General features: G+C 33.4%; 1 long non-coding RNA gene across 1 annotated transcript; it reads left to right on the forward strand.

Moving 5' to 3' along the window:
• The first annotated feature begins 19,601 nt into the window (after positions 1 to 19,601).
• Positions 19,602 to 188,137, forward strand: LOC135271614 (uncharacterized). The gene is made up of 4 exons (XR_010339731.1): positions 19,602 to 19,680; positions 46,470 to 46,558; positions 150,860 to 150,960; positions 184,164 to 188,137. It is a non-coding gene; the product is annotated as an uncharacterized LOC135271614 (long non-coding RNA).
• The last annotated feature ends 100,221 nt before the right edge of the window (positions 188,138 to 288,358 follow it).

The following is a 288,358-nucleotide window of genomic DNA, read 5'->3' on the forward strand; positions in this document are numbered from 1 at the left end:
GCCTCAGCCAGTGGCTAGGCAGATAAACTCAGAGTGGGAGTGGGGCACCAGTGAAGGCAGAAAGCCTCAAATACATGTTGTCTATGTTGGGAGATACATGGTGTTGCTAAGGGCTTCAGCATCAAGAAAAATGGGAAATAAAGCTCTGGGGCCTTGGAGCAGGTAAGCATAGGAACTCAAATCTGCGGAAGTAATGCAGCATATAGGGTCTGTGGTGAGAGAGCTGTAGCGTGATGATCACCAGCATGAGCCAGGGCTGCAAGGATGCAAAGAAATCATACTTCTAGATGTGTACTTGGGGCAGTTCTGATACCCATATATCAGACCAAAATGTGCAACTCTGGAAGTGCTGGAGAGCTCCTTTCTCCTACAACGTCCTTCTAGTGACCTTGGCTAAGAAAGCTTAAATTGTAGTCTATATAAAGAAGAAATATTTAAAGGAAATATATCTATTATCACAGAATGTTTTTTGAAGAGTGAATTTGGAGCTGAGACGTAATAAATTGATAACTATCACAGAAATCAAGGATATATATATTTAAATATTTATAATTAATACCACAAATATCCCTTGATATCACTTGATTCCCTTTTAAGACAGTCTTTGAATCCTGGATCTTATTTAATTCATATTAAGTCAATAATCACAGCTTACTCTATGTTTCTTTATCACATTTTTCTTTATATTGCCATCTCATACATTCACACACTTTAAAAAACCTTACTGGTCATGGAATAGAAACATATAATGCAATATGCTTACAACGAAGACACATCACTCAAACACAACATACAAATTGTTAATTATAAGTATACTAAAATCATCATTATATATGATTAATTGTATAACAGACACAAGCATCTATTTTCATTAAACATTCTAAAAGTTTGCAGTTCTAGATGTTTTCACAATTTGATATTAATTCATTTTGTACAGCTGCTCAGTCAGCATGTGGCCACTAACACATCAGATGCTTTGTCACATAATATGGTGTGATTTAGTGAGAAGAGGAGATCATTCCTCTTGGGGAATGAGGTGACTCTGGACACCAGTTGTCAGTTATTAAAAATTTTGATTTTAAAACTTTTTTAAGAAATGGATGTACTGACTTGCTCCAAACTGGTTATTTTGAAGGAACTATTTTGTCAACTTATTCCACACATTTTAAAAATGTGCTCTAATTCATACTGAGTATAGCAAAACTTTAAAAAAACACATATTACTTAATTATTGAATATACATTATTCCACTTACAGTACTATTGATTTCTGATTACTTGACTTTTTATTCTGTTTATTTTGCTTAAAGGTCAAAGTATTTTAGCTGCTTTATATACAATTTCAAATTATTGACAAAATCTTTAAAACTTGAATTAAAACCCCATGCATTCAGTCAGCCAGAGTTTTGGTATGAAATAAATTGATTTAAAAAAATTTTTCAGATTTATATTTTCATTATAAAAACTTAAAAATTTGCCAGACAAAATTTGCAATTTCCACGTAGATCTAGAACCACATACATATGTATAAAACTTAAAAATCACATGTGTGCATTTATAATCTACATATTTTGCAACTCAATCACTTTGATATATTGTAAATTGTATACATACTACATTATATAGTATTCTATCAAAATTTTAGTAATAGAACTAATATTGGGCATGAACTGTTTCAGACTGCCCATTTTTTAGATGTAAAACTTGAAATCCAAATAAGTATTAACATATACCCAAGTTATTTTTGGTATTCGTCTAAGAATTTCATAAAACACTTACTGACAAGCAGCTACATATGAGATTAGACTCGAAAAACCTGATGACTCAGGAAGGAAATATAGGTCTGTCTTCTTTAAAAAAAAAAAACCAGGAAAGTCTGTAATGCATTATTACTTCATTTTTCCTTATTAACTTCCTAACTGTTGCTACTCTCTCCATAGCCCCACATAAAAATCTTATCCTGATCTCAGTTATTAGAAGCTTCTTTAAAATTACAAAAACGTTGAGAATTGTTGAGAAAAAAATAAATTACTTTCTACTAATCCAAACTGGAATTAGTAATCTCTGATATTCAATGTGCAACAAGTCAAGAAGGATGGTTTTACTTTTGATTATTGTTTCTGGAATCAGTCTCATTTAAACTTGTGATCAAAATAGGATTAACTATAGTCCCAGCAGTTCCTGTTGAATTCTTTTTGATCATATACTCTTGCACTCTCCAGTTACAGAAAAATGGTTGGATTTATATTACAACAGATATACCAGGTGAATCTGCTCTTCATTTTTACAGAAGATAGAGTCTTGTGTAACAACAATACCACGAATGGTTCTCCAAAGGAAGAAATAATAGTCATTTCCAGAAAAGTCACTGGAGATTTGGTCACAGAGAAGCAGGTAACCCATAACTCACAACCTTGCCTTATATATTCTAATTTATAACGAAGTAGAATGATTACTGTTCCTCCCATATTTATTCCTCAATGCCTGGAGGAGAGAAGTGTTTTGAGTGTAAACGTTTCTTGGCAAGGATTCATACAATTCAGTCTTTCCTTAGAAAGAGTGTCTACTTTATCATAGTTTACTGTTGTTTCTTTTGGCTTCTGAACTCATTGGCAATGTCAGATACATTTTAGAATTTAGTAAATCTCTGCTCATGATTATTTAACATGTCAGGTACAAAAATTCAAGTGGTTTCAGATTTCATGTGTAATTTTAAACGATCCTTAAGTACTTGATAACTAGGCCCTAGAAAGTGGCCTCATTAAATATAGGATGTGCAGACTTAAGATTTATTTGTTTCATAGTAAAGCCAACTCTGAAAGAAAGCAAGTGATTTAAATAAGCAGTTATAATGAAGTGAGAAATATTTTGAGATAAATACAGGATACTCTGGGTGCATTTAACAAGAAGCTTCTAAGTTAATGTGGAGGCATTCTGAGGGGAAAGTAAAAAGTCAAAGAATGGCTTTACCTAAATGGGGAGGTCATGAACAAAGTGTCAGGGAGAAAAATCGAGTAAAGTTCTTGTAGGAATAAAAGTTGTAATTGAACCTTATCCTGAGGGCATTTGGGTACCACTGTAATAATTTTAGAAGGTGTCAAAATCAGATCTACAATTTTAATGCAAAGGTAGTTATATTTAAATAGAAAGATTGTTACTTTATTTCACTGAATATACAAACACCTGCAAACACAATGTGTGTCAGCTAATAAGTTAGACTACAGATATAAAATTAAAAGCTTTCTGCATTTAAGAACATACAGAATGCCTTTTTCTTTTAGAACATCTTGAAGTTCTTTGTTAAGATAGTAAAAGCAATGGATCTTATTCTCCAGATAAATGTCTCCTCTTCAAACACATAGTATTAAAAAATAAATATATGAAAATATTAAAATATTAACATTAACATTATATGGAAAATACTAACACCCGCTGTATGTATATAAGCAGTAGAGATCAAAAGACTGTTGTCAATGTGCATCATTTTCTTTCCTTCCTATGGCTCTTAAGCACAGCAAAGGGAACATTAAGAGGTAAAATTCCCAGTATCCTCTTCCTCTATTGCTTTCAGGTTAGAATTTGCTATAAAAAGCACTTGCTTGAGATTTTTTTCAGTGGGGTAAAAGAAGTTATCATTTTCTGAGAGTAATATATGTGTCAGATGTCTTTTTCTCAGTTTTTTTTTTTTTTTTTTTTTTTGTACCTTAGGTTCTGGGGTACATGTGCAGATCATGCAGGGTTGTTGCATAGGTACATACATGGCAGGGTGGTTGGCTGCCTCTATCCCCCTGTCACCTGTATCTGGCATTTCTCCCCACGTTATCCCTCCCCAACCCCTGCTGTCCCTCCCCTAGTCCCCCCAACAGACTCCATGTGTGATGCTTCCCTCCCTGTGTCCATGTGTTCTCACTGTTCGACACCCACCTATGAGTGAGAACATGTGGTGTTTGATTTTCTGTTCTTGTGTCAGTTTGCTGAGAATGGTGGTTTCCAGATTCTACTATGTCCCAACAAAGGACATGAACTCACTGCATACTATGGCTGCATAGTATTCCATGGTGTATATGTGCCACATTTTCCTTGTCCAGTCTATCATTGATGGGCATTTGGGTTGGTTCCAGGTCTTTCCTATTGTAAACAGTGCCGCATGAACATACGTGTGCATGTGTCTTTATAATAGAGTGATGTATAATCCTTTGGGTATATACCCTGTAATGGGATTGCTGGGTCAAATGGAATTTCTATTTCTACATCCTTGAGGAATCGCCACACTGTCTTCCACAATGATTGAACTAATTTCCACTCCCACCAACAGTGTAAAAGTGTTCCTATTTCTCCACATCCTCTCCAGCATGTGTTGTCTCCAGATTTTTTGATGATCCCCATTCTGACTGGTGTGACATTGTATCTCAATGTGGTTTTGAATTGCATTTCTCTAATGACCAGTGATAATGAGCATTTTTTCGTATGTTTGTTGGCCTCATATATGTCTTCTTTGGTAAAGTGTCTGTTCATATCCTTTGCCTACTTTTGAATGGGTTTGTTTGTTTTTTCTTGTAAATCTGTTTTAGTTCTTTGTAGATTCTGGATATTAGCTCTTTGTCAGATGGATAGATTGCAAAAATTTTTTCCCATTCTGTTGGTTGCTGGTTCACTCTAATGATTGTTTATTTTGCTGTACAGAAGCTATGGAGTTTAATGAGATCCAATTTGTCTATTTTGGCTTTTGCTGCCAATGGTTTTGGTGTTTTAGTCCTGAAGTCCTTGCCTATGCCTATGTCCTGATTGGCTTTGCCTAGGTTTTCTTCTAGGGTTTTTATGCTGTTAGGTCTTATGTTTAAGTCTTTAATCCATCTGGAGTCAATTTTAGTGTAAGGTGTCAGAAAGGGATCCAATTTCGGCTTTCTCAACATGGCTAGCCAGTTTTCCCAACACCATTTATTAAATGGGAATCCTTTCCCCATTGCTTGTTTTTGTCAGGTTTGTCAAAGATCACATAGTTGTAGATATGTGGCATTGCCTCCGAGGCTTCTGTTGTGTTCCACTGGTCTATATCTGTGTTTTGGTACCAGTACCATGCTGTTTTGATTATTGCAGCCTTGTGATATAGTTTGAAGTCAGGTAGTGTGATGCCTCCAGCTTTGTTCTTTTTACTTAGGATTTTCTTGGCTATGTGGGCTCTCTTTTGGTTCCATATAAAGTTTAAGGTGCTTTTTTCCAGTTCTGTGAAGAAGGTCATTGGTAGCTTGATGGGGATAGAATTGAATCTATAGATTACTTTTGACAGTGTGGTCATTTTCATTATATTGATTCTTCCTAACCATGAGCATGCAATGTTTTTCCATCTGTTTGGGTCCTCTCTTATTTCCTTGAGCAGTGGTTTGTAGGTCTCCTTGAAGAGGTCCTTCATGTCCTTTTTTAGTTGTATTCCTAGGTATTTTATTCTCTTTGTAGCAATTGTGAGTGGGAGTTTGCTCTTGATTTGGCTCTCTGTTAGTATTGTTGGTGTATAGGAATGCTTGTGATTTCTGTACATTGAATTTTGTATCCTGAGACTTTGCTGAAGTTCTTTATCAGTTTAAAGAGATTTTGGGCTGAGATGATGGGATCTTCTAAATATACAATCATTTCTTTATTGATGTTTTTAACTATTTGACTATGATGCCCCATGAAAAAATTGTCTGTGTTCATTCTGTTTAAAATTGATCAAGATTCTTAGATTTGGCTGAACCTGGTGGCTTCCACCTGTAATCTTAGTATTCTGGGAGGCTGAGGCAAGAGTATTGCTTGAATCCAGGAGTTTGAGACTATCCACAGCAACATAGCAAAACTCTGTCTCTACTAAAAATTTAAAAAATTACCTGGGCATGGTTGCACAGGCCCTTAGTCCTGGCTACTTGGGAGGCTGAGGTGGGAAAATCACCTAAGCCCAGTATGTGGAGGATGCAGCAAGCTGAGATTACACCACTGCACTCCAACCTGGGCAACCAGAGTGTAACCATCTCAAAAAAAAAAAAAAAAAAAAAAAAGAAAATATTCTTAAATTTGTGGATGGATATTTAATCATATCAGAAAGCTTAGAAGTCATTATTATCATACTTCAAGTATTTTATGTTCTTCAAACTCTTTGGGGGAGTTCAATATTTCTATGCTTCATTTTAGGCAGAGTCCCTATGTTCATTAATCTTTTCTTCAGTGTCTAAACTGCCGTTAGTTAAATTCAGTAGATATCTTTAAATTTCGTTGAGTATATTGTTTATTCTACGAGTTCCATTTAGTTCTCTTATATTTTCAGTTTCTTCTTCATTGTGTCCATTTTTGTGACTATGCTTATGTATTTTTTTTTTTTTTGAGACAGAGTTTCACTCTTGTTGCCTAGGCTGGAGTGCAGTGGCATGATTTCAGCTCACAGCAACCTCTACCCACCCCCCACCCCTGTTTAAGCGATTCTCCTGCCTCAGTCGCTGGGATTACAGGCATGTGCCACCATGCCATGCAGTTTTTTGTATTTTTAGTAGAGATGGGGCTTCACCTCGCAGACCAGGCTGGTCTCCAACTCCAGACCTCAGGCGATCCACCCGCTTCGGCACTTAAGTATTTTAGTATATCCATAATAACCGTTTTAAAGTCTTCTCTGCTAAGTCCATCATCTTATTCACTTCTAACTATCTTTCTGATCATGATTAATCTACTGTTACAGATTACGTTTTCCTGCTCTTTATGTCTGCCCACTTTTGATTGGGTGGTGAACATTGTTATTATCGAATTTTGAAACTCCAACTTTGTTGGAATTCGTTTAAACAAGCCATTAAATTACTTACAGATATTATTGATCTTTGAAGCTTGTTTTTATTGTTTGCTAGCAAAGTATATAGTATAACATATAATCTATAATCTATAACTAGTTTAGCCCTTTACCTTACACCCTAAAGTATTGTCATTCTGGGATCTCAATGTATACTGTTGGATATTCAGTGAGTTCCATCCACTTTTGCTTATTGGTACTCAAATATTAATCAGTCTTATGTGAGTTGCAACAGTGTTTCAGTTTATGGTTTTCCAGTAGGGTTTTTTTCTTGAGTGAATTTTCTTTCTTTTTTTTTTTTTTAGTCAGTCTTACTCTGTCACCCAGGCTGTAGTACAATGGCGTGATCTCAGCTGACTGCAACATACGCCTCCCAGGTTCAAACTATTCTTGGTCCTCACCCTCCTAAATATCTGGGATTACAAGCATGTACTACCACGCCTGGCTAATTTTTGTATTTTTAGTAGAGACAGGTTTGCCATGTTGTCCAGGCTGGTCTCAAACACATGGCCTCAGGCCATCTGTCTGCCTCTGCCTCCCAAAGTGTTGGAATTACAGGCCTGAGCCACTATTTCTGGCCTCCTGAGTGAATTTTCTTTGTCCATCCTCCTGGAAGTTAACCCTACCTGATGTTAAGTGACATTCATTAAGATAGGAAAATAAAGCAAAACACAAAAGAAAAAAATTATTAAAACAAGGAGAATAGTTAGGATGAAAATAGGAAAGATAACTTGTTCCCTTTTGATATGTTTATGTTGAAGTAATTAAAAGAGAATTAAGTGGATATGAAATTTAGGAAGTTAAAGCTTTGATAAGAGATGTGGGTTGGAGATATTGATATAAGTGAATAATCAAATATTATATTTATCAACAGAGAACAAAAGAACCTGAATGTCAATAATCTTATCTCAGCTATTTCTTCTGCCTTCTTTATGCTAGTACCTTACAATGTTATTTCAGAAATAAAATACCATAGATCATGGGATTATTTTCTCATTGAAGCTATATGTTATCTATTGTTCTTAATCAAATGTCACAGCAAATTGAATTGCCCAATGGAGGAGCCAAGTCATATTTCTTTTCAGTATTAAAAAAAATGTGATTCTTCAAAAGTGACACAATTTCAAGAAAATTGGTGTGTTTCTGTTAGTCTTTCATGTGTAGTATTTAAAAGAAAAAGGCCTTTAAACATACATATAATTTACTCATTCAGTGTATTTACTGAGGTTCTATTAGGTGGCAGGTACTGTTCCTAAGAGCCAAAAATACAATGATAATCCAGAGAACCAAAGCTTATGCTCTCGTTTTATTTGAATCAATAAATAAACTTCATGTTTAACATATGAAGTAGTTACAAATGCATGAAACATAAAAAAGAAAGGTTAGGAAATATGAAGTATTGTGAAGTGGTATTTTAATACCGATATCAAGGAAGAATTTAATACAGAAGTGGTGCTATACCTGAATATAATGAAGAAATAAGTCATGCAAAGTAGAACGACTATAAGGATCCAGCTTTTAATGTTCAAAGCATGCAAGAATGTCAGAACGGCTGGAAAGGAGTGAGCAAGAATATAGAATAGTGTGTGATGAGTAGTTCATAGATATGGGGTTGGTTCTTATCACGTATGACCTCTTTTTCCACCCAAGATATTGTGGTTTTTATTCTTAGCATAATCAGGGGCAGCCATTACAGAGTGTGTGACTACAAAGTGATGTGATCTTATTGTTTTTGTATTATTTTCTCGGGTTGAAATTCTGCTACAAAACAACAATAGAGTATCATGTATTAAAAGGTGGCTTGTTAAGAAGAAAAAACCATTTTAAAAAGAGAGGTTCTAGAAGAATCTAAAATGGAGATACTTGACCAGAGTCCTAAGCAAGGTAAGGGAGTGAATCACGTGGAGATCTCTAATGGAAACTCCAGGCTTTGGAGGGATAGCAGTAAGTACGGTTTGGTTTGAGTTGGCCTGGTAGAGAGAATGAGAGGCAATAATTTTGGAGAAGCAGATATGTGGCAGATCATGTAGTACCTTTTAGAGTATGGCGTGTGCTTGAGATTTTAGGGAACATATTTGAAGTTTCCAAGCAGGAGAGTGACATACTTTCTCTTTTACTAAAAGTACATCATTGTTTCACCAACGTGACTTTTACTGCATCAGATAGTTTTTAGAAGAACAAAAGAGAAGAGGCAGGAACGGTACCTCTGAAATTTTTGCAGGAGTCCATTTGAGGGAGGGTAGTGGCAGGGTGCAGGGCGCAGTATGGTGCATGGTGGGCAATTTGGGATATATTTTAGGTAGATTCAGAGAATATGAGCACAGATCGCATGTTGAGTATTAAAGGACTCAAGGAAACTCTTTTTGGTAAGATCTTACTATTCTCTTTCAACCTTTAATTTTTAAACTTTTGGCGATAATGTTATTTTGTTTCCATTTAATTCTTCTCTTTTTTCAAACCTCAGAATGAAAGAGAAAACAACAATCCCTCTCTAGCTCTTACCCTTGTTTCCCACTGTGTTATTTCTTTCTATTCAGATGTACATGTATGCTGCTGCATGTAATCATCCATTTTTGTATGGAAAAAATAGAACATTCAATGCCTGATGAGCATCACAATAAACTTTTCTCATAAGTAAACTTCCTTACAGTGCCAGCCACAAAATGTCAAGGAGTTGTTTAGCACTTTTTCACAGAAATCATTGTTTCTATTCCCTGTTCAGCAGAGTTCTGTATTTCGTGACATTACAAAGTCATTTGAAGGGAAGTTGCCTGGTGAGAGGGAAGATGATAGTCTTCTTTGTCTTTTAAGCATCTAAAAAATGTTTCAGCAATACAAATTTCACAGTGTTCTAACTCAGTTTTTCTTCTCCTTTCTAAGTGAACATGTGAAGACTAGAAACTGAAGAAATGCCCTGCTAACTGATAGGCAAAAAAGGACAGCTTTCTCCACTCTCTCAATCGATCATTAAAATATTAAATATTATAAAAGAGAATGGCTAATTCACGTAGGGTAAGATTACTTATCTTATTTTACATTTTTAGTCACTAAGCATTTGAAAGCACAACATAATGAGTCTCCCCCTCCAACTCCCAAGGAAATCTCAATTTAGATGGTTATACTCACATGCATTTGATATGGGTCTTAAAGAATAATTCAAATCTCAAAAAAGAGTCTGAGGAAGGACATTTGAAGAGGAATGAGAAATGGAAAATACAGTGCTATCAAAGAAAATAATGCACTTGGAGTTACAGGCAAGGAAGACTTTATTAAAGATTATTATTAAAGACTTTATTAAAGATTATTATGACAGAGATCAAGACTATTGCAATGTAGGAGAAAAATGAAATTTCACTCCTCTAAAAATAAGGCAGGAGATTTTTAAATATTTTTTTAAGAACTGGGTTGTTCGAGGGCATAAGAGAACATCAGAAGGGATATTGGTCCATGTGATTAGGCTCTCTGTGCTTGCTACTTGGTGCTTAGTGAAGTTAGGCTCTTACCCTCCCATAGAGACCGGAGACAGAGACTATCTTTGATAATTGCATTTCAAAGGGATGGCTCCTATGTCTTTGAGATAGGGTTATAAAACAAGGTTTTAAAACAGGAGTTATAAAACAAGCATTAGGCTGAAAGAATATTTACATCTCAATGGAGAGAGAAATAATTAAAATGTCAAGTTTTCTAAAGTAAATTCTCTAAGAAAAGGGAGGACAGGGGCCTAGAGTCAGACAGAAGAAGCCTGTCTAAAGTCTAGTCAATCAGAGGGAAACATGAAGCCATTGTGGTTAGTACAAAATGTGGAACATGGGTAGAGAGGTTGACCTGCACCAAATCATGAGGTCTGAAGACCTTCATTTTTCTTAGAGCTATTATTGGAGTATTTTTGTGGTTTTGATATGAAGGGTACAGGACAAAGAGACATACTCATAAGCACCAGTTAATAAAGTCCTATTGTGGTATTAAAGGCCATGTAAATGAAAGGATAGATGATCAAAGAATTACTGAATAAAATAAAGTATCTATTATATCTATCTGTCCATATATATGGACAGATACATATATATTTACATATATATTTACATATTTTGTCTTTATTTCTGATAAGCCAAACTTTCTGCAACTAGATTTTTCTTATTTTGATTCTCCTGTGACTGTTGACATTTTGAATAGTCACACAGGGCCCACAGATGTAACAGACAGATGTCCATCAGTTAAAACAATAGATGAGCAAAATTCTTGAGCCACTGAGTTACTAAAGATTATAATTACTGTGGCATTAGAATCCCTAGATATCTGTATAATTCCTGTCCATTCTCTGGATGATGGTTTAATGGTTTTGCTTCTGACATTAAGAATGCTATTTTCAATATTCATGGCAAATTAATTCACTAGAGAAAGGTGAGTGACAGTGTACTGCCAGCGGTCATGACTTCCTCTTCAGCTGTCATTTGGTCTGTTGTTTTGTGTTTTCAGCATAAAGAAAACTTTTACTTTTTGTGCCAACAGTGCTCTCCCAGGGAGCTTAATTCTGTCTGTCAGCATAACAAACTGTACAACTGAGCCAGTGCAAACATTATATACGTAGTGTGTCACATGATTGCTTAACTCAAGTATATTTGGGAAAGATCATTTAGGGTTCCTAAAATGAAAAGTGTTGTCAATTTTAATTTACTGTAAAAGAATTAAAGGAATTGTTTTCATGGCACTGAAAAAAATTAAAAATTAAGTGGCTGCAACATGAAGTTGATTTTTAACAACAGGTACTCTGATTTCTAAAAATGCACTCAATTCAGATTATCATCTTTACTTAAAATTTATTTCACCCTTTTATCAAAGTTATCTCATTTTTTTGGAATTCTTCTTTGTCTTTGAATTTATTTTGAATAATCGCAGTAATTTGTTATAGACTAAATTACACTTTCAGGTTAACTTTAGGAAAAAAATTAGATAAATAAAAGTCCAGGTATGAGTGGAATATATTTACCTCTAGGTTTTATAAAATTTAGTATCAATCTTATGCTATTCCTATTTTGTTTTTTGTTTTGAAATGCATCTCTTCATCCTGACCATGTTCAGACACTATGATGTGATAGATAAGTGTATGTGCCTGGGTGTGTATTTCAATGTGATACCTTGGAAATTCTTTTCTACTTTCTCTGTGAAAGTTAAAAACTAAGATCCAACTACAATTGGACCAAGTTAAAACTGAGAATAAATGTGAAACATCAAGATGTAGAATTCTTGAACTTTAGTTTCTATGACCTGTTATTGATTGCTGAGCTGCTTGTCATGGAGAAACTGCACAGGTCTCAGGTCAGTCAGGGTAGGTCATTCTTTGATCACACAAACAGAAGTTTTTGTTTACAGAATATTGTTCAGAAAAAAACTTTTGTTTTAAAACTTCTTAAACTATGTATAAAACTATTTTGACTGGTAACAACTAAATCACAGATTTGAGTTTATTTGATTTATATGTGGTGATATGGTAAAGACATTATGAGAAACAAAACATTATTATGCCAACATTTGCTATTTTAGGGAATAATAAAGGTGAAATAAATTGACTATGGTATAATGATTTATGTAGTACTGTATGTAGGAATGTAAATTCCATCCAAGTAATCCACATTGTTCTTGTGGTTCGGTAAGAACACTTCTGTGAGAGAGAACACACAGTAGTTATTTCACTTCTCCTGAATGATTGGAAAATATTCATGAATTTCAGAAATATGCACAGGGCCTCTACTGTGCACCACATGTGAAGGAACAGTCAGTGTTATATAATCTTTGCTTTCATGTAGCTTCTACTTTAGTACTCTTCCTTGCTGTTAGTAAAAACAAGAAAGTTGAGTCCTATTTTATGGTAATATATATTAATGCTATTGTTGTATATAATAAGCACTTAACCTATTCCAGTAAACTGAAGGAATACATTCTTTCAAATGCTAACTCTTTATTCATTTTTCTGCCTCTGATCAAGGTAATCAAAATTATGATAGTAATCAAAAACTGTAAATCGAATGGTTAGTGACAAAAAAGGGATTAAGAAACAATTGCATATATTTCATGCTTGATTTGTATTTCTAACAATGTTTTCATTAATAAATGCTAACATGTAAGGCTTAAATAAATGACTGCTGCAGAAACATAAGGTGTCTATTTTTAGAATAATTTTTTAAAATATAAAGTATATTAATGTCTGTATTAAAAAAGGAAAGTGTCCAAGTTCAAGAAATTTGTGTGTAAGTTCAAGAAATTTGTATGTTTAATAATGTCAAATTACTGTGTGTAGGAGAGAAATGCCTATAAAGTAAATGATCTAGCTCCTGGGCGTAGTTGAGGTGATGCATTTGTGTTATATAGTTTCTTTTTTAATCAATCAAATTGCTCCTATTAGAATGTATATTAATAGTAAAAAAAAATCATACCTCAGATGTATATTTGTTTCAAAATGGTAAAAGTTTCATATTTATTTTTACTTTAAATGACTCATAAAGTTTCTATTTTATCTTTTCACATAAAGCCTTAAATTATTATGAAATTACTTCAGGAAAACTAGGAGTACACAAAAAATCAATTTTCAACATTTTCATTGATTTCTTTCAGTTTTGAGTTGAAATATAATTGCTTGAAAATTTTACATTTTGATATTCTGAATACCATTTTTAATTTTGTTTTAAATTTAAATATCAATTTTCAAATTAAAATACACTTTTATACCTATAATAACTAAGCATATGTATGGACAATGTTTTTAAGTAATACATTTTTCTTTTTAGAAACAGAAAAAAGAAAGAAAGAGAAAGAAAGAAAAGAAGAAAGAAAGAGAGAAAGAAAGAAAAAAGAATGAAAGAGAGAAAGAAAGAGGAAGAGAAAGAGGGAGAGAGAACAGGAATCTTGCTTATTGCCCAGGCTAGAATGCAATCTAAAAATAGGTATTAAAAACCTCTTTTATGCCAATAGTTGTGCTTAAGAATGGAGACAGGAAGGAATAAGGGAGGAAAATAACAAACAGCCAACCAATATTTCATTTAAACCTGTGAAATGCCATGCAATTGCTGAGGAGTGATTTACTTCCAATTATGTGGTCGCTTTTAGGATAGGTGTGATGTGATACTGAGAAGAATGTATGTTTTGTGGATTTGGGGTGGAGAGTTCTGTAAATGTTTATTAAGTTTACTTGTCCCAGGTCTGAGTTCAAGTCCTGGATATCCTTGTTAATTTTCTATCTCGTTGATCTGTCTAATATTGACAATGTGGTGTTAAAGTCTCCCACTATTATTGTGTGGGAGGCTAAGTCTCTTTGTAAGTCATTAGGAACTTGCCTTATGTATCTAGGTGCTCCTGTATTAGGTGCATATATATTTAGGATCGTTAGCTCTTCTTGTTGCATTGATCCTTTTACCATTATGTAATGTCCTTCTTTGTCTCTTTTGGTCTTTGTTGCTTTAAAGTCTATTTTATTAGAGACGAAAATTGCAACTCCTGCCTTTTTTTTTTTTTCCTCTCCATTTGGTTGGTAAATCTTCCTCCATCCCTTTGTTTTGAGTCTTTGTGTATCCTTGCATGTGAGATGGGTCTGGATGCAGCATACCGATGGGTTTTGGCTTTTTATCCAATTTGCCAGTCTGTGTCTTTTGATTGGGGCATTTAGTCCATTTAAATTTAGGATTAATATTGATATATGTGAGTTTAATACTGCCATTTAATGCTAGCTGGCTGTTTTGTCCATTAATTGGACAAAACAGATTCTTCTTTATGGTGATGCTCTTTACCTTTTGGTATGTTTTTGGAATGGCTGATACTGGTTGTTCCTTTCTATGTGTAGTGCTTCTTTCAGAAGCTCTTGTAAAGCAGGCCTGGTGGTGATGAAATCTCTGAGTACTTGCTTGTTCACAAAAATTTTTATTTTTCCTTCACTTATGAAGCTTAGTTTGGCTGGATATGAAATTCTGGGTTGAAAATTCTTTTCTTTAAGGATGTTGAATATTGGCCCCCACTCTCTTCTGGCTTGTACGGTTTCTGCTGAGAGATCTGTTGTGAGTCTGATAGGCTTCCCTTTATGGGTAACCTGACCTTTCTCTCTGGCTGCCCTTAGTATTTTCTCCTTCATTTCAACCCTGGTGAATCTAATGATTATGTGCCTTGGGGTTGCTCTTCTTGAAGAATATCTTTGTGGTGTTCTCTGTATTACCTGGAGTTGAGTATTGTCCTGTCTTGCTAGGTTGGTAAAGTTTTCCTGGATAATTTCCTGAAGAATATTTTCCAGCTTGGATTCATTCTCTTTGTCACATTCAGGTACACCTATCAAACGTAGATTAGGTCTTTTCACGTAGTCCCATATTTCTTGGAGACCTTGTTCATTCCTTTTTACCCTTTTTTCTCTAATCTTGTCTTCTCATTTTATTTCACTGAGTTATCTTCGACCTCTGATATTCTTTCTTCTGCTTGATCAATTCGACTGTTAAGACTTGTGCATACTTCACAAAGTTCTCGTATTGTTTTTCAGCTCCATTAATTCACTTGTATTTCTCTCTAAATTGTCTATTCTCGTTAGCATTTCATCAAACCTTTTTTCAAAGTTCTTAGTTTCTTTCTTTGCATTGGGTTAGAACATGTTCTTTTAGCTCACAGAAGTTTCTTATTATCCACCTTCTGAAGCCTGATTCTGTAAATTCATCACACTCATTCTCCATCAGGCCTTGTTCCCTTGCTGATGAGGAGCTGTGATCCCCTGTAGGAGGAGAGGCATTCTGATTTCGGGTGTTTTCAGCCTTTTTGCGCTGGTTTCTTCCCATCTTTGTGGATTTATCCACCTGTTGTCTTTGTAATTGCTGACTTTCAGAATGGGTCTCTGAGTGGACGTCCAGCTTGTTGGTGATGAAGTTTTTTCTGTTTCTTAGTTTACCTTCGGTGGACGCCCCTCGCCCACAGAGCTGGACCTTCCTGGGTTCAGCTGTGCTTGCTGTGAAACTCTCAATCCTCAGCATTTCCAATTGCTGTTTTTTTGCGGGGGTGGGACTAGCTGAACCTGATCACCTGGCTCCCTGTCTCAGAGCCTTTTTTTTTTTTTTTTTTAGTTGAACGGTCGATTCTCTCCCAGTGTTCCAGTAATACATTTTTTAAAGGTAACTGTAGAAGAAAGAAAATCAAAGTGAAATAAAAAGATGATGGAAAGAAAAGAGTTCCCCTAAATGCCATATATTTTAAATTATTAATTTTTATAACTTAGGGAGCATATTTTTCTTTGTTGTGTTCTTTCTTTTTTTTAAATTTTTTCTACCATATAAACGAATAGACACCTGAAATAGTTCCAAAAAATTGTGTTTTGTTCTTAATTTCCCAAAATTTATATTCTCAGTAACTGTGCTATAAATACAAATGACTTTTCACTGTTATGTAAGCATTTACAGATTTAATTATCCCTTTCCATCTGTGAGATAGTTATCATTTACCATTTTCACATTATGTTATCATTACCAATAATAAATTGACTATAAAGATTCAAATATACTAGCTGACTTAACTTTCTTTACTGAATTACCATTCATATTTTGATAAGTCTTTATAAATGAATGTACCACATACAGATAACATCTGATGATTGGTAGTACTAAATTGTTTCAGTCTGTGCTTTAGGGTGAAATTTGTTTGTGGTAATATAATTTTCATGCTTCAGAGTTCAATACAGAATAATATTTGAATGGTTTGGAAAATTATACAATTATATTTGCTTAATTAGGTCTTGTTTGATGTCCCTTATCTGAGTCCCGTTTTCTAAGAATATTTCATGGCATCTGTCTTTGATAGTTTAAGTATACTTTGTCCTAAGATACAGTTAGTTCTGCCTATACCTTAATGTGGCATCAACTTGTTTCTTTTAAAGGAAGAGAGCAGAGATTTTCACCCTAATAAAGTAGTCAAGACATCTTTGTTCACGTATTAATCAACCATTAGGTAGATTTCTATAAGATCAAATATCTTATTCTTTAAAATTAATCAGAAAATCATAACAAATAAACAATAAATATTGCAGCATTTATTAAAGAGTATCCATTGCATAGTATTGCAATCCTATGTTTTCATGAAATCTTCCATAGTGTTAATATTTGGGGGAAAATGCATGGCACTACTCCTAATTATAGAAGTTTGAGATGGTTCAGTAATTCCTATACCCATTCTCTGGTAGCTAAAGTGCAGATTATAATCAAGGCTCCGCCTGTTAGATGCCCACTCAGTGCTTTCAGATGGGATGAAGCCTTGTGAATCCAGAACTGAGATTAAAACCCATTCTTTTTTTTTTATTATTGCATTTTAGGATTTGGGGTACATGTGAAGAACATGTAAGACTGTTGCATAGGTATATACATGGCAGTGTGGTTTGCTGCCTTCCTCCCCATCACCTATATCTGGCATTTCTCCCCATGTTATCCCTCCCCAACTCCCCAGCCCCCACTGTCCCTCCCCTATTTTCCCCCCACAGACCTCAGCGTGTGATGATCCCCTCCCTGTGTCCATGTGTTCTTATTGTTCAACACCCACCTATGAGTGAGAACATGCGGTGTTTGATTTTCTGTTCTTGTGTCAGTTTGCTGAGAATGATGTTTTCCCGGTTCATCCATGTCCCTACAAAGGACAGGAACTCGTTTTTATGGCTGCATAGTATTCTATGATGTATATATGCCACATTATCCCTGTCCAGTCTATCATCAAAGGGCATTTGGGTTGGTTCCAGGTCTTTGCTATTGTAAACAGTGCTACAATGAACATTCTTGTGTATGTGTCCTTATAATAGAACGATTTATAATCCTTTGGATATATACCCAGTAATGGGATTGCTGGGTCAAATGGAATTTCTATTTCTAGGTCCTTGAGGAATCGCCACACTGTCTCCCACAATGATTGAACTAATTTACACTCCCACCAACAGTGTAAAAGTGTTCCTATTTCTCCACATCCTCTCCAGCATCTGTTGTCTCCAGATTTTTTAATGTTCACCATTCTAACTGGTGTGAGATGGTATCTCAATGTAGTTTTGATTTGCATTTCTCCAATGACCAGTGATGATGAGCATTTTTTCATATGTTTGTTGGCCTCATATATGTCTTATTTGTAAAGTATCTGTTCATATCCTTCACCCACTTTTGAATGGGCTTCTTTGTTTTTTTCTTGTAAATCTGTTTTAGTTCTTTGTAAATTCTAGATATTAGCCCTTTGTCAGATGGGTAGATTGCAAAAATTTTTTCCCATTCTGTTGGTTGCCAGTTCACTCTAATGACTGTTTCCTTTGCTGTGCAGAAGCTGTGGAGTTTGATTAGGTCCCATTTGTCTATTTTGGCTTTTGTTGCCAATGCTTTTGACATTTTAGTCATGAGTCGTAGCCTATGCCTATGTCCTGAATGGTTTTACCTAGATTTTCTTCTAGGATTTTTATGGTGTTAGGTCTTATGTTTAAGTTTTTAATCCATCTGTAGTTAATTTTAGTGTAAGGTGTCAGGAAGGGGTCCAGTTTCTGCTTTCTGCACATGGTTAGCCAGTTTTCCCAACACCATTTATTAAACAGGGAATCCTTTCCCCATTGCTTATTTTTGTCAGATTTGTCAAAGATCAGATGGTTGTAGATGTGTGGCATTGCCTCCGAGGTCTCTGTTCTGTTCCATTGGTCTATATCTCTGTTTTGGTACCAGTACCATGCTGTTTTGATTACTGTATGTAACCTTGTAATATAGTTTGAAGTGAGGTAGTGTGATGCCTCCAGCTTGGTCCTTTTTGCTTAGAATTGACTTGGCTATGTTGGCTCTCTTTTGGTTCCATTTGAAGTTTAAGGTGTTTTTTTCCAGTTCTGTGAAGAAGGTCACTGGTAGCTTGATGGGGATAGCATTGAATCTGTAAATTACTTTGGGCAGTATGGCCATTTTCACAATATTGATTCTTCCTAACCATGAGCATGGAATGTTTCTTCATCTGTTTGTGTCCTCTCTTATTTCGTTGAGCAGTGGTTTGTAGTTCTCCTCGAAGAGGTCCTTTACATTCTTTGTTAGTTGTATTCCTAGGTTTTTTATTCTCTTTGTAGCAATTGTGAATGGCAGTTTGTTCTTGATTTGGCTCTCTTTAAGTCTGTTGTTGAAAACCTTGGATAATCAGAGGCATCACTTCATCCCTTTCACTGTCGGTCATTTTATTACTGACTCCGAGGAACATCAACATATTGTCACATTCCGTGACCCCCATTGCGTAGAGGTCACTGAGGAGATTGGCACATGCTATCCTGCCCATCAGGATAGCATGTAAGGGTCGTCTACGATTGTGTAATTGTAATATGTGGTTTGAACCAAGGAAAGCCCACCCTGCCTCAAAGGAATGACAGAAGTATCCATTCCAAAGTCAAGAAACTGCTCATCTTCCTGGAAGTGGTGCTCCTGTAAAGATTCCAGCAATTTCGGCAGGACATCTTGGGGCACTTTGCAGCCTGTGCCCTTCAGTTCAGTTAATCTGGTTAGCCAGAAGCTCTTGTCCAGTTTGTAACTTTCCAGGTTAAAGGACTCCTGCGTTGACATGGTTCTGAGGCCCGCTCTCCTCACAGCTCAGCTCCTGCCCTCCCTCTGCCGGTTGGCTGGGTTCTTTAAGGAATTCACCGGCTTGCTTTGTGCCCTCCGCCTCCTCCGGAAAAGGGCCGTGGACTGCTCCCAGAATGCACCGGGCGCGGCCGGGCTCCCTTAAGCGTCGCCTGAATAAAAAGGCCTGGGCTTGGACGCCACAGGGGCTCGCCTGGCTCCGCTGGGCCCTGCGGGAGCCAGGCCTCCACGCTCCCAGATTAGAACCCATTCTTAACACGATGTGTCAGCAGAACAGAGGAACAGCGTCTGGTGGCAGGTTCGTTTTTCATGGCAATGCACTTTAGTGGAAGGAGTAGCAGCATGCTCTACATAGATTATTCATTAGATGTCAATTTGGGAGTGGCTTCTTCTGCTTTCTTTTCTTTCCTTTTCTGAAACCTGTTCTAACTTCCTTTATGTCAATAATGTGAATTTTCTGACATTCCCCCATGAAGTCGTGTTTGTTTACTTAGTTTTGGTTGCTTTTAACAAAGAACCCTGAAAAGTATAATTTCTCTACGATATCTTATACAAGCACCTCTGATACAAAACAGACTTAAAGCTTTTATTCTTACATAAATAAGTCTAATTATACAGTTATTAACTAATATAAAGTCGAGCCTGGCATCCTTCTATATGTAGATGGTGTGTAGTTTAAAAGTCAGAGATCATTTATTTTTTGAATGCTTTAAAAATTTGTACGTATTTCAATTAAAGTTAGTCAAGAATTTTAAATATATTTCTCTGTGATTGCGTAAGTTACATTGCATGTATCATAGCTAATTATGTGACATAAATTATATACAGCTATCCTCAATATTCATGAGATACCTGTTCCAGGATCTCCTCAAGGTCCAGATATAAAACAGTACAGTATTTGCATATAGCCTATGCACATCTTCTCATACACTTTAAATTATCTCTATAATACTTATAATACTAATATAATGTAAATGCTGTATAATTGTTGTTATACTGTATTGTTTAGGGAATGATGACAAAGAAAAAATGTCTGTGCATATTCAGTACAGAGACAACCACGCTCTTTTTTGCCAAATATTTTCAATCTATGATTGATTAAACTTATAGATGCAGAACCCATGAATACTAAGGGTTGACTGTATTTATAAATGTAAGCTTGGCTGCCTTTCTTCTTTTCACTTTGTTTTAAAAATATAGGACCAGAGCTTTCTCAACTGTTGTGAGGAATATAAATTACCCCTACTCTTTGGAAATTTGAAGTCTATAATGTTAAGTAATATGCGTTCAGTTGTTACAAATCTAACAAGAGATAGAAAAAACTGAGGCTATCACATGCTTCTTTGCATGGAGTCTAAAACCCTAATGGATTAGAAGATTTGCTTAGAATCTCACTATGGAGGGATATGTTCATGAAAGGGGTTGAGTGGTTTAAAATATAGGAGGTAGACTTCTCCCTAAGCCTACAGAAGTATTTTATAGGTTGTCCTAACATTTATGGAAGGTTATGTTGTCTATTTTCCAGAGATGGCTAAATTCATTATTGAATAGTTCATTATGAGAGGAAGATTCATAAACGAACAAGCGTGCAAACTTTTACCTTTCTAACTGGGATTTTAATTCAACTTACTTTAAAGAATAAACATTTCATTGACACACACACAGAGAGAGAGAGAGAGAGAGAGAAAGAGACAGACAGAAACTATTTCTAAACATGGAATTTCAACTAGAAGAATCATACCTACTTGCCTCTCAAAGTTTAGATTACTGATGATGGAGTCTTAGAAAGTGTCTGTGCTCTTTGAAAGGATATTATGGGAACATAATAAAATGTATTTATTTCTTATTTCTCTTTTTTGTCTTCCCTAAAATTTTTTATGTATGAGTGAAAAATCTACTCAGACCTGAACTAGTTATAGCAGCAAATTCAACTTCCACTAATTTCTCAAGAATGTTAGATGCTTTTGAATTTTCTCATAAATTATAGAAATACTAATTGGATTTTTTGTTTTTGCCAACTCAATAATGCACATTTATTACCTACTGGCTTTTAAGAAAGAATGTTCAAACATATCAAAATGTTTTATTGTTTATAGTTGATATCTATATCAAATATATTTAAATTTTATATTTCTAATATCATTGTAATAGAAAAGAAGCTTAATTTTAGTGCCTGAGATTATAAAAATAAAAATGTATTTACTATAAAACAAATACATCTCTGCTCCTCTGATTCTAGCAAAAAGAATATACCATATCATTTTTGATTTAACAGATGAACTATTGAAAAAACCAATTGTTAATAAACTGTCTGTCATATTATCTTCTATAAATATTTAAGTGTGAGGGAATCTGAAATATATTTCCAAGTTTCTTAATCAAATTCTTAAAATTTTTGTCACTGAGATCATACTTTGATAATATCTTTAGTGTCAAGAGATATAAAAGTGAGTATTAGAAATAATAAATAGGGATAAGCTCATCCAATTTGACATATTAGTAATTGACAATAACTCTTGAAGTGTTTTGGACAGTTTTCCAAGCCTGGAATAAAAATTCATTAGAATGTCTGACTACATTATAATGTTCTTGCATAATTTGTTAAATGGCTTATGTTGATAAGATAAAAAAAAAATGAATATAACTAGAAATGTTTGACCTCCTTTAGTGTTTGAGTATTATATGTTGGTACTATAACTCAAAGGAAAATACCTACAGAATCCTCTCATTTGAGCCTCTCAAATGCATGTGGCATTGATCCTTAGTAATCGTTCAATATAAGCATTCCTGAAACACTAGGAAAATTCCAAAGTCTTAACAAACCAAAATACATTGTAACAGAATTGTTTTAATTAAATTCATCAAATAAGTAGTCACTTTCATTTCTTCCAGATATTTCAGTATAACACTGATGTGTAATTGAAAGGTACAATTTTCATTGTGCTTACTGTCTGCTGGTCGTCCACTATGAATAATAGTTCCACATCATGTGGTAATATAGTTCATAAAAAACAGCACATAATTTTATTTTTAATGTTATTTTGTCTAGTTTTCAGGTAAGGTAGAATCACTGAAAAAGAATTAAATGCAAAATTTAAAACTAAATATCACCTAGGTAGAATTATTACCAACAATTTATGTTTTTATTTTTTGTGTTTGTTTTGCCATTTTCAAAATTTTCAAAAAATTTTGCTATTTTTGAAATCAGATTATATATTTTGGATTAGTTATTTTAAAATCTTCCTTCTAGATTACTTATTAAATAAACAAAATGTTAAAAATACAAAACAAATATTTTAAAAATATTTTTAAATAAGAAAAGAGGCATATGGTCCAATATAAAATTGAAAGATAAAAAATATAATTACTAGGACTCTTTTATAAGAAAGAAGACTTGAAGAATAAAATAAAACCCAGTCTCTGAATTAACAAAGAATTGTGTGTAGTATTTTTTAGCCAATGGATAAATAACTCTATAAATAATCTAAATTATTTATTACAGATATAATAGAAAAGTATTTTATAAGTTTTAACAAATTAAATTATACTATTCAAATTTGGAGTATAGACAAGGATTGAGACATATACTATTAATGGAGGTGGAAGGCAGAGCTAATGGTGAAGCTAAACAAGGCCAAGTTTGTCTTCCATTTCAAGAATTCACTTTTGTAACATATGTTTACATTCTTTATTCTAATCTGAAATTGAATGAAGACAAGCTCACAAATTAATTTCACAAATATTCTTTCCAAAAATATGTTTATTAATTCCTTTATCTGTTAAGGTTCTATTGTATGTAATTTCTTGAGAATTATATATTTGTGGTTGGTATATGTGTGATTCCCTGAATAGATAGGCACACCGTTTATGTCTATCACATATAAATGAGATGGTTACCTGAATACAGAAGTCTCAGATCAAAAAATTTTGCCCTAAATTCTGTAGTGATTGATAGATTGCTAAATTTTTCTCCCATTCTGTAGGTTGTCTGTTCACTCTGATAAAAGTTTTATTTGGTGTGCAGAAGCTCTTTAGTTTAATTAGGTCCCATTTGTCAATTTTTTGTTTTTCTTGAACTTACTTTTGGCTATTTCATCATAAAGTCTTTGCCCATGGCTGTGTCCTGAATGGTACTGCCTCAATTTTCTTGGGTTTTACATTTAAGACTTTATCCATCTTGAGTTAACTTTTGTATGAGGTTGTAAGGAAGGGATCCAGTTTCAATTTTCTGCATATGGCTAGCCAGTTCTCCCAACATCATTTATTAAGTAGGGAATACTTTCCCCATTGCTTGTTTTTGTTGGGTTGTTGAAGATTAGATGGTTGTAGATGTGTGGTTTTAGCTCTGCGTTCTTTATTCCCTTCCATTTGTCTATGTGCCTATTTTTGTACCAGAACCATGCTGTTTTGGTTACTGTAGCTTGTAGTATAGTTTGAAGTCTGGTAGCATGATGCTTCCAGCTTTGATCTTTTTGCTTAGGATTCTCTTGGCTGTGCAAGCTCTTTTTTGGTTCCATATGAATTTTAAAATAGTTCCTTCTAATTATGGGAAGAATGTCAATAATGATATAATGGGAATAGTATTGACTCTACAAATTGCTTTGGGCAGTATGGCCATTTTCACAATATTGGTTCTTCCTAACCATGAGTATGGAATGTTTTTCCATCAGCTTGTGTCCTCCCTGATATACTTAAGAAGTGGTTTGTAGTTCTCCTTAAAGATGTTCTTCACTTCCCTTGTTAGCTGTATTCCAAGATATTTTATTCTCTTTATGGCAATTGCAAACGGGAGTTCATTCATTATTTGGCTTTCTGCTTGCCTGTTGTAGGTGTATAGGAATGCTTGTGATTTCTGCACATTGATTTTGTATCCTAAGACTTTGCTGAAGTAGCTTATCAGCTTAAGAAGCTTTTGGACTGAGTTAATGGGGTTGTCTAGACATAGAATCATGTCATTTGCAAACAAAGACAATTTGACTTTCTCTCTTCCTATTTACATATGATTTATTTCTTCATCTTGCCTGATTGCCATTGCATGCCAGTCTGAATGGTGATTATTAAAACGTCAAGAAATAACAGATGCTAGCGAGGTTGCAGAGAAATAGGAACATTTTCACTCTGTGGACAGGAATGTAAATTAGTTCAACCATTGTGGAAGACAGTATGGTGGTTCCTCAAATATTTAGAACTGGAAATACTATTTGACCTAGCAATCCCATTACTAGGTATATACTCTAAGGAATATAAATCATTCTGTTATAAAGATACACACACACAAATTTCACTGCAGTACTATTCACAGTGTCAAAGACATAGAATTAACCCAAATGCATCAATGATAGACTAGATTAAGAAAATGTGGTACATATACACAATGGAATACTGTGCAGCCATAAAAAGGAATGAGGTCGTGTCTTTTGCAGGGGTATGGATAAAACTGGAAGCCATTATCCTCAGCAAACTAATGCCAAAACAGAAAATCAAACACCACATGTTCTCGCTTATAAGTGGAAGCTGAACAATGAGAACACATGGACACAGGGAGGGGAACAACACTAACTGGAGCCAATTGAGGGAGGTTGGCAGGGGAGAGCATTAGGAAAAGAGCTAATGCATGCTGGGCTTAATACCTACGTGATGATTGATCTGTGCAGCAAACCACCATGGCACATGTTTACCTATGTAACAAACCTGCACATCCTGCATGTTCACTGGAACTCAAAAAAAAAAAAAAACAATAAAATCATTATTTAAAAAAATTCTATAGTGATTGCTTCATTTTCTTCTGAAGATTTGTGAAACAGAAAAGCAATGACCAGTTTAAAGAAAATAAGATTTTTTGTGTCCAAATTTTTGTTATTCTTGAAATTCAAAAGGTGGCAGGATTTTTTCTAAAGAAATACTTGTTGGCTGTTATTTTTTTCCAGAAATCAGAATCAGAATTTTAATGTACATATTCAGTATGTTTTTAACTCAGTAAGTTTTTAGCCATTATGGATTTTATGACAGTGAAGATTTTATGTTTTTCTTTGACTGCTCTATCTCCTTTTCTTTTATTGTCATTTTACAAATTTTCTTTCTTCTTATGGCTTTTTTTTTCCAGATTCAAGGAGATTGTGTATTCTTTCAACATAGTAACTACATAAACTTATAAAGTTGTTTTTTTCATTTTTTATTAACAAAGTATTTTTTAATATTTGTTTGCCCTTTTATTTTATTTTATTTTTTAAATTCTCTAGCTCTAGTTTCCAAAGGCAATAAAAGTTTTGAAAACAGTAATCAAGGACTATCAACAGAGTAGAGGGTGCAAGCTGCAGTATCCCAAACCCAGTGCCAATATCAGCAAGCAAGCTACTGAATCTGGTGCCCAGAAGTGGCAGTAGAGTCTTCTGTCATGCAAATTTCTTGTCATTCAGATGATACAGCTCCAAATCTAATTATCTACCAATTACCCTATAAGTTATGTATAGTTTTACTAACAAACATATTTTATCCTAAAATTGTTCAGTTTTTGTTTTTGTTATTTGCATCTGAGACCTAACTCATTTAGGAAAGCAGAAATATTTGCTCCTTGCCCTCTTTCTTTTATTTTCTCATGTATTCTGTGTTATATATCTTTGACTTATATTCTAATAAACGAGTTTATGGATGATGTATTATTGCTACCATTTTAAAGATTTGTTAGTTATAGCTACTTTTCTTTCATTTTTAAAAAATAATCATTGTTATTCTTTAATCTTTTTAGATAAAATTATAATTGTTAATGTTTATATATAATTATCATCAACATACAAATTCTGAAGGTTTTTCTGGTAAGGAGGTAAATATTTTATATAAAGAAAGCCCCCTAGAATCATATCACAAGGACCTTCTGGAAAGAATAGGACCAGGTGCTTTCTCCATGGTAACTGCCCCAAATAGAAGTTCTATTTATAGAGACCCTGTCTGTTCAAGATAATCTATATTAGTTGAGCTCTAGTCTAATTTCTATGAACCACTGAATTGGTTTAACCATTTATTGTCCTTTTAACTGCCTTTGATTTCTGAGCCCTATATGTTTACTTTTATCAGTTCATGTATTTTTTTATTACAGGTCCCTGGCATCTCTCCTTACGTTCCTCATATTTTATATTGTGGCCTTACTTACAACTTATTTCATTGGCTGTTCTTCCCAAATACTTTTTAGGCTTGCAATTCAGCCATTCCAAATGTGCTCTAATAATCACCTGCATTTGACTGTTCTAAATTAGCCAAATTACTCTCTACTTTTCAATTATTTCTAATAGTTATACTTATTATACTATTCAACACATCTATAATACATTTCCATTCTTCTAATTAAAGGTGATAATTACTTTTGTTCAAAATTAATCCAACATATATAACAAGAAAAATGTCCATACTATTAATAGGCATTAAGTATACATTGTGGTTTCTTTAATAGTCATATGGGAAATTTACACTGGCTTTTTGTTTATAGCTATAAATAAATGATGTGAAATAACACTGGCTCTAAAGAGACAGAATTTATTCAAACTCCATTATCCTATTAGTATTGGTAATGTTTAAGGAAGCTGTTTGAGTCTTATTAAATTCTCAAAGCTCTGTGGTTCCATATCTCTGAAATGGTAATTAAATTGATTGAAATCATTCAATCTTGATTGTAGATTCCTTTATATTATTTAAAGTTTCAACCAATAAGCCCACATAATAATTAATTATACAATAGTTATATTTTTTTAATGTACAGAATTATATAATTGATTATTCTTTTTGTCCTTGCATCTGTGAACTCTATTTTCAACAAATAACATATCAACCAGATTGATCCTTCTAAATGGCAATAGATCTCATTATTCACCTACTCAAGATTCTCCAGCACACTTCCATCATTATCAGATTACCAATCAAATTCTCAATGGTCTATGAAGCCCTTTACGATCTTTTCACCACTCTCTCTCTATTTTAGGCACAGTAGTATCTTTACTATTATTCCTTTAATATGACAGGGCCCTACCTCAAGGTCTTTTCCTTTCCTGTTCACTCTTGGCTTTTTCTGAAAGTTCTTCCTTCAGATAGATTCATGAGCATGACTTATGTCTTAATCTCATCAGGTCTTTGTTCAAGTATTTCATACTTTGTGGATTTCTATGTATTTTGGAAAATACCAAGTCATTGGGATTTTCTCTGGAAGAGAGTTTTATTTATTCTGTTTCTTTCATGGAGAGAAACATCACAGAACCCTTCCATCCTAGTTTATGTAATTTGACTCCAGGTTTTGCCTAAAAGCTGAATCTGGTTATTTAAAAGGTTGAACATTTTTTGAATAAAGGATTGCCTGTATACATTAACTAAACACAAAATAAAGAGCTGTTAAACACATATAATTTTAACAAAATAAAAGAAAAAATGACTAGAGAGATAATGCTAATTAGAAAAGAGAGCTGCTAAAATATGGTGCATCATTAGCCAGGAATGGTGGTGCGTGCCTACAGTCTCAGTTACTAAAGAGGCTGAGGCTGTAAGATTACTGGAACCCAGAAGTTCAAGACCAGCCTGGGCAACATAGTAAGACCTTGTGTCTAAAAAGGAAAAAAAGATTGTGTGTCAAAAGGGGTGTGAACAATAAACTAGCTTTCTCAGAGCCCTTGAGAGATCCAGGTGCCAAATGTTGTTTCCAAAGGATGAGAGTACAATAGTAACTGAAAAAGTAATTTGAAATTTTTAATATTGAAAACGTGTTCCATCTCTATATCCAGTGTCCAAGCAATTGGACTTCTATACCCCTAGGTGGTAGAAAACAAGTGTTATTGGGGAATTTAAGTGACCCAAAAGGACAAGATTTCAAGCTTTGGTATTTTAGAGTTAATTAACCTAAAGCAAAACTTGATGATTGATAAGGAACGTTAAGTTACTAAGTTCTTAATTGCTTTTCTGTGCTATTTTATTCTTATATACCAGCAGTTAATTCATGATAACCAGACAGGTTAGGAAAGTTTGCAACACAAAATAATGAAGGATGGATATCAAAAAGCAATTACCCTAGAAGAAACAGATATAATACATGAAATAAAAGAAAATTTAAATAAATACCACTCTAATTAGGATGTTCAATAAATTTCCAGGAAAGATTGCATCTATAATAAAGAAAATATTTGAAGAAAATCTGAGAAAATTAATTCTGGAAAAATATAACTATAGATATTTATGTGAAATAACTGGGAACTGTAGAAAATTAAGTTGTAGAAAATTACTGTAGAAAATTACCTTTCCCCCCCCTACTTTCTCCCAGAAAGTAGGGAGGAAAAAGAGAGAAGGAAAAAACATAAAAGAAAATGTAAAGAAAATTTTCAGGAAATCCAACATCTGATTTATACAATTCTCTATAACTTATAAAAATAGAGAAAATTGAAGGAAGAAGAAAATCTGCAAAACGTTAGTTGAAATCTTCAAGAGAAAAAGTATAGTACTCTCCAGATCAGATTTTATACATTAAATAAACAAATGAACACATACCTCAAGGTACATTTTCATAGATTGTAGTAAAATTGGGGAAATAGTAACACCTACAAGCTGCTAGACAGAAAAACAAAACCAAACAGTTTATCTACAAACAAAATGGCCTCAGACTTTTTGAGGAGCTACATCAGCCACTGGAGGGCAAGGGAGCAAGGCTTTCATGTTTCTCAGGGATCCTGTCTCTTCAACTCTGAAATGTATAACTTCCTAAGCTACCAATTGATTAAGACACTATAAAACATTTTTCAGAAATGCCAGGACTTCCCACGTATCCGCTCCTCTGAAATTATTGGCATGTGTTTTGAGGAAGACCTGTAACTGGGACTGGAGTCAAAGGCAGCCTGAAGAAACGTGGTTCACAGCAGAAACAGAGGGCAAACAGTTTAGATGAAGCAGGAAAGTGAAAAGGTGTGTTTTAGGAAGACGGTGTCAAGGGTCAGACTTAATAAAATACTGGAGATGTAACTTAAACATTTCTAAAAGTTCAAATGAGATATAATAAACAAATAATACAAAGACAACAAAAGACCACAAAAACATTAAAAATGCAATTAATTTAATAAAATAGAAAAGCCCAAATGCAATTATAATACATTAATATTTCTAAAGGCATGCATAATCAAATAAAGTTAATTTTAACTAAAATATGGCTAGAAAAATACTGAGAAAATTCACGACAGGCCTTATGGGTGAAGGAGGGGAAAGGGAAAAACCACATTTCATCTCTTATAGCAAGGGGGCAATAAGGTCTAACATGGAGTATTAAACAACACAGTGCACATATTAAAAACATGAAGGTAACTGCTGAACAATGTTTAAAAGTGAGTGTATTTGAGAAGCAGGGATGGGGTGAAGGTGGCATTGGGAGCATGGGGAAATAAGCAAGTAACATTTTTAACTATATTCTTTTGGTACTTCTTAAACATATTTTGCTAAGTTATAAACTATTTTCATTAAACTTTTTTTTTCTGGTTTAAAGAAGCATTAAATCTGATACTCCTGTGATTTTTTTATGGACTTGTAGAACTCAGGATTTACTTATAAGATTTATTTTCATTTTAGACAACGAAATACTACCAGAAATATATTGGAAGGAGCCATTTATGTAGCCTAGTGAAATAAAACAATCAATCAATCTCTCTCTCTCTCTCTTTCTCTCTCTCTCTCCCCCTCTCCCTCCGTCATACTTGGCTCTGAAAATCACTTTACTTGTTTGATGATTTCTACTCCTACTTACCATTTGTTTTATTTTTTGCAGTATTTGCAGTATTTCATTCCCATTCTTTTTTTTTTTTTTTTTTTTTTTTCCCTGAGACAGTCTCACTGTTGCCCGGGCTGTAGTACAATAGTGTGATCTCAGCCAATTCTCCTGCCTCAGCCTCCCAAGTAGCTGGGATTACAGGCATGTGTGACCATGCCTAATTTTATATTTTTAGTAGAGACAGAGGTTTCAACATGTTGTTCAGGCTGGTCTCGAACTTCTGATCTCATGTCATCCACCTGCCTCAGCCTCCCAAAGTGCTGGGATTACAAGCGTGAACCTCACATGGAATGAATGGCCTCATTCCCATTCTTTTAACTTTTATGTTTCTTGTCATTTTGTATTTGATGTGTCATTAACAAACTGCCTTTGTTTTGTAACCACTTTAAGATGCTTCAGTTTTGTATTTTACAAGGGAAATTTAAATCATTTGCATTGATGGCGATAAATAATCTATTTGGTTTTATTCCTTCTCTTCATTTTAGATTTACTATTGTTAATTATTTATTGTTATATTTTCATTTACTATTTCATCATGCTTGTTTTGTTGGTTATGTTTCTTTTCCCTCCTTCTCCCCTGCCAAATTCAGCTTACTAGTTGTCTGAAACCTTTTTGGGCCACCTTGGGATCTTTGCTCTTTATCTGGCCAAAGCTGGAACCTTGGCTTTCCCTAGCCAGCCTTCAGAAGGTCTGTGGTATCAGCTTGTGAGAACCATAGAGATTCCCTCTGTCTTTATGTGCATACTTGAGTATTTCTCAGTCTAAAAACATAGGAGCAGAAAACATTACAGGATTTTTTTCCCGTAAGATGTTTCCTTTGGGAAATTCTTTTTCTTTGTATAGACAAATTTTTATGAACATTTTTTAGTTTTAGGATGGAGTAGCATGTGTAGATGTGAGAATGTGAGTATTCTTTCCTAAAACTGCCTTCATAAAGGAGATGGAGATCAGAGGATGGTGATTTCAGAAACGACCTAGAGGCATATCTTCCTCTGATGCTTGCATCGGACTGTAAAATGAACCAGACTGAAAGTTCCAAAGTTCCAATTATATTGCTTGCCTGATTTCCATATGCAGTATTACTGAGGACTTTATTATCTGATTCTGTGATAAAGATTATCCAGTGAATTGTACAGTTGTGGAGGTTTTGAATGGAGGCCAAATAGGACAAGACCAAGATCAGTGGGTGGGAATTAGTCTGATTTTAGTTTTTCTTCATGGGAGTAAATGCATAAAAAATAAATCACTCTGCCTCTCAGAGGGTTAGTATTACAGTGTTAAAATACTGGAATCTAGAAGAAAACCATCTGTGGTGAAAAACATTGATTAGCTGTGTGACCTTGAATAAATTTAAACTTTCTTTGTCTCAGTTTATCTGTAGAATATTGATAATATTTTTGCCTATTTGTGGAATTTTTATGCAGCTTAACAAATGGTACCATGTAACATGATTACAACAGGGCTTGACACATTAATAATATATTTTAGCTGTCATTTATTCTATGAACAAACTCCACTATGTTCTATACTATGATGTTTATCCTGCAGAACTTCTAATTATATATATTATTAGTATTTTAGTTTTTAATCTTTGATTTTTCCATCCTCAAGTTTTTAACTGTTACCTTCTCAATGAAGCCTCTCCTGACCACTCTTTAAAATTGCATCTCTCTCTCCATGTTGTTTAATCCCTTCTCCTGCTTTAATTTTCTCCTTAGTATTTAATGCCTTGTAGTATACCTACCTTATAATGTTCTTATTTAACTTTACTATGATCTGCTCCCATTAGAACAATTTCTGTATGATTTGCTACTGTATCTACAGTTCCTATAATATTGATTGGTACACAAATTGAGCAAAATAAGTATTTTTAATTTAATTAAATTATTAAGTTTAAATTCTGCATTTATTCCTAAAGAGTCTTATCTAAAAATAGAAATGAAAGGATCAATAAAAGACAGCTGATTTCAGGACAAATACAAGAAAGAGAAGAAAGCTGTCGATGTTCATATTTTGAACGATTAGAAATTAGACTCGACATTAATGAATCATGTTAGGAACTTGCGAAACTCATGTGAGTCCTAGATTATGGATTCAGGAAATGGTCAGATTTTATATATGATATTAACTTTTAAAATTATTTTTAATTTAATTCATATATATTTATCTCATAATGGTTGCTACATACAGAGTTACTTTATACTGTTATCTCCTGGCCTCTACTCTCTGTGTTAAGAGATGTGTCTTCCTGTAGTAAATCAGTGCAGAGTGAGCCACAGCTGCTGACATGAAGCAGGACTCAAGAGAGAAAATGATGAACTTCAGAAATGTAGAGAAGTTATCTTAGAACAAGGTGAGATGAGCTGACAACCGAGATGGGTTTTTGGAAAGTGTTAGCCTTCTCTTATTCATAAAGTTAACTTTGGCAATTGTTGCCCATCTGTTGTATGGAGTCCAGGAGCCACATTTTGCTTCTTGTTGGCCAACAGCATTTCACATTGATGCACTGGGAGCCGGGATCACATTTATGGCCTCTGAAAGGGTTCTTCTTAAGTTTTGTACTTTCCTGTGGTGAAATTCCTGCCTTGTGTCTACAGGGTTCCAAATGTTGTCTTGTATCTTATACTATTTCTGCCTTGTATTCTTGTGTATCTATCTTGTATTCCTTAGTTTGTATTCATGAAGCCAGTTCAAATTAACATGAGAAGGGTTTTCTTTTCATAGGATATTAGGAATAAAGCATATGTGTAAACATATAGAAATTCATGTATTTACTTAAGGAAAATGAACTAATGAAAAAATGCTAGAAACATTTTGTTCTAGAAAAAGCAAGTGGTTATAACAATAATGTAAAGTTTAGGAAAAAAATTTAAATTTGAAAATGAATAAAAACTAGAATGTATGTTTTGAAATCTCTGTGGACCCAGAGGAAATATACTGTCACAAATCTTTCATTTGAATTATTGAAAATATAATTGCCAAAGTTAGTCACAGAGCTAGATTAGTCCTAAAAATGGAAGAGTGGTGTCTGTCTATACCATATAAAAATAAAGTCACATAGTAAAAGAGCAGAAAAAAAGGGACCATTGGCCAGTCTAAGAGAAAAAGCAAGCAAACAAATACAAAGTAAAGGATTTGTGTCTTTTTTTTTTTTTTTGTACTTTAGGGTCTGGGGTACATGTGTAGATCATGCAGGATTGTTGCGTAGGTACACACATGGCAATGTGGTTTGCTGCCTCTTTTTTGAACTTTGAAATCCTTAGGAGAAAAAAGAGACAACACATTTCCTATTTATTTTATATTAAGAAATATTAGAATACCACATTTTATATACCACATCAATGTAATATGAAGAAAACATAAAAGCATCAAATCAGTGTATGAATTGGGCAGCTTTTCCCTTAATAGCAAGTTGTTCATAAATTCAGTTTTATATTGTTTTGTCTTTGATTTCTTGTGTTGCTTATCTTTTAATTTCATAAAAAGTTATTTTCATTAAACCTACCAGTGTTTTATGCATCCTTTATTGGATATTAAATTATTTTTAATTTTTTTAATATAAATACACATGTATTTGTATATATACATATATGAAAATAAATCATTATGATCACTAGCTGCAGCCATGACTAAGTGTAGTAGAAATCATCAGCCTCAGGTTTAAGTAACTGTCAATGAGAAACATTGAGATAATGATGTATTGCTGATACAGTTGTTTTCAGAATTCATATACAGTTAGTCATTATATTTTGTGTGGTAAGAAACTAATACATTAGAAAATATGTTTTTGACCAGAATCCATAAAATGTAAACTAAAAATATTTTTTGATCTAGTCAACAGGGTTGAATTTTTAACTTTGCGTACTAGAAATAAACAAATAACTCTTGTAAACTTGAGAGATTTGTTTGAATATTTAATCCCCAAGTAAAAAAAATATCTGAAATCATTCCTTCTTTCATGAAACAAATTCCTTCTTTCATGAAACTAAAAATTTAAAGTTACTGGCCGGGCACAGTGGCTCATGCCTGTAATCCAGAACTTTGGGAGTCTGAGATGGGCAGATCACGAGGTCAAGAGATGAAGACCATCCTGGCCAAAATGGTGAAACTCTGTCTCTACTAAAAATTCAAAAAATTAGCTGGGTGTGGTCGCAGATGCCTGTAATCCCAGCTATTCGGGAGGCTGAGGCAGGAGAATTACTTGAACACAGGAGGCAGAGGTTGCAGTGAGGCAAGATCATGCCATTGCACTTCAGCCTGGTGACAGAGCAAGACTCCATCTCAAAAAAAAAAAAACATTAAGAACGTATTATTACACAGAAAATGTATGTAACTGTATAATTAACCATACGATACTATATAATTCCTCATGCAATTGATTTTCAGAATTCTAACATTTACTAGAAGTGGCATATTTATCACAGCAAACTTAGGTGGTAGAAAATGCTAAAACTGAGGAAGAGGTATTTTACATAAATTTGCCAAAGTCAAACAACTAATAAAAGATAGTCAGGACTCAAAACCAGGTGGCAGGACTCCAGGAATGAAAATCTTAGTCACAATGCTAAAGCTATAAACTTGTAAAGTTGTACCTCTTCAATGTTGTCCTCCAAGTCAACTTTCCAAATTACAAACTAGTTTTACTGTAGTTTTTAAAAAGAACTTTTTCTCCTATGAGGTGGGGAAGGAATGATTTTCCCAATGGTTGTATAACTAGAGGCTATAAATGGAACGCCCAATTTTTGCCTCAGTTTTGTCTTTAGCCATACTCATTTTTTCCAATACTGCTGCCAAATTTTTTTTTTCTGCATCTTTTTCTTATAACCTCTTTCTGATGTGTTTCTTGCCTACCATCAATTATTGGAGTTTAGAGTTAGAGAAGTATTCTTGCTTCATGAAAAAAATGCATTATTGTCTTTTTTTGGGTTCCCATTGTATTTGAAATAATTTATAGAGAAAATGGCGAAAGTTTTTATTTTAATGTAAATTCAGAGTCAAAAAATTGTTTCTTTACCTTAATGTCATATTTTAACTAGATTCCTCTTATTAATTTTAAATGTTTGCTAAATTTTATCAAAGCTTTTTAAGTACTTGTTGCTAAAATTATAGTCTTTATTAATATGTCAAAAATTAATACTGACATAATACTGAATTATGTTCATGGATTCGTTGATATTGGATTGTGCTTGCCTTTTTAAAGATAAAAATATTAACTGATAAACATTTATTTGTAGTATAATGTTGGGTTGCATTTAAAACTATTTACAACATTGGCATATAAGTTAATATATTGAATTGGACTATATAGTTTTCTTTTTAAGGAAACAATAAAGTACAATAACTATAGAGCTTTGTCCTATTTTCATAAAATGATTTCAGGAAATATTCAACTTCTATAGGTGGCTTAGAACACTTTAAAGAATAGTAAAATGTCTGTTGTTAAAGTTCAGATAATCATTTGGAAACTCATCTGGTTCTGGTGCTGTTTTGAATGGCATTGCTGTAACCACACTCCCTATTTATTTTATAATTGGTCTAGTCCAGATTTTGGGGTCTCATATAGAATTGTTTTCTCATTTTTATTAGACTAAGATATATAAATTCTGTTACATATTTTCTAAAACTTCTTATCAAGTTGCATGTAGTATTATGCTTTAGTCTGTTTTGTGCAGCTATAACTGAACAGTTGAGACTTGGTTATTTAAAATGAACAGAAATGTATTGGCTCATGGTTATGAAGGCTAGAAACTCCAAGATCAAGTGGCCAGCATCTGGTGAGGGTCTTTTTGCTGAGTCATCCCATGATAGAAGGGCAAAGAGGGAGAGGCTGTAGGCATTATCTTTTTTTATAAGTTACCCATTCCCTCAATAAGGAACACACTCCTGTGTTAATGACATTAATCAATTTGCTCTGTTCTTAGGGCCTAATCACCTCTTACTAGACCCCATCTCCTAACACTGAAACATTGGGGATTAAGTTTCCAAAACACATTTTTGGGGGTGTATATTCAAATCATAGCATATTTCTATGTATTTAAGCTTTCAAGAATGTGGCTATGTGTCTTTTATTGTCTCTAATACTGTACATTTATGATTTCTGTACTGTTCCTTACCACCACACTGATTTAATTAGGATTTATTAATGTCATTGTTTCTTTTAAAAGTCAAGCTTCTTTATGTATTTGCTTGTCATTATTGTTTTCCTTTATTAATTTTAGTTTTCATCATTATTCTCTATTCTGACATCTTGGTACATTAATTTCTTTTTAATAACTTCCTAAGATGAATATTAAATTCTAATGATTTATTTATTTAGTTTTATTTTTAACCAGTTAATGTATTCATGCCTTTAGACATATACTAGAAATTTTTGTATAATTTCTCTTTTTTGTTGCTTTAAAAACAACAAATTTTCAGTTTTTCTTTCTTCTTTGATCCAAGGATTACCAAGATAATGAGTAGGTAATTCCAAATTTATCAAAATTTGAAAGTTTTTTATTTCAAATTTTTTTAAGTTGTAAAATTTACATGTTTTAATTCTGATGAGCTATTTTTTAATATGGAAAATAATTTAATTGGTAGTTCACACACATAAGGGAAAATACATATTATATTCATTCAAAAATGTTTTCTATATATTGTAACAACATGGGTTTGTTGGTTTTATTCCTCAAATTTATCATTTCTTACTTATTTTCCAAATCTGCAAACCATTTCAATAAGTATCACTATAAATTCTCCTGTATAATAGTATTTACATAAAAATCTCTTTGAGTATCTACTATTTTGTATATTGGCTGTTATATTGTTTGGTGAATACATTTTTATGATTAATATTTTATTTGTCAATTGTACTTTTGTTATCACTTAATATACCACTTTGTTCTAAATGGTAATTTAACCTTTAAAACCATCTTTCACTAACTCAATATACTGTCTTGAATTTTAAGAAATATATCTGATAATGCTTTGAGGAGCCACATTAACTGGCATACTTTTAAAAGAAGACCAATTCTATCTTCATAATATATTCTTATTACTCTTCAACATTTTTCCCTTTATTTCTTTGTGTTATATTTTTGGAGTCAAATTCTTTTTCCTATTTATTAACAAACAAGAAGAGTTTATCTTTAAAAACATAAAAAAAGCAAAAATTTATCCTCACAGAGAATGCTACCTGTTATTGATCCTACACTTTTCTATTTGAATTATTTTCTAATCTTCTTCTCCTTATTACCTGTTGAGGATGAATATTTTATGCATAACTGCTAAAACAATCTCCAGTATCTAGCAAATTTGCATTCAATCTGTCAGTGCTAAACGAAAATAAATATTTATCTAGCTGCCTGCCAAATGGTGTCTGAGGGACTTTTCCTGGTTCTGTTAGGGGCATGGTTTCAAAGGCAGGAGTTTACTGGTTCCATGTCTCCATCCGGGAACCAGAGGGGTTTCAAATGTAAAGTTCTTTGTCTGGGTTTCCCGCCAGCCAGCGCTAGGTAGAGAAAGCCAGGTAAGGCTCCTTTGTCCCAAAAAACCTGCCTAATATTCTGGGAGGAGGGGGCTCTGTAACTCAGAGTTGTGGACCAAGCAGCCAATATGTTATCAGAGTCAAAGATCAATCACTCCAGAGGAAGTTTGAAAGAACTCCTCTCATTGGACTAGAATATGAATGGGGAGGGAATAACTCAAGTGTTAAAACTCCAGCTGCTCCTATCTATACGGGTTCCTTCTCTGGGTCCCCTCCCACAACAGCTTGGGAGCTGTCTTTCTCTCTCTCTCTCTCTCTCTGTCTAATTAATTGTTTTTCTGCAAAACTCTTTGGGTCCCTGATATTTATTCGAACAGTAAGCTCACCTTGCCTCCAGGGCCCCTTTCCCCATTCTTCCGGGTAAGAGAGGCCAAGAACCTCTTTGGAGCTGGGAGCTGGGGATGCTCCCCCAGTTACAGTGTCCACGTGTGCAAATAACTGTGAGGCCATACTGCCTACTTTTCTGATGGTAGGAGCCATGGGACTTTGAAATGTAGCAAGGAGATGCTGAAGTGATAGAGACTTCTTGTACCAGTGTTCACATAGCCCAGGTGACACACTGGTTCCCAGTCAGACAAAAACTCCTCACAAATTTTGGAATTAAGCTAGTCATCAAACCAAGTTTCTTGGAGAGAAACTCTTCCTATGTTATTAAACTTATTTTCATGAAAAATTAAACAATGAGATTGCTTTTTAAGATTAATGTCACCTTCAAACATTTTAATGTTTATATTTTCTTCAACTGATTTCTCTCTGTTCTTCTCTTCCCTGCCATTCGAGCTGAAACTATTTTAAAATTCCGATTTTATATAAAAAACACATTCATTGTTAACTTCCTTGTGCCTTGTAGAACATATAACATAGAACATTATACCTTATAGAACATGTTCTTCTTTATATATTTTTCTGATAAGAGACCATGTTAAGTAAGAGAACAAGCACAGGTTTGGGATTTGAAAACATAAGCTTCTAGTCCTGTCTCCCACTTGTGAGTTCTGTGACATTTTACCTCAGTTTCTGTATGTCTAAAATAAAGAATTCCTCCAGCATAAGAAGAGTTCTGAGGCTTAGAGGATATATATACTTATTGCAGGCCACATGATTTGCACCTTTACTACCTAGAGCATTATTTGTGAAGGTATTTACATCTGAGAAATTTCTAACTCATATTTGATCAATTTAAAAATATGTTTAATCACTATATAAGATTTTGAAAAAGAAGAAATATTCACCCTCTTTCAAAAGTTAGGGCAAAGTAAAATATATTAAAAGTTGAGATATTTTAAATTATACTATGTGATAATGAAACAGTATTATGTTTTACACAATAAATAAATTATTAATATTAATTTTGCATCATACATAAATGCAGTATTTCTTAGGTTAATCATTTATCTTAAACCTATCTAATAAATTTTTCTTGAGATAAATGTCAAATGATGCCAAATATTTTAAATAAAATTTAAATTAATTTATACTTAGGTAATTACAAAAGTTCTATATTAATTCAACTGTCAGTTCAAAAATTTTAAATGTAAAAAATCACAATGCAGTCTAAATTACAAAATTGTAATGATGTTGCCAGTGTATTTCAACATTAATAGTGCCCTTAGTGTTGGGACTGAATAGATCCTTTATCCCAAATTTTATTCTAATTACTTCAATGGATCTTGTAAGACAACTTACAAGTCCTAAATAATTAGGACTTCTATGAAAATTTGGAAATAAATATGGATACTTAGGCACAAATGGTTGATTTTGAAGATTATATGAAGACTAAATGCAGATTAATGTTAAATTTGTTTGTTTCAAAGAGTCAAACACAGACACAGTTTATAAACCCAGCAATTGTTTATGAAATAATTATTTAAAAATATTTATCAAAATTACTTTAAATACTAACATTTTTTATCCATGTAATAATAGTCTATTTTCTTGAGTATGCTTTCTTAAAATTAATTTTAGGCCTTCCTATGCAATCATCAGCTCCATCTTGAAAGGTAGAAAGAGAATATTGAAGTTCTTTTTCACAGATAACCTTGCTGTTTCTATAATCTTATTAGTTATAGAAAAAGAAAAACAAAGCAATAGCAATTAAAATAAGCAAGATTAAAACAATGACCTAATTTAATAACTCAAGTAATAAATAAAAAACAAAACAAACATGACTTAAAAGGATGTTTCATAGATTCCAAGAACAAGAATATACTTAGGCTTCAGGAAATAGAGACTACCAGTAATCCTTTTTTTTAGTTTTCTTGTTCTCATTTTTCTCTTTGTCTTTCTCTGAGTTCTCTCTTTAGTCATTTATCTTTTACTCTTTCTCCAAGGTAGACCACTTCACAACTCCTAAAGTTATACAGGTGACAGTATAAGATGATAACCTGTGAGTTTTCTATAATTGTATCTTGTCCAAGGCCCAAAGGCTGAGAACAGTAAAGTGGATTCCACTCATCTGAACATTTAAATGGCAGAAAGAAATCCTTCATTGCAGATGTGTTAAAACTAGGAACCCTTTTTGCCTACGTGATCCATCACCTGCCTCTAGGCTATTTAGAATTCATCAGTAGAAACTATTCACTAGGAAAGAGGATTCATTAGGGTAGAAGAGATGGGAGAAGAAAAACTTTTGAATTAAAGATTTTGGGAAACTCTCCATAAAAGAGCCCAATAGCGAAGGCTCACTGTGATGGTTAATACTGTCAACTTGAATATTTGAAGGATGCAAAGTATTCTTCCAGGGTTTATCTGTGACAGTGTTGCCAAATGAGATTAACATTTGAGTGAGTGAACTGGGAGGGGTAAACCCACTCTCAATGTGAGTGGGCACCACCTAATCAGCTGCCATCCTGACGAAAATAAAGCAGGCAGGAGGAATAAACCTGGAATGAGGAGACTTGCTGAGTCTTAAGTACTTCATCTTTCTCCCATGCTGGATGCTTCCCACCCTTGAACATTAGACTCTAAGTTCTTCAGATTTTGGACTCTTGGATTTACACCAATCATTTGCCAGGGGCTCTTGGGCCTTCGGCCACAGACTGAAGACTGCCCTGTCGGCCTCCCTACTTTTGAGGTTTTGGGACTCAGACTGGCTTCCTTGCTCATTAGATTGCCTCTGGCCTATTGTGGAACTTCACCTTGTGATCATGTGAGTCAATTCTCCTAATAAACTCCCATTCATATACATCTATCCTATTAGTTCTATCCCTTTGGAGAACCCTGACTAATACACTCGCCAAATAATGAGGATCATCTAAATCCCGTAAGTATCCCACAAGAGAGAGACAGTTAGGGGATATGGATTATAGGTAACCACCACATTAGTCATTCAGACCTTTCCTGATGCTCATCTCCTTTCCCCTTTTCTAGCTGAAAAGACCTCCTCATTTCCTTGTGTACATATAATCTTATTAGGGATATAGTGATATATATATACAATATCTTATAAAATTGCATAAGATATTACATATATCTTATACAATTATATATCTTATGTATATATAAAATGAGATTATATAATATATAATATGTAAATTATATATTATATGTAAATATTATGTAATTATGTTGCAGGGCTTTTCCTATTTCAGCTTAAGACAGGGTTCTTGGCTGTCCCCCAGCCTCAAAAATTTAGGCTTGCAAATGGTTTAAAGGTGGACTAAAGCAAGGTTTTACTGGGTGAAAAGGGAAAAAAAGGAAAAAGGGGATCCTCTGTAAGGCCAGAGTTCCTGCTAGAGTGCTTCCTGCCTGCAGTTTGAATCTCAGGTTTCCTCCCCACTGCAAAGGTCACAAACATCCCAAGCCTCCACGTCAGTGGGCAGGCTGGTTAGAGCTTCTCCAGGGACCCCGTCCCACCTGGCTGTCTCATTCCCCCCTCTAAAGAAGTACATCTAACTGCTGTTGATTAAAGATAAGGACAAAGACCGATATTAATCCTGCTGACTTGGGGTGCTGTTTTGGGGAAACCGTAGTCAGAGCTCCCTCAGAGGCCTAAGGGTTCCCAGCAGAAGGGGCCATCATCAGAAGCTCCAGTTGCATTACCATTGGACAAAGCCGGTTATTAGAAAACATATATTAAAATGAAACCAGGGGAGGGATAAGGACAGCTCAAAAATTCTGAAGCTTTTTACCAGTTTGCACAGGGAGAGAGAGGCCAAAAGCCCCACTGGTTAAAACAAACAAACAAACCCTTTTTGCCAGCACATTGGGCCCATAGGTTCCCTTCCTCTAAGCCCAATCCGGAGCATACCATTTTAGGTTTGGGAAATTAACTATTTCCAGTTTGCAAGATGCATCTGAGGGGAGTGCCTCATAGTACAGAGACACAATTACCTATTAGTAAAGAGAGAACTATGGAGAAGAAAAGAAAAAAACAAAAAGAAGGCATTTTTTCAAAGGAGTCCCAGGGGTTCAGGATGCATTCAAAAGAGGTTACAGACTTAAAATGAATGGCTATCCATCTAGAAAGAGAGAAGCAGGTGTCCCTGGTTACCTTCTCTTCCTAGCAGATATCCAGACTATGTGAAGGAGAGAGGGAAGAGCATCCTCTTTCCCTCTTCTGTCCTTGCATCCCCAAGTTCTGGCAACTTTGGCAGGCACCTCCATGAGTGCAAAAGCAGCTTGCACCCAAGAAGCAGGGAGGCCTAGAGAATAGGAATCATCTGCTCTCACCTATATCTCTTTCCACCTACTGCCAGTAGCCATGGAGGTCCCTAGACCTCATTTATGCCATGGATATTATTGTGGCCTTTATCCGTTAAACAGGAAGCTTGGGGTTGGCTTAATCATCAGGAATCAGTCACGCTCACCTGTGCTGTGCCTTTTAACCTCTGTTGTCATTTACCTCTGGATCCCTCATCCAGTTTTCTTTCCTAGGTCTTTGATCTGAAGCTTGAAATTGAGTTTGGGACAAAAATGTGTCTCAGGGGGTTTCATGGACTCCTTTTCATAAGCTGAATGATTAGGTGAAACTGTGGAACTGAGTCCTACTCCAATAAGGGTGAGGAAAAGATGTCTTGTGTCACACCCAGATAACTAGTGACTATAGTTATGCTTGCTAAGATTTGGGTGCGATGTGCTTGGCTTTGGGTCACTCTCTTGGTCTTACTTTCCTAAAAGGAAACCTCTGAGTGATGGGCATCCTATTCATTCACATCACCTGGTAGGATTTGCAGGCCAATTGCTCAGAACTAGAATGTTGATTGGAATTTCTACATTACCCTTCTCTTGTGTTCTTTCTGAGCTGCAGCCAGAGGTTGCTTTTGGTTCACAGGAACAAGCAGGGTTAGTCTAAAATGTAGGTGAAAACTTAAAAACAACTAGTGAGTTTAGAATTTAATGACAAATGTATGATAAAATTTGAAACATGATTTCTTTCTCTTCAGTCCCTTGTTAAAAAACAAATTGTAACCAGGGGAGGGTATTCAGCTCCCAGTTCCAAAGAGATTCTTGGCCTCGCTAACCCTGAAGAATGGGAAAAGGGGTCCCAGAGGCACGGTGAGTTTACCGTTTGGATAAATATCATGGGCCCAAAGAGTTTTGCAGAAAAGTGATTTATTAGACAGAGAGAGAGAAAGACAGCTGTCATGCTGTTGTGGGAGGGGACCCAGAGAAGGAATCCATATAGGTAAGGAGCAGCTGGAGTTTTAACCCTTGAGTTATTCCCTCCTCATTCATGTTCTCATCCAATGAGAGGAGTTTTTTTTAAACTTCCCCTGGAGTGATTGCTCTTTGACTCTGATACTGGATTGTCTACTTGGTCCACAACTCTTGAGTTACAGAGCCCCCTCCTCCAGAGCTTTTGGCAGGTTTTTTAGGACAAAGGAGCCTCACTTGGTTTTCCCTTCCTAGCCCGTGCACAGGAAATCCAGACAAAGAACTTTATATTTGAAACCCCTCTGGTTCCCAGATGGAGGCATGGAGCCAGGAAACTCTTGTCTTTGAAACCACACCCCTCATGGATCCAGGAAGAAAAGCTTCTAGAACTATCCCTCAAAATCATCATAGGACTTTAAAAACCAAAATCTATTTTACATCATGGTTTGCAAAATAGACTTTAGTTTTATACTTGGCTTGGTTATTTGCATAAAGTGCAGCAAGAATAATTATTTCTACATAGGCCTTTTGGATTGACTTTGCTAGATTTTGTTCCAAAAGGAATCTCAGATAACACCTTTAAAGCCAAACCCAACTGTGAGTATATATCTTCAAATACCTGTGAGTTGGGTTATCCTCTCTTCTTAAGGTTCCAAGATGAACTTTGAGCCCCTTGACCTGTTAGAAAGTAACATCATTTACTGACCACAGGTCAGGAACCCTGTACAAAGACTGCATAGACAAAAGTATGAGGTCAGTTTCCCCATTGGGCTTTTATTGGCTCTGCAAATTGAGATTGACTCCTTAGAGGGAAGCATACCCTTCCAGTCAAAGCCTTGACTGGAAAAATAACCATTTCCTCAAACTGTGTTCTGTTGCAAAAGAAAAATAGACTCATATTGCACTGATGCAAGCAACTATGTTGTCATAAGTTAAGAATAGTCACAGAGAGTTTACAAATTCTAGAAGAACCAGCCAGGGAGAAACAAACATTCTTCAAATTTTGATCATAAAGGTATAACTTAATAAATTATTAAAGGCCATAAATAGTTCAAAATAAATTTCTTTGAATCTGAAAAACTAAACAAGGATCAGCAATATTCTAAGCAAAAGTCAAAATGTTGCGTTAGCTTTCTGAGTTCAGTCCATTTAATTAACTCTAGTTTTTGATATTCATGAGCATTTCAGCTCTTCATGAGTCCTGTACATTTTCCTTTATTTCAATATTACAATCTCTAAAGTTATCAGAAGGCTGTACTTGAGAGCACCTGTTAAAGTCCTATAGCTCAATATAAATCATCTTTGAAAAGGATTAAAACAGGACAATAATTGTCTGTGAATAGCAAAATGTTCAGGATTGTTACAGTTAGAAACACAATTGACCAAAAACTTTGGTTATCTCTGTGGTTTATAATAACTTAACCTTAATTATGATTGAAAGCATATACTCAGACATTAGAATTTTTAAAATACCATACAATTTTGGAACATATATTAACATTATTCACAAAAATATTACCTGATGATTGAACATCATTTTGACAATCCCATATACTTAAACATGTCAAATAATTCTGTTTACCTCTCTTTTCTGGACAATTCAGTGGCCCTCTTAACTGTCTGAAAAGCTGGGTGTCAGGAAAGACAATTTTGAAACTGAAGTTTGATTTTGGGAAGGCTGTTAAGTGTTTGAAATTCAAAACACTTGATATTATTGAGGGACTGTGTTAGAGGGACTTCCTGGGATCAGGTGGGGGCTTTTTCTCCAGCACAGGACTTATCTAGCTTTCCTGTCTCTGGCCAGCTAGGTACCTTTGAAAAGGCCATGAAAAGGCCCCCAATCCCTGGGAGTGACAGGGGGTTGGGTTGCAGTTTCTCAAGCTCAGAAGTCTGAGGATGAAAAGGCTTAGAAACCACAGTCAGAGGTTTTGAGTCCCCATTTCACTCACTGCTTCCCGAGCCCCCATGTTGCAAGCCAAAAATGTTGCAGGACTTTTTCTAGTTCAACTAAAGACAAGGTTCTTGTGAATCACACACCATGAAAATTTAGGCTTATAGACAGTTTAAAGAGTGAGTAAAGCAGAGTTTTATTGGGTGAAAAAAGGAAATATAGATCCTTCATAAAGTCAGAGTCCCTGCTAGAGTGCTTCCCACCCTGCCCTTTGAATCTCAGGTTCCACAAAGGAAGAGGAGGTGCCAGGCTCCTCCTGACTGCAAAGGGCACAAACATCCCCAGGCTCCACCTCAGTGGGCAGGCTGGCTGGAGTTTCTCCAGGGACCCCCTCTCACCTGGCTATCTCAATTATATAAATGTATTTTATATAATCATATATATATACACACATATATCTATATAATTTAATATATAATTATCCCTATAATAAATGTTATAAATAAGATATAGTTATATACTACATATATCTAAAATCTGTTAGTTGGAGAAGGTGGACGTGGAGAAAGAGAAGAAACTCACTGCTGGTTTTTGGCCTATGGTGGAATCAATCTGGATGAGGGAAAGATACTTAAGTTAGATACTATTTAGACTTTGACATTATGTTAGATTGAAAAACATTTGCACTTAAAATAAAAGTCACTCACTTCTTTTCTAAATCTAATTGAGAGTGATTAGAAAAGCTATAAAGTTTCACAGAATCATATCCTAGGGCATATTTAAGCACAGTCAGCCCTCTGTATCAATGAACTCTGCATGGGTGAACAACCAATTACAGATCAAAAATATTCAGAAAAAAACTTATGAAGTTCCAAAAAATAAAACTTGAGTTTTCTGCACACAGAGTACCACTTTGCATCAATGAAATCAAATGTACAGGTGAAGGGTATAGGCATTGTACTTGATATCATAAATTATCTAGAGGTGACTTAAAGTATACAGGTGGATTTTCATATGTAATTTGCAAATGCTACATTATTTTATATCAGGGACTTTGGTATCCACAAAGATTGATATCAATTCTCAATGGAAACAGAAAAATGACTATATAACAGTATCAGGTGAGAAGGTGAGAAGTTTGAGAGTCTGTCTGCAGTCAGATCCAGTTTGTTCAAAAAGCTAGTTAAGCAGCTAAGAACTCTAACCACATTCAACTTTTTGTTCGCTGCGTTATAATTTGAAATTCTTGGGATTTTGTTGTTTTATCTTGCCTTATGTATTTTCATCCATAGTATTGTGTGCAAGAAAGAAAATATGGCTCCTCTGCTGGGACTCCCAGACTTTATTCAGGTACCGAAAAAGAGATAATGTCTTAAATATGGTAAGTACCTTCCTTTAAGTAATAATTTTATCTTATTTTGCCAAATTTACAGTTAAAAGGCTCATAAACCACATAGTCCTGCTGGTACTTAAAATTAGAAAATGAATAAGACTGTTCCATTTCCTGTTATCTTTTCTTACAGTTTTGTTTTGCTGTTTCCTGATTCTAAATAAAAATAGGTTATCATATTGGCAGGCAATGCTTAGGATATTATTTTCTAAAATTAAGGTTAAAAAGCTATGTTTAATTGATAAAAAAAGGAAAACAATCTAAATGTCTTGTACTTTGTACTGTCTTGTACTTTGCTAAATGCTCTACTTGCATTATGTCTTCTAACCCTGACAACTATCTATGTTAGATTATGTGTGTTTTGTGTTTTCATACTTATAAACATGAAAAAATATGACTCAGGGTGATTAAATAACTTGTTCAGAGTTACATAGTTCATTCTTTTTCACCACTTGATAACTGCCTTCTAAGGGCTTTGCAACACAGGGTTTTCTTTATAATTTACCAAACATAACTTGGTCTGTGCAGACATGCCAAGCAATTTTAGCACACAGGGAACCCTCATTTATCTAGTGTACTACAAGCAGGGTTGTTCTCCTCTCATCTTACTGCTCCAATAAATCACTGCCCAAGGATCTTTGGCAGTTTTTTCTGAAAAGAAAAGGTTTCACATTCTGGCTTAAGTGTTTAATAGAAATGAAGCACCACATATAACTATGAAGAGCCACATCAACACTTCTAAACCCAAACCTTCCTTTCCCCAATGCATACATAGGTTCTCATCTGCTAAATAGAAAGCTACACTTGGACTTTAGCAACCCTTACAGGCACCTGTCAGTAAAGTAGAAATCTGACTGTAAACTGCCTGATTGTTCCTTTTCCTTACCACTCTTACCTAATCAAAGAAATTCTTTGACTTTACATCTAAACTACTATTCAATACCAGCAAGGCAAATTAGAAAGAAAAAAAAAGAGTAAATTTATGTTTCAAGTGAAAATTTACATGCGTTTTTGTTTCAGTCACCTGAAATTTCTTAAGCAAAAGTGAGCTCAATTGTCTAAATGCTCTCAGCGCTGTAATGCTCAGGCTATCTTTTATGATACTTCTGACTGTAGAAGCTACTTTTCCTGATTCACATAACATCCTTCAATATATTACTCCGGTGACTTTAAAGGCTCTCAAGAGGAGCATGACACATACATTTGATATTTCATACTGTTTAGGAAATTAGTTTTGCCTATGAATGCTTAAACTTTATTCTGTGAAAGGGAAATTTGTTTCTAGAAAGCCTCTTCAAAATTTAGCATGTTTCATTTGTGACTCAATAAATGTAAATTTATTGCCAGTAAAAAAAAAAAAGTAAGAATTTTCTTTAAGAATTGTATTGCTATCATTTACCTAAAAGAAGATGAAATTATCAGTTTCATCAATTGTTTCCTCTCTGTTTATTATTGAATTGTTCAGAAATTATTTCTTAACTCCCAAATGTGTGGTACACAGGACAATATTATAGACTTTGTCTTTGTGAAATGGAAAAAGTATAGTTCTGGGCCCCACATTTTCTCTCAATTTTAGTGAAATATTCCACTTAATTTTTATCATTTACAGAAAGTCCTTTGATCATTCCTTATTTTCACTACTTCCTGCGTCTTCCCTTTGTTTCATCAGCACATCAAATTGATTTATAAATTGTGCTTATTATATATCTCTGGAATTTTCTTGTGTCTAGTCTATTTCATCTGCTCTTATTTGGAGCCTTATAGTTCCTTGAAAGAAATATCACAAAGGTCTCCTTGTTGATCTCCCTTCTATACTGCTTTCTGTCTACTTCAGTAGAAACTCCACATCTATTACAAATTTATATTTCAGCAAAGGGTATAATTGCCTCCTTTAGAAAAGAGTAATCTGACTTTCTATTGCATACAAATATTGAACATCTAGAACCCATGTATAGCTTCACAAACAAAAATCTTAAATTTAAATGGAAATTTCTACTTCACTCCCCTTTATTTTCATTTTCTTATATATTGTCAATATAAGATTTTTTATACTTTTCAGAATAATTTCAAATTTTATATTTTTTCAACTACACACACACACACACACACACGCACGCACACAGAGTTGTTTCTTAGTATAGGTGGGGGATTTGTTCCAGGAACCGCTGCATATACCCAAATCAGCATACTCAAGTCCTGCAGTCAGCCTGTGGAACCCACTAATGTGAAAAACTGGTCCTGCATATACATTGGTTTTATATTCTTTGAATACTGAATTTTCTCTCTGCATTTGGTTGAAAAAAATCAACATATATGTAGACTCAGGCAGTTCAAACCCATGTTGTTCAAGGTTCAACAGTATTTCTTTCTTACAATAAAATCTTTTTAAAATTGTCTCCATCTCAACTCTTCTTCTTTATTTTTTTTTTTGAGGTGGAGCCTCACTCTATTGCCCAGGCTGGAGTACAGTCATATGATCTTGGCTCATTGCAAGCTCTGCCCCCTGGGTTTAAGCAATTCTTCCACCTCAGCCCCCCAAGTAGCTCAGATTACAGGCATGTGCCACCATGCCTGGCTAATTTTTGTATTGTTAGTAGAGACAGGGTTTCACCATGTTGGCCAGGCTGGTCTTGAACTCCTGAACTCAAGTGATCCACCTGCCTTGGCCTCTCATAGTGTTGGGATTACAGCGTGAGCCATGGCACCTGACCCATCTCAGCTCTTAAATTTGATATGCATTCCACCAACCACTAATCTTGCTGAAAATATTAATCACACAATTCTACTTGGTGAGAGGCAAGGGACAGGTGGATGTGGCGGGGAGGGGACAGTAGGGGGAAAGCAGATGACTTGAGAAGTGAGTGTGGGGCTTCCTATTTAAAATGATTTAAAAAAAATGTCCATCTCTCTCTGTTGATGGTTATACAAATACATTCACTCTTTTCTGTTTTTCACACTTAAGACAGAATGGAGGTATCTTCTGAAACTATAATATCAGGATATCTTCTCACTGTCTCCTATATACTGTCTCTTCTAACCTCTTCTTTTTTTCAGTAAATGTAATTCTTTCTCTTCTGTTCAACATTTTTTATTACTCCAAGCCCCTTTCCTTTCTTTGTGAGAAATTCTTAAGGGTGGATTCTAGTCTCCTGTCTACTCACCTCTGAATTGACAACATTTGGTCTATTTTGGAAGTGAGATTATTTATAGTACCTTTTGGCCTTCAGATCTCACCTTGTTATGGGATAGTCCAGAAGAACTAGAAATTGAATGAAATGAAGCAGGCACAAGACATCTCCTTTACTTTTGGAAGGTCTAAAACACATTCCTCTCTGTACTTTTTTTTAAATTCTTTTTTAAAAATGTAGTTGAGGCTGAGCATGGTGGCTCACACCTGTAATCCTGACTCTCTAGGAGGCTGGGGCAGGCAGATCACCTGAGATCAATAGTTTGAGACCAGCTTGGCCAACATGGCAAAACCCTGGATCTTCTAAAAATGTAAAAATTAGCTGGGTGTGTTGGCGGGCGCCTGTAATCCCAGCTATTCAGGAGGCTGAGACAGGAGAATCACTTGAATCCAGTAGGCAGAAGTTGCAGTGAGCCAATAATAACAATGTTTACATGGGATACTATGCAGCCACACGCACACACACAAAAAAAACAAGATCACGTCCTTTGCAGTGACATGGATGGAGCTAGAAGCCATTATCCTCAGCATACTAATGCAGGAACAGAACCAACATCACATTTTCTCATGTATAGATAGGAGCAGATCAATGATGAGAACACATTGGCCACTGCACTCCAGCCTAGGCGACAGGGTGAGACTCTGTCTAGAAAAAAAAAAAGTAGTTGAAATTATATACAAATTACTGCAAGATAAATGGTGGTAGCACACAATTTGTGCTAAAATATAAATGCTTGATTGCTCACTAGTTGACTCTTGTTTTCAAATTTTGAAGACAGAAGCACTGCCTTTTCTATTAAGGTACACAGAAACTAACAAGATGCTTTAATTGAATCATAATTTTTTTAAGGCTTCAAATTTAGCCAGCAGCTCACTATTTTCTTCATGGAATATTTATATGCTTTTTTTTTTTCATTATCAGTGTTGTAGCATTTCAAGGCTTAAACTCTATAGTACCATTTTATATACCTTTAAAAAATACTCATTGTGAAACATTTATTTTTACTTTTTTTTACAATGCTTAATAAAAACGATCAGTCATTAATGAAAAAATTAGAACTATTAACCTGTAATAGTCATTCCATCACTGGCACTATAATTGAATTAAAATATGCATCAGTGCATCACAGACTCTTCCATTTACTCAACTTTTTTTTTTCTATGTAATGGAAAGATTAGGCATTCTCATGCACTTAATGTTGAAATCATTCCTTCACATAATGAATCTTACAACTAAAACCAGTGAATGCAATACTAAAGCTATGAAATAGAAAGTAGTATATATTTTTTGAACAAAATTTGTTAATTTATAAAATGGAAAATATGATCCCAAGAATTTAGAGCTTTCATTTTAGGAGAACTTTATAGAGAAAATAGTGTTAGGAGCCCAGCTGTGTTTTTTAAAAAGACATTAATTTTAATTTAAATTCAATCTATTTTTACTTTAATGACAGTGCTGGTGGCTATTTTATGAACAGTTGCTTAGATTCAAATGACAATGTGACTTTCTAATTAAAAAGTTTGATTTCTTTTTAGCTATAATAAAAAATAATTACATTCTGTGAGTGGTTCAAAAAATTCTTAGTTGTTCCCCATACATCCACTGTTTATTAAATTCTCATTTTCAGAAAAGCTTTGATTAAAATAATTCCAAGGGTATACATGTAGATTTCTTTATGGAGTAAAAATTCTTGTTTTTTTGTATGCTCAAAGTATATTATTCTTGAAATTTTACATTATTTTACAAAATAAAACAGTTTGAGGATTGATATATGTTCTTTTGGTGATAACATGAGCTGTTTTTCCAGAACACTTTTCAGTATTTTTGAAACTTTCCTTAAAGTTGTGTTATTGATGGAGTTCAATAAATTTCTAGTAGAAAACTGGCTCTTCTGGAAGGATAACATTTAGTCCTACTAATCAAATATTATCTATCATACTTACAATGTCAAAAAATAACATCAATCTGGACTAATATACACAAGCCTCCTACTTCCTAAAATATATCTTTGCATTTGATATCCCAACCTAAGAGCATATTTTGTACTTTCAATAAGAATACCTTTAGCATTGCCCTTTATTGTGTACTCTCATAATTAGCCATTAAACTATATTTAATTATATATATATATGATTTTTCCATTTTACATGGCAATCATAGTCAATTATGACCCTGATTATTAAATGCATTGGGGCAGACCAAATGATCAGAATAAAGAACTGAGGCTGATCAAATTGTGTGAAGTATTCCCTTTATGAGAAATAGAACTGGCGTATAGATAATGGGGAAGTGTTTAAATCCAGAGATTTCACATTATATTTATGATGTAAAAACAGGTAACTGCTAGTGTTGATGAGAAATAAGAATATGCAAGATCCAAACTCAAGTAAAAAGGACATCTGTAACAGTGAGCTGGGGATTGATGGTATTAGATTTAATCAGACAGGCAGTCTTTTCCACCATGAATTCATTAGTGATTAGTAGCACACATAAACAGTCTAAACCTGAAACTGACTGCACAACAAAACTCAATGTCCTTCAAGTGAGAAGGGAATGGAGCATACCTTTGAAGCAAGGTTTCGAGTATTAAAAACAGAGAAAAGGACACAGTCATAATAAGTAAGTAACATTTCTGGTATTAAGATAAACTCCATCGTGGTGATACCTTACTCTATTATTTATATACATATAGTGGGTCGTAATTCAGCTGTAGTTCTTTCCCAAAGGCAGTAGTGAGAACTATTCAGCTGTGAGGTTCAGGTGGATTCTGATACAATTCTACATGCTGTTTTCTAAATGTAATACTGAACCTTTACATCCAATTTTTATTGGGATTTTTCATTCTCACTGGCCCTGTGTTTTTTCCTAAGTACTATTTAGTTACTCAGTTTCTAAATAAACCTTTTTTTAATTTTTAATTTTAAGTTCCAGGGTACATATGCAGAATGTGCAAGTTTGTTACATAGGTAAACATGTGCCATGGTGGTTTGCTGCGCCTATCAACCCATTGCCTAGGTATTCAGCCGCACATGCATTAGCTATTTTTCCTGATGTTCTCCCTCCTCACGCTGGACATCCCCACAGGCCCCAGTTTGTGTTGTTCCCCTCCCTGTGTCCATGTGTTCTCATCATTGATCAGCTCCCACTTACAAATGAGAACATGTGATGTTGGTTCTCTGTTCCTGTGTTAGTGTGCTGAGGATAATGGCTTCTAGCTCCATCCATGTCACTGCAAAGGACATAATTTTGTTCTCTTTTATGGCTACATAGCATTCCATGTAAATGTTGTTACATTTCCTTTTGATTTTGAATAAAAATATTTATATAATAATGTGTCTTCATATTAAATTAATCTAGTTGTACATGTATAAAACATACAAACTAATCAAATGTAAGTATAAAAATAGATGTAAATATTTACAATTAAACATAAATATAAATTTTTTTGTACTTAGACCATGTTGCCGTACTATTCGTCATTTTGCTTCTTCTAAAAATCTCAAAATTAAATGTATCTATTTAACTGGAATGAATTTAACATATTCATTTAGAGTTTACAGATTATTTCACATAATTGATGTACACAATCTGTTCAGAATTTCCCCTTGATTGGTGCTTACTCTTTAAGTTTTTTCATAATACAAATAGCATTTCACCAAACATCCTTTATCATGTATTTACCTTTATATGGTGATGCATTTATTTCTATGGGTGAGAATCCCAAGAAGACTGGCAAGTTAAAAGTGTGTTGTCTTTTTAAGAAATACTTTGGTGAAACCCCGTCTCTACTAAAAATACAAAAAGTTAGCTGGGCATTGTGGCGTATGCCTGTAATCCCAGCTACTCAGGAGGCTGAGGCAGGAGAACTGCCTGAACCCAGGAGGTGGAGGTTGTGGTGAGCCAAGATTGCGCCATTGCACTCCAGCCTGGGTAACAAGAGCAAAACTCCGTCTCAAAAAAAAAAAAAAAAGAAATACTTTTGTTCAATATTATCAAAAAAGTCTAACGTGCAAGTGAAATGGCATTCCTAGATTAATGTGATTCGCACTTTGCAAAACAATAGGAAAGTTGTTTTTATTTGTTTATATCCATTAGAATTCGTACTCTTTAGAAGTAGCTATTTAATTTTTTTGTCCATTTTTTATTCCAAGTTGTAAATTTTAAAAATATATTACAGCTTTGTATTCGTCAGGATTGTTAGAATTAAACAATGAAAAAAATTGCTGAAATTAAACTGAAAGGAAATACATAGAAAGTATATTGAGTAGCTCAGAATATTTAATACAAGTCTGAAGAAAGAGGATAAGAAAGAAGGGAAAGACATGGGGAACTAGACATCTCAGTAGCTATTTCACCATGATCTGTCAGGCAAAGACCACATGGCCGCAGCCTTTGAACAGTGTGCTCAGAATTTGCCCTAGTGCCATATGTGAAACTGGGCCATATGTGAAACTGGTCATGCTGCCAGCACAATTTCCGGTGCTTCTGCCATAGCTACTAATAAAAATTAGATTTTGATGTCATCGCTATCCTCCGAGATAATCCATGTATTCATTCTTTTGTTAGCTTCTTGTTTGGCTCAAACTTGATTGAGTAATCAGATTGATCTACTGTAATTCATACTCTTGTATTCACACTTCCTGGTAGGTATTTGAGCTTCCAAGTAGATAGTGAATAAGTTTTTAAATATAATACTCTTTTTACGGAAATACTGGCTTTATGACCCACCAAACTAATTGCATAGGGGATTCTTCAATTATAGAATGTGTACTCAGATACAGTGCATTTGATATTAAAAATGTATGTTAACCACAAATATTAACCTTACCCTTGCTTCTGAATTATAAAGTAAAGTATTTCTCTGTATTCTATGCTAGCCTTTGTTCATGGCATATATCAATAGATTCACTGTGAAAGCCCAATTCAAAAAACTGAAAAATAATCAGTACAAATAATCTGTGTGCAAAGAGGTAGAATCATGGCCTCCAAGGTACTTCTGGGTTGTATATGAGCTGCTAGATTATATGTATCTCATGGATATTACTGACCTTGCACCAATTTATAACCTGGTAGTATAAAAACACATAACTTCACAATGAGGAAAAAAAAGATACTTGAGCACTGTGAAAATTTATTTCTTTTCAGTGTATTTTATTACTATTATTATTATTCTAGAAATGACAATGTAAAAGAGAATTTTTGTTTGGTCATAAATAAATTTATGCAGGTTATTTATGATTTCATCCAAAATAAAGTGAGAAAACTGTGAGAGACATTTTGTTGGATTATTTAGTATGTTTAGGAGAATGCTTACTTACTACACAGAATAGAAGAGAACCAAACTAATTTTTCTCTGGCCATTGTCACTTTGAATCAATTTTTCTGTTATTTATATAAGGCAGCGCAATGCTTTAAATGTGCCACTAAAAGGTAAAATCCATATCTTTTCCTTAACTATTATGGATCACCCTACATACCTGCTTTTAGCAGATATCTACTTTTCAAAAAGTATTTGCACATTTGAAGCAATGTGTCACATTTCTGCTCCACTGACTAGCATTGCTTTATGTCTCTTGGATTCCATCATCTTGTGTTATGTCAAATCACATTGGCTTTTCTATGCGACAAAATATACAGTGATGGAAGGTGACAGAAGAAATGTAATGCAATATGACACATCAGAAATTTAAAGGGTAAAGAGATTAGCTATTTGGTGTCAAATTAGATAGGGAATGTCAAATCCAAAATGAATCTGGCAGTTGCTAATGGAGTGAAAGGTACAGTATTCACCCTATCTATGAAACCATGAATTCTGAACTTCATCAGAACATATTTAGCTAACTCAGAGATATGGACTGGAACATCAGACAATATCTTAGAAGATGATAGGCCTGCATTGCACTTCAAGGTCATGATAACATTGTTTCTATAGATTTGATCCATATGACTCTTGTTTATAGAAAATGTGTGATATTGATTGTTGATGATAATGTACATGTTTTTGTTGTATTTAAGAAATTATGATTTTTTAATTATGATTTTCAAAAGAGAAAGTAATACAATGGCATCCGGCCATGTTATATATGATGCCATTATTTCATACAAACCAACAAAAACATTTTAAACTGTATGGAATGGAGAAAGAAGACCGCTTATGATCATGATGAGATAATACAATTTTCTGAAGATTTAGTTTATACCTTTTACCATGTAGATTTAAAGTTTTAAAATAGACATGGCATTAGAGGATTTTAACTCAGAAAAGAACTGGAAAAAAAAAGTTTTATAGATTTATTTTTCCCCCCTCAATGAGATAATGGTAAATGAGGATAAATCAAAGGCTAAAATAAATTGCCCATTTCTTTTCTCTCCTGGTTGGTAATATCTAGTGATTAAAGATTACCATTTATCTGGTTTTGTCTGCACTTGGAGCAATCATCTTCCTTACCTCAATATATTTTTTTTAACAAAATTATATTGTTTTCTACTTATCGTATTACAATTTACTATTTACAACTGTCAGCTCTCTTCATTCTGTAAAATAAAGATTATTGAGCAGAAAACTTCCCACTGTTTAATTGACATTCACTTTGAAAGAATAATTTTAAGAAAAAAAAACAAACAGCTATTAAATTTAGGAGAAAGTCATTTATACTGTTCACCTTTATTTTCTCTTTCCCCTTATCTCTTTCTCCTTTATCATCTCAGGATTATTCAGCTAAAACACATTCCTAATGTTGACATTTAACCCTTTCTAAAAGACATAAAAACATTAAAGCTCTAATACTAGGCTGGGGCAAACTCTGAATTATTTTAATTTTATCTTACTCCATAGATTAAAGCTGTATAGTTATCTAATGAGAAAAGTTAAAAAACAATCTAAATGTAAACAGCACACATGGATTACTTACAAATAAGCTACTTCTCCTTTGTATCTTTTATTCATCTAAAATGTATATAGTTTTTTGTATTTTTTTTAGCAACCAGGGAATTTTTGAGGGAAGGCAGGAATATAAAGAGATCTAAAGAATAAGTAACTGATTGCTCTGTAATTCAGAGTGAATAATTGTTTGTAAGACTATTGGGATAAATGTATCAAAGATTAATGAAGGGTATTTTGAGAATTGGAGTTGAGATCAGTAAACCATTCTAATTTGTCCTCCCTTTTTATCTCAGGATAAAAATATCATAATGAAAATAGAATGTCACTGTATTATTAAAACTTTTCCCATATCTTTTTCTGTTTGTATGTTTTTCAAGGCAACTTACCAAACAAAATTCACTAAAAGGAGTTTAAAAATTATCACTTAAAAGGTCAAACCTTCTGACAGAACAGGAAGCAATAAATAAATAAATAAATAAATAAAATTAACAGTCAAAATTAAACATTTTCAAAAGGAATGTAAAAAACTCTAAGCCAAACTTTTAGTTATAGCACTTCCAAATACATTTCTGCAATTGTAGAAACTGCAATCTAAGCAACTTATTTAAAAATTGGGAAATTGTTAATATATTTTTAATGGAAATAAAAAACTCTAAAAACCACTCAGTGCTCTAGCATGACTACCTCTTTCTCAGCCTCAAGTTATACAGAGTTAGTATTTTTGTTCACGCCCACATTTATAAAATTTTACTTTGAACTTACCTAAATTAATTCTTCAATTGTTTTATTATTTTGATATCTACAATTAACCTATTCTATTAACATGTACACAAAAGCTATACATCAATTTTTTTTAGTAATTTTTCACCAGGAAAAATATTTAAATAAAATCCAGTCTTTGGACTATATTTTGTATGTTTAAACACTTATGAGTATGCAATAAAAAACAACAATAAACTTCTCTTGATGAAGTCACTTTCTCTGCAATTAGGACTAGAAGTCCCTGGAAAGTCACGTTCCTCCACAACAGAAACTAGTCTGATGTCTTGATTCCGATTATAGATGTTTATGGACAGAGTTATTCAGAAGGCATTTGTGATGGTGGAAAACAGAGATGTCATGGGATATTCATGCTCACATGATATCCTGAAGGTATTTGGCAGCTGGGTTTGCTTAATTAATATGCCTCATTCAAGAAAGGATGATGGGCCTACACAAGAGAGTTAGGAAGTGCCTCCATGCTTGTTACATCTGTGGCTTTTTTAAGCTGTAAGGATCATCTCATCATCTACTCCTGCACATCAGAAGAGAAAAGAGAAAAGAAGAAGAATATAGACCTACTTTGTAAACCCATAAATTAGAAGAGGGAAAAGAAAAGTTGTAGAATGTGAAAGCACTTCTTAAAATGTACCTCTGGCACACACAAACAAAAAGGTACATGTTTGTTCTCTTAACCTTCCCCTACTAAAAATAAGTCAGAAGACCACAGCAAAGAGAAAAGGAATTTAGAAGTAGAGTACCTGGCTGGGCCCCTGGACCTCCACACAAACTGTCTACTGCAGACATAACAGCATTGCTTTGGTAGAAATTTGAACATCTCTACTAGACCAAACACATTTGTTAAAGAATTATTATTTCTAGGCTCAACAATGTTATGTAATGCTAAAGGCAAGTTTTGGATAATTATTTTTACAGTGCTTAAATAATCACCTTTGGTCTGATTATCCCTGATTTATTTCAAAAGCTAACAATTAGTGGACCATATATTTATACTTAAAATAATTCACATCAAATAACTGAGCCTGGAATATGGATTAAAATAATATCCATATTTCCCACTATGTATACTGTAATACTTTTAATGTAAATTACATCAGACATGGTGACAAATAGAATATTTACATACAATGTGCTTTTCATCTAAACCATTTAAAATATGCTGGAGATAGTAAACAAATAAATACTATTCACTTCTCTTTTTTTAAACATCATAATGAAAGTGAGAAAGACAACTATTAACATGAAAGAAAAGAAGGAAAGTTTTCTTGTAGAAAAAGGAAGCTTTGGATAGTAAATACTACATAGTAGCTTCTTATTTTCAGGGATAATACAAAAGAAAGGATTCTCTTAGGTAGAGCCTTCTTTATAATGTAACTGACAAAAACTCATGAGACTTTATAAATATCTACATATTCCCACTCCGTACACAGTGAACTGAAATTTGAAACTTATGGCAATGCTTGGAATATAGTTTTAAATACAGCATACAAGTCTCAACTAAAACAGTGAATTCTTCCAAGTATATCATTACAGCTTGATCCAAATTATACACTAGTTGAGAAAAACTGCCTTTCAAATGTTTTAAAAAACACATTATTTCTTTGCTTGTTCAACAGATAGCATATGATTATAAAACTCTCTTAAAATCATTTCAGCCAAACTCATGGCAAAGTATTTATAATGTTTCTTCACTGGCATGTTATATACTGAACATTATTTTCCCTACCCAGGGGTTCTCAATATTTACCACCAAATTTTGAACCATGTTAACAACTTTAGAGGTTCAAGGTAAATTAAAAATGAAGAAAGCCAAAGGATAAATTTTATTTTACAGAATTAAAATAAATGAAAGTCAAAGGACAGTTTCGATGACTCACACCTGTAATCCCAGCACTTTGGGAGGCCAAGGTGGGTGGATTGCTTGAACTCTGAAGTTCAAGACCAGCCTAGGCTGTAACATGGCGAAACCATGTCTCTGCAAAAAATACAAATAATTAGCCTGGCATGGTGGCATGCACATGTGGTACTAGCTACTTGGGGGACTGAGGTGGGAGGATCACTTGAGCCCAGGAGAAAGAGGTTGTAGCAAGCTCAGATTCCACCACTGCACCCCAGCCTGGGTGACAGACTCAGACCCTCTCTCAAAATAAATAAATAAAATAAAATAAAATAGAAAGTCATAGAGCAAGTGGTCAAACTAAAAATGACAACAACAAAACTGAACCAAAGAACAAAATTCACATTATCACAATGGGAATATTTAGTCCATCTCTGAATAAAAGTATAAAGATAAATTCTTTCTAGGATTCTTGCAAGAATGTTCTCTATCTAATAATTTAAAAATTGAAAATAAACTAATAAACCCTTTACTTAAGGCTTTAAATTTTTATTTTCAGAGAAAAAGGGGGAATTAAATTGAAAGTTAGAATTGCAGCTATATTTTAGTGCACAACATATTTTTATTAAAGATATATATTGAAAAATACTGTATGCTTTTGTATGATCATAATCAAAATAGATAAATATAGGTAGGAAGTCATTTAAGGATACCATCTGAGATAATTATAGCAGTATTTGATAGTTCTTATCCATCTGAAGTAGTGAGAAGATTAAACTAAAAATAAATATGCTAGTACAAATTTGGCTAAAGTTTGCTTTCAATAGAATCTATCTTAGAATGTATTTTGTGTGTATTCTAAAAATTATAATGACAGCATCTGCTATTTATTCATTATCGGACTATTTTAACTTGCTTTGAAAAGGTTCTTGAACAGCCTTTATACCATCTGCCAGCAGGATGGGAATGTTTGCCTACAAAATCATTTTATGCACTCATTACAAAGTGGATAGTATGTCACTCATCACTTGCATGAGGACATAAGAGCCTGTTAAACTAGACTCTGTTGCAAATATATGTAATTTACATAATGTGATAAAGTATAATATTTAAGACACACAGGGCTAAAATGGATTTTAAATCATTTTAATTTACTATTATTTTGGCCAGTGTGGTTGTCCTAAAGGGCTTAGAACCCTTGAAATTGATTTTGATTATAATCATTATGGTTTTACAATGAAAAGTGACTTTGTATGAGAGCACACCATCCATCATAACTTTAAATGTAATTCCAATGTACTGGGACAAAACAATCCTAATTCAATCAAATAGATATTTTAAAATATATTACACAGCATTCAGAACTGCCAGCTAAATATATACTGATGGATTTTCTGTTTCCATTGTCTAATGACGTTTATAAGGCTATGGTGAAGATGCAAAAATGACAATTTCTGAGCAATTATTTATTTTAAGAAACCAGTAAATCAATTAAGCTACCTGACACTCTATCATCTGTTGAAAAACTTATAAGCTTGTTTGATTGTCATGAAAATAGAAAGATGTTGTCTTTGAAGATTCTAAAAGTCTTCTCAGAACTAATATTACTGACAGTACACTGTTCAGATAATGGAAAGGACATTTGAAGTTCACACCAACAAGAATCAAGGAAAAGTTCAGTGTATACTTCTTATAGTTACTGGATATACTGTTTTTTTTTTTTTTTTACCTTTTTTAATGGAAAGAAATACACATGTTAATGCTATGACTCTGTAAAAGAGAGTTATATTTTGTCATTTGCTTTAAAATTTCTGTTCTAATATTTAGTTATTATTTAGTTGATAATTTATTTAGTTAACCAGAAAGAACGTTTACAAACATACTGTTTTTTTACTAAGCCACTTTTAAAAGATCCATTAACAGAATTGCTTCTGGCAGTTTCATCTGCAGATCAGCAATATTAAAGCCTTAGTTGTCACCAAACAGAAGAGTCTAGGGAAGCTGAATAAAATAAGGAGAGAGAGATATGAGAAAATAGTTAGAGTTCAACACTGGGATTCAATTTATAAAGACCAAGAAAAGCCACATTTTTGTTTATGGTGCACCAAGTTCCTTCTAGACTTAATCTCTTTTTAATAACTTTTTTAAAAAGCTTATGTTGAATTCCTGCCTTCTGTTAGAATTCAGATAGTATTGGAAGTAGCTAGTTATGTTGTGATATGCAGTGGTATATTTTAATTCATGTTTTTTTAGAGCACTTTTTTGAGAAATTAAGACCTTAGAAAATAAATTTGTATCCTAAGATTTTGTTTCCAAAGTAAATTTAAATATTCTTTTATAGATGACACATTGCCTATGTTATTTTTACAATTTTTATACAGCTGGTGATACTAATAATTATAATTTATTCAATACCAGAATACAGACCAGAGGACATTTTTAAATATTTTAAAAACCTGTTTATTACTAGTAGATGTGAGATGAACACATATTGCTGCAATACAGAACCTGTTCCAAGTAAGATAACATTTTAGAACAAATCACAATATAAAAATGATTTACATTATATTTGTATTGACTTATTTAACTTATATTTTAAGCATAGTTATCTTTATTCATACAATACTCACTATAATCATCTTTTTCAGAGGAGTCAGCTTCCTTGATATGCAGAACAGTAGCAAAAATGACTGCCAATATTATCGAAATCCTCTCATGACACTAATAAAATGTACAGCTAGGTTTTTCACCAATACTGTATCTAGTTTATCATACTGTGTTCTGAGTTGAAATATCCTTATTACTTTTTTGAGTTAAAATATTTTAATATATACATTCACCATAAAGTAAAAAATTTCAAGAAGGTATATGTACTATGAATTATTTTTATTATGGAAATGTTTACTTTCAGGAACAAATACGCTTAAGTTTTTACATACATAAAACTTAAATTTTAAATTATTTTGTTTTATGTATTCCAGTTTGTTTGACTTGGTTGCCTCTTCAGGTATTTGAATCAGTTTTCATGATTCATTCATTTTTTTCCATTTATTTTATAATACATTCTTTTCAGCTCAAAAATATGTAATAGCATGAATGAAGGTACAGTGTATACATCCATAAGAAAGCTTAGCTTCACATTTTTTAACATCAGTGTCCTGAGTTGCATTTTCATAATATTGACAGATCTTGTTGTCATTGTACTGCACCACACCGAGTGTGCTGACCCTGCTGTGAAAGACCTTCTGTTATCAAAAATTGATGCTAAATCCAAGCTGTTAGCAGCAGCTTTTTATGTAAGTGCAGTAGATTGAACAAACAGTTTCAGTGCCCTAGAGTCATGGAAAGGTTAGAAATAGCTCTGACCATTAAATGATATCTATTAATTTTGCTCTGGAGAACAAGCTGCCCAGTTAGGCAGTGATAGAGATAATTGCTTTGACTGTGAAGCCATTATGCAAGTTTTAAAGAATTTCAGCTGTGAAACATATGATAATGCCTACTTAATGCTTAAAGGTAAACATTAAGAGTTTAAATGAGAATGAGAAAGACATGTGTGTGTATGCATGTATAATTTTTCTGAGAGATAAATTGGTAGAATATTAAAGTCCAGTCATTGAAAATATTTGGATTTATTTGCCTAAGAAGCTATTTTGTTTGGGTTTTAAAAGTGTGACATAATGAACTAAAAACACTGCCAACTGATTCAAGACACATATTTTCTAATTTAAGTGATCTTTCCATGATAGAACAGAAATAACCTGATAAAAGTATGAATAATTAAAATTTCTGGGGTAAAACTTTTAAATTTTTGAATACACACACATCTAAATTATAGTCTTTGTCTTTCTCTGAATATCACGACAGAACTGTTAAGTTAAAGGACAAGGACTCTGAAAGATGAAGCCTAGTCTACAAATGATGAGAAAATGTAAGGATATATCATCTTGGATATATCTCTCTCAATATCTTTAAGAGGGCATTAGAAGCTAATTTGCATTGCCGAGGAAGAGATTCCGGGCACCATAATCCAAGTCTCTAGGATGACAGAAGCTACTGGCTAACATACAGGCTATCTATAAGTATATGTGATTTGTGTGTGTGTGTGTGTGTGTGTGTGTGTGTGTGTTGGGGGAATGTACTATGACTTCTAAAACTGAACATTTCTAAAACTGAAATTTAGTCTCTATGTCCCACTGTTTAAGATGTGCTCTCAGTATATTAAATGTTAAAATAAGATAGTCAAACATATGGGCAACCACATTAAATAATATTCTGTAAAAAAGATACTGTTTAACAAAGAAACAAAACACAACCATAACATGATCATGGAACATCTACCCTGATCTAATCAGTGACTCTTAGATGAAGAAGTATCAGATAAGTGAAGGTAGGCGGTTAGAATGAAAGAAGAGTGCATTAGAAGCTTTGAATATCCCCTGACAAATGATTCATCTTTTCAACTTTGCCTCTAATCATGTGTTGTGCAGGTGCCTAGAATAGTCATTAGATATTCTGAAACAGAGTAAATTGAAGTGAATCGGTGTCTGCAAATCATCAACAATCAATCAACAAAAACCTTCTTATGTATGTGTGGCTCAAAGCTAGTTGAAGGACTTCCTTCCTCAGCAGCCCATGGACTGTGCACATTTGTGTGTCTATATTTAATCATGTTCATCATAAAATAGTAGGGTTCTTCATTTTTTAAATAAGAGAAATGAAGCAAGAGAAAGTTAAATAAATATCTCACTGTCTTTTAGTCATGAAGCAGTGAAAATTTGATACGAACAGCTAATCTGGTTTTAAAATCTATAAACAGTATTATACTGTATAGCGTGAGTAGGTGTCCTTTCTTCCCTAACTCTTCTCTTACCTTTCATTCATCTGGTTCCTGTCTCTTTTCATCTCTGCTTATCCCACACTTTCTCCTTCCACCTCTACTTTCTTTTTCTCCTCTGTTTCTTTTTTCTTTCCCCTTCTTCCCTCTTCTATTAATATTTCTTTTTCATTTTTGTATTACAAATTCCTAAGAAGTTATTTTAAATTTGTGGAATGTTAAGACAAAGTTACATCACTGGTCATTAGAGAAATGCAAATCAAAACTACATTGAGATACCATCTCACACCAGTTAGAATGGCGATCATTAAAAAATCTGGAGACAACAGATGCTGGAGAGGATGTGGAGAAATAGGAACACTTTTACACTGTTGGTGGGAGTGTAAATTAGTTCAACCACTGTGGAAAACAGTGTGGCGATTCCTCAAGGACCTAGAAATAGAAATTCCATTTGACCCAGCAATCCCATTACTGGGCATATATCCAAAGGATTATAAATCGTTCTACTATAAGGACACATGCACACGAATGTTCATAGCAGCACAGTTTACAATAGCAAAGACCTGGAATCAACCCAAATGCCCATCGATGATAGACTGGACAGGAAAAATGTGGCACATATACACCATGGAATATTATGCAGCCATTAAAAACGAGGAGTTCGCGTCCTTTGTAGGGACATGGATGAACCTAGAAACCATCATTCTCAGCAAACTGACACAAGAACACAAAATCAAACACCACATGTTCTCACTCATAGGTGGATGTTGAACAAGGAGAACACATGGACACAGGGAGGGGAGCACTATACACGGGGGTCTGTTGTGGGGGAGTGGGGGGACAGTGGGGGGGTGGGGAGTTGGGGAGGGATAGCATGGGGAGTAATGCCAGATATGGGTGAAGGGGAGGAAGGCAGCAAATCACACTGCCACGTATGCACCTATGCGACAACCTTGCATGTTTTTCACATGTACCCCAAAACCTAAAATGCAATTAAAAAAAAAAAGAAAAGAAAAAGTTACAAAGTAACATACGTACCTCAGAAACTCCAAAATGTAAGAGAGGAAACTTTTTTAATATACAAGTTTCCTCGGGTTCTTTGAGAAAACAAAAAAGAGAGCTCTGAATGTGCTTCAGGGCACAGGAATAAAGACTATTAACCCAGGAAAGCAGAAAGCTGCCAAGCCCTACAAGAGTACTACCCTAAGTAAGATGGCAAAATACCTCACAGATGTGAAGGAGACAATAAAGACAATTGAGTGTTCTCCTGATAATATTGCACGGATTATTGTGTATGAGAGTGGAAGGAATGTAAAGTAGTTAGAAGTGGGAAGCTAGCTTTTCGTTCATTTTATTTTTGTTTGCTTAAGAATATATAAACACTAATGGGGGAATTATTCTCAGTGACATGTCAAACTATGTCACAAAATATGTCAGCCACAAAATTGCTAGGTGGGAAGTAACCCAGTTGGAAGTTACATCCATTAAAATGAAATGTTTCCTAATAACACTTAGTGAGACCTCAGGGACCTGATGGGGAAAGGGAAATGACTTTTATGACTTGGATCATTAATTTTAATTAATAAGGATCTTTTCCTTAAAGGTGTTTTAAGAACATTATTTGAATGCCTTCAACAAGAAAAAATGTGTAATGGAAAGCAGGACTTATAATGCATAAACAACTCTTCTAATGGAACACATGGAATGAATATATATTTCAGAAAAATACAAAATGTGGCATTCCATATTTGATAAACTTTAATCTCTAAATAAATCAAAATGTATAAAATACCACCTGGTAATGTCAAATTAATAATTTGCAAAAATACAATCAACTTGATTCCCCACAGTTTAAATACAGTTATCAAATAAATCTCTGTATGTCTACCTGGTAGAATGTATTTATATTAAGATTTATGTTATAGATTCTATATGCTTAGTAGCTATGTATTAATGCATAGTAAATATGTGTTGTGATTTTTAAAATTATGGCAAGAACAATTTAACATGGGGTTGACCTGCTTAACAAAATTTTAAATGCACAATACAATATTGCTAACTATGGGCACAATGTTGTACAGCAGATCTCTATAACATATTTATCTCACATAACTGAAACTTTCATACCCATTGAATGGTAACTTCCCATTCTCCTCTCCTTCTAGTTCCTAGTAACCACCATTCTGCTTTCTGTTTTTATGAGTCTTACTATTTTAGATACATTAAATAAGTGGAATTATACTGTATTTACCTTTCTGTGACTGGAACATTTTTCTTAGCATAATTTTCTCCAGGTTCATCAATTTTGTTGCATATGGCAGGATTTTCTTCTTTATTAAGGCTGAACAATATTTCAATATAAGTAAATATCACAGTTTCTTTAACCATTCATCTGTCTATAGATGGATGTTTCCATATCTTGGCTGTTGTGAGTAACAATACAATGAGCATGGAAGTGCAGCTACATCTTAGAGATTCTGATTTTAATTCTTTTGAATATATACCCAGTTAAAGAGCTGCTGAATCATATGATAGTTTGATTACTACAGTTACTTTTTAAGTAGTTTTTAAATTTTTCAGTGGCTATACTATTTTCACTTTCCTACTCACAGTATACAAAAGTTCTTATTTCTCTACATCCTTACTAACATTTGTTATATTTTGCTTTGTTGTTGTTGTGGGTTTTGTAATAGTCATTTTAACCTATTATAGGTGACATGATGGTTTTGATTTGTATTTCCCATGATTAGAGATGCCTTGCTGAACATTTCTCCTTATATCTGTTGACTATTCGTATTTATTCTTTGGAGAAGTGTCTATTTAAGTCTTTTAGCTATTTTCAAATCATTTTTGTTTTTTGTTTTACTTTTGTGTTATAGAAGTTCCTTATATAGTGTAGATATTAACCACTTATCAAATACATAATTTGAAAATATTTTCTCCCATTCCTAAGGTAACCTTTTCACTGTGGATTCTGTGTGTGTGCATGTATATGCATGCTGAAGCTGTTTAGTGTGCTGTAGACCTACCTGTCTACTTTTGCTTAGGTAGCTTGTGCTTTTGGTGTAATATCCAGTAAATCATTAGCAAAACCGGTCATAATTTCTCCCACTTTTTTTTCTAGGAGATTTATGTTTTCAGGTCCAACATTTAAATATTTAATCAATTTTGAGTTGAATTTGTGTATGGTAAAAGTTGTGAATTCAATTTCATTCTTTTACATGTGTATATCCAGCTTTCCCAGCTCTATTTATTGAAGAGACTAGTTTCCTCATTGTGTATCCTTGGCATCTTTGTCAAAACTCAGTATACCATATATATGTGGATTTATTTCTGGGCTCTATATGTCTATATTCTTTTGCCACTACAACACTGTTTTAATTACTGTAGCTTTGTAATATATTTCTAAATCAGGAAGTATGATGCCTCCAGCTTTGTTCTTATTTCTTAAGATTGTTTTGGTTCTTCAGGGTCTTTTATGGTTTTATATAAATGTTAGAAGTTTTTCTTTCTTTTCTGTAAAAAATGGCATTGAAATTTTGACATGGATTGCCTGAATCTGTGCATCACTTTGGGGTAGTATGGATCTATCAAAATTTGTAAGTCTTACAATCCATAAATACAGATGTCTTTCCATTTATTTGTATCTTCTTTAATTTCTTTAAATATATGCTTTGTAGTTTTTTAGCATACAATTCTTTCACCTCTTTGGTTAAGTTTATCACTAAGTATTTCATTCACTTTGAGGCTACAATAAAGGAGATTTTTCTTAATTTCCTTTTTGGATAGTTTGTTGTTTTATTTTGAACAGTTTTTTGGTGAAGTTTTTAGAATTTTATCTGTGGAAGATCGTATCATTTGCTCACAGAGGTAATTTTACTTTTCCTTGACGATTTTGATGTATTTTATTTTTTTCTTGCCTAAATGCCCTGGTTAGAACCTCCAGTACTATGTTGAATAGAAATGGTAAGAGGTCTTGATGTTAGAGGAAAAGCTTTCAGATTTTCATCCTTAAGTATAATTTCAGCTGTGGGTTTTTCTTATATGGATTTTATTGTGTTGTGGTAAATTCCTTCTACACCTAGTTTGTTGAGTGATTTTATTATGAAAGGACATTGAATTTTGTTAAAAACATATTCTGCATCTACTGAGATGATAAAGTGATTCTATCTTCCATTCTGTTAATTTGGTGTATCACAATAATTGATTCACCTAATTTGAACCATCACTGAATCTGAAGGATAAATTCCATTGAGTCATGATCCTTTTACTGTACCATTGAATTTGGTTTGCTAGTATTTTGTTGAGGACTTTTGTGTTTATGTTCACCAGGGGTATTGGCCCATAAGATTCTTTTGTTGTTGCCATTTTTCTTGTAGCATCTTTTTCTGGGCTTGGTATTAAAGTATGTGATTGTTAATTATATTTCCTGCTGACATATTTCATTATGGTTTCCAGGTATTTTTCTAGGAGTTAATTATTTTGTAAAAAGATAGAAACTTCTTGGTTAATACTGAGGAAACAATCAAATGCTAATACAGACAAAAAAATCATTTTTGTTCCCCCAATTGCATTCTAGTTGTTTCTCAAGGTTATAGATTGCAATGTCCTATATCAGACTACGGTACAATTATCTGTATGGTGTCACACAGAATTCCTACAAAAACAAATGAGGTTGTTAAGTTTAGTAGGAAAGAAGAATAAACAAGTCAATCAATGCTCAAGCACTAATCTCTGTTCTTTCTCACTATTGCAGACTGCAGTACAATAAATGAGTTATTAGAGTTTCCCTATTTTCAGCTTCTTAGGGAAAAAAACACGAAAGTTTGAAAGAAAAAAATTAATTTATTAAAATCTTAACACCATCTCATAACTTTATATCTTTGTTTTATTTAATAGTTTAGATACAAATAATTTTTTCTTTGCCAAAATGATTTAAAATTCTAATCTAATAAACTCAATTTCATGAAGATTGAGCATGACTAAATGCATTTTGTCAGCACCAGGCTACTTTCAAAAATGTGCTCAGACTTCTCACCCTGACAGCTGTTCTCTTTGCACTCTGCTTTTTATGTAATACACTTGAGGCAGGGTGACATCAGTCAAGCCATATTTTAACAGAAGATAGAGTTTCCTGTGTTAGAATTTCTAGAATGCATCATTTAACTTCAAATGATGCATAAAGCATAGTTATAAAAAAAACTTACATTGTAAAATATGTGAAATAATTTCCTTATTATATCAAGGTAATAACAGCCATACCAGGTAAAACTTGGTCTTCTAAATGTTAGCCCCAGTACACAATAATTTTAAAAAAAGAAAATGAAAGCTGTGATTTTTTTTACAAACTATCTATTCTGATCAGCTTATAAAAATATAGGGTAGAGTCTCTCTCTCTCTCTCTTTCTCTGTTTTACTTTTTCTCTCTTCCTATATATTCTACTCTCTGTGAACCAAGTCAAGGCTTATTGATCTGAGACAAAATAATATATATTGGTCAAATTGTATGCAGAAGCAGTAAAACTTCATTTCAAAACTTATCTAGTGTATAAAAAATTAATGTTATTACATAGGAGTGAGACAACTTATTAATATTTAATAATAATGAATAAGCTTGTTTATTTTGTCTCTATATTTCATTTTTAATGTATAAGTTTTATAGTGATAGAAATATTCTGGTCAAAAATAGAGATAAGGTCAGAAATAACCCAATATCCATAAATAGTGGAATATTAAGAGGATAATGAATATGCATATTATTAAACAATGAAGCATAATGGGGTAGATATTTACTAATGTAGAATTAAAATATTAAAAGAAAATTAAAAACAAGTATGAGAATACTTTGTAAATAAAATGAAACAAAAAGTACATATTTAGGCTTGTGAAGGTTTATGCTAGATCGTTGAACATACAAACATATAACTGAAGAGAAAGCTAAGTTTTGACAAATGTCTTTGCTGTTTTATTTTTACCTTATTCATGGATGTAAATAAAAATATCAGAAACATTAATGTCAGAACTACATCTGCTTATCACTTGCAACAACATAGTTGCTGCAGATATAAAAGTTTACAAAAATCAACTCACATTTTTCAGGAAAATTGAATAGATAGATATGTGGAATTCACAGAAATGTTTTACATACACGTTATATCATTAAAATGTATAATTTGTAGATGTATATTCCTTGTTCCTCATGAACCTCCTTATAAAATGAAAATTCACAAGAGTCACAAGACCAAAGATGGAGTCTAAGGCTCAAATAATTTTATTTTCTTCAATAACTTTAACTGCAATCTTTTCTTTTTAGTGCCTGCAGTTTACTTTTTGTATTCAACCCCTCATCACGAAACCAGACACATCCCAAAAGTTGCTTGTTTCTCTAATTTCAAATTTATCTTCTACTACCTAAAACATGATAATGCTATAGTTGAAAGTGACTTCACATAGGTTCTCTTCTGTTTTTCACTGTTTGCCGAGGACTGTATTCTCATCAACCTCACACATTGAAAGAATCCAGGGCCAGTAGCTTGCAGCAAAAATTTTCTATAAAGGTCACAATTACTTTTTCAAACTTGTTCAATTACTAAATCAAACTTAGGTTTCCCTTTTTATCTAGTCAGTAGAAATCTACTTAATTGCTTCCTGCAGTTTTCTATATATATCTTATCATGTAAAGAGATAGTTCTTCTTGTTAGTATATAGTAAATAACAACAACAACAAAATCCTGAGAACTGGTTCCTAGTTAATTTCCAGTCTGCTAAATCATTTCATTTTCTATTAGATTATTGACTCCAGAAACTTTGGACATGTTTGAGTCAATTGTAATTCTTGGGGCTATACTCTAAACATCCTATTAACATAATTTATATGTTTGCTATATATAATTTATTATGGCCAATTAATAAATACATCCATATTTTATTTTTATTTAACACTTTGCAAGACTACAATCACAGCACTTTGCATTTAATTGGAGCCCACATGACTCTTTCTCAATAACTGAATTAATCGGGTTGTTTCATTCAGTGCATGGAATACAAAGAGGTAAAGACCTAAAACTAAACCATGTGGAACTCTGAATAAGGAATAGCTAATCCTACAAAAGAGTACTAAAATTTAATGGCCAGTTGGGGGATAATCCAGGTTAGAAGTACATCACAACTCCAAGCAAGGTGTGTTTAAACAAGAAAGTTGTCAACAGCACTAAATACAATTGAACCTTGAGAAACATGGCTTTAAATTGTGCAGGTCCACTTATATGTGAAATTTTTCAATAAATATATGGGAAAAATTTTTGGAGATTTTTGACAATTTGAAAACCTCACAGATGAGAGTTTGCCTAAAAATATTTTAAAAATAAGAATAAGGCATGTTTCAAAAGAGACATATATGAGACCAACAAACATATGAAAAATACTCATCATCACTGGTCATTAGGGATATGCAAATCAAAACCACATTGAGATACCATCTCACGCCAGTTAGAATGGCGATCATTAAAAAATCTGGAGACAACAGATGCTGGAGAGGATGTGGAGAAATAGGAACACTTTTACACTGTTAGTGGGAGTGGAAATTAGTTCAACCATTGTGGAAGACAGTGTGGCAATTCCTCAAGGACCTAGAAATAGAAATTCCATTTGACTCAGCAATCCCATTACTGGATGTATACCCAAAGGATTATAAATCATTCTGTTATAAAGACACATGCACACATATGTTCATTGTGGCACTGTTTACAATAGCAAAGACCTCGAATCAACCCAAATGCTTATCGATGATAGACTGGACAAGGAAAATGGTGGTACACATACACCGTGGAATATTATGCAGTCATAAAAAACAATGAATTCGTATCCTTTGTAAGGACATGGATGAATCTAAAAACCATCATTCTATGCAAACTGACACAAGAACAGAAAATCAAACACTGCATGTTCTCACTCATAGGCGAGTATTGAACAATGAGAACACATGGACACAGGGAGGGGAACATCACACACTGGAATCTGTTGTAGGGGCTAAGGGAGGGACAGTGGAGGGTGGGGAGGTTGGGGAGGAGGGATAACATGGAGAGGAATGCCAGATATCAGTGACGGGGGGATGGAGGCAGCAAACCACATTGCCATGTATGTACTTATGCAACAATCCTGCATGATCTGCACATGTACCCCAGAACCTAAAGTACAATTAAAAAAAAAAAAGAATGAGGCATGTTGTAAATGCATAAAATATATGTATATACTAGTTTATTTTGTGACTTACTGGCATAAAATATACAGAAATCTATTGTAAAATGTTAAAATTTATCAAAACTTACCCACTCACATACACAGCATTTGTGGCTCCATTTGTAGTTGAGAAAAATGTAAAGAAACATAATAATGAAGTATGAAATTGTAGTGGCATAAAATTAGTGGTATTACATAATGTACTACTGTGACAATTTCATAGATACCTCCTGTTGCTACTGCAGGGTGCTCATGTCTTCCTAGTATTTACTGAAAATGCCATGTGATGCTAGTTGTCTACACGTGAGCAGTTTAATATTACATAATATACTACTGTGGTACATTGTGTACCACATATGGTATTACATAATGTACTACTGTGATACTTTCATAGCCACGTCCTGTTGCTATTGTAGTGTGCTCGTGTGTTGCTAGTATCTACTGAAATGCCGTCACAACATGCTAGTTGTCTTCCTGTGAGAAGTTTGTCTTTCTAGTAATCATATACTGCGGTAAAAAAGGGATCTCTCACAGCTCTCATATATTTTTCATTGTGTTATAGTGCACTGCCATAAATTTTGAATAACACCATGGGAATCATATGAAAAGCCACTAGTGATGCTGGAAGTGCTCCCAAGGAGCAGAGAAAAGTCATAACATTGCAAGAAAAAAACTTGAATTGCTGGATAGGTATCATACATTGAGGTCTGCAGCTGTGGTTGCCTGCCATTTTAAGATAAATAAATCCAGCATAGGGACAATTGTATAAAAAGAAAAGAAAATTTGTGAAGCTGTCACTGAAGCAACATCACCAAACATGAAAACCTTGCACTTTTTGAAAATATCTTTTCATTTCATATTGAAAATGCAGCTTTTATGTGAGTATAGGATTGCTATAAGAAAGGCATTCCTATAGACTCTAATACAATTTGAAAGAAAGTGAAGTCATTTTATGACAACTTAATGTAAAAGGAAGGTGAAATATCTAAAGTTGGGGCATTTAATGCCTACAAAGAATGGTTTGATAATTGAAGAAAGACATTTAGTTTAAAAAATGTCAGATAACAAGAGAAGAAACTTTTGTTGACCAGGAATCAGCAAAGCACCCAGACACCATTAAGAAAATTATTGAGAAGAAAGGATATCTGCCTGAACAGATCTTTAGTGCAGATGAATGTGCCCTATTCAGGAATAAAATGGCACAAAGGACATTTATTAATAAAGAAGAGAAGCAAGGCAGGGTTTAAGACAGAAAAGGATAGGCTAACTCTACTGTTTAGTGCAAATACAATAGGCTTTATGATCAGGATTGACCTCACTTTATAGCTGCTGACCTCTGAGCCTTGAAGGAAAAAGATAAACATCAGCGGCAAGTCTGTTGGTTGAACAACAAAAAGGCCTGGACAATGAGAATCTTTTTATCTGGTTAGTTTCATCAACACTTTATCCCTGAAGTCAGGAAGTGCCTTGCCAGTTAGGGACTGCCATTTAATGTTTTCCAATATTGGACAATGCTCCTGGACACTCAGAACACCATAGGTTTAATACTGAAGGTACTGAAGTAGTCTACTTGCCCCAAAATATATTATCTCAAATTCAGCCTCTAGATGAGGGGCTCATAAGGACCTTTAAGGCTTATTATGCATGGTACTCTATGAAAATAATAATAAATACCAAAAAGAAGAACCCTGATAGAACAGCATAAGAGTCTGTTAGAATTAATTGAAGATGCCATCCATGTTGTAGAAAAAGATTTGAAAGCCATCAAGCCTGAAACAATAGCTTCCTGCTGGAGAAAGCTATGTCCAGATGTTGTGCATGACTTCTCAGGATTTACAATGAGATAATTGAGGAAATCATGAAAGAGATTGTGGCTATGACAAAAACATAAAAACAAACCAAAAAAACAACTAACAACAAAAAAAAAAACCAGGTAGGGAGTGAAGGGTTTTAAGAATGCTATTAGACGCCACAGCAGAGGAAATAACAGAAAATGACTTGATGGAGATGAGTGCTTCCAAACCAGTAAAAGACAATGAAAAAGAAGGTTGTAGAAGAAGCAGAAGAAGCAGTGTCAGAAAACAAATGAATGTTGGACAATCTGGCAGAAGAATTAAGATTATTTAAGATTCCTTTTGACCTATTTTGTAACATGAACTGTTCTACAATATGGACACTAAAACTAAAACAAACAGGAAGAAGGATTGGTGTCATATATAAACATTTTTGGAAAAATAAAAAAATCAGAAGAGTCAGAAAGAAATCATAATGTATTTCCATAAAGTTTCTCCAAGTGTACCCTCCTACCTATCCTATCACCTCCTCCACCTCTTCATTTCTACCACTCCTGACATAGCAAGACTAGGTCCGCATTTTCCTCTCCTTTATCATCCTACTCAATGTGAAGACAGTGAAGACAAAGACTTTCAAAATGATCCACTTCCATTTCATAAATAGGAAACATATTTTCTATGCTTTGTGATTTTCTTAGTAACATTTCCTTTTCTCTGGCTTACATTATTTTATACAGTATGAATATATATCACATATAAAATATATGTAAATTGACTCCTCATGCTATTGATAAGGCTTCTGGTCAACAGTTGTCTATTAGTAGTTCAGTTTTGAGGGAGTCAAAAGTTATATACAAGTCATTCACCCTACAGGACATCCATACCCCTCACCCCCTTGTTGTCCAAGGGTCAATTATAGTGCTTAGAAATCAAACAAAATGAAGTCTAAAAAAACTCCCATTAAGAATGATCAAGGAGTCACTTGGATAGGAACTGGTAGGTTTCTAGGATTCTACCATGTTGCAAATCTTTATTTCCTCTGTACTTTGCCTCTTTATCTTGTGTTCTTTTCGTTTCTCAGGTGTAGAAACACTTTACTCTCATTAAGGGAAGCCATATTTTTCTTTTGCCCTATCTTTTGACACTTGATATCCTACATAATTAGATTTTCAATTTTTGTTTCAAATTATATTAAGATGCTTTTAAAGACAAAGTTAATATCTTCAGCTGTTAAATGATACAATTTTTTCAACTACAATTGTATCTACCATACCCAATAAAAAATTTGAACTAAAAAGGCACAGCAATTTTTCCTACATAACTTAGAAATGTAGTCATAACAAATCAACAATGTATTTTTAACTATGTTCTTCCTAGAATTGTTAGTTCTTCTTGAACAGAGTCAGAATTTTCAGATATTAGAAAGTAGTGTAACCAGTGGAAACTATTCTTTTCATATAAATGTCAAAAGAACTGACTCACACCAAAGCTCCCCTCGATCTATGGCAATTCTCCATTCCATTTCAAAATGCATTTGTAAAGTCTAGCTCCATAGTGACTAAAGTAAATGTCATAATATTTCAAGACAGAAATTAATTCAGTATGATTGTTTGTAAAGCAGTAATATTAGCAGAACATATTTAGATCTGATTCTTTTGAGAAGACCATAAGAATGACCACTAGGTGCTCTCATATCATAAATAGAAATGTGTTCTTTTGTATTTTCATGATGCAAAGCCTATAATAATGCTCTAGAAATAGAAACTTTCACTAATCACTGTGAGAGAGAAGTTACAGACATATCAAAAGTGTGTTCCTGCTGCTCATATAATAATTTTTTTTATGTTTAGCAATATTCACAACATTTTATCAACTTTAAGCCCTACCTTCTTCTGAAAATCCTTTTCTTTCTGTTTACTCCTTACTCCCAATGCAGAGCTTATAAATTGTAAAAATTTAAAGTTAAACAATTTTTGATTGCCATTTATTTTCAGGTCTCTTCTCTTCTACTACATGTGGAGAATTCAATAGGTTCATTTCAAAAGTCTGAGTTTAAAATGTAACCTCTTCCCTCATTTCTTATTTCTGCTTATCTGATAAATTACCCTTTTCTATACATTTGATTTAAAATATTCAAAAGTCCAGATTTCAAATGAGGAAATAATTATCACTAATTTAAGCAGTAGAGAAATAATAAAAATAATTTTTAAATGGTAGTTACTATTTAAATGTTTCAATTAAAATGAAAACTAAGGAATTTGGATTTGAAAATCACAATTAATCTAACTTTTGCCAATTATTTTGTGATTTGGAAGCAAGCTTTTTTTTGAGATAGAATTTTGCTCTTGTTTTTAAAATTACAACAAAAATGTCTATACTTATGAAACATTCTAAACAAGAGACAATAATAATAATAACACTTGCAATACTTAAACAGTTTACACCATGAAATACATCATTCTATATGCCTTACATATAATTTTCCACCTAAAATTTGCAACAGTTTTCTAAGGTATGTATTTTTGTTTTAATTGGCAAATAAAAATTTTATATATATGGTGTACATAATGTTTTGACATATGTATACATTGTGGAATGGCTAAATCAAACTAATGAACACAGCTTGGTTTAAAAATGGGCCAAGAACCTGAATAGACATGTGTCAAAAATAAAAAAGACATACACACTTGGCCAACAGGTATATGAAAATGTCCAACATCCCTAATCATCAAGAAATTACAGATTAAACTACAAAGAGATAACACCTTACATCTATTAGAATGGCTCTTATTAAATGAAAAAATTAAAAAGTGTTTAACAAGATGTGGATAAAAGGAAACCTTAGCATATTGTTGGTGAGAATGTAAATTAATAGAGCCATTGTATATGGCTATTTAATAGCCAATAGTATGGCTATTTCTCAAAAATTATAACTATCATAAGACCCAACAATTCCTACTGGGTATATATGCAAAGGATGTGAAATCAGTATGTTGAAGAAATAGATGCATTCCCATGTTCACTGCATTATTTACAATGCCAAAATGTGGAATCAACCTAAGTGTTCATCAACGGAGGAATCTATAAAGAAAATGTGTCTTATGTATACAATGGAATATAATTCAGCCTTTAAATAAGAAAATTTTGTCATTTGAGACATCATGGATGAACTTGGAGAGCACATGCTAAGTGAAATAAGATAGGCACAGGAAAAAGTAATACCACGTGATGTCACTTTTGTAATCTAAAAACCACTAACTCATAGAAACAGTACAATAATGGTTCCCTGGGGTTGTGGGCTGGGAGGAGTGGGGAAATGATGGGTAAGGGGTACAAAATTTGAGTTAGACAAGAAGGATAAGATTGAGAGATTTGTTGTACAACACGGTGACCTCACCACGAATATATGAGGTATATGTTTTGTTGTCTTTATGTGAAGAAGCCAATGCAAAGAATGTTTAAGTAATGAGCTTAAGATTACTAATTATTATACACAGGTTTGGCGTCTGTAGGCTGAAATAAAATTCTCAGCTTTAAATGACAACATTCCATTATCTTAATTTATTATAATTATTGTTATATTTCTATAGTTCATTTCAGAAAAATTAAAGTACAGATTTTTAAAAACTTTTTGCTGCACAATTGAGAGGAAAAAACAAAACAAAAACAAGCTTGTTTTCAGAGCAATTTGTCTGCCTGAATAACTATTTTATTTCACATAACTAGTTTTATTTTTAATAGTTTCATAAAATATGTGTTAAAAAATAAAATGTTGTAGCAACAGCAGAAATCTTTTAACTGTACATCATATTATCCTTTCAAGAAATAGATATGCTATTTGAAATAGAACTTGCTAGAGTAATTAAAAATTAATTCTAAATTTTAAAACAAATCATATAATAAAATCTGCTTACAGAAAGGATCTTTAGCCTATTCTGCAAAATTATTCTGCTTTTACTAGAACAACAAATTTGTGAGAAAATATAATATATTATAAAACAAATGTGCTTCATTTCTCTGCCATGCTTACATTTACAACTATTTTATGATATAAAGAGAAGAGATTCATAAGAGGAGAGAACTGGCAATAAATTCTCATCCATAGAAGGGATGCACTAATGTGCCATTTAAATGCTGCATTAACATTCTATGAATTGGGACTAAGACAATTACTGTCTGCCAGGCACAACAAAGAAGAAAGGCCAATACTGTTTTTCCCCTTTGAGTTTCATTTTTATTGTTTTATTGTATGCTGTAGTTGAGAAAAAAAGCTTTTACGGAATTTATTAGCTCATTAAGCATAGACTATTCTTGTAAATCAGAGTAAAAAATTCCTTAAATATAAAATTATTTGAGCCACAAATACATTATGCCCTTAGGAAATTTGATTTGTACTATGTATACATTCTGTTTTCAGTGAAAATATAACATGGAGCTACGGTAATTTCAACACCTTAGAAAGGTTTGATCAAAAGATCTTAAGAAATAGCAAATAAATCTGAGTGCAGAAATGTTCCTAACATGTCAACTAACATTTTATGCTCCTATGCATAAATTTAGAACTCGATATCTTTCAGTTTTGATACATTTATCATCCATTCTGAATATGCTGGTGTTTTCCCTTCAATTGCCATTTTTAACATTTTATATTTCCTTTGAGTATTAGTATATCTATTAATCCACAACTGAAATCTCATTATGAACCAAACATATTGTCAGGCAGTGGCAAGATAGCAATTCATTAAAGACAAATGTCAAGAACCTAAGAAACTAAGAAAAATTGGAAAACAACCATGATTATCCAATTTTCAGTGTCATGACAGAGACATGTACTGAGTGCTTGGCGATTATATATGTTGACTACTCCCTGCCATCTTGTTCAGTGATATAATGTGTGCAACTGCATCAATTTTTTTTGACAATTTTAATGAATTATGCAAGCTTATATCAATATTATTTATTATTCCCTATGGTAAACAGAATTCTAAGATGAGCCTTACTGACCCATATCTTTGTGCAACTCACTTCCCTTTAGTGTGGCAAGGACTTGTAAACTTTTCCTAAGCAATAGGACATAGCAAAGCTGATGGACTATCACTCCTGTAATAAAGTTCCATTACCTGGCAAAGTGAAAAGATTTAACTGATTCAGTTAGGACCTCTAATCAGTTGCCTCGAAGTTATTTAAAAAGGCAAGTTTCCTGGCTAAATCTTATCTAATCAAATCAGCACTACATAATAGGGTCTAGATACCAGAGATAGAAGAAATTAGAGGTTTCTTCTTTCCTGCTGTCCTTAAAGAGCCAAGCCATATGTTTTAAAGCTGCAAGAAAATGAATTTTGCCCACATCCATATAAATGTGGAATAGCACTAATCCTATTACTTAGGATCACAGTTTTAATAGACACTGAGGGACTATGTTAGAGGAACTTCCAGAGTAGCTAGGGGTTTTGCTCCCAGTGTGGGGATTTTCCCACCTCTGACCAGTTAGAGGCTTTGTACCCAGGGCAGGGATTTTCTCGCCTCTGGTTCCAAAAGGTGGGGGCTCAGTGACTCAGGGTTTTTTTTTTATTTTTATATATATATTTTATTGCATTTTAGTTTCTGGAGTACATGTGAAGAACATGCAGGATTGTTGCATAGGTACACATATGGCAATGTGGTTTGCTGCCTTCATCCCCATCACCTATATCTGACATTTCTCCCCATGTTATCCCTCCCCAACTCCCTAACCCCTGCTGTCCCTCTCCAAGTCCCCCTGCTATAGACCTCAGTGTGTGATGCTCCCTTCCCTGTGTCCATTTGTACTCATTATTCAACACCCACCTATGAGTGAGAACATGTGGTGTTTGATTTTCTGTTCTTGTGTCAGTTTGCTGAGAATGATGGTTTCCTGGTTCATCCATGTCTCTACAAAGGACACGAACTCATCATTTTTTATGGCTACATAGTATTCCATGATGTATATGTGCCACATTTTCCCTGTCCAGTCTATCATCAATGGGCATTTGGGTTGGTTCCAAGTCTTTGCTATTGTGAACAGTGCAGCAATGAACATTTGTGTGCATGTGTCCTTATAATAGAATGATTTATAATCCTTTGGATATACCTAGTAATGGGATTGCTGGGTCAAATGGCATTTCTGTTTCTAGGTCCTTAAGGAATTGCCACACTGTCGTAACAAATCCGGTAAAGGATTCAAAGATCAACTGATCCAGAGAAAGTTTGAAAAAACACCTCTCATTGGATAAGAAAAAGAAGGGGAGGGGAATAACTCAGGGGTATATGCTCCAGCCACCCAAGTCTGCAGCACACCCCCTCCAGGTCCCCTTCCACGGTGTGGAAGCATTCTTTTTGTTCTGGCTAGTAAACCGCACTACTGCACACTCTTTGGGTCCATGAGTTCTATGTGAGCTGTAACTGTCACCATAGCACCGAGGCCCCCCTCCCCATTCATCGTGTGGGAGAGGCCACGAACATAAGTTCCAGAAAATCCAGTTGCATCTAATCCTGTTACAACTCCTTGTTTGCAACATATTTAGACCCTGAGCATAGGAGCACTTAAGCAGTTTCTAGACCCCTAACTGTGAAATAATAAATGTATGTTATTTTAATCTTCCAAATTTGTGCTAATTTATCAGTAGTAAATCTAACATGTTTACCAACTGTTTTTTTTAATCCATGTTGTAGAGAAGTTGTACACTAAGAATTATGAAGGAAGAAAGGTAAATAAGGCACAGTTTCTGACCAGGATGATTTTATATTCTAGTTGGGCAAATAAGGCAATATTTGTATATACTGGGATTGAATACATGGATAAAAATATTTTAAATGGATTAATTTAAACAATGTGATGAATACTTTAAAAGCAATACAAATAAAGTGGTTTGATAAAGCACTGGTAAAAGAGATAACTTTGATTCTATGGGAAATCAAGTGAGGTACCATTTTAACCAAGCACTGACAGGTTGTACATGCAAAGTCTGTGCTGAGGAGAAGAAAGCATTCCAGGAGGTCACAGTAAGTTGAGGACAATCTTAGAAATGAGAAACCTTTTCACAAGTTCAATTGAAGCTGCAGTGAATTAGACTAGGTGACCCACATATGTAAATAAGAAAAGTTAATGTTAGAACAGAGAAGGGCCCCAGATCCCTTATGTTCCTAAGTGGAAACCTAACAGGGATAGTTTTTATTACATAGGTAATGGAGAATATTAGAGTTAGCACTCTCCAACATAAATTGTAGAGTAGAGTGTTCCAGTCTTTTTTTCTGAAGCCTCAGTTGTACTTAAGACTTCATTCACCATCCTTTCCTTCTGGTTATGATATTCTCCTTATTTGTCAAAGTCATGCTGCAAATATATAATGATCAAGCCACTCTGTGGTGAGTCTTCCTCCTCTCAATTCCCTTTTAAATTAATTCGACCCTTAAATATATGATTGGCACATAATTTCTTGTATTTCAACATGAAACAGCATTACAGTGAATAGGTGTACACCCACAATCTAAAATCTAGCATTCCATGATACTTGTTTTATTATACAGCTATCTATTTCAGTGTTTATTCACCAATCCATCAGAGTTCTTTGGTACACTTTAATGTAAATTGTAGCCATTATGACTATCCTACCACAACCAATATTTTAGCCTGCATGTCTTTAGCTAGGGTTTAAAAATTCTTTGCTTTTTCTTTTGATATAAAATGTAAAACCAAAAATACTCTTTAGTGGATTTAATCAGTTTTATGTGTTGACCTGCCTAGGCCTCATTGCCCAGATATTTGGTCAAATACTGCACTGGATGATTCTAGAAAGGTATATTTTTGATGAGATTGACATGTAAAGCAGTAGACTTTCTGTAAAGCAGTTTACTCTCCTTAATGTAATCCAATCAGTTCGAGGCCTTAACATCACCTGAAGAAGAGGACATTTTGATAGTAAACTGTCTTCTTTTAATTCTAGCTGCAGTGTCAACTCTTCCCTGGGTCTCCCACCTACCAGCCTACCCTACAATTATTTGAGAGTATTTCTAAAATTTCTCTTTCTCTCTCCGATATATTTGTGCATATATTATTCAGGGTTCTCCAGAGAAATAGAACTGATATTATGGAGAGAAATTGGTTCTGTTTCTCTGGTGAATCTTTACCAATCTATGCACAAATCATAAGTATACATTCCTTTCACAACCAGTGGTGTTGAAGATCTTTTCATGCACCTATTGCTCATTTATTTTTGTTAGTAGTGCCTATTAAAATCTTTGACCACATTATTTTGTTTTCCCCCACTTTTTATTGCGTTGTAGGAGTCCTTTGTATTTATCGGATACCAGTTATTTGTGAGATACATGTTTTGAAAATAAATTCTTCCGTTCTATGGCTTGATTATTTATTATTTTTGTTGTGATGTGTGATGAGGAGAAGTTTTTTTGAGTAATTTTAATCATTGTTTTCTTCCATTATCTTTTCGTTATGACACTATGTGACCTCACCGGAATCTTTTCACTAGCCCCAGGCTACAATAGTATTCTTTCGTGTTTCTTTTTCAAAAGTTGTATGGTTTTAGCTATTGTAATTAGATCAATGATCGATACCAAATTGTATTTTTTGTATAATACAAAATAGGGGGTTAAAATTCCCATTTTTGCCCACATAGATATCCAGTGACTATAGAAGCATTTGTTAAAAAAAGCTTTCCTCTCCCACTGGACTATTTTGGCAAGTTCTTAGAAAAAAAATTTTGTATGAGACAATTGGTATATAATTTCTGGGTTCTCTTCTGTTCATTTCTATATCTGTCATTTTTAAAGCTAATTCCACATTGCAGTAGCTATTGTATTTATAGTTGGTCTGATGTTAGATAGCCTTCTAACTTTTTAGTGATTTTTAAGGTTGCAGAGGATATTCTATGATACTTTAAATTTTATATAAATCTAAGAATATGCTTGTATCAATTTTAATAGGTTTTATTTTGCCAGAAATTTGTCCATTGTGGCTAAGTGCTATTGGCACAAAGGTGTTCATAATATTATTTCAGTATCTTTTTAATGTCTGCAGTATTTGTCTGATAACACCTCTTTTGTTCTTCATATTGGTGGCTTCTGTTGTCTCTCTTATTTTCTTGATCTATCTTGTTTTAAAGTTGTCAGTTTTCTTGGTCTTTTTGCATAAAACCAGGTTTTGACTTTAATTTTGTTCCATTATCTACATTTTTGACATATTAAGATCTTATTTTATTTTCTCCTTTCCTGTACTTATTTTAGTTTTATTTTGTTCTCCTTTAACCTTTAAATGTAGATTAGTGAATTTATTTTTTTAATTATAAAGACAAGCTTATCTTTTATAAGATAAACAAAAGATTAGTGAATTTATCTTTTTAAAGGTAATTATAAAAATAAAACCAAAAATGTCCTTTGAAGCACTAAATTAGCTGCATATCATAAACTTTGATATTTATTTTCATTATCATTCAGGTCAAACTATTCTTAATTTCCCTTCTACTTTCTCCTTAGATCCAGGGATTGTTTAGAGATTTATTATGTAAATTCTCAAGTGTTTGATATTTACTAGCTGTCTTCTCAGTATTGTTTAATTCTATAGTGGTTAGAATGTATATTTGATTCCAGTCATTTTAATTACTATTTAGACCATAATATGCTTAATCCATAATAAATATACCAGATATATTTAAAAATGTGAATTCTAAAGTTGTTGGGTGTGGTACTCCATAAATATTAGTAATATAATTATTGTTATAATGTTGCTCAGGCAATATACATATTTGCTATTCTTTTGTATGTAGTTTGTTGATTTTGATAATAATTCAGGTAGTCTTGGGGTCACCAAAAACCCTCCAAAGATCCATTCAGTAAGCTTGCAAGATAGAACAATGAGTTTTAATATAGAAGCATAGGAAAGTGTACTAATAAGGATTCTTTTTCATGGTTAAGATTAGCTTTAATTTATCAAACTTAATCAAGTTCTAATGTAGTATCAAAAAGATACTACTTTACCTGAAATAGTTACTGTAATACTCCTCCATTTATAAGCATTGTATGTATCTAAGCCAAGTTTTTCTTTATATACAAAGAACAAAACATATTGCAACAGACTGAATGCAGAAGCTGATATGAGAATTCATTCATCCTTTATTAAATTACATAATATATTTGAAAAAAATGCAAAATAATACCAAATATCTAATTTTCTTTTCTGAACAAATAGTTATGTTTTTGTAATGATATGGTATTTATTTAGCATGTAAGAATTTGTGTTTTAATTAAATAATATATTAATTAAATAATCAATTAATATTAAACTTTTACTCTTATTTCATAAAATGTTAACATTAGTACATATAACCTAATGAAGAAAAGATTTAAGTATGTAAATCGTTTCTGAGACCAAAATCTGTGAAGATAAATGGTCAAATTTTTCTAGCAATTTATGAGAAGAATGTTAAATTCTTCTACAATGATTTTGATAGGCATATACATATTTATGACTATTATGATTTTCTGATGAATTAACTGTTACAGCTGTAAAATGGTTCTCTTTGCTTTTGTTGTAGTCTGCCTGGATGTATATTTTATCTGATATCAATTTAACCACCCTATAGCCTTCTTATTGCTTGCTATTTGAATGATTTTTAAAATTAATTTGTTTTGTTTTTATATTTAATCGTTGTCTTTATATTTAAATTGTATCTCATATCGGAAGCTTATGTTTTGTTTTTATATTTAATCTTTGTCTTTATATTTAAATTGTATCTCATATCGGAAGCTTATAAAACATACACAAACAATATATGTTTTGAACATATGCTATAATTATTAAGAAGGACAAGTTAGAGTTGACCGTTATTTGTATTCTGCCTGATCTTTATGATTATTCCTCACTGTTTCTCTTGTTCTTATTTCTTTGATTATTTGAATATTGCTTAGAATAAATGTTTAAGTCATTTATTGGCTTCCTAGCTAGGCAAATAGTTCTGTAGGAGCCACTAATCATATGTGATCACTGAGAACTTAAAATGTGGCTATCGTGACTGAGGTATTAAATTTTTAGCTTTATTTTATTTTAATTTTAAACATTTATATATATTAAACTTGTTTGTTATAAGGGTAAAATACAAACTGAATTTCAAAAATTAATTACACAATAATTTTACTCAGCACAATATTTATTTATATTTACCCCCAAATTACCTCAGTATTTACACTTATGCCCAAATTTTTCTTGCCTGGAGATCAGTTTCTTCTTATCATTTTCCTTTAGCCTGAAGAACTTTATCATTCTTGTTCAATAATTTTTTGGGGGGCTGACAAATTATTTTGATTTTCTTTTCATTGACATTATCATGTCACCTTCATTCTTGAAGTGTAATTTTGCTAAATATGTAATTCTGGGTTAACTTTTTTTTGAAAATCATTTTAAAAACGCCATGTAATGGAGGGCTCACCAGTCTTCTGTGTGTATTGCTGCAACTTCTCTTAGCTCACTAACCGTCAAATATGGCCATTAGAATTCCTCTCCATGGGTCTCTGACATCCTTAGAACTTCCATGGTTGTTGGGGGTGGCAGGTTATCTTGCCATCTTGCCATGATATTCCTTGATGTGGTGATCTTCTGGACCCATCAAAAGAACAAAGTCTGCCGTTGCTCAATTCCATGCATTAACCAGTGCACATCCAGAAGAGCTGTAAACTGAAAACATTGTGTGATATACATGTGCATCGACACAGGGAAACTGTCTTTAAATATGCAGTATCAGCTGGTGAGAAAGGAATATGAATTACCTGGCAATCCTGGGTTGCTTCCCAATGTCATCAGCTTTGTTAATTATCCACATAGGAAGAGGTAGTTTTTCTGGCAAAGAGACAAGCAAATTGTAAATTACATGGCACTTATGCTTGCTTTCCTTTGTTGACTCCTCAGCTTAAAGCCTTGTTTGTTTGACATTTTCTAAACCATTAGAATATCTACTTTCCATACTGCTGTCTTCATATGGAGGTAGAGTATTTTATTCTAGTTCTCAATTATTTCTGGATCAATTCTCCTTAACAAATCTGCATTTAAAGTGTATTAGTTTGTTTTCACACTGCTGATAAAGACATATACGAGACTGGCTAATTTATAAAGAAAAAGAAGATTAATGGACTCACAGTTCCACATGGCTGGGGAAGCCTTGCAATCGTGGCTGTAAGTGAAAGACATGTTTTTCATGGCTGCAGGCTAGAGAGAATGAGAACCAAGTGAAAGGGGTTTTCTGTTATAAAACCATCAGATCTTGTGAGACTTATACACTAGGATGAGAACAGTATAGGGGAAACTGCCCCAATGATTCAATTATATCGCCCAGGTCCTTTCCAGAACAAGTGGGAATTATGGGAGCTACAATTCAAGATGAGCTTCCTGTGGGGACACAGCCAAACCATATCACCGAGCTATAGCTTGTGTAGGTGTTAGGGAACTCTTGGAAGTGGAATCTGGGATAGCTCTAAAGGCACATATAATTATGTTCTCAAACAGAGTATGTAATTTTTTAATCACTAAAGAAGTTGTGACTCCTCATCCATTTTTTCAGGGAAGTTCACAAACAAAGGCAACAACCTATACAAACATTATCACCTCCCTCTTTTCAGGACTCAGTCTGAGAGAGAAAAGGAAACTGGTAATGGAAGCAGAGGAATCTATTGAAGACAGATGAGAAAGGAAGATAAGAATTCTGTGAAAAGGAAAGTGTCTTTAATGCTGGCATTTTCTTTTTCAGTTATCTCAGTCTTTTCTTTCTGGTTATTCAAATTATTTTTATGATGATATTCATCTCATAAGTGTCAGTATTTCATTTGCTTGGGAAAAGCTTCTGCAAACACATTCATTCATCCAAATCAAAAGAAGTATTCTTAACCACTACAAGAGTGGATTCTCATATACACATTTCGAATACGACATAAAATATTAGCTCTTTAAGAGAAAGACTTGAAGGCAGCATTCATGGCATCCCATATTTTCCAATCACATAGTGATCCCAATGGGATTTTAGAGCCCATATTTTCCATGCTTATTCAATAGTAATATTTGAATTTAGAGAAGTTTTTCAGATTCATATTCCCAAAGAGCAGAGCACTTGGAGAGTCTTTTACCTACTTATTGTATAAACATAAATTTTCAGCTGTTCCATTTAATTTTGGAACTGCTAGACATCCTGTCCTTGTCACCTGGCATGTGGAAATATAAATGAAAACAAAATCTCCCGTGAACTCAGAAAATCTCCTACAAAGTTAGAAAAGAAAGGAAACAGTTTCACCAGTGAATAATTCAACCAGGATGTGATGAACATCACAGACAATCTGCTAGGAAACTGCAAAGACAGAAAGAAATCTACCCTTTTATATAGCCACTGAGATACAACCCATTAGATGTTCTCAAGATAAATAATAATTAGCCCTCAAGAAAGAAGACTTGACAGCATAATTTGTCATCTATAGTTCATCTTAGATTCACTTTTTCTTAGAATTTCTTTGGTTATCCAGGCTCTTTTTTGGTTCCATATAAATTTTAAGATTGCTTTTACTAATTCTGTGAAAAATGATGTTGGTAATTTGATAGGAATTACACTGAATATGTAGATTGATTTGGGCAGTATGGTTATTTAAATGATACTGATTCTTCTAATCCATGAGCATGGGATGTTTTTTCATTTGTTTGTGTCTTCTGTGATTTCTTCCATCGGTGTTTTGTATTTTTCTTTTAGAGATCTTTTACTTGGCTAAATGTATTCCTAGATAATATGTGTGTCTGTTGGCTGTTGTAAATGAGATTGAATTATTGACTTGATTATCAGCTTGTTGTTATTGTATAGAAATACTATTGATTTTTGTATGTTGATTTTGTATCCTGAAAGTTTACTAAAGTCATATATCAAGAGAAAAAGTATTTTGGAGGACTCTCTATGGTTTTCTAGTAACAAGGTCGCATTGTCAGTGAACAGAAATAATTTTACTTTCTCTTTTCCAAATTGAATGCCTTTTATTTCTTGATCTTGCTTGAGTGCTTTGGCTGGGACTTCCAGTACTATGTTGAATAGGAGTGGTGAAAGTGGGCATTCTTGTCTTGTTCCAGTTCTTAAGAGGAATGTTTTCAACTTTTCCGAATTCAGTATGATGTTGGCTAGGGGTTTGTCATGTATGGTTTTTATTATTTTGAGGTATGTTCCTTCAATGACTAGATTTTTTTGAGCATTATTTGTCATAAATGAATCTTGGATTTTATGAAATGCTATTCTGTGTCTATTGAGATTATCATATGGTTTTTGTTTAAAATTTTGTTGATGTGGTTAGCCACATTTATTTATTTTTGTATATTGAATCATCCTTTCATAAATCTGCTTTAACATCCGTGTTTGCAAGTTTCAGTCTCTGAGTCATCTTAGGTTTTGTATCCATTGACTTTTAACTTTACCTTTTATTTTTTATTGTTATGTAGGAATTTTGCTTAATAAATCCCTTTCTTATTTTTGTAAGTGTTTAAAAGTTTTGATTTTCAGATTTAAGTTTTTTATTAGATAAAATAGCCAGGTAAGGGTAAATAACTCAGATAAAGGTTTTACTTCTAAATATGATGTAAGAAGGATTATAATTTATAACTTTGTTAACTAATTTCCCCATTACCAATTTTTAAATAATTCATTTATTTTATATTTATTTATGAAACAGCTACTGTCCCATATCAAGTTTATACCTTATATATTCAGAATGCAGTATTGGGATGCGAGATTAAAATAATTCACCAAGACAAAAGTATGCCAAATTGCAGGGTCTTTATTGCCGGCGACCACGGAGGATTCACGTCTCTCAAACCCGTGGCCCCAAGGTTAGAGTGTCAAGGCTTTTTATACCCGAAAGACCACCTTGGGTGTGGGGTTGAGGAGCGGGGAGGAGGATGAAAGGGCTTCAGACCTTCCGAGGGCTGGTGGATTCTGTAAATCATCTCCTGGGCAGGGATGGGGGTGGGGGCCTCCGTACATTCCGAGGGCTTGGGGGCTTATTGTCACTCTAATTGCTACATAAATGATTCACAAAAGTCAAGACATACATTAGTTTACACGTTGTTTGGGTACCAACAAAAGTCAAGATAAATGTTAGTTTACACATGGTTTGGGTACCGGTGGAAATTACAGATCTTAGTTCACAGGGGCCAAGATGAGATTAACTTGGGCTGCGCATTCTGATAAGCAAAGGCCAGCAATTCTATCAGTTACTGATGAGAAAGGTAAACAACAGCAAAGGCCAGCAATTCTGTCAGTTACTGATGAGAAAGGTAAAGAACTTCACCTGGTGGACATTATCCAGAGCAGACTAGCAGTCTTATTTACAGAAACCAAGTCAGCAGTTATTGCAAAGAGAATGGAACAGTTATTACAACTCATTTTTGGAGATTCAGCTTTGTCATATAAAATGGCATTGCTCAGGTTCTGGCTCCAGGCCAGCTATAGCACAAGTAGATGTGGTCTCTTGTCTATTCTTTCGCAAGACCACAGTGGGTTAATTACCACAGTTTAAATGTAGTTTTGGTACATGCTCATCTTGTTCGCCTTTCAAAAATGCGTAGCCCTTCTCAAATAAATATGCTGAGAAGTTTTACTGGAATTGTGTAAATTTTTTGACTTCTTTTGAAAATTGTGTAGTGTTATGAAATAAGTATGCTAATCTGTGAACATGCCATATTTAGCCATTAAATAGGTCCTTTTTGCATCTTTAATAAAGTGTGTATATTTTCTTTGCTTTTTTTTCAATTGTGCTTTAGTTTCTGGGGTACATGTGCAGATCATGCAGGATTGTTGCATAGGTACATACATGGCAAGGTTATTTGCTGCCTTCATTCCCCCATCACCATCTATATCTGGTATTTCTCCCCTCATTATCCCTCCCCACCCTCCCCACCCCCACACATTAACAACTTCCAAGTACTCTTAGATTTATTCATAGATAACACATTTATTAACCCTTCAAAATGGAGTTTTTTAATTCCAATTCATTTTCTAATTATTTTTACTCATATAGAGGGATTTTTTTATTTGTTACTTATGCTATTTTCTGGCACTCTCTTTAGTTCACATAGCATGTAGGGTCTCTTCGCTTGTAAATGGAGATAATTATGTTATCTGTAAAGTATGAAGTGTACTAGTTTGCTAGGACTGCTGTAATAAAGTATCTAAGACTGGATGGCTTCAGTAACAACAATACATTTTCTCACAGTTTTGGAGGCTAGAAGTAAAAAGAAAGGTCTCAAAAAATTCATTTCTTTTGCAACCTCTCCCTCTTCGGCTTGTAGGTGGCTATCTTCTTCATCCTGTGTTTCCATCCCATGATCTTTGTGCTGTTCATGTCTATATCTTAATTTCCTCTTCATAAAAGAACACAATTTATATTGGATTAGGGTCCTACCTACTAACTGCATTTTAATTTGGTTACTTCTTTAAAGACCATATCTTCAAATACAGTCATAATTTGAAGAGTTAGGAATCAAATTTTAGTGGAACACAATTCAGCCCATAATAGATGGTATCTACTCAGTGTTTATTTCCTAGTTTTCTTTTGTTATGGTATGCTAGTCCATTAGTTGAACAAAACTGAAAGTACCCTGCTACCCAACTTCAAACTATACTACAGGAATACAGTAACTAAAACAGCATGGCATTAGTACAAAAACAGACATATAGACCAATGAATGGAGCAGCAAAGGGAGACCAGAAATAAGGTGACGTATGTACAACTATCTGATCATTGACAACCCTGACAGAAACAAGTAATGGGTAAAAGATTCCCTATTCAATAAATGGTGCTGGGATAACTGGCTAGACATATGCAGAAGATTGAAACTGGACTTTTTTCTTAAACCATATACAAAAATTAACTCAAGATGATTTAAGTCTTTAAACATCTTGAGTTAATTTTTGTATATGGTTTAAGAAAAACCATATACAAAATTGTCTTTAATCATTAAAGATATTAAAACCCCAAATTGTCTTTAAATCATTAAAGATGTAAAGCTCAAAACTATTGTCTTTAAATCATTAAAGATGTAAAGCCCAAAACTATAAAAACCCTGAAAGACAATCTTGGCAATACCATTCTGGACACAGTACCAGGCAAAGAAGACATCATGAAGATGAAGACACCAAAAGCAATTGCAACAAAAATCAAACTTGACAAATGGGACCTAATTCAAGTAAAGAGCTTCTGCACAGCAAAATAAACTATCAACAGAGTGAACAAACAACCTACATAATGGGAGAACACTTTTGTAAACTATACATCCAACAGAGGTCTAATATCCAGCATCTATAAGAAATTTAAACAAATTTAGATGAAAAAAAGAAACAACTCCATTAAAAAGTTGGTAAAGGACATGAACAGACATTATTCAAAAGAAGACATGCGGCCAATGAGAATATGTAAAAAATCTCAGCATCACTAATTTTTAGAGAAATGCAAATCAAAACCACAATGAGATACCGTCTCCTACCAGTCAGAATGGCTATTATTAAAAAGTAAAAACAACAACAAAAAAAACAAACAAACAAAAATATGCTGACAAGGTTTTGTAGAAAAAAGAATGCTTATACACTGTTGGTGGGAGTGTAAATTAGTTCAATCATTGTGGAAGACAGTGTGGCAATTCCTCAAAGAGCCGAAACCAGAAGTACTATTCAACCTAGGAATGGCATTAGTGAGTATGTACCCAAAAGAATATAAATCACTCTGTTATAAAGACACATGCCCATATATGTTTATTGCAGTACTACTCACAGTAGCAAACACATAGAATCAATCTAAATGCCCCTCAAGGGTAAACTGGATAAAGAAAATGTGGTACAGATACACCATACAATCAGTGCTCTGTAGACATAAAATAAAGAACAAGTTTATGTCTTTTATGGGAACGTGGATGTAGCTGGAGGCAATTATCCTTACCACACTAATGCAGGAACAGAAAACCAGATACCCCATGTTCTCACTTATAAGTGGGAGCTAAATTATGAGAACACATGGACACATAGAAAGGAACAACACACACTGGGGCTTACCAGAGGATGATGAGTGTGAGGGTGGAGAGGATCAGAAAAAAAAACTAATGGGTTTTAGGATTAATGCTTGGACAACAAAATAATCTATACAACAATCCCCCATGATACAGGTTTATCTATATAAGAAACCTGCACATTTACCCCTGAATTTAAATGTTGAAAAACAAACAAATAAAAAAGGCAGTAGATCAATACACTATGCAATTTGGTAAGTTTGAAGAATTACTGGAATGAGATTATTAGGAGTGAGTGGGAAAGGTAATGATGTGGAAAGAATAATGGGGATGGTCTGAAATATGAATTGTAGAAGGCAAATTATTCATTAGATAAGGCCAATAAGACCTAGGGAATGATCTTTGGGATGTATGACCAAAGCAGAATAATAATAATATTATTAGAATATAGAAATTTCTTAGGAATATATGTTTATATTATTTTGTCAGCTTTTCTTGACAATTTTTTAGTAGTGATTTGTCAGCCCAGATGGTATGTACATTTTTAAAACTCTTGATACATGCTTTTAAATGTTGTGAAAATTTACATTCTCTATGCAGCTATGAACATATTATTCATATATATTATATAGTTGACTTTAGGTATTATTATATTTTAATTCTTTTCTATTTAAGAGATTACAATACCTCAATATTTTAATAAACATTTCTTGTGTACACATGGACATCCAGAATGGAATAATAAACATTGGAGACTTGGAAAGCTGGGTAGATGGAAGGGGTGTTGGATAAGAAACTACCTCTTGGGTACAACGTTCACCATTTTGTAATGGTTATACTAAAAGTTGAGACTACATAACTATGCAATATATCTATATAACAAAATGTTTTTGTATCCCCTATATATACAAAACAAAATTTAAAGTAACAAAACATACACAAAGAAAACTATAACAATAGACACTTTTATTTAGTGATGAGTAAAATCTTATTGTATGTCTATTGTTTATATATTTCATTTGCTAATTTCTAATGAAATACAAAGATTTCATGACACACATTCTTAAACATTTGAAACTTTTATGAAGTAATGATCTATAATAAAAGTCCACTGTACCAAAAATATTTTATTCACTATAATGTCATTTTGGATCCTACTTTCCCAGAAAAAAATAAATTCTTCATTTTACAATAAATGGGTTATTTTCCCTCAGTGTGAGACTTATAATAATAGTAGTAGTAATAATAATAAATATCATAGAATAAGGGTGAAAGTTAAAAAAACAAATGAGATTCAAACTTCCTTAAGTTTGTTTATGTAAGTTTATGGTTACAAAGACATGACAAATTATCCACTATCAAGTGTAAGGGTAATTTGGATCAAAATTTCATTCTTATACACTTGTGCTTTCAATCTTAAGGAATTTTAAAATAAGGCTTTAAATTTAGAAATTATGATTATTACATAGACACCATATTTGAGTGACTTAATTATACATGAATAAACTTTGTCAGCATCATACAGGATGATTTATAAAAACGCAGATCCTGAAACTTCCCAAGCCTTCTTGATAGTTCCATGTAATCTGCATTTTTACAAACTCCCCAGGTGACGCTTCTATTCACAAAAAGTTTGAGTATCACTGATAACAACATTCTCTGACATATTTGCAAACTTAATTACGTTAGAAATTTTGAGAATATGACAAGCAATCTTTTATATCTCTGAGAAATGCTGTCTACATGAGCACTGTTATTTATTCAAAGGGAAAATTAAAAATAACACTATCAGTAAAGCACATATATATGATATGTTAGTAACTCTCCATTAACATGAAACAAATATGCCAGATGGTAAATGCCCTACTTACAAAACTTGGGGAATTGACTGATCCCCAAGCAGAGATCCCTGGAAAATAATTTGTGTCACTCAAGGCAACAAACATATTGATAAATTGTCTCAGTGTTCATGAAAATGATTGGATTTAAACTGAGACACTTGGACATGTGGCACTATGGACCAGAGAGTTTTTAGTTGATTAAATAAAGTTCTCCTACAAATATTCTGTATCAGAGAGACAAAATAAAAACTGTGGTAAGTGACTTTATTTATGTTACTATAAATTAAGTTTTTAAACTTACATTTTGGATTATGAATTTTACATATATATATATTACTTTTTCAATTATTACAAATGACTAGAGTGAGGAAAGTTTATGTGTTCTAAACTCCTTGTACCTTTAGATATAGCATTGCAATAATATAATTTAGAAGGTGCATTGTGGTTCAGGCACCCATTTTCATTATTTTAATTTTAAATGGTGATTGTACATGGCTTTTTTAAAGATTAATTCAAAATTGTAATAACGCAATTTTTAAAGATATGTAGTAACCATACCAGTAAAATACGATATTAGACAGGAAATGATATTGTCCTAGACACTTAATATAGATTTTCTCATTTACACTTTGAACCTATTTAGAATTTATTCTTCAAGTAAGCCTATTAAAAACTGAGGTTGAAAAAGTTCAAATAATTAAAACCCAAGTTTGTCTAAGTGATTCCAAACCAAAAACTTCTCTTTTATACTAAAATGTCAGAATATATTGCTGATCAAAATTGTTTTGTATTTCTTTGTATTTAATTTAAATAATATTTACTCTTCTGATTTTAAACTTAATTTTTTTGTAGAAATCTGATGGATAAAAAACCACTCACAAGCTACTATCCAGAGATAATCAATTATAAATTTGTGTGTGTGTGTATTGTATAGAAAATATTATTTTTTCTAAGAATCTAGTATGTATCTATGTACCTATCTACATGCATGTATGTATCTATCATGTCTTTCTGTTTAGCTATAGTTGTTTGTTCTGTTTTTTTTTTTTTTGGTGGTGTTATTAAGCATTTGTCTTTTTTTGGGGAAACAACCCTAGTTCTTTGAAGAACTGCATATTCTTTTATCTAGAGAGTGGATTTCAAAGAAAGTGTTGTTGTGGGATCCTTGGGGTGTTGCTTTTCTGGTCAAAAGCCTCGGTGGCTGGTGGTACCTTTGCCTGAGTTTGGCTTGGGTCCACTGAGCGTGTTCCGCCCACTCGGCCTGTCAGGCTGTGCTCTGCTTATGTTACCAGTCTGGATCTCATGTCTGCCAAGGACAAGCCAGGCATGGAGTAGCAAGGGGTATGTGAGGAAAGTAGTGTGGGGCCTGGCCACTGTGCGCAGTCAGGCGTGCCGGCTGCTGCAGCAGGGCAGGCAGCTCCAGGTGCTGGCACTGGTGCTAGCTCTCTGTGAGGCTGTGGCTGGACCAGGTAAAACGCAAACAGCTTCCATGACTGCCAGTGGGGAGCACAGTGGCACCTGGAAGCTTGGAGATTCCAGGAACTGCAGAGAGCCAAAGAATGAATCATAGCCCTGCTTGGGGAGCTCCCAGGTCTGGGTTTCCTGAGGGGCTGCAGTTCTTCTCTCCTCTTCACCCACAATGGGGTGAGCAAGAGGAGTGTTTCAGCCCTGTTTGTGTTACAGCTCTTTCAGCCATTCTTCAGGTCCAAGTTCTTGTCCTGTGTTCAGGAAGAATGAGGTATGCAGACAAGTGGAGGGCGATTAAGGTGAAGAGGGGCTTTACTGAGTGACAGAATAGCTGAGAAGAGGACTTGGAGTGGATAGCTCCTCTCTGCAACTGAATGTCACCACCAGTGTTCACATCTCAGCAGAGAGGACACCTTAGAGTGAACAGGTGCTCTCTACAGCCTGTTGTCCTGACATCTGCTCAGCTCTGGTCTGAGCCCGGCTTTTATGGGCCTCAGAATGGAGAAAGCACATGCTGACTGGATCACGGGTAGCCCTGGGTAAGGCCGGAAAAGGCACAAGTTCCCACTCTGGTCAGTGGGACTGGCAGCCTGGGCCCCAGACTTCAGGTCCTCCCTGGCCTGAAGATGAGGCCTCACTGGGGATTCACCCCCTTCCATCCAGGAACTGGTCTGCCTCCTGCTGCCATTCATAGTCCCCAGGCTGTAGATGCCAAGGGGTACCTGCTGGCTAGTGCTGAATTGCCCTCATGCCCCCATCGGCTTCCCTCCTATGCTCATCTGCACCCAAAGTCTGGAGGGGGCCAAGGTGGCAGTGGGCTGGTGTGGCAGCACTGCCCCAAGTGTGCTCACACCAATTTGGCTGTGACAGTGCCTGTGCTCAGCCCTGACTTTGCTCCAAGATTGGAGTGGGCACTGACAGCAGGGAAAATCCAAGCAGTGGGAGCAGGCATTTTCCAGCCAGGGAAGCAGGGTTGGGGCTTCCCGGGCCCCCAAGAGTGCAGGGATCCCTGCGTCCCCAGAGGTGGTTTGGGCAGCTGCAGCTGCATCTGGGTGGGGGTGGGGAGCCTGCCTGCTCTATGGAGCAGTAGGCCTAGGTCTGCAGCCAACAATCTGAGCTGCTGAAGTTGTGCCTTGGAGGGTGGGGCGCCTGCCTTCTTCATAGAGTGGGAGGCCCAGGTGTCACCTGTGGTTTGGGCAGCTGCAGGTGCACTTGGGGAGCTCCTGCTCCACCAACTCGGAAGGGGTGAGGCTCCTACTAGTCCCCTACTCCTGCCACCTCCACGGAGGGTGCAGCCTTAGCCACACCTCTCTACTGCAGCTGGTATGATGGCAGTGCCTGCTCCAGACAGGCTGCTGCTGCCATCAGTGTCAAGTTCTTACCTGACTACTAATCTAACAATGGTTGATTGGTTCAGGGTTAGGCAACAGATTTCTTGTAATGCTTTCCAAGAATGTTCTCAGAAGGAATTTAGAAGAGTTAAACACAGTATTGTGTTAGAACATATAAAATATAAGAAGTAGGAGCTATCAATATGTAGTTGTCCTAGCATGAGGAGAAGGACTGTGTAATGGAAGAATGAAGAAACTAGATGCATAAAACGGAGGTTTTGTAAATACTAAAATATGCTATGTTAAAATTTTGTATTGTTCTCTAAATTTAATGTTTATAATCAACATTTCGATGTCATAAATAACTCATTTTAAAATTTTATGAGAAAAACTGTGAAAGAACAAAAAATAGTAAATATGATTTTAAACATGTCAATTTGAGTATGTAACCTGAAAATCGGCAATTGACAAAGTCCACCTAAAAATATCAGACCTCTCACACATCTTTTGATAGAGAAGGAAAAGGACAGAAAGAAGGCAGTCTTTCTTTCCACATCATTCTTGTTGGTGACAGAGGTTTCTTATATCGTATATCAAAAGTGACAGAAAAGTAGAGCAAAGCTATTCCCAGAAAGGATCATTACTCTTCACCTTAAAAACCTTTAGAATGGTTTTATTGATCAGTCTCAATTCAGTGGAGTACAACATTGAAAGATTTTAGTATTCTATCATCTCTGCTTTTATTATTGCCTTGTATAAGTTCTCTTTCCTTTTCTTAATGATAGCTTAATTAAATTTCACTTTCTGGTCATTTTTACTTCATAAAATCTTCCTTCAATTATTTTTAATTTTACATTTTTTACTAGTTTTATTAATACAGTTTAATTTCCCAAGAGTAAATGCAAATATTATTTTATCGGGCATCCTAGATATATTATTATATGTATGTATGTATGTATAAATGCATATTTATATTTTATTTCTTTATATTTTTGCACAAATGTACTCTACCCTATAATCCCCATGTGCTTGTTTTTTTTTTTTTTCCTGAGACCAAGTCTTCTCACTCTGTCATCAAGACTGGAGTGCGATGGTGCAATCTCGGCTCACTGCAACCTCTGCCTCACGGGCTCAAGCAATTCTACTCTGCCTTAGCCTCCTGAGTAGCTGGGAATGCAGGTGTGTGCCACCACCCAGCTAATTTTTTTATTTTTACTAGAGACTGGTTTTGCTCTGTTGCCCAGGCTGGTCTCAGGCAGGCTGGTCTCGACTCATGGGCTCAAGTGATCCACCTGCCTCGGCCTCCCAGAGTTCTGGGATTTCAGGTGTGCTTTTATATTTTGGAAATATTTTTTTCAAAAGTAAACTAAATAGTTGTTGATTTTACAAGGAGCCAAATTATTCCATTAGGGAATACACCCACAATTATTTAACTAGTCTTCTATATTGAATACTTATGTTATTTCTAATATTTTACTATTAAAAATAATGTTGCAACACTGCAACAATCTTGTGCTTATATCATTTCATACTTATTAGAATAAATGAGTAGAAAAATATTTTAGAAGCCATATTTGTAGAATGCTCATTTTTATTTTGATAAACACTACAAAATTGCCCATTATAGATGGTACAGAAATTTATATTCCAATTAGAAATAACCAAACTTCGTCTACAACCATACCATGCTGAACATGCCTGATCTTGTCTGATTTTGGAAGCTAAGCCCATCAGTTCTCAGGTGAGAGAGGCGAGTGAGCTTTGTAGTTTCTTTACACCCTTTTCACTCAATGATTTTATGCAACCTCTAGATCTTTGCCAGTGTAAGAAAAGAATGTGTGTATATTTTAGATTTTTATCCCTTATCAGAAATTATTATTTTTCATAATTAAGGACCATTAGCATTTCATTTTAGGATTATTTATATCTTCTGTTTTATTTTTCTGTTTAGCATTGTTTTTTTTTTTCTCAGTGGCCTGTAGGAATTATGTTAAGAATTAGCATTTTTTTGTAGATATTAACTTCACATATTACTATTCTTTTGACTTTGCTTATGACCATTTTTTTCTATGTAGAAAACTTTTAATATACATTTTTATTTATCAAAAATTAATTTTATGCTTTTAGAAGTTTTGCATTTTGTTTAGGAAGGTGTTTTCCATACTGAGTTGTAAAATAATTAGCCCATGGTTTCTTTTAGCAGGGTTATGATGTGGAATTCTTTAATTAAATATGTGGTTTAGGCCAGGCGCGGTGGCTCACGCCTGTAATCCCAGCACTTTGGGAGGCTGAGGTGGGCGGATCATGAGGTCAAGAGATGGAGACCATCCTGGCCAACATGGTGAAACCTCGTCTTTACTAAAAAAAATACAAAAAGTAGCCGGGCGTGGTGGCACACACCTGTGGTCCCAGCTGCTCGGGAGGCTGAGGTGGAAGAATCCCTTGAACCCAGGAGGTGGAGGTTGCAGTGTGCCGAGATTGTGCCCCTGCACTCCAGCCTGGCAACAGAGCAAGACTACGTCTCAAAAAAAAAATGTGGATTAATTGGTATTTATATTTTTATGTGTTAAAAGGTTTTTTTTTTTGATCTTCTAGATATGTTTCTTTAAAAATTTTAAAATTTTCCAAATATTTGCAATACTAAGATTTTTATATACTAGTATGTTTATTTTCTTTTAGGTTTTGAAGTATTGTACATTATCTTTACCTCTATTCATGTGCCAGTAAATACTGTTTATACAATGATGCTTTGCAGTATATTTCAATATATTTTTCTATAAATTAGGCTGAATATTAGATTTTTTTAAAAAAACTCTTTAAACATTTTTATATTTCTATGTGAACTATATAGTGTTTTTGTTTCAAAATATTATACTTTGTATTTATTTAGATCCCATAAAAATTATAGTTTAGCTTAGGGGAACAGACATGTGTAAAGTAGTATCAAGGCCCTTACTATGCTTTTCATCTGTGCAAGTTTACCTTAAAATTTTCTAAGACTATTTCATGATTTTCTTAATATAGATTATTTTATATCTTACAACTATTTCCCCAAGAAATATTTTTATTCATATTATAAAATACTTCAGCATCTCCAAACATTTATTTAAATATATGAATTAAATTTCTGCATGTTAATTGAATATCTTGCCATCTTACTGAAGTTCTTGATATTTTGCTGTTTTTCAGGAATAAAATTATATCATACATTAACTGTACCTTCTTTTTTAAAAAAAATTTATAGTTACATATACATTTTCTGATGTTTCCCATATTTATCCTTTTGTTTCTCATCCCTCTTAATATGTTTACTACTTTATTTATTTATCTACTTATTTAGAAACAGGGTCTTACTCTGTCACCCAGGCTGTAGTGCAGTGGCATGATCATAGCTCTCTGCCACCTTGAACTCCTGCGCTCACACGGTCCTGCCCCCTCACCCTCCTGAGTAGCTGGGATTACAGGCATGTTCCACTGTACCCAGCTCTTCTTCATGTATTTAATGTGCATTTCATTTTGTTCACATTTTTTATTTCTATTCACAAGACCTTCAGTTCTCTTGGGCTGCTTGATTTTTCCCATTATCAGTAAAACTATGTTGATTAAAAATTTATATAATATTTTCCAATACACAGAAATACATAATTCTTGAAATTCATTTGTTCTTTAGACATCTATAAAGCTACCCCAAAATGTTAAGAATTGCTGTTTTGGCCTTCTGAAATCAAAATATTAGAAAATATAGTTTAGTCTATGAATTAATTTTGTATCATTGAAATAACAAATTACAATAAACTTAACTACCTATAATTACACAAATTTACTATCTTTCAGTGATGTATGTAGAAGTACAACATAAGTCTCACTGAACTAAAATTAATGCCGTATAAGGCTACATTCTTTTCTAGGTGTTCAAGGGGAAAATCCATTTTCTTGCCCTTTCCAACTCCTTAGAAAGGTCTCTCTCTCTCAATCTCTCTCTCTCTCTCTCTCTCTCTCTCTCTCTCTCTCTCTCTTCTCTGACTCAGGTAGACTAGGTTCTCTATTTTTAGAAATTCATATGATTCTGTTGATCCCAAGTGAATAATTCCAGATAATATTTTGATCTCAAGATCCTAAACGTTGATCACATATGTGAAATGCCTTTTTCCACACTAGGTAAAATATTCATAGGTTGTAAGGATTAGGAGGTATGTATTTTTGGTGGGGTGGAAAGATGGGGAGGTTGTAGTCATTATTCTTCCTTCCCCCTCTATTTTAAACAACATATTCCAAAATATTTTATGAAATTTTTGACATAAATTATTACATTTAAGTAAATATTCAGGTGGACATTATTATAAGGGAATAATAAGATTACAATTTAATAAATTATCACAGAGAACAAACTACTAGATAATCTGACAGAGCTGTCTACTTTTTGTAAGAACTTTATGGTGACTTTGATCATGATCAATTTTAATTTACTGTATTTGAATTCAATATAAAAGCACATTGTGAATTATCTTTGTGCTTGGCATCTATTGGTCAACGTTATGTTTGGAAAATCTATTCATGCTGTATATGTAGCAGTAATTTGTTTATATTCATTGCTATACATTATTCTATTATGTAATTTTATCATAAAGGATTGCTTCATTATGTTTTTGATAGATATGTGGGTTGTTTCCAGATTTCAGCTATTATCAACAATGCTCCTACAAACATTCTGGTAAAATACTTTTAATATGTATTATTTTGCATTTAATTGAATGCATAGTTAGAAGTAGAATTTCCAGAAATACAGTAAAGAGTACTTTTAGTTAGTACACTCATTTTATTGTATAATCTATGGGATTATGTATAATAATATAATCGATAAGGATAAATATAAAATAAATGTGATATTAAAAATAGCTGAATACAAATCAGAAAAATCCTTGAAATAGTATTTTTTTTCTATTTTTTAAGAACTGGAAATAGAGTGGTAGAATTTTGCATAGTATTACCTACACAATATATTCACCAAGAGCAGTATACATTATTTAACTGATGACTTATTTACTGATTATAATAATGAATATTTTGAAACAAACTTCTCATCAAACATACCACTTGACAAGTTAGATGAAAGCTTTGCAACTTCAAATTTCTTGCTTAATAACGATCTAGTTACTGATGAGAATGTTGAGAATGCACATGAGTATTATTCTCATTATATTCAGAACTCAGATACAATGTATGTAACTTTGGATTGCCCTTTAGAACCCAAACACCTTTGTATTCATGAATTTGGTAATTTAGACAAGAAAAATCAAATCCCTGGTGCTTTAGTGCTTTATTATATTTATTAGATAATGTTTTTGGAAAATTACCAAAATTTGCTTCTATGTGGTATAGAATGAACATGAAGAAAATAGTATTGAACTTGGCTAAATTTGTTCAGAGTATGAGAGATAACATAAAACCATTAAATTTTACAACCATTTCCCAGTGGCTAGATGCCCCTGTATATGGCAGATATTGCTAGAAGAAGTAAGATTTGTTTCCTATACACACTGTGATTGTCTTGTTTATCCTGCTTCATAATTCAGTACTCTCTCATTGACAGACAAAAACTAGCACTCTTCATCTTTTTTTTCTGCATTAAGTTAAGCAGCAATTCCATAATTCATGCATTTACTTAATAAATATTTATGAAATACATTTCAGGTGCTAGGCCCTTTTAGGCCTTTTATATATGGAATTGAACAAAACAGACAACATGTCTGTCTCGATGGTATTCATTCAAGTGTGGAAGAGAGAAATAAATAGACAAATGTTACCTTAGTCTCAGATTATGTCCAGTCTCAGACGACTTCCCATCATCATACAAACATGCTGTTCCTTTTCCCATTTGGAGTTTCCCTTTTCCATCTACGCTGCATTTTCTGTCTTCATGTACCACACCACTTTTGTTCAGCAAATTGGAGGAAAATATTCTTAAAAGAGTTGAGAGTTGTCTTTACTTCTTTTCCTCCTATTCTCTCAAATCTTAACATTGGTTTGAACCATTATTACATCTTATTTGGATTATTGTAGTAGCCTTCAAATTATTCTTCCAATTTGTATGAAAGTAATCTATGTAGTATTTGTACATAGTACATAGTAGCCAGAAAGTTACTATTAAAATGCCCATGACTTTATATGTCACTCCTCTGCTTAAAATCCTCTAATAGCTTCCAACTTCTCTCAGAGCAAATGCTGCATCTTTGCAATGTCCTGTGAGGTTCTAAGTAACCTTGCCTCAAATACCTATGACTTCGTATTGTTAACACTCTCATTTTCTTTTATTTCAGCTTTATGCTTCCATTTCAAGAATGCCAGGCATGCACCCTTCTCAGAGACTTTGTATTTTCTCTTTTTTCTTTCTGAAATGCCCTTCCCTGTATATAATATCTGATGTCTTTCAGGGATCCTCTTAAATGTATCTTTGCAGGAAGACCTGCCCTAACACACTTACTTAAAATTGCATAGTAACTTCAATTCTTCCTCATTCTCATTCTAATCTAGTCATGCCAGCATTCAGACTGTTTCCAAATACACCAGTTACAATTCTACTTCAGCAGCTGTTCACTTAATATTCCTTATGCCTAGAATGTTTTTCTCCTAGACATGTACTTGGCCTTCTTATTCTCTTTGCTTGGGTCTTTCTTCAAATGCCATTTCTTAGTAAATTGTTTCCTGATGTTCCCATATGAGGTTGCTCCCTCCTTTCTACACTTGGTATCCTCTTTCTTATTTTATTAAACTTAATTGAATGTTTCAAATATAAAACTTATTATTTTTTACTGGCTTCTTGACTATGCCTTCCTAATGAAATAAGATTTTTATGATAACTTGAATATTTACTTTGTTTAATACATGAGCATGTAGTAGACGATAAGTTAATACCACATGTATTATGGTGGTGTTTAATGTCAGATAGTTTTAAGTGTTATGGAGAATAAAGACGGCTAAGTGGAAAAGCTGTCATGGAGGCATGTGCCTACTTTGTACAATGTTGTCAGGGAAAAGATAAATCATTTATGTGTCAAGGTGTGGGAGAAGAGTTTTAGACATGGGAAAATAGCCCATACAGATCCCCATGAGAGGAAAATTTTTGGTATAATATAGGAATTCAGGTAGACTAGTGATACAAGAGATAAAATGAAATTATTTACTCAGGTAATGAGGGCAAAGAGTCCTCAGCAGACCTTCCATCCTAATAAACAGCAGCCCAAGAAATCACTTCTTTTCTAACAAAGAGCAGCATTACAGATTGAGCTGCAAATATACATAAGGAAGCTGGAAGCTTGTACAGGGATAATGCTGGCAGCTGCGCCAATAGAAAAGGGTTCCTGGGGGTCAGTCATGTCCAACATGGAAACTCCATCTTCTCTTTTTGTTAGCATGTGTACACTAAGAAAGAAATTGGCAACATGGAGAAGCTCAGGTAGAGAATCCACCTGCATAACAAAAAATTGGGATGGGGACTGCCAGAGATTCATACCCTATGCAGATGGCATACCTGGTCCTAACAGGTTTTAAAGCCCTATGTAGATCAGACACCACCTCCTCACTAGCTCATCTATAAAACCCACTGCATTTCACTGCGGATCTACAACCCATTTTTCTGGGACCCCTCTCTATAGCAGAGAGCTATTCTCTTTCTTTCTCCTATTAAATCTTTTCTCATAACCTCACTCTGTGTGTGTCCATGTACTTAATCTCCATAGCCATAAGCATGAACCTTGGGTGTCACCCCAAACAAGGAGGCCGCTTCATTAGTGTGTCTGCATCAGAGCGAACCATGAGAAATAGTAGGAAATAAGGTCAGAGGAGAAATGGGGCCTGTTCATATACACAATTAAGTTATTAAAAGAATAATGGATTTATTTGCAAGTCATTGGAATTACATTAAAGTATTTTGAGCAGAGTGATGACAAAATCTAATTTACATCTTGACATGATCTTTCTGGCTAAAGGGGAAAAGATTGGTTGGGATAAAAGAGTGGGACCAGTGAAAAGGCTAGTACCATAAAAGGGATGTTGGTAGCTTGGCCAGGGTGGTGGCCTTAAAGGTGACAGAAACTGCTTAGGTTTAATTATCATTTTAAGATAGCACTAATGATAATTTCTGATTGACTGAATGTGGAGCTTGAGAGAAAGTTGATCATCAAGGATGATTCTGAAGTATTGACCTAAGTAATTAGTATGACAAAGATGCCTACCAATTGTGGTCAGCCACCAGCAGAAAAATAGTTTAGGGGAGAAATCAAATTCAATATTAGATATGTTGAGTTGAAAAAGTCTATTTAACATCCAATCTGCAAGTTAAGCAGAGAAATCTAAAATAGAGAATATGTGCGAATTGGCTATTTTTATTTAACGCACTTTAAGGTTAACAGTAAAAGAGGTGAGGAGCAAGAAGGAAAGCAACTGATATGAGAAATAGATGAGAAACCAGTAAGAAAGTATTGTCCGAGTAGTCAACAAAGAAGTAAAGAAATGAGTATGCCACATGATAGTGATAGATCAAGTTACATGAAAACTGAAAGTTGGTCATTGGTTTTATGAGTAGGGGAATTATTGGAGACCAAATCAAAAATCATTGATTGCACTCAGAAAGTACAGCTTGCAAAGTTTCTGAATGTCTGTGTCTAATGTGCAGTAGCAGCACTCCTACAGCAGAACATCTGTCCTCCATCATAACTCTCTGTAAACTGACGGCACACATTATAACCAGATTATGACCTTGTAGTTAAGAAATGTGAATATAGCGATATTAAAATTTTCATTTAATTGAGCGAGTGACTTTTGCAGGAATTAGTACTCTTTGAATCCATAGCATTATATGAGGTTTAATATTAAGAACCAAAAATATTTTTAAGCCTGTGGGCAAAAGCCCAATATTTTAAAGGCCAGATCTCATTTCTTAGGTTGTGTAATGATATCAATTTACTAAAAATAAATAAATAAACCTTAAGTATCTGAGTTCTCTAAGTTCTTTACATTGGCTTGGTATTACTGAAATTTATTGGGCCTGACAGAGAGAAATTATTTGATTTGGCTATACCAGGTGTGAAACATCATAAATGCTCTTACCTTAAGAACTTTAGTAGATATGTCTTATTTATTGTTCTAGGATATTAATGGAAGATAGCTTAGATACAGGACAGAACTACAAAAAAATCAACAACATTTTATTTCCATTGACAGTGTTTATCAGGCATTAATCTGTGTTAAATTTCCATGCAAGGCTTTATAAAATTAATACAAACTTAAGCCTTTATAGAAGGAGCATAATTTTAGCCATTTACACTTCACATTATAAAATATGGTGTAATATCATTTTGCAAGCAGTAAGATATAATATCCAGTCAGAAACTAATTAGAAATATAGTATTTTATCAACCATATCCTCTGTCATTTCAGCTTCCTTTTAAATCACAGTTGTCTAAAATTAAGATATCTTAAATATTTTAGATGAATGATCTGTCCTCCTGGCAGAATTAATACAAAAATAAAAATGATTTGCAAAGGGAAAGGTTTGAAAAGTTTAATAACCTACATTTAAAATGTAGCAAGACTTTTAGTACTTTCATCAATTTTGATATTAAAGTCTTCCCAGTCATTTCTCAGACTATAATAATGTATCCTTAAATAATGACTTTGAACTTTAAAATGTTGATGATCTTTGTATGAGAACAAGTATGTATTTATGGACTTTAGTTACCTAATGAAATGCATGAACAAGTTTCACACTGTGTTTAGAGAATGATTTACTTTATAAATTAGTCTGGTGTCAGACATGTTGAAAACATAGGAATACCTTTAAAAAAGTCACATGCACTATGGCTTGGCTTGTGAGTCACAAGTTTGTGGCACTGCAGAAAACTACAATAAATAAAACTGATTCCAAGTGGCTGGATGAAACTAATTTGTATTTTTATTTATTTTATTTATATTATAAAATAGATTTTAATATATTGTTGTAAATTAAATTTATTTTCTATTTTTTCAACCAGTCTATGTTTTAGAAATAATATTTACATTTGACTGAATTAGAAATAAAACTTTTAAAATCACACAGAATTAGGTATTTTTGTTTATTTATTTGTTTACATTTAACATCTGATTTCAGAAATTAATACTAGGAGAAGTATGACTTAAGGAGAGTAATTAGACATTATTTCAATGTGATTTTTTATCTACCTAAAATTATGTATAATTCATCTAATTTTACCCATAAATGAAATTCTACTATAAAAATGTTTTCTCAATTGTTATTAATGCCAGTTATTGTAATAAGGTAAGAACACATTCCTTGTTAGTTGTATTCCTAGGTATTTTATTCTCTTTGTAACAATTGTGAATGGCAGTTCATTCTTGATTTGGCTCTCTTTAAGTCTGTTATTGGTGTATAGGAATGCTTGTGATTTTTGCACATTGATTTTGTAGCCTGAGACTTTGCTGAAGTTGCTTATCAGTTTCAGGAGATTTTGGGCTGAGATGATGGGGTCTTCTAGATATACAATCATGTCGTCTGCAGATAGAGACAATTTGACTTCCTCCTTTCCTATTTGAATACACTTTATTTCTTTTTCTTGCCTGATTGCTCTGGCTAGAACTTCCAGTACTACATTGAATAGGAGTGGTGAGAGAGGGCATCCTTGTCTAGTGCCAGATTTCAAAGGGAATGCTTCCAGTTTTTGCCCATTCAGTATGATATTGGCTGTTCGTTTGTCGTAAATAGCTTTTATTATTTTGATATATGTTCTGTCAATACCTAGTTTATTGAGGGTTTTTAGCATAAAGGGCTGTTGAATTTTGTCGAAGGCCTTCTCTGCATCGATTGAGATAATCATGTGGTTTTTGTCTTTGATTCTGTTTATGTGGTGAATTACGTTTATAGACTTGCATATGTTGAACCAGCCTTGCATCCCCGGGATGAATACTACTTGGTCATGGTGGATAAACTTTTTGATGTGCTGTTGCAATCAGCTTGCCAGTATTTTATTGAAGATTTTTGCATCTATGTTCATCATGGATATTGGCCTGTAGTTTTCTTTTCTTGTTGTGTCTCTGCCGGGTTTTGGTATCAGGATGATGTTGGTCTCATAAAATGATTTGGGAAGGATTCCCTCTTTTTGGATTATTTGGAATAGTTTCAGAAGGAATGGTACCAACTCCTCTTTGTATGTCTGGTAGAATTCGGCTGTGAACCCATCTGGACCTGGGCTTTTTTTGGGTGGTAGGCTCTTAATTGCTGCCTCAGCTTCAGACCTTGTTACTGGTCTATTCAGGGTTTCGACTTCTTCCTGGTTTAGGCTTGGGAGGAGGCAAGTGTCCAGGAATTTACCCATTTCTTCCAGGTTTCCTAGTTTATGTGCATAGAGTTGTTTGTAATAATCTCTGATGATGGTTTGAATTTCTGTGGAATCTGTGGTGATATCCCCTTTATCATTTTTTATTGCATCTATTTGGTTATTCTCTCTTTTCTTTTTTATTAATCTGGCTAGTGGTCTGTCTATTTTGTTGATCTTTTCAAAAAACCAGCTCCTGGATTTATTGATTTTTTTGAAGGGTTTTTCGTGTCTCTATCTCCTTCAGTTCTGCTCTGATCTTAGTTATGTCTTGTCTTCTGCTAGGTTTTGAGTTTTTTTGATCTTGCTCCTCTAGCTCTTTCAATTTTGATGATAGGGTGTCAATTTTAGATCTCTCCTTGCTTCTCATGTGGGCACTTATTGCTATGTATTTTCTTCTAGAGACTGCTTTAAATGTGTCCCAGAGATTCTGGTATGTGGTGTCTTCGTTCTCGTTGGTATCGAAGAACATCTTTATTTCTGCCTTCATTTCATTGTTTTTTTTTTTTTTTTTTTTTTTTTAGAATGGGGAGGAGGAAAAAGGAAGAGAAAGAAAGAGAGAGAATGGGGAGGAGGAAAAAGGAAAAGAAAGAGGGAGAGAGAATGGGAGTATTGCTTTCTTGCCCAGGCTAGAATGCAATTTAGTAATGGGTATTGAAAACCTCTTTTATACTGATAATTATACTTAATGATGTAGTCAGGAAGGAATAAGGGAAGAAGATAACAAACAAACAGCCAACCAATATTTCATTTAAACCTATGAAATGCTTTGCGATTACTGAGGAGTGATTTACTTCCAATTATATAGTCACTTTTGGAATAGGTGTGAGGTGGTAATGTATGTTTTGTGTATTTGAAGTGGAGAGTTCTATAAATGTTTATTAAGTTTACTTGTTCCGGGTCTGAGTTCATTTCATTGTTTATCCAGTCAACATTCAAGAGCCAGTTGTTCAGTTTCCATGAAGTTGTGCGGTTCTGGGTTGGTTTCTGAATTCTGAGTTCTAACTTGATTGCACTGTGGTCTGAGAGACTGTTTGTTATGATTTCCGTTCTTTTGCATTTGCTGGGGAGCGATTTACTTCCAATTATGTGGTCAATTTTAAAGTAGGTGTGATGTGGTGCTGAGAAGAACGTATATTCTGTGGATTTGGGGTGGAGAGTTCTGTAAATTTCTATTAGGTTTGCTTGGTCCAGGTCTGAGTTCAAGTCCTGGATATCCTTGTTAATTTTCTGTCTCCTTGATCTGTCTAATATTGACAATGGGGCGTTAAAGTCTCCCACTATTATTGTGTGGGAGTCTAAGTCTCTTTGTAAGTCATTAAGAACTTGCCTTATGTATCTGGGTGCTCCTGTATTAGGTGCATATATATTTAGGATCGTTAGCTCTTCTTGTTGCATTGATCCTTTTACCATTATGTAATGTCCTTCTTTGTCTCTTTTGATCTTTGTTGCTTTAAAGTCTATTTTATCAGAGATGAGAATTGCAACTCCTGCTTTTTTTTGCTCTCCATTTGCTTGGTAAATCTCATGTTCTTCACATGTACCCCAAAACCTAAAATGCAATTTAAAAAAATTTAAAAAAAAAGGTAAGAACACATCAAGCATTCCAAATATATTTTAATTCAACTTTGTTAAATCAAAATATGAGAAAAAATAGTTATGTTCATATAAGATAAACAAAATAGTAAACATACCAATGTATACATGATTAATATGCTAAGTACTAATGAGTACTAATGTACTCTAGTTGTAAGAATTTAAAATAGAGTCTATAATAATTCATAGTTTCAATATTAATAGTTTATAACTAATTAATAGTTTATGTTATTTTATAAATAAGTAGTATGGTTCAATTAAGCTGTATGATCATGTTTATCCAGTTTTTCACTGCTCAAAAGATTATATTTTAGCATATGTTCTTAGAAAAATCAAAACAGTAAATATATATTATAACTAAAGTATATGAGCAAGATTGCGATGGTTACTTTTAGGTGTCTACTTACTTGGATGAAGGCATACCTAGGTAGCTGGTAAAGTGTTATTTCTGGTGTGACTGTGAGGTGTTTCCAGAAGAGATTGGCATTTGTCTCAGTGAACTGAGTAAGGAGGATCTATCCTGACCTAATGTGGATGGGTACCAGCTAATTGGCTGAGGGCCCAGGTAAAACAAAAGGAAGAGGAACGGTGGATTCTCTTTCTCTTCTGAAGTTGTGGCATCTTTTTTCTCCAGCCCTTGATATCAAAACTCCAGGGTCTCTGGCTTTCAGAGTCTGGGACTTGTACCAGTCTTCCCCCAGTTTCTCAGGACTTTAATCTTGGACTTAGAGTTGCACCTTTGGCTTCCCTGGTTCTGGGGTCTTTGAACTTGGAATAAGCGATGCCACGAGCTTCCCTGGTTCTTCAGCTTGCAGATGGCTTATTGCAGGGCTTCTCAACATCTATAATTATGAGATAATTCCACTAATAAATCCCCTCACAACTTTCTCTTTCTGGAAAACCCTGGTTAACACAAAGATCTATTCCTATGTTTAGTAGAGTTTAAACTTGAAAACAGAAATGGTTATTTTACTTTGTTTGATAACTCAAAGCTATAAAGGTTCACTGGAAATTTTCAATTTTTTTAAATATGAGGAATCAGATAAATAACTTCATCATACATTGATGTTTTAGGTGCATAAATATTAGCTGGCGCTGTAGTGAAGCAGTCTAATTTTAATATTTGGCTAAATTACACTGAATTCCAGGCATAAAACTTTCCCCTGTATTTGGACCTTTTACCCTGTATTTGGACCTTTTCTCTAGTGAATTAACCATTATGGCTGGGATCCTATGAGTGTGCATCTTAGAAGATAGGAAAAGGAAGTTCAGAGAATAGAGGAAGTTGGTAAAGAGGATTCTCAAAAGACTGGCAGTACCCTTCACATGGGTATCTGCGCCAAAAGCCTTACCCACTACCACTGAGGAAAGATAATTGGCTAACTAGTTTAAAACCATGGAAACTTGATAAGAGTTAGAGAAATTCAAATAACCCTTGAAAAATGAAAATTCTAAAGATGAATATCTAAAAAAGATGATTTTTCGCATTATTGGAGCCCTAGCTGGCTTGAAATGGCCTTGAGAAAGGCTTGGCTTTCTGTGTTTTTCTGCTGGGTACACATGCCAAAGGTCATGGTGAGCTTTTGTTGTTACCTGTGTCATTGTCAATCATATTACTCGATTGCCCTTATTTCTTCCACCCAAGGACATAGGTATATACTTATTGTGTTTCTATTTGAAATATTTTGATGAAATAAGATGAGGAGAAAAAGAGGAGAAAAGAGAACAAAATAAGTGCAAGTGATTATCTTCTTTATTTCTAAAAGTAGTACTTTTTAAATGACTTATTTTAGCAAACTAAAAGATGATGTCTGACTACTGAGGAATAATACAAATCACTGACAGCTTCTTTCATTTAAGTTAATAACTGTTATCCACAATTTGTACAACATTTTTCATTGAAATCAGAATGCCCCTCTGCCATAGATAATGAGTATGTTTCCTTTATTTCACTTCAGTATTCTGAAGAACATCATTTACATATCACTAAATTGAAGCTATGTCTCCAATTGTGAAAACCCTCAAATACCCAAAAGAAAACTTTAAAATGACATAGAACAAATATTAATAATACATGCTGTGAAAACAGATTGTGCTTTTATATTAGTAAATGTAAATTAAATTTACACAAGACAGTATCACCATTAAAGAAGACAGAGTATACAATGACCTTGTTTTATCTTTTTCTAAAGAAGTTTTGTTAAATGTCTTCAGTTTAGACTAATATCATTATCGCTTTTATTTACATACTGACCTTGCTTGGATAAAGTTCATAGAACTATGTTAAATAAGTGTTTTCATACTCTAAAAGCACAGTTCAACACTGCAATTTACATTTCCCCTTATCTTTAAAATTGTATCTAGAAATGTCATAGCATTGGAGTGTGTAAAAGTTTCTGGTGAGGGCCAAGAAAAAACTGTGATTGTCTTCATTTTGCCTGGTAAATCAAGTGAATATTTCCCCCTAATCCTTTTAATACCTATTCAAGTCACTCTCTCTCTCTCTCTCTCTCACATACACATATACTGTAGATAGATACTTAGATATTTGCTACACACACATATATATATATAGAGAGAGAGAGCACTATATATACACACCAAAATATCTATACATTTCTAAATATGTATATTTATTTTAGCATATATTTTTGCTATATATATTCATACAACTATATATAGCTGTGTCAATATTGATATCAATATTTATATATTTGTATTTATTAACTGTCTGTGTATGTATATGTGTATATATGTATGTGTGGAGAGAAAGAGAGAACTGTAAATATGTGTTCATTCAATTTTTGTTGAATGAAGAAAAATCCTAGATCTTTTTCTGAGCACATTTAATCAAAGTTAAAGAGCTTATTTAGTGATTAGAGCACTGGGAGAGAAAACATAATTATTTTCTTTTGTGACAAAGTAACCATAATGGTTTGACATGTGCCCAGGCTTGTGTACATGCATGGAAGGAATTAGAGATTAAATTGATGTTTTCCATTTTGTGGTGATTAGAAATATTTCTGTGTTTTTGACTTTGCCTTAGAAAAAATTTTTGTACAGAAACTCTGCCTATTTATAAGGTTACCTTTGAGACTCTAATGCTGTTATGCTGTTTTGATGACAGTTGTTCATTTTCAAATGGGGCTGTTTATTCTTTCTTTCCACAATGATTACAACGGAATTGTACTTATGTGAAGGTATCAAAGAACAGGATGAAATATTTGTGTTCCACTGGACAGTGGCTGAGGTATTTGTCCCAGCAGGGTGATTAGAAACCTTTCTGTGAAAGATACTGATTGTTGCACACATCACTATCTCCATTCTTTTTCACCATCCCCTGAACTGAAAGGGAAGTAGTGGCTGAAAACTATTAAGGGTTTGGGTTGAGTTTAGCCATTAGAGATACTTGTAAGACATTTGGAAGGCAAAAGAGAGAGGCCGTCCTTTTAGGGTAGTAGTTGCAGAGAGGTGTAGGCATTAATATATGGAAAAGTTTTTCTTGTGACTGTCAAATGTCCTTTTAAGAATCTCCTGTTTCAACATCTCAAGCAGCCAAGAAGAACAATGGAGCATCCAGAATCCCTGGGTATCATCCTGGAGGCAGTCTCTGCATTTGCAGGAAGCTGATATCACTAGTTGTAGCCTGTACATCCCTGCATTTTCTATTACTTCTGCAACTTTCCATTGCCGGAGGGTGGCTACTGAACCATGCATGGGCAGGTAGCCACAAGAGCAATCCCTGACGAGCCCCCAAATTTGTAGCTGTCCAGTAGGATCACCTTGCCACTGCTTAGACAGAGCTGATTTATCAAGACAGAGGAATTGGAACAAAGAAAGAGTAATTCACACAGAACCAGCTGTGTGGGAGACTGGAGTTTTATTATTACTCAAGTCAGTCTCCTCAAAAACTTAGGGATCAGAATTTTTAAGGATAATATAGTGGTGGGGACCAGTAAATCAGAAGTTCTGATTGGTTGACTCAGAGATGAATCTAAATTTCATAGATGAAATTATAGTGCTGTTCTCTTATGCTGAGTCAGTTCCTGAGTGGGTGCCATAGTACTGGTTGGCAGGTCCAGGTGGGGCCATCCAGTTGTTAGAAATGCAAAAAGCTGAAAAGTCATCTCAAAAGACTGATCTTAGGTTCACAATAGTAATATTACCTTTAAGAGTAATTGGGGAAGTTGCAAATCTTAGGACCTCCAGAATAGTGGTTAGTAATATTTAGAATTCCAGCCTCTCTCATTCTAACTTGCTGGCTGGCAGTTTTTCATTCTGTTTACAAGAGCAGTTTTGGTTTTGAAAAGGGCTACTATTTAAACTATAAACTAATTCCTTCCCAAGGCTGGGTTGACCTACACCCAGAAATGGATAAGGACAGTTTAGAAATTAGAAGCAAGATGAAGTTGGTTAGGTCTGATATCTTTCACTGCCATAATTTCCTTAGTTATAATTGTGCAAAGGTGGTTGCATTTGAAAATAGAGGTTTGCAGATATAATTAGTTAAGATGAGATCATATGAGAGCAGGGTATACCCTTATTTTAATATGACTGGTGTCCAATGAGAAAAAAAGACACAGAGACAGAGAGAATGCCATGTGAAGACAGAGGCAGAGATTGGAGGGATGTAACTTCACACCAAAAAATATTGCTGATTACTACCATAAACTAGAAGAGGAAAGGAAGAATTCTACTCAACCAGTCTGAGGGATCATGACCCTGCTGACAGCTGGGTTTCAGTAGCCTGTCCTCCAAACTGTGAGGGAATGTTTTTTATTTTTTTAAGCCACCCAGTCAGTTCCTGGTACTTTGTTATGGCAGCCCTCAGAAATCAATACAATAGATTCCTATTTCTCTGACTAAACTTTCAAGAACCAGGCATTTCAGGAAACAGGAACCAAAACAAGATTCCTTGGCACAATCTTGCCCAAGGATTTTGTGTTTATGTGTTGTTAGAGGCAGAATCAGTGGAAATCTCAATGCCGTATAAAAAGCCCATTATTTATTTATTTTTACAATTTATCTTAGTGAAAGTTAGGGTCTGAAACACTTGAGTGTAGGATTAATGATTCCTATGACTCAGAAAACTTGGGACCAGAATAAATATCTTTTAAGAAGATGGGGAATAGTAAGGTGAAGTTTGGGGAGCAAATTCAGACAACTGAATTTTACCTGAAAAAGTAAGGCAGATACTATAAAGGCAGTACACAGTAGAGAAAAAAGCAAAACAAGTTTCCTCTAATAGCATGGGCAAAGATCAGAGATTTGAAGTTCTTTGCAATAGAGTAAATTCACATAAGGATGCTTATTTAGCAATTAGAGAGGCTATTATTCTAAGAACATTCTGCCAATTATTATACTTAATACCTATAATAATTTTATGAGGTAAATACCAAAAACACCTTTGGAGAAATTATTACAGTGAGAGAAATCTAACATATCTAACTCTATCTTGTGTCTAAACTCACAATCTAACTGCCATTATTCATTCCCGGGCATAGGCCAAGCTAACTATGGGAGAAATTTAATTTATAGTTTAACCTTAACACAAGAATGATAATAGCCCCTTTGCAAAACTACCTTCCTCCTTGTTGAGGGACCAAAATCACCTTCATAAATCTAATGAAAGGCCACAAGGTTAGAATCATGGGAGGGGCTTGAATTCTGCTAAGACCTATGCATAGAACTTAACCTGTGCATAGGTTAGCATTAACCAGCCATGATTCTTTACCTTGTTTACTGCTTAGGAGTCATGAAGCCTGAGGTCATAACATTCAGAACTTTCCCAATTGCTCCTATAGAAAGCATCACTATTGTCAAAACCTAATGAGGGAATGTATTCTCTTCCTGGGTCCACAAGGAGGCGTAGTTTCAAGGGCAAGAACTTCCCAGCACCATGCCTCCTCACCCCACCTCTCCATCTGGGGTCTTAAAGGTCTTTGTTTAAACTTTGGTGTGCATGGGAAATACCAAAGATCAATCACCCAGCAGAAGTTTGAAGGAACTCCTTTCAGAGACCCAGAAAACTTGAAGAGGGAGGAAATTCCTCCTATGTTAAAAGTCCCCTTCTTCCACACCTCTTTGGACTTCTCTCGCTCATCTTTTTCTCTCTCCTTTTTCTCTTTCTCTGCCTAAATAAATCATTTTCTTCAAAACTCTTTGGGGTATGATATTTACTTTATGAGTGCACCATACCCAACGGGGTCTCCTCTCCCATTCTTGGGAGAATGAGAGACCAAGAGACTGGGAAGAACAACCCACCAGGGAGCGAGCTGAGCCTCCCCCACGTCCTGGAACCTTGCAACAGTAAGATTTGTCTTTGAGATATTTTTCAGACTCTTACATTCTAGTGGACCAACTAATACCACCTGGACCCACCTGTCAGAGTTGGTTATTTAAAGTCTTTAAACAATTTGTCTGTGACACCCCCACCCAGAAACTGATTCAATGTGTGAAGACAGTTTGGGCATTCTTATGATTTCATTCCCAACCAACAAGTAGCACCCATTCCCCAGCCTTGTACCTGCCAATTATCCTTTAAAACCCTGGCCTCCAAGATCTCAGAAAGTCAGATTTGAGAAATATCTTCCATATTCGTGTTTGGCTGCCTTACAATAATTAAAATCTCTGCTGTAACACTCCTGCTGTTCTCAGTGTATTGGCTTTTCTGGGCAAGAAGAATCTGTCAAGCTATAAGGGTACTTGCATTATCTTTATTTTACAGATGAGGAAACTGTCATCTCAGCATTTGTTGACTGACTGAATGAACTTGGCAGAGTTGGTTATCTACAGTCAGATGGTTTGGGTCAGAGCCCTTTTCCTGTGCACATTTCTGCTCTTATATTAATATAGCTTAGAAGCTTTAGCAAGCTATTCTTTTTTTTTTCAAGACCCCAGTCTTTTTTATTCCTGAAGTTCATTGTTATTTCTGCTTTTCTGTGTTTCAGTCCTTTCTCTTTGGGTGCTAGCTACAATTGTGATATTGATCTCCAATGACATTTAGATTATCTGACACCACATAAAGATTTTTTTCCCTTATAGTAAGAACAGGTCATACTAACTTCTTACTGTTGGTTAAGAAACAATCTTAGAATAAATATTTTACAGTGCGTCATTTTACCAATTATATCACATCAATAATAATGAATGAAAAAGATGAAGCAAATACATTTGACTTACAGAAGATTTCCAGATTTTGTTTTCTATTTTCAGTGTTTCATATTTCCCAACTGAAAGACTATAAAGCTCTGAGGATCTAAAAGATAAATACATCTTCAAAATATTAGATTCTAACCTCCCAGACAAGCATTGGCATTATTAACTTTTAATAGGACAATAGCAGAAAACAAAATTTGGTTCTCCTTTTATCCAGTAATGAAAATTTTATTAATAAATAGGATAAATTATAGTGTCAAGAGAATTTTTTTATTAAAGATTTTTTTCCTGGGGGCTAGGCCTGGGAATTCTGCCATCCATCTGAAAGAATGAGTTTTTTGTTGTTGTTGTTCACATATGATTCCCTTATAAGCTACAGCAATTTTTATTCATGGTACAAATATTAGTGCTAGTGTTGGGAGATGAGATTAAATTATATTCACTAATATAATGAAGTATGGGGAAGAGACTAGAAGAATTTAGTTTAGGGTTTGAAAAATCAATAAGTTTCCAAGTATCTGGCAAGTCCAGAGAGGATAATGATTGGAAGAACCACAAGAAAAGTAGATTGTATACATATAAGCCTTATTTGTAAGGAAAAAAGTGTAGGAAAAAGAATATCAAACATAATTTGATATACAGTTGTGGAAGAAAACACTACATTCTCCAACTTTTACTATTTTTATTTTTTAAGCAAATAAGCTAATATTTTATTAGAATCAAACTATACTCTGAATTTAAGAAATTAATAATTTAATTTAGAGGTAATTCTTTATCAAAATCTGATAACTCAGGAAAGCTTAGGAAATGTTTGTTAGCCCATTTGAGCTGAAAGACCGTCTTGATAGCTGCTACTTAGAATCCTGAGGTGACTTTGAAAAAAAGTTATGAACCACTTTGGAAAATAAGAGTTCATGAGTGAAGATTCTGCTGTAGGTAATGAAATAATAATAGAAGCAGAAAGGTTAAAAAGTTTTTCTAAAGATCAACAACCAGTAAGTAGCAGAGCAAAAATCAGTGTAAGATTTTACAACCTCAGGGGCTTTTAACCATATCACTGATTTTTTGTAGAGCGTTTTGTTAATGAAGTAACACTTTCTATAGACATGATGTTGTGGCTAATGGGATATCTCCCAATATTAATACTTAATTTTTTTGGCTATATATTTTTAAAAAGTATTACCTTAAAACAATGTACTAAAATCTCCTTGTATGCAATGGATTCCATAATGGGTAAAGATAGTACTAAATTTGTCTTATATTCCTTTAATGTACTGTGCTATAATTTCATTATGAAATCTGTTAAAACATTGGAAAACTTTTAATATTATATTCTACATGAATCGGTTTTTAAAGAATTTTCTGAAATAAATACAGTCATAACAATATATAATTAAAGATATAAAAAACAGAAACAAACTTCAAAAAATTAGAATTTTTTTATACTTTTCAGAATGAGAGAAACACATTTTTAAGTGAAAATGCATTATCAGGTAACAACTAAAAAAATTACTAGCTCCTCAGCTTGCAAAGATCTCAAGGCCAAGTGCCTTTTCCATCATCAAGGATAAAAGAGCTAACCTCAATACTGATTTACAGGATGGCTTTTATTTCTTTACTGAATTTATGAGCATTTATATAGTTTTCATACCTTAGGCAACAAAATGACAATGGCAGAATTGACCTTTTGAAAAAAAAATATTTTTACTCATTTCAAAAGAGAAATTACTTCAGACATGGAGCTATGAAGTTCAAAAAACAGAAAGATAAAAGATTCTGAAAATGAATTGAATATGGTACATATATTTTTACTTGTATATAAAACATAATATATAAGTAAAGAAAACATATAGAGGTTAAAAGTCTAAAAATTTTGAGTAAGTTGTTTGGATTTAGAAAACTTACGCTTTTCTGAATACAGGTGATTAATTTCTAGAAGGGAAACATTATCTTTCTCAATAATATATTGTCTTAGTCTGTTTGGACCGCTGTATAACAAACACAACATAGACTGGCTTGCTTATGAAAAGAAACATTTATTGTCACAGTTCTGGAGGCTGAAAGCCTGAGTTCAGGGCGCTAGCACAGCTGGGTTCTGGTGAGGACCAGCAGTCTTTTGGGACTGAGCCCTCAACCTATAGAGTTTGATGCTACTTCCATAGAAGATAGTGTGAGAACTTCATTGGAGGACATTTATCTTTTATTCACTGAATAACTGATTGCTTGCTTGCTGGTGGGAAGAAACTCCCACACATGTAGTCACAGTCTTCCATGTTGATTGTTGTGCTGTGAGAGCAGAGAAAAACTGTTTTTCCACTCACATCCTCAAAATATATGCCCTTATGAATAGAAAGTTACAACCAAAAATGTCATTGCATTATAACTTGTAGAGCCAAAACCTTGAAATAGTTGAAATCTCCATTAACCATTTATATGGTCAATATATTTTATGTATATAGTCAATGTAAATTAACCATTTAATCATTAACCATTTATTTATATGCAGAGTTCTTAGTTCCTTTTGGTAGATAATTTTAGCCATTGGTGAAATTTGAAATAGATGGACTTATTTACAAAGTCTAATAAGGTTCTAGTTCGCCATACATTAACCATATAAATTCTAGTATATTCATATAATAGATTATACACCATTGAGAATGAAATATAATATTGATGAGACTCACAAATATAATTGTATGATTTTTTGTGTAAGCTATATACAAAAAATATAGGCCACATGTTTCCATTAATATAAATGTAAGACACAGGTAAAACATGTTTGTGTGTTAGAAGTTAGACCGTGATGCTGTTGCAGGAAATGGTGATTGAGAGGAACCACAAGGGAGTCTCTGGTGGGTTGATAATGTTCTATTTATTGCAGTTTAACATTTTCAGGCTCAGTTTATGCAGACCTAAGTTTACTTAAAAATATTTTTAAAAATCAGATATTGAAATTCGCTGATTTACTCTTGCATTTCCATGGAATCAATGTTAAGTGACATAAATTTCAATAGTAAAATTTTAAATAAATCACGATAAGTTTGGAAAAATTTCTGAAGAATTTATAAACTACTAAACATAGGAATATTGATTAATGCAATTATAGAAATAGTAGTATTTTCAGGAAGAATTTCCTTGTGCATAGTTTGTGAAAGCAAAGATGAAACTTTTATTATCACCCCAAAATAATCTTGGCATAAAAGCATTGAGATCCACTACATTATTAAATAGACAATACAGTATTTATATTTCCTGATTAGATTTCAAATTTATTCCATTACTTACTTTTTATTCCAGTAGTATGTTATATGGTGCTAAAATTCATCATTAAAGTAATTATCCTCACTTTCCTGTTTCTCCTCAATCAGCTTGGATATAGTGGGTAGAAAAGCTATTGTTTTTAGGATAAAGCCTTGTGCAATATACACATCAAAACTGAAAAATATTGTTGAGAAAGTTGTATAACCATTTGTGTATTCATAAGTATGGAAAATATATAGTATTTATAATATTCATATCTGGAAATAAAAGAAAATATTTCTTTGTAGCATATGGTACATGCAATTTTAATAAGGAGTATTTTAGGAGAGAAATTATATTAAATAAAAATTTTGAGTGTAGGCAAGAAAAATTCCAGTGAAACTAGTTAGAATAAATTTAATGTAACAGTGAATACTACTGTTTACATATTCTAGTGTTCACTAAGTAATAATCTAAAATCAAATGCTTTATTTAGCAGAACACAAAATCAGTCGTTTAACTATGTCATTTAGTCTGACAAAAAACATTTAACACTATATTGAACTAAAAATGTATAATTTTATAATACAGAGAAATAGCAACACTTTCATCTCCTGAAAATATGAAAAAATTATCACTGACCTCTGGGCTCCTTTCTTTAAAATCAATCTTGTGGAATCAAAGACGTAAAGGTGAATGTAAATTACAGGAACTAACTTTTGCACATTAAGCTTAGCCACTTTGATTGTGCAGAGTTCTTAGTTCCTTTTGGTAAATAATTTTAGCCATTGGTGAAATCTGAAATAGGTGGACTTATTTACAAAGTCTAATAAGGTTCTAGTTTGCCATGCCTTAAAAAATTTCTAACACTTACTTGCAATAAAGGCTTATTTTTGAAGGCAGGTTTTATTTACTGTTATGGTCAACTTGAGGCAATGAAAAGTTAGCCATACCAATAGTTCGACTTGAGATCATACAGAATTTAAGCCTCAGATAACTTCATTAAAGATATAGGTTATAGGCATTTTTAGATATGTAGGGTGTTGAAAGTATTTTAATCAATCCTAAAAACTTGAATACTTTAAATTTTACTAATAAGAATTTACATCTAATGTTTATAATGCTAATTAAAATATTAACTTTACCAATAAAAAACTATTTATTACCTTCACTTTAATAATTTGCAATATTTCTGGTCTAGATCAGAGATTAGGGTAGCTGAAATATTTGTAGGAGCCACTTCTGGAGTTTAGACTTTCAGGTAAAATGATAGTTGACCACCCCTGAAATGTATACCATATTTTATTGTATTGTATATGTATTGTATTGTATTGAATGTGTATTGTATTGGCTAGTAAAAGACTAGCAAATCTGAATTATAATTGAATTTATTTGAAAAGCACACAGACATGCACACATAGCACACATACTGTATATATGTATATATCATACTGTACTGTCTTTGGGAAGAATTCTAGAGTACTTTATTTAAAATATTAACCATAAAAATATGAGAAACTCTGGAGAAGCTATAAACAATGTTGAACTGCTGCACATTTGTTGAAGGTAGGTAGGGCTAAAGAGGAAATGGTGGGTTAAAACCTGCTAAAGAAAGAAGTCAGAGGCAGTTCTAACGGAATAGCAGACAAAATATTTTTATATTCTGATAATGCTGGCACACATTTCCATATCTTTAAAGTAATAAGAGCCAAGACACTTATTGATTAAATCAGCAACAACTCATTCAGCATCACCACTGCGGTGTCAAGCAAGTCTTTTTGTTGAAGACTTACTGGATTGAAATGTGTGAGTTGCTCTCTGTACTTCCCCATAAGAGGATAACTGTAAAATTCCAACTACAGTAAATACCTGGCCAAGTGGTCTCAGGCAAGAGTTACAAAAAGTGCCTCTGTGTGGACTTCTGGTTTTAGCTCTTGCATGTAAAGCACGTGGAAGTTGCACTCCCATTCTTAAAACAAGAACATGTTAAGAAAATGGAAAATAAATGACTTTCCTTGGATCCATCAATAATAAGCTTCCACTGTAGAATTATTAGAATGGTTACAATCCATAAACCTGACAGCACCCATTGCTGGTGAAGATGCAAAACAACAGAAACTCTCAATCATGGTTGACGGGAATGAAAATGGTGCAAACACTTTGTAAAATGTTTGGTACCTTTCTTACAGAGTTAAACATTATCTTACCATATTATACAAAAAGAACTGTCCTGGTTTTTACCCTACTTATTTGAAAACTTATGTCCACACCAAAACTTGCACATAAATGTTCATCACAGCTTTATTTATAACCACCAAAAACTGGAAGGAAAAAAAGGATGCCCTTCAATGGATGAATCATACCTTATATATCCTTTAGAGACTGGCTTATTTAGCTTAATAATATGTATTTAAAAATTTACCATGGCTTGATCATTTGTATTGGATTATATTGTATTTAACAAATGCTAATATTTTATGATACATTGGAACACTATTCAGAGATAAGAAACAATAGAAATTATCAAGCCATGCTAAAATCTTAAATGCATATTGCTAAGTTAAATATGCCAGTCTCAAAAAGATATATACTGTATAATTCCATTCATGATTTTAGAACGTATCATCTTCTAGAAAAAAAACAAAACTATAAAGATGCTAAACAAATGATTAGGAGTTTAGTGTGGGTAGAGGTTTCAATAGATTAAACACAGGATTTTCTTGGAACAGTAATACTATCCTATATGATATTCTCCAATACAGTGGAGGATCCATTATTCTATGCATTTATCAGAACTCACAACATGAAGCATAAACCTTTTAGGCAAATTTAATTATTTAGGACGTCAAGGAATCCCAATATGTGATGCAGATTTTGACAACATAATCTAATTGTATTACAAATACATGATATACTGCCACTAAAAAAAGGGAGGAAAAAGACACTGACCCAGGAAACTTCAGAAATGAGTGGAATCTGTAAGACTGGCAAAAAGAATTGTTCTTAAGCATTATATCCTAGTTGATAAGGCGTTTTCCACCAGGATATAGATTAACAACTCTAAAATCTTTGTAATTGCATCCTAAGGTTGATTGGTTAAACAAATGATGGCAAATGGTAGAAGCCAGGCCTTCTTACTATTAAAATAGAATATTACAGATAAGCAAAGGGTTAAAATTAGATTGTATGGTAGTAGACTAGATTTGGAAACATAAGTATAAACTCATGTTTAGCTTAATATGAATAGACTGGCTTACATATAGGAATATTTATAGATATATATATACATACTTTGGTTAGTACGCATACATGTTTCTTTATTCTGTCACATGAGAGGGTCTAGTAGCAATGGCAGTTCATTAGCAACAAGAAAACCAAGCAGGCTGATCATGGTTTCTAATTGCAATCTCTAGTAAAAGAAACTTGGGCTCTGTGGGAAAAGGGATGGTTCTCGGGCTGGGAAAAATATATATATAATGAACCTGGGGTATTTTGTAGTGCAAAATGTAATCACATACTCAAACAAGAAAATAAAACAAACAAACAAACAAAACCTAACAGTGATAATATGTCAAAAGGACACAAAGCCAACTAAAAGAGCTACCAATAATCAAGGCTCAAAGAATTTGAGCAAGGATATACATAAAGTAGTGTTAGATTTTAACTCAACATATAAAATAAATATTCATGTGCCTATATTGACACACATATGTATGTGTGTGTGTGTATGTGTGTGTGTGTGTGTGTATATATATATATATATATATGTAATTTAAGTCCATCAATGGCAAAGAAGATACAAATGTCCTCTGCAGAAAAATTTGAGATAGTTTAGATAGCTAGCTACTCTGTTATCAAGGAGATTAAACATAGCTCCTCACCTCTTAACTGTTGTCTATACATAGTGATTTTCTTCCAATGCATGCAATATGGAAAGAGTACATTTACAGTGAAGAAACCTGATAAAAACTACCTCAACCAGATGATCAAGGTTAGCATCAACAGTGACAACTCATGTGCATAGTGTCTACCCTTGATATGATATATTAAGAATTGCACTTTATTGCCGGGTGTGGTGCCTCACGCCTGTTATCCCAGGACTTTGGGGGCCGAGGTGGGTGGATCACAAGGTCAGGAGATCGAGACCATCCTGGCCAACATTGTGAAACCCCTTCTCTACTAAAATACAAAAAAATTAGCCGGGCATGGTGGTGGATGCCTGTAGTCTCAGCTACTTGGGAGGCTGAGGCAGAGGAATTGCTTGAACCTGGGATGTGGAGGTTTCAGTGAGCTGAGATTTTGCCACTGCCCTCCAGCCTGGCCACAGAGTAAGACTCTGTCTCAAAAAAAAAAAAAAATTGCACTTTATCTATGTAGCCTTCTGCCCCAAAACGTGTAACTCTGATCTAACCATGAAAAAAATTGCAAACTGATCCCAATTGAGAAATATTCCACTAAATATCTAACCTGTACAAAACACTGTCAAAATCATCAAAATCAAAGAGTGTATCAAAAACTGTGACATCCAAGAAAAGCTTAGGAGACATTAATACCAAATGTCATCCTGGATCAGAACTTGAAAGAAAAAAAAGGACGTGTATCAATATGGGTTTATAAATTTTAACAAGTACATTATCCTAAATGTAAGATATTAATAATAGAAAAAATAGGGTGCTGAGTAGTACTATATTCACAACTTTTAATAAACTTGAAACTATTCTAAAATAAAAACATAGATTTAAAATAATAAGCAATAACCAAAAAAAGTGTCTTTGTGATGCATGCAGATGATTACTTTTCATCTTTTCCCACATTCATAAACTCATCAGGATAGCTATAACTGGTATCTAGGCATTTGGCCATTACTCAAGACACATTAATAATAGAAATAGGTAAAATTTGTATAGTCATTGCTATGTGTTGGTCATTAATCTAAGATTTACATACAAACACATACATACAGACCCAAATACATATGTATATGTGCATATCTGTGGAGCGTGTGTGCATGCAGCATGTCTGTGTGTGTATATATGCATGCATACACACACATTTTATGTATATATCCATATGTATTTAATATATGTGTTTATTATAAACACCTATGTAAATTAATTTAACCTTATAACAACTGTTGCTTTTACTGCTATTCTCAACTTACAACTTAGAAATTTGGAGAAATACTGGAGATGTATATTCCAACAAAAATTGTAATTTGCTCAAGTATATCTTACAATTTTTTGTTAGCACAGGGACATTGATAAAACCTATGAATGCTTTATGACTAGCATTTAATTCTAGCAATAATTTATAACTAGCATGAGTTACCCACATTTTTCCTTTTTTACATATGGGTAAACTGAGGCATAAAAAGATACATTTTCTACGTGCCACAGATCCTTTTACTAGTAAGTTGTAAATCTTACCAGCAGTGTACTTTGAATTTAAGGAATCTGATTCCAGAGTAATGTGCTTAACCTCTTTTCTATCTGGCTCCTAGGCTCCACATTGAAAGATTATATAAAATCACAAACAGGAGAGAAAAAAATGGCGCTCCTATATATGATATATAAAGTTTAAGAATATAGAAGGCCAAAGTGAAAATTCTAAAATTTTGTGGAGGAATATAAACTCACTCTAAGAATCACACTAACAATTAGATTTTTCAACTACAATATTGTATGCTAGAAGACAAATAGAGTATTTAGGTTTTTGCAGGAAACTATTAAATACATTAGCGACTAAATTTCACATTTACTCAAACTTTTTTTTTAATTTGGGGAACTAATAAGGATAGCGTTAGATACACAAGTTATTTCTGTTTTACCATACAAATTCCAGGTTGAAATATTTTGAAGGCGATATATTAATATTTACAGAAGTAAATTAAGAAAATGCTCAAAGACATAGAAAATAAAAAATGTTCAAATAGCTTGCCATTTAATAGTTTCTTACACCAGTTTATTATTTTTGAGAACTAAAGAGTTCCTAATGTTATTACAGACTGTGTCTCATTTATATGCTAAATGAGAAAATAAGAGCATTCTGAAATACTCTTTTGTGAAATTATATAAATATATACATATATATTTTCCTACATAAGCAATCAATTGGTATATTAACATATGTGATTGGTAGTGGAACATCATGGACATAAAAATTGAATGCACATGCATGACTATTAATACAACAGAGAAAATTTGACCTATGTATTGCAAAACACAAAAGTAGGCCAGGAAGATTAACAAATTCTGCAAATAAAAAGTGTGAAAAAACATGGTAGGAAAAACCTACGCAACAATATTCTAAATGTAGTGTAGACGAGTTAAAATCGCAAAGTAAAATCCAAAGATCTTTTCTGTAGATTATATAAAGCAACAACATTCACCAGTATACTATCCAAAGTTGACAATAAACACACATTCCAACACCCCACACACAAACACACACACAAACACACACAGAAAGACTGGGAAATGGGAATGATATTCAAGAAAAGACATAAGATTTTAGTGACCAAGCCATGGCATTATGCATTGTGTACTGGAAATTAACAATGGAACATGAATGTATATATATCATAAGCATTTGTGAACAGACTCATAAAATAAATTAAGTGGACAAACTGTATGAGGAGTGAAATAAATCAATAGTTGTAGAATTTAGGATATGTTAGAATTTTAACAGAAATTATGAAAAAAGTACTTAAAAATTAGATGCATCAAATATTTAAATAACACAATTCGTGCATGTGCATGCTCACATAAAACATAAATATATCACTGGGCAACAATATAATTAAAGAAATAAATAACATGGTAAATTAAAAGTCGTTACAAAACATAAATAGCATTGAGTCTACATTCCCTAAGAAAAAAGTGAGAAAATAAAACTTAATCTAAAATGAATAGATTTAATGTGATTGGAATATAACATATTGCCAAATAATTTTTAGGCCCCCAAATAACAAAAGAATCTGAAGCAAATATAAAGTGAAACATTTAAAAAGTTCAGAACTGTTAAAATTATAAAGCAAAATACACATAAGGGATTACTTATATAGAAGTTGCAAAGGATTAGGCTATAAAATTATTCAACATAGTTTTATATAAAAAACACTTTTTATATAAAAATACCTTAAACATACCAAGTGAGAAAAAGTGTATAAAAATTTGTAGATTTTTTACCAATAGCTTGTGAAACATTATTGTCCTTTCATATTTTAAAATAAAATTTAATATAATCAAAATTTTTAATTTTATCTATCATAATATAAATTACCTGTATATTTAAATTTCAGTAACACACAACAAATGTATAAATATTGAATGATTTCATAAATATTTATTTATACTTTAAAATTTTTTTTCCGAGTTTGTATAAATTTAAAGAGTATAAATACAGTTTTGCTTCATGGATACACTGCGTGGTGGTGAAGTCTGGGCTTTGTGTAGAATTACTACATTGTATCCAGGAAGTTTTTTCTCATCCCTCACCCACTTCACATTCTCCCACCTTTTAGTCACCAATGTTTATTATTCCACACTCAAAGTCCGTGTGTATACATTTACTTAGCTCCCACTTATAAGTGAGAATTTGATATTTAACATTGTTTCAGAATTGTTTCACTTAAGGTAACAGCCTCCAATTCCATCCGTGTTGCTGCAAAAGACATGATTTCATTCCCTTGCAGGGCTGAAAAATTATTCCATGGTGTATATACACCACATTTGCTTTATCCATTCATCTGTTAATGGACACTTAGGTTTATTACTTATCTCGGTTATTGTGAATAGTGTTGTGATAATCATACAAGTTCAGGTATCTTTTTGTTATAATTGTTCTTTTTCTTTTGAGTAGATACCAAGCAGTGAGACTGCTGAATGGAATAATAGTTCTACTTTTAGTTCTTTGAGAAATCTCCATACTATTTTTGATAGAAGTTTTATTAATTTACATTTCCAGCAACAGTGTATAAGCATTCCCTTTCTCTGCACCTTCACCAACATTAGTTATTTTTTGACCTTTTAGTAATAGCCATTCTGACAGGTATAAGATGATACTTCATTGTTGTTTAATTTGCATTTCTCTGATGATTAGTGATATTGAGCATTTTTTTATGTGCTTGTTGGTCACTTGTATATCTTCTTTTGAAAAAATGTCTATTCATGACCTATGTGCACTTTTTAATGAGATTATTTGCTTTTGTTGTTGTTGTTGTGTTTGAATTCCTTGTAAATTCTGGATATGAGCCCCCTGTCAGATTCATAGTTTGCAAATAGTTTCTTCAATTGTGCAGGTTGTTGGTTCACTCTATTGATTATTTCTTTTGCTGTGCAGATTTTAGTTTTATCAAGTCCCACTTGTCTATGTTGTTGTTGTTGTTGTTGCTGCTGCTTGTACTCTTGAGGTCTTAGTCACAATTTTTTTTTTTTTTTTTGCCTAATCCAATATCCTGAAAATTATTACCTAGGTTTTCATCTAATATTGTAATATCAGGCTTTACATTTAAGTCTTTAATCGATCTTGAGTGGATTTTAATATGGTAAGAAATAGGGGTCCAGTTTTATTTTTCTGCTTGTGACAATCTGATTTTCCCAGCACCATTTATTGAAAAGGGTGTCCTTTCCCCAGTGTATGTTTTTGTCTGCTTTGTCAAAGATAAGTTGGCTATAGGTATGTGGCTTTATGTTGAGGTTCTCTATTCTGTTTATCTCTGTGTTTATTTTTACAAGTACTATGCCATTTTAGTTACCAAAGCCTTGTAGTATATTTTGAATTTGGATAATGTGATGTCTTTTGTTTTGTTCTTTTTGCTTAGGATAGCTTGGCTATTTGAGCCTTTTTTGGGGTTCTGTATGAATTTTAAGATTTTTTATAATTCTGTGAAAAATGATATCAGCATCCCTTCATAATAAAAACCTTAACAAACTAAACGTATAAGAAACATACCTCAAAGTCATAAAGGCCATGTGACAAACCCACAGCAAATGTCAGACTTAACGAGAAAAATTTGAAGAAAATCCCCCTAAAAAATGGAAAAAGACAAGGATGCCCCCTTTCACCACTGCTATTCAACCTAGTACTGGAAATCCTAACCATAGCATTCAGGCAATAAAAAGAAATAAAAAATCCAAATCAGAAAAGAGGAAGTGAAATTATTTCTGTTCACTGATGATATGATCTTATATCTAGAAACCCTAAAGACTTCTCCAAAAATTCCTTAACTTTAATAAATGAATTCAGCAAAGTTTCAGAATATAAAACTAATGTACAAAAATCAGTAACATTTTTATACATCAACAACAATAAAGTTGAGAATCAAATAAAGAAGGCAATCTCATTTACAGTAATTACAAAAAAAACATAAAATACTTGGGAATATGCTTAACTAAAGTGGTAAAAGTCTCTGCAAGAAAACACTGCAAAACACTGATAAAAAAAATTGTAGATGACACAAACAAATGTAACAAATAGAAAAGTATCCCATGCTTATGGACCAGAAAACTTTATGTCATTAAAAATGACCATATTGCACAAAACAATCTGTAGATCCAATACAATCCCTATCACAGATATATTTAACAGTTCAGTACAATAAAGATAAAATTTTTATCTGAATAAGTCATGTTAAGTAAATTTACTAATTTTCATAATATTTAACTTAATTTTGGTTTTTGGTCATTTTTGAAATAATTATATTAATTGCATGTTATCTAATTTCTCAGGAATTTACAGAATTTTGAGAAATTATGGGACTTGCTCTTTCAATTAAACACATCTCTACATAGTAGTTCTTTCAACCTTGTTTCTTTTTATGCTCTCCAGTTCTCACACCCATAAAAATTATTTTCTGAAAAATAAGAACTTCCTACCAATTGACTTCATGGGGTGCTTCATAAGAGCAAAAAGAACTAAGAAACAATCTTTTCTACTTACAGAAGAGCTTATGGAAATAAAATAAAAAATTGAAGCTATAAGGCTCTCTTATGTTTTATTTATATTTTTTAAGCTTTTTCTATATTGTTTGAAGAGATATATTTGTGTTAGATACTTTTTGATAATGTTTTTCTGTTTTCAAATATTTGTCCCAGATGACTTTATTTCTGCTGAAATCCTAAGTATTCAGTCAATGATGGTGGTTTCTCATAATTTCCACCCCCATCTCTTTTTTTAGTCATGCCAATTCTAAAACAAGGAAGAGAAACTGATTTGGCTTATTTTTACTGAATGGTGAAAATGACTGATGGAGAGGAGAGGATTTCACACAGCTGATACTATTAATTCTACCCAGGTTGAAGAGGTAACAACAACACAAACTAGTTATAGTTGGGAGAAAATTATACTCCTGCTGAAAACAAAAAAGGGTTTGCTTGAGTTTTTTTCTTACAAGACTAATCCATCTGGTGTTAAAGCTCCTGATTAGCTCTTGGTATCATTCCCACTACTGAGCTCATTTAGAAATTTCTGAGGGAAAATTACCTACAAAAAGCTTTCAAGGAGCAAAGAGATTTTCAATTCTTTCAAGAATGATAGGGTAACTGTGGCCATGGAAATAGAAGCCGTAGTAAAAGTCTCGTAAGTTTGTGGAAAATTTCAGGGATATCAAGGTAAAAATAAAATAAGATATAATGAACAGATATATTGCACCTTGATAGAGTATAAAATTTATATTATTTCAAAATTAATTCAAATTCCCATCAATTAAGATATCTCCAAAAGGGTATAAACTTTATTAGCAGCCATCTAAAACCATCATTTAATAGAAAATATAATAAAAGTTTGTAAAATACCTTAATTTATAATAATTTTATATTTACCCATTAACTATTCCAGGTTAATTTTATATTTACCAATTAACTATTCCAGGGCTTGTATGTTTGGGACACTATTTCTCCGTATGTGTTTTTATAAGATAATAACTTGTTAGATGATAATAGGGAGTGGGAACATAAAGTATCTGTGATGAAGTAAATCCAAAATTTATTGATTCAAACAACTATTCCAGTATTTCCCTGAGCTTTCGATAAGCCCATTCATTCATTCAATAACTGATGATTATGACAATTTTAGGAAAACTGTTTATGGCCTCTGTCTGAGCACTTGTGCCTCAGGATATACTCTGACAATTTGTGACTTTATTCTACTTTTCTCATTGCTCACAGTAGTCATTTTCTTATACTTTGGTTCAAATAAAAAAGAGATTTTACATGTAATGATACATACCTAATTGTATCTTTTATATCTTTCCCTTTTCAGTCCTCAATTTAGCAAATAAATGATCTCTCAACTTGTCTAAGAGACACATTTTTTGGGTTATTCGAGTGTGTGTTTCTTTACTTTTTAAAATTGATACATAATAGTTGTGCATATTTTGATACATGCATACAATATGTAATGATCAAATCAGAGTATTTGGGATATCCATAACCTCAAACATTTATCATTTCTTTGTGTTGAGGACATTTAAAATCTCTTCAAGCTATTTTGAAACATAATAAAAATTATTATTAAATATAGTTGCCCTACTATGCTATTGTTCTACTATGCTATTCCTTTTATCTAGCTGTATTTTTGTGCCCATTAACTAATTTCTCATCCCTCTCTGTCCCTATTCTTCCCACCCTCTAATAACCATCATTCCACTCTGTGTCTTTAGTTCTAAACATTTTTTAGTTCCTACATAAAAGTCAAAATAGGCGGTACTTGTCTTTCTGTGCTTGCCTCATTTCATTTAACATAATGACCTCCAGTACCACCTATGCTGCTGTGAATGACACAATTTCATTCTTTTTTATTGATGATTAACATTCCATTATGTATATAGATCACATTTTCTTTATCTGTTGATGCACACTTCAGGTTGATTCCATATCTTGATTATTGTGAATAGTGCTATGATAAATATAGAAATGCAGGTATTGCTTTGATGTACTGATTTTCTTACCTTTGAATACATACCCAGCAGTGAGATTGCTGGATGAAATAGTAGGTTTATTTTTAGTTTTTTGAGTGCTCTCAAATACTGTACTTAACTTACTTTTTTTTTTAACTGTGTAACTTGCCAATGGGTTATTTAGTACAGTAACACAGTCCTCACTTGTTCTTTCATTCTTCATATGGTGGACAAAAATAATTTTGTATAAAGCATCTATTGCCAATTTTCTGTTTCGGAACAGATTTTATTATTATTTTAATGTTTTACTACATAAATAAAACACTTAAATAGTTGATAAGATAGTTGAGGGAGGGAAGATGAGTGAATAGGTAGAATATAGGATATTTTTATGACAATGAGATAATTCTGTATGACACTGTAATTACATGATATTATGCATTTGGCAAAACTCACAGATCTGTACAATGTAGAAACTGAACAGTAATGTAAACTATAGACTTTAGTTACTAATAACATATTAATATTGGTTAATCAGTTATGACTAATTTAAAATGAATTTAATTTTTGCTTTTATCTTTTCCATGTACTCAATTATATTTTGACTGCCAGATTATTTGCACTTGCTTGTATCCAATAGGAATATTTTCTATCAGTATATATGCATTATTTAAAATCTTTTTAGGATTATAGTATGACTCAGTTTTAGACTGGAATATGCAGACATGAAAGAAGAATTGTTTGACTCACAAAATTTTGCTTTCATAGAAAGGCCTATTGACTTCTTAGTGGAGTGAAAACTAAGTTAAATAACTCACTGACAGGTAACAGATGTTGAAAAAGATTAGACACAGTAGTTGAACACACATTTACTAAAAACACATACATAAAACTTTTAATGATTCAGTGTTTGTGCTCTTTTTGGTTTAAGATTCAAATACTTCTAGTCCAACCAGTTTTAAACAGAAAAACATAAAATGAATCATCTGAGAAACAAAATAAATAATTTCAATTGACAAAGAGTATTTCACAAGTGTATTCTTCTCTAGAGCATAAAAATTTTGAATTATTCTGCTGGTTCCTATAGTGTAATGGCTACCGCATATGGTGGGAAATGAAGACCAGTTTTTATAAACTAACAATAATTACTGCTTTTAATCTCAACTAGGTCTGTCATAAACACTCAAATTTCCCATCTTTGGATTCTTTTACTCCTGTCCTTTTTATGGAATTAAGAACTTTATCTGTTAGAGTTGAGTGCAGTGAATTAATATCCCTCTGGTTTTATACAAACAAAGTGATTTAATACATGGAAAGACAGGATTACAAAATAACTATCAAAACTTGAAAAGTGGGATTCAAGAGATGATGTCCAAGAATACATGTAATCTTAGTTCATATTGGACACTGAAATGCTCTTCCAGATATTTCATTTACCTCTGGATAACTACACTTCCATGGCTTTTCTTTCCAGCATGAAGGAGGCCAAAAGATGGAAGGAAATACTCTCCTCTTTACTTCTATCTCTCAAATATTTGCACATGTATATAATTAACAATCAAATTAACTTTGAATATTATAGCCACAGATTGGTCTAAAATATATAGTTTTGAAAAATTATAAAAATTTTAAGTATATTTCTAGATATTGAGGTTAGTAAAATATTGTCTATGTATAATCACCCAACTTTGTCAATAGTATCAATTTTCTGCTGCTCTGTGAGAAACCACTTCAGAATCACGCCTGAAAACAACATTCATGTACTTGTTCATGATTCTGCTATTTCAACTAGATTCAGGTGGGCTGTTTTTCTGGGATTGTACCTGTACTAATATGGATGTAGCAATGTTATAGTCACCCTGGAGCAAGATGATCATAAACGGTTTTAACTTCAAGTCTAATAGTTCCTTTTTTCTAGTCCCTTTATTTCCTGAAAACTTATACTAGTACTATAAGCATGATTACATTTAGTTTCAAATATTTGGTAAAAGTTTTAATGATGATGATGCTTACTCCTGTTTATTTCATACCAGGAGGCACAAAATGATTGATTCTCCCACTTTTAATAATGCTACATTCGATCAGTAGAGTTGAATCAAATGTAAGCCTGATCCCTCCATTGTAATTGCCTTCATCAGAATGAGGTTAAGTAGCAATTTCCAATTGTTTCCAAAAGCAGTTATTTTATTTGAGTTTTATTTGATATTTCTCACTTCCTGGCACAAATGTAAATATATACATTACAGGTAGATACATTAAAATATTCAGTATATCATTTTTTATTTCATTAAAAATTCCAATTGATATTTAAGGGGCAGAGAAACGATGTCATATATAGCACTGCATAAGTGAAAGAGAGGTTACAGGATTTTAAAAATACATACTGGAATATAAGCATGCTAAACAGTACCTTTCTAAATATATAGACATATAATTACAAAAACAAAAAACCCAAGTTGATCTTTTGGAAAATCTTCATTCATGAGATTTTTTAAAAAGGCAATGGAGTTACAGGAAGGTTCAGCAAACTGTCAGTGAAAGAGCCAGATAGTAAATATTTTGGGCTTGGAGAGCTCATTGTCTTTATCACAACTAATCAGTTACGCTGTTGAAGCATGAAAGCAGCCATCATCCATGTGTAAACAAATAATTATACCTAAATTTCTGTAAAATTTTATTTCCAAAACAAGCCATAAGCAAGATTTGGACCATAGTTGAAACTTTACTTACCCATGATTTAAAAAATAGAAATAAAGGCACAAAGCGAATTATAAGATGAATAGCCCTAGACATTCCCTTTGGATTGGTCCTCAATAAACTGGATGGGACCAAGGACATTTACTTCCCCAAGTGGATGCTTTATAACTGAACTCAACTTCTTATAGTACAAGGAGCTTCCCACACCACAATAGTTGGCATGGTCCCATCTTCCCTTAGGTTTTCAGATCCCGGTAGCAGCAATTCATTAAGCTGAATGAGATAGATTATCAGTAAGATGGATGGGACCCAGAGCATTTACTTCCCCAAGTGGATGTTTTATAACTAAACTCAATGTCTTATAGTACAAGCAGCTTCCCACACCACAATAGTTAGACATGAGCATGGTCCTATGTTCTCTTAAGTTTTCAGTTGCCTGATGGCAGCAATTCATAGCAGTTGTATAATAAGTGGTTACCACTACAGCTTAGACTCTCTGGTACCTAAACATTTATTTTTGCCCTATGACCTGGAATTCTATTCTCATATTGTCCCAATAAAATTGAGAAAAAATGAGTGTCAGTCCACTAGAACATGGCACTCTTTGAATGGGTGGTGGAAAGAACAGGCTCTCAAGAAGCATGTGGATCCAATATGTATAAAGTTGTTCTTGCAAATTGTTATAGTAACCACACCCATTGCTAGACACAATCATTTAAATGTTCTATCAGTAGTAAATGGGTATTATTGATGAAGTAACTGCTCTTAAGAATTTAGAGCTTTATTGTATATAGTTATATCTATAAAATTAACTTTATAACACTTTTGGCATATATTGCTTGTTCAAAATCAGTAATTTTCATATACAGTATACCAACATGCATCTTGAACATTAGAGTTAAGTAGGAAAAAAAGTCAGCCATCAGTTCATCTCACTGCAATTAGTCAATCAACTTTCAACAGAGATTGTCTGCTTTTAAATATTACACAATGTATATTATTCAGGAGACATATATCTTTTTTCTAAATCACAGGCATATGCTGCATAAAGACCTATGGGTCAATGAACAACAGCATTATGATTTTAGGGTCATTATGATCTTAGGGTCCTCTTAGGATCCCCTAAGATCATAATGAACCTAAAAGTTTTCTGTTGCCTTGACTTTGTAGCCATCCTAAAGTCATAGTACAATGCATTACTCATTTGTTTGTAATGATACTGGTGTAAACACACCTACTGTACTGCCAGTAATATAAAAACATAGCACACAATTATGTACAGTATATAATACTTGATTATGATAATAAATGGCCATGATACTGGTTTATGTATTTACTATATGATACATTTTATCATTATTTTAAAGCATACTTTTCTTCTTATAAAAAGTCATTAACTGTAAAACAGCCCCAGGCAGGTCCTGCAGGATGTATTCCAGAAGACGTTGTTATCATAGAAAATGACAGTTCCATGCATGTCATTGCCCCTAAAGACCTTCCAGTAGGATAAGATGTGGAGGTGGAAGACAGTGACTTTGATAATCCTGACTCTGTGTTAGCCTAGGCTAAGGTGTGTATTTGTGTTAGTTTTTAACAAAAAGGTATAAAAAGTTAAAAAAAATTCACATACAAAAAAGTGTATAGAATAAGGATATAAATAAAAAAATATTTTTGTACAGTTGTACAATGTGTGTTCTAAGCTGCATTATTACAAGAGTCAAAAAGTTAAAAAAATTAGAAAGTTCATAAAATAAAATTTATAGAAAGCTAAGGTTAATTTATTATTGAGTAAAGCAAATATTAAAAATAAATTTAGTGTCATCTAAGTGTACAGTGTTTATGAAATCTCTAATAGTGTACATTAATTTCCTAGGCCTTCACATTTACTTATCACTCATTCACTTAGTCATCCAGAGAAACTTCCAATCCTGCAAGCTTCATTTATAGTAATTATCTCATACAGGCGGTTACCACTTATCTTTTAAAAATCTTTTATGCTATATTTTTTTTGAACTATTTCTATGCTTAGTTATGCTAAGATACACAAATATTTAACATTGTGTTACAATTGCCTACAGTATCAGTACAGCATCATGCTACACAGGTTTATAGTCTAGGATCAACGGGCTATACCATAAAGCCTAGGTGTGTAGGTGTGTAGTAGGCAATATGATCTAACTTTGTGTAAATACATTCTATCATGTTTGCACAACAATATCACCTAACAACACATTTCTCAGAATGTATTTCCATTGTTAAGCAATGCATGACTGTATTGTATTTAATTGTGGCCAACTGAATTATAGACCATGCAGACTCTTGTATTATAAGAAAATATAGAAGGCACTAGCATAGACATTAACAAATGAGTGATATCAGTAAATTTTAGAAGGAAATATAAACTCTAGAACAGAAAAAATTCATGAATCTCTGATATAAGACAATTATGTTTTATTTTTATGCCCTTTATGCCATTATATTTAGGTATATGTTATATAATTATAAATGTACTTGGTGTATAGTTGTACAATAATTTTTAATATTTCATTTGCATATTTAGTGATGTGTATGGTAACAAAGAGAGCACAATTTAATAAAGTAGCTATAAATAAAATATATCCTCCTTTCACAGTTCTGCTATTTAGAATTAGCTCAGTTAAGATTAAACCTGCTAACATTTAATACATTGCTCAATTATGTAATTAATTTTTGCATTTCTTCTGATCAGAAACATGTAATCAGTTTACCTTAGGTTAGGAAATTTTTATGACTGAAATAGAGCAGTTTGAATACTCTTTGTAAATTATGTTTTTAAGTTGTAATACTATTTGCATATGAATCATGGCTTTACCACTCACAAATGATGAAATCTAGAAGACATTAGTTCACTTGTTCATTTATAATATCTTGATAATAATTCCTACCTCAGAGTATTTTATTAAAGACAAAATATAACAATATATGTGAAAATTCCTCTCCTATTACCTAATACTAAATCTAAGTTCACAATTTAATATTCACAAAATGCTAAGCCTCATTATTTTTTAATCTAAAGTGGGAAATATTACTAATTAAAACACACTTTATGTGTCAGAAATATAATTTCAATGACAGAGTATGTTAATTTTTTAAAAGGTTACTAATTAGCAGAAACTCTCTAGGTTATTCTATGATTCAGAATACAAAATTTATACATATATATGGAGGGTTGTTTGTGCATATGTATTTATATGTATGTGCACACACATACGTATTTATGTCTATAGAGTAGCCGATGCAGCTTTAATATTTTTTGCTTTAGTTTTTATAACTAAGTTTTTAATTCCCTAGTCAAGTGGAAGATTATTATGCGCTTTTTCTTTGTTATCTTTCACTTACAGAGATATCGTAATACTAAGGGTAGACTGATGACTAAGTGGGATGTTTTATATATCTGTTTCCTCGATATCTAGTGAAGAAATGGGTCACTGCCTTCCTATCAGTCATAATCGTTCTTTGTTGTTTTTTTTTTAGTTTTTAGCATTTATGTTTTCCCCTAATACACATTTATTTCTTGGATTAAAACCTATAATTGGTGTTTAGGTTTTCTACAAGTAAGTTGGCATATTTATTTTCTTTAGATAGGTTCAGAGGTCCATATTAGATGTAATAATTTATCAACTCTAGATTTGAATCTTGAATGCTTTGTGCTTGAATATGCTTACATATGGAACAAGTCAAAATAAATACAAGTGAGCTTTCCTGGAATTAGGAAAATAATGTAAAATGTGTGTGTTTAGAGTAAACCTTTTTTAGAGTTTTCTGTATTATTTCAGTGAATTTTGTATTAAGAGTTAATTGTTTAATAAAATGGTCCCAAATAAAAGTCTCCTGTATACTTGACATTCATCCATATTTAACAATTTAATATGCTTTTTAAAAAGTCGTAAGTTAATATTTTGCTTTAGTATTTAAATTGAAACACTAAAATAAAACCTTAGTTATAAAAGCCAATTTTGTACATATACAATGGTAAAATGAAAGATATTTTATGTGCTTGTCGCACACTCTAAGTTAATGGAGAATCAATTATTTTTATGTAAAATTTATTAAATAACAAAATATATCTTTGTCCCTAAAATACAACATGAATCTTTTATTCCACAGCATAACAATGAGATAAAATGAGATTTTATATATAATAAAAGTACACTGAATTCCCCTAACAGCTGAGAATACATTTGAATTTATAATTATGAAAGAGTTTTTATAATTAGATGACATATTACTTTATTTAAGTTGGGACATGCACCATAAATTATTACTCTGTCGTTGCAACATTGTATATGGAATAGATTGTGTCAACCATCATTTGGGCAATTACAATTATCCAGAAATTGTAAAATCCAGATTGTTGGTTGGGCCTTGTAGTAGAACATATTATGTTGTTGATTGAAATGAGAGATAATAATTTAACTGACAACCATGTCAGCGATTAAGTTAAAATTTTTTTAAAACAAAAACAACAATAATTGCCTTAAGGTCTTGTCCTAGTTGTGGGTAGAGGCAATATGTGTGGTATGAAATGATTTCAAATAGTCAATTTTATTCAGATAAAAGTCCATAATACAATATACATTTATGTATCTTACATAATGATCATTGTGCTTTTAGTTTGCATTGCCTTTTATAATGAGTGATAGCATTTTAAAATTGTACTTACTGGGCTTACAATTTGATTTAAAACATATTATGCTTGTATGAATATTGCTACATTTCGTTTTTTAATATTTTTGTGAATATTTGTTGACAATTTATTGCCTATATTCATGAAGAATGAATATTCTTTCCTCGTGATATCTCTGTCAGCTTTTGGTATTCAGGTTATAGGATCTTTATAACATTTTATACATGTTACAGAAGAATGTTATAAATGTTGTGAAGAATTTCATTTTTTATATTTTCTGAAAGAGTTTGGACATTACTGACATTATGTTTTTTTTCCTTAAAATGTTTTGTAGAAGCCAGCAGTAAAAACTTTGAATGTGCATTATATTTTCTTCATGAGAAAATATTTGATGTAAATGGTTTATTAAATATGTGAATATTCAGATTTGATCTTTCTTCTTCATTAAATTTTGTTAAGTTGTGGTTTGTAAGGACTTGCTTATTTCATTTATGCTGGTAAAATGCTTAGGATGATTTTGATCATAGTATTTCCTTTTTGTACTTTTAATGTTGGTAGCAGTTATAATGATACCCTCTCTCATTTCTGTTGCTGGTACTTTATGAGTGTGTGCACTTGTATGTGTGTTTCCCTTTTGTCTTCTTTAATCTTTACATTGTTTTAGCTATTTTGTTAACTGTTCCAAGAACTAAATTTGGGTTTTTTAAAAATTGTATTTACTTCTACTTATTTTGGTTTCAATTAGCTTTTTTTCTCCTTGTTTTTAAAGTGGCTATTTGGATAATAGATTTTAACTTTTCTGATTTTTCAAGATAGAACCTTATAATTTCCCCACCAATCATATTTTCATAGTATCCTCTTAGGTTCCACCAGGGACATATGAAGGGATAAGGCATGTGATCTCTACAGGAAAGGCAGAGTTTGGATATTGAGTCCTATCAAGTTAAAAGAGTAAAATAAATATCCTGGCCACCTCACAGATTCTCCCTAACACAGCATACATTTAATCTGATTTTCATTATCTCTGTTTTATTTTCAACTCTGTAGTGGTTAATTTCAGGTAAGTCTTGTGTAGCCTCACCCTGCCAATATATCAAGCAGTCCTCTACCAAAGACTGTCAGGAAGTAACCTTACAGTCACAGTTCCTTCTTCTCTGGCATCTGTCTCAGATAACTGACATGTCTCTGTTCCTAACTTTGATCTGTACCTTCTTTATTCAGTGGATTTCCCCGGCAACCCATTTAGTTTGGAATTTGGCGCCCTTCATAAAAGGTTTGGAATTTCCCCTGTTAGGGTAAAAATGGGATTCATCTCATGTGTTTTCCTTTATAGTATCAGCTGCCTCAAAACAGCTATATATTTTGCCCAGTGTTATGGTTGTTTAGCTTGGGGTGCTAGCCCAATACCAGTTACTGCATCATAGTTGGAAGTAGATGTTCTACTAGATGATTTTTAATTATGTAATAAAAAGACTTTCCAAAGAAACATAAGATACTAAAATCAATTGTGACCTATTAATAGACATGGTATGAATGTTTAATAAGACTATTATAATTCTATTATAATTTGTTTTCTAAATTTTTTCATCATTCTCCAGTATGAACAAATAAAATAGCCCTCTAAATGAATTTCTAAATTATCTGTTTCACTGTATTGTATCAGTGTATTTTCAAGGGGAAATACACTGTATTGTATCAGTGTATTTTCAAGGGGAAAGAAAACTTTCATACATTTAGAGGTATACTGGTAAGAAATGTTACAACTTGTATGAATGATGACTTTAATTTATAAGCAGTGATTTGATTCACCTACCAAGGCACTAAAATCTTTAATAGAACTTGCTCTGTCATTATTATTCATTATTCATAAAGTGATGCAAATGGAATTAGAGCCTCAGAAAGGTTAGGATACAGATAAATCCATGCCCTAAAGAACTTACAATTTAAAGATGCTTTCAATAAGCTGCCCATCACCCAACCCCTGGGCACTCATTAGAATAAGACAGCTTGTGATCACCATTCCACTTGGCATTAATGTGATGAAAAAGTCCAACAAAATAGAAGTTATAATTCAAAAGGATATTTTAAAATTTGAAAACAAAATGTATAGTACTCATAGATCTACATTATCTTCTTAGGTTGAAAGTATAATATAAATATTACCTTAATGGTTTATGGTATAGCAGAATCGTAATATTTTATTTCAAATTTAATGTTATGCCAGTTTTTTCCTATGGCAACTAGAACAGGAAGTAGAAGTTGAGCTACTCCTCTTGTTCAATTGTACTTGAACAATAGGACCAGAATAAATACATTTGATTTTTGACTGTACTTTATAGCTTAATGAAGATCATTTTCCCTGATTGTTTTCACTGGGCACGTCTACATAGTCTTTTGCTTCCTTAGTTATTGCTCTTTTGTGACTTACTGTAATCTTCAGAAGTAAATGAGATAAATCAGAATAGTTCAAAATTCATAGAAATTAACAATAGCTAATGAATATTGGAATCACTACAGCAATTTCATTTAGAACTTACCTTTCAGAATAGGGTGGAATAAACAATTCCTTATGTAACATTAAGAATGTAGAAACTCCTTTTCTTAAGTTAATTCTATTCAATAAATGTTCTAGAACATTTCTACATAATACCTTATCAATTGAGAATAATACTATTTTCTTATTAAAAAAGCATATAAATGGAGAGTTTCATTTTTTTTCTGCAGCTACATGAAAAAGTTCTGTTTCAAAATAAAACGCTAAACTATTTTTAAAAGTTTCAAAGAGAGAAAAGAATCATCTCATTTTGTGGAAGTTTGAAGAATTTCGTGGCCTAATGATTCTGACAGTGTGAATGAAACTCCATCCCAAGGAACACGGGGAGAAGGTAGAAAAGGCAGGTTTCAGGAATCAGTAGCTGAAAGCAGGTGTCCTCTTGCTTGTAGGAAGGGCAATCTACTTTTGTTTCTGAGGGTGTTCCAGTCTTCCATCTTCCTTATTCCACAGCTAGGAGGCATGATACCAAAAATAAGGACTCTAGCATCACTGACTAGGGTTGAAGATAAAAGTTTGGTGATCAAAGAAGTGTAAACTCTTACGTTTCTGTATTATATACTGTAGTCTATGATCTCTTTAGAACACTTTTATACAGTTACCTTGCATTCACACTTTCTTGACTTTGCCTTCTTTTGTAATTTTCCTCTCATGCAATGGGCATGGTAAAATGGAAACTAAAGCTTCCTCTTTCTCAGGAAGGCTCTTCCACGTAAAGGTGGAGAATTTAGGCCAGCTCTGTTCTGTGCTAGATTTTCTGGGGAAACCCCATTTTATTTTGGTGCTGTCTTTCTGAGAGACTTCCCCCAACTTGTTTTTCTGATCAAGTTGGAAAATTTCAGGGGCCAAGATTAAGATAGGGGCCTAATGGGATGCTTGGAGTGTCAAGATCAAATCTAGAACTGACTCGTTTGGGGTTTTAATTTCAGTCACAGGGGACAAAGCACTCCTAACTAACAGTATTATTTTGTTTGGAAGAACCCTTACATTGTTGAGTTTTTAAACCTGTGGTGGAAGGAGTCAAGTGGAGAATTCTGAGAATAGGAGAGATCTTGATATTGCTAACATTCTTTACTACAGAAAAGCTAACAAAAGGAGATGGTGAAAGTTATTAATTTTCAAGTTAATGCCAGTTATTTCAAATATGGGTATTTTTTTCTATATTTACTATGAGAACTATAGAGTTGAGTCTTTAGCCTAGTAATAGCATAACTGAAACATCACACTTGTCAGGATTTTTTAAAAGTCTGGTAATGGGACCTTAAAATGGAAAAATACTAGAGACTGCTTTATATTTTAATATATTGAAGTACATCCTAATAAAATATAAACAGCTACTATACAGGACACAATGTTAATAATGTAATTTTAAGTGAAAGTAAATCAGAAAACAACCCATGCAATGTAATTTTTTAAAAAAAACATTAAATTCAAATATATGTGTGGCACATGTAAATGTTAAGGTCTCCAAAACTTTGCCAATTGTGAAGTCTAAAATATTGAATACACTGGATGTCATTGATTTTTGAGTTCTATCTTACTTTACATTTGCCATTTCCAGTGTCAGAAAAGTGTTTAATAATAGACAGTGTACCACAGTTTAATAAGTACAGTTTTTATTTAAGTCAATGGTAGATTTTAATAACACTAACATTCTAGAGCTACAAAAGTGCCATTCTTAATCTGAAGTTTCTTATTTCTCCCTGATAGCAAAACACAATCTCGTCACTTTTTCTCATTCCAGCACAATACATTTTGTGTTAATTCCTATTTGTTTTTTTCCTAGGCATTTTCCTCTATAAAACTATACCAGAGTGATTTTTGCCTCTACTCCTGAGGATGTTTGTCAATGTCTGAAAGCATTTTTGATGATCATACAGGTGTCTACAATTATCTATTCTAAAATGTCAATAGAGCCATGTTTGAGAAATCCTGGCGAGAAAGATCTTGTTGTGGGCAGCAAAATTTGCCCCCCGAAAATTATTCAGACTGGGGTGTGAGTCACATATTAGGTCATATAGTATTTCACCATTTCAAATAAAAACAAAAACAAAACGTCAATGCAAATCTCACAATTTATTGTGGTAGGAGTGAGTTAGAACATATCAACTTCACTGCCATTTTACTGAAATAGAGTATTTTCTATTTTGATTCTCTATAGAGTCACCTAAAAAGCATTATAAATGCTGATTCCACGGTGCTACCTCCAGAAATTCTGAGGTAGTTTGAACACTGGGATTTTTAAAACTCTCCCAAGTGACATTAAGCCAAGGTGAAAAAAACAATTCTGTAATGTCTCTTTTTTCATAACTAGATGGAAAAATTATTTTAAGTCAAATCAATGTACTTTTGATTCTAATATTAAGCTGATATTTTTGAACATATAAGTTTAAAGAAATGACATTTTATTCTCTACTTTACTAAAAAATGTCCTGTGGGGCAAATGATGGTCTCATTTCTTATAGCCTGCAAGAAACTTTGAGAAAAGAAAATGTTGGAGATTCAGTGCTACATATATTATATTCCATAATCGTCACAGTCAATAGAGACTCAAGAGAAATTCCATCTTTTTCTTAGAAAAAGCCCAATACCTGACTGATGTTACTGAATTTTGGGGATAGTAGAATTATATTTCCACTGTGAATCCTTTAATGAAATGTTATAACACTACTGAGCTAATTGTAGTACTGTAATACACCAAGATTGGTGTGATTTTTCAATTTTTCTTTGTACTTGTATGCATATTTATCTATTTAAATATACAAATATATATTAAATGTATATGTGTACTCAAAATTTATTATATATAATATTTAAATTTATGATTTATTAAGATTATAATTATAATTCATATAAATATATATATATAATCTGCTATATTTACATGGAAAATGATTCAATGTTTTACACATCTATGCCACAGTGAATGGCAGTGTTATTAATTTAAAGATAAAAAACTGGGGAAGAAATAAATAATTTAGTGCTCAGTATGTTGAGTTTTATGTACCTGTAAGACATTCTGGTGGGCAGTATGATTAGGAAGTTAGAAATGTGTAAAGTAGCTTATAATATGTTCAAACTATTAATATAATTTTAGCAATCATCTACAGTCAGATAGTGCTAACAATTTATAATAAGTGATAGTTACAGGGCAAAACATTAAAATGGAAGAAGGAAAATGGCAAGAGATGTCATTCGGGGGAAATCACTGGATTTGTTTGGTGAGAGGTGAAAAAGAACAAATAAACACAGAAGGAACACTCAGAAGACAAGGAATACAATCAGTAATAACCTGCCACAGAAGGCAATAGAGGAGACTATTTTAAGATGACTGGAGATAATAAATTGGCACAATGCTAAAAGGAAATTAAAATTGATGACAAAAGAAGATGGGTTATTGACTTTGGCATATAGGAAGTTATTAGTGATTTTTCTGATAATAGCTGTGTAAAAGGGTGAGCAAAATTGAAACAACCAGAGCAAACGAGTCAATAAGTGAAGGCCCTACATACAGATTATGCTATCATATGTTGAGTAATACAAAAGGAAAAATAAAACAAAAGTAGCTTGGGGTAATAGCTCTGTTCTAAAAAGTATGTATTTGCTTGCTTTAAAGATTTTTGATCCTTATTTTCATATATTTAGAATATTGAAGACAGCTTAATTGTGAGCAAAAAGGGGAGCTGTTAAGACCTTAAAAATGAAGATTAAAAGTTAAACAGATAATTGATATAACTCTAATGAATAATTTACAAAATGAGTTACTATTGCATAGTGGTGAGAAGCATTGGTGATCATCTTTAGCTAAAAATAGTTACTTCAATGGTAAGGGAAAAAGTAGTGAAAATGCAATCTGAAATGTAATGTTAGAGGCAGTGTAATCTGCCGAGGGTGAGCTGTCTGGTTATCTTTTCCCAGAATTAGTTTCAATTTAATGTGCATTGAATGTCTACCACTATCTAGATAAAGTAGTAATACTGAGGATACAATGTGATGCATGGTGACGGTCCACAAATGTCATACACTCCAGTGAAAGATACAAATATGTTTCTTATTTTTTAAGATAAAATTTCAATATCTGAAGTGATATTATTGTGATTTTAGGGTAAAGTGATATATGGATTTCCAAAGTGAAATAAAGAATTAATTTATAAACATTGCATGCATATAAAATACTCCTAAATAAACATTTGGCAGAAATTTAGGATTCACTAACATTTACTTTTGTGTGTTAAAATATTTTCTTTTATAATTACCATTTGTTTTTGAATATGAATTAAAAGTTTTAACTAATTTAGGAGGAAAAAAAACCTAAATGTTTATCCTCAGGGCATCGTAATTGGCCAGAAACCTACTTTTTCAAAACTAGAAAGTACATGATGAATATGAATTTATTTTCTCTTCCAGCAAGCAATGAGAAATACAGTTCTGAAACATTTCCTGCTGTGTAAAGCAAAGGCTTTCCTCCTCTGTGGGATCATGATTGAGGTTTTCAGAAATGCATAATTAACACAAAACTCTTTAAAGAGGAAGCCAAAGTAAATTATGATGGATTTGATCATGGTATTTTCCATTCGTGTCTCCTTTTCCCTACTATTTCAATACCAGTTACCATTTCCTTGGTTGCCTCTGGGAAATAACATTCATCTGCTGATCAAACTAAAGCTAATTAAACATTTCTATGTAAAATTTTATATGTGAACCTATAGAGTCAAATAAAACTAGAGAAAGCATATCATACTACAATAAGTAAAGTCTCCATTATGTGCATAAAAACAATTTTTTTTTTGAGACAGAGTCTCATTCTGCCACCCAGACTGCAGTGTAGTGACGTATCATCTCAGCTCACTGAAACCTCTGCCTCCCGGGTTCAGCAATTCTCCTGCCTCAGCCTCCCAAGTAGCTGGAACAGGTACCTGCCATCATGTCTGGCTAATTTTTTTGTATTTTTAGTAGAGACGAGGGTTTCACCATGCTGCCCAGGCTGGTTTTGAACCCCTATTCTCAAATGATCCACCACCCTCTGCCTCCCAGAGTGCTAGGATTACAGGTGAGAGCCACCGAAAATTGTGTAAAGCACCAAATTATTTCTCTCTTGAAATTAACAACTAAATGACTTAGTTTTCTATTTAGTTTTTTTTTTTTTTTTTTTTTTTTTTTTTTTTTTTTTGAGGCGGAGTTTCGCTCTTGATACCCAGGCTGGAGTGCAATGGCGCGATCTCGGCTCACCGCAACCTCCGCCTCCTGGGTTCAGGCAATTCTCCTGCCTCAGCCTCCTGAGTAGCTGGGATTACAGGCACGCGCCACCGTGCCCAGCTAATTTTTTGTATTAGTAGAGACGGGGTTTCACCATGTTGACCAGGATGGTCTCGATCTCTTGACCTCGTGATCCACCCGCCTCGGCCTCCCAAAGTGCTGGGATTACAGGCTTGAGCCACCGCGCCCGGCCTATTTAGTTTTGATCGTCCAAAAATCATGTGGGTGTAAACAATATTGAATAGTCAAACTCTTCATAGGTAAAACAGGATACACAGAAGGCTTAAAAATCAGCCCCTCAGCATAGACATTGTGATATGATAATGCAGTCGTACTTAGAAGGCTTCAAAGTCACTGACTGGAATTTGCACGTTGTCTTTCCATATTAATAGGTTGGTGCAAAAGTAATTGCGGTTTAGCCATTACTTTTAATGGCAGAAGATGCAATTTTTCAGCAAGCTACTTAGATATGTTTGGCAATTTACATGGGCTACTTGGTGTTTAAGTTTCTTACATAGCAATTAATAACACTCACTGATTTTTTTTTTGTAGTATCCATATAACCAACAGTACAAGAACACTAATAGTTGTCATCAATTATAAAAAAGTAATAGTAACAATAATGATGAAGACAGCAATAATAAAAATGGAGCTGCCTTTTCTTGTAATATAAGGGCTAAATTATGCAGAACAAATTTGTGGGTATTCAGAAGTAATTGTTCATAAGCTTATTTAAGATTTATTTTTAAAATTTGTTTTTGAAATTAGTTTCTAAAATTGTCCTCCAATTTGACTTAGTTTTCTGGTTGACTAATTGACCATTTATCACCTTCAGTATTCCAACAATGCTCTTGTTATCACCTCTTGTTTCAAGTCCATGAGTGGAGAGAAACAAGTGCATGATCTCCTACAGCAGAAAATCAAGTTACAATGGGGCTACGGCACCTATGTCTTCCACCTGACTGATTTATGAGGGAACGTAACTGAGAATGTCACACAAATAGAAATAGACATGGACCTAAGTAATGTTTTCTCCTTGGCAGATATTCTATTGCATCTAATTCAAGCCAGATTTAAATGTAGACAGAATAGACAATTGTATAGTATTTAAATTTTGAATGAAATTACTCATTCTCCAGGTAATTAGTCACTGTCAACCTAGAAAGAATTTTTTCTTTTATTCATTTTCAGAGGTGTGGCTCTTTACCCACCAGTTATTAGGCTTGCTCGTGTTCAATATCCTGTGAACTACTTCTTAATCATATTATCTAGATAAGAATTTCAATGTATTGGATGATCTTATAATTACGCCTCACAACTACTGAAAATATATAATGTTTTTGTACATATCCAGTGATAAAAAGTCAATCGCTGAAGCCTTTTCAATGACATTTACAATATATTTTTAATATTCTATGATTTTCACTATTCTTCAAATTGACTAAGATAAATGTGCATGTGTATGTGTGGTTGTGTGTTTGTGTGTGTGTGTGAGAGAGAGAGAAACAAAGAGACACATAGAGATTAGAAGTTTAGAAATTGATCTCAGATTAAAGCACTAAAGATATGCAACAGAAAAACACTTTGAAGATCAGCTTCTTTTACTTTGCTATATGTTTTTTTATTGTGCATAGTATATGTATATGTACTTTTTTGATTTCCTAAAATTTTCACAGACATAAACTTCAGATTAGACAATCAGAAATAATTTATATTATGATGTGCTGCTTTTGAATGCAATTGCAGATTTATTTACCATTCATAGGATATCACTAGCAGCTCTGAAGTCAGGGTGCAAAATAAAGATTATTATAACATTTATTTGACTTTGTATTTTCTATTAAATGCATCACTCTATGTTTTGGCATTATAACAAAGCATTACAGTAAATGGTAAGATAATTTGGAAAGGATTAATGAAAGTTTGATAATAGAACATTGATGTGCCAGGATTGAAAGTAAAATACATGAGATCCTTGGGTGAGCAAGAGAAGGTTATTGTAAATTGTGTCTAAATTCTTTGTTCAATATTATGGATCTCTGAGAGTAACATTGCTATGCTTGCTGGGTAAAAAGGTAACTAGCTCAGAGCTCAACTTCTGTTTGTTATGTAGTCATCAGATTATTCCATCTAGAAGACAGACATGACCCATACCCTCTCCCTAAAGCATCTTTCTGGCTTACTCAGGAGTTTTGTTTTTCTTAGGCCCAGTAGATGGCACTTGCATGCGATTCCTATCAACCAAGTAGAAATAGTCTCAATTGCCAGTCTCAGCTAAATCACGTCATGCTCTGAACCTTTTCACTCTTTCCTAGAGCTTAATCTGTCTTCTTAGACTATTTAATAGTAGCTCCAATCATTTTTATATTTATTTTAAAACCTGTATTTATAATTGTATGCATAAAAATTATATGAATAAAAAGTTACTTAATTTTCTCTGCTGAAGGCTAAATGCCATTAAATCCCAAGAAGAAACCAGTGATCCTATGTTCACTGTTTGTTAGGAAACATCATAATGCATGACAGAGAGTTGACTTTATAAAAATGTCAGTTTATTGAATTATAATTGGTATAACTTACATCTTGTAAAATTTACTTTTTTGGGGTGTACCTTTTATATCTTTTGATAAATACACATAGTTGTATAGCTGCCACTCCAGTCAATCTCCAATTTATTTCCACTAGCTCTTAAAGTACCCTCATGTCCTCTGTAGTCCCTCCTACTTACTTAGCCCATGCTAAACATTGATCTGTAGTCTGCCACTACAGTTACTGCCTTTTCCAGAGTCTCTTAAAAATTGAGTCATATATTATCTAGGCTTTGATTTGGCTTCTTTTACTTATAAAGATATAGTTGCAATTATTTTGAGTTGTTAGAAATATAAGTAGTTCATTCCTTTTTGTTACACAGTAGTACTTGGCTATTTGTATGTGCCACAATTTGTTCGTTCATTCATCATTTGAAGTACCGTTTTAATTTCTGGGTTTTGATGATTGATACATATCTGTATTTTATTTATTTTCTGTTAAGTATTGAGGAGTGAAATTGTAATAGATATGAAATGTACCAAATCTTTTTCAAGGTGTCTTTTATTTTGCATTCACAACAGCAACAAATGAGAGTTTTAATTGCTTTTCATTTTTCTCACCACCTACTGTTAAGATTCTCTTAATTTTTTTTTTTTTTTTTTTTTTTTTTGAGACAGAGTCTTGTGCTGTCACCCAGGCTGAAATGCTGTGGCATGATCTCAGCTCACTGAAACCTCTGTCTCCCAGCTCAAGTGATTCTCGTGCCTCAGCCTCCTGAGTAGCTGAGTCTACAAGCATGGGCTACCATGCCTGGCTAATTTTTGTACTTTTAGTAGAGATGAGTTTCACCATGTTGGCCAGGCACTTCTCGAACCCCTAACCTCATGTGATCCATCTACCTCAGCCTCTCAAATTGCTGAGATTACAGGCGTGAGCCATTGTGCCAGGCCTTCTTAAAAATTTTAATGTTTTACTTATAACCATTGTGATATAAATTTGCATTTGCCTAATGGCTAACAATGGTAAGCATCACATAATGTCTTTGCCACCTATATGTTTTCCTTGTGAAAGTCTCTAAATACTTTCTATTTTTTTTTGCCAGAGTCCTACTTTGTTGACCAGCTAGAGTGCTATGGTGTGATCTTGGCTCACCCCAACCTCACCTCCCAGGCTCAAGTGATCCTCCTGCCTCAGCTACCCAAAGTAGGTGGGACTACATGTGTGCACCACAATGCCTTGCTAATTTTTAGTGTATATATATATAAATATATATATATTTTTTTTTGGTAGATACAGGGTCTCACTATGTTGCCCAGGGTGGTCTCAAACTCTTGGGCTCCAGTAATTAATTTGTCTTGGCCTCCCAGATGATTAGGATTACAGGCATAAGCCACTGTTCCTGTTCACATTTCCTTATATACATTTTAATTTCTTACTATTGAGTTGTCAGAATTCCTTATGTTTTCTTTGTATTTATCTGCCAGATATTGATCTTTTACATATATACAATTTAAAGATGCTTCTATTATATACATATACCCATTATATTACCATTAAATATATATATTTGTTCAATATACATATTTTTATTAAATATATATGTATATATGTTTATATTATATATCTCCCAATCTATAATTACTGTTTCTTACTTTTAACAAATGTCTTTTCAATACAAAAGTTTTAATTTTGATCAAAGTTTTTCTTTTACCTCATGCTTTTTTTTGTTCTGAGATAATTTTATCCAACCTAAAATCACAAAGTTTTATCCCCTATGTTTTCCTTCATAAGTTAAATCATTTCAGATTTTACATTTAATATATGATTGACTTCAGGTTTTTTTTATATGTTGAAAATATGGATCAAAGTTCTTTTGGGGGCATAGGACTAAGAAATTCTATATTGTTTGTTGAATAGACTATCTTTTCTGGATTAAGTTGACTTGACACATTTGTCAAAATATCAATTGACTATATATGTGCAAATCTATTTCTATGTTATTCTTTTTCATTGAAGGATATGCCTGTAGTTTTGACAATAATATGATTTATTTATTACTGCAGGATACTAGTAAGTCCCTAAAGTTGTTCTTTTACAAAAGTGTTTAGGGTCTCCTAGTTCTTTGCTTTGCCACATCAATTCTATAATTAACTTGTCTTTAAAAAATCCTTCAGGGAGCCTGCCAGTATCCTTCCTGCAAGCCTGCACTACCAGCAGAGTCTCTCTTGTTCCCTGCCCTGCCCTTATTCTGTTCCTCCAGCTGCAAAAGGATGACTGAGAAAAAGAGTATATGAGTAAACGTGAACTTCCCTGTCTTGGTGGGAATCTCACTGTAGCTAAACTATCTCATACTAGCCTACACTTGATATTTTGATAGCCATTAAAATTTTAGCTCATTGCTGCTACTTCTTTTTTTTTTTTTTTTTGTGATGGATTCTCACTCTGTCACTAGGCTGCAGTATAGTGCTGCTATCTCGACTCACTGTAACCTCCACCTCCAGGATTCAAGCGAGTCTCCTGCCTCAGCCTCTCGAGCAGCTGGGAATACAGACACGCACCAACATGCCCAGCTAATATTTTAAGTCTTAGAGACAGGGTTTCACCATGTTGGCCAGGATGGTCTCAATCTCTTGATCTCGTGATCCACCTGCCTTGGGCTCCCAAAGTGCTGGGATTACAGGCATGAGCCACTGTGAGGCTCTTCCTTTATCCCATGCTCTGTGGCAGATGAGATAGCCAAGTATTGTCTTCCCTAGACAGAGGACCATCTTCTTTACCTTACTGGCTATTCCGTTGTCCTGGGATCTTATCTCGCTTATGGGTTATAAACAAGTGTTGGGTTAATAGTTTAGCTGGACTTTTCTCATTGCTTTTTGCTTTCTATATTGTAGGTGGAACCAAAACTGAGTTCTCTTTTTATTACTATTTTAAGGAATGAATGTATTAAATTGTGATATTAAACTATTTTTCTAAAACCATTTTAGGAGAGACTTTTGCGGTAGGGAGGGTTTGTGTATCAATGCAGGGAATTCTGAATTTGAAAGTAATGTCTTTATTGACTGATACTAATTATTTTCCCAAAAGACACATTCTGTTGAAGAGATTATAGTTAACAACACAGGTATAAGCAGGAGAAAATTAATGTTAAGAAGGAGCAACCAGTAGTCAACCTTAAAGAGACTATATTTACACAGCTCTGCCAGACATGAGCATTCCTTATTATCCTTTCTTTCCCTTTTTCCTTTTATTCCTTTCCATTGTTATATTTTTCTTCCTTCCTCCCTCTCTCCCTTTTTTACTTCCTTCCTTTTTTATCTATTCATTTCTTCTTTCCTTAATTTTCACCTTACTTTCTCTGCCTCATTTCTACTACTCATCAAGCTATTTCTAAAAATTCATTCTCTTAAATGGTAAGTAGACAAAGATGATATTTTCAGTTTTTATTAATTCACATGCTAATGAGCTAAAATGTATAATTATTATGACAAATGTTATAATAGAGATATGAAAAAATTTGTAAACATAGCATAGTACCAGATTAACTGTATTGAAGCTGGATTTAAATTGATACAAAACTGTATCTCGAAGAAAACTTCAGCATATGGTACATGGAGATAATGGAAACCGACATTTAATAAATGACACACAAGGACCTCAATTAAAGAGTGCAATATACATTTCATGGTTACCAATGTGGTAAACTAGACATTCTCGATACTTAACACTAAAATTTCCTTGGAGATATACCAAATTCAAGTAACTTTAGAGTTTGACCTAAAATAGCCTTTTGTCTTAGCCAAGAAAAGTATAAGAGGTGTATGAGGCTATGAATCGGAAAAATTATACAAAGTCTGTTTCTCTTCACAAACTCTATTCTTGTCAAAGTAAGTAAAAGTGTTGCATAAAGTTAAGATAATTTTGATGGTGCTTTCCAATTGAGAAACAAACATTATTATTAGTAGTGTACATATGGCTTCCAACAATTTCCCCCTGGAAGTTACCAGAATATCTAGTTTCTTTATTTGTAATTTAATATTATAACTTTAATTGTTCAAAAAAATTTGGAAGAATTTGATAATAATAAATTTAATATATTTATTCTAAAGCAATATTTTTGTCTTTTATGACTACTTTTCTTGAATTGCAATCGATATAAATCAAAGACACATTTTTCAATGTCAAAAATTGAATAGAATAGAGGCTACATAGTATTATTTTAAGAAAAGAAAAAAGCACATATGAGACTAGTAGCATATTTTATTTGGCATCAATATTAATATTTATTCATCATACTATTTAACAAAATACTTTAGATAGATATTATTTTAGAGACATTTCTATGTCAAATACTTCTCATAATGATGTCAATTTGATTTATGCATCATATTATTAAAAGAAATGAAGTGATTACTTAAAATCTCTCAGCTTGTTAATGGTAGAGATGGCTTTGGATAGTGCTGTTGGGCCTGCAAATATAAACATAATGGGCTGCAAAGAGTTGGGCAAAAGATAAATGAGCAAAGAATATTTGAGACAAATGAGTTTAAGATAGGGTGAATTTGTATTCCTCAGTTGAGAATCATGCTGCTGTAGAATAACCATATTAAAAATCAAATTTACAATTTGTTCTTTGAAATCTTTTATGCTAGGTTAACTAAGTGTATTTTTAATAAGACAGATCAAAGGACACTTAAATTCTTATAAAGTGCTAACATAAAACTTAATCTAACTATCATTATAAGCATATAAACTTTGATGCCCCTTCAATATCAAATATGTGTGCTATGTAGACTCATATGAAAATCCATGCCTCTTTGTTTATTTTATTCACAGTTCAAAGTTTCAATTTTGTTTTGTACACAATGAACACAGATGGTTCCAAAATTGGTTGACTGCTTCTAAGTAATTTTTATGTGGATATAATTTTGTCAAAATGGCATCTCATCAGAGTAGCGAATAATTTAAAAGTAATGTTGCAAACACATGTGTGTGTCTATGTGTATATATGGTTGTGTCTCTGTAGCTCTCTTGGCTCTATTCATCTGGATACAAATAGCATTAGTCATGATAATAGTAATTTTGTGATTTTAAAAATCCATTTAGCAAATCCGCATTATATTTTGTTAATCTTTAAATGTTTAACGCTAATAATGTGAATATTGCTGAAAATATCTGCAATGTTAACTTACAACCATGATGTAAATAGAAACCAACCAAGACATATACATGCCCAGGGAGAAATAGCAACTCCCTGGCAGGAATTCTAAATTGGAATTGGAAGAGGATCTTTTGGAACCAGTTTCAACATTGACTATCTCTACATAAGTTATGTAGCCTTTCAGTATTGCAGTTGTCTCCTTAAAATAAAAAAGGATATTTTTATGCTAGACTGTTTTTATAATATATTTATGTAATTCATGTAATGTTTGAGCTCAGTCTTCTTCCTTCCAGCTTAAAACAACATTGACTGTATGACAAATACAATGATGACTATGTACATATTTATAATATCATTTATCAATATTGCTTTAAAATATGAATTTTTGAAATGACAACAAATGGAAATACAACAGTATATGAATATCCTTAATTTAAATTCATTAGAAAAAATGTTACAAATTTGAGAAAATCTGTTTTTATATGGATTTGAGATATACACTACATCATTGCACTAATGAGAATTATTTCAAGACAAAGAAAGTACATCAGTGTATCTATTTTATAAAATATTAAACATATGTATGTTTTAAAATACTTAAGTCACATATGCTTTATAAGGAAGATTATAAAATTGAATTTAGTCTCATAAGAATTTACTTTTGAGCATAGAATATAATTTAATTTGTAACTACAATCACTTAACTACATTGAAATTACTTTTTATCTTTGGAGGGGAAAAGATAGCAATGACATTGCTGTAAAAGCACATTTTTTTCCTGCACTCATCTCTAAGAAAAAAAATAAAGCTCATAATTGTTGTTAATGTAATACATGCACTAACATTGTATTTTTGCTATCAATTTCTTGGTCATAATAAAGATAAATAGGCAGCTGACATAGCTTTGAAGACACTATTTCAAATGTCTGGCTTGTAAAAAATTCATCATGCTGTCTAATACTTATGAGTGAAAGTAATTCAAGGACAGTTCACTCTGTACTAGCACTTCATCATTTCAAAAAGCTTACAGCCAAAGGATAATTTTTAATTGTTTATGTGATATATGACTTGATTGTCTCCATTCTGCACCCAGGAAGAACAAAGTAAATTAATAATAAGCTTAGGCACCACTGCAAAAGAAGTTGCTAGGGAATTCAGGTGACTTATATCATGCGTGATGATGCTCGGACATTAGATAAATAAATAAGGAATATCAATTTTCTTCTAAATCTCAAGTCTGAATGTAGGTTTTCCAAATTTCAGTTGAAATAATCATCTTTTAACTATTAAGTTTAGGAAAAATACAATTGTGTGTTCACATTGATGGGAAAATAGCAGATGAAAATTGGATGACTTTCTGTACTATGTTCTTTAGTTTTCTCATACATTTATAAGGAGCAGCAGGTACTGAATTTCTACAAGGAAGCAATAATGAAAAGTAATGCAGACAGAAATATCTTGCCTCCAGCTAAACTAATGGCAAGGTCAGATTACATCAATTGAATCAGAAAGTCTCCAAGATAAAGTTCACTAACACACTCAGGGATTTTATTTTTCCCTAAATAAATGTCTGCTTTTATAAACTGAGAAATTTCACTGTAGTTTCATTTAGGTAACAAAATAAAATGAAAACAGTAAAGAAAAAAAAAGAAGTAAAGTTATATAACTGTATAAATATATATATATATATACACACACACAATTTATGTAAAATGGCATTTGCAAAAAGCCAAATACATTTTTATAAATGTATCCTAGCATTCATTGATATAGTCATGACATTGCTATTAATAGTTGAGTTTTATTTTTCACTCAGAAACAAATACTAACCTGAGAAGTACCTAGCTTAGTCATTTTAAAAAATGCTATTTTTTTATTCAGTATTATTTTAAATTACATTAATCATTTGAGACATACCATGCAAAGTTAAGGAATAGAGTAACAGTAGTAGGTAACGAAAGCAGTAGGTCTGCATTGAAACTGAGTTTTAGCAGTAAAAAAAACTATATTTTTACTTGTATATCATTTTTCTTCAGAAATTAAAAGCATTACATCAGTTTTTATACTGCAGGAAATAAAGGAAGATTTTATCTAACAATTTCTTTCTATTAATAACCTTTACTAACTGCCTACTGTGTGCCAAACTTTGTCATAAGAAATACAGAAAAATTGAAGATGAACTCTACATAAAGCCATCTTTTAGGTAAATTAATAAGGAAAAGAGAAAAGCACACCAGTAACTATTCTGCGTGGTAATACAGAGGTTTGGGGTAAAAGCATTGTCAGAACTTATGGTTTTCTCAGTGAAATAATATGTGAGTAGATTTATCCAATTAAATAATTTGTAGGCAATTGAGCCTAGGAACCCTGTTCCATTATTGTCATAAGAGTATAGAGAGATAAATCATGATATTTTCAATGTTCAACAGTATAAAAATAGGTATCCAAAATTTTAAATATGAAAAGCATTTAGTTTATCTGTGTAAAATGAAAGTGAAGTTATAAGGATGTGTAGAAATATAAATTCTATACTAGAAATCTTTAAATTTTCTTATTTTCAATCCATCACTACAGAGAGCATATGTGATCATTAAAATGTTTTAATTATAAACCCATATTTTTAAATGATTTTTTGTGTATAGCTTCGTGTATATTCAGTGCAGAATAAATTAATTTGAATCTCAATTTTTAATCTGTAAAGGTGTCCCTATTTGGACGTGGTAGCTTCATGATATTTTTCAAAAAACTAATTATATTATCTTCAGCAATAACATCACTAAGGTATGTCAGTCTTGCTTTGAATTGGCCCCATGTCAATTAAAAATACTTTTTGTTGCATTTATTTGAAACTTACAACAATTTAGAGAGAGGCCAGTATTTATGTAAGTATTTACTCATTAATAAACTTGCATTATCACTAGATTTAGTAAGAATTACTTAGTTTCCATTAACTCATGTATGTATGTGCACACACACAAAATGTATGTATTTATTTATAATTTATTTTATAATTTTCTCTTTGTTCTCATTTTTTGCATCCTTCTTACTGACTCATCATTATTTTTAATTTTCTTTAGAGGAGTAACTTATCTTGACATCCATATAACTTGAAAAGTACCTATTAATGTGTACAATTTTCTAAGCAATTCTGTTTCTATTGATGGCTCACGTTCTCTATTAACCCTAATCTCATGCTTTGCAGTGTCTCCATGCTTTTGTATCTTTTTGCTGTGAATTCCTGGAGTACCCCTAATCTTGTTTCATTTCATTAGACTTAATGTTACTGTGGTTTGAGCATGGATATTACCTTCTCTGCAGGACATTTCTTGAGTCCTCAGGCTATGGTAGGTGGGCACCTGCTGTCCATCAGCGCATGTCACTCTCTTTTTAACTCCTATTATTTTTATGACTCTACTGGACTACAGGCTAATATAGAACAGACACATTGACTTATCTATTCTTTTAGCTTCAGAGCCTACCAGTGGGAGAAATATAGTCACTATCAAATAATTATGTACAAAATAACTAAAGATAGCATATTAAGAAGTTATTTTTAATTTCTCTATATTTTATATAGACCTCTCACCAATACTTTTACACAATATATCCCCTTTTTCCTGAATCTTGGCTATTACATGACTGTATACATTTGTTAAAATTTATACATTTGTTAAAACTGTACATTGTAGAGGGCAAATGTTTTAGGATGTAAAATATTTCTCAAGTTTTGAAATATACATTAATAAATTTGAGATGTATTTTATATACTAAATACATTTATTGAGATGCATTTCACATATTAAAGTATACATTTTATAAAGGGCAAATATTTTAGTATATGTATATGTTTCACATGATAAAACATTTGCTCCAAGCCTGATCCTATATATAAAAAGTTGTAATCAAAGCTAGGGCTGAATTTATCATATATCTCTAATTTTTGAATCATCATATTACGTCATGATTAATCAGTTCTAATTTTTGTTTAAGGGACCATTATCCCAGTGGATGGGACAGGATAAGTAAATATTGATGGGGCCAGTAGTACATTATTATCTACATTGCATGTGATCAAAAAGATCTTTATATACTAATAGTGAATATAGTCACACTTCCATTAAGAATCTTATGGGGTTAATCTTCTAAAATTAGAGATATTTTATCTAAATACAAATATCTAATTATATTGTCATGTCTTAAATTTTATATGTATATATAAATACTTGCATCAACATTAATATATTGTAATATTTTAAAGATAAATTTTGTTAAAATTTATCATCAATATTGAAATACACAGAATTAAATTAGTTTCTGGCCATAGTCTGAAAATCTTTGATTTTATCCTTTTTGTTCCCAATGTCTAAGTTTTGAAATTTTATTTCACATTAAAGGTTAGATGTTCATGTCTGTATTTTTCTCTCCAAAGGTAAATACAAGTGCTTCTGTAGGAATTCCATTTCAATAGTTTTCTGGGACATTAACACTATGAAAAATGAGGTGATAATATCTATTCTTCTTCCCTCTTTTTCCAGTTCCTCCTCCTTCTTTGTCTAAATTAGGAAGGCTTACTGATTCACTTGTAAAACTTTGATGACTAATGAAATTAGAATTGAAATGAGTGAAAATATTTTTGTATTCATATATCATTAACAGAAATATATGATTATTCTTAGCTTGCTTACTATTTTTCCTAAGAGAAACACATGAATAGAATCTTCTTTGTATGGACAACAGAAAACTTTCTGCCAGTATATCTTGTAAATATATATCATAATGCTACACTAGGCCATAATCTGGACAGAAATCATTCAAATATTGGATGAATCTTAGATAATGCTTCTGGCTTAAATATTGCATTTGAACCTAATGTGCAGAAAAGTGTGTTTGTAGCAAATGGTTTATGTTAGAAGAAAAGAGATTACATTATATGGTATATTATTTTCTGAAATATTTACTCAATATGTTTCTTTCTGGGAAAATATAGCCACATAATTTACCTACAGAGGAAAATAAGAGAATATAGCAGATGTTGAATACCATGTTGTTGCATGCAAAGGAAATATTTACTTACAAATAAATTGCTTGCATTATTTAATAGAATTAAGTTTAGTATCCAAGAAAAATAAAGAAAGAAAGATTTTAACTGCTCTTTAAAGATAGAAACAGCTAAATCCACAAAACTTGTCGTATTTTTTTGTGAAAGTGTTCAGTGCTGAGAGGCCTATACTCAACCTTTTTTTTAGTCAAGCAGCCTCATTTGTATTTTAGCAGAAATATCAGCATTTTATAAATTTCAAGGTAAAAGGAGAGTATCTTTCTCTCTGCAGCCATACCAGCAGTAAATAATATTTATCCATAGGAATCAATTAGTCTGCTTTTAAAACATTAACTACTTTCAGCATTTAGATGATTAAGTAAAAACATTGCATAAAGTCATCTCTTGGTCTTGCTTGCATTTGTACAGAGTTGAGCTTATGGAATCTGCTAAGAACTTAGAATATTTAATATTCCTAAATTAAAACAAATATATCTAAAGAACTTTTATAGTCAACATGCAGTTATCATTAATCGTATGTAAATGCGTTTTTTAAGAATCAATATAGCTTCCTTAAAATTACCTCAGTTGTTTTGGCAAAAACTCCTTAAAGTATGAATTTTATTTGAAGTTTCTTTTAGAAAGTTTTTTTTTTTTTTTTATAAAGTACTATTTGAGATTGCATCATGCTGGCAAGAAGTTAAAGAAAAGGGAAAAATATACAATGCTTTTCTATATAAATGACATGCTCTTGTGACATATAATTTTGGTTAAAAATCAGTTGCAACTGAAAAAAAAACACTTGTAAAATTGGTAAGCAGGAGGAAATTCAGGATGTCTTATATGTTTTGAACACAGATGAGTAATGATGAATTACCCATAATGACAGAGAGAGATGATCTTATAACAATTTTCTGCCAGTCTCCCAAGTAATAATGTTTGTTTTACTGTTTGTGTTGCTCAGTTTCTGTATCATATTAGGTGTATATCATTTCACTTTAGGAAATATTGAATGGTTTCACCGTAGAATAAATTGCCAGCTTTCAATCAGTTTTCATAATGTCCTTGACCATAGCAGGTAATCATTGATGCCATGAGTTGTAGCTGAAGTCGTATGGGAATTTGAAATGAACTGCATGCCGAATTAAATAGAAAATACAATTCCTCTTAATATATTTGCAAAATATAAAGATCCCTTCACACAGCCTCAACAGAATGTTTGCAGTTACCACTGAACTTGTTTCTCAATTTCTTCAAGAATAAAGTCATATTCACACCTATCTTTTAAGAGGTTTATGGGGAAAGAGACCCAAAGCTCTGTTCTCCTTCTCCCTGCCTCTTGTACAACTCATTCTTTGAGTATCTCTGCAGTGCTTTTTAATGTAATAGTTGAATTGCTTTTGGTTTGCAAAAGTAGCATATTAAGGACTGTAAAGTACATACTCTCAGTCCTATATATGAATCATAGTTAGATATTTTCCATTTCTAGCTGAACTATTTACTATATGAATTAAAATATCTGTGGGATGTGGTAAATATGTTTTTTTTAATGCTGGGTATTTAATCTTATAATTTAGTCTAATTTAATATTTGTTTTTTTTATTTAGAATTACATATTTAATCTTTGCTTTGTGTTAAATTCATTTGAATTCACCGAGTATTTCCACAATACTGAAATTATATGCAAGGTATGCTAGCAACTTATAACCTAAATAAGCAGGTTAAGCAGGTTAATTGGGTTTTCACTTTCTCAATTACATCCCTGCTTATTTTAATGAATATTTTTTAAGTATATTGATATTATATTAGCATCTGCTATGTAATTTTCTTTCATTCATGTGCAATTTGTGGTGTTTGCCCTTTACTTTGGAGAAGCCGCTATTTCAAGAAAAAATATATTTAACAACTATTAAAGCTATCTTTCTTTCACTTCTCTTTTTCACATGTATCTCAGACCTAATTAAATGTCTAAGAAGGTGGTATCTCCTTTTTAAACAATTGACTGCATACACAGTGCTACCACCTGGTTTACTGGGCTGAATTAAGTTTTTATCCATTATCTCTTGCTGAGGCTAAATAAATTCAAGATAGTATTGGATCCATAAAAGATGTCACCACTTAATGTCAAAAACCCAAATAAAAAAAAAAAAACAACATTTTTGGTTCAGTAGATCTTTGTAAGGGTTTAGTATTTACTTTCCATATCAAAATGATCTCATCTATAATGTTTACACTGTTGTTTTGTGACATAGGTGAACTGATTACATAACACAGTTTAAGAGGTATACATACATTGGTTTATGTTTTTCAGCAACACTTTACTGAAGTGCATAAGATACATCCCTAAGCAGCTTACTTCCTTCACTCACTTAATTTCCAGGACATTGTTGTCATTCATTGGTCATTCATGTTCTTTATTTAATATTAGCTCTTCATAGTTGGTATTATTTATGGTGTCTAAGAAAAGGTGTCTCTCTCTCTCACACACATATAAACACACCAAACATATAATGTTGGAATACAGTATTATGGTAACAAACTGAGCGACAATACAGAGTAGTGGTTTAAAAATCTGCCCTCAATAACTGCAAAGCTGGGGTTCTAATCCTGACCCTTATTTTTACTTGTGTGATTTTTTTTCACTTTTAGTTTTGTGGTTACATGGTAGGTACCCAAGAGATTATTTTGATACAGACATGCAATGTGTAACAATCACATCAGGGTAAATAGGATACCCATCACCTCAAGCATAAGCATTTATCCTTTGTGTTACAAATAATCTTATTATATTCTTTTAATTATTTACAATGTACAATTAAAGAATTATTGACTAGATACAATAAGATTAAGTAAATTGCTTAAAATTACACGACAAATCTGTGGTAGCTAAAAACTTGTCTGCTTTTAAGCAATTTACTTACCCTCAGACTTTAATCAATGTCATTGTAATACTACCTGCTCCTGAGACATTATGATAATGCGTTGTTATATGACGTTATTAGAAGAAGCCCTGTCATTAAGTACTAAGTCAGTGCTATCTTCTATTTATTCTACACAAAATCTTAATGATGGCATAGATGTTCTAATACTATACACTATATAAATAAAAAAGAGCTTCTGCACAGCAAAAGAAACTATCATTAGCATAAATCGGTAACCAACAAAATGGGAAAACATTTTTGCAATCTACCCATCTGACAAAGGGCTAATATCCAGAATCTACAAAGAACTTAAACAAATTACAAGAAAACACCAAACATTCCCACCAAAAAGTGGGTGAAGTACATGAACACTTTTCAAAATAAGACATTTATGCCAACAAACAGGAAAAAAAGCTCATCATCACTGGTCATTAGAGAAATGCAGATCAAAACTACATTGAGATACCACCTCATGCCAGTTAGAATGTCAATCATTAAAAAATCTGGAGACATCAGATACTGTAGAGGATGTGGACAAATAGGAATGCTTTCACACTGTTGGTGGGAGTGTAAATTAATTCAACCACTGTGGAAGACCCAGCAATTCCATTACTGGGTATATACCCAAAGGATTATAAATCACTCTATTATAAAGACACATGCACATGTATGTTTATTATGGCACTATTCAGAGTAGCAAAGACTTGGAACCAACCCAAATGCCCATCAATGATAGACTGGAAAAAGAAAATGTGGCACATATACATCATGGAATACTATGCAGCCATAAAAATGGATGAGTTCATGTCCTTTGCAGTGACATGGATGAAACTGGAAAATATCATTGTCAGCAAGCTGACACAAAAACAGAAATACAAACACTGCATGTTCTCACTCAGAAGTGGATGTTGAACAATGAGAACTCACGGACACAGGGAGGGGAACATCACACACCTGGCCCTGGTGGGTGGGGGGTTAGGGGAGGAATAGCAGGGGTAGGGGTATTGGGGAGTGATAGCATTAGGAGAAATACCTAATGTAGATGACGGGGTGATGGATGCCGCAAACCACCACCATGGCAAGTGTATACCTATGTAACAAACCTGCATGATCTACACATGTACCCCAGAACTTAAAGTATAATAAATTAAAACATAAAAAAAGAAAAACAATATGGCACTTTCTTAAAAAAATAAAAGTAGAACTACGATTTAATCCAGTAATCCCACTCCTGGGTTTCTATCTAAAGGGGAAGAAGTCTTTATAGGAAAAACACACTTGCAGATACATGGTTGTAGCAGTATAATTCACAATTGCAAAAATATGGAACCAGCCTTAATGCCCATCAACCAAAGAGTGAAACATTTTTGACTTTTATATGTAAGAAAATTTTCTTCGTGTGTGTGTGTGTGTGTGTATACACACCATGGAATACTACTCAGCCACAAAAAGTAACTAAATAATGTCATTTGCAGCAGCAACCTTGATGGAATTGGAGAGCATTATTATAAATGAAGTAACTCAGGAATGGAAAAGCAAATATCATGTGTTCTTACTCATGAGTGAGAGGTAAGCTATGAGGACACAAAGACTTAAGAATGATACAGTGGACTTTGGGGACTTGGGGAAATGACTGGGAGAGGGGTGAAGAATAAAGGCTACACTTTGGGTCCAGTTTACACTGCTTAGGTGATAGGGTACACCAAAATATCAGAAATCACCACTAAAGAACTTATCCATGTAACAAAAACCAACCACCAAAAACCAACTGTTTCCCAAAATCTATTGAAATTTTTTTAAAAATTATATTTTGTATCTTTCCTAAGAACATCATTATGCTGATATTTTTGATCAACTCTGAAATATGGTTAGCTGCATTATTGGCCCAATTCTCCATACAACTCAGAATCCACACCCTTGACATGGCCCATGTGACTTGCTTTGGCTAATGATATGTAGACAGAAGTAACAATGAGCCTTCTGAGCCAATTGAGAGACTTTATGTATTTCCAGTAGCCTGCTTGTCCTTTGCTATTGCTATGAGAATAACATATCCCTGCAAATTTGTTGGTCCATCTGAGAGACATGTGGAGCAGAGGCACTTCAGCCAACACAGAGACCTGCAGGAAAAATCAAAGCTGGACCAATCATCACAGCCTCAGGTAGAGTTGCCAAGACAAGCCTGAAAAAGATCAGACCAGCCCTACCCAACAGGTGGACACAACAGCAATAATACTTTTTTTTGTTGTTTCATGCCAGTAAGATCGTGCTAGGTAGTATTTTTGCAATAGCTAACAGATGCAGTCAACTATATAGACGCTCTTTAATTTAATCCCTCTATTAAAAAACTTGAAAATCAAAAATGCCTTTTTTTGATTGGAGTCAAACTTTTCTGCAATTTTTATGTGTATACTTTTCAATTAGCTTCTTTTTTTTTTTTGAGACCGAGTTTTGCTCTTGTTACCCAGGCTGAAGTGCAATGGCGCAATCTCGGCTCACCGCAACCTCCGCTTCCTGGGTTCAGGCAATTCTCCTGCCTCAGCCTCCTGAGTAGCTGGGATTACAGGCACGCGCCACCATGCCCAGCTAATTTTTTGTATTTTTAGTAGAGACGGGGTTTCACCATGTTGACCAGGATGGTCTCGATCTCTTGACCTCGTGATCCACTCGCCTTGGTCTCCCAAAGTGCTGGGAGCTTCTTTTTTAGACTTATAACAATTTAGTATACCTTTTGCATATAAGCTAAGGAAAAATCTGAGCAGTGAACAATGAGTTATGTGCAAAATTGGCCTTTTCCATTCTTACCTTTTGGTGTCAGACAAAATTTATTAGATTTAACTTGGTATCTCAAAATAAGTTCTATCTGTACCTCCAGTTTTAAGGGTTTAGAATTTTGTCACCAGAAGATTAAGGTTTTAAATCATAAGTGAAATGTGAGAGAGATATTTTTTTCTCAGATAGTTTCTCACGACTGTGATTTAAGAGATCCAAATAGATGCCCCTTTATCAACTAACGGCTATAATAAACCCTAAGTTTAGGGAAACAAAAAGTTACTTACTGGCCTAGGGCTCAGGGATTGGCTAGCATGACAGCTCCCTAAATTCCTATGGCTATAAAAAGCAAAACAAAAACAAAATCACATTCTTGCTAAGCTGCCTAGGAAACAGGAGCTATCAAGCAAAATATTGGACCCTTCTGGGCTCTGATTTACTACCCAGTCTGATTAGACTTACGACCAGAGTTAAAAACATTTTTTCCTGAAAAACAGCCACAGACTTCAAGTCAGTTTTGGATGGCTTATAGAGACTGTGCATACACTGTCTTTGCGCCCTATGGTTCACCTTTTGAAGTAACAACCAAATTCTACTTTATTTTAATACTAAAACTCCACTCCAAAGTGAACACGTTTACCATTGCACATGCACTTGACTCATCTCATAAATACGCATAATCTCCCTTGAACATGCTAAATATTTATGCCTCTATTGTGTAATACAGACCTTGTGAAGCCTAAAAGCCAACCTCCCCTTCCGTCTTGAAGAGTGTGTGTTGAGGTCATGCCAGAGACTGTCTCTTTCTGTTTGCAAACTGATAGGACCAATACAACTGTCTTTTCTATTACTTAGCCATCCTAATGTTTCTTTTGGATGACAAAGCCTTCACTCGAAATGACTTTCTAGTTTTGGACCATAATCAGAGATGCCTGAATTTATAGTGTGCTACCAGCCTAATCCTTGATTAAAGAGCTCTGCTACATATGATTTAATCAGCATTAAACTTTGCTTTCCATAATGAAATAAAAAAAAAAAACAAGTAAAGGCATATAAAATTATATAGGATGATGTTAATAATGCTTTTACATAGGATATTGATCCAAGAGAAAAAAAGAACAAAAAAGGCTTGCCAATGGATTTTTTCATTGACAAAAAGCACATAGGAGAATAAAAAGTAGTAATCAAGGTACGGATAATTTTTCTGACTTATTTGACTCAGATAATCTTCTTGAAAAGGGAAAAAAAAACAGAATTTATCTGGCAACTGAATAACAATAACCCAGGTGGAAGGAGGAAAAATGGAAAATGGAATTCACACAAATCTCTATATTAGAGGATATGGCGGAGAGTATTACAAATCATCCAGTGCATGTAAAATTGTAATTGCAAAGCATGTGTTGCAAGAAATTTTGTATAAATAAGTTCACAAACCTAAGGAAGAGGCCATGTATATTAATGTGTTAAATAAAGTATATCATACTTTATATTTTTAATGAGAATGGTTTATTAAGACCACATAATTATTAAATTTAATTAGAAATAGGAAATATGGCTTCTGAGTATAAGGGGGTTTGTATTAAGTTGAGACAATGGTGAAATTTATAGGCACCTAAACAGACCTACTTTTCTCACACTCCAAGTAATTGAGAATAAACTATGTGGCACAGTCTTTGAATCTCCTGACAATTTGGAGGTGCACAGAGAAAAAAAGTAATGTTTCTATCTTCTAGGTACTCTATTTAAAAACCTCACTATAAAACTAAAAGCAAAACTTACCCTTAAAATATATTTTCCAGATTTCTTTAACAGACTTTAAATGCAGTTGTTATAATGTACTGACTATTTAACATAAGCCTGGTACGGTGCTTCACTTTCATGCATAGTTTATTTCATTGAATTTTCATGCAGCCTTGTAATGAAACATTTAATTAACTTTAAAGTCATACAGCGAATATGAGCTAAAACAGCTACTTGAACCTAAATTTGACCCATTTTATACCATTCAAAATTCAATGTGCTCAAGATAAAAATATATCTCAAACTACTTTTAGTGGTTTCGTAGATCAATAGATGGTGAATGCAGTAGATAAATGAAAATGCTACTGAAAGTTTCCTGGAGAAACCAGATGTGATAAAAAATGATGATTTCTATTAAATGGATACTTATTATTTCTTTGACAATATCTTCCTCCATCACCAAACAGTATATAAGTGCATATATTTACAATTTTTAATGTTTATATATTACGTGCTGAAGATACACTTTTTAAAATATATAATTGAGAAATTCAGAACAGTTCTGGGCTACAAAAATCCCTCTTGTTAATATAAACTGGATGACATTAACCACAACTTAGAAACTAAAGCCCATTGGGTCAAATCCAGTCATTCACCACTTTTTATAAAAAAAAAAAAAAAAAGCTTTATCATTACATGACTACACCTTCATTCATGTATTGTCTATAGTGGCATTTGGGATCTAAGGGCAGACTTGAATAGTAACAAAAGAGACTTGTGGCCCAGAATGCCTAAAATATGTAATACCTTGACCTCCCTAGCAAAAGTTTTCTAATACCTACTCTAGGAAAGTAAAACATTGTCCAGCAATATTAAAGTTAATTTATAATCAAGGCTGCAGGCTTCCTGACAGTCACCACACAGCCCATGTAGGTGTTATCAGGTAGTAAGAAAAGAAAATCTTTGACCTTAGAAGGTTTTTCTTTGTGCTGTCATTTCCAGGGGCTGTGAGAATATGCCATAACTTGACAACTCTCACTTTTGTGGGGAGGGTTTTTTTTTTACATATTAAATAATTTTGTCATGGATCTATACAACGTTCTTTGAAAAAGTTATATTTATTCAAGGTGTTTCAAGCTTTATTTAACAGACTTATATGTTATTTGTTGGTTTTAAAGTTTTCCTTAGTAACTCTTGTTTTTTCGTTTTGTTTTTTTTAAATTGCATTTTAGGTTTTGGGGGTACATGTGAAGAACATGTAAGATTGTTGCATAGGTACATACATGGCAGTGTGATTTGCTGCCTTCCTTCCTCCCCATCACCTATATCTGGCATTTCTCCCTATGCTATCTCTCCCCAACTCCCCACCCCCTGCTGTCCCTCCACTATTTCCCCCCAACAGACCCCAGTGTGTGAGGCTCCCCTCCCTGTGTCCATGTGTTCTCATTGTTCAACACCCACCTATGAATGAGAACATGCAGTGTTTCATTTTTCTGTTCTTGTGTCAGTTTGCTGAGAATGATGGTTTCCAGGTTCATGTCCCTACAAAGGACACAAACTCATCGTTTTTGATGGTTGCATAATATTCCATGGTGTATATGTGCCACATTTTCCCTGTCCAGTCTATCATCATTTTTAAAAATTTCTTTAATAACTGTGATTGCATCTTGGTTGCTTTCAACCTTATTTTTTCTGTGCATTTAGAAATCATTCCTAATGAGCAGTCCTAAAATCAGCAAGCATTCTTTCATTTATTCATTTATCTGAATAAATGCTAAGAAAGTACTACATTCTAGATGTATCAGTTATAGAGAATAAATAATATAGATATGTTGCCAAGACAGCCAGTTAGTCAAATAAAATCATGAGTTGATAAGCTAGATTTGTGTTTGAAAGAAGTTAAAAAATTATCCATTAATTATTTTTCACTGATAGTTGAAGGCAGTGTTTAGAAAACATAACTATCTTAGTGTAATACAGGAAAATAAGAGAATGCATATACAACCAGTTCTTTTCTAATTATTTTATGTGAGGTCATCCAATCTTTTTAAATAGTAGATTTCTAGAGATCATAATTTTTTATATAAATAAATATTGTAGGATTAAGAACAGAAACAATTTTGAAAGATTTTTTGTTACATACATATTTTTAACATGTAAAATCTTATTGATAAAAAAAATGTAGATTCCACATAAAATTTTAAAATGAAAGTGATTATATAGAGATTACAAGAAAACTTAAATAAACTATCTAATTTAAAAATAAAAAATAATGCTTTAAGTTTATGTAATATGTAACTCTTATGCCATAGGAATATATTGTAACCTTTTTTTAAATTATAAATTATTTCTGGACATATAAATTTCCAAATCTTAATATTACTAAAAGAATAAAATATAAGGCTAATCTGGCTTGCATTCTAAGTAATGGAAAAATATCTTATCTTGCCCCTCTAAAATAAAATACTGTGCCAAGTTTTTAGTCTCCATAACCTCAGTGTATCACCAGGGTTGCAACCATCTCAATCATGTTGTATTAGTCTCTTTTCACACAGCTATAAAGAACCGCCTGAGACTGTAATTTATAAAAGAAGGAGGTTTAATTGACTCACAGTTCCTTGCGACTGGGCGGGCCTCAGGAAACTTTCTATCATGGCCAAAGGCAAAGGAGAAACAAGTACTTTCTTCACAAGGTGGCAGAAAAGAGAGCTGAGTGCAGGGGAATCTGCCACTCTTAAAACCAACAGATCTCGTGAGAACTCCCTCACTATCAAGAGAACAGCATGGGGGAAACTGTCACTATCATCCAATCACTCCATCAGGTTCCTCCCTCAGCGCATGGAGATTATCATTCAAAATGAGATTTGGGTGAGGACACAGACACAATGTGTATCATCTTCGTGATAAAAGATAAGATGTTGCATCTTGCAGCACATGCCAGTAAAATAAACACACATTGCTTGATCAGTCTTTTTGGATTTAGGTGGCAATATATGTTATATTAGTTTGTGCTACTCAACTATTTGCAAATTCTTAAGCTTATGAGAACTGAGTCAAAAATTGAGTTAAAAAAACAAGCAAGTCTGCAGCAAATCTTCACTGCAAGCTGCTAACCTTTGTCTTACTCTCTAATGATCCTTGAAGCGTTTGTGGAAAATCAAACGTCTCACATATTATGATCCAATAATTGCAGTGTAGTCCTCTAAGGTTTTAGTAAGTCATGTCTGCTTCTTCAAGTAATTATTCTTTTAAGAACCAACCTCCAGCTTGCTACTGGGCCTTCATAGAGATAAAAAACTAAAAACAGCCTATTATTTGATGATGAGACCTGAAGTGTACTTCATGCACTAATATTTGACCCACCAAGCCTTATCTTTAAGCTTTGTGGTAACAAATTATTTATCAAACAGAAATGATATATACACAACCATCCTGTAGCAGGTCTTTAGAGAAAGTTGCTTAGACTCCCTTGATGCCAAAACTTTGGGCTACTTTACAATTGGTTCTACTTATAGTATATGTTTGTACAACTTGGAAGTTGACAGCTATAGTATCACAGCCTTATTCATGTGTGAGCCTCAGAGCAATAGTGAAGAAAATCTTCTAGTGGGTAGGATTTTAGCAGCAAATTTTGTATTCCCCTTTATCCAGATAAACAGATGCTTAGAAATGATTAACACATAGTTTAAAATGGTTTCCCTGAATTGTCAAAAATTTTAAACGAGATATATTGGGGTGGTTGATGGCAAGGAAGTATGCGAAGATCCACGTGTATGCCCCTCTCAAAATGGACAGACTATGAGATATTTGAATCCCATGTAAATGTCTACATATGGCATTCATGGGAGAGGAACATTTGAAAATCAGTTGAACAAACTGGCATAGTTTATGGAATGTCAGATTTCAAAGTTTGCTCAGGGATGGTAGTGGACAGGATGCAGAAATCCATTGTGTTAGCCTCTTGGACTCTCCTTCACCAAGGTTTTACTTCTGACAAATTCCAAGTGGACAAACAGCAAAGAGCAAGGCTGATTTCCTTTAATGACACTGTTCTCTAGTCTTATTAGTAATCAACCTGGTAACATTTTCATTACATTGGACCCCTTTGATCATGAAGGGGTCAGAGATTTGTTGCACTCATTAAAATTATGAATTCCAAAGATGAGTTGAACCTCTCTCTTGTAATGCTTTTTATAGAACTACCATGAATGAATCCTTGGAATGCCCTTTTCATTGCCATGACATTCTGCACAATGTTATTCAGATTAAATAACTCACTCCGAAGCAAAAGAAATACAGTAATAGGATCTTATATATAATACTAATGGCCTTACTACATACTCTGTTACTAAAAAGCAGTGGTTTTAATAAAATGACATGGCTCACTGAAAATTCAGTAATGGTGCTAACTTGAAGGCCATGACCTGAATGTGTAATATTTTGTCTTAAAGGATTTGGTGCATGCCCTGAATCAGGGTTAAATATATAATGTGGTATGTCTCTTATAGCCAGAATACCTGTGAGCAGGGCAAAAGTGAGAGTGGCTTCTCTTACTGCTATAACTAATAACCCACTCATAAAAGATTTCCTTTTAATTCCTGCCACTTTGGCCACAGCAATTTGAAGGTCTTGGATTCAAAAGAGAATACTTCCACAAATTGAAGCAACAATTCAATTTAATTGAAGGTTGAAACTGCTACCTGGTCATTTTATTTTCCTTTTTTGCTACTGAAACAGAAGGCAAAGAATGCTTTGCTTTTGTTTTTGTTTTTGTATTTTAAATGACTGAGCCAGAGTACTCAGTGGATATTGGTTTCCTGCCACACAGTAGGCAAAGAGAGAATTAAGTCTATCAGTCAATAAATATTCTTGGACTATTTTTACTAGTTTCATATCCAAAAGCAAAAGATAGTGAAAAAATTATAGCAACCAAAGAGAACTCAAGAGGATGTAGAATACTGACCTTTAAGGCATGAAGTTTCAGGTCACCCTATGTATGAACCAAGTCTAACTGAGGGCCTCTCTGGGGGCAAAGAAAGCATGGAATGTGTAGAGGAATTAGAACGTTATGGATATTAGCAATGACCTTGTAATCAGTTACTAAATTAAGAACCATAATAGCTGGACATATCTTTATTTCTTATGTGTAGAAATAGATTTTTATACAGTAACTTATTTATTTTTATCTCTCCTCATTTCCTTATTAATAGGTATTTTGTTTGAAGTTAATTTTATAGTTTAATCTTTAGAAAGAGATTGTTCAGCTGAGACTGTTATCAGAATGAGAAGTAAGTAACATAGCCAAGAAATGGATAGAACTTACAACAATTGTTTCCCATATATGGACTGTAATTACTATTGAGACTTTGTGTTTTCTCAATTTGGTGACAGGATGAAAGTATCTTTGGTTCTATAAAACAAGCATTAGGAAAATAAAAAAAGGTCATGGGCCAAATTCACCCTTCAGCTTGTTTTATACCATATGCAGCCTAAGAATGTATTTGTGGTTTGTTTTGTTTTGCTGTTTATATTTTAGAGGTTGCAATAAACAAACTAATATATAGAATAACAACAATAAAAGAGAATATGCAACAGACTCACAGGGCTTAAGATATTTACTACATAGCGCTTTACAGAAACATTTTATTGACCTTTAATATAAAAGATAGTTGGTCATCTTGTTAGTGGAACCATAAAGTTGTTTCTTTATTGTAAGGATGTTAAAATATATGAAGAATTGTGTGCACAAGTTCTTAGTAATTAAAGGGTTGGAGTTTGTATCAACCCACTCCTCTAAACATTAGTTTGGGATTTAGGGCCAAGACACTGCAAACCACATTTTTCTAGAGAGACAGCTGTCATCTTTTAAAATTCAACCAATAGCATTGGATGAGGAAAATAGAAAGCTGAAGGAGGAAAGAGTTACTCCTTCAGTTTGTTTCTTGTTCCTTTTTAGCCTCTTGTTTTTTGTTTATATGAACATCACCTAGCAATAGAGACAGAGAGAGAGAGAGAGGGAGAGAGAAAGAGTCTTGCTCTGTTGCCAGGCTGGAGTGTAGTGGCCAGAGCTCAGCTTACTAAAACCTCCATCTCCTGGGTTCAAGCAATTCTCCTGCCTCAGCCTCCCGAGTAGCTGGGCCTACAGGCGTGCACCACCATGCCCAGTTAATTTTTGTATTTTTAGTAGAGACAGGGTTTCACGATGTTGGTCTCAATCTCTTGACCTCAATACCAGAATGGTCTTGATCTCTGGATCTGCCTACCTCAGCCTCCCAAAGTGCTGAGATTACAGGTGTGACAGTATGTTTTAATGACAAGACTAGAATCCACTTTTTAGTTTTTTCCAGTACTTAAACTTGAAGCACATTTTGACCTCCCAGCAAAACTAGCCCAGCCTGCCAGTGATTTTTCAGAGGTCTGAAATCTCTTGTCCCCTTCTTCAACTTCAAGGACAACAGCCCCAGCTGAGAAGCACTCCCTACTCAGTGTGTGAGTGTCAGCTGTACAATGGCTTTCCTTCAATCTTATAACCCTTAATAATTTCAAGTATAGTTTCTTTGTTTCCCCAGTTTTAGGAGGAGTAGTGGCTTCTTTCTTTTGATGCCTCTATGATATCTTAGTGTTTTCCTATTGTCTTTTAAATATAGTTAATGGCTAGCTAACAATCGCTTGTACTAAATTCCCTTTATTAATAATTGATGTATCTGTATCTTGAATGGAGCCTGATTTAGGTTGGAATGTACTCCAATATAAGTGTCAACTTAAAAATCTTTGTGAATTGTTTCTTACACAAATAACTTTTCAAATTGCTTTTTCTGCAAATATCTGTAAATACTTGTCCAAAGCCATATTTTTTATGAGCTGATTATTTTAGGTATTCAAGCCATTGACATTTTCTTTTATACAATCCTTTCAACTAATTGCTTTCTTAAATAAAGAAAATGTAAAAACATTTTGGAAATTGTGTGAGCAAATAAAGACAAATGAATGAGTGATTTTGGAAAGCAATGTGATGATTCTCTCCTTTTAGATATGTGAGTGTCCATAAATGCATCTCACAAGTGTTATTAATCTTACCAGAAAACTTGTCTCAGTAATAGTTCCTCTTAAGAGTTTAAAATAGATTGAGTATCATCATAAAAGCACTGCAGTAATTATTAAGCACATCAATTTTTAAATAGCACACACTATGTGAGTGTCTATAGAGAAGTTATACTTGGTGTATACTCCTCTGAATACTGTTGAAACATTAGTTCTAGCCTTACTGGGGCTGAAGATTTCTTTTCCTGAATGGCTTATTTCTATTATGCATAAATCACTTTGTTTAGTGGTGGAGTTGTAACAGAATCCTAGTTCAATTGGTTAACTGTATTTTATATGATTTCTAGAAATAGAAAATTGTGTTTTTTCACATTTTTTTTTCAGAAAATGAACTTAAATAAAATTAGCACAGGGTTCTTGTCCTGAACCATGAAATAGTCTTTATTGTGTAAATACATATCAATTCAAGATTGAATTTTATAGCTGCATTAATGTATAACCCATGAAAAGGATTAGATACAAAAAATGACAATAAAAGTAAAAAATATATAATAGAAAGTAGGGCATAACAAGCAAACCACAAGATAAAAACTATTCATTTGAAAGGATGTGTGGAAGATACTTTCTCAAGCTATTACTTAGAATTTGTACAGTGCATTTTTCATGACCATCACATCTGTCAAATCCTAAACAACTTTTCAAAGCAAATGTTTGTTATCTCATCACTTGATTGGTACATGTGTTTTAATGTCAAACTATTTAGTCACTTATTCTTACCTTTAATAATGAAATAATTTTATCAATAATACATATATCAATTTTGAACATATTCAGTCTCATATATTATTCAAATTTTACTTCAAAGCAACACATGAACATGTGGGAAAACATGTCTTGATATCTTTACATTTCTGTAGAAATTTTTAATTACTGACAGAATGAAATATGATTTTGAGAATGGTGCATAGAGGATATGTATAAATGTGACTTCAGTATGTGTGAATTGAAATTCAAATTGGCAAGAAAATGAATCTGGTTGATGGTTATCTTTGCTCATTACTAATACATGGAAATCATTTTCATATAACAATAAATTACACCTATAATAAAAATAGGCTATAGTCCATATGTATAAAAGTGAACAAATCAATATGTTTACTATTAAAATAATGGTATGTAATAAAATGTTACATACTCAAAGATGCAAATAGAAACTAACTCTTAAAGAATTATAGTGTCCTATATCAGTAATTTTTTTCAGTTTTACATAAAATCTCCACAAATGGGAAATAAGAATAAAATGATGGCATACATTTATGGTGGGATATGTAAGTCATATTTCCTGCTATTCTGCTATTCAAGTGGAAGCTAACAGATAAGCCATGAGAGAAGGCTAGAATGATCCAATTGGTAATTTTTCTATAAAAGGTAACTTCTTGGAGAAATAAATGATTATAGGGTTGGCGCAGGAAATATACAAGATGTGCATGCAGCATTTTGAAGTGCCAAAAATTAAGTGCCTCTCCAACCAAAAAAAAAAAAAACAAAATTCACCTATGTATTGTGGGTATGTCAAAATGCTACACTATCCAACTGAAAGAGTACTCTATATCCAATGGTAGAACAAACTGATAACATATTTAGGCAGTATTTGATTATAAGCTAAAGTATAAAATAGATATCAATGCTGTTTAAACAAATAAATGGATAAGGGGAGAAAAGTCTCTTGTGCAGAAGAATTCCAAACAACGCATGTAGATATCCTGTCCTGAAGAACTTGGAGCATAACTCCTTGTTTTTTAATGTGGGCTGAACATAATGCCCCTGCTTAAGAGCAGAGTCTGGAGAAGTGGGCACGAAGAGCAACTTTACTATGGAGAAATCTGACAAACACTACTTCAGCTGAATGGTCAATGAGAGCATCAGCAGTGATGCCATGTTGATAGCATGTACACTCAATACGATGTGATGAAAACAGTATTTTACTTTTGATGTTTTCCTCCCATAAACAGACAACCTTCATCTAACTCTGAAGAAAAGCATGGGAATAACTCCACTGAAGGGAAACTGTACCTGACTAGTATTCCTTAAATCTGTCAAGATAATCGAAACCAGCAAAGTATGACAAATGGTTACAGACAAATGGTGCCTATTGAAATCAGATAATGAAATGTAAAGTAGTATTCTGGATAAGATTCTGAAACAGCAAATTAACATTAGGTAAAAGCCGAGAAAACCTACATAAAGCAAAGACTTTAGTTTATCATAATGTACCAATATTGATCCAATAATCATATAAAATATATCATACTATTCTAAAACTTTAATAATAGAGGGAAGTGGGGATAGAGTGTGAAGATATTCTGTGCTATCTATGCAGTTTTCCTGTAGTTCTAAAACTATTCTAAAAGGTTAAGCTTATTTTAAAAATGTATGTTTTGGGAAATACTGGGTGATGTTGCCAAATTAAGTAAACACATTTTAACATTTTGTATTTATTTTTATGTTGTAAAAACATCAAAATAATCTGTACAACAAACCTCCATGACACGTTTACCTATGTAACAAACATGCAGTTGTACCCTAAACTTAAAACAGTCAGAAACGTTGTATCACTTAAAAATATTATTTTACACTTTTTAATAAAGGATTCAATTAATTTGTTATCAAAGGAAGAACTCTAATGACTTATTATTCTCATTCAGACAAAGCATTTTATCTTTATAAACATTAAATTTCTCATGGATAAAATTAATATATTAATCGCTTTACCCTAAGGTTGAGAAATTTAATGATACAATGGATATTAAAAGACTTAGAAAATTATAATGTGCTATACAATTTGTATATATAACATCTCCCTTCAGATTCTTAATACTGATACGTTATACTCACTAATTATTACTATTATGAATATCACTAAATGTTTATTATCTTTATGGATATGAAATAATTTAATATTTGCTTAATGTAGAAAGCTTAATTATCAAAGATATCCATTACATATTATATTAATAAAGAAGATCCATTATAAATATGCTGGCTTCCAGCATACCACTCTTGATTTTCACTGCATCTAAGTTTTCCTTGTTTGTTGCTCACCTTCCAAAATGCTAAATAAAAGAAATCTCAGAGAGTATATTTTTTCCTTGTGTCTCTACTTACTCATTTCATACATGAATTTATAAGAAATTATCATTTTATGACTTCTATATATACAGGTTCTGCCCATCTAACTCTTTACATATCAGCATTGTTTAGATATGTACAATGCACCTCAATTTAACATGTTCAAACTAAAATTTTTATGCCTCTCTAATCTCTTTCCTTACCTCTGTATTTTCACCTCGATCAATGGCATGAAATTTAATCTATCGATTCCTCCCTAAATCTAGTGGTTATTCTCAATTCTTCTATTTTTTTATAACTCTTATCCAAATATCACCCAAGCCCTGCTTACTTTCAAAAAATTCCAAATGTGACCACTTTTCACCAACTCTTAGCATCTACTTCAAATCCATTTTCATATGTCATCTACCCTCTGCTTGTTCTTTGTATTTTCTACACCCTATCTATTCATAGCCATTATAATCATTCATTATTATTTCTACTCAAATCCATTAAAGATTTTACAAAATAAAATTTCAAATCTTTCTTGTAGCCTGCAAATTTTTACATGATTTATACCTATTGATCTTTTTGTCTTAATTTTTTTCCTAACGCAACTCTCATTTTCACACACTCTCCCCCAGATACACTGACTCTTGCTAATTAGAAAAATGCCAAACTCATGAGTGCTTTATATTCTTTGCCTATGCATTTACTGTAGAAACTTGCAAAATTGTCTCATCAAAATATGTCATGGCTATTTTTCTCATTTTAACTAAGTATTTTCTTAGAGACATTTCAGTTCATCCTATATAACTTGACACCCTGCCCACACAAAATCACTCCTTTCTTTTTTCCCCCCATTATGAAAATAAAAAGAACAAATTCATATGTTAGGTTGGAAGCTCCGTAAAATTTGCACAGAAGATCAAATGGAGAAGCACACATATGGCCCATAACAAGTCACAGCGTTCCTTAGTGTCGTATATCTTATCAAAATATTATATGCATGTATAATGTAATAATATCACAGCAAAGGTTTTTAAAACATCTTTGCAGAACAAATACATAGAAATAGATTGACAGCTTGTACAATAGGGGTTCTCTTACAATTCATTTTATTTTATTGTGGCAACAATACAAGATCTACTCTTAAACTTTTAAGCTTACAATACAGTATTGTTGATTATATAGGCTGGATGTTGCACAGCAGATCTCTAAGTTTTATTAATCTTGCTTTACTGAAACTTCCTGCCTCTTGATTAGTAACTCTCTGTTTTCATCTTCTTCCAGCCTCTAGTAACCACCATTCCACTCTTTGATTCTGTGAATCTGACTGTTTTAGATACTTCATGTAGGTAGAATTATGTAGTATTTGTCTTTCTGTATCTGGCTTATTTTACTTAGCATAATGTCCTTCAAAATTCATTTATATTATCACACATTACAAATGTCCATGATTTTTAAGGTTTAAAATTATTCTGGCTGGCTGTGGTGTCCCTAGTCCCAGCACTTTGAGAGGATGAGGGAGGCAGATTGCTTGAGTGCAGTAGTTCAAGACCAGCCTGGACAACATAGTGAAAGCCTGTTTCTTCAAAAACTACAAATTATCTAGGCATGATGGTGCATGCCTGTAGTCCCAGGTACTCAAAGGACCACGGTGGGAGGATCGCTTGAGCTCAGGAATTCCAGACTGTAGTGAGCCATTATCGGGCCAATGAACTCCAGCCTGGGTGTCAGAGTGAGATCCTGTCTCAACAACAACAAAAAAATCTGTGGAATTATATGTACCACATTTTCTTTATCCATTCATTTGTCAATGGCCATTTGGGTTGTTTCCACGTCTTGTCTGGGAGGGCAGATATATCTTTGGGAGAATAATTCTACTTTTTTTTGACTATATATACAGAAAGGGTATTGCAGTATTGCTGGATTAAATGGTACTTCTATTTTCTTTTTTTGAGGAACTTCTTTAATGTTTTCCATACTGGCTGCATCATTTGTGTTCCCACCAAGAATATGCAAGGGATTCAGTTTCTCCACATCCTCACCAACACACGTAGATTTTGCCTTTTTCACAATACTATCCTGAAAAGTATGAGGTGATTTTAATTTATATTTTCCTGAGGGTGATTAGTGACGTTTACTGTTTTTCACATACTTGTTTGCCATTTGTGTATCTTCTATAATGAAATGTCTATTCAAGGTCTATATCCATTTTTTAACAGGCTTATTAGTTTTTATTTTTGCTGTTGAGTTGTAGGAGCTTCTTGTTTATATAATGGAGATTGACCTTTTCTCAGCTATCTGGTTTTCAAATCTACATATTTTTAATTTATGCATTTCTTTTTCATTTTGTTGATTGCTTCCTTTGCAGTGCAGAAGTTTGATGGAGTCTTACTTGCTTATTTTTGGTTTTGTTGCCTTATGCTTTTGGTTCATATTCATGAAATCGTTGCCAAGACTAATGACTTAAAAATTTCTCTCATGTTTACTTCTAGGCGATTTAGAGTATTGGGTCTTACCTTCAAGTCTTTAATACATTTTGTGTTGATTTATAGGTTTCTTACTAGATTTTTCTTACCAAGTTTATTGAGAAAGAATTTGCACATATAAACTGCTTTTACCAAAAATGTTAGTAAGTTTTGATGTTATGTACACTAAGGAAATAGCCACACCATTTAGGTAAAAAACTTGCCACTGCCTCAAGATATTCTTCACATTTTGCAGTGATATTCTTCATCCGTCCTGGTGCCTCTCACTCTAGGCAATCATGAAATTATAGATAAGCTTGCATTCCACACACAAAAAAATGGAATCATTTCATATGTTCTACATTGTGCTTGGCTATTTTATTTTATTATTTCATTATTTATTTATTTATTTATTTATTTTGAGACAGAGTCTTGCTCTGTTGCCCAGGCTGGAGTGCAATGGCGTGATCTCGGTTCACTTCAACCTCTGCCTCCCCACTTTAAGCGATTCTCATGCCTTCACCTACAGAGTAGCTGGGATTTCAGGTGTGCACCACCACACCTTGCTAATTTTTTGTATTTTTAGTAGAGATGGGGTTTTGCTATGTTGCCCAGGCTGGTCTAGAACTCCTGAGGTCAGGCAATATGCCTGCCTCACCCTCCCAAGTAGCTAGGATTATAGGCATGAGCCAACACCCCTAGCCTTGTGCTTAGCTCTTTTAATTCAGCAAAATGAGTCTGAGATTAACCCACATCATTATATGTATCAGAAGTTCATTTCTAACTCTTGCTAAGTAGCGTTTCAAAATCTGGACATATAAGTATTGTTTATCCTTTCAATTGTTGGTAGGTTGTTGGGACATTGTCAGGTTTTGGCTTTTGGAAATAAAACTGTTGTGAATATTTGAGTACAAGTTTTTGTATGAAAACAGGCTTTGAATTTATTTTTAAATACCAAAAAAGTGAAATGGTGGAAATGAAAACAATTGTACAATGTTGTACCACAGTTGTTTTAGGTAGTTGCTTACCTTGAGTTATGTAAGTCTTTTCAATTTTAGCAACTTCAGTAAGTATGTAATGATAGCTTAGGTTAATTTAATTTGCATTTCCCTGATATAGTGATATTGACCATCTATTTTTCCTGTTTATTGAGTATTTTATAAGCTTTTTTAACATGTTTGGTAATATTTCATAGTGTTACTTGTACTCTCATTATTGGTTGGTAAATTATTTTGGAAATTACCTAATGTAGGAATAATCAGATAAATGTATTGCTAATACATTTCCTATTGCCATTTTTCCTTTTAATATTATTCAAAGAACAAGAGTTTTTTATGTTAATAAAGTTATAATTTTATACTCATATAAGGATCATAAATATTTTCTTTTATGGTCTCTTTTGCAAGTTCTGTGTTTTAGTTGTAATATTTGGGTTTATGGTCCATTTCAATTCATTTTGTTTATGATGTAAGATTATGTCTATATTCTTTTTTTTGCCATAGAATCACCCAGTTTTTCCAGAATATTTTGTTTAAAGATTTTTCTTCCCCCATTATTTTGCTTTGGCACTTTTGCTGAAAATCAATTTATTATAAATGTGCAGTTCTTTTTAGGGGCACTTTATCCTGTTTCATTTATCCATATGTCAATAATTTCACCATCACAACACTGTCTTAATTACTCTATAATTATAGTAAACTGGGAAATCTTGTAGGGTAAGTCCTCATTTGTCAGATTAATTCCTTTTAGAAGTTAACAATTTTATAATAGCTTATTGACAGAATCAGATGCACATGCTTAGTCAATTTTATCATTTCAATTTTTTTTTAAATATAGGATCCTTTTAATGTAGTACTATTTTTTAGCCTACTGATGAAAACAATTTCTATTCACTTGCATAGGTCTGTGCCCTCTATTGGTCTAACTTAGTAGTATAGTCTTGGGTAGGGCAATGACCTGATCCTACATTAAGATCCTTAGCTACAGTCCAATACTCTTTGTAGAAATATAGGTCAGTTAACTTTGGGGTAATTTATTCTACGGCAAACCTCCTCGCCTAACATCAAACCCATATCATGAGTTACCTAGTTCTGTGGCTGATTATTATTCTATCATCATTATGTTATATTTTCACTGAAACTGTCCCCTTCTTTGAATGCTGTCCCATCAAGAAACTAGATCTTTTTATCAGATAGTTAATCACAGAAGCAAGAGTTTTACACACTATGTTCCACAGGCCCAGTCTAGGTCACTGTAGTTTATAAAATACTATTTTATTGGAATACAGCCATGCTCATTCATTTATGAATTTTCTATGGCTGCTTTCATACTCCAATGGCAAAGTTGAGTTACTGCAATAAACATCATATAGTTTGTGATAATGGGTTGGCTCTGTGTCCCCCTCCCCCAGTCTCAACTCAAATTGTAATCACCACTTCTTTAGAGAGGGACCTGGTGGGAGGTGATTGGATCATTGAAGCGGTTTCACCCATGCTATTCTCGTGATAGTGGGTGAGTTCTCATGAGATCTGATGGTTTAAAAGTGTGGCACTTCCCTTTTCATCATGTCTCTCCTGCTCTGCCACTGTAAAGATGTGTGTGCTTCTCCTTCACATTCCACCATGATTGTTAAGTTTCCTGAGGCCTCCCAGTCAGGCTTTCTATTCAGCTTGTGGAACTGTGAGTCACTTAAAATCTTTTTTTAAATAAATTTGAGTCACTTAAAATCTTTTTTTAAATAAATTACCCAGTCTCAGGTAGTTCTTTATAGCAGTGTGAGAACAGACTAATACAGGCTGTAAAGCTTAAAATATTTACTGTCATAATCTCCACAGGAAAATTAAAAAAGGTCATCCATGATTGATATCAGGAACTCGTTTCTCTATCCAAAAATGATAATGCTTTTGTAGCTAGCTAAGACCTCAAAGGCCCGGCTAGGCTTGTGATTGCACTATTATTTCATTTTATAATAGAACTTTCTGGAATTTATATTACCTTGAATATCTTAGTTCAGAGAAAACTCTAGCAAGGTAGCTACGTCTGGGCAAATCATCTATCTCCACTAGGGCCCTGTAACAAATCAGTAATTTTTCCTCAAATTGTGTATATTATTCAAGGGCTGGACAAAAACTTCTAGTTTGGAAACCAGAAGTCAAGAGAATTTCAAGAGAGGTTAATTGCCAGAGACTCCAATAAGATGTAAAATCAGTCACAGAAACTTGCAGTTCTAATATATGTGAAAGACACAGGGATGGAAAGCTTAGGCCTGCCTGCTTTATAGCTTCTTGGAAGCTTCCTGTTGTGGATACTACTACTCACTTGAGGCCTGCCTGATAAGATGCTATAAGGACTCTCATAAAATTCTTAAATGTGAGATGTGTTCTTTTTAATACCATGGAGAACTATCAAGTGTTGTAAAAAAATCAATAAACTGTTATCAACATCTCAAAAAATAGATTGAGTTTGTGAGTGGAAAGCCTAAAAAATGGTGTTCCTAAATAGAGTTGAGAATTGAAAAATGAAAATACCAATATTTGGAAAATATCCATGTTTTTGTCTAAAGAATTTATTTCCATATTTGGTTGTATAGCTCTTAGATTAAATATGTTAATTAAGTGATTAAAGTCTAGATTTTTACACATTTTGTGTGTTTTACATACTAGTTTTTGAGGAATATTATTAAAGTATTGTACTTACATGATATATTTGTCAATTGCTAAATATAGTATAGTTCTGTGTCCCATATGTTTTTGAGTCTATAGTTTTGGATGAACATAAATATTTCTGTATCATTCTGATAAAAGAATATTAAAGTGATAGTAACTATAACAATCTTTTAAACTCAGATAAGATTTTACCAAACATTATGTGTGTCAGTTATCAAATCATTGCCTCTCAACGTCAAATGCCTGCTTTAATATATGTACATACGATATATTATTTATCTAAGTAAATAATAACAATCCTTTAAGTATTTCTCATTTAAAATGAATGCAATGTTAAACTTTCTGATTAGAGGACTGATTAGAGACATTATATATAGAGTAAGGAACTTTTTGCATTTTCTAGTGTGGGATAGGGTGATGAGTATGGGTGTGAGAATATCTAGTGGCACCTGATCACAGCCTCAGAATCTGTTCTCTCTGCCCTTGCAGCCCAGCACCAGTCTAGCAATTACCTGTCTCTGCCCTCTTGATATGAAAATCAGAAACAGCAGGCTGTCCAGATTCCTTCAGGAAGCCCCCACATAAAGTGGACTCCAGATGGTTTCTTAGCATCTTCAGACCAGCTCTGGCCTAGTTCACCAATCAATATTCTCTGCTATCCAGTGGCTACACCACAACTTCCCCAGTGAAGGTTGAACCTATTCCATGTATGTCATTTCTTGAGTCCTCTCTCTCTGCTCTAGGATAATATATATAGTTTTCTTATATTTTACAGTTACTTTAGTCATATTTATTTGTATTAAACTTCAACCTATTTAACTTACTGTGTGGTTTATATCTCCTGATTTGACTCAGACTACTGAAGAATTTGTATCAGAAGTGGTCCCAGGAGAAGAATCCAACAAAGGAAATTTTGACATGGTTTGTTTTTGCCTTTTGAGCTTGACTGAAATTCTGAGTTACATGCCAATTAGAAACGGAACACAAGTAAACTGTAGCATGCAGTGGCATCACAAGTAAGCTTGCAATCACCTGTGGTTGATTTTGATGAAGTGCCAATTGAAGCACTGACCTTGGGAACTCAACTGGCTTCTGAAACTTGATCAATGTGAGAGTGATTGTGACTATAAAGACCCCGATGTGGGTTACATTATTTGAGTGTACTTGAGGGTTAAAAAAAAAGGAAATGACAATCTCATGTCTTTAACTTTCATCTCAAGTCATAGTCTGAGAAAGAAACAATTCCCAAGACAGCTCTAAAATAATCTCTTGTTTTCTGAATCTACAGATTTGATATTGCCAAAAAAGTAAACAATATTTAATTGTGTGAGCTGTCAAATTAAAATGATAATTACATTCATAGCCTTTTTGATTTTCATGCAAAAGTTAGGTCATTACTTGGGAAAAAGTGAATTGTGAATTATGAAATGCGTACATCAGCCTGGATCAAGAAGAAACTGGTAATCTTGAACACTCAAGTATTTCTGAGATTTTTTTTACTAGTAAAAGTAGTTTTCCTTTCTATGTCCAAAACAACTAGACTTTCTCAGCTTGAAAACCTGTGATATTCTCAATTAGTGCATGTATCATGAAAATAAGTGCTCTTTCTTCTCAGGACCTACCACAAATACCCTCTATTCCTAGTAGAATATAACTAGGGTCAAATCTAAGTGTGGTTCAAGAGTCAGGTATACAGTATGAGAAAGAAAGAACTTCTAAACAAAATAATTTCAGAACCCTGTGTATTATTTCATGTTCATGCTGCTGAAAAAAAAATACCTGAGACTGGGAAGAAAAAGAGGTTTAACTGGACTTATGGTTCCACATGGCTGGGAGGTCTCAGAATCATGGTGGGAGGTGAAAGGCACTACTTAAATGGTGGCAGCAAGAGAAAACAAGGAAGAAACAAAAGCAGAAACCCCTGATAAACCCGTAAGATCTTGTGAGACTTATTCAACATCATGAGGATAGCACAGGAAAGACCAGCCCCCATGATTCAATTACCTCCTCTGGGTCTCTCCCACAATATGTGGAAATTCTGGGAGATACAATTCAAGTTGAGATTTGGGTGGGGACACAGCCAAACCATATAATTCTGCCCATGGCCCCTCCAAATCATGGCCTCACATTTCAAAACTAATCATGCCTGCCCAACAGCCCCCCAAAGTCTTAATTCTTTTCAACATTAACTCAAAAATCCAAAGTCTTATCTGAGATAAGGCAAGTCCCTTCCACCTATGAGCCTAAAAGCAAGCCAGTTACTTACTACATACAATTGGGGTACAGGTATTTGGTAAATACAGCCATTCCAAGTGGGAGAAATTGCCCAAAACAAAGGGGCTACAGGCTCCATACAAGTCTGAAATCCAGCAGGGCAGTCAAATTTTAAAGCTCTAAAATGATCACCTTTGACTCCAGGAGTCTCACATCCAAGTCACACTGATGCAAGAGGTGGGTTCCCATAGTCTTGGGCAGCTCTTCCCTGTGGCTTTGTAGGGTATCGCCCCCTCTCCTGCTTTCACAGGCTGGTGTTGTCTATGACTTTCCCAGATGCACAGTGCAAGCTGTCCGTGGATCTACCATTCTGGGGTTTGGAAGACCATGGCCCTCTGCCCACAACTCCACCAGGTGGTGTCCCAGTAGGGACTGTGTGTGGGAGTTCTAACCCTACATTTCCCTTCTATACTGCCCCAGCAGAGGTTCTCCATGAGGGCACAATGTTGCAGCAAACTTTTGCTTGGGCATTCAGGCATTTCCATACATCTTCTGAAATCTAGGCGGAGGTTCCCAAACCTCATTCCTTGACTTCTGTGCATCCATAGGCTCAACACCACATGGAAGCTGCCAAGGATTGGAGCTTGCACTCTCCGACACCATGGGCCGAGCTGTACCTTAGCCCTTTTAAACAATAGCTGGAATGGCTGGGACACAGGGCACCAAGTACCTAAGCTGCACACAGCATGGGAACCATTGGCCCGGCCCATGGAACTATCTTTTTCTTTTAGGCTTCTGGTGTATGTGATGGGAGGGGCAGCCATGAAGACCTATGACATCCTCTGGAGATTATTTTCCCCATTGTCTTGGTGATTAACATTTGACTCCTTGTTACTTATGCAAATTTCTGCAACCAGCTTGAATTTCTCCTCAAAAAATTGATTTTTCTTTTCTACCACATTGTCAGGCTGTAAATTTTCTGAACTTTTCTGCTCTCTTTCCCCTTTAAAGTAGAATAATTTTAACAGTGCCCAAGTCACCTTTTGAATGCTTTGCTGCTTAGAAATTTCTTCAGCCAGATACCCTAAATCATCTCTAACAAGTTCAAAGTTTCACAAATCTCTAGGGCAGAGGCAAAATGCAACCAGTCTCTTTGCTAAAACATATCAAGAGTCACTTTTGCTAATGTTCCCAAGTTCCTCATCGCCCTCTGAGATCAGCTCAGCCTGGACCTTGTTCATACCACTATCGGCATTTTTGTCAAAGGCATTCAACAATCTCTGGGAGTTTCCAAACTTTCCCTCTTTTCCTCTCTTCTTTTGAGTCCTCCAAACTGTTCCAACCTCTGCCTGTTACCCAGTTCCAAAGTCACTTACACATTTTCAGGAATCTTTTCAGCAACACCCCACTCTACCAGTACCAATTTACTGTATTAGTTCATTTTCATGCTACTGATAAAAACATACCTAAGACTGGGAAGAAAAAGAGACTTAATTGGACTTACAGTTCTGCGTGACTGGAGAGGACTCAGAATTATGGCACGAGGTGAAAGGCACTTCTTACATGGAGGTAGCAAGAGAAAATCAGGAAAAAGCAAAGTTGAAACTCCTGATAAACCCATCAGATCTCCTGAGACTTATTCAGTATCTCAAGAATAGCACAGGAAGCACCAGCCCCCATGATTCATTTACCTCCCATTGGGTCCCATGGGAATTCTGGCAGCTAAAATTCAAGTTGAGATTTTGGTGGGGACACAGCCAAACCATATCACCCTGGTAATATATATTACCAAATACCGGGGCAGCATGTGTAGTGATGGACTCTAAGGGTGTTAAAATGAAGAGGGTGAAATACAACAATAAAATAAGCAAATTCATTGATATATGTGCATTTATCAATGTTTTCTGTTTAATGTATTATCTTGTGTAGCTGATGTTGCCTCTAACAGCTTATTTGTTTGATTGACTGAAACTTTTATGCATTGCTAGCCTACATGTGACATACTTACCCACTTCCTCCCCAACTGTGCACCATATCAAGGTCGAAAAACTACTTCTTTTACTAAGAAATTGAGGCATACATTAGAGGGCAACAACTCCTTCATATCTCAGCAACATTATAGGATAACCTGGCTTTCTTTGGATCTCAAACAATAATTTAGAGTTAGTCAGTGCTACATATATTTGGTTCTTCCCAAACCTCCTTTATTTTTTTAACATTATTCTTATGTGCTGCTAACAGTTTTGGTTTCAATATTATTTCTTTAAATATATAACACATATTTATTTTAACTTTAAAATCCAATAATTGTTTTATTGTTTAAAGTCTACATCTGTTACTTTTAGTGGTTCTTATTTGTACATAATGTGATGTTTCTTCTTGCACTAAGAGATTTTTGATTGTGCATTCTTTACATTCCACTGGGCTTTATATCTCTTCAAGACCAGAGAATGGAGTTGCTTTTCTCATGAGAATATTGACTTCTGCTTCAGCAATTTGCCTGAGGCATGACTAATATGAGAGTACATTAAACTAAATTAAATTCTCTGCTTGAATCTTTGTGGACCACACAGCATGGATTTGGACTACAAACATATGTGATGTCTTGCTATGGTTATGAACTCTTAGGAATGATTTTATTTTCTCTCTAACCAAATTAAAGTAGAGAGAAACAAGCATCTCTGTGTCCCTTTCTGTGTATTGAGTTTGATTTCTGGTATACCCTCTTACAATTCTAATATTTGTAGTCATTTCCTATGAGATTACACCACTGAAGCAGATGCTAAGCAGTAGCCCCTCTTCCTAGTACTCTGTGAATCAGAAAGCAAAAGCTGAAATTTATATTTTTTAGACAATCTCAAGAAAAACAATGTGCAGCTAATTATTTCACAGGCTTTCTAATATTTTTGTTATGTATCAGTCTAGTAATACATGCAAAATTGTTTAGCTTCATAAAAAATTGTATTGTTTAAACCAGAAGGATGATTCAGTCTCCCATACTGCCAAAAACAGTAGTTAATAATACAAACACATTATCAGATTTCAAAAAATAAAGTATACTGCTTAAAAGTTATTTCAAAAATCCAGTAGGTATTTCTAATAAAAACTTTAAGTAAAAAATAAATAAAAATAGAAAAACAAATATTCAATATATTTTTACTTCACATTAGCAGATATCATTCTTAAATAGTGAAAAACTAATGGATAAATTCTGAAACACATACAGCCTACCAAGACTGACCCATGATTGGTTCACTCTTCGGAGGTTGCATGTTTCTTGCAAACTATCATTTTTTGGAGGTTTGTCATTTTATTGTATTCCTTAGAATTCTTACATTGGGGTTTTGACTTTTACCTGAATCTCAATGATCTTTGTTCCTATCCATATTCTGAATTATATTTTTGTCATTACAGCAATTTCAGCCTGGCTAAGAACTATTTCTGGAGAACTACCACGGTCATTTGGAGGTAAAAAGACACTGACTTTTTGAGTTGCTAGAGTTCTTGTGCTGGCTCGCTCTTATCTTTGTGGGCAGATATTCCTTTAATCTTTTATGTTGCTATACTTTGGATTGTTTTTTGTTTGTTTTTATCTTCCTCCATGTCCTTGGGGAGTGGATTGTGATAAAAGATGGGTTCAGTTAACTGGCTTTTTTTTTGGGGAAGATTTTAGGGAGCCAAGGCTCAGCTCAGGACTCTGAGGCTGCATGTTCTAACTTTGGGCGGTTGGTTTTGGGTCTCTGGCTTTGCTCTCTGGCACCTCAATGTTAGGAACCTGCCGTGCTGGAGGTGCTGAGGTATTCCTTGACTGTTGGCCACAACACTCCAATAGGTGGTGACAGCCAGAGTGCTTCATCAGGTGATGGCAGTGGGGTGTGTGCTCACCTGCATGTGCCAGCATCAGTAGCATCTGCTCATTGGCTGGAGTGAGGTGCTGGCGGGCATAGGGCTGGCAGCCTCCATGTGTGTTTGCTTTAGTGGTGGTGGTGCAGGGCCAGTGGTGTCCATACACATGTTCTCATTGGCAGCCGTGTTGTTGATGGGGGTAGAGTGCTGGTGGGCACAGGACTTGTGGATTCTGTGTGGATGTTTACACTATTGGAGGTGGCAACGTGGGGCTGCTGGTCTCTGTGCATGTGTTCACACTGGCAGCAGGTGGTTGGGGGGTGAAGTCATATCAACCGACAGCAGTGGTACAGTGGGGTGCATGTGCACCCATGTGCTGTTGTGCAAGGGGAGGCAATATTGTTCACATGCATGCATGCTGGCAAAGCAATGGGTGGGCGGCCATGGCTGAATGCATGTGACCAAGTTGTGCAGGGAGGCTTTGGTAGAGGGAGAGTCTTGTGGGTTGGTGTGTGTCAGTGGGACCACTCTGCTGGAGCTCTCTCATGGGCAGGCATGGCTTGCCAGCACAGGAACTATGATGTAGGTCCTCTGGTTGTGTATGCAGGGCTACATTGCAAGCAGATGTGGCTAGTCTGAGGCTTCAGAAGAGGGCAGCAGACAGAGTGTTGTCCAGGTTGGACTGGTCTTGTCTCATGGGCAAGTCACTTTGCTGTGTTCAGGTCTGAGAGTTCCTCTAAGTCTAAAGTCTTCTAGGGGACCAAAGTGAGCCTTTGGGGATGGGTATCCGTGGCCATGCTCCACTGCAGATGTTCCCATACCAAATACTCTGGGCTTCACACAGGCTGGCGTCCTGCCCCTACTACTTCTCTAAATCTCTGAGCAGCTCTCACTCCCAGCTCAAGTGTCCATGGGAGTTGTGGAGTCTCCTGCTGATAAGATTTCAGAGGTCTGTGTTGAAAGCAGGTCACTCCTCACCTGCTTAACCCATGTCTTCTCCAGGAGTTGTTGAGGCCAGGAATGAGTTCTAGTGAGTGGCAGACATGTGCAGGGTTCCCAGCTTCCTTGTTCTTCAGCCCAACATCTGTGTTCTCCTTGCATCCATTCTCAATGCCTTCCCTCCATAGATCTGCTCAGAGTGTACCACTCTTGCCAGTGTCACAGTCCCTCAGTGGCAGATGTTCCTCCTGGCTGCAGCTAGTTGGCTATCTTCCTCTGAAAACCCCATCTAAAAATGACTAAATTGACTTTAAGTAGCTTAACTGAGTTTCAAAACAATATTAATACAAAAATATGTGGTGCCAAAGAAATTATAAACATAATATCTGGCATTCAATAAATAAAGTATGATATGTTCAAAGAAGCAAGAAAATATGACACAGAGTAAAGAAAAAAAATCAATGAGAAAAGACCCAGAAATCACATATATGTTAGAATTCATAGCAAAAAAATTCTTTAAAAAGATGCTGGAGGAAAGACTGAGCATGTTAAGTGGGCACAAATTGAATGAATAAAGATGGAATATACAGTATCAGAAAGAAAATATGAACCAAGGGTACTGACATTGCAAATGAGAGAAGAAAAGATAAGTAAACTTGGCGATTTAACAATGGAAACTACCAAAAATGAAGCACAAAAAACAAAATATTGAAAAAACATATAAAGAGATCCAGAAAACATGAAAAACATTTTAAATGGCCTAATGTAAGTATAATAGCATTTCTCCATATAGGATAGAGGACAGAAAATCATTGAAGAAAATAAAAGGCTAAAAACTTCAAATTCAATAAAAATGATAAACTCACAGATTCAATAAGCTGAATAAGCTCTCAGCACAACAAACATAAATTACACTAATAAATATCTAAGTTGCTTAATATGTCTAAAAAATGAAAAACTTAAAAGCAGCTAGAGAAGAAAGCACACATGCACAAATGATAAACGTGAAGAATAACAGAAACTTCTTATCATAGAAAATACACTCTAAAAGATAGTTGAGCAACTTCTTTAAAGTGGAAAGAAAATACTTAATGGAGTATTTTATACCAAGTAAAAGTACCATTGCATACAAAGGGTAAAATGTGTATTTATTCTAGACCTACAAAAGCTAAAAGAATTCACTAATTTCAGAACTGCACTACTAGATATGTTAAAGGAAATTCTTCAGGCAGAAGTAGAAAAGTTCCATATGCAAATCTGGATTTATACAAGGAATGTAAAGCTCTGAAAATGGAGTTATTCCAGTAAATGTTAGATATAACTTTCTATAGAAGATAAGTGACTGAATAAGCAAAAATAGTAATAATGTATTGTGGCGCTTATTACATAAGTAGGGGTAAAGTCTATGACCAAATTATGCATTTAGAAATAGAGATATGGAATAATAGTGTTGTCAGAACATTATATTCTGTGTGAAGTGATATGACTGTAATGTAGACAATGATAATTCAAAGGCATATACTACAAACCCTCAAAAACTACAAAAGAAATAATATTTAATAAACAGATAACATAAAATATAGTAAAAATAATGTCAAGTAAAACAGAAAAAAATGAAAAATGGAAACAAAAATGTTTAGGAAAAAATAGCATAATGACAAATTTGAATCCATTTATAATAAAAATAACTTTAAATGTAAATGACCTTAGCACAATTAAGAGGGAGAAATTGTCACACAGATGAAATGTGGTGGGGAGTACTAAACTACATGCTACCTATAAAAAAATTACTTTAAAGGTACAAATATGGCAGACTAGCCCCAAGTGTGTCCTGAGCACTTGAAATTAGCCTGATGCGAGAGAGATCCAAGATGGCCGATCACTAGCAGCTCGGGCTCGTAGTTCCCAGTGAAAGTGCAGAGAACGAGAGGATGCCACACTTTCAGACGAATATTTGTTGCTCACAGACCAGGAGATTCCCAGCAGAGGAGCCCCACGTGTCGCCAGGGCGACTCTTGTGGCCGGCGTGGCGGTTTTGCTGGTGCCTTAGCGCGCCAGTTTTTGGTGCAGAGTCCGGAGATTCCCGGGCAGAAAAGCACCATCCATCTTAACACCGCTGTTTTGGCCGGCACAGTGGATTGCTCAGATTTCGGCGCTGGGAATCAACAAGTTGGACGTCTGCTCAGAGACCTAGTTAGAAAGTCGGTAATTACAAAGACAACAGACGGATAAATACATAATGAAGGGAAGAAATCAGCGTAAAAAGGCAGAGAATACTCAAAATCAGAATGCCTCTCCCTCTACAGGGAATCGCAATTCCTCATCGGTAACGGAACAAGGCTTAATAGATTACGAGTGTGTTCCAATAACAGAAGCAGGTTTCAAAACATGGGTGATAAGAAACTTCTGTGAATTAAAAGAACTTGTTCTAACCCAATGCAAAGAAACTAAGAACCTTGAAAAAAGGTTTGACGAAATGTTAACGAGAATGGACAATTTAGAGAGGAATATAAGTGAATTGATGGAGCTGAAAAACACAACACAAGAACTTCGCGAAACATGCACAAGTTTAAACAGTCGAATTGATCAAGTAGAAGAAAGGATATCAGAAGTCGAGAACCAGCTCAGTGAAATGAAACGAGAAGACAAGATTGGAGAAAAAAGGATGAAAAGGAATGAGCAAAGTCTCCAGGAAATATGGGACTATGTGAAAAGACCTAATTTACGTTTGATAGGTGTACCTGAAAGTGATGAAGAGAATGAATCCAAGTTGGAAAATACTCTTCAGGATATCATTCAGGAAAACTTTCCCAACCTGGCAAGGCAGGGTAATATTCAACTCCAGGTAATACAGAGAATACCACAAAGATATTCTTCAAGAAGACCAATCCCAAGGCACATAATTGCCACATTTATTAGGGTTGAAATGAAGGAGAAAATACTAAGGGCAGCCAGAGAGAAAGGTCAGGTTACCCATAAAAGGAAACCTATCAGACTTACAGCAGATCTCTCAGCAGAAACCCTACAAGCCAGAAAAGAGTGGGGACCAATATTTAACATCCTTAAAGAAAAGAACTTTCAACCCAGAATTTCCTATCCAGCCAAACTAAGCTTTATAATCGAAGGAAAAATTAAATCCTTTGCGAACAAACAAGTACTTAGAGAGTTCACCACCACCAGGCCTGCTTTACAAGAGCTTCTGAAAGAAGCACTATACATATAAAGGAACAACCAATATCAGCCTTTCCAAAAATATATCAAAAAGAAAAGAACATCAACACAATGAAAAATTTACACTAACTAATGGGCAAAACAGCCAGTTAGCATCAAATGCCAGTATTAAAGTTATATATATTCTAATCGGATAAAAAGCCAAAACCCATTGGTATGCTGCATCCAGACCCATCTCACATGCAACGATACACAAAGACTCAAAACAAGAGAAGGAGGAAGATTTATCAACCAATCAGAGAGTAAAAATAAACAAATAAAAAGCAGCAGATGCAATTCTCGCCTCTGATAAAGTAGACTTTAAAGCAACAAAGAGCAAAAGAGGCAAAGAAGGACATTATATAATGGCAAAAGGATCAATGTAACAAGAAGAGCTAATGATTTTATAGATCAACGAGACAGAAAATTAACAAGGACATTTAGGACTTGAACTCAGACCTGGAACAAGTAAACTTAATAAACATTTATAGAACTCTCCACTTCAAATACACAAAACACACATTACCACCTCATACCTATTCCAAAAGTGACTACATAATTGGAAGTAAATCACTCCTCAGTAATCGCATAGCATTTCATAGGTTTAAATGAAATATTGGTTGGCTGCTCGTTTGTTATTTTCTTCCCTTATTCCTTCCTGTTTACATCAAGTATAATTATTGGTATAAAAGAGGTTTTCAATACCCATTACTAAACTGCATTCTAGCCTGGGCAAGAAAGCAATACTCCCATTCTCTCTCTCTCTTTCTCTTCCTCTTCTTTATTCTTTTTCTTTCTTTCTTTCAAAAAAAAAAAAAAGAAAGAAATTAGCCTGATGCAAATTGAGATGTCTTGTAAGTATAAAACTACACACTCAGTTTGTTGACTTAGTATAAAAAATACTTCAAGTAATTTTATATTTATTACATGATGAAATTATGATATTCTGATTATATTGAGTAAAATAAAATATATAACTAATTAAACTTTTTTATTTTACTTTTTAAGGTAGTCACTATAAAACTTAAAATTTGTCAACTTGCTTGCATAAGATTTGCAGTGGACAGCACTTATCTGGATTATATAAATGACTCACAACTTGATTAGAGAATATAGAACTAAATTAAAAAAGAAAATGTACTTGAACACTTTACCAAATAAGATACATGAAAGACAAACAAGCAAGTTAACTGATGTGCAACATCATTAGTTATGTGAGAAACTTTCCTTGTATTTAAATACAGGTTTGCAGGTAATTTTGGTAAGAGATTTAAAGTTAATTCACTATAGCTGGGAAATAGATTGTACAAAGTCTAAATGTTTAAACAGTGAGAAGATAATAGACATTTCTACTAGTAAACTCTTTTTGTCTTGCCAATAATGAAATTAGATATATTAGTATTACGTGATATTTTACATAAACATGAACACACAATGATGAATTATGATTGAATGGAGTCTTAAGGATAGAGAAAGCAGCAGTATCTGCAATTACAGAGAAAATGAAATAATACTAAGATGGGGCAATATGATAATCAAGGTTATGTTCTCTCTAGATCTTCCTTCAAGAGAACCTGCTATGTAAAGTATATTTCACTCACATTCTCCAGCCATATTTTTGTTTTATGTTTCTCCCAAGCTTCTTACAATCACTAAACATGGCAAAAGATCTAGAACTATGCCATTCTTTCCTCGGTATGAGATTTTTCTATGAGCAACTTTTGTTAGAAGATTCCCATAGATCTGGTCAAAACTTTCTTAGAGCTGCACTGCAGCTGGCAGATTTTTCTATCCACTATTTTTTTCTCTCTCTCCTTTAAAAGTATTAGATATGCATCGAGGTCTACAGGTTCTCTGTGTTCTTCTCTCTTCCTCTTTATTACAACTGTTCCTCTTTAACAAACTCTGCATATCTCAACCTACCTTGATATCATCTTGGAGAATCTAAAATGGCACAGAGAGTACAAAGAGTGGACTAGGAAAACAGGCAGTCATACAGAACTTAAGATTAGCTTCCTAGGTGTCAAGGAATACCCAGTCTGGAGTGGAAGGAGGGGCGTGGATATTCCTGGGCTCAGAGTAGTAGCCTAAGCATTGAAGATTTTGCAGGTGGTGACCTCTGGAAATCTCCCCTGTAAATAAGCAAGTGCCCTCTCAGAAGCTACGCCTGTCTCCTTTTCTGGGCAGTAGGAGAGCTTCTCTTCAGTGTTTTCTTCTTCCAAACCAAAAAACCTTGCACAGTAGCCTCCAAGCAGACATTTTATTTTTCAGTCTATTGGCTAGAGTGGCAGAGGCTTTTGCTTAAATCAGTCACTGGCAAGGTAAAAGATTCCCCAGGTATTGGCTTAAATGACTAAAGAATAACCTTTGAACTTGGGTTGCATTTACTTTACAAGTCACATAAGGATAGTAATTATGTATCACTCTTTTACCTCCCTCTCTCTGTCCCTCCTTCTTTCTCTCCTTTACCTTCTCTCAAATTCAACATCATTTCCATTGCAAAATTGTAAGACCAAAATATGGAAATAAATTTTTATACATATATAAAAAACTTATATATAGAAAACTGATTATTTTAATAAGGAGAGACCATATTATATAATAATCATAAATAAAAAAGAATATGTTATATATATACATGCAGACATAAAATATATATTGTTACAATTTTTAAAAAAGCAAAACAAGTTTTATAACAGATGTCAGAGCAAAATCCTGTTTATTATAAAATATTAACATAGAATTATAGATATGAATACACACAGACATATATAGAAAATGACATTCTTAAACACAGCTATAATATTTATTAGAAAATATACAGAAAACAGTTGTGATTTACATTGTAGAATGGGAAAATGATATGCTGGTGAATTAGAAAATGGAATTTGTATTCTCCTGAATTCTCTTATAGAATTGGATTTTTTAAATAATTATTACCATGAAAATAATAGGAAAACAGACAATTAGAAATAGAGGAAAATGCAAAAGGTAGTGGGCAGAGAATCATAATATGTAGCTTCATTTTACTTTTCTCAGCTTCCCGTGAGTGCTGCAATGTCCTTGTTATTTTGGAAGTAAATGTATTCATTTCTTTTTTCAAAATAGAAACCATTATAAAATTATCTTCATGAGATATCACTTGGTCTCCAAGTCATGCATACTCATCTGTTATTTGCTCATATAGAACGTTTCTAAAATAAATATTTTGACCAAAACTTCTATTCAAACTAAATGAGGGTTCAAGTTGAATAATATCTGGGTCTGAGAACAGTTTATCACAATTTCAACTTAATGAAAGCATCACTTTCCTGGCTTGATAGATCACTGGGTCAAATAACTTTAAATAAATCAGTGATATAAAAAGAAAGTCTCAGGAGTTTTTCAACTCTATCGAACTTAAATATTATATTTGTCATCTTTTTCTTACAATGCATATTTATAATGAATATTGATTAGAATTAATCCAACACTGGTTAGTTTATGTTAATTCATGTAATACAATTTACATCTTAGAAATATTTTATGTCATATCTGCCATAGCAACCTGGTGCTACAGTCCAATATATATTTGTAGTCTGATATAATCATTATATTTATTTTGGAAATATATGTGTGATTTATTTTTATATTTTTAACATATCAACAAAAACATTGTCTATAATATTTTTATTTAACATGAAATTTTGGGTACCAAAATTACTGTATCATTCTTGACTTGAATATAAAGGGTGTAAAGCATGATATTTTATTCATATTTTTCACCAAACCATTCTTTTTTTTTTTTTTTTTTTTTTGAGACGGAGTTTCGCTCTTGTTACCCAGGCTGGAGTGCATGGCACAATCTAGGCTCACTGCAACCTCCGCCTTCTGGGTTCAAGCAATTCTCCTGCCTCAGCTTGCTGAGTAGCTGGGACTACAGGCACGCACCACCATGCCCAGATAATTTTTGTATTTTTAGTAGAGACGAGGTTTCACCATATTGACCAGGATGGTCTTGATCTCTTGACCTCGTGATCCACCCGCCTCGGCCTCCCAAAGTGCTGGGATTATAAGTGTGAGCCACCGCACCCAGCCCAAACCATTCTTAATTCTTAGCCCTGTCCCTGAAACACCAATGCTAACATTTCTTTTCTTTTTTTTTTTTTTTTTGAGACGGAGTTTCGCTCTTGTTACCCAGGCTGGAGTGCAATGGTGTGATCTCGGCTCACCGCAACCTCCGCCTCCTGGGTTCAGGCAATTCTCCTGCCTCAGCCTCCTGAGTAGCTGGGATTACAGGGACGCGCCACCGTGCCCAGCTAATTTTTTGTATTAGTAGAGATGGGGTTTCACCATGTTGACCAGGATGGTCTCGATCTCTTGACCTCATGATCCACCCGCCTCGGCCTCCCAAAGTGCTGAGATTACAGGCTTGAGCCACCACACCTGGCCAATGCTAACATTTCTAAAATTCTTCTCTTTGCGGGGGAAAAAAAGAGAAGTTTTTGGGGAAGACGCCTAACACAACAATTTGCAGATACAATGTGTTTCTTACTCTTTTGCATGTTTCGTGCATGGAAAATTTTATTTTATTGAAAAACTAGAGTAGGTCTGTACTTCCACAGGTTTTATAGTGCTGGAAAGCTGTCTGTGATTGTGGCTTGTGTCAGAGGAGCAATTTTATCTATTCTGACCCAACGTGTCTGCTTTTACCAGCCTTTCATGCTGAAAATGAATTCTAAGTTTCTGCCTTAAAATTAATGTAAAAACTATTTTTCTTGATGATATACAGTGATGCCTGAAGTATTAGATGCTTTAATGTTTTCCTAAGTTTCAAACGAAAATGAATTTCACCTCTTTATATTTAATTTTTATGCATTTGTAAGTTAATATAAATATTTAAGAACTATATGTTATAGAAATGTTAGTTTTCTATATGCACAAATCTGAGACATAAAGAAAGAAATGTAATTCAATTTTTAGATTCACATATTTATGAATTGAGAAAATTATTTTCATCCTAAAAAGTTAGTAATTATATTTTAAATGATCTCTTGTAATGCCTGAAATTAAGGTAGAAATGAACAACTATTGGACTTAAATGCTAAACTGTTTTATTGCTTATAGGCTTCTATTGGGAGTCTGCAACAGTACTCATTAGGGTAAGGCTAATCAGCATTACATCAGGGAAATAGCTAAAGTACCAACTAAGGAGAGAATATAAAAATAACTATAACAATTAAAGAAGCTAAACAAGAAGAATATAAGAAATTGTTTAATACACTAATGGTTATAGTCATAAAATAGTATAATGTAAGTTATTTCAAATGAATATATTATAAAACTCTGTAGTACCATGATAAATCAATTAAGTGAGAGAAGAAATGTTGAAAATTGGAAAGGGAATACTTGTACTCTCTATAAAACTTGAATATAAACTTATAAAAGAGTTCATCTTATTAAATCAAATTGTAATGCCAGAAGCTAACATTGTTATGTTTGATGCCAAAGAAGTGGAGCTTTTATATGTGTTATCTATCATATTAGTGTGATAAGTTTCTTATTTAAAGTATGGCTCTTTAAAATATTCTCACATGGAGTTCATTAATATGTACCAGAAAAAGACCTCTAGATTATTGAAAAAATAATTGATGTTAGGACAAAGAGAAATAATTCAATATGTTTTGCTATGTCTATTACATGCATTAACTAATGCAGTAGTTCAAATAAATATATGTCCTTTAATCAAGGCTTCTAGAACTTGGTATTGGGAAGTGAGAGTCTTTCAGATGAACATATTTCAATTTTATGAATAAAACCTTGAAAGGCTACATTTATGAAATTGTGATTATTAAAATATGTAATTTGCATAGCTCAGATAGTAACACATATTTCATAGATATTTAAGAGTAAAATCACTTCTCTTTCTTACTTAAGAAAGAGAATAATTGCTTAAGACAGCCCTGTGATACATCCTATGCAGTTCCTGTGATCAGTATATGGTCTACAAAGTCATGGGGGCATCAGATGTCTGGCTCTGTAAGCTAATAAACAAACAGGCATGCAAAACAAAAACAATAAAAAACAAGAACTACTAAGTATTGTAGTTCTCATTCCAAGTCTAAAAAATTTAGCAAGCCTGATAATTTCACCATCATGACCCATCTACTTTCAGATAACTTTCATCCATTTTTCTTCACTCAAATTGCTCTCTAATTAATGTCTTAATCTCATATCATCCATGTAACAATGAAGAAATGAAACAGTATAATTTTCTCTGGATACTTGTTATGTCTGAATTGTGTTCCCCAAAATTTGTATGTTGAAGTCCTCACTACAGGTAACTCTGTGTGTAACTGTGTTTGTAGAAAGGACTTTACAGAGATAGTTAGGTAAAAATGAGGTCATTAGCATGGGTCCTAATCAAATATGACTGGTTTCCTTATAAGGAAAGGATATTAGAACATATATACACAGAAAGAGAAGGCTATGCAAGAATTCAGGGAGAAGACAGCCATCTGTAAACCAAAGACAGTGACCTCAGAAGAAGCCAACCCTGCTGACAACTTGGTCTTAGACGTTTATCCTGAAGAACTGTGACAAATTTCTATGGTTTAAGCCACTCAGTCAGAGGTACTTTGTTTTGGCAGACTTAGCAAACTGATACAGACCTGGAATTAAAAAGAACTAGTCTGCATACAATTTTTGGTAGCATGATATATATTTGCATTTAATTTTATTGCCTTATTTAATTTCGCCTCACCTAAGTATGACAGAACTATATTAAATTTATTATTTATTTGTGTACCTGCTAGGAGATTTTACAATATAAAAGTTTAGAATATAAAACTTTTAAGTATAAAAACAGATATTTTTGTCATAATCAATGACATATTAATATATGAAGACAGAACATTTTATGCAATTTTTATCTTAGTGAATAACACTAATCTTTTTAAGAAACAAGCATAATATTTTAGGTCTGTACTCAGGCTTATGCTATCAAAATATACAACATCTGTAAATAATAAAAATATCAAAATACTACATTTGCTGGCTTACTTTAAAATCCAATTTTAATTATTTAAAAATTGCCTGGATTAAAGTTTCAAAATGTTGTTTCTTAAAGTGAGATACATAATGGATATTATCTCTTTTAAATATATTTGATAAAAATGAAAATTTCATAATGCCATATTTGCATTTTTATTATATTTTTTTAAAATTAGGTATATTAACTTAATATTCACTTTGTATTTCAGATGTTTATCCAATTGTGTTTACCAACTTTTCAATAAGACTGTTTGTTTCTTGTAAATTTGTTTAAATTCCTTGTAGACTCTGGATATTAGACCTTTGTCAAATGGATACAATGTATCTTTCTGTGCTTCTCCCTTCTGTTCTCAAGACTGTTTAGAACACATAACACTCTTATGGAAAAATACTTATTAATCCTAGGGTAAATTGTTCCTATCTATTGGATAAAGCACAAAGTTGAGAATATTGTTTATGACTCTGCATATTTTTATTTGTATGTAACCTACATTCCATGTATGTAACATTCTTGGGAACTGCTTTGGATAAATTAGAGAGAACGTATCAGAACTTTAAACTGATTGTTTATACATACATATACAGAATTATGTAGTACCAACAATTGTCTTTCTCGTAATTTTTCAGATATGTTTTCTTAAATAAAGCGAAAATCAAAATGTGGGAAAAAAAGAAAATTTACCACTGTTAGACAAACATCCAATAGAATTTGGGAGATGTTGCAAATTCTGTAAACAAACAAAAATATTAGAAATTTTTACTTAAACTGTTTCCACTGCCAAAACTTTAATTAAAAAATAATGGGCTGGAAGTAAATTTGCCTCTAAAATTGTACCACAATGGGATAAAATCCCATAGATACTCTATTTTTGTTTATCATAGCACAGTGATTGTTGACACATCTGTTTATACTTAAGGTTAATCTTTATGTTTTAGATATAAGGTTGCATATAACCCTTCTAATTAGATTTCCATGAGCATAACTTATGACATCATTGATACTGCCAAGTTTTCAGAATTGAGATGTACAAAATTTTCTGTAAGGGGCTGGTAGATGAATAGAGAGAAACAGGCTAAGCCAATAAAACATTCATGCATTGAGACTTACAATACTAAAAAGGAGAGAAATTTAAGAAGTTTAGGGATATATTTCTCTTGAGAATATGTAATATGAACTCACCCTTGAAGAAACTATAATAGTTCAATGGGCAGAAAAAACAGGTAAGATTCAATTTAGCACAGAACATATCAGGCAAATATGAGAGACAAAAGGACTGTGAGATGGCTGGATATAATGTTCTTCTACATGTTAAAGAGTGGATGAAAGGAAATTAACATGAAATATTGTTCTAAATGATAACATAAGAGTGGTTTGATAATCAAAAGAGTAGTTTTACAAAAAATTCCAAAACTATAATGAGATATTGAAGAAATTTGAAGCAGTTATAGGACTCCTGAATCTAGTTATAATATGGTAGATAGTGATTGAAACAACTAGAATAATCTGAATAAATCATATTTTCAGGTATATCAGATAATCATGAAGCAAATAAGTTTAGTTAAATTAAAATTCCAGAGAATAGATATAGTTTGACTTCTTCTTTTCCTGTTTGGATACCTTTTATTTCTTTCTCTTGCCTGATTGCTCTGGCTAGGACTTCAAGTATGTTGAATAGGAGTGGCATGAGTGGGCATCCTTGTCTTGTTCCAGTTCTCACAAGGAATGATTCCAGAGTATGCCTGTTCAGTATAATGCTGCCTTTGGGTTTTCATAGAATGATACTTATTTTGAGGTATGTTTTTTCAATGCTTAGTTTTTTGGGATGTTTTTGTTATCATGAAGAGAGGCTGGATTTTATGGAAAGTATTTTTCCATGTCTATCTAAATGACCATGTGGTATTTGTTCTCAGTATCTGGGTGACAGATTGATTCATACTCCAAACTTCAGCATCATGCAATATACTTATGCAACAAACCATTATGTGCATCCTTTGACTCTAAAAAGTTGAAATGAAAAATCCAGAGAACGAACAGTACTACCTAGGTGAGATAAGATCATCAGACATTCCTACCCTTCAATCTCCAGGGAAAATTGTTGAATCTGGGTACAAGGTTAAGAGTAGGTTTGAGATAGGTAGAGGGATTCAGTGGCAGGAGAAACCAACAGACCTTTTGATAGTCATGTAACCTTGCCTGACAGACTGGAACCTGGAACATCCCCAAATACATAGCCAATTTTTCCCATTGGGTATTTGCTGAGGGCTGTGACGGTGAAGTGAAATATTCCATGGTTACATGACTTTTTAGGCAAGAAAATATCATTAGGTAACAAAACCTGCAGCATACATGTGACAATTTATTTTTTATCAGGATTTTGAAATCGGAGGTAAACTGGATTTAACTGAAGCAATAAGCTGATTGGATTCAGATGATCAGCTTTTTATAGCATCTTCCTGATTGAGCAAAGAGTGAATTCTCCCTGGGTGAAATTACATCAAATTCTGGATCTGCATTTTTATAAACAAATTTACAGTATAAAATATAATTTCATGGCAGACAAAAAGGGACATGATGAGTAATATCAAGAGAGAAAAAAGAAGCTGACTCTCAAATGATACATATGTAGGAACTAGCATAGCCTACCCGATTATAAAATATTACAAATACCTCAAGAAAAACTGAAGAAATAATTATGTATATAAAAAAGCAGCAGTCTATTAAAATAAAAATAATATTCTCATATTGAAAATCACAGTATCTGAAATTAATAACATACTGATTTGGCTTAAGTAGAGACTGAAAACCGAAGAGAGGATTAGATGACTTGAAGCAAAGTAAATACAAAAGATTCACAGAGATACAACAAAAGAATAAATAGAAGATACAAGAGAATAAAAAAGATCTGAGACCTAGTTTAAAGTTACAATATATGCATGTGTCATCTCAGGTAGAGAAACTAGAGAAAAGGATACAAAAACAATTTTAGAAGATTTATAATGGCTTAATGAATTTCTTTGCTATTTATTCTCTTTGATGATGGCTTCAGTTTCAATTATCCTAGGTATGCTAAATAATTCATCCCTTGCTACCTGATTTTCAGTTTCCCTTGTCATTGCACTTGATCTCCATAATTCTGTCAAATAGGAAAATATTTTAAAGAGGCTAATAAAGGTAAATTATGTCTTTTGGATAACACTATATTTAGGCATGTGTCAGAGGAAAATTGCATTGGATGGAGTTAACAAGCAAACCAGTTTCATTCAAAACTATTACACCAAGAGAGAACAACCTAAACCCACTGAAACAAAAGAAGGGAAGTTTTAAGCACTGAAGTGTGCTTGTAGACAAGGAACAGAGGACATTGAGAGGGTAAGGGGTGGCTGGTCGACATGGTTAGGCCATCTGCATTTGCTAAGTGTTATTTAGTGATGTGTAGCTTCTACCTTCCCATACAGACAGGAAGATAGGGGCTTTATCCTCCTTGATGATTACATTTCAAAGAAATGACTACCAAGTCCTTGAAAAAGGCATTTCTAGATTGCAAAACTGTCAAGACAATGGGCGAAGATTTATATCTTGAATGGGCAGAGAAAGAATCTTCAATTATAAGTTCTCTGAAGTAATTGCTCTAAACAAAGTTTGCTTCTGGGTCTAAAGTCAATAAGAAGCCTGGCTAAAGTTTAGTCAAGCTGAGGAAAATTTAAAGCCATGATGGTCATTTGACAAACACACACATTTAAAAAATACAGCCAGATTGTTTAATAGCTGCCCAATGTAGCATTTATGGTACATAGTTGTAGATATCGATTTTAAACACTCTATGTTTTGGGACTGTAAAAGTGGTTCTTTCTTGATGTTGAAGCACATGTGCTGCTGGAAAAATTGTCACTCCAGGGATCAGGAAAAACATCACAGAGAAAGAGAAGGTGACACTTTCTATGATGCAAATTGCTTGAATATCAAGAAAGAACCTCTAGAGGTTTTCTAGCTCTTCCTTGATTGATAGCTACACCCTGATGGGTGACTGTCAACTGGAACATTTCATTGCAGAAAACTCAATATAATGTGATGATTAGATTAACATATAATGACAAATGAGCTTGGTCTAATTTAGGAAAGTTTTATAAGAATTATTTTAAGTCCTATAATGATTTGCAGATGACTAATTATCATATGTTTTGTTTTAGACTTTGTCTGAAATGATATTTTTATTAAATGCTTTATTCTATTATAAAAGAGTGTATTTTTACTTGTAAATTTCCAGAGAATATGTATTTTAATTCTGTCTCACATGTACTTAATACATATTTTCAACAATTTATATGTAAAAATGTATTATAATATAGGAGTGATTGAGATATACTGTAAAATAAAATGTCTTTACTTTTTAATCAAATAAAATCAATGCAAATGTTTGTGTTTTACATTTATCATAATCTTTAAGAGAATGCTGTAGTAGGATTCACTTTAATTTTCCAAGTTTAACATAATTAATTTAATTTGAGTAAGGAAAGGATATTCCTTAAACCTCATTTTATTGCAAGTGGAGTTAAAATTGTCCTATAGTAAAAGAAGAAAGAAATGGCAAAAGTGGATGGAAGTTTTAAATTTTGTGTTCATTTGTGAAGAGTCAAGTGAATTTTCCATTGATATTTTAGAATATCTCTAGAATATTGTTATATTTTTATTTATTATATAAAATATATTTACTTTTTTATGTTTATCTTTGAGAATTCTTTTGGCCTTATGATGTGTTTGATAGGTATTTGTAAGATATAGGCAAGAAATGTTATAGAATTATTGTGACTATTACCTCTTTAAATACTATTGCATCACTTACATTGAAATTCTACTAGAATTTTTTTTATTGATGAAGAAACAGCCTCAGATAAGTAACATGTGTATAATCACAGGACTGTTAGTGTGTGGGGCTATCCTTGCAAGAAATGTGTTTTTCTCAAGTTTGGTAGAAAATGGAAATATCTCTCCCAAAACACCAACATACAGAAGAAAATGAGGATAAAACAATGGACAAATTAAAATCTTAGAAATCAGAAAGATTATCCTGAAGCTATCAGATTAAATGTGACTAGAGGCCTATATAGAAACTGCATTATAGTTTCTCAAATCCCAAAGCAAAAACTCAAGTTACAACAAACACATAAATAAATACATAAATAAATTAGTAAACAAACAGCAGGATGGTCAACAATGTGAGAATGAAACTATTTCTGGATCATTATCAAGAACTTTTGCTACTATTTGCAACTTTCACTTATGCATTGGGCAAATAGTGGTTCTAGAAAAGACTCTTCAGGCTTACAAGGTCATGACTTAATCTTGGCATGCTCCATAAATTGTGACACTTGGCGATAGTGCCAAGGAGAATCAAGTACTTTACTCATCATGTAAAATGCTTCCCAGATGTTGAATTTCAGGATGTCTTCTGGAGGGCAAAATGAATAGCATGTGCTAGTGGGTCACACAGCAGGTAGAAGAAAAGATTTATGCATTTGGAAGTGGCTGTTAGAGGTATAAAGGCAAATGGTGTGGTTTCCATGAACCTGAATGATCTGTATCATATATTACTTAAAATGACTAGTTCTTTCTACTTATACTATGAAACTCTTGCCACAAACTTCCTTAACAGAATAATTCATTGTAGCCATTTGAAAGCAGAAATGTTTTGTAGTATATAACAAATACCCATTATTTTACTTAGAAATAAATTGTTTGTATGTTTCATTGTATATTAATTTACTCATTCATACTAAATCAATTTTACAATTTACTCCTTTATTAAGAAATATTAACATTTGTGGCTAGTGCTTGGTAGAATAATGAAGATCAGTAAAATTTCTACGTTCAAGCAGTTTATATTGCAGTGAAGAAGATACAACATAAAATTAAAAAGTGAATGTACAGAATATCAGGTTACAAGTTATGAAGAAAAACAAAGCAAAGTAATGGTGGAGAGAATAATGTGATATGGAAAGTATTTTAGAAATAGTTGACAGAGAAGTCCTCTGCTATAAATTTCATGCAGGAATCTAACATTAAGTGAAATAGCCATAAGGTAAGTGTAAATAAGTGTAAAATTACCAGTAAAGTCTTTGAAAACTATGAAAGAATACTTACATTAATAAGTTTTTAGGAAATGTTTTTCAGAGTATATGAACCCAATTTTTATGGGTATAATCATTTTAGATATATATATGGCTAACAGGAAAGCCTTTTAGGAAGATGGATATATAAGCACAGGTGATGAGATAAGTAATACATTATTTTGAAAGAAATGTGTTACATTTCTTAGATTAATTAGAACATATCCACATGAAACAGCAACATTAATTAGAACATATTCACAAGAAACACATTATCACATCCACATTCACTCCTAGAAAATGAAATGAAAAGTCAACAATAGGTTAACTTTTTTGTTCAATATTAATTTAACATTAATTAGATGTTCAACATTAATTAGAACATCCACATGAAACACATCATCACATCCACATTCACTCCTAGAAAATGAAATGAAAAGCCAACAATAGGTTAATAGTTAAGTGGGTGGACCCAGCTATAACTTTTGAGATATAATAGAAGAAATCTTATACACCATTATTGCCTGTTTCAGTAAATCATTATACTGATAAACTAAGTAGTTGTGATCTCTAGTCTTTATAAGCAACTTCAATAAAGTCTCGGGATACAAAAAAGACCAAGGAAGTGAAAGTTCTCTACAAGGAGAAGTACAAAACACTGACAGAATAAATTGGAGATGACACAAACAAATGAAAAAATATCCCATGCTAATGATTTGGAAGAATCAGTATCATTAAAGTGACTATACTGCCCAAAGCAATCTACAGAGTGAATGCAATCCCTGCCAAATTACTGTTTTTCATAGAAATAGAAAAAACAATTTTAAAGTTCAAAGTTTAGATGGAACCATAAAAAAATGCTCAAATAGTCAAAGCGTTCCTAAGCAAATAATAATAAACAAATAAAAATAAAACAAAACAAAAAACAAATCTGGAGGCATCACTTTGTCTGACTTCAAATTATACTACAAGTTTATAGTAACTAAAATAGCATGATTGTGGCACAAAAAGAAACATAGATCAGTGGAACAGAATATAGAATACAGAAATAAAGCCACATACCTATAACCATTTGATCTGGGATAATGTCAACAAAAGTAAACAAGAGGAAAGAGACAGCATTGTCAACAAATCCTGCTGGGAAAACTGGCCAGCCATATGCAGAAGAATGAAATTGGATCCCTATCTTTCACATACACAAAAATTAACTCAAGATGGATTAAATACCTAAATGTAAAATCTGAAACTATAAAAATCCTAGAAGACAACCTAGAAAACCTTTTCTGGACATCAGCCTAGGCATAAAATTTATGATAAATGTCCCACAAGCCAGCACAACAGAAACAAAAATAAACAAATGATACTTAATTAAACTAAAAAGCTTTTGCACAGAAAAAGAAATAATCAACAGAATAAACAGACAAACCACAGAATGTGAGAAAATATTTGCAAATTAGCCTCTGATATACATCCTGGATCTACAAAGAACTCAAGCAGTTCAACAAGAGAAAAACAAACAACCTCATTAAAAACTGGGCAAATGATATGAATAGACATATCTCAAAAGAAAAAAATGTAAGCAGCCAACAAACACATGAAAAAATATACAACATCAATAATTATCAAATAAATAAATCATAGCATCTTACACCAATCAGAATAGCTATTATTAAAAAGTCAAATGAAAACAACAGTTATTGAAATGGATGCGGAGAAAAGGAAACACTTATACACTGTTAGTAGGAATGTAAATTAGTTCAACCTCTGTGGAAAATGGAGTCCATCCAGCAATCTTACTACTGGGTATCCATCCAAGGGAAAATAAAGCATTACACAAAAAGACATCACTATTCACAATAGCAAAGTCATAGAAATAATCTAAGTGTCCACCAATAGTTGATTGCATGAAGAAAATATGATATATATACTACTAGAATACGAAGCAACTATAAAAAATGAATGCAATTATGTCCTTTGCAGCAACATGGACAGAGCTGTAGGCCATCATCCTAAATGAACTAACTCAGAAGCAGATCAAATATCACATATTTTCACTGTTATACAATCGGTACATAGGGACATAATGATGAAGATAAAAGACACTGGGAACTTCAAAAAGGGAGACAGTGGGAGGGAAGTGAGTGGTGAAGAATTTCCTATTGGGTACAATGTTCGATATTTGGGTGATGGGTCCACTAGAATCCCCATATTACACATGTAATACTGTAGCACACATACCTCCTGAATCTAATTTTTTATAAAAAGAAAAAGGAGTAACAAATTTATTTCTTACAGTTGTGGAGGCTGGAAAGTCCAAGATTAATGTGTCACCAGATGATGTCTAGTGAGGACCTGCTTTCTTATAGACTGGGCCTTCTGACTATGTCCTCACATGGTGGAAGGGGTGACCTAGTACTCTGGGGTCTCTTTTATAGGAGCACTTATCTCATTCATTAAGAGAAAGCCCTCATGACCAAATCACCTCCCAAAGGCTCCACCTTCTAATTACCTTGGTGATTAGGTTTTAACATGTGAATTTTGAGTGGACACAGACATTGAGACCATAAAGTTTTAAAACTCATTATCGTTTTAGAGCTGAGAAATCAAAGGCATAGGATGCATAGGCAACTTTGTCAAGTTCAAATAACTAGTGAGTAATGTAAGAAAGCCTGAGTACCTCTGGATATCCAAAGATATCCACATGCTATTAACCACAAACTTTAAAATGCAGTTTGAAAAAAATGCCTTTTCTGATAAAAATAAATTTGAATTTCAATAGGATGTTTGCTATAATGAATTCTTTAAAATTGTGGGCATAAACAGATTTAAATTATATATAACACTATTTTAAAGAACACATCCTAAATAACAAAACTGGATTAAATACCATTATCAGTCATTTTAGTAAATGGTTAAATCATACTGGGTTTGTCCAGCATCCTATTAAAGTGATAAGGGACAAAACCCAGTAAAAGTTGTAATTAAGTATACAATTATTTGATGAAAGATTTTAGAAATCAATTAGATAAAACCATTCTTGACATTTAATTTCTGATTCTCTTCCAGAGGGACAAATAACCTAAAAACCCTCTTAAGGTGCTGGCAACCCATTATTTATCTTAAAGTAACTATTTTGATTAAAAGCAGACAGGTCTATTTTTTTCTATGCATAATAACCTCTATTGAAAAAAATTTCAGTGGATGAAATTGAATCAATCTAAGAAAAAAGTCAAGTATGAAAGAAATATAGAATTTGTATCAGTGTTACATTTCTCCTGAGAAAGATTATTTTAAAAAATTTTAAGAGACATAGGAATAATACAGGCTTTTATGTTTAAACTCTAGGTTTTTTTTTTTATATAAAGAATTAGAATATAAAATGAATAACAATTTTTAATTAGTTATAGGAAATAAAAAAATAGCAAATACAGGGACTGTCAAACAGGGAGGCTTGGTTTCTTAGATGTTATGTGTGACTTAAAAAATTATAGTTCTGTTCTATTTGTATCTCTTTAATCTCAATCTGTACAACTGCAGAAGCAATTCCTGATTCTTACTTTGTCATCCAAGTAGCAAACAAATTTGACTCCACAAATTCATATATATTTCATATTTATCATCCTCACTATTTATCTGAGTGCTAGTCTTTTTCATACATTACTGATAACATTTTTCCTTCAAATTACATGAAGAAATTGTCAAATGAGCAGTTCCATATGATTAGAATAAATAAAGACAATTATTTTGGTAATGAATTAGGCAATGACATGCAATAAGAATAGCTTACCCTTAACAACTAATCATTCATCTTAGGCCCTTAAAAATGAATTTTTCAAATGCTAATATAAATACTAAGTTCTAATTTCTAAATTATGAGAGTATATTTTATATATTTTTTATTATTAACACATTTGATTTATGTCTTCATGTTTAATTATTTTATAATCTTATACTTTAGTAATTTAATTTCTAAGAGTTGAAAATGCTGCCTTCCTTTTTAATAAACTCCACTGTAGATTTTTCAGATGTTAATTACACATTCAGGAACATTTCTATAATAACATTTTGTATAGGCATATAGAAACTCACAATTTGTAGCAAATTATGAATAATATGTGTACCACAACCAATTACAAATATATTTATGTTTCATATTGTTCTTAATTTGGTAAAGATCATGTGGTTATGATAATATTTTCATATCATACTCCATAAAATTTCTATGAACAAAAAGCTAATGACTGAATTTAGCTTTTTGATGAGATTGAACTTCTTAACTGAATTTACAGTATCAGTCACAATTATGTCAAGTGTTTTAATTTGTACAGAATCAACTTCCTGTTTTACTTAGGAAATTTGATGGACATCGAGCAAGGTAAGACATGCCTCAGTAAAAAAAAAAAAAAAGGAAATTTGATGGACAAAGCAAATATTATGAAATTAAATTTGTTTTTTATTCTCTTTAAATATCAAATGAGGCTTATATAAAAAGAACACCATTTAACTGAATGTGAAATTCCTTTTCTACTAATGTGAGTGACATATTAGCAATCATTACTTCACTTTTCATATATGTAAAAGAAAACTTGAAAGCAAAAATGAAGTAAATGAAATTAGAACGATCATTTGATCTTAATGAAAAGTTAGACTTCAAAGATTGATATGTAAATATATCTTCTGCAGTTGCACGAGTTAAATTGTCAACTTCAGGTCATAAAAATTACTACTATTTTGAAAGTGGATGCTGACATGATCAGTGATGTTACCAGTTTCTCATACTGAAATGGTAAATGTCAATAAACACATCATGCAAATTACACATTTATCTTCAAATTCCTTGAGAAACAGAATTCATTAGACATGCATTTTAGCTCAATGTGATGGGAAATTATTACTCTATAACACATAAACAATTACCATAAAATAATGTTTCAACAATTGTGTCTCTATACAGTCTCTATGGTAAGTGACAAATCCATTGCATCAGGAGTAATTAGACTACTCTCTTTAAGTTCTATACTAGTATTGTTCATACTTACTCTTGTTGCAAGCACATATCTTGCATGTAATTCCCTCCCTATTTCCCACTGTATCTGCCTATTAGCATTCTGGAGGCTTCAGGTATTTTAGAGGCTGCAGCTCTAGAGGTATCCCAATTGTCTAGTATACTGTTGTTCCAACAGGATTATAGGTGTATTTCTCTTATTAGCACCCAAGACTGGAACAATTAGCAGTCTCTAGCTTCTCCCATCCAAATACACCTTGAATATTTGAGTGCCGGTCTGTTATCTATTTATTAGTCCATTTTCAAGCTGCTGATAAAGACATACTTGAGACTTGGCAATTTACAAAAGAAAAAGTTTTAATTGGACTTACAGTTCCACTTGGCTAAGGAGGCCACAAGATCATGGCAGAAGGCAAAGAGGAGCAAATCTCATCTTACGTAGATGGTGGCAGGCAAAGAGAGAGCATGTGCAGAGAAACTCCGGTTTGTAAAACTGTCATATCTCAACCCATTCACTATCAGGAGAACAGCACGGGAAAGAACCACCCCCATGATTCAGTTATCTCCCACTGGGTCCCTCCCACAACACATGGAAATTATGGGAGCTACAAGATGAGATTGAGTGGGGACACAGAGTCGAACCATATCATCTATAGAAGATACATCTATCCTTTTTAGCAACAGAAAATGAAAGTGGGGTTATGAATATCTTTCCAATTAAATTATTTATTAAAGTAAGAATTCTGTTGACAACCAACATACAGACATCATACATTATCATACAAGATGTTGGAGAAACTACAAGTATAGAATGACCATCTACCAAATTCTGCCTGGTTTACTTTATACAATCAGTCATTATTAACCTTTATTTTTAAAAAAAATCTACAGCTGTGTGTGGTGGGCACTCACTTGTATTCCCAGCCATTTGGGAGGCTGCAATGAGAGGATCCCTTGAGCCCAGGAGTCTGAGGCTGCAGTAAGCTCTGGTCACAGCTCTACATTCTAGCCTGGGCAACAGAGCTTCACCCTTTTACTTAAAATTTAAAAAACTCTAGTACAAAGCTATGACAAACTAATACCAGAAAATAAGCCTAAACCACAATTATGAAGCCCATCATAAATTGTTTGGTTTAGTCCAAGATATTTGCATCTGCAGAACAGAGCAACATGTAACAAATCCTTCTTAGAAGGGGTCTATATGATTTAAAACAAACCAACAAACAAAAGAACTCTGAAAGGCCTGGTGCAGTGGCTCATGCCTGTAATCCCAGCACTTTGGGAGGCTGAGATGGGTGGATCACCTGAGGTCAGGAGTTCAAGACCAGCTTCGCTAACATGGTGAAACCCCATCTCTACTAAAAAATACAAAAATTAGCCAGGTGTGATGGTGGGCACCTGCAATCCTAACTACTCGGGAGTCTGAGGCAGGGAGAACCCAGGAGGCGGAGGTCACAGTGAGCCGAGATCATGCCACTTCACTCCAGCCTGGATGAGAGAGCAAGACTTCATCTCAAAACAAAAACAAAAACAACTTTGAAAATGACCAAGGATATTTCCCAAATGACTTAATCAGATTTTTATTCAAATCTTCTGGCATTGTTAGCAATTTAGCACCTGCAGGAATTTTTGTAGGCAAAGGAAATTTGTTCCCTCAATTGAGAACACAGCAAAGGCCCAGGTCTGGGTAACTATTACAATGGTGTTTAATTTGTGAACTTCTTATTAATAATAAAGAAATCTGAATTCATTGACTATATGTTGGCCTCTTTGTACCAATTATACCATTGGTTATAACCAAATAATACTTATTGCTAGAATGAATATAAGGGTAATGTAAATATCCAGTAGAATTTGATTCATATTTGGTCCTTAAGTATTGGTTGGTGAGTTACTATTGATGTTCATAGAACCTCAGAAGACAAATTCATGACACTCTTTTTAGCATTATATTCTTAAAATGTTTTTCTATTTATTCTTGGTCTTCTAAATAGAATATAGTTTATTTTAGAAAGAGAATGTCTCCCTTTTGTCAATGCTGGTTCTCCAGAACCTAAAATTCATAAGAGAAATATTTTTGAAAGAATTAAATTGCCTGCCTTTCTGGCTTATTTAGAGCTTTCACAATAAGTATAGGTTATATTATAATAAATAGTTTAATTTAAAAATAAATATATTAATGTACTAATATTCAAACATAAACTGTTATAAGGAAATCTTTTTGACTCATGACTTCATAAAATAGAAGGTTTTAACCTCACAGTGACAAAGGTGAAGATGAATATTTATCTGATGTTTTGTGTTTTGAAAGATATTTTTTACCTGTGTTAGCATAATCATGTAGAAAATTTTCAAACTATACCTAATTGAAAAGAAAAAATTCAAATTACCCGTGATCTCACCTTTCAAATTGATCACTGTTAATATTTTGGATAACATGTAGGATGTTTTTATGTACAATATTCCATACTGAAAAAAACTAGTTTATAAGTTTTTTCAGTAATATTAAATTATGAAATGTCCATATCATTTAAAAAATAGTGGCAGATTATTCAGTTTGTAAGATGAGAGGGGTAAACAGTAAATGTTTCTGTTGGTTAAGTCATTTTTACACAATCACAGCCATTTAAAGTTTGTCTTACTTCAAACATCTTACGTAACATACACTTGGCAGTAGAAGGAAAAGATCCAACTGAGCCAGAAAGGCAAAAGCCAGTTTCCTTCTACTAATGTGTTTCATATTTGGCTAATTGCCAAAATTGTTTCACTTTATTGCAGAACCCAGTTATATCTGATATAAATTTTAATAGTAGAAATATATTTTTCTTAATTCTCTATTTAAAAATGCTATCTGCGTAAGTTTCTTTCCTAGATGCTAGAGACAAGAGAATATTAGCCACATCTGATGTGAAGGTTATTATAATGTGGTGAAACACTTTACAGACAGTAGTACAAGTAGTGAATTCTCCCCGAAACTAGGACAATAACTGGGTAATAGTTCTGATTTTGTTAACAAAATTTACTAGAAAGACTAATACATGTTCAGAATCATGTCATGCTGGCAGTGCATGCATACATACTCTTGCCTATCTTTTCATTAACTGACTCATGAGGACACCAAAAAGCTAATCTCTTGCAATAGCTATGACTCCTAAAAAGATGGAGAAAACCATATGAAAAGTGCTGGGGAGAGCTTTTGCAACTGAAGACTTAGACTAAACATTCTTTGATTTATTATTTAACAGAACATGTAAGGACTGGAGGGGAAGTAGGGAATTTTGTTTTATCTATAGAATTTGCTTGCATCTATACAGGACATAAAGGATTCTTGGGTTTGAGAAACAGACTACCTTTACACCACTTCATAAGGAATCTTTGAAATTTAAGCAAGTGTTTTCTCTTTTCTATCTTCTAACCTTATATATATATAACTCTCAGCATAATAAGTGCCAAATAAAAGAGAAAAAACAATGTAGTCTCACATTCTGAGGTATGTAGTGGCCTCAAGGTACATCACACCAGACAGAGTTGGGGATTATTTGAGCCCAAGAGAAATGTACTACAGTGATTTAATCTTTTTTCTAATTTACTTTATAAAAAAACAAAACCTGTATTCCGTGGCTTCACAGGTTACACTACATCCAAATGGGCAAGTGCTAAGCATTGGAAATGGTTTTGAGTATAGGCTTTTTATGTCCATCAATTTATCCTTATTTTAGAGAAAATATCTTTAGCATACAAATGATGTGTGGGGTGAAGAAAAGTCTAAACATGTACCTAATACAGAGTATTGAAACTGATAGAATTTATCTTATTTCAGAAAAAATGAAACGTAAATATAAAAGCAACAACAAAACACAGTCTAGAATTTTGGGAGGAAATGTTATGATACAAAAGAAATAAACAATGTCTTATCTTGATCTCTTGAAAATAGAGAGCCTCAGGTAAAGTTTAGATGTCGATGTTTTGTTGGAGGAGTGGAATTTCAGCTAAGCAAAAGACGAGAAAATATGTGAGGCAGAAAATCAGTGTGTTTTAAAGGACTGTGCATACCTTCACAAGTAAGCACAGTTGAGTGCCTCATTGTGGGAAATGTCTTCAAATAAGCTATAGCGATACAAAAATATTTCAGATCAAGTGAAAATACATGAGATCAGGCAATTAATTGGAGGATTGATAGTCACTTATCTGATGCCTCTTTTTTATCTGTTTTTACTTGGTAAATGTTTGCACCAGAAAATATCAACTCTTTAACACTTTTTGATTTTGTTAACCACCCCTTATGGGCAGCTGTTGTGAAAAGCAGATGTTCCATGAGTCCGTTCCCAGTGGGCTTAAACCTACTGAATATTCTTCAGTCATATCACGCATGACAAGTGCAATGGATAAGTGATCAGTAAAATTTTAAAATATAGGGCATGTAATACCTACTTTAGACTTTGTGAGTTTTAAGTTTTCTTGCCATTGAAAAATAGATAATATAAAACTAATAGATGTCACTATATTCATATTAGACAATATTTTACAATACAGATTGTAAGCTGAAGATGGTCCATGGATTTACCAAATACTTCAATAGAGGATAGACCAAGGTCTCTCTGTTTCTTGGAAATCAAAGTAATCAGTGTTGTTAGACGATAAGACACTCCAGTGAGTCACAATGTGTGCTTCTTGGATCAAAAGTATGAGTATCACATGGGAACTTATAAGAAATAAAAATTATAAGGCAACTCCCAGACCTACTGAATCAAAATCTCTGGTGGTGGGGTCAGTGATCTGCATTTAACAAGCACTCAATGTGATTCTAATTAAGGTTCGAGAACCACTGGGTTGGCCTAAGAGGAATGGGAGGTAAGGCCTAGTTTTTCTAAGATGTAATTAGCAGATGTGTGGATCCAGGAAAAGCTATGTGTGTGAATAGTTTGAGTGACTGGCAAAGGTCCACTGAGACAGCTCTCTGCTAAGTTACTAAAATGGGGAAAGAAATAAGACTCGAGTGCCACCTGATGCTGTTAAATAAAACAGAATGACAGTGATTCTTTTTTTTTTTTTTTTTTTTTTTGAGACGGAGTTTCGCTCTTGTTACCCAGGCTGGAGTGCAATGGCGCGATCTCGGTTCACCGCAACCTCTGCCTCCTGGGTTCAGGCAATTCTCCTGCCTCAGCCTCCTGAGTAGCTGGGATTACAGGCACGCGCCACCGTGCCCAGCTAATTTTTTGTATTTTTAGTAGAGACGGGGTTTCACCATGTTGACCAGGATGGTCTCGATCTCTTGACCTCGTGATCCACCCGCCTCGGTCTCCCAAAGTGCTGGGATTACGACAGTGATTCTTTATGCTAGGGTTTTAGATTTTTTTTTAGTATAGATACCACCAGGTCAAATAATATTAAATTACTTTGATATATTTTTCAAATTGCATTTCCAAATTATTTGTGACTCATGTTTTAGTAGTATTTGAAATATGACACTCTTATTTCTGGTTAAATCTTTTCTTCTTTTAAACAATTTGTAACCACATTGCATAGAAACAGCTTTATTTTGACTTCAATTCTGTTTTGGATATAGCAATATAGTCCTAACACCCTTTAATAGAAAGACATGCAAGTTATTTTAAAACCTCTAATTAATTTCCATTTTGTGCCAATACCTTGACCAGTAGCTTAAGGAAAATGTTTCTTCCCTCCTATCTCCTTTCTTTCTCATTTCTTTGATTCCGCTGTGAAATTTCTTTCCTTAGCTCTTTCTTTCTCTTTCATCTCTAGGGTTACAAACAAAAATCTAGTTATTCCTAATGCAAAAAAGACAACATATTGGAAAAAGTTGGTATGACAAACACGCATTATTTAAGAAACAGAACATTATCAGTATCTGTAGAAGCCCCCGCAGGCCCCCTTCTAGTCACTACCCCACACTATATATTTATATGAGCATATATTTTTTTCTATTTTTCGCTTGTATAATTGAAATCAAGCAATATGGTCTGTATCACTTTTAATTCTTTGTCATACAATTAAAACTATGAAACTATAACAAGAAATGTAGAGGGCATTTTCGGATAATTTTAAAATTTATTATCATAGATTAATATATTTTAGTGCATTAGAAATTAGTATGGATTTTCACCAAGAATATCAAAGTACTTGAAATACTGCAACCAAGATTCCCTAAAATAGTTCTCTTTGTTTTATGCAAGAACCTGCATTTTGCTTTTGTTTTGGGTTTCTTTGTTAATTTAACTCATTTAATTTTAGTAATTTAACCAATTATAATAATTAAATTTATTTAGATTTAATTAATGGAAATCAAAATATTGAGGTAACTAATAATTAAATTTATTAAATCTCTTGTAAACTCTTTTCCATCTCACATAGAATATTTCAAATAACTGATATTTATAATTTTACTGGTATATATTCTTATAATACTGTAATTTTGCCTTTTTTATTTGCCTAAAGGATTGTACTACATAAATTATTCTATTTCTTAGGTTTTCACTCAGCACTATATATTTATAACTAATTTTTGATGTTTAATTGTGGTATAGCATTATATTTTTCTTACCTATAGGAAAGTTTTATAAGGTTAGATGTGTTTATTTGCTATTGAATGTTTGTAAATCCTTCTTACAAAAAAACCTGGTAATGTATATTAGTTATTTTATTATGGGAAGGTATTAAAATATGAGCTCCAATTATAAAATAGTAAGACCATGCAAATTTTCTGTTACTCCTGAGTCACTTCTGATAATTTTTTAGTTTGTTTTACTTCTTTTTTTATTGGTATATACTAGCTGTATAAATTAAAAGCCTTTCTACTTAGACATGGAACACAACAAAGATGCTCCTTTTACCACTTTTATTCAACGTAGTATTGGAAGTCCTAGCTTGCAATATTAGGCCAGACAGACAAATAGAATACAACTTGAAAAGGAAGAAGTCAAACTATTCTTTTTCTGTAGATGACATGATCCTATATTTAGATAAACATAAAGAATCCACCAAAAATCTCTTAGAACTGATAAACAAATTCAGTAAACTTGAAGGGTATAAAATCAGCATGCAAAAATCAATAGTGTTTCAATACACAGAAAGCAATGAATATAACAAAAACAAAGTAATCCATTTGCAATAGCTAAAAAACAATAAAATACCTATATATAGTTTAGCCAAGGAAGTAAAAGAACTCTGCAAGAATAACACGATGATGAGAGGAATTGAAGGCTGAAAAATATGGAAGTATATTCCATGCTCATGAATTGGAAGAATTAAAGTATAAAGTATACAGGATAAAAGCATACAGATCCAATGTATACTGCAGATTCAATGCAATGCAATCCTTATACAAATACCAATGCCATTCTTCACAGAAATGTTTGTTTTACTTCTGTTAAAATATATCAATTTATAATATATATCTGTATATTTAATTTCTGTTATATTCATATTTGATGACCTCTATTTCATTCCTAATATTGTTTTTCTTTCAGTGTTAATTTCTTTGACAAATTTTGTAACATTTTATATTTCCTCCATTTTACGTCTTTTTAAGAAAATTAATTTGAGATATTAAATATTGTCTGTAGGATATTGCTTTCTACTTTATAATTTTCTTCTCTTATCTTTATTGTTTTATTTCTTCTGCTTTCTTTGGCTTTATTTAGCTCTATTTTCTTCCAGCTTATATTTTAGATATTCTTTTCAAATATAAACACGTAAGCAGTGGTGTTCTGACATTTTAAAAAATAAAATCTTTGAATTGTAGCATTTAACTCTAATTGTGGTGTCAACAATAATAATGGTAGGATGGTAGCTTCCACTGTTCAAGCTACCAATGTGATGACAGCAAGCTCATAACATTTCTAAAAATTTAACAGTGGATACACTCAAGTAAAATTGAGCAATTTCAGCTTAAGCCTTCATTTAGGCGATGTATTAATTTGTGAAGATTATCTGGTTGTATTCCACAAAATTATAAATGTGGCATTTTGTTTTTATATAGTAGTAGTAAATGTTTTCAACATTTATTTCAATTTATGATGCAGTATTTTTGTAGAATTTTTTGTTTGCAAATATACAAGCTTGTCTAGCTACCTATTCTGATATTAACTTACTCAAAATTTAATCAGGTAGGTTGGCCATTAAGATATCTAATTGTGGAGATGGAAACTTGCTTTATGGCACAGCATCAGATTACATTTAATTTTTTAAAATGAACTTAGAAGAGTGCATATTCTCCAATTTGGGAACGCAATTTTCTATGTATACTCTTAAGATTAATTTTGATAATTGGTTTCAAATATTCTAAATAAATTCTTATCTAACTTGCCAATTACTCAAAAGAGAGTGTCCAGATATAAAATTTACCATATATACATATACTTGCACACACATATACACATATGTTTTTCCCATGTAACATATTTAGGGCCATACAATTTTTTAAAAAGCATACTTTCCTGGTGAATTCAAATTTTAATCACTATGCCTTTACCCTTTCTGTTTCTAATAATAATGTTTGGCCTTACAGTCTATTTTGGCTGATATTTATAAAAGTCAGCTATTTTTATTTTGATTTATTTTATTTGCTTCCTTTCTTCCTGACATATTTTTGTCTGGACTATAGACTATATTTTTAATCTCTAATATTTAAATTATAAATAATAGTGTTATGGTTGTACCCTGCTATTTTTCATAGTAATTAATTGATTTCTGTATTTTATTACTCCATTCTGAAAAATCCACTACCTCAGGTTAAATATTCACTTATCTTACATCAGCTCTTCTATTCATTTAATTTGTTCTTTCTTAAGTATATTAACAATTATCCTCATGCAATAAAATATTTATTGACCCATAAATGGCTTTAAGTTTTAGAATTTTCACCCTATCCTTATGATGATTTTATAATAAATATTATTTATAACCACAAAAAAGTAAATTAGCATATCTTTTGTTTCTGAAAACAATTCTCTTTAAAAATACCCAAATTGAAATGAAGTAGTTTAACAGATGAAATGGAACTAATGTCTTATTTAGCCTGTAAAAGTTTAACATTCTTTATCAAAATCCCCATATTAGTCATATTTTCCAATATTTTGAGTTAAAGAATGAGAATGCTCCAATAGATGAAGATTTGGAATGCTATAGGTGTCATTTTTTTCTGCCAAGAAAGATTTATATCATGGCATCTCTCCTGAGTGCAGATGGTATTCAGCAGTTCAATTTAGGTTCAGTGAGTAGAAAAAAAGAAATATATATACAAAGAATTTTCTCATGTGTTATGCATTAGTAAAATGGTATTCGTGTGTAAATTTGCTTAATTGTATTAATAAATGTAAGAAATGATCCATAAACGAGTCAATCATATCTGAGGCAGAAAACATAAAACATGACTTTTATATTCAGATTTTTTTTGAAAAACATGTTTAATTCATAGTAATTAATTAATAATAATCACATCCCATTAATAGAATAATATTTGTTAACCTCAAGAATATAATTACAATGACTTGTTAGTGATTCTCAAACAAATCAAGATAGATTATGTGTCTGATCTCTAATTTTACTGATACAAAGTTTAAAATAAAAAGGGGATTAATAACAAGCTAAATTTCTCACCATAAATTATCAGAAATATCATTTTGTAAAAATGTTGCTTTGTCACATTCAGAGCTTTAATTTATTCAATTTATTTCTGCTCATAATATGGTATATTTCTAAAAAGGGGCTTTAATCAAATGAATTATTTGATCCACATGACACCAACCTACCAACTGAAGTGAACTTTGCTATTTATGTTATTCTTTATTACACCAAACTTCTTCTTAAAAATTATAGAAACTGGTATGCCCTGTAATATATTTTTCTCTAATTGCCACCAACACCTCAGTCCCTCTAACACAGCAGGTGCTCAACATCCAGGAGCCAGAGAACAAAATGAAGATACAATATACCAGAATCTTTGGGACACAGCTAAAGCTGTGTTAATTTGAAAGGTTATAGTGCAGAGCACCCATATGAAAAAGTTAGATCTGAAATTGACAACCTAACATCACACCTAGAGAGACTAAAATAACTGCACATCTAAAAGCTAATCCACCATGATAAAGTAGGCTTTATTCCTGGAATGCTAGGTTGTTTCAGCATTTACAAATTAATAAATGTGATTTATTACATAAATAGAAACAAAAGGAAAAGCACACTATATCTCAATACATACAAAAAGGGTTTCTGATAAAATTCAAAAACACTTAATATTAAACACCCTTGAAAAACTAGGCATTAAAGGAACATATCTCAAAATAATAAGACCCGTTTATGACAAATCTGCAGCCAACCTCGTACTGAATGGGCAAAAACTGAAAATATTCTCCTTGAGAACCAGAACAAGACAAGGATGTACACTCTCACCACTCCTATTCAATATAGTACTGGAAATTCTAAAAACAGCAATCAGGCAAGAGCAAGAAATAAAAGACATCCAAATAGGAAAATAATTCAAACTCTCTTTGCTGATAATATGATTCTATTACCTAGAAAATACTAAAGAATCTACCAATAGGCTCCTAGAATTGATAATCAATTCAAGTAAAGTTTTAGGATACAAAAACTGAAGTGTAAAAATCAGTAGTATTTCTATACACCAACAACCTCTACACTGAGAGTGAAATCAAGAACACAATTCCACTTACAATGGCCACAAAGAAAATGAAATACCTAGGAATACTGTTAACCAAGGAGGTAAAAGATCTCTACAAGGAGAACTACAAAACTGGAAATCAGAGGTAACACAAATAAATGGAAAAAAACATTCCATGCTCATGGATTGGAAGAATCTATATCATAAAAATGGCCACACTGCCTAAAGCAATTTGCATTGCTATTCCTATCAAACTACCAATGTCATTCTACACGGAATTAGAACAAGATGATTCTAAAATTCATATGGCACCGGAAAAGAGCCCAAATAACCAAAGCAATGCTAAGCCAAAAGAACAAAGCCAGAAGCACCACACTACTCGACCTAATGCCATACTATACTATAAAGCCATGGTAACCAAAATAGCTTGGTATTGGTACAAAAACAGACACGTAGACCAATGGAACAGAATAGAAAAATCAGAAATAAAGCCACACACCTATAACCATCTGATCTTCAACGAGGCTAACAAAAACAAGCAATGGGGAAAGGACTCCCTTCTCAGTAAATAATGCTGGGATAAATGGAATTCAATAGTACACATCTTATAAAGGAGTTTAAAGTGTTACTAAAAATCATAATAATTTAAGAGAATTAAATTTTTCTCTATTTTTAAAGAGACAAATGTGAATTTCCAGTTTGAAGACATTGCTTTAAACACAAACATTTACATCTGTTTCTTCTGGAAGTTAGAAGAGGGGATAATAGCAAAAGTATTTTAAGGAAAAAAAAACAGTCTAGTGGTAACTGGGAGTTGGCCATAATAAGTAAAATCCTAAAATGACAGTAGGGACAGCTGAGCAGCAAAGTGACATGCACTGTGGAACAAGAGGTAGGTTCAGAGGAAAGGGTGAAAATTGGAAGACTGCTTGAAAGTTGGATTTTCTACTTCAAACAATCGAAAGAGGCTATCTCTCCTCATCTTAGAAAATTGAAAGTTTTATCCATTGAAGCAGAAAACTGAAAGTATCTGAACCACCATGTTTCTGGCCACAGTTCTACCACAATTGACAGAAAGAATACCACACCAAAATAGGAAGTAGGGGCAGCTAAAGAGTGAAAGACTTATATTTTCAGAAACCTGATTAGTTCCTCAAAAATGACCTGATACATTGACAAGTATTTTCCAGTGAGATTTTCTTTTTTTTTTTTTTCAGAGTGAACATACCTTTATTACATTATTGTTTCCTTTTCATCTGTCCCAAGGCCTAATTCTGTAGACTCAAAATAGGTACAACAGAATGACTGAAACACATGATAGACCAAGACAAAACCTTTGGTTCCTCCTCCATGTTATTTTCATAGCCATTTTAGATTCCTCTTCTCCAGTTTGCAATGGTGGAATATAACATTGAATTAGAAATTGCTGATTTTGTATAAACAAAAATCCTTGCTGGCTATAATTTTTGTTTGTTTATTTTATTACTCAGTCTATCCTAAAACTGAACCTCAAATTATTATCCATTTGTTATTGATATAACTAAAAACAAATTTCAAACTAATAATTCTTGAATACTTTTTTTTAATTTTTTTTATTGCATTTTAGGTTTTGGGGTACATGTGAAGAACATGCAAGATTGTTGCATAGGTGCATACGTGGCAGTGTGATTTGCTGTCTTCCTCCCCTTCACCTATATATTTTCTAGCTAGGTCACCATATGTGCAATCCACAAACAGTATGCATGTGTGCAAATTCTCAAATAAAATTTAATGACTCCATCTTAAACATGAGTCAAGTTCACAGATATCAAAGGGAAGTTCCAATATTAAACAGAGACAGTTAAAAAAGCAACTTGGAAAAAACAGTAAAGGGAGGTAACTTAAAGTAAAATAGAAACAGAAAAAAAAGCAAAACTTTCATCAGCATTTCAGGGATAAAAGAAATGCTATCACATCTGTGAAACAAGATCAAGGTACTACATAAATAGAGAACAAAAGAATTTTTGAAATTAAATATATAAGCAGAGAAATGAAACTAACAGAAAGACTGAAAGATATTGTTGTGACACTCTGAGAATAAGACGAAAAGTGAAATTTAACATTGGAAACCAAACCAGAACTTTTGTAGATCATACATATATATATATATATAATACAGACATATTATGCATAACAAATATATGTATCTTTACATATGCTTATATACAATTATATATAAAATGTGTTTGTTAAAAGGTAAATAAAAGTGCAATAACACTATAGACTTTATTTGAACAATCATTGATTCATGAATCATGCTGCTCTAACCCAGAAGTGGCTGTGCTGAAGGAATGCAAGGGGAAGGCTTTTATACAGAGGACATGGAAACAATGTCAATTTTGACTCACTAAAGTCAAATATATTAACATTGCTATCAATACATAAATAGACCAATAAAGCCTTATTTGGTCTATCTTGCTGCAATATTCATAATTAAATAACTATAATTAATTAGTGGCTTTTGATTGGTTAGCCTTAAATATTATAGGTATGTACAAGAGATAGCCCAAGTTAAGTTATGCTTGCAAACCAAGCAAGATTAATATAATATTGTTAATGATGCCTTAATTGGTTTGTCTGCTCAGAGGTTCTCCAATTCTGGTCTCCATTTTAATTTACTTCACATATATGAACACATGCACACACACATACATACATATGTATATACATGTTATACATATCTTTTTTTGTATTTGTATTCTGTTGTATTCTTTATGTGCATACAACAAAACAGGGAGTTACCAAGAAAGGAAATAATATGCAATTTCAAAAAAAAAAGGTGACCCAACACCAAAGTAGGGAATGGGCAGAAGCCATGTGACACTGTGAGGATCCTCCTTCAGTACAGGATTATGTGTTACTCCCAGTGCTGGGAGGGCCACCTGCAAACAGCTCTGGGCTGCCAGCCTCCTTCTGAGAGTGCCTTAGCTGAAGGGAGGAGCTGACCATTCACCCTACTTTGGGACAGCTGTATTCTTTAGTACATAATCCCCATATTTCTAAATGTCATGCTTATACTCTCATTGCTCCTTGATATTTCTGTTTTTGTCATTAAAAGAGATCTAGGGTTGGCTACTGTGGATTTTTTTGTAATAGATAAATTTTGTAGATTATTTGATTCTTCAAGGTGTATGCATGTTTAAATATCAAGCTTACAATGTAATGCATTGTCATGATCAAATTGGAGTAACTGGGATATATATCACCTTGGCATTTATAATTTCTTTTTATTAGGAACATTCCATTTCATCTTACAGTTACTTTGAAATATATAATAAATGATTATGAACTATAGTCACCCTATTGTGCCAGAACACTAGATTGTGCTGATTGTATCTAAGTCTGTTTTCTACCCATTAACCAACACCTCTTGTCTTCTCCTCCCCACAACCATTCCAGACTCTGGAGACCATTATTTCACTCTTTATTCAAGATTTTAACCTTCTTAGCTTTCACGTATAAGTGAAACAAGCAGTATTATAAAATTAAAATGAACACTTAAATAACATATATCAAAGAAAGTATAAAAAAGCTGGTGACCTAAATGAAATAACTCATGAGGTAAAAGGCATTTTCATCCCTTTTGCATGCCTTGACTATTCTAACCATCACCAGGAGTAAAGTGACATTTCCTGATATAAACATGTCTCCAGAGTTTAAGAAGTAGAAAAAAAATTTATTGTTTCATACCTGCTTTACATATTTATAATCATTAATAATCAGATATATGAGAGATGAGTTACTTGTCTTAAAAAATTATAGAGGGTTTTGTTGAAACAGCCCCATAGCACACTATTTGTAGCAACTGTACAATTTGATAATTATTTTATCATTCCTTTACTCTTCTTGATGCTAATAAAACACTTTTTAGTGAGTATATGCTCCTCTAGAAAAGCAAACACATATAACTATAAAATTATAATATTTTCAGAGACTAAAATTGTTATTACAGGTGAAGAAAAACTCCTTAAATCATAAAGCTTTGATAACTGTTTTACAGACAAAATGCCTTTGAAGACTTTATTTTGTTCAGTAATAAATTTACAATCCACTATTTAATTATTAGAATTGTTGAAGTATTTAAATATTTACTACTGGGAAGTCATTCACTTACTCTTATTTTGGAAGGACAAAATTCATTACAAATAATATATGACTTGAATTTCCCAAATTACATTTTGTTTTAGAAACATAAAAAGAAGCCGATTGATCAGATAAAGACCTTATATATTTACCAAGATGAACTACCACAATGCTTTGATTTCTCCTGTTTTTAATGACAAATTGAGTTAACTTGAGTGAGGTCTTTTGTGTGCATTGGTTAGGGGCACATTCCTAAAAATGTTTATAAAATAGTATCAAATCTATGTTGTATGAGAGTGAGAGAGAGAGAGAGAGAGAGAGAGAGAGAGAGAGAGAGAGAGAGAGAGAGAGAGAGAGTGTGTGTTTGGATCCAAATATGAAATACAAATTTTATAACTCTTTTTGTACCATCTATCCCTGACCTACTGTACTTCCTAACTTCTTATGTAGCTTATGCCCCTACCTAATATTATCTATCCTGAAAGACTTGTATACTGCTCAACGATATGCTCCATTTTTAACTATTTTATATGCAGTATCAATGTATTGGCCAATGTTATTTTCAAACTCTGAATATATAAAAGGAGAAAAACATACTCCTACTAGAAAGCAACTTTCTTTCTTTCTTTTCTTTTCTTTATTATTATTATTTTTTTTTTTGAGACTGAGTTTTACTCTGTCGCCCAGACTGGAGTGCAGTGGCACCATTTTGGCTGCAATCTCAGCTCATTGCAACCTCGACCCCCCAAGTTCAAGTGATTCTCCTGCCTCGGCCTCCTTAATAACTGGGACTACAGGCATGTGCCACCACTCCTGGCTAGTTTTTGTATTTTAAGTAGAGACGAGACTTTCACCTTGTTGGCCAGGCTGGCCTTGAACTCCTGACCTCTTGATATGCCCACCTCAGCCTCCCAAAGTGTTGGGATTACAGGCATGAGCCATTGTGCCTGGCTGCAACTTTCATCGTAGTACTGTTTGTTTGGATTTTATTCTTTATTTTATCAAGCCAATGGTTATCCCCATTTTTAATACTGTCTAACGTTAATGTGTTCTACAAAATACAATAAGTTATCTAAAATTTCAGTTGTCTCATGGCACATATATATGTAGGACCAGCAACAGATTAACTAGTGGGAATTTTCCAAACTACAAAAGTAGCCCACTTGTTTTCAAGATAAAGATGTTAAACAGAGATGAGTACAAAAGTTGACACTTTATAATTTTCCTATTGTACAGCACACATTTATTTAATGTGTTTTTCCCTGAAGTTTTGTACTCATTTTTTTTGCATGTGTCTTGATCCAAACAATTTATAAAAACCAATTAGTTGGGATTTTTATATATTGTCTGATTTAAAGCCATTAACCCATTTTAATGACTCAAGTTCACAATTTCTAAGACAAGGGTAAAAATAATCACACACTGAGTGATATTTAATGGCTAATAAAAGTACCATTTGAAAAGAGAATTAGTAGTATAACCTTTAAGCTCAGGCTCTCCTAGGTGTAATATACAGCCTTAGGAGAAATAGTTTGTAATTAATTGTGTAATTTCAAGTTTTGTCTTTTCATCACTGTGTTACCTTTTCAGAGACTCAGCTATGTAATTACAGAATCAGATGAACAGAGATACTTGTGCAAAGTAACTATAACCAATAAACTCCAGAAAACTGCTTTTATATATTTTACTGATTTTCTGTGTTTTGTCTTTCTCATTCTTCAAGAAAGGTGAGAAGAATTTATTTGCCTCATAAGAGTATCTTATGTCATTATTATTTCAGACTATCATGACTACTAGGCTAAGAGGTTGAGAAGTATGTTTGAATAGAGTGTGAAACAACATTATAATTTTAATGAAATAATACAGTTGATAAAAATATTACTTAAAATGTGTTCTCTTGAAATGAGCATTTTTCATAAAATAATACAAAAACAACTCACATGTGTTTAAAATTCTATTAGAAAAGGGACAAACTTTTCTATTTGGTTATAATAAACATGCTAGATAATGTATTCATGTGTTGTAATTTTTAACCCTCCTTACTAATACTTTTAAATAACCTAAAATATGTGCATCAAAAACATACAACTGTGGACAATTGTATCAAAACAATAAATGACAAAGAAAGGCAGAGCTGAGCACTTTCAAATTATAAACAAAATTTTCCTACAAATGGAAACACAGTTGAATAAAGATTATTATGACCACTAATGTCTCTGTTAGTCAACATGATAAACCAAGACAAATCACTGTTTACCATTCATTCAGACCAGGTTACATATATGCCAAAGTTATATTGGACGTAAAGTTACTTGCCTATCTGAATATTAGGTACAAAGGTATAGTTAGACAGGAAGAATAACCTCTGGTATTTTATTACACAGTAGGGTGACAATTGCTCACAATAATGCTTTGTATATTTCAAGGTAATTAAGAGATGATCTCAAATGCTATCTTCAAAAAGAAATGGTAAATGTTTAAAGTTATGGATAAGCTAATTACAATGATTTAATCATTATACAATATGTATATGTACTGAAACACTGTATTTTAACTCATAAATATGTAAAATTATGTGTCCATTATAAGTAAAGTGAAACAACAAAACCCAAAACAGTCTGTTTGTTTAAAATAAAAAAAACCCACAAGATTAACATTATGAACATTACATATGTTATAAATGATACAACCTTCGTTTTCAAGGGTAATACTTCTTCTCAGATTCTATTTATATGCTGATTGTTTTCACTAATTCTAGACTCATGTACCACTGTGTTTTAATCATGTTTCATAAATGCATATTTTGTAACTTATTTTTGTCTATATGATGCAAGTTCTTTTCAAAAGTTACCATCAAACAATTCAGAAAAAAAGACTTGTTTTAAGTGTAATGTTGGAAAAATTAGCTTATTTTATCTAGTGAATAGGCTCTTATGACGTTGAAGGAAAGAAATGGATACTAATAATACTTTAATAATAATGAAATGTGACAGACTCATATTTAATTGTCAGCTGAAACACTATATGCTATTTCTAATGAGCAAGTTTATTAGATATCACTGAAATAGATTTTTCACTTACTAACAGAAAAAATAAATATATACTACTTAGAATATATTTTGGAATTTGGGGTCTTTTAATTGCTATTTGATTTTATATCATCTCACCATACAAATATTCTTGATTTATATTTTACATGATTTTTAAAAGTTCTTAAGGTCAATAGGGTATAGAGTATTATACCATTAAAATATTAATTTTTATCTTATTTAACGTTGCATATTCTTGTTTGTCTTAATGTTCTCTCCCTTCAGTCTTGCTCTCTGTCAGAAATTTTGTTTCCCTAACACTGATACACACTTTACTATGTGAACCTTTTTGTAAATCCTTTACTGTATTGCCATCCCTTAGAGGATAAATCTTTCTACCAATGTTATCTTTGTAGTTGTTCATCACCCTGTCGTAGTTTTTTGTCCCAGTATTATCGCTTCCTTCCCAACACTCCTTGACATTAATGTTTTATTCTTCCTTTGCTTCCTTTGCCTGAAATGCCCTCCCCACTTCCCACTTTATGCATCTAGTCTAGTGGCATGTTATTCAATGTTTACAGCACATATGAGGCTTTCCCTTCCCTACGATAACGTTTTTGAAACATTTATTCAGCATCAAGTGACTTTGCAACTTCTTTTCTATTTACTTACACTTTTTTTTTAACAACTAACTGTGCATATTTAAATTGTACAGGTTGGTGTAAAAATGTGTTGTATTAACACAGTGAACAAATCCATTACCTTCAAATGTTTTCCCATGTTTTTTTAGTCTCACTCTTCTAATGCTCCCACTTTTTCCTCCTCAAGGATGTATTGCCCTGATCCAAGTCATGCTGATGCAAGAGGTGTGTTCCCATGGTCTTGGACAGCTCTGCCACTGTGGCTTTGCATGGTACAGCCTCCCTTCTGGCTACTTTCACCAGCCAGTGTTGAGTATCTGCAATTTTCCCCAGTGCATGATGCAAGATGTTGGTCGATTTATCATTTTGGGGTCTGGAGGATGGTGGCCCTCTTCTCACAGCTCCACTAGGTGGTGCCCCAGTAGGGACTCTGTGTGGGGTACTCTGACCTCACATTTCCCTTCTGCACTGCCCTAGCAGAGGTTCTCCATGAGAGCCTTGCCTCTGCAGCAAACTTCTGCAAAGAAGCCACAAAGTCATTGACACTGAATAAATGATGCATTTCCATACATCATCTGAATCTAGGAAGAAGTTGCCAAACCTCAATTCTTGATTTCTGTGCACTCACAGACTCAGCATTACCTGGAAGATGCCAAGGCTTTGGACTTGCACCCTCTGAAGCCATGGTGCAAGCTCTGTGTTGGCCCCTTTCAGCCATGGCTGGAGCAGCTGGGACACAGAACACCAAGTCCCTAGGCTGCACACAGCACAGAGACCCTGGGCCCAACCCACAAAACCACTTTTTCCTTCCAGGTATTAGGTCTGTGATGGGAGGGGCTGCAGTGAAGACCTCTAACATGTCCTAGAGACATTTTCCCTATTGTTTTGGAGATTAACATTCAGCTCCTTGTTACTTATGCAAATGTCTGCAGCTGACCTGAATTTCTTCTCAGAAAATGAGGTTGTGTTTTCTCTCACATTGTCAGGCTGCAAATTTTCTGACCTTTTATGCTCTGCTTCCTTTATAAAACTGAATGCCTTTAGCAGCACCCAAGTCACTTCTTGAATGCTTTGCTACTTAGAAATTTCTTCCACCAGATACCCTAAATCATCTCTCTCAAATTCAAAGTTTCACAGATCTCTAGAGCAGGGGCAAAATGTCATCAGTCTCTTTGCTAAAACATAATAAGAATCACCTTTGCTCTAATTCCCAACAAGTTTCCCATTTCCATCTGAGACCACCTCGGCCTGGACTTATTGTCCATATCACTATCAGTGTATTGGGCAAAGTCATTCAACAAGTCTCTAGGAGGTTCCAAACTTTCCCACATTTTCCTGTTTTCCTCTCAGCCCTCCAAACTCTTCCAACCTCTGCCTGTTACCCAGTTCCAAAGTCACTTCCACATTTTCGGGTATCTTTTCTGCAGTGCTGCACTCTTGGGACAAATTTACTCTATTATTCACGCTGCTGATAAAGACACACCGGAGACTGGGCAATTTACAAAAGAAAGAGTTTTAATTGGACTTACAGTTCGACATGGAACTTCAACAGAAGCCTCACAATCATGGCAGAAGGCAAGGATGAGCAAGTCATGTCTTACCTGGATGGAAGCAGGCAAAAAGAGAGAGAGCTTGTGCAGAGGAACTCCTCTTTTTGAAAGCATCAGGTCTCATGAGACTTATTCACTATCATGAGTATAGCAATGGGAAAGACTTGCCCCCCATGATTCTATTACCTCCCATCAGGTCCCTCCCACAACACAGGGGAATTCAAGATGAGATTTGGGTGGGGACACAGTCAAACCATATCAACTGTGATCAGCAAAAGTATCTTCTTTTGAAATTCAAGAATAAAGAAAAGTGTGTATGTGTGTACTATGAAGATTGTTAAAATAGTAAAAGTAACCTGCGATTGTCATATCATGAACTTGTGATTCACCAGCAGAATATATAACAATTATACATGCTCTAAATTTATTATCAACATCAAAACTTTATTCTCTTTTAATGAGCTCTTATAAAAAATAATGTATCTAAGCAAGTCATTTAAAAAATAAAGCAAATCTATTGATACATCTGCATTGAATGAAGTGATTATTTTTAAGATGGTGATAGCATAGTTAAAAACCACACAACTTCCTCATGTTCTCTACCACCAGCCACTCTGCAATTATCAGTAGGTAGCAAAGCCTCGAACTTGGTCTTATATCTTATTTTACATACAGCAACTGATTAAATTGTAATCATAATATCTGCCTCAGGAATCTGCTCCAATTTTGATACAATTGTATATTTTATAGTATGCAGTAACTATCTGCTGAGCTTTGAGTCTATGATCTGGCTCCCTTTCAACCTATGATCTTTTGAGGTGGAATAGATTATATATTTTCCCACTGCAAGAGGATTAATGAGATCTTGTTTTAAATCATTAATATAAGGAAAGCTTGAAAAATCATGTGAGCCAAAATTTGGATTATTGTAAGAATCTACACTCTCTTCTTTGTTTTAGGTTACAACATCTTCCACAGCCTCTCTAAGCAAAAGCATCACATTGCATATTATTTCCTGTTGAGAACTGTGTAAGAAATATAGCATATGGTCATGCTAATGGGAATTGAGAGTAAAGGTTTTGTTCAGGCTTGGACCAGAGCTTATAAGAGTAACGACAACTATAAGAATAACAAGTATCAGGTTGAATTATGAGTTCTCTAATGGGGCCATATATACAAATATATACATACATATATATACACACACACACACACACACACATATATATAGTTTTGATTTGTTCATTTGTTTTTAAGTGAAGATAAGCAGTATTATAAGAAATAAAATATGGAAACCCAGTCATGAATGTGGAGTTAACAGTTTTCCCTTTACTGTCATTCAAGCCTTCAATGAGACTTTTAACTTTAAAACCACACTTATTTTAATAGCTATTTGTATATATTTCCATTTATAATCCAGTCATATTTTAAGTAAATAAACTTGATTTATATTTCTTACCTCTTGTTCCCAAATGCATCTGTTCTACCACTAGAGTTACACTGACATAAATCACAAGTTACAGGAAGAGTTTATATTCTTACTATAAAACTGGAACAATCAGCTGTGCCTCTAGGTTGCTTGAGGCAGATGTCATTCCAACTGACTTGAAAAGGATAATGACCTTCTGGGACCTTGACATTAACTGTACAACCTGAATGAAATATGCCTCTTTGGAAAACTCTATATTTGTCCAATATTGGAAAGTAACCTTCTTGTAAGAAAGTTAATGCCCAGATCCCCAAATGACTTCACCTCCTCACTTCTGTGCAGCAGTGAAGGGTAAAATGGTAGCAGATAAAATGCCACCTTTGTTGTTTATAAAATACTCTAAAGTTTGACAAGCACTTCTTCCTCAGTCCCAAATGAATTTTAAAAATGAGAAAGGAGTTAGCTAAAAATATTCAGTATCTTGTGAAGAGAGTTTATAAAAAAATAAATTATAATTGTATATAAAAATTATTTAAAATTATAGTAATAAGACTCAAATTTCTCTTTTGCAAAACTCAAGTAGGAATTATTTTCACTAAAATTTATCGTTTTAGTTTTAATGAATGTAAAATGGAAACTTTCTACCACTATTTTTAATATTATATTAAACATATTAGTGAAAATAGTTCCTTAACTATTTATTAAGCATATTCATGAAAATAGTTGCTCTAATATTTTCCTCTTAGAGCATTTTGATAGAAAAAGTTTTCTCCCTTTATACAGAGTATGCTGGATTATGTAAAATAGTTACAAATTGTTTATTATTCTTATGTTAAAAGCCACACATGTTAAATTCTGGCCAAACTTTCCATCCCACTGACTCAACTCACAATATTCCTTTCACATAAAATACTTTTCCACCTGATATGTCTTTTAAAATAATTGCTGTTATCAAATTCTAAACTTTTTACAAAGAATCCTTTGATTCATCATCTCATTCCAAAATAACCTCTTTTTTCCCTGAAACTGTATCTATAGGCCAGGTGCATTGTCTCATGCTTGTAATCCCAGCATTTTAGAAGCCTAAGGTGGGCAGATCACTTGAGGCTAAGAGTTTGAGGCCAGCCCAGCTAACATGGTGAAACCCCTTCTCTACCAAAAACACAAAAATTAGTAAGGCATGGTGGCTCGCACTTGTAATCCCAAATACTCAGGAGACTGAGGCAGGAGAATTGCTTGAACCCAGAATTGAGAGCTTGCAGTGAGCCGAGATCTCACCACTGCACTCCAGTCTGGGTGACAGAGCTAAAGACTCTGTCTCCTAATAAATAAATAAAATAGGAGAGAGATCCAAGATGGCTGATCACTAGCAGCTCGGGCTCCTAGCTCCCAGTGAAAGCGCAGAGAACGAGAGGACGCCACACTTTCAGACGAATATTTGTTGCTCACGGACCAGGAGATTCCCAGCAGAGAAGCCCCACGTGTCGCCAGGGCGACTCTTGTGGCCGGCGCGGCGGTTTTGCTGGTGCCTTAGCACGCCAGTTTTTGGTGCAGAGTCCGGAGATTCCCGGGCAGAAAAGCAGCATCAATCTTAACACCGCGGTTTTGGCTGGCGCAGTGGATTGCTCAGATTTCGGCGCTGGGAATTAACAAGTTGGACGTCTGCTCAGAGACCTAGTTAGCAAGTCGGTAATTACAAAGACAACAGACGGATAAATATATAATGAAGGGAAGAAATCAGCGTAAAAAGGCAGAGAATACTCAAAATCAGAATGCCTCTCCCTCTACAGGGGATCGCAATTCCTCATCAGTAACGGAACAAGGCTTAATAGATTACGAGTGTGTTCCAATAACAGAAGCAGGCTTCAAAACGTGGGTGATAAGAAACTTCTGTGAATTAAAAGAACTTGTTCTAACCCAATGCAAAGAAACTAAGAACCTTGAAAAAAGGTTTGACGAAATGTTAATGAGAATGGACAATTTAGAGAGGAATATAAGTGAATTGATGGAGCTGAAAAACACAACACGAGAACTTCGCGAAGCATGCACAAGTTTAAACAGTCGAATTGATCAAGTAGAAGAAAGGACATCAGAAGTCGAGAACCAGCTCAGTGAAATGAAACGAGAAGACAAGATTGGAGAAAAAAGGATGAAAAGGAATGAGCAAAGTCTCCAGGAAATATGGGACTATGTGAAAAGACCTAATTTACGTTTGATAGGTGTACCTGAATGTGATGAAGAGAATGAATCTAAGCTGGAAAATACTCTTCAGGATATCATTCAGGAAAACTTTCCCAACCTGGCAAGGAAGGGTAATATTCAACTCCAGGTAATACAGAGAACACCACAAAGATATTCTTCAAGAAGACCAACCCCAAGGCACATAATTGCCACATTTATTAGGGTTGAAATGAAGGAGAAAATACTAAGGGCAGCCAGAGAGAAAGGTCAGGTTACCCATAAAGGGAAACCTATCAGACTTACAGCAGATCTCTCAGCAGAAACCCTACAAGCCAGAAAAGAGTGGGGACCAATATTTAACATCCTTAAAGAAAAAAACTTTCAACCCAGAATTTCCTATCCAGCCAAACTAAGCTTTATAATCGAAGGAAAAATTAAATCCTTTGCGAACAAACAAGTACTTAGAGAGTTCACCACCACCAGGCCTGCTTTACAAGAGCTTCTGAAAGAAGCACTATACATATAAAGGAACAACCAATATCAGCCTTTCCAAAAATATATCAAAAAGAAAAGAACATTAACACAACGAAAAATTTACACTAACTAATGGGCAAAACAGCCAGCTAGCATCAAATGCTAGTATTAAAGTTATATATATTCTAATCGGATAAAAAGCCAAAACCCATTGCTATGCTGCATCCAGACCCATCTCACTTGCAACGATACACAAAGACTCAAAACAAAGAGAAGGAGGAAGATTTATCAACCAATCAGAGAGTAAAAATAAACAAATAAAAAGCAGGAGATGCAATTCTCGCCTCTGATAAAGTAGACTTTATAGTAACAAAGAACAAAAAAGGCAAAGAAGGACATTACATAATGGCAAAAGGATCAATGTAACAAGAAGAGCTAACGATTTTATAGATCAACGAGACAGAAAATTAACAAGGACATCCAGGACTTGAACTCAGACCCGGAACAAGTAAACTTAATAAACATTTATAGAACTCTCCACTTCAAATACATAAAACATACATTACCACCTCACACCTATTCCATAAGTGACTACATAATTGGAAGTAAATCACTACTCAGTAATCGCATAGCATTTCATAGGTTTAAATGAAATATTGGTTGGCTGCTCGTTTGTTATTTTCTTCCCTTATTCCTTCCTGTTTACATCAAGTATAATTATTGGTATAAAAGAGGTTTTCAATACCCATTACTAAACTGCATTCTAGCCTGGGCAAGAAAGCAATACTCCCATTCTCTCTCTCTCTTTCTCTTCCTTTTTCCTCCTCTTCTTTATTCTTTTTCTTTCTTTCTTTCTTTCTTTCAAAAATAAATAAATAAATAAATAAATAAATAAATAAAATAAAAGTGTACCTATAATTTTGTACATATTTCTGCACTTAATCATTTTAATTTACATGATTTATACCACTGACCAAAATATAGTCTCTTTGAAGACAACATATTATTCCCGTTTGTATTTTCTACATAATCTAATAGCATAAAATAGAAGAATGTATAGGGAAGAATTTTATTTTTCATTCACATTCTTCTTTCTTATTGTGAGTCATTAAAGAATCTAATCTCCTTGAACTTTTTTATCTTATTAATAAATTGATAATTTTAATGCATGTCTCAAAGCATGTTTTTAATAATTAAATACAATAGCATTTCTGACACATAAAAGTCAGTATTTAAATGTCTATTTTTTTCCCATAGAAATATGTTACTGATATACTAAATAAATGAATAATAACATTATCATCAATATATACTATATCACTGTTCTTGAGCAGGTACAAATGTTGTTAGGAAAATATTTGAAATTTCTCTAATCTATTGAAAATATGGAACAGCAAGATAATTTTTGTAAATTGAAGATTATAATATGAGAATGGCAGTTCGTTGTTTTCCATCTTCCCTCAAAATAAAATGAAGATAATAAGTTGATTAATTTTTTGGTAGTGTTACTAAAAATGTAAATGAAGTTGAGATTTCAAAATGAATTATACATTAACAAAACTTTTACAATTCAGCATTGATTTTACAATTTCTAAAAAATATCAACCCTTCCCACAATCAATGGGTTTTGTCAATCAAATTTTCTTCTACTTTCCTATTGAATATGTGATGTGTAATTAAAGCTCATTCATTAGGCTTATTTCCTTGGAATCCCACTTTTAAAGAGACAGAACAAAAATTCTAGCTTATTCTTTCTTGCATAAGAATTGAGAAAGTCATGTTCAGTATACCTACAAACTCCCCACTACCTTTTCTAGTTTGTTTTCTTCCCATAATATTCCCTCAATTTGGAAAACCACAGCGTGTTATTGCAAGCAATTTTTCTTTTTTTTTTTTTTTACTTAAAAAAAAAAAAGTTAACCTCATTCCATGTTTGTTACTTGAAATCAAAAAACCCAAAGTTAGTAACAATGTAACTTTAAGGTATATTTTACAAAGTAGTCGCTGGTTTCTATTCATATTTCCTGCAGATATTTCTAGGCATGTTTAATAAATAGGCTCAGTCCTTCCACTTTAAAAATTAGCCTTCTCAAAAAAATGAATCATTCTTTCATAATAAAATTACTTATTTTTAAAATTCTGCTTACACTGAAAAGTACGTTTAGGTACAGTGTTAAATGCACTGCCATCACTGAAATACCTCGCATTCATTCTTCAGCACACTAGGTTGTATGAGAATTCTAAAACAACTGGCCCAAGTTGTCAGATTCAAAATTAAATGTTAAGAGACCAGTTATTATACATATTATTAATAAACTCCACCTTTCTGCAAAGTTGCCTGTTGTTCTAGACAAGTATATAATTAAGGCTTCTCATCATCTTTAAACTTACTATGTCCCTTGCACAAATAAAAGCAGCTGTTTTGGGAAAGGCTGATTGAATGAATAAAATAATGAAATGAGTGCTGAGCTGCATGTAGGTAGGTATTATACTAAATTTACATGTGATTTTTCATTAATAGTACATAATATTTAATAGATACTGTAATTAATATTTCTGTAAACTAATATTTGCTTCAGTTCAAAAACAACTCTATTATCAATTTTATATTATACATTGTTCAACTACTGATACATTTAATATGTTTTTAAAATCCAAAATTTAAAAGAAAGATAAATATATATTTTGTGATAATTTAAGTACTTTCTAATTTTTATTTTTCTATATGGAGATAGGCTGTCAACTTTATTTAATTTCTTTTTTACTCAGATTGGACGTGTGGGTTTCAACCACAAATTCTTGTTAAAAAAATAACAACTCACTAAAAACATGTCAGAAATTTTATAAAATGTTTATAAAGTTATAACACTTCAAGGGAACTTTTATGATTATTAAAATTCTATATATAATCAAAATAATGTTTCCAAAACAATATTCATTGACCTCGTAGTTGTATTGAGGTTAAAAAAAGAAAAATCAACAGTAGTCCCCAGGTATTTATGACAGCACTGCCTTCTCATGGCTACAGATTTGTATTCTTTATATAAATCAATATATTTAAATAAAGAGTGTAAAAATTAGATGATGCTATGTCATAAGTTGGTTACTTTGTTATGATGGGCAGCATTATTCCCAAAGTAAAATGATTTGTGTAATTTATGGTGACTTTCAACTTTATTAAAGTGTGCTTTATAAAAAACCAGTCTGAATAAAGAAGATAGACATAAGTAAATTTAAATATAAAAGGAAAGGTTCAATAAAGAGAGATGCCAGTTTATAGATAAGTGGGCTTTAGTTTATAATAACTACATTTGTCTTCAATGTTTTTATTTAATTTAAAGACAGTTATTAGTTAATACTACAAAATTATCCAATAAGCTGACTTAAAATATAAAGGAAAAGGTATTATTCTGCTGTGTCAAATTTACCAAATTAATGCAACAATTTGAAAGAACAGTATGTATTTTATTTTTGTATTTATAAACCCATTTGTTATTTAACACTAAATTTAAATTTTATGACTAATCAATTTAATTCTTTGAAAGCTATTATATATCATATCTTTTTAGTTTCAGAGACCAAACAATTTGTCACTCGGGACTAATGCATATAACCTCAGAAGAAGACACCCATTTCAAATGGCACATTTCAAATATTATCTCTTTCATATTGTAGATTTCTGAATAAATTTTGTTTTGAGAAATAATTCTTTGTTAAAAATGTTTGAACAGCTCATAGATAGATAGATAATAGATAGATCTATCATATAGATTCATGGATTTATTATATTTTGAATTTAATCATTGTACTTTGATAATAAACATATGTGCATATATTTGTGAAGAAAATTTAATAAGTCTGATTTCAGAATAAATTGAATTTCAATGTAACTTAAAATAATCTTACTTATGCAAATAGCTCATGACATTGCATTGTCTCACAAGCATCTAAACACACATACACACACGTTCATCTATACAGTCATGCATTAGTTAATGAGGGGGATATATTCTAAGAAATGTGTCATTAGGCGATTTTATCATTGTGTGAAATCATAGAATGTACTTACACAGACATAGATGGTCTCACCTACTACACACCTAGGTTATATTTTATAGCCTGTTGCTTCTCAGCTACAAATTTGTACAGCATATTCTTATATTTAATATTGTAGGTTGTTATAACACATTGGTAAGTATTTGTGTATCAAAGCATAGAAAAAGTTTGATAAAATACAGTTTTATAATCTTATGGGACTATTATTGTATATGCAGTCTTTCACTGACCAAAATGCTATTATGTGGTGCATGACTATATATAAACATACACTGTGTGTACATAGATATGTATGCATTTATATAACTAGGTTTTCTGAGCATATGCTAGCTTCATATTTTATGTTTCTTTATTAGTCATTTGTTACATATCACTAGTTTTTTGAGTGAATAGTAGGCCATGTTCTCTAAAGTTTGCCTTATATTAGCTCTGACTAGATTTAGGCTCATAACATGGAAAGGAATCCAGAACATTTAAAGTAAATAATTAGTACACACTGAGTGATGGAATCCACAATTACACATTCTGGAAATTGCTTTGATAATTTTTACTGTATATTTTGTTTGTGGTTTGGGATATATAAATTTTCTTATTTATTCATTTTGTTAAACAATTATGAAATTAGAATATATTATGTGATACTCAGAAAGTTAAAATATATTTTCTTTTAGAAAAAATGGCATGTAAAAATACAAGCACACATACATCTTGTGTAAAGTGCTTTCTCAAGTTTTAGTTCATCTTTCATATTTCCAATATCTCAAATTCCATTAGAATTATTCTTCTCCTCCACCTCCTTTTCCTTATCTCTTCTCTTCTCTCCTCTTTTACCATAGCAACCCCTCCTGTCCTCCTTTCTTCTTTTGCTTCTTCACAAACATGTTGAAAATGTATGTTATATCAATAAAATGGTCCTTATAATGCTAATTCTGGGTTATAATTTTTATAGAGAACATCTCATTTACTCTTGACAACACATACTATTTTAATATTATTGTTGACCCATTATTTGGATGAAAGAAAAACAGTTTTGGAAAAATAAATTTGTTAACTATCAAGCTGATAGTATACAGCAGAGTCAGCACTGTAGTATAGGTAAATTTTACTTGAGAGACTATGTGTGTAATGGTGACACACAGAAACTGTTTCCACTGTTAACTCTATGGTAGCAAAAAATGATGCTATTAACCGCATATTAATATGATATATAGCTGAAATAAAATTCAATTTAAGACCATGGAACATTTTCTAAATCTTATCTGTATATCACTAAATAGATTTCTCATGGAATTAATCAATGTCATGAAGAGTATGACTCCTTGAAAATCATTGCCTCATGATTTGATTGCAGTGACCAGATAGTAAAGTCCAAGGCGAGAAATTTTCTGATGACTATGTCTTGTGACATATATAAATGTCTTAAACTACAAATTGGATTGTATTAAGACATAAGATCTATTTTTCCCTCCTGGTATATTTATAATTTTTTTTTGAGATGGAGTCTCGCTCTGTCGCCCAGGCTGGAGTGCAATGGTGCACTCTCAGCTCACCACAACCTCTGCCTCCCGGGTTCAAGCAATTCTCCTGCCTCGCCTCCCAGGTAGCTGGGATTACAGTCATGCACCACCACGTCCAGCTAATTTTTGTATTTTATTTAAGTAGAGATGGGGTTTCACCATGTTGGTCAGGCTGGTCTCCAACCCCTGTCCTCGTGCCTGCCTCAGCCTCCCAAAGTGCTGGGATTACAGTCATGAGCCACTGCGCCCAGCTTATTTATAATTTTTAATCAGTCCCATAAAACACACAAAAATCATGTGTCAAACTATCTTGAAAAATTGAATTCTATAACTTCTTATTAAGCCAACAGATACATATTTAGTAAATGTTATGATTCTGTAAGAATCTTTGCTCCCCATCTGTCTTAGTGTTTAAAACCATTGATTTTTTTCTTTCATGCTATATACTATCCACGCTAATAACCATTCTATTTGGGGGAACTTTGAAATTATGCAGATCTAAAAATTTGGTGACTATGTCCATTGTGGCAATTAATAAATTATTCTGCACAGCCCTGATAATTTTACAATACATTTAAATGACGGATATTGTGCCACCGGACATAAATATCAATCAGGCAACAATTAGATCTTCTATGAAGCACTCTCTTATGATGTCTAAGTATCTTCAGTGCTTGCTCTTTATACTCACAGAATACACATACTATATAAGCTTACGGAAGATATTTAAAGTCAGGTATATTGGAGCTATGAATTAAAGTTCCTACGTACACAGTCAAGGGCTATATACTTAATATTTCTAATAGAATATGTTAAGAACACATACTAGAATACTTCTAAGCAGATGTGTTCAAATGTAATGTGCAAACATCTAATATGGTATTTCTATTAATAAATGTAAAGTTAAATGTAATGTAAAAATAAAATAGTCATTATAACTCAAAGGGTAAATTACAAAGACTTCCTAGATCATCATGGTATAGGGTGTTTTTCTATGGCCCCAATTTTGAATTGAAAGAAAGTTCAAGACATTTTATTGGTTTAGAGTCTCTTTACTTTTTGTATACAGGAATGTAGATAAAGAAATTAAATCAAAATATGTAATTTAATAAAGCCAAAATGCATTTTTTTGCATTAAAAAGAGAATAAAATTGTAATATATTAAGAGATTCAGGTATTTTTTTCAATTTATCTTATGCTTTTCATTTAATGTATGGGATTCTTCATTATTGTTTAGGAAAATATAATGATAAATGATTTATAGAATATATAGTAACATATATTTATTAAACTTCTACATTAAATTTAATGGACTTTATTAGAGATTTTTAATCAATTATTCATCTATTCAATTCTGTAATACAATTTAGAAAAAGAAACAGTATTTGAGAGCCAGCCGTGAATGAGACCATTCAACTTTTCAGAGAGAACAATAAAAAGTTCAAATGGGGGGGAAAAAAGTAGCCTTTTACTGTGATTCCTTTTTTCCTTTCCTGATCCTGGAAAATCTAGAAACACAAGAGTGAGTGAAGCCAGAAGAAAGGTTGTATAGATTATGTCCCATAACCAACATCTGTTGTTTCTGTCTGCACCACGTGTCAGTGATGGAGAAAGTAGATAACTGTTCTCTTTGGCTTACACTGGGATTTTGAATACCTAAATAAAAATCTTCATTTGTATCTGAGACTTTTAAAAATTTGCATGATTAAATAACAAGGAAGAGAATTCTGAAAAACTGTATTTGAAGGTAAATGTAGAATAAAATATAGAGCTGTCTCCTGATTGTACCTTATGAAATTCAATTCTTTGGTTAGTTGGTTATATTTCTTTGTTATTTTGTTTTATAACCAACTATATATCACCTGGTGCATATTGTCACTTAATAGTACTTCTATGATTTTACTCAATTTTGGATGAATTTCTTTAAAATTCAATGTGTTTATTTAACTTATTATATGATCAGGAGTCATTTTTGTTTATTGCAGGAGAGCAATTAGTCCCTTATTTCTAATTTTAGTTAACAATTACTTCACAGTTTTCTTCTAAATTCTAGAAGAACATACTTTGTCTGGTTCCTCAAACATTTTCCTTCTTTGCCTTACATTGCCCTAAATCTCACTATGTCACACCTAGAAATAACAAAAAGTTTTGTTTTAGAAATAGTCTATCCACCACTTCTAATCTAAATTTACACTCTTGACTGCTGTGTCCATGATATCACTAGGCTCTGTTTTCACACCCAAATCTCATCTCAAATTGTAATTCCCATATGTCCAGGGAGAAACCTGGTGGGAGGTGATTGGATCATGGATGCTGTTTCCCCCATGCTATTCTTTTGATAATGAGGGAGTTGTCATGAGATTCGATGTTTTTAAAAGTGGCAATTTCCCTTGTGTTCTCTCTCCTGCTGCTTATAAAGAAGGTTGTTGCTTCCCCCTTGCCTTCTGCCATGCTTGTAAGTTTTCTGAGGTCTCCCCAGCCATGTGGAACTGTGAGTCAATTAAACCCTTTCCCTTTGCAAATTAACCAGTCTCAGTATCTTTATAGCAGTGCGAGGAATGAATTAATACAGTTCATTGGTACTGAAATAGGGTACTAATACAAGGATTACATGAAAATGTGGCAGAGACTTTGGAACTGGGTAATGGGTAGATAATGGAACAGTTTGGAGGGCTCAGAAGAAGATAAGAAGATGTGGGAAAGTTTGGAACTTTCTAGAGACTTGCTGAATGGTTTTCACCAAAATGCTGATAGTGATAGGGACAATGAAGTCCAGGCTGAGATGGCCTCAGATGGAGATGAAAAACTTATTAAGAACTGGAGTAAAAGTCACTCTTGCTATGCTTTAGCAAAGAAATTGGTGGCATTGTGCCCCATCCTAAAGATCTGTGGAACTTTGAACTTGAGAAAGATAATTTAGGGTATCTGGCAGAAGAAGTTTCTAAGCAGCAAAGCATTCAAGATGTGACCTGGCTGATTCTGAAAGTGTTCAATCATATGTGTTCACAAAAAGACGGCTTGAAATTGGAACTTACGTTTTAAAGGGACAGAGAGCATAGGGGTTTGGAAAATTTCCAGCCTGACCATGTGGTAGAAAATAAAACCCCATTTTCTGTGAAGAAATTCAAGCCAGCTGCAGAAATTTGTGTAAATAATGAGGAGATGAAAGTTAGTTGCCAATACATTAAACAAAATATCTTCAGGGCACTTCAGAGATCTTCACAGCAGCCTGTCCCATCAGAGGCCCAGGGGCCTAGGAGAGAAAAATGGTTTTGTGAGCCAGGTCCAAGACCTTTCTTCTCTGTGCAGCCTTGGGACATGGCATCCTGTGTCCTAGCCACTCCCGCTTCAGCCATGGCTAAAATGGGCCAATGTACAGCTTTGGCCATGGCTTCAGAGGATGCAAGTCCCAAGTCTTGGAAGCTACAATGTGGTGTTGGGCCTGCAGGTGCACAGAGGGCAAAAATTAAGATTTGGGAACCTCTTTCTAGATTTAAGAAGATGTATGGAAATGCCTGGATGTCCAGGCAGAAATCTGTTGCAGGGGAAGAGCCCTAATGGAGCTCTTCTACCAGGGCAGTGCAGAGGAGAAATGTGGGGTTGGAGACTCCACACAGAGTTCCCACTGGGGCACTGCCTAGTGGAGCTGTGAGAAGAGAGCCACTGTCTTCTAGACCTCAGAATGGCAGATCCACTGACAGTTTGCTCCATGTGCTTGAAAAATTTACAGATACTCAATGCCAGCCCATGAAACCAGCCTAAGGGCTACACACAGCAAAGACACAGAGGCGGAGCAGCCCAAGACCATGGAAGCTCACATCTTGCATCATCATTACCTGGATGTAAGAGATGGAGTCAAAGGAGATCATTTTGGAGCTTTAAGATTTAGTGATGGCTCTGCTGTGTTTTAAACTTGCATGGGGCCTGTGGCCTAATTGTTTTGGTCAATTTCTCCCATTCGGAATGGGAACACTTACCCAATGCCTGTACCCCCATGGTATCTAGGAAGCAACTGAATTGCTTTTGATTTTACAGGCTCATAGGCAGAAGGGACTTGCTTTTTCTTAGATGAGACTTTGGCCTTGAACTTTTGGGTTAATGCTGAAATGAGTTAAGACTTTAGGGGACTGTTGGGAAGGCATAATTGTTTTTGAAATATGAAATAGATATGAAAATTTGGGAAGGGCCAGGGGTGGAATAATATGGTTTGAATCTGTGTCCCCACCCAAATGTCATCTTGAATTTTAACCCCCATGCATCGAGGGAGGGACCTGGTGAGAGGTGATTAAATCACGCTGTCAGATTTCTTGATAGTGACTTGATAGTTTGTTTTGTGCTCTTTCTGTCTTTCCTTCCACCTTTTGAAAAAGGTATTTGCTTCTCCTTTGCCTTCTGCCATGATTACAAGTTTCCTGAGGTCTCCTCAGCCATGAGGAACTGTGAGTCAATCAAAGCCCTTTCCTTTATAAATTGCCCAGTATCAGGTAGTATCTTTATAGCAGTGTGAGTATTAACTAATATAATCCATTTTCAGTTTTTATTGTTATTGTTTATCTTTTTTATTCTGACACTGCTTAAAATCCATTTTACCAATATATTCTAATTTTGTTTATATTTTAAACAATGTAAAAAAAAAGAAGAATGGATACTAGCTGACTCTCAGGAGGAAGTCAGAAACATTGGATCAATGAGGCAGTTTTCTATATTGAATTGCAAATAAAACCATAATATCAGCTCACATTTTTCATGATATTAGCACTTCATGTTTTGGTTTAAGGTATCCTTAAACCTTCTTTGGTGGAGGTATCATAAATCAGCAATATCATACAGAATTGAAAGGTAGATTGGAATCAGATTTTAAGTTTGCTACTTTCTAGCTGACTATACCTTGAGAATGTAATATAACATTAATTATTTTAAAAGTATCAAAAATTTGGGGACTTAATACCAAGTAAATACATGTTATGTTCCTCTTTGATTTAACAATATTATTATTTTTGTATGTCTGTGTAATGTGAAATGAGATTTAAGACTTTTCTCCTTTTAAAAGAAGGCCATGATTTGTTTTACTTTGGACTAAAAATTCACATCCAGAAAGATGTGGAATTGGATAAAAATACCAGCAAGATAATTTACTTAGAGAGGGATAAATCTTGCACTTTGCCTCACTGTGAGGGTTGACATTGGCTAGAATAATTTCAGTCAGTGGCAGGGAAAGTATAATATAAACCTAAAATTGCTTAGAAAACAAAGAAGAATTACTTGATCCTGAAGTAGGAATAGCTAGAATTTGTGTCGTTTAAAGACAAACTTTGATTTGAAATATTTTTAAAATATTATGTAATCTTATATTTTTTCTTGTAAATAAATCAGTTTTGTTATAATTGATATTCCTCATGTTTACCTTATTTTTCCCAAATACTAAGCAACACTTTTTTATCTTTAATAAAACGTTCATGCTTTGTGGCCATATGGCAAATGCTGTTTAAATGAGGTATTGGCTGCCTTTTATTACTGTATCAAATATTGTAGCAATAAAAATGGGATTATTTTATTTAAAAATATTTAATGTTTAAAATGGTTTCATTTACAAGAAAAATTGTACATATTTATGAGGTACAATGTGATATTTCAATGCATGTATACAATGTATAATGATCAAATTAGGGTAACTATTATTTTTATTACTTTAAACATTTTTATTTCTTTTGGGGGTATCATTCAAAATCTTCTCTTCTGCGTTGCAGTATGCACTACATTGTTATTTGCTATTGTCAACCTACTCTGTACTAGAACACCAGAACTTATTCTCCCTGTTTAACTGTAACTTTTTATTCATTGATCAACCTCTTCACATGTCCCCACTCCCATTACCCTTCTGTTGGTTTGGTTCATTCAAGACTCACGAAAAAGGTTATGAAATAGTTGAAGAATTGAATGATTATCATCAAGAATTGAATAGTCACCTAAATGGGTGGTTCTGCAAGCCTTCACAGTTTTACAATGAAGTGTAAGACCTTTTTCTCCTTCTGTTATTTTATTGTATATATTTTTCTTCCAATCTGTATTTTTTTATTGTACTATATCTAATTACCTAAAAAACTTGATATGAATCTGCCTCTCTCTTCTCTGCATTGTAATTTTTCTATGGGTTTTACCTAGTTTCCATCTTTCTGTTTTATCTTTAAATTTAAAATACCATGTTTCAGTTAAGTAAGACTCTAAAATTACAAATCTGTTTCTTGATAAAGATCTAAAAATTGAAGATAAATCCATAATGGATAGTTTTCTGTGGCTTAAATATTTTCTTCATATATTTCCAGCTAAATTGTAAATGTAACTTTTTATGTATAAAGATTATTTTATTACAATTTTTTGCTTTATTTTGTTTTCTATATTTCTTATACTTTGGATATGTATTAGACATAAACATAGACATGCTTTTAGATACAAATTGATATTTTACATTTCTGATATTGATGGGATCCTTTTTTATCATTCTTGCTACTATTTCATTAAGTTTATTAACCTCATAAAAATAACAACATTGGTGCTTGTGATTTTTCTCTATGACTTATTTATTATCCATTTAAGTGCTCTTTGCTCTTCTTTCCTTCCTATTACTTATTTTGTTAACAATTTGCTCCTTGTTTTTTAACTCCTTAAGGTGTAAACAAAGATAATTGATTTAAGTTTTTTTCTATACTAAAATATGCACATTTAGAGTTCTTAATATCAATCTAAACATCAACTGCATCTCACAAATTTAATCTGTTGTATTCTTATTATTATACATGGAAAACTAATTTAAATTTTATTATTTGATTTCTTCTATGATCCATGACTTGTTAAGAAATGTTTTACCTAATTTCCAAATATTTGTAAACTTGTCAGAAATGTAAGAATTTCAGATTTATATCTTTCCTAGAAACTGTAGAGTGTAAATTTAAATCTGGAAAATTTAATAAAACTTATTTTATGATTACTATGTAGCCTTTTATAATAAATATTCCATGAACATTTATAGAAAATTGATTCTTCAATTTTGAATATTGTTCTCAAATATGTTTGCATCAAGTTAGTGCTGTTTTGATTTTTATATGCTACTTAATTTTTGTAGAGATTTTTAAAAATAATTTTTGATAAATGATTGTTAATTTTCCAACTTACTTTATCTATTTCATGCTTTAGATCTGCCAGATTTTGCTTCATAAATTGCCTATAAATTGCTTATCATCTGGTGTCACATTCTACCAGCCTAAGCCTTTAGTTAGCACTCCTCTTAATTCAGTTCATGTTTCCCTTCTATCAATAATTATTGTCCTACATAGTCTATTGTTCAGTATCTGAAATCATTTGGCTCATATAGTACTTTAAGTTTTATAACTTTTACAACAGAAATTGCATCAATACTGGTTACTTCATCACAGTTAAACAGTAGTATATTTTATGGAATTCAGCTAAAATATTTAGTGTCCTTGTATAATTAGATTACATTTAAACAAGTATCTATATTTTATGGATATAAACATGGAATTAAATTAATATCAATTGATTGACATGATTATCAACATGAGCCTGAGGGACAGTGAGACCATATTGTACTTTGTGCTCATTAGAAATGGCAGCCCTTAAACTATCATACACCTTGTGACAATGTCTTTGGCAAGTGGACAGGATGTCAGATTGTGTATGTATTTGTATACTACCTTTAAGCTGTTCTGCCTGTGCCAGACAATATGTGTATTAACTCCTACGGCAATAATTCCACTGGCATATTGAAGAAGTCAGTTGTTTTTATTTGGTACCCATCTTAGGAAGTTGCATTAGTATGTCTCTAAGTAGTTATTGCTTTCTACTTCCAATTGGCTGATATAATAATGCTTTGTTGTACCCTTTTCCAAAGGTGTTCTCTAATATATTTTTCAACAAGTCATATTAAGGGAATTACATATATTTTAATTTTGTCTGGAAATGTACCCAGAGAAGTATTTTAATGTCAAGTAATATGTAAATACATGTATTTATTTCTACCTACTTCAATTCCACAATTAGCAAATAAAGCTTTAAATATTATCTGTAATAACATACATTTTCTGAAATAGAAATTTTTGTGATTTTATGAGTGTGAATCAAAAAATATGCTGAGTTAAGGTTTAGCTTGCTTAAAGTTAACTCTCTGATGTTACTGGAACTTTGGAAAGAAACATAACAACTCCCCTTTTTAGAACATTTCAGATTAGATCCAGGAGATATTCTCTCTCTTTCACAAAGTAGATAATGGTTTCAGCTTTTTTGATATCATGGACTACTAGCCTGAATTGTGAATAAATTTTCTTTCTCTCTATCTCCTAGTTTTCTTATTTTTTCCCTAGTTATACCATCTTTTCTTTTATTTCAATATAATTCTTCAATTAACTTTTAGGTCTACTACTTTAGGCCAGAATATGTACCCTTAATATTTTACCACTTCATGAAAAACCTTGGAGCAATATAATTGTCCTGTCCATAAATATTGATGGCAAAATATCTTTGAAACACAATGTGGATAAAAATATAGAAAGTTCTTTTCTTCTCAGAGGCATGATAAGCTGTTCGCCTTGGAGGGCAAATGTAATATGGAGTCATTTTATTAAGGTAGTGTTTAAAAACAAACACAAATTGAATGGGTTTAGCCCTAAGACAGAGCAAGCAATTTCCTGTTTGTGACACCAATTCTTATTATTTTATTACACCCAGACTGATCATACATTCATATAGCCTGCAGGCAGGCATCTGATTTTGTGACACCTTGCTTAAAATTATTAGTTCAGGAACAAAACCATATGTACTATATCAAATTTGTGCTACCATTTTCTTTTCTTGCATTCATAATAATCTTTGCTTATTATTTTTCACACTCTTTATACCCAGAGAGATAATTATTTCTACTTCTCTTTCTCCTTTCCCTCCATGTCCTCATTTTCCTTCTCTTTCCTTTCTCCTTCTTCTTTTCCTTTCTTTCCTTGAGCAAACATTTTCAAGAGACTAGTTGAGACACTTGATCTAAACAATGAAAGGGGCTTTTTTAGAGTGAAACATCCTTGCTAGCATGGTTCTTATTGAGCCTACTAAATAATAAAAGCCATAAAAATTACCTAAAATATTTATAGTGAATAAAGAAAATGCTAAATTCATTTTCAATTCATATTAACATGATTTAATCAACCCAAGTTTATTCTATTGCATAATATATTATCAAATAAACAATTGTATAAATTTTGAGAATATTTCACTATTAAATAAGCATATTTATCACATTTATTTTTGAAGAAAAAATATGTCCATGAACTTTTCTTTAAAAAGTTTGGAATCCGCTAGTAACTACCAGTCATGATTGAGTTATTTGATCCTTTTAGCCAATTGATTTGCTCCATTAGCCTTTTTTCCTCACCTGATGTCACAACAACTCTTGGCATATACTAATAAATTGCAAGATTTTACAATTTAGGCATTATGGAAGAGAAAGTTTAAATAGCATATTTGCCAGTGTATATGTAACTTGGCTACAGGTTCACTCCTGTAATCCCAGCATTTTAGGAGGCCAGGGCAGGTGGATCACATGAGGTCAGGAGTTTGAGACCAGCCTGGCCAAAATGGTAAAACCATGTCTCTACCAAAAATATCAAAAAATTAGCTGAGCATGGTGTCAAGGACCTGTAGTCTCAGCTACTCCAGAGGCTGAGGCAGGAGAATTGCTTGAACCCAAGAGGAGGAGATCGCATCACTGCACTCCAGCAGGAGCAACAGATGGAGCCTCCATCTCAGACAAACAAAGAAACAAAAAACTTGGTTAATATTAGGATCATCAGTTATCTGCTCCCTGAAATCAGTATTATTTTATCTACTGTTTTCTATCTGTCTCTTAATCTAAAATAGCATTTCTCCTTTTTTGTCTGACAGACCTGTGTATATTAAAGAGATGCCAAACATTTTAACACTTTTGGGCTTATTTTTAAAAGTTTTGAACTACAGAAAGAAATTGGTTAGGTAAGATTAACTAAATTGAATTAACAAAATGCAGAAAGATTATACTGATAGAACAAAATAATAACTTCTTAAAATACATAAATAATTAGCTTAAAGTGTTTAAAAATTATATTAAAATTTTAAATTTATGATATTTAAAATTTACTGTGAATAATGTTTGTTGTTTTGGGATATTCTAAACTGCATCACATTTTATTTGGCATCCAAGATTTTTGCATTATTTAACTATTATAGTCAAATATTTAGGACAGTGATATTTATAAAAAGGAAGTATAGGGAGGCCGAGGTGGGTGGATCACGAGGTCAAGAGATTGAGACCATCCCGGTCAACAGGGTGAAACCCCGTCTCTACTATAAATACAAAAAATTAGCTGGGCATGGTGGTGCGTGCCTGTAATCCCAGCTACTCAGGAGGCTGAGGCAGGAGAATTGCCTAAACCCAGGAGGCGGAGGTTGCGGTGAGCCGAGATCGCGCCATTGTACTCCAGCCTGGGTAACAAGAGCGAAACTCCGTCTCAAAAAAAAAAAAAAAAAAAAAAAAGGAAGTATAGTAAGAATCATTATCTGTCATACTTAAGATAACAAAGAAAAATTGTACCTAATAGAAAGTGTAAGTGAAAAAAATTAATAAATTCAGACATAATGACTCTTACTCAACACTGTTTTTCTCAAACATGGCTTAAGTGACGTCATTTCAAGGTTCTCAGAAAGATTATGCAATCAATCATTATATGAATCACTAGAGAGATGTGTAAACTCTGTTAAAAAGAAAGGGAGAAAAATAGCAAAATTGCAAAGTTTACAAACTATAAAAATCTGTTGTGAATACTGTTCTGAAATATCCCACTAATCTTTTATGTCTTTCCTTCCTTACACACTGCCAAAAACAATTCAACCCATCACTGTCTAGCCAAAATAGCAGCAGTGATTCCAAAAGAGTGTACCTATCTCAATTTGAAATCCCATATAATCTATTATTAATTTAGTTTTAGTATTAAAACTAATCTATTAGTATTAAAACTAATTAGTTTTAGTATTAAAACTAATTATTAATAGATTATATGTAAAGTACATAAAACATAAATGTGAAATTTAATATTTTACACAATGAATGGCAATGTAATGACCTCCTAAATCAATAAATAGTGCATTGTTCTCTGTGACCTAAGATACAATTTTCTATGCAAAACTTTCCTACTAGAATTTTGTGTTCTCTGTATTTTTATTGTTTTCTTAACTATATCTTTTTCCGTGGACAATATAATCTGCCCTTGCCTCTTAAGGTAGGCAAAATAATGTTCTCCCAAAGATGCCCATGCCCTAATCCCTGGAATCTGAAAATATGTGATCTTATATGGCAAGAAGACTTTTCAAATGTTATTTGATAACCTGAAAATGGAAAGATTATCCTGGGTTATCTAGCTGTACCAAGTTTAATCACATGAATCTTTAAAATTAGAGGGATGTGAATATACAAAAATGGCACAGAGAGAAGTTAAGTTTTGCCTTGAAAATGGAAGAAAGAGAACAGGAGCCAAGGAATGTCTGCAGTCTCTTATAGTTGACTTTTTCCTAGGGTTACCAGATTATAACACAGCCTTATCAATATCTAAATTTTAATCCAATAAAACCAATGTTAAAGTCTAACCTACAGAACAAAAAAATAATAAATTTGTGAGTTTTTCTAACCACTAAATTTGTGGCAATTTACTACAGCAGCAACAGAAAATTAATACATCTCTTTTGTTAATTTATATAGATGAATCAAACTAAATTGAGTTTAATCTTGCTATTTTGCTCAATATTAATTTTTTAAAAATTTATCCACCTCCATTCTTACAGTTGTTACTAATTATCATTGTTGCTGTGTAATATTACATTATAAAATTTATGGCAATTTATTATCCATTATTTAATAAAGAAATGAAATTTTGGTTGTTTATTACTTGAGATAGTCAAAAATTTGTAATGAATATTTTTGTATATTTATCCAATGGGGTTTTTAAGATAAATATTTAGGTTTACTGAGTCATAGAGTATGTCTATCTTAAGATTTACATAAATATTTAAATTTTTTTCTAATGAGGTTGTACCACACTCTCCAACCAGAAGCGTATGAGAGACCTTAATCTGCTTCTACATCTGTTTAGTTTTAGCCAATATGATAAGTACACAGTTGGGTAGCATTGTAGTTTTAATTTGTATTTTCTCGATCATCAATAAGAGTTAACACTTTTTATGTTTATTAGCCATTTGGAGTCAATCTTTTGTGAATGCTAAACAACCCTGGTCATTTTTTTCAATTGGGTTGTTTGTTGTCTTTTTCTTATTAACTTTGTTTCCTTTGTGTCTTCTTAATGCTAGGCCATGGTGCTTATATGTATTGAATATATTTTCTCCCACTTGATGATTTGTATTTTTGTTCATTTTCCAGTGTTTTTTAATGAAGATAAATTCTTAATTTCAATGTAGTCAATTTATAACTTTTAAGTTATATTTTTTATTTAAAAATAGTTCTCTAAAAATGCCATGAAGATATTCTTACATATTTCCATTTAAAAATCATATTTCTTTGCTATCACATTTAATTTTTAATCTTCCTGGAATTTATTTTTATAGGACTTCAGTGAGGGGGAAAATCATGTTTTCATAGAAAACATTGCCAAAGATAATTTAATGTGTATTTATATCTTTATATTTAAAATGGTGATGATAGTAGCCACATCTTGTAGATTTACTTTTTAAATGAAATGAGTTAGATATTTAGGAAAACACATGCCAAATGTTAAACTCTGCATGTGTTTAATATCTTATAACACTGACTCAAAAATCACTATTGAGGTACATGGATTTAAAGACTCTTCTCGGCCGGGCGTGGTGGCTCACGCCTATAATCCCAGCACTTTGGGAGGCCGAGGCGGGTGGATGACGAGGTCAAGAGATTGAGACCATCCTGGTCAACAGGGTGAAACCCCGTCTCCACTAAAAATACAAAAATTAGCTGGGCATGGTGGCGTGTACCTGTAATCCCGGCTACTCAGGAGGCTGAGGCAGGAGAATTGCTTGAACCCAGGAGGCGGAGGTTGCGGTGAGCCGAGATGGCGCCATTGCACTCCAGCCTGGGTAACAAGAGCGAAACTCTGTCTCAAAAAAGAAAAAAAAAAAAAAAAAGACTCTTCTCTTTTTTTTTTCTTTTTGTTTTATAAGCTAACTGGGATTATAGCAAATAGGCTATCCTGAGAGAATCTCTACTTTTACATTTTAAAATTACAATGTGCTACGCCAGGCACGGTGGCTCATGCCTGTAATCCCAGCACTTTGGGAGGCTGAGGCAGGTGGATCACGAGGTCAAGAGATCAAGACCATCCCGGTCAACATGGTGAAACCCCGTCTCTACTAAAAATACAAAAAATTAGCTGGGCATGGTGGTGCGTGCCTGTAATCCCAGCTACGCAAGAGGCTGAGGCAGGAGAATTGCCTGAACCCAGGAGGCGGAGGTTGCAGTGAGCCGAGATCGTGCCATTGCACTCCAGCCTGGGTACCAAGAGCGAAACTCTGTCTCAAATAAATGAATAAATAAATAAAAATAAAATAAAATAAATGTGGCTCTGAATATGCAAAAATAAAAATTTGGCTTGGAAAACATGTTAAGGAAGGAAGTTGGTAGGTTAAAATTATAGTATAGTCTTTTTAAAATTTCTTTTGAGACTATGCAACAAATATGCTATCATACATCTTGATATGTGGTAAGCTGCTGTATGGTCAGTTTGGGTTACAACACTGAGCTTTGTTTAACTTACCATAGAAGAGCAAGGTTGTTGAATTATTACCACTGAGATTTTTTTTTTTTAACATATTATTTCAACTTTTGCTCTTACACTTTTCACACCAAATTTCTGCTTTGTTGAAGTTTAAGAGCTAGTTTTTGACATTTAAAAGGCAGACATCTTCCTGAGGGATTCACTGGTAAAAGCCATTAGTGAATTTGCTGATATAAAGTTTGCATGATAGCATAAATCTTTAATAGAGTGTCTTTGGAAGATGTGTGTTTGTGTGTACGTGTGTGTGTGTGTTTCAGAGAGAGAGAGAGAGGCTAGACGGTAATGGTAGATTACATTACATGAGTCTTCAGCATAAGCTTTCAACATTACACTTTTTGACATTTAATAAAACAGAATCACAAAAAGCTCTATCCTCAGAGGCCTTGTTATGCTATCATATAAATGAATATTTATGCCATAGGTTCTAGGAAGCCATATATAAATCAGTTTTGTAAAATTTTATTTATAAAACTGATAAATTACTTTTACTTTTCTTTTCTAGAAACTTTGGCTGTGGAGCCATAAGAATAATACTTCACATCAGTTCTATATGTCTCATGACTATAAAAGGTTAAGGTAAAGGTATTATTATATCCATATCTATATTTCTACTTTATTTTGATCATTAGATGTTCAGAAATAAAGCAGAGGGAAAGAGAAGTACACTGTTTGCAATAATAATTATAACTTCTGTAGTTAAATGTGTAACATAGTATTTTTAGCAGAAAAGATCTCTTTGCAGCTAATTCTGAAACTTTAAAAAGTCAAAATTAAACTTCTGGCTTTGGGAAAGGTTTATACGGATTTACTTTTCTGGCTTCTACTCCCACTTCCCCACTCACTTCTTCCACAAAGTACACCTAAATATCCTGAACATAATTTAACAAATGCAACCATCAAATGACTGAGAGCAGAATAGGTATTATAAAACAGAAACATGAAATAATTGAAATAAAAATCTTGCTAGATAAGTTCAATAATAGAATGGAGATGATGGCTGAGAATAGAATTATTGAACTGGAAGACTTATCAACAGAGTTTGCTCAATCTTAACAATACAGAGAAATAGACTAAAAATACAGAGTCTAAATGATATATGAATAAGCAGCAAAAGATTTGGTATCTATAACATGGGGTCCAGGAAGGAGAGGGAAAAATGAAAGGGCAAGACAAGTGTTTGAAGAAGTAATATCTAAAAACATTCAAATTTGTTTAGACATAAATCCATATACTTAAGAACCTGAGCAAACCCCGAAGATAATTAAAAACAAACAAAAAACCTTTAACAAACATACAAATATTATACTTGTAAAAACTATAGAAAAAAAAAAAAAGAAACTTTAAGATGAACCACAGAGAAGCAACACATAATCTTTAGAGGAATGCAAGTTCAAATGACAGCCCACTTCTCATCTGAAACCACTGAGACCAAAAGCAAATAGTGAAATAAATTTTTAACTTTCAGATTAGAGAATTGCCAATAGTAAATCTTCTGTCAGGTGAAGCTTTCCTTTAGAGATAAAAAATAAAGGCATTCTCAGACAAAGAAAAACTAAGAAATTTTGCCACAATCAGATCTACTATTAGGGCACACAAAAAGAATTTTCCCAGTGGAAATAAAGTGATAACAAAGGAGTAGAAACTTCAGAAAAGGATAAAAACAACATAATGTATAACAATGTGGTTATAATAATTATAACTTCTGTAGTTAAATGTGTAACATAGTATTTTTAGCAGAAAAGTTCTCTTTGCAGCTAATTTTGAAACTTTAAAAAGTCAAAATTAAACTTCATTGTTTATATGCACTTTTTTGTGTATATGCACATTTTTCTAGTAAAAATGTGCATATAAATATATATTTATATGTATGAGAATATGTAGGATGAAATATACGTGTATCTGTGTATATATGTATTTCTTTATACCTTAGAAAATATACTATGCACCATTTATGAGAGTATTTTGTTCCTTATAAATTTGCCATGGTACATTATACACATTTTTATTTGAAGTCATTGATTATTTTATACAAAGTATATATTAGTCCTAAATTCTGCTTACTATAAGGCAAAACAAAGGAACTGGCATAGAACTACATTTTAGTCTTAGAAACTTTTTATTGATATGAATGTTATATATTGATAATGTGTGTATAAATGACAAAAAAAACCCTTCTATCCAGAATGCACAAACCACATACAAATCAACAATAAATAGTCAAACAACTCAAAAGAAGGGGACATACCTGGGACAGATACTTTAAATAGGAGGATTACAGGAAAAGAATACATGTATTGACAAAGTTCTCAGCACCATTACTCACCAGAGAAATGTAAATTAAAACTGCTATGGGATATCATTGAAATATTTTGTACCCATTACAAATGGATAAAAAGAAATGTAATGAAAATAGAAAATATTAACACGGATTTGCTCTACTTGGGCCTGCTATTTATTGCCTGTGGAAGTGGAAATTTCCAATTAGAAATACTAACAGTAGCAACTTCAACCAAATATAGGCTTATAGTATACAAAATTTTCATTAATATTTATATATCCCTGATAAATGAGTGCCCATGTTCATGAAACAAACAAGCAAACCAAAGTACACAGATATTCATAGCAGTTTTATTTATAATAGCCTCAAACTTTTAAAATGACACAAATATTTTTTAGTCTTAGAATGAATTATAAATCGTGGTGTATTCCTTAATGCAACAACATGATGAATCCTACAAATATAATGATAGGCAAAAGCCCAGTCACACACAAGAGAGTAATATACTATCTAATTCCATTTATATGACATTCAAGAATTGGTAAAATTATAGCAGAGTGACAGATGTTAGAATTGTAATTACCTCTGGGGGTGATATTAACTTAGAAGGGACATAAGAAATCCTCCTAGGCTACTGGCAGTGTTTTATATTTTGAACTGGTGATGGTTACACAGTATTTATATGTGTAAAATTAATCGAACTCTGTATTTGATATGTTCACTTTTGTATATATAAATTATACCACAACATTAAAAAATTCAGTGCAAAATATCTTTTCTTTAAATAATTGTAAATCAGGAATACACGGGTAAAGTAGATGATTATATTAAATATAGGTAGCTGTGAGTGGCTCTTTAGTTAGTAACTGACATATTTTCTAATTAGATGATTTAATTTAAATAGCTGAAAACTGAGTTTCTCTAACATTCTATAGCATACCAAATAAATTGTCACTTAAACTTTTAAATATAATTTACAGCTATGCATTGAATTTTTTGCCATTCTGTTATTTCATGTAACTATACAGATGGAATTTACTCAAGTCAAAGAAATGGAAATTATACAGCACTGTGTATAAATGGATAGTCACCAAATCGGTATTGTCATCACTCACAAATTCACAACTTGATTTTAAAGAACTCGGCATTATCTATGCTGCCATTTTGCTACTATGTTATTACCATAACTTGTCCTCTGTATATTGACTCCTGTTTTCAAGAAAAAATTTAAACTCACAAAACCATTGACCATTAATATGACAACCAATCTGTATTTATTATAGGCTGATATACTGTCAAGCTTTTATCTTAAAACTTATTTTCATAATTGCCGTTTAAACACTTGAATCTTTGAATAAATTAAAAAAAATAAAAAATAGTATGTACCTCCCTGGTTAAAAACATAATATCTGTAAAGAGATTCCTAATTTTTTTTCTAGACACAGCTATATTTCTAGCTATACAAAATGAAAGATAGAGAGATATACAGAACTAATTATATTCAAAGGCAAAAAATGCCCTAGCAATTTTCTTATAGGTCTATAATGCAATATTATGTAATAATACTTAAAGACTTAAATATTTTCAGCAAATTTCCTTAAAATACCCTCATTAATCACAATACAAACACATAGATTACTGATTTACATCACAAGTCTGTCTAAAATCATACTTTTAATGTTTTTAGGTTTTCTATTCTAATCAATGGCATGTGGAATCATTTACAGAGAAACATCTAGCATTCTTTATGAAATATGGCACTTAAATCAACACATCACATTTTTATTTGCTCTATATCATGGCTTATCAGCTAATGACTACCACATCAGAGTATTCCCATATGTTTGTTTGCCATGTTTGTAATTTTAAATCTTGTGTTTCTATCTCTATTATCTGAAATGAAGCACTTTTTAAATATTTTCCTGCTTTATATTGTCCAATTCTCCTAATCTTTTCTCTCTAACTGTATATATTTTAGACTAAATGTTTTAATTAATATAATAAAATACTGTACATATGCATAAGTTGTAAATTTTTCAACATTTTTTATGGCACATTTGAAACCTAAATGCTGTGTACATTACTAATGTGTTCTTTTTTTTCACTGATGTACAGGATTTCTGTATGCAATTTTATTATTTTACATGTCATTATGAAAGTGACAGGAATTTGTGCAGAATTTATGTTTATCTTAAAATTTAAAATCATATCAATCATGGGTTTGAATATAAATAATAAATGTTTGCTTACTATGAGAAAAAAGAACATTATTAGAAATAGATACATCACTATTAGAAAGTAAGTAACCCCTAATTACAAAACATAAAACCTATTGGATTGTGCACTAGGTTGTAGGAAATGTTTTTATACAGAATATATTCCTGATGATGGCAAATTCAAAAAAAGGAGAAAGAATAAGAACATCTGATTGAAGAAACAATGATTAATTTATAATTGCTCAAAGTAGTGACTAACAGAAAGAAAATCATAGCAGAAATTTAGGAAAAAATACATCAACAATGTACTAAATATATGGAAAAAATGTTTATCATAAAATACTTTAAATGTCTTCCTTACATCTGTACTCCTAGTTAATGTCATTATCTTTAGCAAATTCAATTTTCTAAAAAATATTTTATATTGCTAGTTATTAGCTATTTACAGCTATCCGTTAAGTAGTAACTGCTTTACTAGATTTCATTTTTTAATTTTTTAATTTTTATGGGTACATAGAAGGTGTCTGTATTTTAGTCTGTTTTCATGCTTCCGATAAAGACATACCCAAGACTGGGAAGAAAAAGAGGTTTAATTGGACTTACAGTTCCATATGGCAGGGGAGGCCTCAGAATCATGGCAGGGAGTGAAAGTCACTTCTTACATGGTGGCAGCAAAAAAAAAAAGGAAGAAGCAAAAGTGGAAACCCCCTGATAAACCCATCAGATCTCATGAGACTTATTATCTATCATGAGAATAGCACAAGAAAGACCAGCACCCATGATTCAATTACCTCTCCCTGAGTCCTTCCCAGAACATGTGGGAATTCTGGGAGGTGCAATTCAAGTTGAGATTTGGGTGGGAACAAAGCCAAACCATATCATTACACCCCTGGCCCTACCAAATCTTATGTCCTCACATTTCCAAACCAATCATGACTTCTCTACAGTCCCAGAAAATATTAACTCATTTTAGCATTAACCTAAAAGTCAACAGCCCAAAATCTCATCTGAGACAAGGCAAGTCCCTTCTGCTTATGAGCCTCTAATAACAAAAGCTAACTAGGTACTTCCTAAATACAACAGGGATACAGGTATTGGGTAAATACAGCCTTTCCAAATGGGAGAAATTAGCCAAAACCAAGAGGGCCCATGCAAGTCTGAAAACCAGCAAGGCAGTCAAATTTTAAAGCTCCAAAATGACTTCCTTTGACCTCAGGTCTTACATCCAGGACATGTTCATGCAAGAGGTGGGTTTCCAGGGTCTTGGGCAGCACCACCCCTGTGGCTTTGCAGGGTACAGCCTCCCTCCAAGCTGCTTTCATGGGCTGGCATTGAGTGTCCAGCTTTTCCAGGCACATGGTGCAAGCTGTTGGCGGATCTACCATTCTGGGGTCTGGAGGATGGTAGCCCTCTTCTCACAGCTCAACTAGGCAGTGGCCCAGTAGGGAGTCTATGTGGGGGCTCCAACCCTACATTTCCTTTCTGCACTGTCCTAGCAGAGTGTTTTTCCATGAGGGCCTCACCCTTGCAGCAAAGTTTTGCCTGGGTAAGCAGTTCTATACATCTTCTGAAATCTAGGTGGAGGTTCCCAAACCTCAGTTCTTTACTTCTGTGTACCTGTCAGCTCAACACCGCATGGGAGCTTCCAGGGGTTCAGGCTTCCACCCTGTGAAGCCATAGCCTGAGCTCTGTACATTGGCCCCTTTCATCCATGCCTGGAGTGGCTGGGACACAGAGCCCCAAGTCCCTATGCTGCACACAGTACTGGTGACCCTGGGCCCAGGCCACAAAACCACGTTTTCCTCCTGGGCTTCCAGGCTGGTGATGGGAGGGGCTGCCGTGAAGGTCTCTGACATGGCCCAGAGACATCTTACTCATGTTCTTGGGAATTAACATTAGGCTTCTTGCTACTTATGCAAATTTTTGCAGCCAGTTTGAATTTTTCTCCAGAAAATGAGTTTTTCTTTTCTATCATATAGTCAGGCTGCAAAGTTTTCAAACTTTTATGTTCTGCTTCCATTGTAAAACTGAATGCCTTTAACAGAACCCAAGTTACATTTGAATGCTTTGCTGCTTAGAAATTTCTTCCACCAGATGCCCTAAATCATCTTTCTCAAGTTCAAAGTTTCACAAATCTTTAGGGCAGAGGCAAAATGTCACTAGTTTCTTTTCTAAAATATAACTAGTCACCTTTACTCCAGTCCCCAACAAGTTCCTCATCTCCATCTGAGACACCCTCAGCCTAGACATTATTGTCCATATCACTACCAGCATTTTGGGCAAAGCCATTCAACAAGTCTCTAGGAAGTTTCACACTTTCCCACATTTTCTTGTCTTCTTCAAGCCCTCCAAATGGTTCCAACCTCTGTCTCTTTCCCAGTTCCAATGTTGCTTCCACATTTTTGGGTATCTTTTCAGCAGCACCCACTCTACTGGTACAAATCTACTGTACTATTCTGTTTTCACACTGCTGATAAAGACATACCTGAGACTTGGAATAGAAAGAAATTTTATTGAACTTACAGTTCCATAGGCTGAAAATGCATCAGAATCATGGCAAGAGGTGAAAGCCATTTCTTACATGGCAGCAGCAAGAGAAAATGAGGAAGAAGCAAAGGTGGAAACCCCTGATAAACCCATCAGATCTTGTGAAAATTATTAACTATTATGAGAATAGCACAGGAAAGACTGGCCCACATGATTCAATTTCCTCTTCCTGGATCTGTCCCAAGACGTGGGAATCCTGAGAGATAGTTCAAGTTGAGATTTGGGTGGGGACACAGCCAAACCATATCGTGTCTATATTTATGGAGTATATGGAATATTTTGATACAGGCATACAATGTATAATAATTACATCAGATTAAATGGGATATCAATCACCTCAAGCATTTGTCATTTTGATGTCATTATTTATTTTAAAATATACAATAAATTATTGTTGACTGTAGTCACCCTGTTGTGTCATCAAATCCTAGATCCTATTAATTCCTTGAAGACCTGATTTGGGTTTAAAAAACATATTTCTTATCTAGAGCAATATTACACAATATTTGAAATTTCAGGTTAATTCAAAGACACGTTTTATAAGAAGTTAACATTCAATGCTATTCAATACAAGATACTGCATAAAATAAATGTAAAACAATGCAAAAAAAAAAAAAAGCTCTATGACTACAGGTTGTTAGGATGTTTGTTCTGTTTCTCTTTCATTCCACCCTATTTCACACAGAAAATGTGAAATTCTTATGATTGCCTCAAGTCCTTATGATCAAATCTAACATGGTCTGCACGGAAGTTAGCTCTTTAACTTCTCTGATGTTCACTCTCTCTACTCAAGCTTTGGCTATTCCCTTGCTCTTCCTCAAGCAGATCCTGTACTCTCATATCTCAAAGACTTAGACTGTTGTACCTTTGTTCTAGGCCACTTTTCCTCTGACATCCCTGTAACCAATTTCTTCACTGCTTTCATGCCTTTTCTCTAATGACCCTTTCTTAATGAGGCTCACCTAAGTGCATCATTACCCACTCCCATCATAATCCTGACTCTCTTTAGGCTGCTCTTCTTTTTCTAGTCCATATTTCTCCTTCTGTTATATAATAAATGTTTTTTCATTATATGCTTTCACCCCCCTTTTAAAAGTACATAATAATTTATATAGTTCTACTGGATAATTCAATATAGTTCTGTCTTTTGGTAAGGCAAAAATCCAATAATTTTTACTGTTTAAATAATATTTAAACCTTAAAGAGTCAATTAATTGAATGGTGCCAGAGTTTAACATCCAGACACTAGTTTTATACAAATTAAATTGCTCTTCATAAAAGGAAAATCATGTGAATTAAGAGTTTGCTATAATTACCTATGTTATGCCTTCTAGTCCTTTTTTTTACTGATGGTGTTAATTTTATGTGTTACTCATGATAGACTTTTCAGATCATCCAGAAAATAGGAATAATTTTGTTTAGATTGAAAGTACATACTTCAATTAAAGAGAAACCTAGCATTAAGTAGTCTGAATTGAAATAGCATACACAGAAGATGTATAAGAGACGGAATAGTAGGATCTATCTATTTATCTATCATCTATCTATCTATCCCTATTATATATGTACCTATATTGGTATCTTCTATCTATAGATATAAATTCTATCAATGTATAAGTGACACATACATACAAAGCATATAATAACGCAAGCAGATTAGTCAAGATAGTAAGATACTTACACGCCCATTTAGGTGGTGGGAAGGTAAGTAAATTCATTTTTTGACAGATATAGATAAGCAGAAAATTAGATCAACTCTTCTGAAGGATAAAATAGAATGTTGTGAGTGAGTAAAAGTGCTCAAATTAATTGGTTCTATCAAGCTAAAATTGAAAAGTTGATTGAATCCTTGCATTAAAATGACCTATGGTTGATTTTTCTCTTTTGGAGATACAGCCTTTGGTAAATGAAAATTTAAGACATCAATAGCGTTAGGAAATAGGGCAAAGGGTTCCATGAACACTCAAACAGTACAAGATTGAGTTATGCCAGCAAATGTCATTTGGTCAGATAGCTCTGGATTTCATCACAAGGTAAAGTAATTCAGTTCGTCAAGAAACCAAACTGTATACATTCAAGTCACACTGAGTGACTGCAGTACCACCAAGAGAAAACAAGCTGAGATTTGTTGCAATCATATTTTCTGGCAGGGACTGCCACAGGTCTTTTGGGACAGTGTGGTCTCAGCTAGAAATTTTCTAAGACCTTTAGCCAGGAAGAAAAAAATCAAATTTGCCCTGAGTAAAGGTGGGAATTGCACTCATTTATATGAATTCTTAGCCATCCTAGTAGGTCTAACCAGATTCTTTTTTTCTCTTTCTTAGAGGATTGAAATCAGACAATCTGTATTGGAATAACTTGGGTGTTCATTTAAAAGGTACTTAAATGGACCCCACCAAAATCTCACTATATCCAAATTTCTCCCTAGTAAATAAATTTATCCACTAGTAAATAAATATTGCAATTAATAAGTGTACAATGCCTTAAAGAATCACTGAACTGAACTATGAAAATTATTGAGAAATCGCCTATGTTTACAATAACGGATAAGTAGAAGGTATGACTGAAAATCTTGGAAATAATCTAAGTTATGTTATTTTGAGATACGTTGCCCATCATGACATTTCTCAGATTTCTCACTATAATTTAAATAAGCTTTCAAAGGTTCTTTTTATACAGTGTTACATGTACTATATCTGCAGTTCCTGCAATCTCTATCAAATCTTCTTGGTCCAGGAATGGGTGCTTGACCCAAAGAAAGTAGACTGTATTTGCCCAATGCCATAAGTACTGGCCCTAAGATCTTACAGTCCTTTAGAAATATGGTACGTTAGATGTCTAAGTTGTGAAAGCAGATCCTCATTCAAGGCATTCAAACTCAAGATATGGAATGTCAATTAGTAGAAAATATCAGAGCAAAACAAGGACACACAAGAAAAACTGACTGTAACACTAGAATCATGTAGATAAGACATCTATTCATAAATCTCTTCCATCACTGGGGCAGTTGTTGAGCCATAAATAATTTTGCTATATTTCCATTAACTTTGAGAATATTGACATAACTTCTAATATAGATGCTTGCATTTCTGATACCAGCTTTCATCCGGATTATACTTTGTCCCTTAAAATTGAGTTTAAATTATACTTATAAGCATAAAAGCAAGACATGGAGAAAAATTCTTTTAACCTAAATAATAACAATAACAATTTTTATATAAATAATTTACATTGTCGGGGTACCTTTTAATTGCTAATCCAGATAATTATTTACTGTTCATTATGATATTATAATATACATGAAAGTAAAAAATGAGAAGTTATATTTAATAACTTTTCAGCCATTCTCTAATTGTCTTTATGTGAACACCTATTTTGTGGAATGTATACTATTCATGTGAAAAACCTGCAGTGCTAGGAATTTCTCATGCGTTTTGGTGAGTGAGAGACCAAACCTCATGAGGTTAACACCTATGCTGTAAATGTGAAAATCAGAGAATACCAGAATCTTCACCTGACTACCTGGCCCAGGAAACAGTATACATAATTATCATTTTTTTTCTTTTTGCATCAAGTATTTGCAACCACCTTACTCTGTATTGATTTACTTGGCAGAATTCTTAATCATTTTATCATCCTACAGAACAACATACTGGCAAAAACTTAAGAGTACAAAAAAAGTCAGGTACTATATAGTATGACTCAATAGGATCTATGAATGATACTGTGCAAGAAATAAATCTCAAAGGAAAATAGGAACCTGTTTATTTAATAAAGCTTCTGAAGTTCTGATAGTCTATGCCTTTAGTTCTCTCCCTTTAAGAAAGAAATTCACGTTGGTTTCTTTTTGCATGCTACACTAAACAAAGGGGGCAGTCATTTGCAGATTTATTGAAATTTTAAAAAGCATGTGTCTAATGTGTATCACTCAGACACATTTACCAGGTGACACAGAACAGATGAAAGTCTTGCAGCTGTCCAGGCTATTATTCAAGAATTTCTGTCAATTGGACTTTATGACCCAGATAAATAATTTGTTCCGTATGTATATGTGAAATATTATGTTATATGCAATGTATTCCAAGCCACATAAGAAAATCACTATAAAAATAAATAGTATTTTGAAATAAATCCTTGCTCTTTGGTAAGTAGTTTGTGAGAATCAACTCTTGGTTTGCTTGTTGGCTCTTATATACCCTGAATGTCTGGATATCAGCATAATAGTTAATCCAAGGTATCCATTAAAAACTCTAAAATACCTCTTCAACTTTGTCATTAATATCTGCTCTGTCCAGAAGAATTTATCCCATTAATAAATGTAGGCGTCATGTATGTGACTTGGCTTGAGGAGGTTCTGAATGCACTGTAATTTACATAAGAAAGGTTGAACTTCTTAGCATGCCATCACTTGGCTGCATTGTCAACTCTCTCACATCACACTCATGACATCATCAGAATTCACCAATGACCTGCTGACTGATGAGAAACACATTATAACCTGTTATATACATGGCACTACAAAAGATGGTCATTATTAATTGGAAATAGTTGTGATGGTTAATTCTTGTATTTCAACTAATTTCTTTTTCCTCCCTCTCCCTTTAAAATATGTGTCATTTTAGTTTTCCAAAGCAGATGCCATGACAGAATTAGAAATTTACAAGATTTATTAGGGGAAGTTCTGAAGAGAATGAAGTGGGAGATAGCAAGAATAGGCAGGGAGAACATTCACATTGTAATACGGGTCTGACAGCTGTGAAAGTGAGAGGAGACAATGTATAGGAAGAACTTCAGAACGCAGATCAGCCAAAAATGTGCAGTTTCGTTAGACAAATTTTCTTGTGGGAGGAGTTTCCTGTTAAGCAGAAATGGTCTGAACCTAGTATTCCCACCATGTTCAAGCATTAGCTCTGTGTGAATGTGTTGCTGGAACCAAAGCAGTTAGGTTTGTCAGTTAACTCTCCTGACTGCAGTGGTTCCACTGAAGGAGATTTGAGCCGCACGCTTCCATAAGCACCATGTGTAAACTCCTCTTAGAAGGGGCAGTTGGTTACTAATGAGAGCCAACATGGCTTACCTGGCTTTAAACTTCAGTGTTTTTAAGCACATTATCCAAGATTTCTTCTCTACAAGTCACAGAACCTCACTCTTTTCTTATTTGAGCTATGGCCATAGAGTAGATACTTGCCAAGACTGTAACTAAGTCTCTTTGTAACAATGTTAACTCTCACCATTAGATCTCCCAGCATACATGTGTTCTTGTTGGACAAAATTAAGAGATCTTCAAATGCTACCATGATGGCATTCTGGCTTTCATATTCTGCCCTGAGCTGATAGTTGGTGAACCTGGTATGTTTATTTTCTAGTGTATCTATAATTTACAGTAGTAAACTTATTCCACAATGCTTCATTGTCCTCATATCTCTCAATCGTTCGAACTATTGCCTAAGTCAGTGAATCCTAATTTATCTAGAGCTTATCCCTATATTACAAGTAGGAGCCTCCATAATTGTGAAGATGCATCATGCAAAGTTATCAATACTAAAATTTCTACCAGCAATCATTTACTACTTTATCAGGCATTTGCTGATAAGGTATCTAATTCCAGAATATTTTCTGGAATCTTTGTCTAAAGATTGCTTCTAATACCAAATAGACCACCTCTTTTTGTTTAGATTCCCACAGAAACAAGACCTGAAACAAGAATTCAACTGCAATGGGGTTATCTGGGAAGTGATGCCAGGAAATGCTCGTAGGAGTGGGAAAGTGAAAAAAGAGAGATGTGTGCATTACCAAGCTAGTTACCCATATGCACAACTAGATCTTGATCTTCCTAGGGAATTAGGGAGTAGTGTAGAATAAGGGCTCTCTAGTTATCCCACCATAAAAGTGAGGGAGCTGTGGTATTATCTGCCAGCTCTCTGTCTATAATTGTTCATTTGTAAGTACTACCATTGTCTATACCACTTCAGCATTTGTTGCCACTTGTGTACTTAAAAAAAAATTGTTCTATGACCAGAAAAATGACTTCAGGAAAAATATTACAGGAGTTTGTATTATAAAGCTTTTGGTGTGCAAAACTGAATGCTGATGAGAATGGGCTGAGCACCAACAGAATTGTCAACAGATTATGTTATAAAAGTATAAAAGTAATGTCTGTAATACAGAAAAGAGAGCCAAAAGAGCAAAGACTGAAATGTATGCATGCTTCATCTATTTCAAATTCTGGAAACATTATGCTAAATAAAACAAGCCAGACACAAAGGATAAATATCATATGATTCTGGGTTTATGTGAAATACCTAGAATAGACAAATTCATAGACACAGAATGTAGATTTGAAGGCACCAGAGGAAGGAATTGGGAGTTATTGCTTAATGGATACAAAGTTTTGATTTGAGATGATTAAGAAAAACAAAATAGATAATGGTGACAAATATACAATATTGTGGACTTATTTAATGGCATTAAATGGTACACATATAAAAGCTAAGCTGTTTTTTTCAATATTATATATAAGAAGAAGTCAATATAAATATTTTAAAAACAATGAACTAACAAGGAAGATAAATTCTTAAATACAAGCAGCAGGGTATGAATTAAAAAATTTGTAGAATATTTTATGAACCAATATGAATATTTTTAAAAAGAAAAAGTTGATAAAGGTCATCAGCACAATTCAAAGGACAGGAAAACATAAATTGAAAAGAAATTTTTAAAAACAACCTCAAAGTCATTAGCACCCAGGACATTTCAATTTCTAAAAAATAAAAATAATAATAAGATATGTAAAAATAACTATAACCTTACTTGATTAATTTTAATTAACATAAAAATCAAGAATATTTAATATACTTAAAATATTAAAATTTAAAAAGAAAGTACATGTTGTGAATGTGGAAAAACAATTGGGATTTTCAACATTTTTGGTGGTTATAAATAATAGTGTGACATTTTATAAAAAGAAATAGACATTTCTAATAGAGTAAAACTTTGAATCTCATTTCCAAGTTTATATACAAGAAACTTATGCAAAGAGATCTGCAAGGAGAAACTTGGAACAGAATTCTTTGTAAATTTGTTTCTGATAGTGCAGACTGAAAATAATCTAAATATACACTAATATGGGAAAGGATATTTTATTTTTGGTTCATTCAAAGCATGTAATTGTTTAAATCTGTTGAAGTGAATAAGTATTGTGAATAAATCTCAGAAATATATTAAGTAAAAATAGCCAGATAAAGGATGATAAAAATCATATTATAATTATGGGAAAAAAATAAATAATTTGAAAAATAATATAATTGATAAATATAAATACAATTGATAAATTGATATAAATATAATTGTCAAATTGAAAAAAAGTGACCACAAACTAATTCTGACTTCAAAACAGAAATACAAAAGTTCAAAGTGCTCCTTTATACTGCAAAATTTTAAAGAACTTAAAACAAATAGAATTACATATTAACATTCATTTAATCACAATTGTGGTTAATGCATGTTCATTATACTTTAAAGTTTTTTTTTCTGAATGCTTGTTATTTTTATAAAATAGATTATTTTATCGATTATAGCCTATATTTTTAATCAGAATTAATAACTCCCCTTTTCAATTAGTTTATTATGACTTCAATTGCATTATCTGTACATGATTTTATTTTTAACTTTACTGTTTCATTATCTTTTAATTAACAACTAACATATGGAGTTGTAAAGTTATTTCAAAGTCTTTAAACATAATTTAGACAGATTTTTAACTCAAACCTTATATATTTTTACTTTCATCTTATATATTTTATTATTAGTTTGTTAATAGTTTTCTCCACATTTCTTCTGTTAAACTGTCTTTTATTTGCCTGTGATAGGCAAAGAAGACTAGCATGTCTTCTTGAGATCTGTGCCAGTTTTAGGGCTCAGAATTTGTTACTGCTCCTGACAGCATGATGAGAGAGACATATGCTATATAATCTGTGCCTAATATCCCTCAACATTAGCATTACTGTACTCTTCAAGAGCCTGAAAGACAAGCTTAAAGTCACTGAGGATAGAGACTAGTTGACATCATTGGCTATGTCCTAATATTTGTGACACTTTTTCCTTTCTTTTCTTTCCTTTCTTTTTTCTTTCCTTTTCTTTCTTTTTTTTTTCTCTTCTTTTCTTCCTTTTCTTTTTTTTTTTTAGTAGAGATGGGGTTTCACCATGTTACCCAGGCTGGTTTTGAACTCCTGAGCTCAAGCCATCCACCCACCTTGGCCTCCCAGAGTGCTGGGATTACTGGTGTGAACTACTGTACCCAGCATTGCTTGTGATACTTTTAACATTTGTTTCAGTTAACAAGCAATAAATTCTGATTTAATTTACAATATTGCTTGCTATTTATGTTTAAGGATTTTTATCTCAACTATGAATAAGTCAAAGTGTCCACTTCTATAGTTGATCCTTAAACTGGAATTCATCTTTATCATCTTTTTTCCACACCACTCGTTGTATATTTTCCTTATTCTCACACAGCCTTTTATTTAAATTAATTCACTTACAAGGTTGGATAACACAGCCCAGTTCTCTTGTTTCCAATGGTTTCTTCAATGGCCCTGTAACTTTTAACACTCAGATGGAAATTCCAAGAGACACCTCAGAGAATAAGAGGTTTCAGACATTCTCCTCCCTATGTACATTGTTATTGTGAGTGCTAGCTCCCTATAATTACCAGGACCTGACTCCTCTCATTGTTAAATAACTCTTTTTTTATCCCTCCTTGAGCAGCAGCATGAGGATTCCATGTGGCAGTTATTGCTTCATCACATTCTGCCCCCACTGGAAGTATCACTGACTTCCTCAGGAATCAGACTTTCTGTAGGAGATTGGTCAGGGTGGTGGGAGAAATTATAGGAAAGATGCAAACTTTCTTGGGAGGCCAAGAGGTTTTGTAAAGCTTTGAAGAAGACTGAGCTGAAGGCAGTTGTTTTTACCCTGAGGCAAAGGGCAAAGAGAAGGTACAAGGGAATGTAGGGGAGTTTATCTAAATATCTTGTTTACTCATGTTGTTCTAAAACTGACCTTTGATCATCCATATGCAGGACTGCTCCTTACTCCGGGGGTCGACAATGTTAATTACCCACAAATTGTGTTTGTTCTAGGCTTTGGTCATAAAATCTGTACTAAAATACAAGCATCTCCAACTTATCAGGGCCACACTTTCTCATCAGCAGTGCTAAACTGTGTGGTCTCCTAGCCACGCTCAAAGGTAAAACACCTGTGTTTGTGTACTCCTTTCAGCCATCACTTGGCCAGAGTCTGCAGGACAGACTCAGCAGCTTTCCAACTCACCAGAGTATAAAACTATGAAAATATAAAGCATATTTGCAATACTGCTAAGAAAACACATTTCATTTTTTTCTTTTCATTTTCTTTTTTTTTTAATTATTATTGTTTTTTATTATACTTTATATTCAGGGGTACGTGTGCAGATTGTGCAGGTTTGTTGTACAGGTGTACATGTGCCATGGTGGTTTGCTGCTTTTATCCCCCCATCATCTACATTAGGTATTTCTCCTAATGCTATCCCTCCCCAACCCCCTGCTATCCCTCCTTAACTCCCTACTATCCCTCCCCTAGCCCCTGCCCCATGACAGGGCCCAGTGTGTGATGTTCCTCTTCCTGTGTCCATGTGTTCTCATTGTTCAGCATCCATTTATGAGTGAGAACATGAGGTGTTGTCTATGGTCATACGACCCTGAATGTGCCCGATCTCCTCTGATCTCAGAAGGAAAGCCATTTCTACTTTCTTCCACCCCTTCCTTTTCAGACTTATGTAATTTAACTCTGTGGGACCCAACCCATAGAGTGGCCACTAATTCAATGCAGAATGCTGCCTCTGAGGTGATGCCTTAGCTGAGCAATCCATAGGCCATTCCAATATTCTATCAGACCAGCTCCTTCCAGTCATAGAGTATTTAATACTTCAAGTGATCTTTCACTCACTAAGCATCTAATTGGCTGTGAAAAAAAATTATTGTGAGGCAATACATGTGGATTCCTATATTATGAGTTATTCATTAGGTTATTATGGATTGTGTTAGAAAAGTGCAAAACTCTCAGATAGTGATTCTGGCAAGGAACATATTAGGGAAATAAACTCTCTCCAGATTATTCATAATTTCTGAAAAGAATAAATAACTCATCTCATTTCAACATATCAAACTGAGCCATATGTAAACTAGGACCAATTACATTTCCTCTTCTGTGAGATGAATTTAAGAAACTTCCCCTTACCCATAAGGTTACAGACATGAGCTGAGAGAAATGGTCATTGCAACAATAGGCAAATGTTTCTATCCCACTAGTTCATGATATTTAATAATGTGCAATGGGACTTCTTAACTTCTATAGCAAATATCATTTTAGTTATTTGAAAGATTGCTAATGTACATATTTTGTTTAGCAGATTTAATAATACTAAGGGGTAGTTCCAGTCACATGATCACTTAATTTCTCAATCTCTCTAGTATTATGTAGTTGACAGAATTCTAAGATAACCTCAGAGATTCTTGTCTCTGACCCTGTAAGCACCCTGTACAATCATCCTACCTTAATTGCTTAATCCCCTTAATCCCCTGTGAAAACTATGGGATTTTATTTCTGTGATAAGGCAACATTATATGGAAAAGGTGAAAGGATTTTGCATATGTAGTTAAAGTCTCAAATCATTTTATTTTAAGTTAATTGAAAGGAAGATTATTCTGATTGGGTAAGAATCAATTTGGTGCAAGACGTTAAAAGAGGGCCTGAGATCACTACTGATCTGGGAATGGTTATCCTGCTGGCTTTGAAGAGAAGTTTCCATATTGTGAGGCAGATACATGGATAGGAATTGAAAATGTCCTTTAAGCAAGGTGAACAACCTCCATGGACAGCCAGTTAAGAAAATGGAGACCTCAGTTCTGCAATCACAAAGAACTAAATTACACTAACAACCTAATGAGCTCATAAGAGGGCCATGAACTCCAAATAAAAATGCACCCTGGCTAATACCTTGATTTCTACTTTGTGAGACCCTGACCAGAGAATCTAATTATAGTTTGTCTGGACTTCTGACCTACAGAAATTGAAACAATAAATAGGCATTGCTTTATCCTGAAAATTTGGAGATAATGTGGCTTCCAGCATATAAAACGAATATAAATCATGAGCACACTAGAAGCTTCTTTGCTAATATCAAGCAGTCTGTTCACTACTGAAGCAGACATTGCCCAGGGTATGACGTTTTTCCTTTAGAAAATCTTCATTATCACATCTTCAGAGATTGCTTTTGCCCAATTCTCTATTGGTTTCCTTCCTTTTGTTCTATATATCTCTTACACCTACTTCATATTTCATTTTCTCTTGTTTGAGAAAAAATTTTGACTTATCTTTCAGCTCATGAGTTGTATTGTTTCCAAATTCATATATTTGAAGCTATTTACCAGATACCAGAGATTGCATGGATGTCAGACGTTTATTTAAAGTGAATCATGTGGTGTAGCAATAGAAAGAGAATGAAGGCAACCAATGGAAATCCTTTGGGTATCTGCAGTGTGATCCTTCACTTGGGCCAGTCACTGCATTGAGACTAGCTTGAATGATCCAAGATTTGTGTAAAGAATCTTGACTATGAGAGAAAACATCTTAAAAGCTCTCTGGCTCACTCAGTGGTTAAAATAGGCTTAGTAAACTGAATAGGGTAATTGCAAATCAACAGCAAAGAGACTAACTAGGTGCCATGAGAAAAATTTCAGATATTGAAAAGTATATCATAAATGCTGCTGTCCCTATCTTAGCCAAGAATAAAACCAAAAAACCAACAATCAAACCCAGAAAGGTACCTAGGCATCCCCAGAGAAAGAGAGAGAGCTTTTGTCAACCAGCCTGAAATTAGTTCTATTATTAATCCTCCCACCTTACAGATTACTGTATTCAGTCTTCTACTAAACTCACCTAATAGCTGTATTTTGCACTTCTTACTATTGATATTTTTTGGAATTGCAAATTTTTTGTCAAAACTTTCCAAATTATTTCCCTTTTGGTGTGTCTTCTCTATTACCTGGAACATATTAATAACAGTAATTTAAAATACTTTTGATTCTCAACAACCCAATCTCCTGAAGATGTGCTTTAATTCACTATTGTTTCTCTTTAGTTTTGGTCAGTAGAATATATTTTTTAGCATGGAACATAATTTTTTATTGTATAATTGGCAGTGAAAATGAAAAATTTATAGAATTGGGAAAGTGATATTTCTAAAATAGACATTTCATTTTTAAAAATAGATACCAGACTATCTTCCTAATTTTGTACAAAGTGGGCATTTGGGTTTATAAGATCTGTTATTATTTTATTCTCATAATTTTTATTTTTACTTTATTATTTTCTTTACATTCTTAACCATACATCTTTAAAGCTCTTTGTCAACAATATACTGTAGGTCCATATTTTCCTCCTGCTTCTGATGCTTTTGTTATTTCTATATAAATGTTAAGCACTCAGTTTAGAAACATGACAAGAAATTTTGAGGGCCTTAATAATGTTAATTTACTCTAGTAATAACCTTTTGCTTTAAGCAAACTGTTGTTTTAAAGGTGTACCTGAATCTGTGATTAATATCACTGTGAAGATTGGATGTTTCAAGTATACCTCTTACAAGATGTACTTCTGTAAAAGAGGCCCAAATAAAAGCCAAAATGCTAGTTAGGTTGCTTGTTTCTTAGTGGAGATTGAAGTTCAACTTTTTCACCCTTGTCAGCCTCATAAGAAGACTGAGAGTTATGCTATTTCAGCAATTCTCATGCTATTTTCAAATTGTCACACATCTGTAGGGAAAACAAGACCAAAAAAATGTGCTCACTCCTTTAAGCTTCTCTTATTTCTTTGCTTTTACCTTCATCATAAACCCTTTTTGCTTCCTTTGATTACCAATCTCCTTATACAAATTTAAATATATTTTGTATACATTTTCTATTTACCTTGAATAAGTGCTAGTATAAAACAAACTATAGTTTCATTTACTATTCAGTCCATTTAAAAAATAAATAGACTATTAATGACTTCTGATAAAATGTTACACATGTACTTAAAGCCCAAAAAAATAGAAAAAGAATGGAAATGTGCAGAAATACATTTGAATATGTAGTGGCCAAAAATTTCCAAAATTTTTTGTAAAATATAAACCTAGAAATTAAAGTGCACACAAGTAACAATGATTATATAGAATACTCCTTAAGCCCTCCAAATAGTTGAACACAAAACCTGAATAAGGCATTTTAGGAGCAGTCAAATTTTTTAAAAGATGTTTTACATAGAAGATAAAAACAACAAAAATTATGTTTGACTTCTATTTAGAAACAGTGGTGGCTGGAAGAAGATGAAATCTTTTTTAACTCTGTAAAGGAATAAAATTAATTATCCACTCATAATTTCATGTCAACATAAAATCCCTTTAGAGAGGTAATATAAAATAATGCCAATTTAATCAATTAAGTTTGAGATAATTTACTAACTGTAAACCTATACTATCAGACATAATAAAGGAAAATTTTCATGCTGAAGGGAATCAACATAAAGGAAAACTTGAAATGAGAGGAGAGAAAGAACACTGTAACTAGTAATGTGTCCATATATATAAAAGATCATACACAGATAGAAAGAAAGAAAGACAGAAAGCCAGGTAGATAGATAAATATATAGACAGATAGATAGCTAATCTTTCATTTTTCTTTCTTTTAAATCTACATGATGCATAAAAAATTCAAAGAGCATATTTTGGCATTAATACCAAGAATGAAACACACATATATATTTTGTATATATAATTATAACAATGACACATATAAAATGATATAATACTACATCGATGAAAACTGAGAATGAAAATTTTAATCACTACAACTATCAATAAAGCTTATTGCAAATTTTATAGTTCAAAATCAAGACATAAAAACATACACCATTGACTTCTGGTTCCAAAATGGTAGCAGAGAAGCAGGTTGGCTTTACTCTCTCCCAAAGAAAACCAAAAGCAAATATACATCACAGACACTATCACCAGTAATATTTCAGAAACCAAATATGGTTAACAGGGCTACAGAGAAGTAAAACAAAAATTTGAGCAGATGTTAAGAGAGAATCAAACTTCCAGATTTGCAATGACGCTTCCCTGACTCTTCCCTGCACCAAGTACAAAAGTTTTCCACCAACTATGGTTTCTACAGTAATAAAACAAACAAAAAACACTTAGAGGCAAATATATTTGAAGATATAAAACACATTTGTAAAATTAAGTACATAGACAAACACAGAATACTCATACCATAATTATGATGTGCAATCCATTCATAACTGTAGTATGAAGTGCAAAAGACATATTACAAATAATAGTTGATATTAATCTATTGAGAAATAGACAATATAAAATATGTAAATTAAGGCAATATAAAGTCAAAATGTGAGGTGAATGAAGATATTATTTAGAGGGTATGTTTTATTATTTGATTTTGTATTCTTACCTGTGTGATCTCAGAAAAGATGTCATCTCTTTAGAAACTTTTAAAAAAATTTTAACAGCTTTTGTGGGTACAAGTGTTTTTGGGTTACACAGAAGCCACAGAGCTTCCAAAATATTCCCTCCCTTGTCTTAAGTTACCAGGGTACGTGGAGGGGCAAAACCATGTGGGGGTTCTGTCAGGCAGGTCCACACTCTCTCTCTACATGTGGGGCAAGAGGAAGCACCTGTGCGGTTTGGGGAGTTTGCTTTCTGCCCACTGAGGTAATGTTACATGGAGGAACACAGCTGCCTCTGCAGCACAGAAGAGTTTGCAAAGGAAGTGGAGAGTAACAGACAGCAGGAAGGCCCACCTGACTTCCATACACTTGGCAAGGCTAGTGCCACACCCACAGTTTCTCACAAGCTGCAGCTCAGTATATTCCAGGCACTCTGGGCTCAGAACTCAAATCTGCTGCAGTCTATAAGACTGCCAGATGGAGACAACAATGTGGCTTTCAGGCCATGCTTCTCCCAGTCTGCCCACAAAGCCAGGGTGCCTAGCTCTTATGCTTGTGGCTGCAGCAGACTTCCCAGTTGCCCCTGGTTAGGACAAGGGAATTTGTCTCCACTTGAGACTGTATTACGTATCTCAGTTGGAAGTTTCTCTCACCCTGAAACCACTGCCTGAGTTAGCTGGAAGACTTCTGCGAGTTTCCCTGTGATGCAAAATCAGAATCAGCTTCCCTTGGTTTGTGCTAGAGACTGGGAATGCTGACAAGGCTCTTCCCACTGCAGCTCCTTTTATAAGCCCACAGCTCCATAAATCTCTTCCAGCACTGGGTATGGCTGACCTTCTCTTGTAATCTGGATTTCCAAATTACCCAGTGGGAGTGTATATTTCTAGGGGCAATTTCTCCCCCTCTCACATTCTGGGGACTTAAAATTTTTTATCTGGCTCATAGTGTAGGCAGAAGCCTGATGCTTTTTTCAAAGCATCTGTGGTTTCCTGTTAAATTTCTGCATTGTTTCTTGAAAAAGAATTTGCAATATGGACCTCTACACACTATTTTGTCTTTCCAAGTAGAAGATGCATGCTAACACTACTTCCAATCTTCATCTTAGATGTCATTTCTTTAAAATAATATATCTAAAATTATTTTCTATAAGCCTTATAGTAACCATAATTCAGAAACCCATAATAGATTCATTAAAAATAAAAGCAATAAAATATACTATCAGGGAAAATTGTGTAACCACAAAGGAAGACAGGAAGCAAATAAAAGAAGTAAGGGAAGAGTTACAAAACATTCAGAAAACCCACAATAAACTGCTATTAGTAAGTTCTTACTTATCAGTATTAGCACAGAATGCTAGCAAACTCAGTTCTCTAATTAAAAGTCAGAATTCTGAATGGATAAAGAAACAACATCAAATTATATGCTGCCTACAAGAAAATGAATTCTCCTATAAAGACATATTTACTAAAAGTAAAAAGGTGAAAATAATATACCATGCAAGTAGAAACCAAGAAAGAGCAAGAATAGCTTTGCTGGTAACAGATAAATAGAATACAAGTCAAAGACTATTCAAAGAGACCACGACTGCCACTGTACAATAATAAAAAGGTCAAGTCAGCAAGAGAATATATAAATTTTAAATATTTATGTATCTATCATAGAATGACCCATTTATATAAAGCCAATAGATCTAAAATAAGAGATATATGTCAATACAATTATAGTAGGGGACTTCAACATGCCACTGTCACTAGTGGACAGATAATTCAGACAGATAATTAATGAAGAAACATTAGACTTACACCACATAGTAGACAAATATGTCTAATGAATGTGTACAGGACATTTCATATGACTGCTATGGAACGCATATTATTCTCATTATCACATGGAACATTGTCTAGATTAGAACAAACTTTAGGCTACAAGAGAAGTCTCAACAAATTTTCAAAAAAATGAAAATGATATTAAGTACCTTTTCTGATCACAAAGGAATAAAATTAGCTATCAATGAGAAATGAAACCTCAGAAGATAGGCAAAACACAAGAAAACTAAACAATGTAATTCTGAAAGACCAGTGGGTCAATGAAAAAATTAAAAAGGAAACTAAAAAATTTCTAGAAAGAAATGAAAATGGAACACACCAGTATCTGGTACAGAGCAAAATCAATACCAAAAGGAAAACAATTAGGAAGAGTTCAAATAAAAATCCAAACAACATACCTCAAGGAACTGGAAAACCATAAACAAATCAATCACAAAATTAGCATAAGAAATAATAAAGATCAAAGTCTAAATAAATAAAATTGATACTAAAAAAATTACATACTATCAACAAACAGAAAGTTAGGTTTTGAAAAGATAAACAATATCCACAAAGTGTCATCTAGACTAAGAAAAAGAAACTAGACTCAACTAAACAAAATAAGAGACACAAAATAAGACATAACAAATGAGAACACAGAAATACAAAGAAACATTAGAGAGAATTGTGTATAACTATCTCTAACAAATTGGAAAACCAAGAAGAAATAAATAAATTTCTGGACCCAGCCTACCAAGATTGAACCATGAAGAAACAGAAAACAAAAGCAAGTAATGAGATCAGAGCTGTAATAAGACTTCCACCTTAGAAAAGCCTAAGAACTGATGAGTTCACTGCTGAATTCTACCAGAAATTTAAAGAGCTAGTACCAATCCTACTAGAGCTATTCCAAAAATTGAAGAGATGGGAATACTTCCAAAATCATTCTATGAGTCCTGCATTACACTGACACCAAAATAAGAGAAGGATATAACCAAAAAAAGAAAAAAAAAAAGGAGAAACAGAAAACTACCAGCTAGCCAGTATCAATGATGAACATAAATGCAAAAATCTTCAATAAAATGCTAGCAAACTGAATTCACATTTAAAAAGTCGTGACCAAGTGGGATTCTTCCAGGGATACAAGACTCATTCAACATATCCAAATCGATAAACATGATACATTGCATTAACAGAATCAAGAACAAAGCCATATAATCATTTCAAAAGATGCTGAAATGTATGAAATAATATCACTTTATAATAAAAACACTCAACAAATTGGTTATAGAAGAGCATAGCTCAAGATAACAAAGGTCATATATAACAAACCAACTGTTAACTTCATAAAGAAAGAGGGAGACATGAAATGCTTTTCTCTGAGATCTGGAACAAGGCAAAGTTGTCCACTTTCCTCACTTTTATTCAACACAATACTGATAGTCTTGGCTAGAGCAATTAGGCAATAGAACAAAGAAATAAAGTACATTCAAACAGGAAAGGAAATAGTCAAATCAGCCTTCTTCACAGATGATATAATCATATACTTAGAAAACCTGACCACTCCACCAAAAGCTGTTAGAGCCAATAAACAAATTCAGTTTATTGGCTGAATTTGTTTATTGGTTCTAACAGTTCTAACAATCTGAAATCAAAATCAATAAATCAATCCCATGTATAACAGCTACAAAGAATAGAAAACATCTAGGAATCATTTTAACCTAAGAAGTGAAAGAGATCTAGAAGGAAAACTATAAAAAACTGATAAAAGAAATTGAGGCCTGGTGCGGTGGCTCACAACCGTAATCTCAGCATGTTGGGAGGCCAAGGTGGGTGGATTACTTGAGGTCAGGAGTTTGAGACCAGCGTGGCCAACTTGTCAAAACCCTGTCTTTACTAAAAATACAAAAATTACCCGGGTGTGGTGGTGCATGCCTGTAATCCCAGCTACTTGGGAGGCTGAGGCATGAGAATCACTTGAATCAGGAAGTGGAGGTTGCAGTGAGTCCAGCCTGGATGACAGAGTAAGACTCTGTCTGAAGGAAAGAAAGAAAGAGAGAAGTGGGGTGGGGGTGGGGAGGGGGGGAGAGAGAGAGAGAGAAAGAAAGAAAATAAAGAAAATGGAAGGGAACACACCAAAAAATGGAAATATATTCCAGGCTCAAGAATAGGAAGAATTCATATTGTTTAAATGACAATGTTACCCAAAGCAGTTTACAGAAACACAAATGACATTCCTCTTAGGAATGGAAAAATCTCCTACAATGTATATGGAACCATGAAATATCTTAAATAGCAAAAGCAATTCTAAGCAAAAGGAACACAGTTGGAGGCATCACATTAGCTGACATCAAAATAACTACAATGTTATTGTAAACAAATCAGCATGATACTGATATAAAAAATCCATATAAACCAATGGAATAGAATACAAACTCAGATATAAATTCACACATCTAGAGCTCTTTTTCAACAAAACACTAAGTTTATCCAATAAGGAAAAGATAGTACCTTCAAAAAATGGTGCCGAGAAACTGGATTATCTATATGCCAAAGAATGATACTAGGCCCCTATTTCTCACCAAATACAAAAATCAATTAAAAGTAGATTAAAGACTAAAATATAATGCCTAAAACTATAAAACTACTAAAAGAAAACATTGTAGATCTGCTTCAGGACATTAGACTGAGCAAATATTTTTTTGTGTGTGAAAGATTTCAAAAGCACTAATAACCAAAGCAAAACTACACAAGTGAAATTGCATTAAGATAAAAGCTTCTGTATAGCAAAGGAAACAACATAGTGAAAAGACAACCAACAAAATGAAAGAAAATATTTACAAAGTATCTATCTGACCAGAGATTAATAACCAGAATATATAAAGCCCTCAAACAACTCAATAGCAAAAAATAAGCCAGCCACGGAATGACACATATTACATGCTCTTATTCACCTGTAGAAGCTAAATTTAAAAAATAAACTTATGGAATTCATTGAGGAAAAATGGCAGACAGAAGGCAGGACTAACTTGCAGCACCCACTTGGATAGACAGAGCAGCATGTGGAAACTCACATCATGAACTTTTGCTCCAAGAACTACTGCAGGAACATACCAAGAAAATCAAGAGAATCCACAGACCCTCCAAAGGAGGTTGGTTACTGCTGTAGGTTCTGTGGGACATCCGAGGAAATGTGAATGGGCTTGCTTTCACAGCTGGGGCAAGTTCTCAGCCCGGCTCACTGGCTGCCTGCAAGTAAAATTCGGTGCTGTTTTGGGAACACAGTGGGAGTGAGACCAGCCTTTTGGGTAATGGGCTGCATGGAAGCTGGGTGAGGACTATGGCTACTAGCTTTTCCCCACTTTCCTGGTAACCTGTTTAATGCAACAGAGATAGTCACAATCCCTCTGGGAACATAATTTCCTTGGTCTGGGAACCACACCCCATCCCTTACAGGAGCCACAGCAAGCCCCATGGAAGAAGACTCTCGAACACAGACATGCCTAAGCTTGACCCCCATCTGATGGTCTTTCTCTATGCATCCTGGTAGCCAAAGGGAAAAACATAAGTTGCCTACCATCTGATTCTCCCTAACCTACCACAGTTGATGTGCTCTTGAAAGCAAAACCTCCTTGAAAGTGCAAAAAGACCAAACTAGTGCACTTAACGAAAATGCAACCAAGGACCCTCCTTCACAGAGTCCATTTTACTCCTCTGCTACCTCCACAACAGCAGGTGCTGGTATCCACAGCTGAGAGACCTGAAGATGGGTCACATCACAAGACTCTTTGCAGACATTCTCCAGTACCAACTTAGAGCCTGGTCGCTCTGCCGGGTGGTAAGAGCCAAAAGAGAAATAACAACCACTGCAGTTCAGCTCTCAGGAAGCCCCATCTCTAGGGGAAAAGGGGAAAGCACCATATCAAAGGAGCACCCTGTGGGACAAAATAATTTGAACAGCAGGCCTTGAGCCCCAGAACTTCTCTCTGACATGGTCTACCCAAATAAGAAGGAACCAGAAAAACAATTCTGGTAATAAGACAAAATTCCTTAACACCCCTTAAAAGATAATACTAGCTCACCAGAAATGGATTCAAACCAGAAAGAAATGTCTGAATTGCCAGAGAAAAGAATTCAGAAGTTCAACTATTAAGCTAATCAAAGATGGAGGATAGAAAAGTGAAGTCCAATGTTAAGAAATCAAAAAAAAAAAAAAAAAAAAGGAAGAAGGAAAAAAGAAGATACAGGATATGAATGGAAAAATCTCCAATAAAATAGATAGCATAAATAAAAAATGATCACAACTCCTGGAAATGAAGGACACATTTAGATAATTGCAAAATGCACTGGAAATTCTCAGCAATAGAAGAGGACAGTAGAACAAAGAATTTCAGAGGTTGAAGACACAGCTCTTAACACAAAGATAAAAAATAAATAAATAAAATTAACAACGTCTCCAAGAAGTTTGGGATAATATTAAGCAATCAAACCTAAGAATAATTGGTATTCTCAAGGAAGAAAAAATTCTACAAGTTTTGAAAACATATTTGAGGGAATAATTTCTTAACCTTGCCAGAGATCTAGATATTCAAATGCAGGAAGGTAAAAGAACACATAGGCAACTCATCACAAAAAGATCATCACCTAGGCACATATTCACCAAGTTATCTAAAGTTAAGTAAAATCGAAAAAATGTTAAGAGCCAAGAGGCAAAAGCATCAGGTAAACTATAAAGAAAAATCTATCAGATTAACAGCAGATTTCTTGGCATAAAACTTACAAGCTAGAAAGGATTGGAGTCCTATATTAACCTCCTTAAATAGAACAATTATCACCCAAGTATTTTGGATCCAGCAAAACTAAGCATTATAAATTAAGAAAAGATAACAATATTTTTCAGACAAACAAATGCTGAGAGAATTTGCCACTACCAAGCCAGAACTACAAGAACTATTAAAAGGAGCTCTAAATCTTGAAATAAATCCTCAAGATACGTCTAAATAGAATCCTATTAAATTATAAATCTCATAGGACTTACCAAAAAAACAACATAATTATTTTAAAAACTTAAGTTTTCATGCAACAAATAGCACAATAAATAGTACCTCACATCTCAATACTAATGTTGAATGTAAATGGCCTAAATGGTTCACTTAAAAGGTACAGAACAGCAGAATGGGTAAGAAATCACCAAACAAATATCTGCTGTCTTCAAGAGACTCACCTCACACATAAAGACTCACATAAACTTAAGGTGAAGGGGTGAAAAAGATATTCAGTTTAAATGGAAACCAAAAAACGAATAGGAGTAGCTATTCTTATGTCAACCAAAATAGATTTTAAACTAATAGCAGTTAAAAAAGACAAAAAGAAACATTAATGATATTTTTCAACAGAAAAATATCACAATCCTGAATATATATGCACCTAACACTGGAGCTTTCATATTTTAAAAACAACTATTACTAGACCTAAGAAATAAGATAGCAACACAATAATAGTGGGGCTCTTCAATACTTCACTGACAGCATTAGATAGGTCATCGAGATAGAAAGTCAACAAATAAGCAACAGACATAAACTATACTCTAGATTACTATTATTATTATTATTAAGATGGAGTCTTGCTTTGTTGCCAGGCTGGAGTGCAGTGGCATGATCTTGGCTTACTGCAAGATCAGTGTCATGATCATGGCTTACTGCAACCTCCGCCTCCTGAGTTCAAGTGATCCTCCTACCTCAACCTCCTGAGTAGCTGGGACTACAGGCACATGCACCACTACACCCAGATAATTTTTTGTATTTTTAGTAGACATGAAGTTTCACCATTTTGGCCAAGATGGTCTTCATCTGTTGACCTTGTGATCTGCCCACCTCTCCCTCCCAAAGTACTGGGATTACAGTCCTGAGCCACCGCTCCAAGCTGACTTAGTAGTTATTTACAGAACGGTCTACTCAACAACTACAAAATATATGTTCTTTTTAATTTTTTTTTTTTTTTTTAGACAGAGCCTCACTCCGTTGCCTAGGCTGGAGTGCAATGACATGATCTCAGCTCATTGCAACCTCCACCTCCTGCGTTCAAGTAATTCTCCTGCCTCCACCTCCCAAGTAGCTAGGATTACAGGAGTGTGCAAGTATACCCAGCTAATTTTTGTAGTTTTGGTAGAGGTGGGGTTTCATTATGTTGGGCAGGCTGGTCTCAATCTACTGACCTTAGGTGATTGGCCCACCTTGGCTTTCCAAAGTGCTGAGGTTACAGGCGTGAGATGCCAGACCCAGCCTGACATTCTTTTAATAAGAATATGAAACATTCTCCAATAAAGACTATATGATAGGCCACTATATAACAAGTCCCAACTAATTTAAGAAAGTTGAACTTGTAACAAATACTCTTTCAGACCACAGTGGAATAAAGTTGGAAATTAACTTCAAAAACAACCCTTAAAACCATTCAAATACATGAAAATTAAACAATCTGCTACGGATTGTGGGTAAACAATAAAATCAAGATGGAAATTTAAAAAAATTGTTTGAACTGAATTGATAATAGTGGCACAACATATCAAAACCTCTGTGATACAGCAAATGTGTTACTAAAAGTTCATAGCATTAAATACCTACATCAAAAAGTCTGAAAGAGCACAAATAGGCAATCTAAGGTTGCATCTCAAGGATCTAGAGGAACAATAACAAACCAAACCAAAACCCAGCAGAAGAAAAGAAATAACCAAGATCAGAGCAGAAATATATAAAATTAAAACAAAAAAATACAAAAGATAAATTAAATGAAAAGCTAGGTCTTTGAAAGGATAAATAATATTGATAGACAATTAGCAAAATTAATCAAGAAGAAAGAAGATCCAAATAAACTCAATTAGAAACAAAACAGGAGATATTACAACAGATACCATAGAACTACAAAAGATTATTCAAGGCTACCATAAACACCTTTATGCACATAAACTAGAAAATCTAGAGGACATAGATACATTCCTGGAAATATGCAACCCTCCTCGATTCAACCAGGGAAAAAAGAAACTCTTAACAGGCCAGTAACAAGCAGCAAAACTGAGATAGTAATAAAAGCATTGCCAACAAAAAAAAGCCCAGGACCAGATGAGTTCACAGTTGAATTCTATTAGACATTCAAAAAAGAATTGGCACCAATTCTATTGACACTATTCACAAGACAATAAAAAGAGGAAATCCTTCCTAAATTGTTTTATGAAACCAGTACTACCCTAATACTGAAACCAGGAAAGGTCATAACAAAACAAGAAAAATACAGACCAATAACTCTGATGAACATAGATGCAAAAATTTTAACAATATAACAGCTAACCAAGTTTAACAGCATACTAAAAGGATAATCCACCATGATCAAGTTTGTTTCATATTACAGATCAAGGATGGATTCATATCTGCAAGTCAATACATGTGATACACCACATAAACATAATTAAAAACAAAAATAACATGATCATCTCAATAGATGCAGAAAAAAACACTTGAAAAGATACCACATTCCTTTATATTAAAATCCTCAGCAATACTGGCATAGATGGGACATACTTTAAGGTAATAAAAACTATCTATGATAAATCCACAGCTAACATTATATGAATGGGAAAAAGTGATAGTCAATCCCCCTGAGAACTGGAACAAGACAAGGATGCCCACTTTCACCACTTCTATTCAACATAATACTGGAAGTCCTAGCCATAGCAATCAGAAAAGATAAAGAAATATAGGACATCCAAATTTCGCTCTTTGCTGATGACACAGTTGTATACCTAGGAAATCCTAAAGACTTATTCAAAAAGCTCCTACAGCTGATAAACGAATTCAGCAAATTTCAGGATACAAAATTAACGTACAAAAATTAGTAGCCCTGCTATACAACAACAGTGACCAAGTGGAGAATTGAATCATTTCTAAAATTGTTATGGAAACAAAAAAAAGTATGCATAGCCAAAGCAACACTAAATAAAAATAACAAATCTGAAGGCATCACATTACTCAACTGCAAACTATACTATAATACCACAGTCACAAAAACAATATTGTACTGGCATAAAAGCACTGATTTAGACCAACAGAAAAGAATAGAGAACACAAAAGTAAGGTCAAGTACTTACAGTCACATCATCTTCAACAAAGCAAACAAAAATATAAGTGAAGAAAGGACAGCCTATTCAACAAATAGTACTAAGGTAATTGGCAACCCATATGTGGAAGAGTAAAACTGGATCCTCATCTTTACTTTATGCAAAAATCACCTCAAGGTGGGTGAAAGACTTAAATCTAAGATCTTAAACCATAAAAATTATAGAAGATAACATTGGAAAAACAAAGACATTGGCTTAGGCAAAGACTTTATAACTAAGAACCCAGAAGAAAATACAACCAGAAACAAAGATAAATAGTTGAGTCCTAATTACTCTAAAAAGCTTCTTTGTAAGAATGAATTCATCAGCAGAGTAAACACACCAACCATAGAATGGGAGAATATTTTCATAATCTGTACATTGAACAAAGAGTCAATATTCAGAATCTACAAGTAACTCAAACAAATCAGCATTTAAAAACAAGCAATTCCATCAAAAAGTGATCTAAGTACATGAAAAAAAATCTCAAAAGAGAATATATAAATGGCCAACAAACAGGAAAAAATGCTCAACATCACTATCAGGAAAATACAAATCAAAAGAAGAATGAAATACCATCTTACTCCTGCAAGAATCGCCATAATTTAAAATAAAAAAATAATAGATGTTGACATGGATATGGTAAAAAGGCAACACTTTTACACTCTTGGTGGGAATGTAAATAGTACATTCACTATGGAATACAGTGTGAAGATTCCTTAAGGAAATAAAGGTATGTCTATCATTTGATCCAGCAATCCCACCACAGGGTAAACCTGGAGGAAATGAAGTTCATTCTATTAAAAAGATAACTACACATGCATGTTTATAGCAGAACAATTCACGATTGCAATAATATGTAACCAGTCTCAGTAGCCATCAACCAAAGAATGGTTGATTATGGTATATGTGGCATATATTTCATGGCATACTATTCAACCATAAAGAGTAATGAAATAATGACATTTGCAGCAACCTGGATGGAATTGGAAACCATTATTCTAAATGAAGCAACTCAGGAATGGAAAAGCAAACATCATATGTCTTCACTCATAAGTGGGAGGTATGCTATAAAGACACAAATACTTAATGATACAATGGACTTTGGGGACTCAGGAAAATGAATGGGTGTGGGGTGAAGGATCAAAGGATACACTTTGGGTCCAATGTACACTGCTCAGGTGATGGGTGCACCAAAACTTCAAAAAACACCACTAAAAAGCCTATTCATGTAACCAAATACCACCTGTTCCCCAGAAATCAATTGAAATAAAGAAATGAACTCATGGAGATAAAAGATAGAATGATAGATTCT

This window comes from Aotus nancymaae, unplaced genomic scaffold, assembly GCF_030222135.1.
Source record: "Aotus nancymaae isolate 86718 unplaced genomic scaffold, 86718_ANA_hifiasm-v0.15.2.pri h1tg000088l, whole genome shotgun sequence".
Lineage (NCBI taxonomy): Eukaryota > Metazoa > Chordata > Mammalia > Primates > Aotidae > Aotus > Aotus nancymaae.